Here is a 288,358-nt window from a genome sequence, read left to right on the forward strand (position 1 = left end):
AGGGCGCACAAATGGTGGAAGGATCCTCCTCTTCAAGTACAGTATTGGAAAGGTCAGGATTACACATGGCACCTGCGGATACACTTAGAATCTCCAGAGGGATTTGTGATTTTTATGAGCTCAGGGTTGGTTCCTTTGTCTTAACGAGTTTCATTTTTTTTTACAGTTCTACAGAGAGAAGCGCAGAGGAAAAACCACAAATCATAAATAAATGCCAAGGCTTTAGCCTTTCCTTGCCATTTTGTGTGGTGAATGGCCAATTGCCAATTTTATGGTTTTCTTTAGCTAACTTTATTTTTTATGGGGGTTTTTTTTGCCACTGTAAAATGATATTGCTTGTTTTATTTCACATGTACTGACTTAAGCCATCTGTGCCCTAGGGCATCGGCCTTTGTAGATGACATTGACTGACTTATATTGTCATGACTGGTGGCAGCACCTGCCCCACTAGTATGTTCTTTCTGTTCTCCTGTCAATTGCTCATCCTCCATATCTATCTACAAACACGAACAAAGTGGGGTACAGCACACACCACAATTTGTGCAAAAAAAGTACCACTAAGTCACAATACCTGTTTTTAATTAATTAACACTGGGGCAGAGTCCCTGGATGTATGGACAGATCACTCCTAGGTAGACAGAGCACCCCTGGTCAGTTACACCAGATGAAAGACAGAGCATCCCTGGACTGATACTTATTGGACACACCAGCCCCTGGATGTACATACAGTATACTGGATTTTAACACTGGCGCATCGCCCCTGGATGTATATGGACAGATCACCCCTTGTCAAATACATCAGATAACAGACAGAGCACCTCTGGACTGATACACCAGCCCTACAGCAACCACCAGCCCCAGGCCCACGCCCAACACCCCAGGCCCCTAACCCAGCACTGAGATGGACACTTCCATTCAGTGCAATCTCCATAGCCGCAGTGATAATGGTGCCAATCACTGGGACCTTTCTGGAATCCGAAAACCAGCAAGAATCCGCCAGTGGGAAGATGACATTTTGCCTTGTTTTGGGATCCAAGTATGGCGGGAAACTCCTAGATAGACTCCTATCCTGACTCAGATCGGGAAGTCCGGGTGGGTCTGGTTCTCGGAGAACTAGACCCACTCATCACAGAAACTGTTACATATTACACTAGGAGGCACTATTCTCATCCTTTTCTGCAGATACTTGAGACCAACTGCAAAGTGGTCATTTGGAGGCAAGCAGCCACCCTTCTTATAAGGTAGTTTTACAGTAAGTGACTATTTATTTTGACCCTGATTTTCATTTGGACTACTATTTGAGGGTTCTCTTAAGAACGTAAGAATCACCAACGACTCTTCTAATTGGGTGTTGCCCTAGTACCGTCATATTTAGTATATAATATATCTGACACATCCCACTACTTCTATCTCTATGTGCTAGCCCTACAGATGTTATTTTTTTCAAATAAATAAGATATTGGAATAAAAGTCATGCAAACCTTATCAAAACAATTCTAAAGGCTCATTATAGTCACTAGCAAAACATACTGTAATACATAGTACATTTAGGCAAAAAGTCAATGCCGTTTATTTAAACTGTTACGCAATCCGCAGCCATAACATAATGTAGTGAACTTTTTAAAACGGCCATTTAGATGCAAATTTTAACCTTTCTCTCTACACAAACATACAGAAGGATTCTAATTTCTAAACTTTATTTTGCTCATTATGGCAGTAAAGCATTTTATTTAATTTAATAATATTGCAATATCTCTGACATTAAGAACCAATTGATTTATATATTAAATAAGAACATCTTCTACAAATTCAGCAGCAAATTAAAACATATTTTACTTAAATGCAAAAGGTGAATAGCACTTTGTTAAATAAATGTTTGAATTTTTTTTCTAGCATGCCAATTCAGTTGGATACTTAATAATAATTTAAATCCACTGCATTTATAAAAATGTGTATTTGAGATAACTAGAGATGAGAAAATAAATTAGCATGCATGTGTTTTCACCTGAATCAATTTACAGTCATTTACAGCACGTGTCTCATTATTCAGATTGTGGCATGTACAAATCAGATTATATATAAATGTGAATTAGAATAAGAATAATGATCAACAGTTTATAAATTCATAATTTTATCCTTAGTTTCTGCCAATTGTTGCTTCCAGTTTTTTGGTAAATACATGGGGCTAGATGCATCATCACTTTGAGAGTGATAAAATGGAGAAAGAAAAAAAACAGCCAATCAGCTCCTAACTGCCATGTCACAGGCTGTGTTTGAAAAATGACAGGAGCTGACTGGCTGGTAGTTTATCACTTTCTATTTTATCACTCTTCAAGCAATGATGCATCTAGCCCATGGAATACATAGAATATGCATATATGTATAGTCTATAAAAATAGAAATTACATAGCTCAATAAATACATTGCAACCTGTGGGTCAGCAGTTTAAGCTTTCTTAGCATCTTGAAAACTATTTGTAGACCTTGAGGGATTCCAGGTATTCGATCCCCTGAATATGTCACTGTTAACCTATACTACTTTGTACAGCGTACACATCTGTTGGCCAGCATAAGCCAGGGTTGACGACTTTATGGCTGCCTCCAACAGGAATATCCCACAGTGGTTCAGTCATTCAGAAGGTGGCTCATTGGATCAGCAATGTTATCTATATAGATTATTTTAAATGTGTAATAAATTAGTTACATAGTAACATAGTTAATGAGGTTGAAAAGAGGCAAAATGGCAATCGGGTTCAACCTGTATTCTGTGTTAAGCTGCTCATATTATAATGCACCAGCTGAAGTAATGGTTTAGTACCAGTTGACAACTATGATTCTTTCCACTCCCAGATATTAATGTCACTATGTTAAATGCTATAACCCTGGATACTTTTTCCAGTTAAAAATTTGTCCAATCCATTTTTAAATGCATTTACAGAGTCTGCCGTTATTACCTTTTCTGGCAGGGCATTCCAAATCTTTATTGCCCTTACCGTGAAGAACCCTTTACTACGTTGTGTACAGAATTTTCTCTCCTCTAGGCTCACCGAGTGCCCATGTGTCCTATACAGAGTTCTTTTGATAAACAAATCCCCTGCTAACTCCTTGTAATGACCTTTACATATTTGAAGATATTAATAATGTCTCCTCTTAGACGCCTCTTTTCTAGTGTCTACATATTTAACCTAGTAAGCCTTTCCTCGTACTCCAGTGTCTCTAACCCTTTAATCAATTTAGTAGCTCGCCTTTGAACTCTTTCTAGTTCCCTGATATCTTTTTTATAATATGGTGACCAAAATTTAACACAATATTCAAGATGTGGACGTACCAATGATTTGTACAGTGGCAGGATTACATGCTCATCCCTTGTCTCAATGCCCCGTTTTATGCATGCAAGCACTTTACTTGCCTTTTTTGCTGCATTTTGACATTGTGAACTGTTATTAAGCCTATTATCTATGAACACCTCCAAATCTTTTTCCACCACAGTTACCCCTATATTTTACCCATTTAGAGTATAGGATGCATGTGTGTGTTTTTTGTCCCAAAATGCATAACTTTGCATTTTTCTATATTGAACCTCATTCCCCATTTAGACGCCCAGGTTTCAAGTTTAAATAAGTCATTCTGTAGAGACTCCACATCGCTTTCTGACTTAATTACCTTACACAGTTTAATATCATCTGCAAAGATTGACACTGTGCTTTCCAGGCCTATTTCTAGATCATTGATAAGTATATTGAACACCAGTGGGCCAAGTACAGACCCTTGTGGTATTCCGCTGACTACTGGTGCCAAGCTGGAGAACATCACGTTGACTACTACTCATTGTACTCTGTTATTCAGCCAATTACCTATCCATGTACAAAAAGTATATCCTAGGCCAAGTTCCCTTAAGTCTCCTGTGAGGCATGGTATCGAAGGCTTTTGCAAAATCTACATACACCACATCCACTGCTTTTCCCTGGTCAAGATTCTCGCTCACTTCCTCGTAGAAGCTAATTAAGAGAGTGACATGATCTGCCCCTTACAAACCCATGCTGACTTTTGCTAATAATCTTATTAACATGGAGTTAATCCTCTATGCTATCCCTCAAAATACCTTCCAATATTTTACCCACTATAGAGGTTAAATTGAATGGTAATTATTTTTAGTTCCCTTTTTATATAAAGGCACTACCTCAACTATGCGCAAATCCTTTGGTACCATGCCTGATGTAAATTGTTTTATATTTACATACAAACCATCCTTATCATAACTTTTTCAGCCAGCACTGGTAATCCTTTGTATATTTTTCAACAAAATGTCTAATCCCCAAAGAGCATTTTTATTACCTTAAGGATCAACACATTACAAACTGCATGCTATATGAACACATTATAAATAGAGATGTGCGGTTTGGTTCTTTTGAAATCCAAACCCACCTAAATTTTGCAGTTAGAAACTGAATTGTGTCTCATTTCGGTTCCCCTGAGTAAATCCAATCTGAACCAATTCAATCTTTTGAATCTTTTTTGGATTTGGATTTCAGGTTTTGGATTGCAAAAATAACATTATTTTTGCTGTTTTTTTACCCATTTTCAAAAACCCCATGCAAACACAATTTTGAATATACAATTTACATGCCCAGTGAAAATAAACAATAGTTCTACCATATTCAGTGTTTAAAAATGTAATTAGAAATAATATCATAGAACACAGAACCATATCTTCCAGTGATTAAGAACAATAAATTACAGTATATCATCAGTATGCATGTCCCACAAACTGATTTTTGGAAGCTCAATGATGGAATCGAATCCTAGTGAACAAAACAAAAAAAGAATGAAGAATACAATCACCACAAAGTGTTGGAAACCTTTGTATATTTTTTGTATTATACTATAAGTGGTGTGAAAATTAATTCATACAAAAAAAGTTTTTGTGTTTGCGCATGCACCCGCATCATTTTTCCATTGATTTATGCTGAAACAGGACTTCTAATAGGTACTGTAAGTATTAAACAAGTGTGTGGACCCCCCTGGATCTGCACACATTGCACTAATTATAGCTACGCCAAAGCTTTAGAGCCATATTTTGTCTAGAAAACATTATTCATTATTCTGTTTTCTTGTTTCATGTTTAATTGTTGTTCTTTCTTCAACATGGATATTGCAACCAGAAAAAAACACATCTTGACAGTTTGTGATTTTGTTTACAATGTTGTAGTCAGTACATTCAGTTTTTTTAAGGCTGTCTAAAAACAATATCCATATCACTAAAGAAAGGGAAATGTGTACAGAAACACCCAGAACTTACACACTCATAATAAGAAAAATTGTTATTTGTTCAGATAAGATTAAATTCCAAAGAGACTTATTTGCTGGTGGTGACTGATTCTTCAACACTGTGGCACTTTCAGTGGACCATAAGAGTTGTGTAGCCAGTTGGGAAGAGTGGGGATATGGTACTGGAATAATACTGATACGGAAAGAAATGAGATGCTGTAAGTATACAAGTGTTACTGTAGGTAGCTAGGAAGGGTATGATTTTGAGGACACAATATCTAGGTGACTATAAAGCTCGTTGTGCACTGATGGAATAAGGGAAGAATACTAAAAATGACTATACTAAAACTATTAATACTAGAGATGAGCGGGTTCAGTCCCCCCGAACATCACACTCCGAGCCCGTATCAGAGTCCGGCTCGGGACTTCCTGCCACACTCGGAAACCAGAACAAGGCAAAACGCCATCATTCCGCTGTCAGAATCTCGCAGGTTTTGGATTCCATATAAGTCGCGCGTCTATGCAATTTTTACTCTGGACTTGGAGAGTGAGGGAGGCAGACCTCTGTCTCTCTATGTGGGTGGTGGTGTCAGGAGGGGCCAGTGTGTGACCTGTAGGGGTGCTGCTGCAGTCACTGTGTTGTACCCATGCTGTGTTAGAGATGCTGTCCTGACTGTCACTGGTGTTTCATGTGCTGCAGCTGTACATAGTTGTTGCTGTCCTGGCTGTCACTGTGTTGTACAGGGTGCAGGGGCACTCTCCTCCTGTATGCTGGAAAATATATGGGTGCTGCTAGCCCTGTACATTGTAAAAATTCAGGGGTGCAATTGTTAAAAATTAAAAGCACACTGTTCCTGTATGCTATAAAATATAGGGGTGCTGCTGGTGCTGTATGTTGTAAAAATTCAGAGGTGCAATTGTTAAAAATTAAAAGCACACTGTTGTATGCTGTAAAATATGGGGGTGTTGCTATTCAAATAACATTACACTGGCCCTGTATGCTATAAATATTCAGGGGTGCAGTTGTTAAAAATTAAAAGCACACTGCTGTATCCTGTAAAATATTGGGGTGTTGCTGTTTAAATAACATTACACTGGCCCTGTATGCTATAAAAATTCATGGGTGCAGTTGTTAAAAATTAAAAGCACACTGCTGTATCCTGTAAAATATTGGGGTGTTGCTGTTTAAATAACATTACACTGGCCCTGTATGCTATAAAAATTCATGGGTGCAGTTGTTAAAAATTAAAAGCACACTGCTGTATCCTGTAAAATATATGGGTGTTGCTGTTGAAATAACATTACACTGGCCATGTATGTTGTAAAAATTCATGGGTGCGGTTGTTAAAAATTAAAAGCACACTGCTGTATGCCATAAAATATAGGGGTGTTGCTGTTCAAATTACATTACACTGGCCCTGTATGCTATAAAAATTCAGGGGCGCAGTTAAAAATTAAAAGCACACTGCTCCTATATGCTTTAAAATATAGAAAAATTCAGGGGTGCAGTGAAAATCAATGTACACTGGCCCTGTCTTTTATGCTGTAATAATTCTAGGGTGCAGTGAAAATCAATGTACACTATCCCAGTCTTGTATGCAGTAATTATTCTAGGGTGCAGTGAAAATCAAAGTACACTGACCCTGTCTTGTATGCTGTAATTATTCTAGGGGGCAGTGAAAATCAATGTACACTGGCCCTGTCTTGTATGCTGTAATTATTCTAGGGTGCAGTAAAGATCAATGTACACTGGCCCTGTCTTGTATGCTGTAATTATTCTAGGGTGCAGTGAAAATCAATGTACACTGGCCCTGTCTTGTATGCTATAAAATTACAGGGGTGTTGTGAAAATACAGGGGTGTTGGCACTGTCTGCAGTTGCAATGTCTAGGCCTGACCTTTCCAACACTGTATGGGTAGAGGAGGCTGCTACCACCATTTTCAAGCCCCCAACAAGTGCAGGGAGGACCACCACCAGTCCAGTTGCTGATATTGAGATTGAGGTTGTCACTGTAGAAGTACCCTAGGATGAGGAGGATTTGGGTGTAGCTGGTGCTGCGGAGGAAGTTGACGAAGAGGATTCTGATGGTGATGTGGTTTGTTTGAATAAGGCACCAGTGGAAACAGTTGTTGGCCATGGGATTAAAAAACCCATTGTCATGCCTGGGCAAAATACTAAAAAAGACACCTCTTCGGTGTGGAATTATTTCTTCACAAATCCGGACAACAGGTGTCAAGCCATCTGTTGCCTTTGTCAATCCATAATAAGTAGGGGTAAGGACGTAACCACCTTGGAACATTCTCCCTTATAAGTTACCATCAGCGCATTCATCATGTCATTGTCAAGTTCAGAAACTTTGGGTAATAGCGTAAGCAGTCCACTGGCACCTAAATGATGTGGTTTTGTTTGTTTGAATATAATTTGCCTGTGAAGATGAGGATGTAAGCACTGAAGGGGGGGGGGGGGGGGAATCTGAGGATAACATCTTGCTACTGTAGAGCCAGTTTGTGCAAGGAGAGATTAATTGCTTCTTGTTTGGTGGGGGCCCAAACAAACCAATCATTTCAGCCACAGTTGTGTGGCAGACCCTGTCACTGAAATAATTGGTTTGTTAAAGTGTGCATGTCCTGTTTATACAACATAAGGGTGGGTGGGAGGGCCCAAGGACAATTCTATCTTGCACCTCTTTTGCTTCTCTGCATTATGTGCTCTTTGGGGCCTAGTTTTTAAAACTGCCATCCTGTCTGACACTGCAGTGCCACTCCTAAATGGCCAGGTGTTTGTGACACCCACTTGGGTCGCTTAGCTTAGTCATCCAGCTACCTCATTGCACCTCTTTTTTTAATTTGCAATATGTACTCTTTGGGGCCTAATTTTTTAAAACTGCCATCCTGTCTGACAAGGCAGTTCCACTCCTAGATGGGCCTGATGTTTGTGCCGCCCACTTGGGTCGCTTAGCTTAGTCATCCAGCTAGCTCATTGCTCCTCTTTTTCTTCTCTGCATTATGTGCTCTTTGGGGCCTAGATTTTAAAAGTGCCATCCTGTCTGACACTGCAGTGCCACTTCTAGATGGGCCAGGTATTTGTGCTGCCCACTTGGGTGGCTTAGCTTAGTCATCCAGCTACGTCATTGCACCTCTTTTTCTTCTTTGCATTGTGTGCTTTTTGGGGCCTAGTTTTTAAAAGTCCCATCCTGTCTGACACTGCAGTACCATGCCTAGATGGGCCAGGTGTTTGTGCCCAGGGACGGATTAAGATCCACATGGGCCTGGGGCTGAAAATTATCAAGGGCCTATTGTGAGAAGCTGAGGAGGTGTGGCTAATGCTCTGTGGGTGTGGATGGTGACATATGGGCATGTAATGCCCCAATGTCTCCCAAAATACGTAAAAGTAGATAAATAGCATCACTTTGTAAGGAAATTAGAAATATAATTTTAATTATTTTGCTTTATGACCAGCCGGGCATCATGCAGTCATGGTGATGGGCCTATTTTTATCTGGGGCCTGGAGCTGCAGCTTCATCCGCCCCATTGTTAATCTGGCCCTGTTTGTGCTGCCCAATTGGGTCACTTAGCTTAGTCATCCAGCTACATCATTGCACCTCTTTTTCTTCTCTGCATTATGTGCTCTTTGGGGCCTAGTTTTTAAAAGTGCCATCCTGTCTGACACTGCAGTGCCACTCCTAGATGGGCCAGGTGTTTGTGCTGCCCACTTGTGTCACTTAGCTTAGTCATCCAGCAACCTCAGTGCAACCTTTTGGCCTAAAAACAATATTGTGAGGCGTGAGGTGTTCAGAATAGACTGGAAATGAGTCGAAATGAATGTTATTGAGGTTAATAATACCGCAGGTTCAAAATTACCCCCAAATTCTGTGATTTTAGCTGTTTTAATGTTGTATTCAAAAATCATCCAGATCCAAAACCAAAACCAAAACCCAAACGGGTGGTTTTGGCAAAACCAATCCAGATCCAAAACACAAGTGGGTATCCAAAACCCAAAAAGTGCCTGCCGCACACCTCTAATTAATACACATTAATATTAACACGAGTTCTCACTTTTGAGTTATTTTATATAGCACAAAACACATTAGGGGTTCGTTACTTTCAGAAAATTTATTAACAGCTTCACAGAAAATAGGTTCCAGGCATATTGTGAAACAATCCAAAAATATATTTTATGTAAAGGAGGGTTTAATATACACAAGAGAAAACAAACAAAATACCCCTAGCATACTGCCAGGGCCGGTTCTACACCTTGTGGCGCCCAGTGCAAAAGTTTCCACTGGCGCGCCCCCCGTGGCAAAACAGGGGCGTGGCTTCATAGGGGAGGGTCCTGGCCACAGTTATGCCCCCCAGTAGCTGTGCCCACAGATTTGCCCCAAGTAGTTGTGCCCCCCAGTTGATTTGCCCCCAGTAGTTGTGCCTCCTGTACTTGTGCCCCCTGTAGATTTGCCCCCAGTACCTGTGCCCCCAGTTAATTTGCCCCCAGTAGCTGTTCCCCCTGTAGTTGTGCCCCCTGTAGCTGTGCCCCTTGTAGCAGTGCCCCCAGTAGTAGTGCCCCCCGTTGCTGTGCCCACAGTAGTAGTGCCCCTTGTAGCTGTGCTCCCTGTATGTGCCCCCAGTAGTAGTGCCCCAGTATGTGCCCTCTTTAGTAGTGCCGCTTTGAAACCCTAAAAGAAAAATCACAATACTTACCTGCCTCGCTCCAGCTTCCGGACTGCTGCTGCCGCTGCTGCTGCTGCTGTCTCCGGGCGCTGGCTTCTCTCTATGGGAGAGACGTCATGACGTCTCTCCCATAGCATCGCTGCAGCCACTGACACTAGTGGTCAATTTTGACCTCTTGCGTGAATCAGCGACGCCAGCTGCAGCGGGCGCACACGACGCTCGCTGCAGCCGGGGAGCACGGAAGGAGGGAGGATCATTAGTAGTGGCTCTTGCCACGGCGGTGCCCACAGGGTAGCGGCGCCCCGGGCAAAAAGCCCACTTGCCCGTGGCAAGAGCCGCTACTGCATACTGCAAATAGACCAGCAAAAAAGATGTTCATACAGGTTGAGTATCCCATATCCAAATATTCCGAAATACGGAATATTCCGAAATACGGACTTTTTTGAGTGAGAGTGAGATAGTGAAAACTTTGTTTTTTGATGGCTCAATGTACACAAACTATGTTTAATACACAAAGTTATTAAAAATATTGTATTAAATAACTTTCAGGCTGTGTGTATAAGGTGTATATGAAACATAAATGAATTGTGTGACTGTAGACACACTTTGTTTGATGCACAAAATTATAAAAAATATTGGCTAAAATTACCTCCAGGCTGTGTGTATAAGGTGTATATGAAACATAACTGCATTCTGTGCTTAGATTTAGGTCCCATCACCATGATATCTCATTATGGTATGCAATTATTCCAAACTACGGAAAAATCCCATATCCAAAATAGCTCCGGTCCCAAGCATTTTGGATAAGGGATACTCAACCTGTACTACAGTACATAATAATAGAAAATGCAGAAATCATAGTTGCATACATTTGCAAACATATGATCAGCCACCTGTACAGGAAGGTACTGTATTTCTGCTTTGGTGGTCCTATGCCACATAATAATAGCAACTAATCTTGTCTAGATTAAACCATCTCTTATATGCACCTGTGATGGACCTATACATTTATTTAAAAAAACCTATCATTTTGAGTACAGTGTTTAACTTTAACTTTTATGTTTCAAAGTGATATTTAGAAAGATCAGGGGTAATATGAATACCAATATTTGCATATTATAATTCTGTAACTAGCAGATGTCATTAACAGACTAAGGCCCTCATTCCGAGTTGTTCGCTCTGTAATTTTCTTCGCATCGCAGCGATTTTCCGCTAATTGCGCATGCGCAATGTTCGCACTGCGACTGCGCCAAGTAAATTTGCTAAGAAGTTTGGTATTTTACTCATGGCATTACGAGGTTTTTTCTTCGTTCTGGTGATCGTAGTGTGATTGACAGGAAGTGGGTGTTTCTGGGCGGAAACTGGCCGTTTTATGGGTGTGTGTGAAAAAACGCTGCCGTTTCTGGGAAAAACACGGGAGTGGCTGGAGAAACGGGGGAGTGTCTGGGCGAACGCTGGGTGTGTTTGTGACGTCAAACCAGGACAAAACTGACTGAACTGATCGCAGTGGCAGAGTAAGTGTCGAGCTACTCAGAAACTGCTTAGAAATTTCTATTCGCAATTTTGAGAATCTTTCATTCGCAATGTTGCTAAGCTAAGATTCACTCCCAGTAGGCGGCGGCTTAGCGTGTGCATTGCTGCTAAAAGCAGCTTGCGAGAGAACAACTCGGAATGAGGGCCTAAATGTCTCTCAGCTTTGATATAGTAATTACTGCTAGATTTCTATAAAATTAAATTTAGATAAAGGAAGGAAGATAGATAGATAGATAGATAGATAGATAGATAGATACAGAGCCGTAACTAGGGAGGGGCTAAGGGGTCACGTGCCCCGGGCGCCGGAATGAGGGGGCGCCAGAAATCTCCACCCGGCTCTCTCAGCCAGCCGCTCCTCCACTCCCGACCACGGCAATCGCCTCCCACAGCCAGCACCAGCACTGAGTGGGCGGCATTGAAAGCACATGCGGCCGCGGATCTAATAACCCGCAGCAGCCGCCCCCGCACACACCAGCTGCAGTCTGGCTGCGCCTGCAGACATGTCACAGCCTGACATGTCTGATGTAGCCAGCCAGCAGCAGTGCCCGACGCCTGCCCCCTTCCCCCTGCATGGTGGCTGCTCCCACCCCCCGGGACCAGCCACCATTGTGCTACTTTCTTTTTGTCCCTGATAAGGAATCTTCTGTCCCCCTGACTCTGAGGCTCCGCCCCCTCTCTATGGGCTGTGCAGCTGCAGGTGGGCGGACACGGGGGGGAGGAGGAGCACTGTCGGGAGAAGGTTAGCACAGTGCTGCCTTCCAGCGGGTGTAGCCGCCAGCGCCGTTGCAGAGCTGGGGGCGATTGCCGGCTCTGTGCTGTAATGTGCCCATCACTTGTAGCCGAGGACAGCTGGACCTCATAACCAATGAAGGTGCTCATCTGTTCAGCAGTCGGACCCCACAACTGGCCACACTGGTTAGAGGAAGTCTCCACCAAACCTGTGCTCTTCCTCTCATCTCTGCTCAGTTCCTGTCTGAAGCTCTGAGCACCTCTGCCCCTGTCCTGCTCCCTTCACACTGTACATTTCTGTTTCTCCCAGGACCCAGGCTACAGTGTATAGGTCTCCATGTTCCACCCTTTAGCCGCAGCGTGTATTTCTCCATGTTCCTCCTAGTCCATTCACCAATGTGTAGTATGTTTCAATGTGCTCCCCTCCCCCTCATCTCCATGGCCCCCTCCTCCCACCCCAGTCACCTGTGTGTAGGTCTCCATGTCCCTCTTCTCCCCCCATAGTCACCAGTGTGCTTGCCTCCATGACCCCCTTCCCCCGCCGCACTCAACTATGTGTACGTCTCCATGTCCCCCTATCCTCACTCCAGTCACCACTATATACGTCACCCTCCCCCCCCCACCTGTCACTATGTCTCTATATTCCCCCTCAAGCCACAGTGCATCTGTCCCCCTCACCCAGTAACCAGTATGTATGTCTCTATGTCCCCCTCCGCCTTCCTCTTGCCCTGCTCCTCCTCCAGCAAGCCAGCCCCATTTTTAATCCACTTGTCACCACCTTACCTTTCCTCCTTTTCTGCTGAAGGCGATGGAGTCCCACTGCCCAATGAACAGAAGCAACGAGGTGTTGCCGGCTGCTGAGAAGATCCGCACCTCGGCAAGAGCAGTGTATGTCGGGGCCTGATGTTACATCACAGCCAAGCATAGAGAGAGGAGCAGCTGCACACAGCAGCACCGCCGTCCATGACTGAGGAGGAGGATGCCACTGCCATGAGGACTCCGACGTGGGAGGTAGACAGTGACAGCGACTGATGGTGAGTGCGGAGGGTAATGCCAACTTTTGCTGGTGTTACTCTATAGAAGCCTATGTACTTCTTTTCATATTGTGCTGTCAGAAGGATTCCTCACAGCACCCCCGCAGTCACTGCATCCTTCTGTGCATGCAAAGATGGACTTTCGGGGCATAAACCCGGAAGTCCAGTGGCTGTCACTGATCACAAAGGATAACTCTTATCGGGAGAACTGTCCTTTACGGTACTAATCGCATATGTTAGTGTATATGTGATTAGTATCAATGCAATGTCACTGTGATGTGTAGCAGGATGTACTAGCGAGGGTTAGGGCATCCTGCCCTCTAGCTATTAATTGCAGGAAGTAGTTACAGAAAGGACAGTGACTATGTCGATCCCAGAATGTAGGTGCCGGCATGTTGATAACACGCTATTTACTGAACGTTAGCGAGATTAAGAGCAAAACTTTAAACATACTGGCTACCCAACATGCTTACAGTTGTAATGCCGATCACATGCCAACACCTACATTCTGGGATTGACATCAGAGTCAATCCCACGTACTCATCCCATTCAGTGCTTCCCCCTCTTTTTGGCATTCTTATACCCTCCCATGTGCACTAATTTTAAAACAGTGCTAGACAAACCCAACCGGAGGTTCTAAACACAGTGCACACCCTAATAAAATGTCCTGCACATGCCTCTGGCAGAGTGATGAGAATAAGTTTGCTCATTATTATTTTTTGTTTTATGGATTTTTATAGTAATTTTTTTAGTTATATATTAATACTATTACTTTAATTTTTATTTATTATATATATATATATATATATATATATATATATATAATTTTTATTTACTTATTTTTATATATATTTTTATTTTTATTTTTTTTTTTTGGGGGGGAGGGGGCGCCATATTACTGCCTTGCCCCGGGTGCTGAAAAACCTAGTTTCGGCCCTGGATAGATAGATAGATAGATAGATAGATAGATAGATAGATAGATAGATAGATAGATAGATAGATAGTATAAACTATTGCAAGCAGGTTTAGATTTCTCACTTCAGTAGATTGTATTTGATTGGCTAGAATCATAAATAGCCTGTGTGAAGCCATTCAGCTTTGATGTACTGTAAAATTAACTTTAGCATGTAACATGTTAGTTATCAGTGATATAGGTTTTCATAAAGTTACACAGTCTAAAGGCCCATACACACTGGTTGATATATCGGCCGTTCTCTTGAACGGCCGATATATCGCGGGAGCGTCGGCCAGTGTGTACGGGCGATAAGTCTGTGAACTCCGTCGTTCACAGACGTATCGCGTCGGCCGCGCAGCACAGCCGACGGCCAATATATCTAACGATATATTGGCGCGTCGCTGTGTGTGTACGGGGCGGTCGTCCGACCGTCCGTACACATGCTGCAGCGGCTGGCGGTGATTGACAGGTGAACTGGGTGAGCGGGCGCCCGCCCGCCCAGTTCATGACGTCAGTCCCCCGACGGATCGGGCAGTGTGTATGCACAGCACACTGCCCGATCCGTACATAGATATATCTGCAGATCAATTGATCTGCAGATATATCTACTGGTGTGTACCCACCTTAAGACAATTTTATTTTGCTCTAAATGTTATTCAAAACATATCCTATCTATGACCTCATTCTCCTTATTGTTATTATTGAATACTGTAAACAAATGACAGTTAGCAAATCATTGTTGTTTTATGGTGCAGGAATCTTGAAGTTACATCTAATGTCTGAGTGTGGCACACTGGTGTTGTGTAACTGTAAGCATCACCCTAGTGCTGAGCATTAACCCTTGGTGCAACTATACACTGGTGTTTTTTGTCACTGTATGCAGTGCAACCCAGAGCTAATATAATTCAGGGGCAGTATTAACCCTTGGTGCAAATTGGTGTTTTTGTCACGGCAAAAACTTTTTTTTTACACTGCAGTCCAGAGCTCCTAATAATGGGCAGCAGCATTAACCCTTTTTTAGGGGCGCTGTGCATGCTGGTGCTTACAAAAGTTTTTGTTGAAAAGTTAAAACAAAATTTAAAAAAGTTTAAAAAAGTTTTTTCATACAGTTTGTATGTGCTGTAGGTTCTGTACCCCACTGTGTTCACATAAATATAAGGACTGTGACTCTGCAATGTGAGTTGTCATTTGTAAAATAAAGTCAACAAAAATTATTTGTTTTGTACAACTTTGGTGTGTTCATTGATGTGGATCACAATCAATCGAGAGAAGATCAGGAGCAGCAACCAAATACAAGTGCTGCAGCTGCTACTACCATCAGTCATGATGATACTAGTCCGTCAACATCATCTATTATACGCAAGGACATAGAGGGTCCAAGACAGGGCGCCTGAAATAAAATCAATATTTTACATTGGTAAAGAAAAAAAAACTACCTCTAATAAAGGGAAAGTTTAATGCAGAAAAACGCAAAATAGCCAACATACAGTACCATTCACCACACACAGTGGCAAGGAAAGGCTAAGGCCTAGGACTTTATTGCTGGGTGTTGGGTCTGCAGCTGCCAGTTAGACATATGTTCTGCCTCTTATGATGATGCAAGACCTTCTCACTAAAGAAGGCATTTAAAAAAAATTAAAAAAGGAAAATCAGTGCTGTAAAAAACCCCACTAAGGCAGTGGAACAAACTATCTGCAAAATTTCTCACACTTTACTTGTAGAAAAACATCCTTCCCCCATTTTTGCACCACCTGCAAATATGGGGATGAGTAGTACAAGTAAAGAAGGTGAGGACATAATAGAAATTGAGAGTGCTATTGAGTAAGTGGAACAGACATGAGGGGGATATTTGTGAACTATCTGACACTAATGAGGGTGACGAAGATGTAATGATGTTGTTTGTGTAATTCAGCCACCAGTGGCAGCAGTTCTTGGCCATGATAAAAAAGAAAGCCATTGTGATGCCTGGGCATAAGAGAAAAGTCACTTCTTGGGCGTGAGATTATTTTTACCCAAATCCAGACAATGTTTGTGAAGGCATATGTTACATTTGTGAGGCCAAAGTTAGTAGCGGTAGGGTCGTTAACCATCTAGGCACCTCCTCCATGTTACTTAATTTGCTGTGAGTTCATGAAATTTATTTTACACAATTATAATAATTTGTTAAATAATAAAACAGTCCAATATCAGCACTAAAGCAGTTTGGACCAGCCTATGCAATCTCCACTGCTCATTAGTGGACGGAGGTAGTTCTTCCAAAAAATTGGATTGTGGGTGCTCAAACAAACTAAACACTTCAGCCACTTGTCCCTGTTTCTGAAGTTGCATGGTTTGTTAAACTGTGCATGCCCTTTTTAATATGCAACATACAGTAAGGGAAGGTGGTAGAGCCACCTATGCATGTCCTGTTTAATTTGCACAATTTAAGGGTGGGTGAGATGGTTTATATTTATAATCTCAGTGGGCTTATAATTTGACAATTTTACATAATGGTATAAACTATTACTGATCAGCTGTATATTTGCTGGCTAAAACCAACGGCTGGGAATATACTGGGGCTGGGACTTATGTAAATGACCAAATATGTGTGCACTATATAAATAAATGGTAATAGTAATAATAGTCACATCCTATTGAAAACTATAAAAATAACTACAATAAATGCATATTAAACAGACAATCAATAGTGCAATCTATACATAATTAACTTCCATGAGGAGTACACTGTGCCAGCAGAACATACACTATGCTTAAAAAGACATCCAAATCAGCAGTACTTAACCTCCAGCACCGGAAGTGTAGCAATTTCCAGATCAGCCAGTGGAACGCATAAGCCAGGAAAACCTACTTCCTGCTCTGGTTGTGCAATGCACAGGTCTAGCAACAGAGTTGTGGAATGCACTACTCTCAGCCAGGATAATCAGAAGGGTGTGGTTCATAGGGTCGACCACATTTAGGTGTCTAGTTTGACCACTATTGGTTGACAGTAACTAAGTCGACACCCAAAAAAAAGGTCGACATGAGCATTAGGTCGACATGAACAAAGTCAACATGACAAAAGGTCAACATGAGGTATTTAAAAAAAAATGTGCTGTTTTCTTCGTAGAGTGACCTTGAACACCAATTAGTGCACTGTGTCCCCTTGCATGGCTCGCTTTGCTCACCATAATTTGGGCAAGGTGCCTTGCTCCGCTACCCCGCTGCACTCGGCACAGGTTACTATTCCCAATTGTAGTCCACATGAATCGTAAAATATGAAAATGTTAAGAATGATCATAATGAATTTTTTTTAAAAACTCATGTCGACATTTCATCATGTCGACCAAGAACATGACGACCTAATGGCCATGTTGACCTAGAAACCCTGTCGATCTAATGCATGTCGACCAATAGTGGTCAACCTAGTAGTGACTGTCAACCTAAGTGTGGTCGACCTAGAGACCGGATACCAATCAGAACACGCAGCTCACGGTAATGACTACATCAACTTTACCACTGGAGCTTGAACCTAATGTAAACACCATATTAGTATAGTCTCAAGTGCAGTATTAGATCATATTGTGCCTGTCCATATCAAACTGGGAAAGCACTGGGCATACAATAGATTCTACCAACACTGTGCACAGAATTTACACTAATAAAGCACAACACATTTTATCAGTATTTCAAAATTACAAAAGTACAAAAAAGATCATTTTTAAAGTGCAGCATCATTACACTATGTAAAAATGGAAAGTGAATTTAGTTCATTAAGCCCTTTGGGGGCCTAGTGTATCAAGCAGGTGGATCCACTTAGCCTCATATTTATGAATAAAAATTTCACAGTCCCCACCTCTAGCCAAGAGTGGAACCCAGTCAATCATCATATATGCAATATATGCAATGATGACATTTGATGTCTTTGTTCCAAAATGTGAGCAGCCACCGGCTTGTTCTAAGAAAACACTGAGCATGCAAGGCGTATAGAAAAATGGGTCATGCATTCATGACAAGTCCATATGGTCTTCCCCACTTACATTAGTCCACACGGGCATGTGAGAAAATACACAACATGGTCCAATTGACATGACAAGCGTCCATACTAGGTGAGACTGGGTGCGTTTGCACAAACAACAATATCATTACTGGACCTGGACTGGACTGGACCTTTTAACACTCTGGTTTAATAATGTATACCTTTTCGGGTTGATAGTGACACTGGTTTGTCTAGCAGTTGCTCTCTGCAGTAGCATCTGTTGAGATATTTAGTCCTTATCAATTTTTATTGGTTATTATATTATTATTGTGTGCTCATTAACACTTAGGTTAATGTTTTTTAATTAAATAATAAATCTTAGACTTATTAAATACAGCTTTTGGTTTTATGCATATTGGCATCCCCATTGACAATGGATTGTTACCTCACCTTTTCTTATTAGCTTGTCAAGGATAGAGATGGCGTGGGTCTGTCTGGGATGCAAGGAGGTGCATCCATGCCTTCAAGATGGCATAACTGCACCCCCTTCAGTAAGGTGGTGCTGCATGTACAGAGAGAGAACCAGTATTCCAAATGGGTTGTGACCATGCTCCCAAATGCTTTGCCAAACTCCCTAGTACCAGAGCCAGATAGATCTCAGTTACTCAGGAAACCATAATATTCCATATCAAGAAATTTACTATGTAAACCCATGTTTAATTGAAAGATTAAAGAATATATATATATATATATATATATTAGAGATGAGCGGGTTCGGTTTCTTTGAATCCGAACCCGCACGAACTTCACTTTTTTTTTCACGGGTCCGAGCGACTCGGATCTTCCCACCTTGCTCGGTTAACCCGAGCGCGCCCGAACGTCATCATGACGCTGTCGGATTCTCGCGAGGCTCGGATTCTATCGCGAGACTCGGATTCTATATAAGGAGCCGCGCGTCGCCGCCATTTTCACACGTGCATTGAGATTGATAGGGAGAGGACGTGGCTGGCGTCCTCTCCATTTAGATTAGATTTAGAAGAGAGAGAGAGAGATTGCTGTGATACTGTAGATTAGAAGAGAGTGCAGAGTGCAGACAGAGTTTAGTGACTGACGACCACAGTGACCAGTGACCACCAGAGACAGTGCAGTTGTTTGTTTTATTTAATATATCCGTTCTCTGCCTGAAAAAAACGATACACAGTCACACAGTGACTCAGTCTGTGTGCACTGCTCAGCCCAGTGTGCTGCACATCAATGTATTGTATATAAAGCTTATAATTGTGGGGGAGACTGGGGAGCACTGCAGGTTGTTATAGCAGGAGCCAGGAGTACATGATAAATAATATTATATTAAAATTAAACAGTGCACACTTTTGCTGCAGGAGTGCCACTGCCAGTGTGACTAGTGGTGACCAGTGCCTGACCACCAGTATATTAGTAGTATTGTATACTATCTCTTTATCAACCAGTCTATATTAGCAGCAGACACAGTACAGTGCGGTAGTTCACGGCTGTGGCTACCTCTGTGTCGGCACTCGGCAGGCAGTCCGTCCATCCATAATTGTATTATAATATATACCACCTAACCGTGGTTTTTTTTTCGTTCTTTATACCGTCGTCATACTAGTTGTTACGAGTATACTACTATCTCTTTATCAACCAGTGTACAGTGCGGTAGTTCACGGCTGTGGCTACCTCTGTGTCGGAACTCGGCAGGCAGTCCGTCCATCCATAATTGTATTATAATATATACCACCTAACCGTGGTTTTTTTTTCGTTCTTTATACCGTCGTCATACTAGTTGTTACGAGTATACTACTATCTCTTTATCAACCAGTGTACAGTGCGGTAGTTCACGGCTGTGGCTACCTCTGTGTCGGCACTCGGCAGGCAGTCCGTCCAACCATAATTGTATTATATACCACCTAACCGTGGTTTTTTTTTCATTCTTTATACCGTCGTCATACTAGTTGTTACGAGTATACTACTATCTCTTTATCAACCAGTGTACAGTGCGGTAGTTCACGGCTGTGGCTACCTCTGTGTCGGCACTCGGCAGGCAGTCCGTCCAACCATAATTGTATTATATACCACCTAACCGTGGTTTTTTTTTTCATTCTTTATACCGTCGTCATACTAGTTGTTACGAGTATACTACTATCTCTTTATCAACCAGTGTACAGTGCGGTAGTTCACGGCTGTGGCTACCTCTGTGTCGGCACTCGGCAGCCCGTCCATAATTGTATATACCAGTGACCTAACCGTGGTTTTTTTTTCTTTCTTTATACATACATACTAGTTACGAGTATACTATCTCTTTATCAACCAGTCTATATATTAGCAGCAGACACAGTACAGTGCGGTAGTTCACGGCTGTGGCTACCTCTGTGTCGGCACTCGGCAGCCCGTCCATAATTGTATATACCACCTAACCGTGTTTTTTTTTTCTTTCTTTATACATACATACTAGTTACGAGTATACTATCTCTTTATCAACCAGTCTATATATTAGCAGCAGACACAGTACAGTGCGGTAGTTCACGGCTGTGGCTACCTCTGTGTCGGCACTCCGCAGCCCGTCCATAATTGTATATACCAGTGACCTAACCGTGGTTTTTTTTTCTTTCTTTATACATACATACTAGTTACGAGTATACTATCTCTTTATCAACCAGTCTATATATTAGCAGCAGACACAGTACAGTGCGGTAGTTCACGGCTGTGGCTACCTCTGTGTCGGCACTCAGCAGCCCGTCCATAATTGTATATACCAGTGACCTAACCGTGGTTTTTTTTTCTTTCTTTATACATACATACTAGTTACGAGTATACTATCTCTTTATCAACCAGTCTATATATTAGCAGCAGACACAGTACAGTGCGGTAGTTCACGGCTGTGGCTACCTCTGTGTCGGCACTCGGCAGCCCGTCCATAATTGTATATACCAGTGACCTAACCGTGGTTTTTTTTTCTTTCTTTATACATACATACTAGTTACGAGTATACTATCTCTTTATCAACCAGTCTATATATTAGCAGCAGACACAGTACAGTGCGGTAGTTCACGGCTGTGGCTACCTCTGTGTCGGCACTCGGCAGCCCGTCCATAATTGTATATACCACCTAACCGTGGTTTTTTTTTCTTTCTTTATACATACATACTAGTTACGAGTATACTATCTCTTTATCAACCAGTCTATATATTAGCAGCAGACACAGTACAGTGCGGTAGTTCACGGCTGTGGCTACCTCTGTGTCGGCACTCGGCAGCCCGTCCATAATTGTATATACCAGTGACCTAACCGTGGTTTTTTTTTCTTTCTTTATACATACATACTAGTTACGAGTATACTATCTCTTTATCAACCAGTCTATATATTAGCAGCAGACACAGTACAGTGCGGTAGTTCACGGCTGTGGCTACCTCTGTGTCGGCACTCGGCAGCCCGTCCATAATTGTATATACCACCTAACCGTGGTTTTTTTTTCTTTCTTTATACATACATACTAGTTACGAGTATACTATCTCTTTATCAACCAGTCTATATATTAGCAGCAGACACAGTACAGTGCGGTAGTTCACGGCTGTGGCTACCTCTGTGTCGGCACTCGGCAGCCCGTCCATAATTGTATATACCAGTGACCTAACCGTGGTTTTTTTTTCTTTCTTTATACATACATACTAGTTACGAGTATACTATCTCTTTATCAACCAGTCTATATATTAGCAGCAGACACAGTACAGTGCGGTAGTTCACGGCTGTGGCTACCTCTGTGTCGGCACTCGGCAGTCCATCCATAATTGTATATACCACCTAACCGTGGTTTTTTTTTCTTTCTTTACACATACATACTAGTTACGAGTATACTATCTCTTTATCAACCAGTCTATATATTAGCAGCAGACACAGTACAGTGCGGTAGTTCACGGCTGTGGCTACCTCTGTGTCGGCACTCGGCAGCCCGTCCATAATTGTATATACCAGTGACCTAACCGTGGTTTTTTTTTCTTTCTTTATACATACATACTAGTTACGAGTATACTATCTCTTTATCAACCAGTCTATATATTAGCAGCAGACACAGTACAGTGCGGTAGTTCACGGCTGTGGCTACCTCTGTGTCGGCACTCGGCAGCCCGTCCATAATTGTATACTAGTATCCAATCCATCCATCTGCATTGTTTACCTGAGGTGCCTTTTAGTTGTGCCTATTAAAATATGGAGAACAAAAATGTTGAGGTTCCAAAATTAGGGAAAGATCAAGATCCACTTCCACCTCGTGCTGAAGCTGCTGCCACTAGTCATGGCCGAGACGATGAAATGCCAGCAACGTCGTCTGCCAAGGCCGATGCCCAATGGCATAGTACAGAGCATGTCAAAACCAAAACACCAAATATCAGTAAAAAAAGGACTCCAAAACCTAAAATAAAATTGTCGGAGGAGAAGCGTAAACTTGCCAATATGCCATTTACCACACGGAGTGGCAAGGAACGGCTGAGGCCCTGGCCTATGTTCATGGCTAGTGGTTCAGCTTCACATGAGGATGGAAGCACTCAGCCTCTCGCTAGAAAACTGAAAAGACTCAAGCTGGCAAAAGCACCGCAAAGAACTGTGCGTTCTTTGAAATCCCAAATCCACAAGGAGAGTCCAATTGTGTCGGTTGCGATGCCTGACCTTCCCAACACTGGACGTGAAGAGCATGCGCCTTCCACCATTTGCACGCCCCCTGCAAGTGCTGGAAGGAGCACCCGCAGTCCAGTTCCTGATAGTCAGATTGAAGATGTCAGTGTTGAAGTACACCAGGATGAGGAGGATATGGGTGTTGCTGGCGCTGGGGAGGAAATTGACCAGGAGGATTCTGATGGTGAGGTGGTTTGTTTAAGTCAGGCACCCGGGGAGACACCTGTTGTCCGTGGGAGGAATATGGCCGTTGACATGCCAGGTGAAAATACCAAAAAAATCAGCTCTTCGGTGTGGAGGTATTTCACCAGAAATGCGGACAACAGGTGTCAAGCCGTGTGTTCCCTTTGTCAAGCTGTAATAAGTAGGGGTAAGGACGTTAACCACCTCGGAACATCCTCCCTTATACGTCACCTGCAGCGCATTCATAATAAGTCAGTGACAAGTTCAAAAACTTTGGGTGACAGCGGAAGCAGTCCACTGACCAGTAAATCCCTTCCTCTTGTAACCAAGCTCACGCAAACCACCCCACCAACTCCCTCAGTGTCAATTTCCTCCTTCCCCAGGAATGCCAATAGTCCTGCAGGCCATGTCACTGGCAAGTCTGACGAGTCCTCTCCTGCCTGGGATTCCTCCGATGCATCCTTGCGTGTAACGCCTACTGCTGCTGGCGCTGCTGTTGTTGCCGCTGGGAGTCGATGGTCATCCCAGAGGGGAAGTCGTAAGCCCACTTGTACTACTTCCAGTAAGCAATTGACTGTTCAACAGTCCTTTGCGAGGAAGATGAAATATCACAGCAGTCATCCTACTGCAAAGCGGATAACTGAGTCCTTGACAACTATGTTGGTGTTAGACGTGCGTCCGGTATCCGCCGTTAGTTCACAGGGAACTAGACAATTTATTGAGGCAGTGTGCCCCCGTTACCAAATACCATCTAGGTTCCACTTCTCTAGGCAGGCGATACCAAGAATGTACACGGACGTCAGAAAAAGACTCACCAGTCTCCTAAAAAATGCAGTTGTACCCAATGTCCACTTAACCACGGACATGTGGACAAGTGGAGCAGGGCAGGGTCAGGACTATATGACTGTGACAGCCCACTGGGTAGATGTATGGACTCCCTCCGCAAGAACAGCAGCGGCGGCACCAGTAGCAGCATCTCGCAAACGCCAACTCTTTCCTAGGCAGGCTACGCTTTGTATCACCGCTTTCCAGAATACGCACACAGCTGAAAACCTCTTACGGCAACTGAGGAAGATCATCGCGGAATGGCTTACCCCAATTGGACTCTCCTGTGGATTTGTGGCATCGGACAACGCCAGCAATATTGTGTGTGCATTAAATATGGGCAAATTCCAGCACGTCCCATGTTTTGCACATACCTTGAATTTGGTGGTGCAGAATTTTTTTAAAAACGACAGGGGCGTGCAAGAGATGCTGTCGGTGGCCAGAAAAATTGCGGGACACTTTCGGCGTACAGGCACCACGTACAGAAGACTGGAGCACCACCAAAAACTACTGAACCTGCCCTGCCATCATCTGAAGCAAGAAGTGGTAACGAGGTGGAATTCAACCCTCTATATGCTTCAGAGGTTGGAGGAGCAGCAAAAGGCCATTCAAGCCTATACAATTGAGCACGATATTGGAGATGGAATGCACCTGTCTCAAGTGCAGTGGAGAATGATTTCAACGTTGTGCAAGGTTCTGATGCCCTTTGAACTTGCCACACGTGAAGTCAGTTCAGACACTGCCAGCCTGAGTCTGGTCATTCCCCTCATCAGGCTTTTGCAGAAGAAGCTGGAGGCATTGAAGAAGGAGCTAAAAGGGAGCGATTCCGCTAGGCATGTGGGACTTGTGGATGCAGCCCTTAATTCGCTTAACAAGGATTCACGGGTGGTCAATCTGTTGAAATCAGAGCACTACATTTTGGCCACCGTGCTCGATCCTAGATTTAAAGCCTACCTTGGATCTCTCTTTCCGGCAGACACAGGTCTGCTGGGGTTGAAAGACCTACTGGTGACAAAATTGTCAAGTCAAGCGGAACGCGACCTGTCAACATCTCCTCCTTCACATTCTCCCGCAACTGGGGGTGCGAGGAAAAGGCTCAGAATTCCGAGCCCACCCGCTGGCGGTGATGCAGGGCAGTCTGGAGCGACTGCTGATGCTGACATCTGGTCCGGACTGAAGGACCTGACAACGATTACGGACATGTCGTCTACTGTCACTGCATATGATTCTCTCAACATTGATAGAATGGTGGAGGATTATATGAGTGACCGCATCCAAGTAGGCACGTCACACAGTCCGTACTTATACTGGCAGGAAAAAGAGGCAATTTGGAGGCCCTTGCACAAACTGGCTTTATTCTACCTAAGTTGCCCTCCCACAAGTGTGTACTCCGAAAGAGTGTTTAGTGCCGCCGCTCACCTTGTCAGCAATCGGCGTACGAGGTTACATCCAGAAAATGTGGAGAAGATGATGTTCATTAAAATGAATTATAATCAATTCCTCCGCGGAGACATTGACCAGCAGCAATTGCCTCCACAAAGTACACAGGGAGCTGAGATGGTGGATTCCAGTGGGGACGAATTGATAATCTGTGAGGAGGGGGATGTACACGGTGATATATCGGAGGGTGAAGATGAGGTGGACATCTTGCCTCTGTAGAGCCAGTTTGTGCAAGGAGAGATTAATTGCTTCTTTTTTGGGGGGGGTCCAAACCAACCCGTCATATCAGTCACAGTCGTGTGGCAGACCCTGTCACTGAAATGATGGGTTGGTTAAAGTGTGCATGTCCTGTTTTGTTTATACAACATAAGGGTGGGTGGGAGGGCCCAAGGATAATTCCATCTTGCACCTCTTTTTTCTTTTCTTTTTCTTTGCATCATGTGCTGATTGGGGAGGGTTTTTTGGAAGGGACATCCTGCGTGACACTGCAGTGCCACTCCTAAATGGGCCCGGTGTTTGTGTCGGCCACTAGGGTCGCTAATCTTACTCACACAGTCAGCTACCTCATTGTGCCTCTTTTTTTCTTTGCGTCATGTGCTGTTTGGGGAGGGTTTTTTGGAAGGGACATCCTGCGTGACACTGCAGTGCCACTCCTAGATGGGCCCGGTGTTTGTGTCGGCCACTAGGGTCGCTAATCTTACTCACACAGCTACCTCATTGCGCCTCTTTTTTTCTTTGCGTCATGTGCTGTTTGGGGAGGGTTTTTTGGAAGGGACATCCTGCGTGACACTGCAGTGCCACTCCTAGATGGGCCCGGTGTTTGTGTCGGCCACTAGGGTCGCTAATCTTACTCACACAGCTACCTCATTGCGCCTCTTTTTTTCTTTGCGTCATGTGCTGTTTGGGGAGGGTTTTTTGGAAGGGACATCCTGCGTGACACTGCAGTGCCACTCCTAGATGGGCCCGGTGTTTGTGTCGGCCACTAGGGTCGCTAATCTTACTCACACAGTCAGCTACCTCATTGCGCCTCTTTTTTTCTTTGCGTCATGTGCTGTTTGGGGAGGGTTTTTTGGAAGGGCCATCCTGCGTGACACTGCAGTGCCACTCCTAGATGGGCCCGGTGTTTGTGTCGGCCACTAGGGTCGCTAATCTTACTCACACAGCTACCTCATTGCGCCTCTTTTTTTCTTTGCGTCATGTGCTGTTTGGGGAGGGTTTTTTGGAAGGGACATCCTGCGTGACACTGCAGTGCCACTCCTAGATGGGCCCGGTGTTTGTGTCGGCCACTAGGGTCGCTTATCTTACTCACACAGCGACCTCGGTGCAAATTTTAGGACTAAAAATAATATTGTGAGGTGTGAGGTATTCAGAATAGACTGAAAATGAGTGTAAATTATGGTTTTTGAGGTTAATAATACTTTGGGATCAAAATGACCCCCAAATTCTATGATTTAAGCTGTTTTTTAGTGTTTTTGGAAAAAAACACCCGAATCCAAAACACACCCGAATCCGACAAAAATAATTCGGTGAGGTTTTGCCAAAACGCGTTCGAACCCAAAACACGGCCGCGGAACCGAACCCAAAACCAAAACACAAAACCCGAAAAATTTCAGGCGCTCATCTCTAATATATATATATATATATATATATATATATATAGTCTTTTATATATATATATATATATATATATATATATATACATACATACAGGTTGAGTATCCCATATCCATATATTCCGAAATACGGAATATTCCGAAATACGGACTTTTTTGAGTGAGAGTGAGATAGTGAAACCTTTGTTTTTTGATGTCTCAATGTACACAAACTTTGTTTAATACACAAAGTTATTAAAAATATTGTATTAAATGACCTTCAGGCTGTGTTTATAAGGTGTATATGAAACATAATTGAATTGTGTGAATGTAGACACACTTTGCTTAATGCACAAAGTTATAATAAATATTGGCTAAAATGACCTTCAGGCTGTGTGTATAAGGTGTATATGTAACATAAATGCATTCTGTGCTTAGATTTAGGTCCCATCACCATGATATCTCACTATGGTATGCAATTATTCCAAAATACGGAAAAATCCCATATCCAAAGTACCTCTGGTCCCAAGCATTTTGGATAAGGGAGACTCAACCTGTATATATATACACATACACATACAGTTTGTGCATATTGGCTACTGTTCTATGGCCCTCATTCCGAGTTGTTCGCTCGTTGCCGAGTTTTGCTATATTGCGATTAGTCGCTTACTGCGCATGCGCAAGGTTCGCAGAGCGCATGCGCTTAGTTATTTTACTCAAAAGTTAAGTATTTTACTCACGGCATAACGAGGTTTTTTCATCGTTCTGGTGATCGGAGTGTGATTGACAGGAAGTGGGTGTTTCTGGGTGGAAACTGGCCGTTTTATGGGAGTGTGCAAAAAAACGCTGGCGTTTTTGGGGAAAACGCGGGAGTGTCTGGAGAAACAGGGGAGTGTCTGGGCGAACGCTGGGTGTGTTTGTGACGTCAGACCAGGAACGAAACTAACTGAACTGATCGCAATGGCTGAGTAAGTCTGGAGCTACTCAGAAACTGCTAAGAATTTTCTATTCGCAAATCTGCTAATCTTTCGTTCGCAATTCTGCTATGCTAACATACACTCCCAGAGGGCAGCGGCTTAGCATGTGCCATGCTGCTAAAATCAGCTAGCGAGCGAACAACTCGGAATGAGAGCCTATGGGGGTAATTCCAAGTTGATCGCAGCAGGAAATTTTTTAGCAGTTGGGCAAAACCATGTGCACTGCAAGGGGGCAGATATAACATTTGCAGAGAGAGTTAGATTTGGGTGGGTTATTTTGTTTCTGTGCAGGGTAAATACTGGCTGCTTTATTTTTACACTGCAATTTAGATTGCAGATTGAACTCACCACACCCAAATCTATCTCTCTCTGCACATGTTATATCTGCCTTCCCTGCAGTGCACATGGTTTTGCCCAACTGCTAAAAAATTTCCTGCTGCGATCAACTTGGAATTACCCCCTATGTCCTATGTATATATGTTAGAACAGTGTTATAGCAAGTCAGTGATTTATAAAATCAAACAGATTTGCTTGTCTGCTCTATTTTCCTCCCCAATGCCTATGTTCAATTGTTTTAACTCTGCACTTAGCAAAAATTATAATAACAAATATCACAATTAAAAGAGAAGAAAAATGACTGCAGTCTCAAAAGGATTAACTAAGTAATTGAGCATTTAAGGCTTTGTGAAACAAAGCAACCTCAAGCGAATAGAAAAGATGCTAATACAATTAACACATTCTCTGCTAATACATTCTATCAATATCTGTTAAAGGAAAGTATACTTAATTTATAAATATAGTTTCTTTTTTATGAAAAGGGCAGTATTCCGTACCTATTTAGCTGTAGCTGATGCTTGCAGAAACTTCCATGTCTTTTTATTGTGCACATTCTGTATTGTACATACATATACATGTTGCAAATAGATCTAGTTTGGTACATTTACAATAGGGCAGAACGATGGCTATTTCTGAAGTGCTGTTGACATGGATTTGAACACCTAGATTTCTGCTGTGGCACAAATGGCTAGATGATGCCCGTGATTGTGGAAGAGTAATAGTCTGCACAGGCAGAAGGGAAGGAGTGAAGGTTTTCGTACCAATTCCACTGTGTATGTGGTGTTTTGTGGAGCAGTGCATAATAAATTAGATTACATTGTGGGTGGCAAAATTATTGTAATGAGAAAAAGTGATATTCTGTGTTTGGTTGAGGGGCATTACCTGATTGTGGTAAACCTGCAGAAGATACTGTCTTGTTTTGTATTACACTTTTAATAAGTTTAAACAGTTCCCAGTGCAGTCAGATTTGTAAGTAGGCATTTTGGGCAGGGCCGACTTTTCATATGGGCTCAATGGGCACTTGCCCAAGGGCCCCAGGAGTATAAGGTCCCTAACCTGATAGCTGAGGGTCCTCTCTTTCCAGGGGTACCAGATTTTTTAAAATTGGCACTGGGGAACCGGAGAAATTAAACTTTACAGCAGTGGTCCCCATCCAATCCTGTTAATTGTTCTTCCTAGCCAGATATCTCTGGTTTTGTCTGACTTAGAGATTTCTGAGGGTATACTCCAAAAGATGGGACTCTCCCCTATTGGTGGACACTTGCACCTTGTCTCTACTATTCCCAGAACCAGAGTTATCAGCCTTCAAGCAGCTGGTCCCTGCTCCAGCTCCACACGCTTAATATGCAGTTTTATATATTCATTGGTGGATTGCTCTGGCTCCTGAACTCTGATCCTCATGTCCCCAGTACCTCCTGAAAGGTGTGTCTCTCTTTTAATCCCATTGAAAGTAGAGATGAGCGGGTTCGGTTCCTCGGAATCCGAACCCGCCCGAACTTCAGTTTTTTTTACACGGGTCTGAGCGACTCGGATCTTCCCGCCTTGCTCGGTTAACCCGAGCGCGCCCGAACGTCATCATCACGCTGTCGGATTCTCGCGAGGCTCGGATTCTATCGCGAGACTCGGATTCTATATAAGGAGCCGTGCGTCGCCGCCATTTTCACACGTGCATTGAGATTCATAGGGAGAGGACGTGGCTGGCGTCCTCTCCGTTTATAGAGATTCGAGAAGAGAGTGAGACAGAGAGAGACACAGTAGTAATTTTGGGGAGCATTAGGAGGAGTACTACTACTACTAGTACTTGCTGAAGTGATAGAGATAGTGTGACTGTATTATCTGACTTGTGGGGGAGACACTGACAGTGGGGAGCAGTTAGAGTCTGAGAGCAGGACTCAGGAGTACATATAACGTACAGTGCACACTTTTGCTGCCAGAGTGCCACACTGCCATTGTTTGTGACCACACTGACCACCAGTATAATATATATTGTGATTGTCTGCTTAGGACTCAGGAGTACTACTTGCAAGTTGCTGATAGTGTGACCAGTGACCTGACCACCAGTTTAATAATCACCACCAGTTTATGAGTTTAATATATATATATATATATATATATATATATATATAATTGTATATAATATATATATAATATATATATATATAATATATAATATTGTATACCACCTAGCACCTACCCGTGTTTTTTTTTTCTTTCTTCTTTATACATACTACTATAGTAGCTTACTGTAGCAGTCTGCGGTGCTGCTGAGCTGACAGTGTCCAGCAGGTCCGTCATCAGTCATTACATAATAAATATATATACCTGTCCGGCTGCAGTACTAGTGATATTATATATACATATATATTGATTTCATCTCATTATCATCCAGTCTATATTATCAGCAGACACAGTACGTTAGTCCACGGCTGTAGCTACCTCTGTGTCGGCACTCGGCAGTCCATCCATAATTGTATACCACCTACCCGTGTTTTTTTTTTTTTCTTTCTTCTTTATACATACTACTATAGTAGCTTACTGTAGCAGTCTGCGGTGCTGCTGAGCTGACAGTGTCCAGCAGGTCCGTCATCAGTCATTACATAATAAATATATATACCTGTCCGGCTGCAGTACTAGTGATATTATATATACATATATATTGATTTCATCTCATTATCATCCAGTCTATATTATCAGCAGACACAGTACGGTAGTCCACGGCTGTAGCTACCTCTGTGTCGGCACTCGGCAGTCCATCCATAATTGTATACCACCTACCCGTGGTTTTTTTTTTCTTTCTTCTTTATACATACTACTATAGTAGCTTACTGTAGCAGTCTGCGGTGCTGCTGAGCTGACAGTGTCCAGCAGGTCCGTCATCAGTCATTACATAATAAATATATATACCTGTCCGGCTGCAGTACTAGTGATATTATATATACATATATATTGATTTCATCTCATTATCATCCAGTCTATATTATCAGCAGACACAGTACGGTAGTCCACGGCTGTAGCTACCTCTGTGTCGGCACTCGGCAGTCCATCCATAATTGTATACCACCTACCCGTGGTTTTTTTTTTCTTTCTTCTTTATACATACTACTATAGTAGCTTACTGTAGCAGTCTGCGGTGCTGCTGAGCTGACAGTGTCCAGCAGGTCCGTCATCAGTCATTACATAATAAATATATATACCTGTCCGGCTGCAGTGCTAGTGATATTATATATACATATATATTGATTTCATCTCATTATCATCCAGTCTATATTATCAGCAGACACAGTACGGTAGTCCACGGCTGTAGCTACCTCTGTGTCGGCACTCGGCAGTCCATCCATAATTGTATACCACCTACCCGTGGTTTTTTTTTTTCTTTCTTCTTTATACATACTACTATAGTAGCTTACTGTAGCAGTCTGCGGTGCTGCTGAGCTGACAGTGTCCAGCAGGTCCGTCATCAGTCATTACATAATAAATATATATACCTGTCCGGCTGCAGTACTAGTGATATTATATATACATATATATTGATTTCATCTCATTATCATCCAGTCTATATTATCAGCAGACACAGTACGGTAGTCCACGGCTGTAGCTACCTCTGTGTCGGCACTCGGCAGTCCATCCATAATTGTATACCACCTACCCGTGTTTTTTTTTCTTCTTTCTTCTTTATACATACTACTATAGTAGCTTACTGTAGCAGTCTGCGGTGCTGCTGAGCTGACAGTGTCCAGCAGGTCCGTCATCAGTCATTACATAATAAATATATATACCTGTCCGGCTGCAGTACTAGTGATATTATATATACATATATATTGATTTCATCTCATTATCATCCAGTCTATATTAGCAGCAGACACAGTACGGTAGTCCACGGCTGTAGCTACCTCTGTGTCAGCACCCGGCAGTCCATCCATAAGTATACTAGTATCCATCCATCTCCATTGTTTACCTGAGGTGCCTTTTAGTTGTGCCTATTAACATATGGAGAACAAAAATGTTGAGGTTCCAAAATTAGGGAAAGATCAAGATCCACTTCCACCTCGTGCTGAAGCTGCTGCCACTAGTCATGGCCGAGACGATGAAATGCCAGCAACGTCGTCTGCCAAGGCCGATGCCTAATGTCATAGTACAGAGCATGTAAAATCCAAAACACCAAATATCAGTAAAAAAAGGACTCCAAAACCTAAAATAAAATTGTCGGAGGAGAAGCGTAAACTTGCCAATATGCCATTTACCACACGGAGTGGCAAGGAACGGCTGAGGCCCTGGCCTATGTTCATGGCTAGTGGTTCAGCTTCACATGAGGATGGAAGCACTCAGCCTCTCGCTAGAAAAATGAAAAGACTCAAGATGGCAAAAGCAGTAGCACCGCAAAGAACTGTGCGTTCTTCGAAATCCCAAATCCACAAGGAGAGTCCGACTCCAATTGTGTCGGTTGCGATGCCTGACCTTCCCAACACTGGACGTGAAGAGCATGCGCCTTCCACCATTTGCACGCCCCCTGCAAGTGCTGGAAGGAGCACCCGCAGTCCAGTTCCTGATAGTCAGATTGAAGATGTCAGTGTTGAAGTACACCAGGATGAGGAGGATATGGGTGTTGCTGGCGCTGGGGAGGAAATTTACCAGGAGGATTCTGATGGTGAGGTGGTTTGTTTAAGTCAGGCACCCGGGGAGACACCTGTTGTCCGTGGGAGGAATATGGCCATTGACATGCCTGGTGAAAATACCAAAAAAATCAGCTCTTCGGTGTGGAAGTATTTCAACAGAAATGCGGACAACAGGTGTCAAGCCGTGTGTTGCCTTTGTCAAGCTGTAATAAGTAGGGGTAAGGACGTTAACCACCTCGGAACATCCTCCCTTATACGTCACCTGCAGCGCATTCATAATAAGTCAGTGACAAGTTCAAAAACTTTGGGTGACAGCGGAAGCAGTCCACTGACCAGTAAATCCCTTCCTCTTGTAACCAAGCTCACGCAAACCACCCCACCAACTCCCTCAGTGTCAATTTCCTCCTTACCCAGGAATGCCAATAGTCCTGCAGGCCATGTCACTGGCAATTCTGACGAGTCCTCTCCTGCCTGGGATTCCTCCGATGCATCCTTGAGTGTAATGCCTACTGCTGCTGGCGCTGCTGTTGTTGCTGCTGGGAGTCGATCGTCATCCCAGAGGGGAAGTCGTAAGCCCACTTGTACTACTTCCAGTAAGCAATTGACTGTCCAACAGTCCTTTGTGAGGAAGATGAAATATCACAGCAGTCATCCTGCTGCAAAGCGGATAACTGAGGCCTTGACAACTATGTTGGTGTTAGACGTGCGTCCGGTATCCGCCATTAGTTCACAGGGAACTAGACAATTTCTTAAAGTAGTGTGCCCCCGTTACCAAATACCATCTAGGTTCCACTTCTCTAGGCAGGCGATACCGAGAATGTACACGGACGTCAGAAAAAGACTCACCAGTGTCCTAAAAAATGCAGTTGTACCCAATGTCCACTTAACCACGGACATGTGGACAAGTGGAGCAGGGCAGGGTCAGGACTATATGACTGTGACAGCCCACTGGGTAGATGTATGGACTCCCGCCGCAAGAACAGCAGCGGCGGCACCAGTAGCAGCATCTCGCAAACGCCAACTCTTTCCTAGGCAGGCTACGCTTTGTATCACCGCTTTCCAGAATACGCACACAGCTGAAAACCTCTTACGGCAACTGAGGAAGTCATCGCGGAATGGCTTACCCCAATTGGACTCTCCTGTGGATTTGTGGCATCGGACAACGCCAGCAATATTGTGTGTGCATTAAATCTGGGCAAATTCCAGCACGTCCCATGTTTTGCACATACCTTGAATTTGGTGGTGCAGAATTTTTTAAAAAACGACAGGGGTGTGCAAGAGATGCTGTCGGTGGCCAGAAGAATTGCGGGACACTTTCGGCGTACAGGCACCACGTACAGAAGACTGGAGCACCACCAAAAACAACTGAACCTGCCCTGCCATCATCTGAAGCAAGAAGTGGTAACGAGGTGGAATTCAACCCTCTATATGCTTCAGAGGTTGGAGGAGCAGCAAAAGGCCATTTAAGCCTATACAATTCAGCACGATATAGGAGGTGGAATGCACCTGTCTCAATGATTTCAACATTGTGCAAGGTTCTGATGCCCTTTGAACTTGCCACACGTGAAGTCAGTTCAGACACTGCCAGCCTGAGTCAGGTCATTCCCCTCATCAGGCTTTTGCAGAAGAAGCTGGAGACATTGAAGGAGGAGCTAACACGGAGCGATTCCGCTAGGCATGTGGGACTTGTGGATGGAGCCCTTAATTCGCTTAACAAGGATTCACGGGTGGTCAATCTGTTGAAATCAGAGCACTACATTTTGGCCACCATGCTCGATCCTAGATTTAAAGCCTACCTTGGATCTCTCTTTCCGGCAGACACAAGTCTGCTGGGGTTCAAAGACCTGCTGGTGAGAAAATTGTCAAGTCAAGCGGAACGCGACCTGTCAACATCTCCTCCTTCACATTCTCCCGCAACTGGGGGTGTTAGGAAAAGGCTCAGAATTCCGAGCCCACCCGCTGGTGGTGATGCAGGGCAGTCTGGAGCGACTGCTGATGCTGACATCTGGTCCGGACTGAAGGACCTGACAACGATAACGGACATGTCGTCTACTGTCACTGCATATGATTCTCTCACCATTGAAAGAATGGTGGAGGATTATATGAGTGACCGCATCCAAGTAGGCACGTCACACAGTCCGTACTTATACTGGCAGGAAAAAGAGGCAATTTGGAGGCCCTTGCACAAACTGGCTTTATTCTACCTAAGTTGCCCTCCCACAAGTGTGTACTCCGAAAGAGTGTTTAGTGCCGCCGCTCACCTTGTCAGCAATCGGCGTACGAGGTTACATCCAGAAAATGTGGAGAAGATGATGTTCATTAAAATGAATTATAATCAATTCCTCCGTGGAGACATTGACCAGCAGCAATTGCCTCCACAAAGTACACAGGGAGCTGAGATGGTGGATTCCAGTGGGGACAAATTGATAATCTGTGAGGAGGGGGATGTACACGGTGATATATTGGAGGATGATGATGAGGTGGACATCTTGCCTCTGTAGAGCCAGTTTGTGCAAGGAGAGATTAATTGCTTCTTTTTTGGTGGGGGTCCAAACCAACCCGTCATTTCAGTCACAGTCGTGTGGCAGACCCTGTCACTGAAATGATGGGTTGGTTAAAGTGTGCATGTCCTGTTTATACAACATAAGGGTGGGTGGGAGGGCCCAAGGACAATTCCATCTTGCACCTCTTTTTTCTTTAATTTTTCTTTGCGTCATGTGCTGTTTGGGGAGTATTTTTTGGAAGGGCCATCCTGCGTGACACTGCAGTGCCACTCCTAGATGGGCCCGGTGTTTGTGTCGGCCACTAGGGTCGCTTATCTTACTCACACAGCTACCTCATTGCGCCTCTTTTTTTCTTTGCGTCATGTGCTGTTTGGGGAGGGTTTTTTGGAAGGGCCATCCTGCGTGACACTGCAGTGCCACTCCTAGATGGGCCCGGTGTTTGTGTCGGCCACTAGGGTCGCTTATCTTACTCACACAGCTACCTCATTGCGCCTCTTTTTTTCTTTGCGTCATGTGCTGTTTGGGGAGGGTTTTTTGGAAGGGACATCCTGCGTGACACTGCAGTGCCACTCCTAGATGGGCCCGGTGTTTGTGTCGGCCACTAGGGTCGCTTATCTTACTCACACAGCTACCTCATTGCGCCTCTTTTTTTCTTTGCGTCATGTGCTGTTTGGGGAGGGTTTTTTGGAAGGGACATCCTGCGTGACACTGCAGTGCCACTCCTAGATGGGCCTGGTGTTTGTGTCGGCCACTAGGGTCGCTTATCTTACTCACACAGCTACCTCATTGCGCCTCTTTTTTTCTTTGCGTCATGTGCTGTTTGGGGAGGGTTTTTTGGAAGGGACATCCTGCGTGACACTGCAGTGACACTCCTAGATGGGCCCGGTGTTTGTGTCGGCCACTAGGGTCGCTTATCTTACTCACACAGCTACCTCATTGCGCCTCTTTTTTTCTTTGCGTCATGTGCTGTTTGGGGAGGGTTTTTTGGAAGGGACATCCTGCGTGACACTGCAGTGCCACTCCTAGATGGGCCCGGTGTTTGTGTCGGCCACTAGGGTCGCTTATCTTACTCACACAGCTACCTCATTGCGCCTCTTTTTTTCTTTGCGTCATGTGCTGTTTGGGGAGGGTTTTTTGGAAGGGACATCCTGCGTGACACTGCAGTGCCACTCCTAGATGGGCCAGGTGTTTGTGTCGGCCACTAGGGTCGCTTATCTTACTCACACAGCTACCTCATTGCGCCTCTTTTTTTCTTTGCGTCATGTGCTGTTTGGGGAGGGTTTTTTGGAAGGGCCATCCTGCGTGACACTGCAGTGCCACTCCTAGATGGGCCAGGTGTTTATGTCGGCCACTAGGGTCGCTTATCTTACTCACACAGCTACCTCATTGCGCCTCTTTTTTTCTTTGCGTCATGTGCTGTTTGGGGAGGGTTTTTTGGAAGGGCCATCCTGCGTGACACTGCAGTGCCACTCCTAGATGGGCCAGGTGTTTGTGTCGGCCACTAGGGTCGCTTAGCTTAGCCATCCAGCGACCTCGGTGCAAATTTTAGGACTAAAAATAATATTGTGAGGTGTGAGGTATTCAGAATAGACTGAAAATGAGTGGAAATTATGGTTTTTGAGGTTAATAATACTTTGGGATCAAAATGACCCCCAAATTCTATGAGTTAAGCTGTTTTTTTAGTGTTTTTTGAAAAAAACACCCGAATCCAAAACACACCCGAATCCGACAAAAAAAATTCGGTGAGGTTTTGCCAAAACGCGGTCGAACCCAAAACATGGCCGTGGAACCGAACCCATAACCAAAACACATAACCCGAAAAATTTCAAGTGCACATCTCTAATTCAAAGCTAAGAAAAATATTTCCAGGAACTGGAGATATCTGCAGTCAAACAAGCTGCCCTCCTACCAGAAAATTATGAATATTAAGTACACTCCACTATCCACCCCTCCCCTAAGTATTAAACACTCCTACCATCCTGGAAGTCATGTACCAGGGTCCCTTCATTTAGCACAATGCCCCCTTCTACAGTTTAGTGTTCTCCCTCCCTCCCCATCTGTGCAGTAAAGGAGTAATTAGCAGAAATTACTGCTCCAGGTCCTACATGCTGAGCGGAAGATAGAACACCCCCTACCACCCGCGGGACATCAAAGCTGCCAATGATAGTACTCCCCATCCCTAACGCTGGAGTATGGATAGGGGGCCCGGTGCATTGCTGTGCCCTGGGGCCTACACTGCTGTTAAGATGGCCCTGATTTTGGGGTGCTGAATGAGAAGAATACTGACAGCCAATATCTTGATTGTAAGTAAATTCTGGCTCTTTGACGTGCATGGAATAAAACTATTCTGATGTAGACCTTTTAATATATTACAGAAGCTAACTAAACAGAACAAAATATACAGTATTAGACTACACAATCTCCATTACAGAAGCGGCTTGGAGGGAAAGCTCAGTGGTGTACACGTGTTGATGTCCAAGTACCTGGAAATCCCCCTGCATAGACCAATTTTGTAAAACAAAAAAAAGGCAATGAGAGCTAAGTCCCTGATATCCATTTCTCCTACACTGACCAGTCGGGAATCATAGCAGCTACATATGTGTGGCAGCTCACTGGTATTGAGCTAGAAGTACGAGAACACATCTGTACTAGGTACCTATTTATCAAACCAGTTTTTCTTAATATTATGCAAAATCTGCAGTTACTGCATAATTATATGTATACTAGCTATGTAACAACAGAAATCTCCAGAAAAAGGCAAGAGCTGCATTTCGCAGTCCCCATTAATGTCAATAGGACTGCAGTCTGAGCACTACGTACCTAACTCTGGAAAAAGTGTCACGATCCGGGTACTGAGACACTGCTTTCTACCTTTTAGGTGCCTCCTGAGGCTGGCTCAGCGAGCCAGGGCCGGGCCTTAGTTATATCTATTGCCTGCAGCGCTGGTTTCAGCGGCCGCCTCAGTATATGTACTCACGGAGGTGCGGCGCTTTCAGCCCCGTCGCGGCCGTCCCTGCCACATCTGTGGTCCCCTGCTGGATGTACGTCCTTGTGTGCCTCGGCCGCTGCTTCCATCCCTGCGGCCGTGGTGCGCGTTGGGCGCGTGGAGTCTCTGGTGCTGTGGCCTCCGCTGCCATTGTTGTTTGCACATGTTTCCCAGTGCTTAGTTCCCATTCAGATTCTGTCAACGGGCGCAGCCATCTTGGACTCTAATCACATGTTATCAGTTCACCTATCCGTAGTGCGGCTGGAGCCAGGGAGTAATTGCCAGCCAATCCCTGTTGTCCAGCAGGTACAAATATCCTGTTCCAGCACCCAGAAGGTTGTCAGTGCTTCAATTGTCCCTCCAGTGTTTCCAGTGTGCAGTTCTCTGTGGATTCTCCTGTGGACTTCTACTGCATTACAGCCTGACTCCCCGGTGATTCCCTTCTGCGGTGCAGTTCCAGTTTCCCTGTGTCCAAGCCCTGTGGTGCAACCTGTTTCCTTTGCTCTCGCACCCAGTGCTAATAGTGTGTGATACTCTGGCTTTCCAGCAGCCATTCTTCAGCTTCACTTACAGTGTTCCTGTTAACCCCAGCTTCACTTACAGTGTTCCTGCGAACCCCAGCTTCACTTACAGTGTTCCTACGAACCCCAGCTTTATCTACAGTGTTCCTGCAAACCCCAGCTTCATCTACAGTGTTCCTGCGAACCCCAGCCTCCGTTCCTACGAACCCCAGCTCATCTTTTGTTTCCCTGCCCACCCCAGCTTCATTTATCACGAACTCTGTTATTATTTACAGCTTCACTTGCCATCCCCAGCATCAAGTTTTACCTCACCTGGGTTCCCAAGTATTATACAGAACTTTTAGTTACTTCCTGGATTACTGGTCATAACCAGTTGTGCTCCCAATACTTACCTGTGACATTTATTTTCTCATTGCACCTTATATGACTTTTTATTTAATAAAAACCCTCAAATACATTCTCAGTTGTCATGGTCAAGCCTTCGGGCATTTACTGCTACTGTCCTAACGCATGTTTAGGAGTCTACTTTCTCCTCCTAAGTTCCGGTATTCGTCAGCCCCTACAACTGAGGCTTCCAGCTACCGGCACCAGCCCTCAGTTGTGACATAAAGCTTTTCAGAGTTTGTTTCCATTGTGTAAAGTCATCCTCAGATGGTGTAAACCACTTTATGCCTATGGAGGCATTCTGGCAGGAGCGGGATCTTAACCTGCCATCCGGCTCTGAGAACTGACAAAATGCAATGTGATGTCAGTACTTTGTAGGTCCACCACATGCAGTGATTACGGCAAACACCCTTCTTGGCAAACTGTTTACAAGTTCTTGGACAACAGTAGGTGATATGTTTTGCCATTCCTGCTTAAGTACCGTGACCAACTGTGACACTGAAGAAGGTCAAGTCAGTCTAGAATGCACCTGTTGCTCCAATTTGTCCCAGAGTTTCTTAGTGGGGTTAAGATCTGGACTCTAAGCTGACCATCCATCTATGTTTCCCAACTTTCTGTATTCCAGTCTGGCATCGCCCTGGAAACATGACAATGCTCAGCCTATGAGATCCCCTTTTCAGGTGCGGCTAGCTTCTTTGTGCAAACAATTTTATTAGCAAATTATCTAATCAGTGCCCCGCTACCCATTTTATACCTTCAAGAACACCTGTATGCTGCAGGAGCACATCAATGCGCGTGCATGCACGGGGGGACAGAGGAGGGAGGAGAGCTTGTCCGATCACTTTTGTCTACAGGGCGTATATATGCGCAAATTTCAGTAACTATAATATATGCAATTTATTTGCAAATAGGATAACTTTTTTTTTTACCTGTTCACAGCAGTGTGCTAGGTTTTCTTAGTGGCAGCAATTGGCGGTCCTGAAGCATCAAAATACACCGGATGCAATAGAATTAGTTCCTCTAACTGTTTAACTTCATTTGTAACCTAAAAGAAGAGACGGGTAGTTTGTATAGATTCAACAAACATCTGGTCACATACTGTAGGTGTACTGTACATTTTTTCATTTCAAAATTCTGAGAGACTTACTTATGATAGGTGTATTTCACATTGACACAGTGCTTCTTCATTACATTATTATCTTGGAACATTTTGCAGAAATTGTATGGCCAGTGGCAGATAATGGTTACATTAGGCTCTAGTGGTACTTACATGCATAGTTGCCGATTTATGCTTTTGCTGGTGGGTACTTGTGGGATGCGGCAGTGGGAATGAACAGGTGGCCACGGCAGTGACTAATGCCCATTACACATTATGTACACACCGTAATGCCCATTACACACTATGCAACACACCATAATGCCTATTACACATTATGCAACACACAGTTATTCCTATTACACATTATGCCACACACCATAATGCCCATTACACACTATGCCACACACCGTAATACTAAAACTCATTATGCCACACACTGTAATGTCTATTACACATTATGCTACACACCGTAATGTCTATCACACATTATGCTACACACCGCAATGTCTATTACACGTTATGCTACACACCGAAACACCCATTATGCCACACACTATAACATCAATTACATATTATGCCACACATAGTTATGGCCTTGACACCATTTTATGCCCCACACACAATAATGCCCCTTACAAATGATGCCACACAGTAAGGCTTCAAAAATACTGTGATTTGATAAATATTATGTAATTGAGGGGATTCAAACCCGGGTCCTGGTTGTGCTTGATAGAGGCTTTAGCCCACTACACCAAATTTGTAGTGATGGAATTTATCACAGAAACACTAATAGAATTCTATACATAAAATGTAAAATGATGTACTTGACACATTGCCATTATCTTTGTACTATATTTTGTATTATATTTTGTTTTTTAATATATAAAGATTACTAATATCCTATAGGAGGTTTATTGCTTGCTTTTATATGTATTAAGTGCATCTGAGATAGTGTGATTTCTGTGCAGCAATGGACTTTGTTACCTATTCAGGTAAAAATAATTATCTAGTGTGCTTATTGGCCAGTGGGGGTTTAAATAGTGACCTCCTTGGACAGCTCCAATGAGCCTTTGACGAAACCGTCATTTTACCTAGACTTAGAAACGCATAGGGAGTGGACCAATACTATTGCTGTCATAGCTGAGAATCTGAATGCCCAACTGCACTGGGGCTACCTGGAGACTGACTTATAACAGCGGTACTGTATGTGCAAGGATTTATTCATTCTGGCTGACTGAGACTGGAAATCTACGCAAGTTTGGTTGGGGTAAGACATCATAATCAAGGAAAACCCTGCAATATAGCCACCTCTGAAGCAAGACGATTGTGGGAGGTTGAGCACAGCACTGCTGTTACCTACTGAAAGTACTCTCCCTCCCCTCTGACTTCACCATCTATTCCCTGTCAATTGCCGCTGTGACTATTAGAGTCAAGCATAGTGCCTTAAGGGGTCTATTTACTAAGTTATGGATGGAGATAAAGTGGACAGAGATAAAGTACCAGCCAATCAGCTCCTAACTGTCATTTTTTAAACCCAATCTGTGACATGGCAGTTAGAAGCTGATTGGCTGGTACTTTATCTCAGGCCAGTTTATCTCCATCCAAGGCTTAGTAAATAGACCTATAAGTCTCGAACAGCGCTCTCCCCGATACTAAAATTGCTGATGTGAACACCATGATGGATGAGCCCTGCCAACTGGTTCATTAATGTCCAAAGGGTGCACTATATTAAATGGATCCAGGATTATAAATCTAAACTCGAAAAAAAGGGCAGACCCAACTATACACTCCCCACAGTACGTGTTATAGGCAGCACTATAGTGAATATTTGTTTTCTTGATAGGAACTGTTTCCAATTGCTGCTATGAAATGTTCTTATGTCAATATGTATTGTCTTCATTTATTTTTATATAAAAATTGTTTGTATTGATAACAGCGACTAATTGTAATCTTGCACACCCAACTGGTGGTGAATCCATCAGAAAAATGTCATGTTCCTTTGATGGTTCATGCAAAGCAGTTTTTAGGGAGGTGCAGCAGGTTTAATCTCTCTTAAATTGCATTTATTAATATCAAATTCATTATATATTTAATACTGCACCTTGTTTTAATATTTTTGTTTCCTTATAATCATGTCTGTATGTGTGATAAATTTTACCAACTAATTACTCCTTTTTTCCAGATTTTAGAAATACAGGTTCAGTATCCCTTATCCAAAATGCTTGGCACCAGAAGTGTTTTGGATATCGGATTTTTCTGTACTTTGAATAATTGCATACCATAATGAGATATCATTGCGATGGGACCTAAGTCTAAGCACAGAATGCATTTATGTTTCATATACACCTTATACACACAGCTTGAAGGTAATTCTAGCCAATAGTTTTAATAACTTTGTGCAGTAAACAAAGTGTGTCTACATTCATACAATTCATTTATGTTTCATATACACCTTATACACACAGCCTGAAGGTCATATAATACAATATTTTTAATTACTATCACTATCTCACTCTCACTCAAAAAAATCTGTTTTTCGGAATATTCCGTATTTCGGAATATTTGGATATGGGATACTCAACCTGTATCTGAACATAGGCTTTGAGGATAAGAAATGCTATACCTGTAATTCATGTATAATGCCAGCAGAAATGTCTTGAAGGAAATCTAAGAGTTGCCCTTGCAAATGCTGAAGTTTGTCTAAGTTATTAAACCTCCATAGTCTATAGCTGAAACACTGCTTAACTTAAATGATCACTAACGCTATTATTTTCTTTTGTATTTGCATTACTAATAGATTTATGCCTTGTACCAGACCATTGCACGACAAAATTATATAGATGGTTCCTCATCACTGATCCCAGGTGATTGAATTTGTGATGCACTAAATTCGTATATAAAATTACAAATTCAAAATCTGAAGAGGCAATCAGAGAACCTGACAAATAAGAAATATGTTCATTACACACACAGGACTCTGCAATCCCAGCTCATGGAAGAATGTCTTGTTATTTCCAGGCCTCATTTCGATATATTATACTGTACAACAATCTTGGAATTAAAAAGGTGCTTGGAGGAAACATGGTCTGCAATCTATGAATTCTATTTTGACTTTTGGGAAAAGAACAATATTTGTTTTTTCTCCTACCTCATTTATGTTGCAATAAACACTCTTTTATAATTGTTTTGCATTTGCTTTGAATAAGTAATTGGAAGCATCTCCATATGGTGAATTACTTTTGTGTTACATGCAATACACCCTAGAGTTCTTTAAAGGGTCTCTAAGTAGAGACTCAGAAACACAAGATTAGCTTCATTAACATCATGCTCATTATAAATTAAAGTCAACAAGACATGAAAATTGTAAAAAAACAATCTTAATTACAACACTATTTGGGTGTTGGCACATGGACGATCAGCCCTCATTACCTCTACAGTATGTTTGATATGTGTCACCTTTCATTCAACAGAAAAAAATGCAGCTCAAACAGTAATACTTTAAACATGGATCATAGGTTTTTTTGCAAAAAAAGGGGATTCATATAGCCACGTAATATGCTTTTCTGTTCTCAAGCTTTACACTTTTTGGAGATGAGTTTTGACTTAGTTTTGTTATACATTGAAAATATCCAAAATTCTGAGCAATATATTCATAAGTGATTGTTTCACATTACATGAGAATGGTATATTTCAGATCCAGCACCAATATTGAAATAGCTGTGGGATTCTCAGGGGAATGATCAAACCTTTCTGCTACCTGGGGGTAAATTTACCATAGATTCTAAATTAGAGAATTGGTGATGTTGCCTATTGCAACCAATCAGATGCTGTCTATCATTTTCTAAAATGCAATAGAGAAATGATAGACAGCATATGATTGGCCACCAATTGTCTGTTTTAGAAGCTTTAGTAAATTTACCCCTTGGAGAGCAAGGTAGCTACAGTATAAGGTGACTACTCAGGCAAGATACAACCATAAGTAGACAAATCAATTAAGGGAGTAAGGCTGCAATCTTTTCCAAACTTGAAAAACTAAACCTACAGTAGTGGGGATAGGAAAATAACATAATGACTTGCATGACAGGTACATTTTTAGTTTTGACAGTCTCTCTTATCAGGTATATTTTGATGCTCGAGGACTAATTTAACTTTTTTAATACATCAGTGTTATGTCAACTCTTTTAACAAAGTAAAAATGATTAACTGGAGAACAGTCACCTTAGTAAATTTAGAGAAACAATATAAGAGCACAGTTACATATGGATTACATACATAATCCTGTCGGTGAGATGCCGGCTGTCAGTATCCCGACAGCGGCATCCCGCCCGTCAGAATGTTGGCAGCAGGTCGAGCGGTACTAGTCTCCTTGCTGGCTCGCTGCACTTGCAATATTGCGGGTTCAGTGGCAAGGCGCGGTCGCCACAGTTTATATTCCCAATCTATGGGTGCCTGTGCGCCAGTATTCCAGCTGCAGCATTGCCGGCTGTCGGACTCCGCCTTGCCATCCTGACCGCCGGGACCCTAGCGCTGTTCCAGAGTCTAGTGTGCATGGGCAGGACTCCGTAAAAATGTTGCAGAGGCCATTTTTTCAGTGAATTTCCTACTGCGCATGCACAAACCAGGAAAATGGCAACCGCGCCATTTTCCCTCTGATTTCTGCAACACTGCTGCTGCAACACAGGTCTCTAGAGAGTATGTATTGAAAAAAATTGGGTACAGGGTGTGCGGTGTGTACTTGGGGCCCAGCGAGTATTACACAGTGCACCCATTATAAATATGCCAGTATATGCAATGCTTATTACACTAACTAACGTGATAAGCCAGGCCAGTACAGTCCAGTCCAGTCCATTTCCTGCATATACCTACCTTATATTTATGTTTGTCTTCTGGCAGTAAAGGAAGCAAAAAAATAGCCACATGTTATGTTGGTTGCAGAGATGTAACTGGGTCTTTGGCGCCCAGGGCAAGATGAAGAATGGAACCTCCCACACATACACACACACTAAAGTATGCACGTGCACTACAGGAATGCATCAAAAAAATGGATGTGGCCATTGAAAATGACACATCACTCTGGTAACAATTCCTTTCCATTCAATATGCACCTTACCTATATGATGGTTTCTCACAATGAGAAACCTCTGAAGAGATGTATCTTCCCTGGGAAGATGGTGTCTTCAGGCGGTATTCACTATTCATGTAGGATACCACATCGTCCAAAAAATGCCTGTTTGTGTAGGAATAATAACAAAGCCATCATCACACAACAGTGGTTCAACCATACTCGTGCCCCCTGTGTCACTTCCTGCTCCTGCGTCTCTCAGCTACACCATCATCTCCTCCCTGCATCATGTCTCAGCACACCATTACCTCTTTTTGCATCATCAGCACAACATCACCTCCCTCTGCATCATCTCTTAGCACACCATCACCTCCAGCCTGCGTCTTCTCTCAGCACACCATTACCTCCCCCTGCGTCTTCTCTCAGCACACCATCACCTCTCTTTGCATGGTCTCTCCACCACACCATCACCTTCCCAACCTGCGTTGCCTCTCAGCACACCATCACCTCCCCCTGCATCATCTCTCAGCACACCATTAAACCCCTCTGCATTCTCTCTCAGCACACAATCACCTCCCCCTGCGTCTTCTATCAGCACACCATCACCTCCCCTTGCATCATCTCTCAGCACACCATTAACTCCCCCTGCATTCTCTCTCAGCACACAATCACCTCCCCCTGCGTCTTCTCTCAGCACACCATCACCTCTCTTCACATAGTCTCTCAGCTACAACATCACTTCGTACCCTGTGTCATCTCTCAGCACACCATCACCTCCCCCTGCATCGTCTCTCAGCACACCATCACCTTCCCATGCATCATTTCTCAGCACACCATCACCTCCCCCTGCGTCTTCTCTCAGCACACCATCACCTCTCTTTGCATAGTCTCTCAGCCACACCATCACTTCCCACCCTGCGTTGCCTCTCAGCACACCATCACCTCCCCCTGCATCGTCTCTCAGCACACCATTAACTCCCCCTGCATTCTTTCTCAGCACACCATCACCTCCCCCTGTGTCTTCTCTCAGCACACCATCACCTCTCTTCACATAGTCTCTCAGCCACACCATCACTTCCCACCCTGCATCGTCTCTCAGCACACCATCACCTCCCCATGCATCATCTCTCAGCACACCATCACCTCCCCCTGCGTCTTCTGTCAGCACACCATCACCTCCCTCTGCATCCTCTCTCAGCACACCATCACCTTCTCCTGCATCGTGTCTCAGCACACCATCACCTCCCCCTGTATTGTCTCTCAGCACACCATCACCTCCCCCTCTATTGTTTCTCAGTACACCATCATGTTCCACATATTCCATCATACTAATTTCACTGTTCTCAGTAATATAAAGCACTGTTAACTACCATCCCCCTTAATAACTTTAATAATAAATGTATTATAATGTGGATAGATCAGAATAAACAATGAAGATTTCCCTGTGATTTATGAACAAGTTATTGTGCAAGGTATGGTTGCAGCTACAGTGAGAACTGGCTAGGCATCTGCTGCAAAACCTCTTGGCAAGGCAGTAAGTGTGGAAAAACAGCTGTGTGAGTCAGAGGGTGAGTATGGTATTTTCATTTTTAAAAATGCGCCAAAAATTTTCCAGTGTTCCTGGCTGGATGTATTAACCACTTGCCGGCATGGTCGCATCAGATGCAACCATGCCTGCAAGTGCTCTATCTGACCTGGTCGCACAGGATGTGACCAGTCAGATAGAGAGTGTTAGCAGCGGCAGGGAAGGGAAACTTCACTCCGCTGCTGCTGTCAGAGGGATCGGAAGGTCCCTCTGCCTCCCTGCACTCTCCCCTACTGATTGCCGTGCTGCCGATCACTGCTGAGTGGTCAGCATGGCAGGATCCCTCCCTCCAGTGGCTGCAGACAATGGCAGCCGCTGGGGAGTGTAAATTAACCCTCCCAAGCCACCCCCAGACCCCCCCCCGTGTACTGTACCTGGAGGCTGTCCCGGCTTTCAAAATGAAAGCCACGATGGTCGCGATGTTCCCGATGTTCCGATGGACGCAATGTTCCCGATCAATGTTTTGATGTTTGAAAAAATATTTTACAAAAACTAAATATATATATTTTTTTAATTAAAATCATTTGGGATACGGTTAAATTCATGTTCTTAACCTAATTCACTCATAAAAAGACTGACAATTTTGGAACGGTTTTTGGCAAAATAAATCGTCAGTTAAGTGATTAAAAGGAGTGACAGTGCTGCCCAAATACTTGCACCCAGGACTGGGGGAGACTCAGCAACTTCCAGCACCAAATATGGTTACTGAGTGCTCCCTCATGCACAACATTGTCTCAGTGTAGGGGTACCCCCCCCCCCCCCGGGGCTTTCAGCCGGCTTACCTGCCGTGTGCAGGGCATCCAGGTGCTGGTCTGCTTAGTTCTCGGGGAAGCTGCAGTATGAATCAGTGCAAGCAGAGAAGGAAGCAGCAGCTAGGTTGCCCAGCCCTGGCTGCTCCTGGAGCAAACACTGAGCCGGACTACAGTCATCACTGCTGCCCTACTATGCTGGGGGAAGAGGTGGCAACTTTAACATGGGCCTTGCTTGGTGGCGGGCAGGAGGTAGAGAGGCGTAAAGGTGGCAGGTGGCCAGGTGGTGCACGTACAATGCCCTGGCCAGTGGCGACCCCTCTACTGGGCCTGCCACAGCACCCAGGAGACGTGCCCTGCTGGCCCTGCCCTAGTTACTCCACTGGTTGGCTGTATACATTTTGCCAGGGGATAAAGTTTTTTGTTTCCTGTCCTCTATTTAGGGATGCCCTATTGGTACATAGGACAGGTTGTCCATATTGCTACCAACTGTCCCTAATTTCCAAAGATGGTTGCAGGTTTTAAAGAGAGATTTATCTTTGAAAATACCTGCGCTGCCTCTATGTAAGTATCCTCACAATAAATATATATATATATATATATATATATATATATTTGTTTTGTTTGCTGTTTAGATTAAAATGCAATTTTATTGGGTAATGAATTCAATATTTATTTAAGAGAAGAATTTAAAATGAATATATACCATATTTAAATTGAGGTAACAGTATACAAGAGGTGTGGAAGTTTCCAGATGCACAAAAAGTATTATATTTACAAGGTGAACATACCGTATATACTCGAGTATAAGCCGACTTTTTCAGCACTTTTTTTTGTGCTGAAAAAGCCACCTCGGCTTATACTCGAGTCAGTGCACACTGACAGGGAGTGCAGTGTAAAGGAGGGACACGGAGCGCGCGGCTCTCCTGTGTCCCTCCTGCATCTCCGGCGGGTCTATTAAAGGAAGTACCCATTCGTGACCTCTGATCACAAACCGGCACTTCCTTTAATAGACCCGCCGCGGCCGCCGGAGATGCAGGAGGGACACAGGAGAGCCGCGCGCTGTGCGCTCCGTGTCCCTCCTTCAGAAGACAGTGCGGGATCAACGGAGGGGTAAGTAACAGCACTGGGGGAGCATATTTGGCACTTGGGGAGGGGGCATATCTGGCACTATGAGGGGCATATCTGGCAGCAGCATGAGGGGCATATCTGGCAGCAGCATGAGGGGCATATCTGGCAGCAGCATGAGGGGCACATCTGGCAGCAGCATGAGGGGCACATCTGGCAGCAGCATGAGGGCATATCTGGCAGCATGCAGGCATATCTTGCACATCTGGCACTGGGGCATATTTGGCAGCATGAGGGCATATCTGGCACTGTGGGGCATATCTGGCACTGTGGGGGCATATCTGGCAGTATGAGGGCATATCTGGCACTGTGGGGGCATATATGGCAGTATGAGGGCATACCTGGCACTGTGGGGGCATATCTGGCAGTATGAGGGCATACCTGGCACTGTGGGGGCATATCTGGCACTGAGGGCTGTGTACGGCTAGAGCTGCATTTCCCACCCTAGGCTTATACTCGAGTCAATAAGATTTCCCAGGTTTTTGTGGTAAAATTAGGTGCCTCGGAGTGTATGCAAAGTTGCATGCACTCAAACCACTTGCTGAAGCAGCTGGACCAATCCAAAGCAGGTATGTCTTCTGCATACTGGATGAAGGTCTCCACTGCAGCATCCGGTGACTCAAAAGAATCCCACACAGCTTGTGTTTGATTTGTGGGAACACAAAGAAGTTGCAGGGGGCCAGGTCTGGACTGAATGGTGGATGACCAAAAGCCTGGATGCGTTCATTTTCAGAAAATCCACCATTTTCCTGGACTTGTGGGCAGGTGCATTGTCATGATGTTCTTGCACGGCACCTGGAAATGACTTCCAGCACTGGCGGCAGTCACTGGTTGGCGCATCAGTCCCCTGTGATGGTGCACTGCTGCATGAGTGGTACGATAGCTGCATGATCAGTCTTGGCCACAAAAACAGCCACCATCTACTTTTCCATGCTGTGCTCACATCGGAACTTCTGTTGTGGCACTCCTCCAACTGGGGTCTACTGGTCCAATTGTTGTTTGGTCTCAGGACAAAACTGTTGATCCAGGATTCATCGCTACTGATGATCTCCCAAACAGAGTTTAAGCGACTGCCATCAAACCTGGCCAGCATGTTCCTGCAACAAGTCACCTGAGCCTCCTTCATGAGTCAGCTCATACAAAAACCTTGCTCAGGCCAAGCTATCTACTCTAACTGGGCCATGTTCACCCTGGCTTCCACTTCAACTACGGCCAGAGCCGGATTAAGGGGGGGGGGCCCGGGGGATACGTACCCTGGGCCCCCCTTTCCAAAAGGGCCCCCTGCCACACCGCAGATCGGATCTCTCTTCCGATCCGATCTGCGGTGCTGTGCTCCCTGGCTCCCGTCCTCACTGCAGCAGCTGCCGCACAGACAGGACAGCTGAGCTGAGCGACGGCTCAGCTGTCCAATAATGTATGAATAAAACAGCCTGCGTGCCCAGCCAATGACTGAGCGGCACGCTGCTTCATTCATACTTTATTGGACAGCTGAGCCGTCGCTCAGCTCAGCTGTCCTGTCTGTGCGCCCGCTGCTGCAGAGGGGACGGGAGTGCAGGGCAGGAGGTACTTGTTCCCTTCAAGATTACATAACATTAACACGAAGACCGCTGACAGGTGATGGTGGGGGTGCGCGGAAGAGAACTTCTCTACTGGCCACTTCTCCACTCTTCTTCACTCTCCAGCTGGTAAAGGATTGGTTCAGTCTCTGAAACTGTGACTGAATACTGTGTGGAATGTTAATAGAATATATGTAATGGATATACAGTAGCTGTATAAAGAAAGGGAATTTATTGCTATTAAAAATATTGTATATTTAGTCAATGGAACAATTATGTGTCCAATGATATAGGAGTATTGTGCGTATTATATATCCCAATCACCTTCTCACAGTGGGGGATAAGACCAGTGGCGCTGAGAGGTGTGTGTGGGGTGGGGGGAGGGTGTACTAATTATTTGCCCAGCCAATGACTGAGCGGCAGGCTGGCCGCTGCTGCAGTGGGTACGGGAGTGCAGGGCAGGAGGTCCGCCGTGTGCTGCTTGGGGAGGCAAGTATATATATATATATATATATATATATATTTATTCTGCCTTCTCTATTAGGGGCCCCGCTCTCTTAAGTGCCCCGGGCCCCCCATGGTCTTAATCCGGCTCTGACTACGGCCCACATGTCAGCAACATTGTCCTTGGTGATGGTGAGCACAGGTCATCCGCAGTGCTCCTTGTCTTCCAGGGAAGAATTATTGACATCCCCCATAACTGACAATCATAATTTAACACCCTCAATAAAAAATAACTTTGTATTGGTCCAGGATAATTCAATGGAAAAATACACAACTCATATAGTAGAGAAATTAAAAAGCAAGCTGAACAGAAGGCCTGTTAGCCACTTAAAAGCTTAACTACAGTAGCTATTTAGACTTTCAGCATACATGTATGTTAGTTTGCTTTATTCTGTACTTTACCTGCCATACACATTAGTATAATATAGAATCCACATTTGTTAGATAAATGTAACTTTTATAAATTGTAATCTCTATTGTCTCTTTCTAATAGATTTTTATACTGGTCAGATTTTGGATTAGTGTAGATTACAAAAAGGCTTGGATGATCTATGAACAAAATATGAATTATAGGGCCAATATTATTCTGCTATCAAAGTATCCCCTATTCTAGTAGTGTTGGGTTTGGTGAGAAGGAAAGTTGCATGCAAAATTATTAAAGTTGAATGTCTCACTTTGAGGAGAGGCAAGGGCCAAAGTCTTTCCTCCTAGTATTCATTGGTGGCAGTGGGTTGTCCAGCAAAATGGAACCCACATGTCTCTTGTATTGGCTGAGCACCATCTGGCCAGGCACTTTATTGAATTATTGGTGGCAATTGGTTGCTGGGTGAGACGAGAAATTGCCAAGATGTAATTATTTGCATATTTGTGTGAGCTTCAACAACTGTTCCTGAATCTTCCCAACATCCCCATCATATTGAGCTGATTCAGTTGAGAACAATTCACTGGACTCACAACAGCTACATTTACTGTGAATTGATTAACCTTATATACATTTACTAGTTACCAGCCCGTCAAAATGACAGAACAACATAATAGTAATGTCACAGTTGGCGGCTGAGCGCGCCCGAATGGAGCAACACTTGAATTGCTCCATCGGATGCTATTTAGTGGTCACCGGCATGCAAAACACTTGAATTCCCCCCACAGAGGTGAGGAGCAGCGTTAGCCTTTTATTATATAGAATATATTTCATAGGAAACAAAAATATAGGTTAAAAATTGATGTTGCTCGTGGATTTCAGTATTACAATTTCATAGAATGGTAGGAATACAATATAGAGCCAGCCAATGTGCAGGGTCCATGTTCACCAGATTCTTTAATATGCTAAAAATATGTCCTACAGGGGGCGTGGCTTGACAACCATCATGACTGGAAGTGCCTAGCTGGAGCTCTGTCAGGGGCCAAAATTTACTAAAAAATCGAGTTTGTCCGATTTGTGTTTTTTTTTCTAAGTCCCAACACGGGAATTCACTAAGCACAAATCTCGGCAGTGTTTGGACTATTCGTAATGGTTTGAATGACAAAGTTCAGAAATACGAATGAATAGACCATCGGTCAAACACGGCTGTTATTTCCTACAACACGGGTATTCACTATTCATTCGTATTTGGGTGTTAGTCTCTGAGTGCTCAAGTGCGGGTGTATTTTTTTGCGATTCGTTAAAAAAAGCAGTAAAAAAATAGACCTGCTTTTTCCAGGCGAGTTTGGATAATCATGCACGGATCAGTGAGATCTGTGCATGGTTATCTATGGGAAAGGGTCTGTTTACTGTAAAAACTTGAAAAAAAATTGCGTGGGGTACCCCCTCCTAAGCCAAACCAGCCTCGGGCTCTTTGAGCCGGTCCTGGTTGCAAAAATATGGGGGAAAAATTGACAGGGGTTCCCCCATATTTGAACAACCAGCACCGGGCCTGCGCCTGGTCCTGGTGCCAAAAATATGGGTGACAAAAAGCGTAGGGGTCCCCCGTATTTTTAACACCAGCACCGGGCTCCACTAGTCAGAGAGATAATGCCACAGCCGGGGGACGCTTTTATATAGGTCCCTGCGGCCCTGGCATTAAATCACTAACTAGTCACCCCTGGCCGGGGGACCCTGGAGGAGTGGGGACCCCTTAAATCAAGGGGTCCCCCCCTCCAGCCACCCAAGGGCCAGGGGTGAAGCCCGAGGCTGTCCCCCCCCATCCAAGGGCTGCGGATGGGGGGCTGATAGCCATGTTTAAAAAAAAAAGAATATTGTTTTTTGTAGCAGCACCACAAATCCCAGCAAGCCTCCCTGCAAGCTGGTACTTGGAGAACCACAAGTACCAGCATGCGGGGGGGAAACGGGCCCGCTGGTACCTGTAGTACTACTACAAAAAAATACCCAAATAAAAACAGAACTCACACACCTTGAAAGTAAAACTTTATTACATACATGCACACCTACATTCACACATACTTACCTATGTTCACACGAGGGTCGGTCCACTTCTCCAAGTAGAATCCATGGGGTACCTGTAAATAAAATTATACTCACAAAAATCCAGTGTAGATCGGTCCTCTTCTGAGCATAGGCGCTACATTGTATCCAATGGTGGGAACTTTGCGGTCAGCAGTGAGGTTACTCGCGGTCAACCGCTGACCGCAAAGTTCCCACCATTGGATACAATGGTTCTCCAAGTACCAGCTTGCGGGGGGACTTGTAGTACTGCTACAAAACACAATATTCTTTTTTTTACACATGCTATCTGCCCCCCATCCGCAGCCCTTGGATGGGGGTGACAGCCTCGGGCTTCACCCCTGGCCCTTGGGTGGCTGGAGGGGGGGACCCCTTGATTTAAGGGGTCCCCACTCCTCCAGGGTTCCCCGGCCAGGGGTGACTAGTTAGTGATTTAATGCCAGTTCCGCAGGGCCCTATATAAAAGTGTCCCCCGGCTGTGGCATTATCTCTCTGACTAGTGGAGCCCGGTGCTGGTGTTAAAAATACGGGGGACCCCTACGCTTTTTGTCCCCCGTATTTTTGGCACCAGGACCAGGCGCAGAGCCCGGTGCTGGTTGTTCAAATATGGGGGAACCCCTGTCAATTTTCCCCCCATATTTTTGCAACCAGGACCGGCTCAAAGAGCCCGAGGCTGGTTTGGCTTAGGAGGGGGGACCCCACGCAATTTTTTTTTTTAATTTTAACACTTTAATTTTTTTTAAGGTGCACAATGAAGCCCTGCATGGATTTCACAGATCCGGCCGGGATTCTTTGTGTTTTGTCAGGCAGTGTATTACTCATCACTCCCGTAAAACACTGCCTGACATTACGAATCACATCGGCATCGGAAAAGACGAATGTTGCAAACTCGGCAGATTAGTAAATGACCGTATCAGGATTTAAAAAGTTGCAGTAAAATGCACCCGATACCATTCGAGTTCAAAAACCCTTAAAAACGGCAAAAACACGAATATTAGTAAATATACCCCAGGGACTCATTAATTAAGGCACTGAAAGCCCCGTTCTTGCTGCCACACCTGCCCCAAACAGTGCCCCTACTCTTGAACTACCTGCTGCCTTGCCGGGGACTGAGCACGCAGAGCCGGGAGAGGTCTCCTACCTCTCTGCAGGTTGCAGCCTTCCCCCTCATCCCAAGCCGAGGACTGGATTTGCTGGCCGCTCTCGGAGCTCCGATCCTGCTGACGGGTTGGTGGGGATCGGGCTGTGCGGGCCGCCCTCTATTTACCTAGTGGCGCCCCTGTTCTCGCGGGCTGACCGCTGCCTCCCGCTGCACCACCCGTGGATCCCGCTGCCTATCTGTGTGACGGGACTGCCACCCGCCATCTCATACTCCTGGTGCCCGCATCCGCTGTGGCACCGCCGGACCTGATCTCCGTTCCCACATACGGAATTCTGCATTTGACACCCATAGAGGGGACCCTCCATTCGATTCCCTGCAGCATCAACCAGCTGGAAGTTTGTGCACCCATGTAAAATGCTGGTGGGCCCACCGGCTGGGAGGTAAGCAGACGGGGCCTAGTTATACCCCCTGGGGACGCTGCACAACACGGGACCCATTACCACTGCCCAGAGACCCGTCTCTTCAGGCTCCTGGACACTATTACAGCAGCCTGAAGGGAGAGACCACATGATTTCTCTGTTGCACTCCATTCAGCCTTCTCATTTACTCCCCATATCCTCCTATGCCCTGAATATCGGATGCAATCCCACTGCATACTAGACCGTTTAAGCTGTGCCTGAACATTTTGCTTCAGCAGTGAGTACTTGGAGGGGCAAGCATTTGTCATTCCTCATGCAACTGTATTCTATGTTATAATCTAATTTAATAGACTATCATTTAAGTAATTTCACTAAGCAACATACATACTGGCAACTGGCTCACCCGACAGCACAGCCTGATATTTGTCATCACCTCCTACTCTAGATACATTTTTCATAAACGCTATTGCATCTGAGACTAAGCTATTTTTGGGAGAGGTACTGTGCAACAAATCTTTGATCTATTGATCGCCTTTTTCTCTTGCTCATATACCTTATCGCCTTAAGATGTAACGTATAATGTTCAGAGGAAATACTCCGGCACACCAGTGTTACACAGAACATTATATTATTCACCTGTTCTTCTATAATGTAGCTCTTTACATTGTCATTTTCACCGATGTGACCCCCACAACTCTACTCTCTGCAATCAATACAACTATACACAATATAATTTTGTCTCCTATAATCTCGTATGGAAAAGTTCCTAGTGTCCACACCAATATCCTCCTCTGGTCCTCTCCCAGACACTCGTGAAGACACCCTCTGAGAAATTATTCTAACTCCGACTACACCATTCGCTCTAGATCTCAACAAAAACGCACAACCAATTAGAGATGAGCGCCGGAAATTTTTCGGGTTTTGTGTTTTGGTTTTGGGTTCGGTTCCGCGGCCGTGTTTTGGGTTCGACCGCGTTTTGGCAAAACCTCACCGAATTTTTTTTGTCGGATTCGGGTGTGTTTTGGATTCGGGTGTTTTTTAAAAAAAAAACACTAAAAAACAGCTTAAATCATAGAATTTGGGGGTCATTTTGATCCCAAAGTATTATTAACCTCAAAAACCATAATTTACACTCATTTTCAGTCTATTCTGAATACCTCACACCTCACAATATTATTTTTAGTCCTAAAATTTGCAACTAGGTCGCTGGATGACTAAGCTAAGCGACCCTAGTGGCCGACACAAACACCGGGCCCATCTAGGAGTGGCACTGCAGTGTCACGCAGGATGTCCCTTCCAAAAAACCCTCCCCAAACAGCACATGACGCAAAGAAAAAAAGAGGCGCAATGAGGTAGCTGTGTGAGTAAGATAAGCGACCCTAGTGGCCAACACAAACACCGGGCCCATCTAGGAGTGGCACTGCAGTGTCACGCAGGATGTCCCTTCCAAAAAACCCTCCCCAAACAGCACATGATGCAAAGAAAAAAAGAGGCGCAATGAGGTAGCTGTGTGAGTAAGATAAGCGACCCTAGTGGCCGACACAAACACCGGGCCCATCTAGGAGTGGCACTGCAGTGTCACGCAGGATGGCCCTTCCAAAAAACCCTCCCCAAACAGCACATGACGCAAAGAAAAAAAGAGCCGCAATGAGGTAGCTGTGTGAGTAAGATAAGCGACCCTAGTGGCCGACACAAACACCGGGCCCATCTAGGAGTGGCACTGCAGTGTCACGCAGGATGGCCCTTCCAAAAAACCCTCCCCAAACAGCACATGACGCAAAGAAAAAAAGAGGCGCAATGAGGTAGCTGTGTGAGTAAGATAAGCGACCCTAGTGGCCGACACAAACACCGGGCCCATCTAGGAGTGGCACTGCAGTGTCACGCAGGATGGCCCTTCCAAAAAACCCTCCCCAAACAGCACATGACGCAAAGAAAAAAAGAGGCGCAATGAGGTAGCTGTGTGAGTAAGATAAGCGACCCTAGTGGCCAACACAAACACCGGGCCCATCTAGGAGTGGCACTGCAGTGTCACGCAGGATGTCCCTTCCAAAAAACCCTCCCCAAACAGCACATGACGCAAAGAAAAAAAGAGGCGCAATGAGGTAGCTGTGTGAGTAAGATAAGCGACCCTAGTGGCCGACACAAACACCGGGCCCATCTAGGAGTGGCACTGCAGTGTCACGCAGAATGGCCCTTCCAAAAAACCCTCCCCAAACAGCACATGACGCAAAGAAAAAAAGAGCCGCAATGAGGTAGCTGTGTGAGTAAGATAAGCGACCCTAGTGGCCGACACAAACACCGGGCCCATCTAGGAGTGGCACTGCAGTGTCACGCAGGATGGCCCTTCCAAAAAACCCTCCCCAAACAGCACATGACGCAAAGAAAAAAAGAGGCGCAATGAGGTAGCTGTGTGAGTAAGATAAGCGACCCTAGTGGCCGACACAAACACCGGGCCCATCTAGGAGTGGCACTGCAGTGTCACGCAGGATGGCCCTTCCAAAAAACCCTCCCCAAACAGCACATGACGCAAAGAAAAAAAGAGGCGCAATGAGGTAGCTGTGTGAGTAAGATAAGCGACCCTAGTGGCCGACACAAACACCGGGCCCATCTAGGAGTGGCACTGCAGTGTCACGCAGGATGGCCCTTCCAAAAAACCCTCCCCAAACAGCACATGACGCAAAGAAAAAAAGAGGCGCAATGAGGTAGCTGTGTGAGTAAGATAAGCGACCCTAGTGGCCGACACAAACACCGGGCCCATATAGGAGTGGCACTGCAGTGTCACGCAGGATGGCCCTTCCAAAAAACCCTCCCCAAACAGCACATGACGCAAAGAAAAAAAGAGGCGCAATGAGGTAGCTGTGTGAGTAAGATAAGCGACCCTAGTGTCCGACACAAACACCAGGCCCATCTAGGAGTGGCACTGCAGTGTCACGCAGGATGTCCCTTCCAAAAAACCCTCCCCAAACAGCACATGACGCAAAGAAAAAAAGAGGCGCAATGAGGTAGCTGTGTGAGTAAGATAAGCGACCCTAGTGGCCGACACAAACACCGGGCCCATCTAGGAGTGGCACTGCAGTGTCACGCAGGATGTCCCTTCCAAAAAACCCTCCCCAAACAGCACATGACGCAAAGAAAAAAAGAGGCGCAATGAGGTAGCTGTGTGAGTAAGATAAGCGACCCTAGTGGCCAACACAAACACCGGGCCCATCTAGGAGTGGCACTGCAGTGTCACGCAGGATGGCCCTTCCAAAAAACATTCCACAAACAGCACATGACGCAAAGAAAAATTAAAGAAAAAAGAGGTGCAAGATGGAATTGTCCTTGGGCCCTCCCACCCACCCTTATGTTGTATAAACAGGACATGCACACTTTAACCAACCCATCATTTCAGTGACAGGGTCTGCCACACGACTGTGACTGAAATGACGGGTTGGTTTGGACCCCCACCAAAAAAGAAGCAATTAATCTCTCCTTGCACAAACTGGCTCTACAGAGGCAAGATGTCCACCTCATCATCATCCTCCGATATATCACCGTGTTCATCCCCCTCCTCACAGATTATCAATTCGTCCCCACTGGAATCCACCATCTCAGCTCCCTGTGTACTTTGTGGAGGCAATTGCTGCTGGTCAATGTCTCCACGGAGGAATTGATTATAATTCACTTTAATGAACATCATCTTCTCCACATTTTCTAGATGTAACCTCGTACGCCGATTGCTGACAAGGTGAGCGGCGGCACTAAACACTCTTTCGGAGTACACACTTGTGGGAGGACAACTTAGGTAGAATAAAGCCAGTTTGTGCAAGGGCCTCCAAATTGCCTCTTTTTCCTGCCAGTATAAGTACGGACTGTGTGACGTGCCTACTTGGATGCGGTCACTCATATAATCCTCCACCATTCTTTCAATGTTGAGAGAATCATATGCAGTGACAGTAGACGACATGTCCGTAATCGTTGTCAGGTCCTTCAGTCCGGACCAGATGTCAGCATCAGCAGTCGCTCCAGACTGCCCTGCATCACCGCCAGCGGGTGGGCTCGGAATTCTGAGCCTTTTCCTCGCACCCCCAGTTGCGGGAGAATGTGAAGGAGGAGATGTTGACAGGTCGCGTTCCGCTTGACTTGACAATTTTCTCACCAGCAGTTCTTTGAACCCCAGCAGACTTGTGTCTGCCGGAAAGAGAGATCCAAGGTAGGCTTTAAATCTAGGATCGAGCACGGTGGCCAAAATGTAGTGCTCTGATTTCAACAGATTGACCACCCGTGAATCCTTGTTAAGCGAATTAAGGGCTCCATCCACAAGTCCCACATGCCTAGCGGAATCGCTCCGTGTTAGCTCCTCCTTCAATGTCTCCAGCTTCTTCTGCAAAAGCCTGATGAGGGGAATGACCTGACTCAGGCTGGCAGTGTCTGAACTGACTACACGTGTGGCAAGTTCAAAGGGCATCAGAACCTTGCACAACGTTGAAATCATTCTTCACTGCGCTTGAGACAGGTGCATTCCACCTCCTATATCGTGCTCAATTGTATAGGCTTGAATGGCCTTTTGCTGCTCCTCCAACCTCTGAAGCATATAGAGGGTTGAATTCCACCTCGTTACCACTTCTTGCTTCAGATGATGGCAGGGCAGGTTCAGTAGTTTTTGGTGGTGCTCCAGTCTTCTGTACGTGGTGCCTGTACGCCGAAAGTGTCCCGCAATTCTTCTGGCCACCGACAGCATCTCTTGCACGCCCCTGTCGTTTTTTAAATAATTCTGCACCACCAAATTCAAGGTATGTGCAAAACATGGGACGTGCTGGAATTTGCCCATATTTAATGCACACACAATATTGCTGGCGTTGTCCGATGCCACAAATCCACAGGAGAGTCCAATTGGGGTAAGCCATTCCGCGATGATCTTCCTCAGTTGCCGTAAGAGGTTTTCAGCTGTGTGCGTATTCTGGAAAGCGGTGATACAAAGCGTAGCCTGCCTAGGAAAGAGTTGGCGTTTGCGAGATGCTGCTACTGGTGCCGCCGCTGCTGTTCTTGCGGCGGGAGTCCATACATCTACCCAGTGGGCTGTCACAGTCATATAGTCCTGACCCTGCCCTGCTCCACTTGTCCACATGTCCGTGGTTAAGTGGACATTGGGTACAGCTGCATTTTTTAGGACACTGGTGACTCTTTTTCTGAGGTCTGTGTACATTTTCGGTATCGCCTGCCTAGAGAAATGGAACCTAGATGGTATTTGGTACCGGGGACACAGTACCTCCAACAAGTCTCTAGTTGGCTCTGCAGTAATGATGGATACCGGAACCACGTTTCTCACCACCCAGGATGCCAAGGCCTCAGTTATCCGCTTTGCAGTAGGATGACTGCTGTGATATTTCATCTTCCTCGCAAAGGACTGTTGGACAGTCAATTGCTTGGTGGAAGTAGTAAAAGTGGTCTTACGACTTCCCCTCTGGGATGACCATCGACTCCCAGCAGCAACAACAGCAGCGCCAGCAGCAGTAGGCGTTACACGCAAGGATGCATCGGAGGAATCCCAGGCAGGAGAGGAATCGTCAGAATTGCCAGTGACATGGCCTGCAGGATTATTGGCATTCCTGGGGAAGGAGGAAATTGACACTGAGGGAGTTGGTGGGGTGGTTTGCGTGAGCTTGGTTACAAGAGGAAGGGATTTACTGGTCAGTGGACTGCTTCCGCTGTCACCCAAAGTTTTTGAACTTGTCACTGACTTATTATGAATGCGCTGCAGGTGACGTATAAGGGAGGATGTTCCGAGGTGGTTAACGTCCTTACCCCTACTTATTACAGCTTGACAAAGGCAACACACGGCTTGACACCTGTTGTCCGCATTTCTGTTGAAATACTTCCACACCGAAGAGCTGATTTTTTTGGTATTTTCACCAGGCATGTCAGTGGCCATATTCCTCCCACGGACAACAGGTGTCTCCCCGGGTGCCTGACTTAAACAAACCACCTCACCATCAGAATCCTCCTGGTCAATTTCCTCCCCAGCGCCAGCAACACCCATATCCTCCTCATCCTGGTGTACTTCAACACTGACATCTTCAATCTGACTATCAGGAACTGGACTGCGGGTGCTCCTTCCAGCACTTGCAGGGGGCGTGCAAATGGTGGAAGGCGCATGCTCTTCACGTCCAGTGTTGGGAAGGTCAGGCATCGCAACCGACACAATTGGAGTCGGACTCTCCTTGTGGATTTGGGATTTCGAAGAACGCACAGTTCTTTGCGGTGCTACTGCTTTTGCCAGCTTGAGTCTTTTCATTTTTCTAGCGAGAGGCTGAGTGCTTCCATCCTCATGTGAAGCTGAACCACTAGCCATGAACATAGGCCAGGGCCTCAGCCGTTCCTTGCCACTCCGTGTGGTAAATGGCATATTGGCAAGTTTACGCTTCTCCTCCGACAATTTTATTTTAGGTTTTGGAGTCCTTTTTTTACTGATATTTGGTGTTTTGGATTTGACATGCTCTGTACTATGACATTGGGCATCGGCCTTGGCAGACGACGTTGCTGGCATTTCATCGTCCCGGCCATGACTAGTGGCAGCAGCTTCAGCACGAGGTGGAAGTGGATCTTGATCTTTCCCTAATTTTGGAACCTCAACATTTTTGTTCTCCATATTTTAATAGGCACAACTAAAAGGCACCTCAGGTAAACAATGGAGATGGATGGATACTAGTATACTTATGGATGGACTGCCGAGTGCCGACACAGAGGTAGCTACAGCCGTGGACTAACGTACTGTGTCTGCTGCTAATATAGACTGGATGATAATGATATGAAATCAATATATATATGTATGTATATATAATATCACTAGTACTGCAGCCGGACAGGTAGATAATATATTTATTAGGTAATGATGACTGATGACGGACCTGCTGGACACTGTCAGCTCAGCAGCACCGCAGACTGCTACAGTAAGCTACTATACTATAGTAGTATGTACAAAGAAGAAAGAAAAAAAAAAACCACTGGTAGGTGGTATACAATTATGGATGGACTGCCGAGTGCCGACACAGAGGTAGCTACAGCCGTGGACTACCGTACTGTGTCTGCTGCTAATATAGACTGGATGATAATGATATGAAATCAATATATATATGTATGTATATATAATATCACTAGTACTGCAGCCGGACAGGTAGATAATATATTTATTAGGTAATGATGACTGATGACGGACCTTCTGGACACTGTCAGCTCAGCAGCACCGCAGACTGCTACAGTAAGCTACTATACTATAGTAGTATGTACAAAGAAGAAAGAAAAAAAAAACCACGGGTAGGTGGTATACAATTATGGATGGACTGCCGAGTGCCGACACAGAGGTAGCTACAGCCGTGGACTAACGTACTGTGTCTGCTGCTAATATAGACTGGATGATAATGATATGAAATCAATATATATATGTATGTATATATAATATCACTAGTACTGCAGCCGGACAGGTAGATAATATATTTATTAGGTCATGATGACTGATGACGGACCTGCTGGACACTGTCAGCTCAGCAGCACCGCAGACTGCTACAGTAAGCTACTATACTCTATAGTAGTATGTACAAAGAAGAAAGAAAAAAAAAAACCACGGGTAGGTGGTATACAATTATGGATGGACTGCCGAGTGCCGACACAGAGGTAGCTACAGCCGTGGACTACCGTACTGTGTCTGCTGCTAATATAGACTGGATGATAATGAGATGAAATCAATATATATATATGTATGTATATATAATATCACTAGTACTGCAGCCGGACAGGTAGATAATATATTTATTAGGTAATGATGACTGATGACGGACCTGCTGGACACTGTCAGCTCAGCAGCACCGCAGACTGCTACAGTAAGCTACTATACTATTGTAGTATGTACAAAGAAGAAAGAAAAAAAAAAAACCACGGGTAGGTGGTATACAATTATGGATGGACTGCCGAGTGCCGACACAGAGGTAGCTACAGCCGTGGACTAACGTACTGTGTCTGCTGCTAATATAGACTGGATGATTGATAATGAGATGAAATCAATATATATATGTATGTATATATAAAATCACTAGTACTGCAGCCGGACAGGTAGATAATATATTTATTAGGTAATGATGACTGATGACGGACCTGCTGGACACTGTCAGCTCAGCAGCACCGCAGACTGCTACAGTAAGCTACTATACTCTATAGTAGTATGTACAAAGAAGAAAGAAAAAAAAAAAACCACGGGTAGGTGGTATGCAATTATGGATGGACTGCCGAGTGCCGACACAGAGGTAGCTACAGCCGTGGACTACCGTACTGTGTCTGCTGCTAATATAGACTGGATGATAATGAGATGAAATCAATATATATATATATGTATGTATATATAATATCACTAGTACTGCAGCCGGACAGGTAGATAATATATTTATTAGGTAATGATGACTGATGACGGACCGGCTGGACACTGTCAGCTCAGCAGCACCGCAGACTGCTACAGTAAGCTACTATACTATAGTAGTATGTACAAAGAAGAAAGAAAAAAAAAAACCACGGGTAGGTGGTATACAATTATGGATGGACTGCCGAGTGCCGACACAGAGGTAGCCACAGCCGTGGACTAACGTACTGTGTCTGCTGCTAATATAGACTGGATGATTGATAATGAGATGAAATCAATATATATATGTATGTATATATAATATCACTAGTACTGCAGCCGGACAGGTAGATAATATATTTATTAGGTAATGATGACTGATGACGGACCTGCTGGACACTGTCAGCTCAGCAGCACCGCAGACTGCTACAGTAAGCTACTATACTCTATAGTAGTATGTACAAAGAAGAAAGAAAAAAAAAACACGGGTAGGTGGTATACAATTATGGATGGACTGCCGAGTGCCGACACAGAGGTAGCTACAGCCGTGGACTAACGTACTGTGTCTGCTGCTAATATAGAGTCTAGACTGGATGATAAATTATTGATAATGAGATGAAATCAATATAATATCACTAGTACTGCAGCCGGACAGGTACTATATATATTTATTATGTAATGCAGTGGTGGCCAACGCGTGGCTCTAGAGCCACATGCGGCTCTTTCTTTATTCAAATGTGGCTCCCAACACTCCAAGTCACGTGACCACAAGAGATCTGTAAACCGCTGCACTCCAGCCAGACAGGCAGCAGCACTACGTAGACTGAGAACTGTGGGAGCCAAATACACATGGGGGAGCTGACTGGAGTGACACAGGAGGCTGCTGGCTGGAGTGACACAGGAGGCTGCTGGCTGGAGTGACACAGGAGGCTGCTGGCTGGAGTGACACAGGAGGGTGCTGGCTGGAGTGACACAGGAGGGTGCTGGCTGGAGTGACACAGGAGGGTGCTGGCTGGAGTGACACAGGAGGCTGCTGGCTGGAGTGACACAGGAGGCTGCTGGCTGGAGTGACACAGGAGGCTGCTGGCTGGAGTGACACAGGAGGCTGCTGGCTGGAGTGACACAGGCGGGTGCTGGCTGGAGTGACACATGGGGGAACTGAAGTGTATTATGTGAATCTGGCTTTTCAATATATTTTATGCAAATCTGTTTTTTTCAATTATTTGATTTTGATGTAGAAGTGGCTCTTTCATTGTATTTTATGTTGGATCTGGCTATTTCAGTGTATTTTATACCAGGGGCGTGGCCTAGCAGGCACAAGGTCACACCCCATTTTTGCAAGTGCGCCTTCGGCTCGAAGTCGGCTCTTTGATGTACCTAACAAGATTTCTTGGCTCTTTGTCTCTGACTGGTTGGCCACCCCTGATGTAATGACTGATGACGGACCTGCTGGACACTGTCAGGTCAGCACAGCACCGCAGACTGCTACAGTAAGCTACTATAGTAGTATGTATAAAGAAGAATGAAAAAAAAAAAAACCACGGGTAGGTGGTATACAATATTATATATTTTTTTACACTCTTGCACTAAATAAATAAAATAAAACATAAGTAATAAAAGAGAATCAGCACAGGCACTTTAATAATTTATTACCTAATATTCAATATTTATTTCCTTTTTTACATAACACTAAAATGAATATACAATTGGTTCGAATGAAGTCCATCATAAAACTCTGGTAATTCATATATTTTTTATTTCCTCCATATGTTTTCTGGACAAGCTCCATACTCATATACAGTCTAAATGAAGAAGCCACAGACTGTATATCCAAAGAAGTAATAATCCGCCATTGGGACCCATTATCAATGATATCAGAAACAATGTTTGCGTTCCACGTGCGTTTCAAGACAAGCCTCCGGAGATCATTCGCTGAATTAAGTTCCCACAGGAAGTGACGCACAGAGAGTTCCGATTCCTGAGTGCGGCTCACGATGCATCGCGGTTCCGGGTTCCTGTATGCAACGTGACATCCGGTGAAGTGTACGACAATTTCCGGGACAAGACACTGCGCGGGAGTCAACGCAAGCGCAGAAGGACCATTAAAGAGACATCCGTCACCCGAACGTGTACTCGGGAGTTGACGCATGCGCAAAAGAACCCGTCACACTACAGGAAGTGGGGCGGAAGTCCGGGATGCCAGTACTCATATGAACAATTAATAGATTACACTCACTACACTGCTCGTTTTTTAAGTTGATGTTTGTAACTAGCTCTGTTCTTAAGACACCCATTACCTACATATAATTTGTCTAATTTTGAAAACATACAAAATATGTGGTTTTCCCTGAACATCACTCTGGGAGGAAGTGATGTCATACATAGTTTAATTGATAGTGGTATAAATAGGAGCTTTGTCTCAGTACCACACCACCCTTGATGAAGTCCTGAAGGACGAAACGCGTTGGGCACTCCATGATCTTTCTCAGACCTACCTCCTGTACCTAAGATAAGCATTTTTTTATATATATACTACCAATTGATATGCACCTTGTACCTCTTTTTATTCCTTCTACTTTTTACTCCATTTTTATATTAATTGTTGTGTTTTATGATTTTTTTATAAACCACAGTGTATTACCCTCCCCCTCTTTTTTATTGTGCAAAAATAAATACGTCTTTTTTATATACAATCCTTTTACGTTCCTTTAATATAGACACCATTGGTCGCTCGCACCCAATTTCTTGGCTTTTTACAACATTTTTTACAGCAATTTACCACTGCTGTTTTTATTTTTGGGGCCAGCTGACACCCTTTGTACCAAGGGAGTGTAAAATTTGGACATACATTTTACATTTGTAGTGAGGGCCAACCTACCACAAGTGGCGCTATTTTTTCTTGTTGTTTACAAATCTTTCTCGGTATTACTAAAAATCAGCTGCCTGGTGGGAGTTTCTCCTCACAAACATGTTTAGGAACAACGAACGCACTACAAAAAGAAATGACCTATGTCAGAGAATATTTAATGAAAATAAAACCGTGGACACACCCACCCCCCCATGTGACCTAGATGACCTTTTTTGGGGGATTGAGAGACTTCTCATAAAAGAGGTGAAAGCTTGGTGGGACGTCAAAGGTTTAGAACATTACATTTCAGTAGCCAGAATCCCTAGAGGATTGAGGGTGACTAAACAACCTACTTTTGGAAATAATAACACTGAATTCATGGAAAAATGGGATGCTATCCTACACACCTGCTCCATTGATCTCATGAAATTATTAATTATGGAGAAAAAGAATATACTGATGGAGTTAGAATCATCCATTAAAGAGAAGGAAGCAGAAATTGATAAATTTAAAGATAAGGAGGACTGCATCATCAATGGAAAAGTATTAAGTAAGAAAATGGAACGAATAGAGGAGGAAGTAATTAAAGGGAAAGAAAAGAAATTCTTACGGGATAAAGAAGACTATGAGCAAGGGAAGATCAAGAATTGGAGCAGATTTAGAGCTCCAGGATCATATCAGAACAAAGCTACCAAACAGTACTGGAAAACGATACCCAATGACCGATCTAGGAATAAAAATCAAGACACCCCTAATGACCCAAAATTTGGAACCACAACCAAAAACAGGTTTTCAATATTACAAAGAAGGGGATCCCAGAGTGACAATGATTTTTTATCCCCAAGCACAGGCACAAGACCAAAGGACAATATGAAGAACCAGATAAAGGAAGATATCAGACATGCCTCCCCCCTAAAAAGACGGTTTATAGAAGACGAGGAAGGCGGGGCGGCAGGAGGAAGAGAACTCAAAAAGCGGACATTTCTACATCAAAACCATTAATTAAGGACATCTTCAACCTTTCACAACATACTCTCTCACAACCGGAAATTTCCTTGCTAAATAAAGGCCTATCCTTTGCCCCAACCAGCGGCATGAATAAATTTGAAACTTTTATAGACCTCAACAAGTTCGTACGAAAATTAACATTGAAACGACACTTCCTAAAGAAAGAAGACGCCATTCTCAGAAATTATGACAACACAACTACCCAATCAAAATCAGGACTAAAACCACCATCGAAGTACTACCCGTTGGAATCCAAGGGGAGCCATTTAAGTATCTTCTACGACCTAGTGAAAAAGGATCTATGTGATTCAGAAGTAGAACCTATCCGGGAAAAAAACCTCTCCAATAAAGAACAAGAAGCCTTAAAGAAACTACAAAAGAATACTGAGATCATTATCAAACAAGCTGATAAAGGGGGGGGTTTAGTGATCATGGATCGAGAAAAATATGTAACAGAAGCCAAGAGACTATTGGGCGACACTAAATCGTACAAAATATTACAAAAAGATCCAAAAGAAGATTATCTGGAAGATCTTCGATCACTACTTTTAAATGGACTACGTACCAGCATTTTAACAAAGGAGGAATACCAGTTTTTAATGCAGTCCTACCCCGTTACCCCGATATTTTACTTCTTACCAAAAATTCACAAATCAATCATAAACCCACCAGGCAGACCAATAGTGGCCGGTATAGATTCTCTTACTTCAAATCTTTCCGAATATGCAGATGTTTTCCTCAGGAAATATGTAACCCAATTACCATCATACCTCAAGGATACAACCGCAGTACTCAATTCAGTCAAAGACATCGAATGGAAATCAACATATTTATGGGTCACAATCGATGTGCAAGCACTTTATACATGTATCGAACATACAAAGGGTGTAGCAGCATGCAAAGAATATCTGGACAATGATCCTTCAATGACTGATTCCCACAGACAATTTATCTGTGACATCATGTTCTTCATTTTAACCCATAATTATTTTAAATTTTTAGACAATTTTTATTTACAAAGCTGCGGAACCGCTATGGGAACTATTTTCGCACCAAGTTTTGCTAATTTATTTATGGGAAAATGGGAGGAAACATACATCTACAATGACCACCCTTTTAAGAATTTTATTGTGTTTTACAAGCGATATATAGATGATATCCTGATGATCTGGGACGGCACAATAGAAGATTTTAACAATTTTTTTATTGAATACCTGGCACACAATGAATTGAATCTCACATTTACTTCAAAAACTGACAAGGAACAAATTGAATTTTTGGATCTCATCCTGGTGGGGAAAGAAAATAGCATCATCACGAGGAACTACATCAAACCGGTGGATACCAATAGCTACTTGGATTACAGGAGTAATCACTTAAAACAGTGGAAAAATAATATCCCCTATTCACAGTTCCATAGAATCAGAAGGAATTGTAGCGAAATAGAGGAATGCAACAACCAATTGGAGAAATACAGAAACAGATTCCTGGATAAGAAATATCCCACGAACATTCTTGACAAGGCGGTCAATAAAACAAGAACTTTGGTGAGAAATGACCTCCTAACATACAAGAAAAGGGAAAAGAAAAAAGACTCTACTGCCTTTATCACGACTTACAGCAGACATGAGAAAATCATCCGACAATCAATGAAAACTCACTGGAACATTCTTTTAATGGACCCTGTTTTAAAAGACATATTACCACCACAACCTGAAATCATTTTTAAGAAGTCGAAAAATCTTAAGGACTTAGTGGCACCGAGCATGCTGAGACCCATAAACAACAAGAAAGAACCTCTTATCAGGTGTGTAGGTAGCTATAAGTGTGGACACTGCAATACCTGCAAATATGTACACCCAAATCGAAAGACTTTCTCTGCAACAGGTGATATGAAAGAATTCAAGATAAAAGAATACATGAACTGCAACTCAACATCTGTGATTTACCTTTTGGAATGTGACTGTGGTAAAAAATATATTGGGAAGACAAAAAGACAGTTAAAACTAAGGATTCAAGAGCACGTTCGAAACATCAAAAATAAGGTGGAAGCACATGCAGTTTCTAAACATTTCCTGCTACACCACAATTCCAATCCTGAGGCCTTAACATACAAAGCCATAGAACATGTCACACTTGGCGAAAGAAGTGGCGATCTGGCAAACCTGCTATCCAGAAGGGAGATGTTTTGGATATTTCAATTGAGGACGATGCATCCGGCTGGATTTAACGAAAGCTACAAAATTTCTCCTTTCCTTTAAGTACCTTTTTGATACTACCCCCCTTTCCCCCCCCCCCCCCTTCCCCCCCCCCCCCTTCTTTCTTTCTCCCTTATAATAAACACTGTGGTGTTTGGGAATGGCGCTCTCTTCTTATTTCTAGACCATCTTACAGTTGTAAAAAACATCTGGTGAACTGGTGCTAAGTAGACTACAGCCATACCAAAATGGAACGCCCACTCTCGTCCGATCGTGGAAGCTAAGCATTTTTATGGGCCTGGCCAGTATCGGGGAGGGCGACCTCCGGAGAAGACTAGGTGCTGTAGAGACAATGTATGCACGTAAAAAGTTCCTAAACCAGTAAAACAGCTGTCATTCTAAATATTCACTCATATAAACCCTAAACACTTTTGGTTTTCACCTTCCTTTATTATGTATGGATATTATCCTATGCACTACTCATAAGACACATTAATGTTATTTTTACACTCTTGCACTAAATAAATAAAATAAAACATAAGTAATAAAAGAGAATCAGCACAGGCACTTTAATAATTTATTACCTAATATTCAATATTTATTTCCTTTTTTACATAACACTAAAATGAATATACAATTGGTTCGAATGAAGTCCATCATAAAACTCTGGTAATTCATATATTTTTTATTTCCTCCATATGTTTTCTGGACAAGCTCCATACTCATATACAGTCTAAATGAAGAAGCCACAGACTGTATATCCAAAGAAGTAATAATCCGCCATTGGGACCCATTATCAATGATATCAGAAACAATGTTTGCGTTCCACGTGCGTTTCAAGACAAGCCTCCGGAGATCATTCGCTGAATTAAGTTCCCACAGGAAGTGACGCACAGAGAGTTCCGATTCCTGAGTGCGGCTCACGATGCATCGCGGTTCCGGGTTCCTGTATGCAACGTGACATCCGGTGAAGTGTACGACAATTTCCGGGACAAGACACTGCGCGGGAGTCAACGCAAGCGCAGAAGGACCATTAAAGAGACATCCGTCACCCGAACGTGTACTCGGGAGTTGACGCATGCGCAAAAGAACCCGTCACACTACAGGAAGTGGGGCGGAAGTCCGGGATGCCAGAACTCATATGAACAATTAATAGATTACACTCACTACACTGCTCGTTTTTTAAGTTGATGTTTGTAACTAGCTCTGTTCTTAAGACACCCATTACCTACATATAATTTGTCTAATTTTGAAAACATACAAAATATGTGGTTTTCCCTGAACATCACTCTGGGAGGAAGTGATGTCATACATAGTTTAATTGATAGTGGTATAAATAGGAGCTTTGTCTCAGTACCACACCACCCTTGATGAAGTCCTGAAGGACGAAACGCGTTGGGCACTCCATGATCTTTCTCAGACCTACCTCCTGTACCTAAGATAAGCATTTTTTTATATATATACTACCAATTGATATGCACCTTGTACCTCTTTTTATTCCTTCTACTTTTTACTCCATTTTTATATTAATTGTTGTGTTTTATGAATTTTTTATAAACCACAGTGTATTACCCTCCCCCTCTTTTTTATCGTGCAAAAATAAATACGTCTTTTTTATATACAATCCTTTTACGTTCCTTTAATATAGACACCATTGGTCGCTCGCACCCAATTTCTTGGCTTTATATATATATATATATATATATATATTATATACAATTATATATATATATATATATATTAAACTGGTGGTGATTGATTATTAAACTGGTGGTCACTTCAGGTCACGTTGCAACTTGCAACTAGTACTCCGAGGCCTAAGCAGACAATCACAAAATATATTATTATACTGGTGGTCAGTGTGGTCACAACAATGGCAGTGTGGCACTGACTCTGGCAGCAAAAGTGTGCACTGTACGTTATATGTACTCCTGAGTCCTGCTCTCAGACTCTAACTGCTCCCCACTGTCAGTGTCTCCCCCACAAGTCAGATAATACACTTACAGTCACACTATCTATTATCTAATCTAGTATAAATATCACTTCAGCAAGTAGTATAGTAGTATACAGTATAGTAGTACTCCTCCTAATAATGCTCCCCAAAATACTGTGTCTCCCTCTTCTCTAAACGGAGAGGACGCCAGCCACGTCCTCTCCCTATGACTCTCAATGCACGTGTGAAAATGGCGGCGACGCGCGGCTCCTTATATAGAATCCGAGTCTCGCGATAGAATCCGAGCCTCACGAGAATCCGACAGCGTGATGATGACGTTCGGGCGCACTCGGGTTAGCCGAGCAAGGCGGGAAGATCCGAGCCTGCTCGGACCCGTGTAAAAAACCTGAAGTTCGGGCGGGTTCGGATTCAGAGGAACCGAACCCGCTCATCTCTACAACCAATACGGTAATTAGACAGCCTTAAATGAAACCTACAGACATCGCAGCTGTGCTGGGGCCTCTTTTAGATGAAAATCTGGCGGGCCATAAAGAGGTCATAGACTCTACTTTGACCCAACTCACTCAACATAATGGTCGCTTGGATGATGTCGAGCAGAGGGTTTCAACATTAGAAGATGACCTAAATTCAGCGCAAACCACTATAGAGGCCCAAAGTAAAGAAATTAAAGGCCTCACTGACAAGCTCAACGACTTAGAGAATCACAGCCATCAAAATAATTTGAGGGTGGTGGGCATTCCGGAATCAATTAAAGGATATGAGCTATTACACCTCCTCTCTAACTGGATACCAGAACAATTAGCCATGGATCTCAAAGGATCACCCTTGGCTATTGAAAGAGCTCACAGAATAGGACCTGATCGGAGAGACGCCACTGGATGCCCCCGTCCTGTTATTATGAGGATCCTCAACTACGCAGACAAAACCAAGCTCTTAGACCATAACCAGAAAACGTCTAGCCTATCCTACAAGGGAGAGAGACTACTCATCTTCCAGGATTTTTCCAACTACGGGGTATATTTACTAAGGTCCCGATTTTGACCGAGATGATGTTTTTTCTTCAAAGTGTCATCTCGGGAATTTACTAAACTCAAATCACGGCAGTGATGAGGGTATTCGTATTTTTTTGGAAGTCCTAGGAAAAAATTACGAATCAATACACCATCGGTCAAATACTCCTGCAATTTGGTAGAAATCGGTCATTTACTAAAAAGTGCAAATCACAAACACTGCAGACAATAGCCAAACACTGCCATGCTAAAATACAAATCGTGAAAAAGTGCTAAAAAAAAACCAGACCTGCTTTTTTTTTACCGTGTTCGGACAGGCATGCATGGATCCATGAGATCCGTGCATGTTTTTCAGTGGGAAGGGGTGGGAAAGTGTTATTTTTGAAAAAAAAATGCGTGGGGTCCCCCCTCCTAAGCAAAACCAGCCTCGGGCTCTTTGAGCCGGCCCTGGTTGAAAAAATATGGGGGAAAAATGATAGGGGTTCCGCCATATTTAAACAACCAGCACCAGGCTCTGCGCCTGGTCCTGGTTCCAAAAATACGGGGGACAAAAAGCGTAGGGGTCCCCCGTATTTCTGAAACCAGTACCGGGCTCCACTACCCAGATACATAATGCCACAGCCGGGGGACACTTTTATCTAGGTCCCTGCGGCCCTGGCATTATATAACCAACTAGTCACCCCTGGCCGGGGTACCCTGGAGGAGTGGGGACCCCTTCAATCAAGGGGTCCCCCCCCTCCAGCCACCCAAGGGCCAGGGGTGAAGCCCGAGGCTGTCCCCCCCATCCAAGGGCTGCGGATGGGAGGCTGATAGCCTTTTTGACAAAAAATGAATATTGTTTTTAGTAGCAGTACTACAAGTCCCAGCAAGCCTCCCCCGCAAGCTGGTACTTGGAGAACCACAAGTACCAGCATGCGGTGGAAAACCGGGCCCGCTGGTACCTGTAGTACTACTACTAAAAAAATACCCCAATAAAAACAGAAGACACACACCTTGAAAGTAAAAGTTTAATACATACATCCACACCTCCATATACACATACTTACCTATGTTCACACGAGGGTCGGTCCTCTTCTCCATGTAGAATCCATGGTGTACCTGTTGAAAAAATTATACTCACAAAATCCAGTGTAGATGGCTCCTCTTTTTCTCAATTTGTAATCCTGGTACTTTGCAATGGTGGGAACTTTGTGGTTAGCGGTGAGGTTACTTTCGGTCAACCGCTGACCACAAAGTTCCCACCATTGGTTACAATGGAGCGCATAGGCGCTACATTGTAACACTGCCGGGTGCTGCCTGTCATACACTACAGGAGCACACAGCCAATCAGGAGGGTGCCACAACGTGGCGCTCCCTGATTGGCTGATGGAACCCTCTTAGACAAAAGTCAGGGGGGGTTCCTGGCATCCAGGGAAAGGGGTCCCATGTGAAAACATGGGTCCCCTTTCAGTGCGAGGTCGGGTGTCCGTTTTGTTATTTTGCAAAGTACCAGGATTACAAATTGAGAAAAAGAGGAGCCATCTACACTGGATTTTGTGAGTATAATTTTTCCAACAGGAACACCATGGATTCTACATGGAGAAGAGGACCGACCCTCGTGTGAACATAGGTAAGTATGTGTATATGGAGGTGTGGATGTATGTATTAAACTTTTTCTTTCAAGGTGTGTGTCTATTGTTTTTATTGAGGTATTTTTTTAGTAGTAGTACTACAGGTACCAGCGGGCCCGGTTTTCCACCGCATGCTGGTACTTGTGGTTCTCCAAGTACCAGCTTGCGGGAGAGGCTTGCTGGGACTTGTAGTACTGCTACTAAAAACGATATTCATTTTTTGTCAAAAAGGCTATCAGCCTCCCATCCGCAGCCCTTGGATGGGGGGGACAGCCTCGGGCTTCACCCCTGGCCCTTGGGTGGCTGGAGGGAGGGACCCCTTGATTGAAGGGGTCCCCACTCCTCCAGGGTACCCCGGCCAGGGGTGACTAGTTGGTTATGTAATGCCAGGGCCGCAGGGACCTAGATAAAAGTGTCCCCCGGCTGTGGCATTATGTATCTGGCTATTGGAGCCCGGTGCTGGTTTCAGAAATACGGGGGACCCCTACGCTTTTTGTCCCCCATATTTTTGGAACCAGGACCAGGCTCAGAGCCCGGTGCTGGTTGTTTAAATATGGGGGAACCCCTGACATTTTTTTTCCCATATTTTTTCAACCAGGACCGGCTCAAAGAGCCCGAGGCTGGTTTTGCTTAGGAGGGGGGACCGCACGCAATTTTTTTTTTTATTTTAACACTGATTTCTATTTTAATAAAGGTGCACAATGAAGCCCAGCACGGATCTCTTAGATCCGGCCGAGATTCATTGTATTAAAGTCGGCAGTGTTTTACAAGTCACTCACGTAAAACACTGCAAAAAAAAACGAATGACATCGACATTGGTAAATACGAAAATGCAGAATACGACAGCTTAGTAAATTAGTCGTAATAAATTCAAAAAGTTGCAACTTTACACTTTCAATGTCATTCGTGATTGAACTTTAACCTCAGTCGGGAAAATACGAATTTTAGTAAATATACCCCTACGTCGCTAAAAAACGCAGGGAGTTCGCTCCAATATGCAAACAGCTATTCGATGACAAAGTCAGATTCTCATTGCTATACCCGGCCCGCCTCCGAGTTTTTAAGAACGGAAAACCACTCTTTTTTGATGACCCATTGGCGTCGAAGGCCCACTTTGCTCGTCCTGACACTTGACTGCTAAACCATTTATAAAATTTGCTCTCCCTTTAATTGCTTTCACTTGTGGGTCATGCGGTGAAGAGGGGGAAAAATGCTGGCATACTATATATGTGTGCCAGAGGTTCCACCTCCACTTATTACATGTTTGTTTGGATGTTGTTATTGTTTGTTTATGTTTTCTTTGCCTGCTTGGATGGTGTGTCTCGATCCTCCATGGGTTGCCTCCTCTCTGCTCGCTGGGACACAGAGGGGCACCGTTTTACCTATATAGTCTTTCTACTATACTTCCCAGCTATGGGGATAAGGTAGTAAGGCAGACCATTCTCCTTCCCAACCTCCCTGCCCAGTAGTTACCCCACTTCTTGATTTCAATATAATATCCTCGAATGCGGAGGGCCCTAATAGCCCTGTTAAACATAAAAAAGTGCTCTCACATCTTTTGCGTATGACCCATGATATTGTTTTTTTACAGGAGATGCACTGGATACATGACTCCTCTATATCTTTAAAAGCCCCCTGGATCGGAGATTGTATCTCTGCTCCCTATACTAACAAAACTAGGGGAGTTGCTATTTTATTTCACAGGAATCTTCAATACTCAATTCTCAAGAAATATGTGGACCCTGAGGGTAGATTTGTCATAGTGGATGTCTCTATTGATAATACGGTATATACTTCTTTAAACCTTTAAGCACCCACTGGATCTAACAACTTTTTCTTTGCAGATATTCTACAGAGAGTTTTATCTTGGGGTGGAATGAATTTAGTTCTAGGGGGAGATTTTAACGCAGTCGTCGATCCATCCATGGACAGGTCTGGGGTGAGTACTAAACGGCCCGGGCCCTCTTCCAATATTCTTCTCTCTTTCTGCTCTCAACTTGCTTTACTAGACCCTTGGCGTATACATCATCCCCTTCACCGCGACTACTCTTTTTACTCATATCCACATTCCACTCAATCTCCCATTGATTATATGTTCTTATCTAAGCATCTTTTTTTTAAAGTCTCCCACACCTCTATTAATGATATAATTATATCCAACCATGCCCCCATAATTTTGTCCCTGCGTTTAGCTTTACCTCAATGTATATCCAAATCTTGGAGAATCCCAGCGTATCTTCTCCATTCTGAAGATTTATTGTTACATCTTAGACATACCTGGCTTAACTGCGTCATGGATAACTGAGATCAAGAATCTAATATTCCAATTTATTGGGGGGCCTCTAAAGCTGTCCTCAGAGGACATATCATTTTGTATGTTAACTCTAAGCATAAGAAATTTAGCTCTAAATTACAGGAACTAAGTGCGGCACTCATGCTTGCATATCGTACCTATAAACAATACGATAGTCCTGTCCATAAAGAAACATACCTCATGGCAAAACAAATTTATGACACGTTTCTTACTGAACAAGCCCAAACCAGCTATGACTATGGTAGGAATAAGTTTCATACAATAGATGGGGTAATAAGTCAGGTAAACTCCTGGCTAATCTCGTCAGGGGGCCTCGAAATAAAACATGGGTCGATGCATTGCACAGTTTTGGAACTATTCTTTCTAATCCCAATGATATTTGTTCTGCTTTCTTGCACTTTTACAAATCTTTATACATTGTAGGTACAGATGATGAAATAGATGGAATTTTTTTTTAAATGAAACGCAACTACCTGAACTCACGTCGGAGGAAAGGTATCTATTAGACAACCCTATCACCGATGAGGAAGTCCGAGCAACTATTAAGTCTCTCCCTAATGGAAAGAGCCCTGGCCCTGACGGCTTTAGTGCCAAGTTCTATAAGATGCTTGACAATGATATACTCCCCACTCTAACGAAACTCTACAATCATATCCTTACTACAGGGGAAGCTCCCCTTCGTTTTAATTAGTGATGAGCGGGTTCGGTTCCTCGAGATCCGAACCCCCCCAAACTTCACCCATTTTACACGGTTCCGAGGCAGACTCGGATCCTCCCGTCTTGTTCGGTTAACCCGAGCGCGCCCGAACGTCATCATCCCGCTATTGGATTCCCGCGAGATTCGTATTCTATATAAGGAGCCACGCGTCGCCGACATTTTCACTCATGCATTGGAGATGATAGGGAGAGGACGTGCAGCGTTCTCTCAGTTTCTGTGTTCAGTGTGCTGCAAATATCTGTGCTCAGTGTGCTGCAAATATCTGTGCTCAGTGTGCTGAAAATATCTACGTTCTCTGCCTGAAAAACGCTCCATATCTGTGCTGCATTTTAGTATATAGTAGGAGGACAGTGCAGAATTTTGCTGACCACCAGTATTATATAGCTGTACGGTACAGTAGTCCACTGCTCTACCTACCTCTGTGTCGTCAAGTATACAATCTATCCATACCTGTGGTGCATTTTAGTTGTGTGCAGTATAAATAGTAAGAGGACAGTGCAGAATTTTGCTGACCACCAGTATATAAAATATAGCAGTACGGTACTGTAGGCCACTGCTCTACTTTCCTCTGTGTCATCAAGATTACTATCCATCCATACCTGTGGTGCATTTTAGTTGTGCGCAGTATATAAAGTAGCAGGACAGTGCAGAATTTTGCTGACCACCAGTATATAATATATAGCATTACGGTACTGTAGGCCACTGCTCTACCTACCTCTGTGTCGTCAAGTATACTATCCATCCATACCTGTGGTGCAATTTAGTTGTGCGCAGTATATATAGTAGGAGGACAGTGCAGAATTTTGCTGACCACCAGTATATAATATATAGCAGTACGGTACTGTAGGTCACTGCTCTACCTACCTCTGTGTCGTCAAGTATACTATCCATCCATACCTGTGGTGCATTTTAGTTGTGCAGTGTATATAAAGTAGGAGGACAGTGCAGAATTTTGCTGACCACCAGTATATAATATATAGCAGTGCGGTACAGTAGGCCACTGCTCTACCTACCTCTGTGTCGTCAAGTATACTATCCATCCATACCTGTGGTGCATTTTAGTTGTGCGCAGTATATATAGTAGGAGGACAGTGCAGAATTTTGCTGACCACCAGTATATAATATATAGCAGTGTGGTACAGTAGGCCACTGCTCTACCTACCTCTGTGTCGTCAAGTATACTATCCATCCATACCTGTGGTGCATTTTAGTTGTGCGCAGTATATAAAGTATAAGGACAGTGCAGAATTTTGCTGACCACCAGTATATAATATATAGCATTACGGTACTGAAGGCCACTGCTCTACCTACCTCTGTGTCATCAAGTGTACTATCCATCCATACCTGTGGTGCATTTTAGTTGTGTGCAGTATATATAGTAGGAGGACAGTGCAGAATTTTGCTGACCACCAGTATATAATATATAGCAGTACGGTACAGTAGGCCACTGCTCTACCTACCTCTGTGTCGTCAAGTATACTATCCATCCATACCTGTGGTGCATTTTAGTTGTGTGCAGTATATATAGTAGGAGGACAGTGCAGAATTTTGCTGACCACCAGTATATAATATACAGCAGTACGGTACAGTAGGCCACTGCTCTACCTACCTCTGTGTCGTCAAGTATACTATCCATCCATACCTGTGGTGCATTTTAGTTGTGCGGTGTATATAAAGTAGGAGGACAGTGCAGAATTTTGCTGACCACCAGTATATAATATATAGCAGTACGGTTTAGTAGGCCACTGCTCTACCTACCTCTGTGTCGTCAAGCATATTATCCATCCATACCTGTGGTGCATTTTAGTTGTGCGCAGTGTATATAGTAGGAGGACAGTGCAGAATTTTGCTTACCACCAGTATATAATATATAGCAGTATGGTACAGTAGTCCACTGCTCTACCTACCTCTGTGTCGTCAAGTATACTATCCATCCATACCTGTGGTGCATTTTAGTTGTGCGCAGTTTATATAGTAGGAGGACAGTGCAGAATTTTGCTGACCACCAGTATATAATATATAGCAGTACGGTACAGTAGGCCACTGCACCACCTACCTCTGTGTCGTCAAGTATACTATCCATCCATACCTGTGGTGCATTTTAGTTGTGCGCAGTATATATAGTAGGAGGACAGTGCAGAATTTTGCTGACTACCAGTATATAATATATAGCAGTACGGTACAGTAGGCCACTGCACTACCTACCTCTGTGTCGTCAAGTATACTATCCATCCATACCTGTGGTACATTTTAGTTGTGCGCAGTATATATAGTAGGAGGACAGTGAAGAATTTTGCTGACCACCAGTATATAATATATAGCAGTGCGGTACAGTAGGCCACTGCTCTACCTACCTCTGTGTCGTCAAGTATACTATCCATCCATACCTGTGGTGCATTTTAGTTGTGCGCAGTATATATAGTAGGAGGACAGTGCAGAATTTTGCTGACCACCAGTATATAATATATAGCAGTGTGGTACAGTAGGCCACTGCTCTACCTACCTCTGTGTCGTCAAGTATACTATCCATCCATACCTGTGGTGCATTTTAGTTGTGCGCAGTATATAAAGTATAAGGACAGTGCAGAATTTTGCTGACCACCAGTATATAATGTATAGCATTACTGTACTGAAGGCCACTGCTCTACCTACCTCTGTGTCGTCAAGTATACTATCCATCCATACCTGTGGTGCATTTTAGTTGTGTGCAGTATATATAGTAGGAGGACAGTGCAGAATTTTGCTGACCACCAGTATATAATATACAGCAGTACGGTACAGTAGGCCACTGCTCTACCTACCTCTGTGTCGTCAAGTATACTATCCATCCATACCTGTGGTGCATTTTAGTTGTGTGCAGTATATATAGTAGGAGGACAGTGCAGAATTTTGCTGACCACCAGTATATAATATACAGCAGTACGGTACAGTAGGCCACTGCTCTACCTACCTCTGTGTCGTCAAGATTACTATCCATCCATACCTGTGGTGCATTTTAGTTGTGCGGTGTATATAAAGTAGGAGGACAGTGCAGAATTTTGCTGACCACCAGTATATAATATATAGCAGTACGGTTTAGTAGGCCACTGCTCTACCTACCTCTGTGTCGTCAAGCATATTATCCATCCATACCTGTGGTGCATTTTAGTTGTGCGCAGTATATATAGTAGGAGGACAGTGCAGAATTTTGCTTACCACCAGTATATAATATATAGCAGTATGGTACAGTAGTCCACTGCTCTACCTACCTCTGTGTCGTCAAGTATACTATCCATCCATACCTGTGGTGCATTTTAGTTGTGTGCAGTATATATAGTAGGAGGACAGTGCAGAATTTTGCTGACCACCAGTATATAATATATAGCAGTACGGTACAGTAGGCCACTGCACTACCTACCTCTGTGTCGTCAAGTATACTATCCATCCATACCTGTGGTGCATTTTAGTTGTGCGCAGTATATATAGTAGGAGGACAGTGAAGAATTTTGCTGACCACCAGTATATAATATATAGCAGTACGGTACAGTAGATCCCTGCTCTACCTACCTCTGTGTCGACAAGTATACTATCCATCCATACCTGTGCTGCATTTTAGTTGTGCGCAGTATATAAAGTAGGAGGACAGTGCAGAAATTTGCTGACCACCAGTATATAATATATAGCAGTACGGTTTAGTAGGCCACTGCTCTACCTACCTCTGTGTCGTCAAGCATATTATCCATCCATACCTGTGGTGCATTTTAGTTGTGCGCAGTGTATATAGTAGGAGGACAGTGCAGAATTTTGCTTACCACCAGTATATAATATATAGCAGTATGGTACAGTAGTCCACTGCTCTACCTACCTCTGTGTTGTCAAGTATACTATCCATCCATACCTGTGTTGCATTTTAGTTGTGTGCAGTATGTATAGTAGGAGGACAGTGTAGAATTCTGCTGACCACCAGTATATAATATATAGCAGTGTGGTACAGTAGGCCACTGCTCTACCTACCTCTGTGTTGTCAAGTATACTATCCATCCATACCTGTGGTGCATTTTAGTTGTGCGCAGTATATATAGTAGGAGGACAGTGCAGAATTTTGCTGACCACCAGTATATAATATATAGCAGTACGGAACTGTAGGCCACTGCTCTACCTACCTCTGTGTCGTCAATTATACTATCCATCCATACCTGTGGTGCATTTTAGTTGTGCACAGTATATATAGTAGGAGGACAGTGCAGAATTTTGCTGACCACCAGTATATAATATATAGCAGTACGGTACAGTAGATCACTGCTCTACCTACCTCTGTGTCGTCAAGTATACTATCCATCCATACCTGTGCTGCATTTTAGTTGTGCGCAGTATATATAGTAGGAGGACAGTGCAGAAATTTGCTGACCACCAGTATATAATATATAGCAGTACGGTACAGTAGGCCACTGCTCTACCTACCTCTGTGTCGTCAAGCATATTATCCATCCATACCTGTGGTGCATTTTAATTGTGCGCAGTGTATATAGTAGGAGGACAGTGCAGAATTTTGCTTTCTACCAGTATGTAATATATAGCAGTATGTTACAGTAGTCCACTGCTCTACCTACCTCTGTGTCGTCAAGTACACTATCCATCCATACCTGTGTTGCATTTTAGTTGTGTGCAGTATATATAGTAGGAGAACAGTGCAGAATTCTGCTGACCACCAGTATATAATATATAGCAGTATGGTTCAGTAGGCCACTGCTCTACCTACCTCTGTGTCGTCAAGTATACTATCCATCCATACCTGTGTTGCATTTTAGTTGTGTGCAGTATATATAGTAGGAGGACAGTGCAGAATTCTGCTGACCACCAGTATATAATATATAGCAGTACGGTACAGTAGGCCACTGCTCTACCTACCTCTGTGTCGTCAAATATACTATCCATCCATACCTGTGGTGCATTTTAGTTGTGCACAGTATATATATAGTAGGAGGACAGTGCAGAATTTTGCTGACCACCAGTATATAATATATAGCAGTGCGGTACTGTAGGCCACTGCTCTACCTACCTCTGTGTCGTCAAGTATACAATCCATCCATACCTGTGGTGCATTTTAGTTGTGCGCAGTATATATAGTAGGAGGACAGTGCAGAATTTTGCTGACCACCAGTATATAATATATAGCAGTACGGTACAGTAGGCCATTGCTATTGATATATTACTGGCATATAATTCCACACATTAAAAAATGGAAAACAAAAATGTGGAGGGTAAAATAGGGAAAGATCAAGATCCACTTCCACCTCGTGCTGAAGCTGCTGCCACTAGTCATGGCCGAGACGATGAAATGCCATCAACGTCGTCGTCTGCCAAGGCCGATGCCCAATGTCATAGTACAGAGCATGTAAAATCCAAAAAACAAAAGTTCAGTAAAATGACCCAAAAATCTAAATTAAAAGCGTCTGATAAGAAGGGTAAACTTGCCAATATGCCATTTACGACACGGAGTGGCAAGGAACGGCTGAGGCCCTGGCCTATGTTCATGGCTAGTGCTTCAGATTCACATGAGGATGGAAGCACTCATCCTCTCGCTAGAAAAATGAAAAGACTTAAGCTGGCAAAAGCACAGCAAAGAACTGTGCATTCTTCTAAATCACAAATCCCCAAGGACAGTCCAATTGTGTCGGTTGCAGGGCCGTCTTTTCGTATGGGCTCAATGGGCTCTTGCCCAAGGGCCCCAAGAGTATAAGGGCTCTAGGCTGATAGCTGAGGGTCCCCTCTTTCCAGGGGTACCAGATTTTTTAAAATCGGCCCTGGGGAACCAGAGATATCCGACTTGAAAGCAGTGGTCCCCATCCAAGCCTGTTAATTGCTCTTCCCAGCCAGATATCTCGGGTTCTGTTTGACTTAGAGTTTTTCTGATGGTATACTCCAAAAGCTGGGACGCTCCACTTGTGGTGGACACTGGTAGCTTGTCTCTACTATGCCCATAGCCAGAGATATCAGCCTTCCAGCAGCTGGTCCCTGCTCCAGCTCCAAACGGCTGGTATGCAGTTTTATATTTTCGTTGGTGAATTGCTCTGGCTCCTGAACTCTGATCCCCAAGTCCCTAGCACATCCTGAAAGGTGGGACGCTCTCGTTTTGTATCCCATTCAAAGCTAAGAAATATATTTTCAGGACCTTGAGATATCTGCAGTCAAGTAAGCTGCCCACCCCCCCACCGGAAAATTATGAATATTAAGCCCACTCCACTATCCTCCCCTCCCCTCCCCTACGTATTAAACACCCCCTACCACCCTGGAAGTCATGTACCAGGGCTTCTTCATTCAACCCAATGCTCCTTCTACAGTTTAGCCCCATCTGTGCAGTAAAGGAGTAATTAGCATAAATTACTGCTCCAGGTCCTACAAGCTGAGCGGAAAATAGAACACCCACTACCGCTCGCAGGACATCAAAGCTGCCGCTGATAGCACCCCCCACACCTACCGCTGGAGGATGGGTAGGGGGCCCACTGCATTGCTGTGCCCAGGGGCCTACACTGCTGTTAAGATGGGCCTGGTCGGTTGCGATGCCTGAACTTCCCAACACTGGACGGGAAGAGGTGGCGCCTTCCACCATTTGCACGCCCCCTGCAAGTGCTGGAAAGAGCACCCGCAGTCCAGTTCCTGATAGTCAAATTGAAGATGTCACTGTTGAAGTACACCAGGATGAGGATATGGGTGTTGCTAGCGCTGAGGAGGAAATTGACAAGGAGGATTCTGATGGTGATGTGGTTTGTTTAAATCAGGCACCCGGGGAGACACCTGTTGAAAAATCACCTCGTCATGTGGAATTATTTTAACAGAAATGCGGACAACATTTGTCAAGCCGTGTGTTGCCTTTGTCAAGCTGTAATAAGTAGGGGTAAGGACGTTAACCACCTAGGAACATCCTCCCTTATACGTCACCTGAAGAGCATTCATCAGAAGTCATTGACAAGTTCAAAAACTTTGGGTGACAGCGGAAGCAGTCCACTGACAATTAAATCCCTTCCTCTTGTAACCAAGCTCCTGCAAACCACACCACCAACTCCCTCAGTGTCAATTTCCTCCTTAGACAAGAAAGCCAATAGTCCTGCAGGCCATGTCACTGTCAAGTCTGACGAGTCCTCTCCTGCCTGGGATTACTCCGATGCATCCTTGAGTGTAATGCCTACTGCTGCTGGTGCTGGTGTTGTTGCTGCTGGGAGTCGATTGTCATCCCAGAGGGGAAGTCGGAAGACCACTTGTATTACTTCCAGTAAGCAATTGACTGTCCATTTGCGAGGAAGATGAAATATCACAGCAGTCATCCTGCTGCAAAGCAGATTACTCAGGCCTTGGCAGCCTGGGTGGTGTTAAACGTGTGTCCGGTATCCACCGTTAATTCACAGGAAATTAGAGAATTTATTGAGTTAGTGTGTCCCGGTACCAAATACCATCTAGGTTCCACTTCTCTAGGCAGGCGATACCGAGAATGTACACAGACCTCAGAAAAAGAGTCACCAGTGTCCTAAAAAATGCAGTTGTACCCAATGTCCACTTAACCATGGACATGTGGACAAGTGGAGCAGGGCAGACTCAGGACTATATGACTGTGACAGCCCACTGGGTAGATGTATTGCCTCCCGCAGCAAGAACAGCAGCGGCGGCACCAGTAGCAGCATCTCGCAAACGCCAACTCGTTCCTAGGCAGGCTACGCTTTGTATCACCACTTTCCAGAAGAGGCACACAGCTGACAACCTCTTACGGAAACCGAGGAACATCATCGCAGAATGGCTTACCCCAATTGGACTCTCCTGGGGATTTGTGACATCGGACATCGCCACCAATATTGTGCGTGCATTACATGTGGGCAAATTCCAGCACATCCCATGTGCTGCACATACATTGAATTTGGTGGTGCAGAATTATTTAAAAAACGACAGGGGCGTGCAAGAGATGCAGTCGGTGGCCCGAAGAATTGCGGGCCACTTTCAGCATTCAGCCACCGCGTGCCGAAGACTGGAGCACCAGCAAACAGTCCTGAACCTGCCTCGCCATCATCTGAAGCAAGAGGTGGTAACGAGGTGGAATTCAACCCTCTATATGCTTCAGAGGATGGAGGAGCAGCAAAAGGCCATTCAAGCTTATACAGCTACCTATGATATAGGCAAAGGAGGGGGAATGCACCTGACTCAAGCGCAGTGGAGAATGATTTCAACGTTGTGCAAGGTTCTGCAACCCTTTGAACTTGCTACACGTGAAGTTAGTTCAGAAACTGCCAGCCTGAGTCAGGTCATTCCCCTCATCAGGCTTTTGCAGAAGAAGCTGGAGAGATTGAAGGAGGAGCTAAAACAGAGCAATTCCGCTAGGCATGTGGGACTTGTGGATGGAGCACTTAATTTGCTTAACCAGGATTCACGGGTGGTCAATCTGTTGAAATCAGAGCACTACATTTTGGCCACGGTGCTCGATCCTAGATTTAAAACCTACGTTGTATCTCTCTTTCCGGCAGACACAAGTCTGCAGAGGTTCAAAGACCTGCTGGTGAGACACTTGTCAAGTCAAGCGGAACGTGACCCGTCAACAGCTCCTCCTTCACATTCTCCCACAACTGGGGCTGCGAGGAAAAGGCTAAGAATTCCGAGCCCACCCGCTGGCGGTGATGCAGGGCAGTCTGGAGCGAGTGCTGACATCTGGTCCGGACTGAAGGAACTGCCAACGATTACTGACATGTCGTCTACTGTCACTGCATATGATTCTGCCACCATTGAAAGACTGGTGGAGGATTATATGAGTGACCGCATCCAAGTAGGCACGTCAGCCAGTCCGTACGTATACTGGCAGGAAAAAGAGGCAATTTGGAGGCCCTTGCAGAAATTGGCTTTATTTTACCTAAGTTGCTCCTCCTCCAGTGTGTACTCCGAAAGAGTGTTTAGTGCAGCCACTCACCTTGTCAGCAATCGGCGTACGAGGTTACTTCCAGAAAATGTGGAGAAGATGATGTTCCTCAAAATTAATTATAATCAATTCCTCCGTCGAGACATTCACCAGCAATTGCCTCCAGAAAGTACACAGGGACCTGAGATGGTGGATTCCAGTGGGGATGAATTAATAATCTGTGAGGAGGGGGATGTACACAGTGAAAGGGGTGAGTTATCGGAGGATGAGGAGGAGGTGGACATCTTGCCTCTGTAGAGCCAGTTTGTGCAAGGAGAGATTGATTGCTTCTTTTTTGGTGTGGGCCCAAGCCAACCAGTCATTTCAGTCACAGTCGTGTTGCATACCCTGTCGCTGAAATGATGGGTTTGTTAAAGTGTGCATGTCCTGTTTATACAACATAAGGGTGGGTGGGAGGGCCCGAGGACAATTCCATCTTGCACCTCTTTTTTCTTTCATTTATCTTTGCATCATGTGCTGTTTGGGGACTATTTTATGAAGTGCCATCCTGTCTGACACTGCAGTGCCACTCCTAGATGGGCCAGGTGTTTGTGTCGGCCACTTGGGTCACTTAGCTTAGCCATCCAGCGACCTTGGTGCACCTCTTTTTTTCTTTGCATCATGTGCTGTTTGGAGACTATTTTTTAAATCTGCCTTCCTGTCTGACACTGCAGTGCCACTCCTAGATGGGCCAGGTGTTTGTTTCGGCCACTTGGGTCGCCTAGCTTCGTCATCCAGCGACCTCGGTGCAAATTTTAAGACTAAAAATAATATTGTGAGGTGTGAGGTGTTCAGAATAGACTGGAAATGAGTGAAAATTATGGTTATTGAGGTTAATAATACTATGGGATCAAAATGACCCCCAAATTCCATGATTTAAGCTGTTTTTGAGGGGTTTTTGTAAAAAAAAAACCGAATCCAAAACACACCCAAATCCGACAAAAAATTTTCAGGGAGGTTTTGCCAAAACGCGTCAAAATCCAAAACACGGCCGCGGAACCGAATCCAAAACCAAAACCCGAAAAATTTCCGGTGCACATCACTAGTTTTAATGAGGCAAAAATTATTGTACTTGCGAATCCGGGGAAGGACCCCACCCTCATAGGATCATACCGCCCTACATCGCTCCTCAACCAGGATTTTAAAATCTTGACCATATTGATGGTCAATAGATTACAGACTTGTTTACCCTGCTTGATCTAGCCCACGCAGATGGGATTTGTCAAAGGAAGACAGTCAACACGGGGGATAAGGACAGCCTTAGCTGCAATATCTCACACTCATTCATGTCGGGCTAAAAATAATATTCTTATAAATTTGTATGCAGAAAAGGCATTTGATAAAATAGCCTGGCCTCACCTGTCTGGAGTGCTTGCCCACCAACATTTTGGCTCAATATTTTGTAATTTTGTACAAACCATATAAACCAACTCTGTGGTGCAAGTACTAGTCAATAATGTGGCATCTCCTTCTTTAATTTTGGAAATAGGTACTAGACAGGGTTGCCCTTTATCTCCCCTTCTTTTTAACTTAGCATTATATTATGTTATATTATGCTTAGTGGATACAGGGGCATTACGGTTGTCACTCGGGAATTACGGGTTGTGGCGTTTTCAGATGATCTTCTTTTATTCATGTCTGACCCTCACCATTCGATTCCACAATTGATTGCCGCAATTGATCAATTTTCTTCTTTTGCAGGGTTTTCTATCAACTATGGAAAGTCGGAGGCATTGGCCATATATGGGCAGGCGAAGTCGGGTTGGGGGGGAGCTTTTCCCTTTAAATGGGCAACTACTTATATCACTTATTTGGGTATCGCAATTCCTCCCCATCCTAACCATTTATATAGGCATAATATTACCCCAATTTTAGGCAAGATACAAATTGAGCTTAATCTCTGGCAGAACCTACCTCTCAATCTGTTGGAACAATGTAACTTATTTAAAATGGCCAGTTTTCCAAAACTTCTCTATATTTTACAGATGACCCCTCTATTATTATCTAAGTCAGATTTATCATCATTTAGTGCCTCTATTTCCAAGTTTATATGGTCCTGCAAACGACCCCAGATTAGTATGAAAAAATTATCTCAAACATTCCATAGAGGTGGAGTCAACTTGCCCAATATCAAACAATATAATCTTGCCTGTCTCCTACGAATTGCTATGGATTGGCATGAAGACAACAATTGTTATACAGATGTCATTCTGGACTCTCAACTCTGCGTCCCTTTGTCTCTAAGCTATCTCCTCCATGCTAGACCTTCTATATTGACCCCGAATGTATCTAATAATTTATTATTATTTTCTACTATACAGGCGTGGAAACTGATGAATAAATATGGCTTGCAACCCCAACATGAGTTTTCTTACTTTCAAGCTATCCATTATCTTAAATCAACTCTGTCCAAATCAACTGATTATGATATTCATAACCCTCTGGACTCACTCCTACATTCTAATTTTTACTCTATTTCAACCATCTATGCTCGTATACGTATAGAAATAGAATAGATCTTCCAGAATTGTTCATCAAATGGTCCTCCCATATCTCTACAATCACCCCAGACACCCTCCTAGACCACTTTCAGACAACTTTGAAACTTATTCCAGCTAGTTCATATTAGTGATGAGCGGATTCGGTGTTTCATAGAGCTTATATTTCACCTAAATGATGACATTTGATGGGGATTTCTGAAGAGGCGAACTGCACTAAATGTTTAACAGATGGGGCAGATTTTATGCACTGTTTTTGGGACTGTAGTTGCGCTCAAAATTTTTGGCATGAGGTACACCAATATGGTACGGAGACTCTAGGTATGTCTTTTCAATGCACTATTTCCTGGGCACTATTTGGCGGATCAGACAGGTATTCCTAGGACTGATAAAAAAAACTTCTTGTAATCCTATCAGCGGTGAGTAGGAAAGCTATTTTACAACAATGGATTCATAACTCGGCTCCCACCATCTCGATGGTGACTTCTAGATTATTATTTTTGTTCACCATATACTGGCTCGAGGCAACTATTCACAAGAAAAAATTAACCCCCGCTTTATTCCAGTGCTGGGATAAATATATTCAGACACTTCCCATAAATACCAAACAGGCAATACAAAAATGTTTCCAGTCCACCTCGTGGTACTTGCTTCAACTCACAGACCACCAAAACCCTCTAGGCCTTTAATTATTATACTCTTTCATTCCCTCTTTTGACTCTTCCTCCACTCTTCTATATGCTTCATTATCTGCTGGGCTGATTGTTTTTTTTTTTCTCTTTTGAATTTGACGGATACCTCTATGGATGGATCGATGACCCGTAGTCTCTGGCAGGCCTTATATATACAGGCTTATTGAATTCCTTTTTCTTTTTTTTTTTACTTCTTATTTACAGGTTATTTTTATTTTTTGTTATTGTGTTCATATCTGGGGAAATGGATAAGCTGTTTTTATGTAGGTAGAAGATGACTGTTTCATATATTTTTATTTTCTCAAATTTTAATTTGATCTTTCAATACTCCACCATTCAATGTTACACTTATGTTTTTTCTGTTGGAACGATTAGATATATTATCTGTTGGAAAATTTTTAAAACATGTTTTGATTTCTCATTAGTGTAATATGGTATTGAATATTTCATTTTCTGCAATTTTATGATTGGATGAACCTAGACACAGGTTACCATACAGTACTGTTCAAATATTCTGTATCTCAGATTGCTCCACTTATATATTTTGTATTGTGAGAAATCTTAATAAAAACAATTTGAAAAAAAATATATATATGTCCTACAGTATTTTAATGGAAAAGTCGAATGCAATCAGTAGCCATGAGAACATCGTATGTGGTTTTAAGTGACAACCCCTTACCCAAAAGCTTTGTTTGTTCAGCTGATTTGGGGTATTTAGGTACAACTGTATATTCATTTACTTCTCTTACAATCATGCTTAAGGCAAGTAGAGAAGGAAAGGTTTGGAAGACTACCTCCTTAAAGGATCCTCATGAACTGTACATACATTATTTGCTCATATAACACTAAACCAGGCCTGGCCAACCATTGGCTCTCCAGCGGTTTTGAAACTACAAGTCCCAGCATGCCCTTAAACAGTTTTGCTATTATGGAATGCTAAAACTGGGGCAGGGCAAGCTGGGATGTGTAGATTCACAACAGCCGTTGAGCCACAGGTTGGCCAGGTCTGCACTAAACTGACCAACACCCTTTATTTCCAGTTTTTCACTGTATAAAACCGCTGTTAACAATGATGAATGATGTACTCTCCATAGTGAAGACTTTGTTTGCAGCCCCCTAAACATTGCTGTCTCAGTCGAGTATCTCCAAGTCTATATGTTAGACATCGCCATTGGTCTCTTCATACTCAGAAAGGGTCCTTTGCTTTTTCCTTAGTAAAGCAATAGTAAGTAGGTATTATTTTCATAATTTCTTTCAAATAATGTTCTCATTATTAAACATCTGGTTTCTATCTAGCAGACAAAGCCTCCGATGTTTGTAATACTAATTTGAAGCACTGCAAATTAATATGCTGATTTTTGTAATGTTTGTCTTAACCTGTTCAGAGAAATTATGACTACAAATATCTCTTACAAAACATGGTCTAAACAACCTGCTTGTTCAAACATCATAAGAGGCGATACAGTCTCCTACAGATGATTAGAACCACTTCAGAGGCAATCATGATTAGCACATTGGCTTGAAGCCATATGTTACACATAAAACATATTCTTGCAGGTTTCGATGCTGTCCCTGGTTAATAAACCCTCCTCTGTTAGCTCTAATATGCATATTCTAGAGCACCAGATGGTTTGCATGAAACACTATTTTTCCTCAAGCAAGAAAGAAGTGGGACATTTCTGCTACCATGTTTCAAGAAACAGTTTTACTTCCTAACACACAAATCTTGGCTCATCAAAATCTTAGTGCAGGACAAGGCAAGAGATGTAGAATGGAGGAATATATACTAAAGTTACATAAACTGAAAAATGTCATTTCATTTAAAAAAAATATAATTATTTTTAGTATGTTTATTTGTGTGACAGAATACTTACTTTATAAAAACAACAAGTGGATTGTTAGAAAGGCACATTCTGATTCCTAAAATAACACTAAAGAAAAGAAAATAGCACTCTTTATCATGATCATATTATGAAGCATATATAACAAGTGATAGTCTTGATATCACTCATTATGAATGATAAATGGTGCCCCAGGCAATCAGCTCCTAACTGTCATGTGTTTTTTAAATTGACAATTTGGAGCTGATTGGTTGGAGCACCATTTAACATTCATAACGAGTGATAACAAGAATATCACTCATTGGTAAATACAGAATATATTAGACAAAAGTGCCTGATTTAGAGACTCAAGCAAACCACACGAAATGGCGATGTTCATTTAGTTGAGCGATTATTTGCTACTGTGCATGTGCGACAAAACCTGAAACCTAGCCTGCATTACCCTGAGTACCCTGCTGTTGCATTTAACTGAGGGGAGATGAACTAAGCCTTCAAGAGTGATAAAGTGGAGAGAGATAAACTGCCAACTAATCAGTTCCTGTCATTTTTCAAACACAGCCTATAACATGGCAGTTGGGAGCTGATTGCAGCTGGCCCAGCACTAGCCTTGGCATTTCAGGACACATAAGGTGATTGGGAGATTAAGGAGTAAATATTCCCAGCTGTAACTTCTTTCCTACACTGCACACCCTCTGTCACCTGGACAACCATACACCCTGTGGATGGCACTCTTTTAGTAAACATTGCTCCTTGGTGAACTGAGTTTATGGATGTAAGGAGGTGGCAATGATAGTGAAGTGGGTATAGGATGGTATCCGTGGAAAGCCAAAAAGGGACCAGATTTCGTTTGGCTGGTCCGGACGTCCCCTCCATGGCTGCCGTCATCCCCCATGCTGGCCGGCTGCCGCGATCGGAGCATAGCTCAGCTCGCGGCGGCCAGGCCCGGCGCTGTCCGCACACTAAGGGCCGTGGATGGGTGGCTGACTGTCTGTGCGGCGCAGGAGAGAGGGTGGCAGGTGGGAGTGCGCACTTGCCCTGAGGAGTGGCTGTGCAGTCACCGGCCTGCGTAGTGTGTAGTTCACTTAGTTTCAGCTGCTGCGGCGCTATGGTCTTGCGAGATGATGACAATCATCTCGCGATTCTCTCGCTCTCTATCTCTGCTGCCGGCTGCAGCCTACAGGTGATCTCCTTCTTCAGCAGGCAGCGCCCAGGGATTGGAAGGACAAGCAAGGCATGCTGGCTTGGATTTGTAGCGCAGCTAGTCACAGACTCCTTCAGAAGATTCAGGGGCAGCATGGCTGGGACTCCGGAACTGTGAGTGATAAGAGACACTGACTGTCTGTCTTCACTGAGTATGTGAGTGACAGTGTGGTGCAATCAGTGTTAGCAATATATCTATCTATATCTATATATATATTTATTTATTTTTTATTTAAAGAGAGAAGCGCATATACTGTATATATAGAGAGAGACAGAGAAAAAAACCATGGATGGTGCCATCCGTGGTTGCATATAGATGAACAGTTTTCCTGAACCTTTGCAGGGTTCTATCCGTCACTCACCAGATTTGTACTCACTGGCCTTTTACTCAGGTTGAGTAACTTGTGTGAACAAACAAACTGTGAACAGTTTGTTAATTCACACAGGTTACTCAACCTGAGGAAAAGGCCCAAGAGCCTTGAAACGTTGTTATGTAACCTGCCATTGTTTCTGCGCCATTTGCTGCACCTGTTTGATCAAAATATGTGATTTTCAATCTACCACTATTACTACAAATACGGTGAGTGCCGCCTCCATTTTTTCCGTATAGAACCCTGCAAAAGTTCAGGAAAACTGTATATTTTATATATATATATATATATATATATATATATATATATATTATAGGCAATTTGTTAGTGGCGGCACTCACCGCACTTATACATACAAATAAAGACACTGCACTACCACCAGCACAGTACTAACGTTTCGAAGTCCGAGTACTCTGATGAAGGATTAAACTCCAAAATGTTAGTACTGTGCTGATGGTGGTGCAGTAGTGTTTTTATTTGTATGTATACTGTATGTCTAGCGAGTGCTGCCTCTAAGTGGCATGTTAAATCTGGACAGCGCCAAAGTGGAGTGTATTATTTGTGTATATCTAACAAATTGCCAGTCTAACTTCTTTAGGATGTCACCGGGGCCGATGTAACGTCTTTCAGGAGCGCCCGGTCCTGCTGCAGTTATATATATATATGTATAAGTGCATAACGTGCTCTCCTGGCTCATAGTGTATAACCTGCTCTGCCTGGTGCAATATGCATAATGTGCTTTACGTGGTGCAATGTGTATAATGTGCTCTACCTGGTGCAATGTGTATAACGTGCTCTACCTGGTGCAATGTGTATAACGTGATCTACCTGGTGCAATGTGTATAACGTGCTCTACCTGGTGCAATGTGTATAACGTGCTCTACCTAGTGCAATGTGTATAATGTGCTTTACCTGGTGCAATGTGTATAATGTGCTCTGCCTGGTGCAAAGTGTATAATGTGCTCTGCCTGGCGCAAAGTGTATAATGTGCTCTGCCTGGTGCAATGTATATAATGTGCTCTGCCTGGTGCAACATGTATACCATGCTCTAGCTGGCACAAAGTGTAGACGTGCTCTATCTGGTGCAATATGTATAACATGCTCTATATGGCACAGTGTGTATAGGAGGTTCTACCTGGTGCAATGTGTATAAGTGGCACTACTGTGTGGTGTAATGTGAATTGGCACATTCCCCACAAAGCCACACCCTTAAAATTTTGCTGCAAGCCTGCAGTGCGCGCTTTCTGTGCCTACGCTTTGTCAGGCCTTCTGAGCAGTAATTACGCCCGCTTGACACACTCCATCCCCTCAACAGGCACCACCCCTATTAGGGCTGCTTCCATAAATTTCCTGGGCTGGTTTTCGATCCCTATCCACCCCTGGTATCAGTCACCTCTGTACTAGGGTTACATGCCTAAGTTTAACCTCTGGTCCTGTTAGTGTTGTGTGTACCTTGAAACATGTGGCATAGCACATAGTTTAATACTTTATTGTTTTTAATAGCTGTTTGTCTATTGTTTTTAATAGATGTTTGCAATTAATAAATTTATCTCTTTTACTACTGCAGTTTCATCCCTCAATAATCCCAATTCTATCTCGACCACTATTTACGAGTTACCTACATCATCGGCTTATCCTGATTCCCAGTTTGGCCACCATCCCTACCAGACAAATATTGGTAGCGGGGGCTTCAAATTGCTGTTTTTCCTTGGGTGCCAAAATCCTAGTTTTGGCCCTGTCTGCAGCATTCATTATTGTCTGTTTTCATTAATGTAGCAATATCATTTCAAGAATCTTTTCATTTCACACTAACTTCATCCATGATTAGCAAACTCTTCAGCATGTACATAGAAAGGTCAGAAACAAACATAATAAACTGTGCGCTTATGCTACTACCTGAAAGAAATAGAAAATGCTATGATACAGTGTAAAGGAAAGCATGAATTAAAATGCTTCGAGTTAACTTTTAAGAGTAACCAAAAATAAAAAAAAACACATGAAAGAAACTAGCTATATATATATATATATAATTATATATATATATATATATATATATATATATATACATACACACATATACAGTATATATTTATATCACTGCTTGACCCATTCCAGTCCGGTTTCCATTCTCTCCACTCCACTGAAACTGCCCTCACAAAAGTGTGCAATGACCTCCATGCAGCCAAATCTAAGGGCCACTACTCTCTACTTATTCTTCTTGACATCTCCGCTGCTTTTGACACTGTGGAAAACCCTCTCCTACTGCAAATCCTTCACTCTCTTGGTCTGTGTGATACTGCCCTCTCCTGGCTGTCCTCCTACCTCTCTGATGATTCCTTCTCTGTCTCCTCTCATGACACTACCTCCCCCCCACTTCCACTAACTGTTGGTGTCCTCCAAGGTTCTGTTCTTGGTTCTCTCCTTTTCTCTCTCTATACGTCATCTTTAGGTGAACTCATGAGTTCTTTTAACTCCCAATATCACCTCTATACTAATGACACTCAAATCTACCTTTCCTCTCCTGATCTTTCCCCGGCTCTCCTCACTCGTACCTCCAACTGTCTCTCTGCTATCTCTTCCTGGATGTCCCAGCGCTTTCTTAAACTCAACATGTTGATGACTGAGCTGATCATCTTCCCACCCTCCCGCACATCTTCACCTCCCACAATCTCATTATCCATTGATGGCACGACTATCTCCTCTAGCCCCCAAGTACACTGACTTGGCGTAATCCTTGACTCCTCCCTCGGCTTCAAACCACACATTCAGCACTTCTCACAAACTTGTCATTTTCATCTCAAAAACATTTCCAGGAGCAGACCCTTTCTCACCCAGGATGCCACCAAGACCATTATCCACTCACTGATTATTTCCAGACTGGATTACGGTAATCTCCTCCTAACTGGTCTCCCTGACAATTACCTCTCTCCACTCCAATCTGTCCTCAATGCTGCAGCCCGGCTCGTCTTCCTCACCAAATGCACTACGTCCACCTCCCCTCTCCTAAAAGCCCTTCACTGGCTCCCTTTACCTTTCAGAATCCAAATCAAACTTCTCACACTCACTTACAAAGCACTCACCCACTCCTCTCCCATTTACATCTCTGACCTTATCTCCCTTTACTCTCCCACCCGTCCTCTTCACTCTGCTAATGCACACCGACTCTCCTGTCTTCTGATTACCTCCTCCCACTCTTACCTCCAAGATTTTTCACGTTCTGCTCCCTTACTCTGGAATTCTCTACCTATCTCCCTCAGACTTTCCACCTCTCTATAGAACTTCAAACGGGCTCTCAAGACCCACTTCTTTACCAAACCCAGCCAAATCTCATCCTAACCCTCTGTCCCACACTTGGTCTACCCCATCTGTGTCACACCTGTCTGTCTGCCCCTCCCATTTAGAATGTAAACTCTCACGAGTAGGGCCCTCTACCCTCATGTGATTATCCTTTTCTTACTTTATTAATCCTGAACTGCCCAAATCCTGCAGTTCTTGGCCACCTTGATACTTATCTCAGTGTTGTCTACTGATTTAGTTATGCTTAGTTACCCTGTACTTGTCTGATATTGTCTTTAACTGTAAATCACTGTTTTCCTGTTTAGATTATGTGCATATGTACTCTGTACATTACATTTCCTGTACATTCTCTTTTTAAATTATTTCCAGTAGATAGATAGATAGATAGATAGATAGATAGATAGAGATATACAGTATATATAAGAGAGTACTTTTTAAAAGTATATATTTAACCACTTTCCTGGCATGGTCGCATCAGATGCGACCAAACCAGCAAGTGCTTTATCTGATCTCAAAGAGACATGAAGGTCCCTCTGCCTTCCCGCACCCTCCCCCAGTGTTTGCCATGCTGCCGATCACTACTGATCTGTCAGAATGGCAAGATCCCCCACCTGGTGGCTGCAGGTAATAGCAGCTGCTGGGGAAATGTAAATTAAGCCCCCGAGCGTGTACCTGGTGGCTGCCCAGCTGTAAAAATTAAAGTCATGATGGTTGCAATGTTTCCGATGTTCCAATGGTGACAACTGACATTCCGATGTTTGGGAATTATTATTTTATTTTACAAATTTAAAAAAATAATGTCTTCTTTTTTTTATCAAATCATTTTTGGATAAGTTTATATACATGTTCTTCACTTAATTCACTAAAACAAATTGATAATTTCTGAGCGGTTTCTGGATAGACAATTTGTCACTATAGTTGTTAATAGCAAATCATACATACATTATGGGTATGTAGCTATAATTTTCTTTCACCCTATTTAAATATGTACAAGTTTGAAAATGCCTATCTTGACATTGGAGCAGGAAGCACATTAAGAACTTTCTGTATTTTTATGTCAAATTCCCAGATGAGTTTAATGAGGAAGGAGATTTAAGAGATCTCCTTCACTTCTGAATTAATATGTTGAAATTGCTGCGCAGTGGCTGACATATTTATTGCTGCTTTATTAATTTTGAAAATTATACCAGATCTAATATTTTGAAAAGCTGTTTAATGTTTGTACTGACTGAGTAATAAATACATTTGCATTTAGCTGTGAAGAGTAAACTTAGTAATATTTGTTACACTTGTGTTTAAGTTACTTTGAAGTTATAGGCTTTTAAAATGTGCTGTCATTTTAATTGCTATGGATTTTACTGAGGTGTAAACCGCACTGGGAATTCTGATGAAGCATATGGAGTGGTGAACAACTCATCATTCATTAATGTTGTGTCTGCTAGATATGGGAGTTAGAAGCAGAAGAATGATAAGTTGAGAAGCATAATTAAAAATATGCTGTGCTAAAAAAAGGAGAAAATTTAGGGGCTGTAGTAGAGTCACACTGCGCATGCTCAGAAAATGACCACACACAAATGAGAGAATGCAGAGTCAGATGCAATTTGCATGCCTAGGCCCAAATGTATTAAGCCTTAAAAAGTGATAAAGTGGAGACGGACAAAGAGTGATAAAGTACCAGGCCAACAAGCTCCTAATTGTCATTTTTCAAACACATCCTGTTACGTGGCAGTTAGGAAGCTGATTGGGTGGTCAGTTATCACTCTGGGGTCTATTACTAAGCCTTGGATGGATATAAAGTGGATGGAGATAAAGTACCAGCCAATCAGCTCCTAACTGCCATGTCACAGGCTGGGTTTGGAAAATGACAGTTAGTATCTGTTTGTCTGGTACTTTACCTCCATCCACTTTATCTCCATCTAAGGTTTAGTAAATATAGTAAATAGACCCCTTTGTTCATCTAATTTTTTAAGGCTTAATACGTTTGGACCATAAACCCTGAAGACTGAAGTGGTGGAACTGGAGTAGGAAGAGGCGTTCTTACATAATCAAAGTGCAGCGAGGGCAAATGCACTTGTTAGGAGGTATATATTTTACCCTTCCTGTAGGGAGTTACAAGTAAGCACTGATGATGTGGAAAAGGACTTGTCAGAAAATGGCCACATACTGTATGCAGTCTATGAAAAGGCATGTGCATCTCTTCTGTATCTGGTGCTAAAATACACTTTCTTTTAAGTGAACTTTCTTTTCAGCAATTTACTCCCAGTGGACATCCTCCTCTGATATCTACTACCTGACAGGAATTTGTGCATAAATAATATATATATATATATATATATATATATATATATATAAAGGAAGAGAGAGCAGCACTCGGCGTCTTGAAGTCAATATCTTGTATTTAAACAACACATAGAAAGTCCGACGTTTCGGGGCTCACATGCCCCTTTGTCGGACTTTCTATGTGTTGTTTAAATACAAGATATTGACTTCAAGATGCCGAGTGACGCTCTCTCTTCCTTTTTATGTGAAAATTCCTCTTTGGGATGGCACCGGTGCCCATTTAGCTTATTTATGGGAGTGCCTATTCACCTGCTTTTTGTATATATATATATATGCAGAATTATGAACATTATGCAACCAGAGGTGGATCCAGAAGAGAAAAGACATGGGGGAGATCTAGTGGCACCAAGAGGAGTGGGAGCAGGTACTCCTTAACTGGGCCGGGGGCCCATTGGAGGGTCCTGGGTCCCGCTGCACTCCCTTTCCCATTGCTGACAGCCACACGTCAGGTGGGGAGAGAGGACTATAACAGCCTCTCTCTCAGCCCAACACGCTTGCGTGTCGGGGGAGAGTGGCAGCTGCAGTGGCGGCTAGTCCTCTCTCTCTGCATGATGAAAGGAAGGGGAGCAATTGTGTCCGCCGCCTGCCTGCGCATGTACACTGTTAATACAGTGTCCACCTAAAGTTGTGCAAAATGTTATAGCAAATGAACATCCTACTTATAGTTTGAGCAGCTCAGTGATTGACGTTATTAAGAAGTGCTTGTACAATATGTAAATTTAAATTTCTATGGATTTTGCTAGTGATATTAAGTTTAAATGCATTTTCTGCCACCATGTGAGATGCAAATGTTAGGCTACTTTAAATATAGCTACTTACTTTTATTGGTCTGTCACACTCTTCAATGCACAAAGTGTACTGATTTTACTCAGGTACTCTTTATGGCATTATATTGCAAACATTTTAACCCCAACTGTGCTGGTGATTCTGCATGTTTGTGGCTGATACTGTACATAAGGACAAGAGGCGCAACTAGGCATTTTGGCGCCCAGGGCAAAATGAAAAACAGCGTACTGCCCATCCAGGACTTCCACAGTATCTTCTCTCTTTACCTGGGGGGGGCGACGTCCTTTAAGCTTTTTTGCATGGCCACCATCCATCCAGGACTTCCATGGCATCTTCGGTCTTCACCTGGGGGGAGGCGTCTTTAAGCTCTTTTGCATGGCCACCACCCATCCAGAACTTTCACTGGCATTTTCTCCCTTCACGGGGGTGGGGGGGGAATGGGGGTGGCGACCTTTAAGCTCTGTTGCATGGCCACTGCCCATCCTGGACTTCCACAACATCTTCTGACTTCACTTTGGTGCATCGGCCTTTAAGCTCTTGGCATGACCGCCGCCCAACCAAGGATGTCCACTACTTCTTCTGCCTCTTCACATGGGGAGCAGCAGCCTTTAAGCTCTTTGCATGGCCACCACTCATGCAGGACTTCCACGGCATTTTCTAACTTCAGGAGTTTTTCATCACTCCTCCTTCTCAACAGTCCTTCGGACTGCTTCCAAGGCCTTTCATTGGCTAAATTTAACTGGTAAAAGGTGGGGAAATGACCTGGTAAGCCGCGATTGGCCCAGCGCCGCTATCTTGGATGGGGCCAGTTTTTGCAACAAAAATAGGATTTTCTTGGGTTTGCGTGCACCCGCTATTCCCTTATTCAATTGCAAATTCACAAAAACTGCATTAGCATGAAAATTGTTGCCAGCACTGACAAGTGAAATAATTATTAAGTCTGTCTGTATTCCAAAAAAAGATAAACTACTGTAACATCGGATGACTGATAAAAGTTTATTACTGGTTATAATAAAAGTATCTCTGGTACTTAAATTGTGGCAAATGGCTGTTATTTGCATTTTTTTAAATGTCAAAAAATTATAGAAAGCATTTATTTTGAGCAAAATAAGTGCTAAAATTAAATTCAGGGTTCATAAAAATGGTTATAAGTATATATTTGGATCACTTTAGGGAAATGTAAAAAAAAGTGACACAGAACGATTTCTCCCACCTGCAAGTCTAAAAACACTTGTTCCACTCATAAATCACTCCAATATACCTGTTCCATAGCTTGTACTCCAATTTCCATCATTTTGCACTTTTTCACACAAAAAATTACATGTCAGAATTGGGCAATTAAAAATAATTAAAAACTTCTAAATGCCTAATTGGTCACTCAGGGAGGTATCCCAGAGGTTCAGAACTAAATGCCAACATTTTTAACTTAAAATAGTGAATTTCCCCAAGTTCATCACCTGTTCAGAGTCGGTCAAGTGAAATTCGCAGTAAAATCCATTTTCACAGACAATTGAATAGACGTTTTTAATTTATAATTCGGCCGATAGACTTAAAAGGAGTGAGCAGTGATATTCATATAGCTTACTGCCAAGTTTATTTGCAATACTAAAATAATAATTTAGACAAAAACATATGAAGGGCCTGATTCTGAGTCGCATACAAGTCAGAATGCTGCTGCATATGAATGGATTGCAATTGGAATGCTAATGCAACTATTCACATATCCTAATGTGTACACATCTGCAAGAGTAGCTATCAGCATTGGCATTTACACCTGGCCCATGGATCTCTTCTCCATCTGAACTTGCCATCCAACTTATACATAGCTCAGAACACTGAGTAGTTCTGGCTACATGCCCAGGACAAGTCCAGACAAACCCACCAGATGGTTCTCTTGTGTGCTTTAACATTGTTGCCACCCAGTTGTCCCCCAGTAATGTCCACTTAGTGTCCACAGAGAAACAGATGAGATTCATGTTCTTATGAGTTATATGTACAGTCGCACACTCAGTGAAAAATCGCTAGTTGAATTTGACAGGGTCCATATAACTGCTGAAAAAATATGTATAATATGTAAGCAAGATAAAAAGAGAATAATGAGTCTATTTATAAATAATTCATTTCCAATGTAGAAAATGTCATCTTTTGTCCCCATTGGGCATATTTAATAAATATATTAGGTTTCTGTGGGGACTGCTATATTGTGCAATTTACCAAGTGGCATTAGCTGTTGTAGCCTATGGGCTACATATTGCATCATTTACCAGGAGAGAGATGCTTTAGATCCCTCCCTGGTAATAGCCAATCATGCATGCGCTATCTGATGACTGCGCATGCACAGTAGGCTGCCTGAGGTTACATAGCATAAAGTGATCTCTTATGTGATCTCGTTAGACATTGATGGGCTGGGTTCCTATCAGAACCCTTGGATGTGATTTTTAATACATTTGGACAGTACAAAATTTCTTGTTGCCATGAGTAGTGGCAAAAAGAAATTCTAATTATCAGGTCTAATACCCATTAAATAATAAATGGGCCCCCGTGACTCATTATTGGGTAGATTATCAAACTTTATAGGGGTAAATGCAGTGCTGTAACTAGACATTTTAGTGCTGTGTGCAAGAAACAGCATTGGCACCCCCCCATTTACAAAACAGGGCCAGTCCGCGTCGTAGACACGCACCAAAAATTTAGGGGCATGGCTTCATGGGGAAGGGGAGTGGCCACAAAATAATACCAATTCATATTACACTGTACAGAAGTCTCCATTATTCAAATTACACTACACAGTAGCACCACTACAAACATTACACCTAGGTAGAGCCCGTTTTACACATTACGCCTGGTAGAGCCCCTATCACACATTATGCCAGGTAGAGCCCTATTTTGCACATTACTCCAGGTAGAGCCTCTATCACACATTATGCCAGGTAGAGTCCCTTTTTACACAGTACAGCAGTCAGAGTCCCCTTTTACACAGTATGGCAGGTAGAGTCCCCTTTTACACAGTACAGAAGGCAGAGTCCCTTTTTACACATTACGGCAGGTATAGTCCCCTTTTACACAATACGGCAGGCAGAGTCCCCTTTTACACATTACGGCAGGCAGAGTCTCCTTTTACACATAACGGCAGGTAGAGTAATCTTTTACACAGTAAATCAGGTAGAGTCACCTTTTACACATTATGGCAGGTAGAGCTCCCTTTTACACATTACAGCAGGTAGAGTTCCCCTTTTTACACATTACGGCAACAGAGTCCCGTTTTTACATATTAGGCAGGCAGATTCTCCCTTTTTACACATTAGGCAGGCAGAGTCCCCCTTTTACATTTTACTGTGGCAGACAGCAGAGTCCTCCTTTTCACACATTACAGCAGCCAGAGTCCCCCTTTTACACATTAGGCAGGGAGAATCTGAGAGAGAGAGAGAGAGAGAGAGAGTGTAAGTATTATACTTAACTGTGACCAGCCGGCAGGCCTATCCTCCTCAACCTGCCCTACGCTGTGCTCTTTGCAGCGCAGGGCACTGGGGGTGGACTGGGGGTGGGCTGGGAGAGACTTCCTAGCTCCAAGCACACGGGAGGAAAGGGGGAGAGTGGTGGGGAAGCTGCAGCACTGCCTGGCTACCTATGTGAGAAGAGGCAGCTGGGCAATGTGACAGCACTGCCAGGCAAGTGTTGCCGGGGTCCTGCGCCCACAGTGCATCTGCGCTGTGTGCCAGGCACCACTGGCACACACCTATTTACAGCCCTGGGTAAATGCATTCTGTGTCGATATGGGGGAGAAGCGGGAGTGCCTATACCACTTCTCCCCCATGTGTGATGGCAGCAACAGGGGCACTATGCAGACCTATAAGCTTGGGCAATGTATGAACGGTCATTGTTGACCGTTCCGACATCTGCAGCTGTCGATTTCAACAGCTGCAGGTGGCAATGCCCATTTACCACAGCAGGGACAGAGTTGTCCCTGCCTGTGGCAGGTGCCGGCTCCGGACTGCGCTGGGGATCTCACGTGAGTAGCAAGATCCCACGCATGCGTAGAGGAGCCACTGGAAAGGAGACATAGCATGTCAGCACTGAGCTGATTGCGCTGTGAGCTCAGGGGGACATCGCATGAGGTGGAGCGATGCTTTGGCAGTCAATATGTTAATAAATCTTGTCAGAGGCGTCACTAGGGTTGGTGTCACACGGTATGGTAACTCATGGTGTCACCCCCCATGGACCTCCTTCCATATCAAACTAGTTTTAGAGCACTGCCGGGGAGCTTCTGGGGAGTTCAAGGGAAATCACATGCGTTTCATCTTTCTGATGCATTGCCACCTTCAGGTATGCACATTCACAAATCTGTTTCATTACAAAAAAATGCATTTGCAGACTCGCACTTACAGATGTGTCCTCTTACACTTGCTGCTGGAGGCAGATTATCCTGGTGCTGCTGCATCTCAGCATGCCATAGCCTCCCGCAGCTAACAAAGGGCCTAATTCAGACCTGATCGCAACATCAAATTTTTTCTCTTCTGTGCAAAACCATGGGGGTCATTCCGAGTTGTTCGCTCGCAAGCCGTTTTTAGCAGCTTTGCACACGCTAAGCCTACGCCTACTGGGAGTGAATCTTAGCATAGTAAAATTGCGAACGAAAGATTCTCAATATTGCGAAAAGACAGCTCTGTGCAGTTTCTGAGTAGCTCCAGACTTACTCGGCATCTGCGATCAGTTCAGTGCTTGTCGTTCCTGGTTTGACGTCACAAACACACCCAGCGTTCGCCCAGCCACTCCTCCGTTTCTCCAGCCACTCCCGCGTTTTTCCCAGAAACGGTAGCGTTTTTTCCCAGAAACGGTAGCGTTTTTTCCCACACGCCCATAAAACGGCCTGTTTCCGCCCAGAAACACCCACTTCCTGTCAATCACATTACGATCGCCTGAACGAAGAAAAAGCCGTGAGTAAAATTCCTAACTTCATAGCAAATTTACTTGGCGCAGTCGCAGTGCGAACATTGCGCATGCGCACTAAGCGGAAAATCGCTGCGATGCGATGAAATTTACCGAGCGAACAACTCGGAATGACCCCCCATGTGCACTGCAGGTGGGGCAGATGTAACATGTGCAGAGAGAGTTAGATTTGGGTGGGTGTGATCAAACTGAAATCTAAATTGCAGTGTAAAAATAAAGCAGTCAGTATTTACCCTGCACAGAAACAATAAAACCCACCCAAATCTAACTCTCTCTGCACATGTTACATCTGCCCCACCTGCAGTGCAGCATGGTTTTGCCCATTAGAGAAAGATTTTGCAATCAGATCTGAATTAGGCCCAAACTTCATTGATATGCTAATAATCACAGGTGTGTGTATATACGCACGCACACGCCAGCGGCCTGAACATTACTGCAATAAGTACAGGTATCATGAGCATTACTTCCTCCCAGTGGTGCAAGTATAACAAAAATGTCTTAGCGGTGCTTTGCGTGTGCGCCGTAGGCGCGCATCTAAAAAATGGGCATGGCCAGTGAAAATGGGGCTTGTTGACATGACATGCCCCCATTTCTCGTCACTGTAGGAACATTAATTTACATTCCATATGCACCTTACCTTTAAGGTGGTTTCTCTGAAGAATGGGAAACCTCTGAAGAAATGTACAGTATTCTCCCTGGTCAAACAGCATCTTTAGTCAGTATTCACTATTTATGTAGGAAATCACATGATCCGTAAGATGCCTGTTTGTGTAGGAATATAACCAAAGTAATCGTCATACAACAGAGGTTCAACCAGATTCATGCCAGCTGTTTCCCCCTCTGTTTCTTAGCTACACCATTATCTTCCCCCCTGCATCTCCTAGCCACACCATCATATCCCCCGTGCATGTCTCAGCCACACCGTCTTCTCCCCTCAGATACTCTAAGCCACACCATCATCTCCCCCAGCGTCTCTCAGCTTTCGTTCCCCCACTCCTTCATTCTGTGTCTCTCAGCCTGTGTTCCCCCCTTCCTTCATTCTGTGTCTCTCAGCCTGCGTTCCCCCATTCCTTCATTCTGTGTCTCTCAGCCTGCGTTCTTCCCCTCCTTCATTCTGTGTCTCTCAGTCTGTGTTCCCCCCTTCCTTCATTCTGTGTCTCTCAGCCTGCGTTCCCCCACTCCTTCATTCTGTGTCTCTCAGCCTGCGTTCCCCCACTCCTTCATTCTGTGTCTCTCAGCCTGTGTTCCCCCCTTCTTTCATTCTGTGTCTCTCAGCGTGCGTTCCCCATTCCTTCATTCTGTGTCTCTCAGCCTGTGTTCCCCCACTCCTTCATTCTGTGTCTCTCAGCCTGCGTTCCCCCACTCCTTCATTCTGTGTCTCTCAGCCTGCGTTCCCCCCTTCCTTCATTCTGTGTCTCTCAGACTGCGTTCCCCCCTTCCTTCATTCTGTGTCTCTCAGCCTGTGTTCCCCCTTCCTTCATTCTATGTCTCTCAGCCTGCATTCCCCCTTCCTTCATTCTGTGTCTCTCAGCCTGCGTTCCCCCACTCCTTCATTCTGTGTCTCTCAGCCTGCGTTCCCCCCTTCCTTCATTCTGTGTCTCTCAGCCTGTGTTCCCCCTTCCTTCATTCTGTGTCTCTCAGCCTGCATTCCCCCTTCCTTCATTCTGTGTCTCTCAGCCTGTGTTCCCCCACTCCTTCATTCTGTGTCTCTCAACCTGCGTTCCCCCATCCTTCATTCTGTGTCTCTCAGCCTGCGTTCCCCCCTTCCTTCATTCTGTGTCTCCCAGCCTGCGTTGCCCCCTTACTTCATTCTGTGTCTCTCAGCCTACGTTCTTCCCTCCTTCATTCTGTGTCTCTCAGCCTGCATTCCCCCTCATTCATTCTGTGTCTATCAGCCTGCATTCCCCCTCCTTCAGTCTGTGTCTCTCAGCCTGCGTTCCTCCCTCCTTCATTCTGTGTCACACAACCTGCGTCCCCCATCCTTCATTCTGTGTCTCTCAGCCTGCATTCTCTCTCTCCTTCATTATGTCTCTCAGCCTGCATTCTCCCCCCCTTCATTGTGTCTCTCAGCCTACATCCCCCCTTCATTATGTCTCTCAGCCTGCATTCTCCCTCTCCTCCATTATATCTCAGTCTGCATTCTCCCCCCCCCCTTTCATTATGTGTCTCAGTATGCATTCCCCCCCCCCTTCGGTTTCTCAGCCTGCACTCCCCCCCCCTTCATTATGTCTCTCAGCCTGCACCCCCCCCCACCATTATGTCTCTCAGCCTGCACTCCCCCCCCTTCCATTATGTCTCTCAGCCAGCACTCTGCCCCCCCCCCTTTTCATTATGTCTCTCAGCCTGCATTCTTCACCCCCACCCTTCATTATGTCTCTCAGCCTGCACTCCCCCCCTTCATTACATCTCTCAGCCAGCATCCCCCCCCTTCATTTTTTCTCTCAGCCTGCACTCCTCCCCCTTCATTACGTCTCTCAGCCTGTACCTGCACCCCCCCCCCTTCATTAGGTCTCTCAGCCAGCATTCCCCCCCCCCTTTCATTGTGTCTCTCAGCCTGCACTCTCCCCTCATCTTCATTACCTCTCTCAGCCAGCATTCTCCACCCCACCCCCACCCCTTTACACGGTGTCTTTCAGCCTGCAATGCATTCTTCCCCCCATTCTATCTCTCAGCCGGCATTGCCCCCCACTTCTTACCTCTGTGTCTCCCCACTTTCGCGAGGGAAAGCAAGGCAGCGTGCAGCAGGAGGAAGCAGCGGCTCTTCCTTCCTGCTGTCAGACTGCGCTCCCAGCATGCAGCGCTGAAGCAGGAAGAGCCGCTGCTTTTGGCTGTGCCCGGCCGCGGTGTAGTGCGGGCGGGTGTATAGCCAGTTTTGTAACTGGCTATACAGTCGGCTGGGGTGCGACGTGATTGTGACGCCTGGTGCCCGGGAGGAGGGGGCATGGACGCCGCGGACGTGGCTCCGGTCAGTGGATGGGAGTGCGTGGCTTTATTTGGTGTCACCCCATGGAGGGGTGATACCAGAGTGTGGGCCGTACCCCTCGCACCCCCCTCATGACGCCACTGCATCTTGTCAATGTTCCTTCCTGCTTCGCCTCGGTACAATAAAATAGAGCTGTTGCCCATAGTAGCCAATCAGCTTCTAGCTCTAATTTATCTAGCACAATTGTGAAATGACAGAAGTTGATTAGTTGAGAGTTAGGGGTAGGGGTATATTTCCTAAGTGTCGGATTTTAAGAAGTGGAGATGTTGGCGATAGCAACCAATCAGATTCCCCTTATTATTTTTCCTTATCATTTATCTAGCACCTTCTAGAAGATTATAGCTAAAATCTGATTGGTTGCTATAGGCAAAATCTCCACTTCTAAAACACTGCACTTTAGTGAATACAGTATACCCCCTAGTAGCAGTGACCTGACAGGCTTCTCTGCATGTAACCATTTTCTCAGAAGGTATAGTATCCCAAACAGCATGCTTAAGTGTCAATATAGACATTTTTAGAACTTTCTGGGATATCTTCTTTATGTACATTAGTTGGGATTTTATGATCTATTTATTAATAATTATTTATTAATACTAATATATCTTTGCTTTTTTCTCATTCCTGTTTCTTGCAATGTAATTATATAAGTTACAGAGTCTCTTCATAGCAGCAACTGGGTATTCTTTTTAATCATTTTGTTTTTAGCGGCTATGATGTATATTATTTTATTGTTGCATTGTTATTCATGCCAATGTGTGCTATAATTGTGTGACATATTATATCAGAAATAAACCAGGCAGAAAGCTCTCTGTTGTTTAAGTGGATTTTTGCTATTGACATTAAGCTTGTAAATGAAGGATTGCCAAGCAAATACCATTACTATCCACTAGAATTTCCACAGGAATCTTAGAAACTGTCTGTGATTTTGGTGGCTAGACACAAAATAAAAGAATTTTTGAAATCTTAACACAATAGTTACTTTTTCCTAGGTAGCTGTCCTGTAATAGTAATTAGAGATGTGTGCAGACCCCATGTTTTTGTTTTGTTTCTAATTAATCATTGTGTTTTGACTAAATCACCCTCAAGTGTTTTGGTTCTGTTTCTGATTTTGGTTAGTTTAAAATCAATATACCGGTAAATTCGGACAATCATTGATAATAATTTATAAAAATGATTAGAAACAGCTAAAATTATGTAATTTTTGCAATGTAATAACCAAAATTCAGATTTAAAATCCGTATTCCAAACTGCAGGCAAATTTGAACCGGGACTTGGCTCGGATTGGATCTCCTCGGGTGATCCGCATTGGGTTTTGGTTCATTTCGGATTCACAAAATTTGGGTGGATTTGGATTTCTGGAGAGCCGAACCGCACATCTCTAGGTGTAATAGTTTCCTTCTACAGGAATAATATATGTGGTAAAACAATACAGAAGTAAATGATTGTAAGCTGTTTGTTCAGTACTTTTATACTTAGGGCTGATCACCATGGACCATCTGCTCTTGTTTTGCTGTTCCATGGAAAACCATTCTACACTGTATTTATAAATTCACATATTGTGGAATGATTAGCACAAGAAGCGTGGGGTTAATTCAGAGTTGATCGGAGCAGCAAATTTGTTAGCAGTTGGGCAAAACCATGTGCACTGCAGGGGGGGGGGCAGATATAACATGTGCAGAAAGAGTTAGATTTGGGTGGGTTATTTTATTTCTGTGCAGGGTAAATACTGGCTGCTTTATTTTTACACTGCAATTTAGATTTCAGTTTGAACACACCCCACCCAAATCTATCTCTCTCTGCACATGTTATATCTGCACCCCCCCCCCCCCCCTGCACTGCAGTGCACATGGTTTTGTCCAACTGTTAACAAATTTGCTGCTGCGATCAACTCTGAATTACCCCCCATGTTCAATTTATTCATGTGTTGTTAGGGCAGCACCAGGAACACTTACGGGCAAATTCCACTGATGAAACGTGTGATATTTTACAAGAGAATGTGGAATAAGGTGATTATTTCATAGCAGTTTTGAAAGTTTTGTTCATCTGTTCTATACTCCAAGCATGATCAGGTCAATATCATACCTCCCAACATTGAAATAGAGTAAGGAGGGACATCTTGGCGCGAGTAGCGTGCCTGCGACTGGAAGGAGGCATGGCCTGTGTAGAGGGGCGTGGCTTCGTGGGAGGGCCCGCAATCGCGAGCCACGCCCCGTTTTTGTCACTAAGGGGGCATGGCAAGCACTCTGTGAGCTGCTGGCATGCCCCCTCTCCCTCTAACTCACGGAATAGACGCTGTGCGCGTGCGCACAGTGTCTATTCACCGCTGCTCTGCTCTTAACTGAGCAGAGCAGTGAGTGATCAGGAGCCTCCCAACTGCCCCCGCCCCCCCACCGCGGGACACTGCGGCCCGCGGGAGAGACAGCGGGACAGACCCAAAAAAACGGGACTGTCCCGCGAAAATCGGGACAGTTGGGAGGTATGCAATATTAATATATATTTTAATTGTTTGCATTCCTCTTTACTGAGTGAAGCTGAAAATATAATTCAGATTTGATAAAGAGCAAAAACTATTGTCAGTTTTTACAGTTGTTCATTGATGTAGTAGTTAACTGTGAATAATGATATTCCTATTTTAATGTGAATTCATTTTCAGAGGAAACACTTTCACTTTAATGAGATGTATTGGATTTCACTGTCAAGACAAGCTGAAGTGCTCTGTATCTTTAGCTGTGTCTGACACCTGGTGGCAGCAGATTGTTTAGGTTTGGCAAAGGAATACTACAGTTATGCTATATGATAAACAACCCCATTTAAACAGTTCTGAGATGAGATGCGATGAGATGAGAGAATTTCACTGATACTGAGAATAAAGCTAGAAACACAAACCAATGTCTTTAGCTTATATCTTGTATACAGATCAAAGTATAGAATATTCTTTACTTGCCTTTGCTGCAACATTGCTTGAATTGTTAGCATTTACTCTTACTTTCTGACTCCAGGAGAGGGCAGCCAGGACAGCACAACAAGGGGCATGGCATCATCGCGCAACATCGCGCCCCCCGCTCAACAATGACAAGATTACTGGCATTGTAGAACAGGGGATGGGGCTATGATGACGCAATTCAACACGAATTGTGCCCTACCCCGCCCACTTGCACTGGTTAAACGGCGGCTGCTGAGTTATACAGATGGCTGGGAGGGCTGGCTGGTGTTTGCAGGCTCCGGGAGACTTGCCTTCTTTACCGGGGAGCTGGGAGTTCCACCTGATTTTTGGGAGGATAGGCAAGTATACATTTATTTAATAATAATAATAATAATAATAATAATAAATAATACTAATGATAATTTTAATTATATAGCGCTCTTTCTCCAACAAGACTCATGGCACTTTACAGACATCAAAAAGAATGCACATAATACAGAAGATTTAAGTAATACAGCAATTGACAAGTTGCACAGATATAAAAAGAAAACCTTTCGCACACAGTAAGCATAATGCAGGATTGGTGTAGGCATTTTGGGTAACAACTTCCAAGGGTTATGTATTTCACCCTCACAGGTACCAGGTGAGGCAGCCATCTTAGGCACACTGCATAGGATTACCCTGAGTGGAATAGTCTACCTCTAGAAGAGATGACACAAAATGGCGTGATTTCAGTGTCTTAATGCTAAGAGTAGGGTCCCAACAAAACAGTCAAGTCCATGTATTTTTCATTCTATCCACAAGCGTACCAGATGAGGCAGCCATGTTGGGCGCACTACAAAGGTTACACTGTGTGAGGCGAGCCATACAAGGGCCTAATGCATACATGGAAAAACTGATACTTGTGTAGTAGTAGTAGTAGTAGTAGTAGTAGCAGTAGTAGTATGATCTACCCTGTTTGGAAAGTTTCACATGAAGAACATCCTGCCTGGGTAGGATAAACCTGAGGCCACCATCTTGGGTGCACTGCTTAGGTCACACTGTCAGGGTGTGCAAACAGTGGAGGTACACGTTACAGGAATAGCACATAGTGGGGTGGAGGAGAGAAAAAAAAACACATGGTAAAAAATTTTTTTGCAGGTAACCAACGGAAGGGGTAAAATTAGGTTAACATTATTTTGATGAAACTATAAATGTCCTGGTCTCATGGGAGCAGAATGGGTGGGTATGAGAATGTCGGGAGCACACTCAAGTTCGATGGAAATGTCACTGCTGAGCCTGCTCCTGGTGCTCTCCCCCATAGCTCCCTGCTTATGTTGAGGGTTAGACCTGGGGACAGACCTGATGTTTTCAGATGGAGGGGTGGTAAGCGAGGGTGGAATGAGTGGAGCTTTAGTTCCAGGTGTCGCTGGGGACAGAAGGTGCCGGCTCCCTGTAACAGAGCTGGGATCCAGGAATCAGGGTAGGAGACGATGACTGGAAGAGAGGGAAAGGGTGACCACCACACTGCCTGCATGTTCCATGTCACTGATTGCAGTGTAGAGAGTCCAGAGCAGTGAGTGTGTTGTAAGGGAAGAGGGGAGGTTTGGAGTCTTGTCAGAAAAAGCTTCCTGGCTGTCAGGTATTTGCATTCAGTGATATGAAATATGCAGGCAGTGTGGTGGCCACCCATTCCATTTCCTCAGTCCTTTCCTTCTACCCAGCAAGGTCAATCACATAGAAGCTCTGATCCTCCAGGCTAGAACGAGGAGATGCTCTGCTGCTGCCCCCTTGGTGAGAATTAATGTGTGTATGTGTTTATGTCTGTGTATACTGTGTGTTTATGTGTATATGTCTGTGTGTGTGTGTGTGTGTGTGTGTGTGTGTGTGTATAAATATGTATGCGTGTTTGTGTGTAAATGTCTGTATATGTATGTGTGCATATGTGTGTGTTTATGCTTTTACATGTATATGTCTGTGTGTGTATATATATGTGTGTGTATATGTGTGCTTATGTATGTCTGTGTGTTTATGTGTATACATGTATATACCTGTGTGTATATATGTGTGCTTATGTATGTCTGTGTGTATATGTGTGTGTTTATGTGTATATGTATATGGCTGTGTGTATATGTGTGTGCTTATGTATGTATGTCTGTGTGTATATGTGTGTGTTTATGTGTATATATCTTTGTATACAGTATGTGTGAGTATATGTGTGTGTCTATGTGTGTGTGTGTGTGTGTGTGTGTGTGTGTGTGTGTATCTGTGTATGTGTATATGTATGTATGTGTGTGTTTGTGTGTAAATGTGAGTATTTGAGTGTAAATGTATTCATATATGTGTGTTTATGCGTATACATGTATATGTCTGTGTGTGTGCTTATGTATGTCTGTGTGTATATGTGTGTTTGTGTTTATATATCTTTGTATACAGTATGTATACAAAGATATACAGTATGTGTGTGTGTTTATGTATGTCTGTGTGTATCTGTGTTTATGTGTGTGTATATGTGTACATATATGTGTATATGTGTGTGTTTATGTATTCTGTGCCTAAATGTGTGTGAATGTATGTATGTATTTATGTATGTATGGGTGGTGGTGGGTGTGGGCGCCTTCATGTGACCCTGCTCCGGGTGTCATGTCTTCACGCTATGCCTCTGGTGGTAAGCCTGGTCCTGGAGTTCTTATTGCAGAGGTGTGGAGAGGCCACATAATGACTCTGAGCTTTGTGGTTGTAACACAGTCTTTCTGTAGGTTTATTTGTTTGCCTTGTGCTTTCCTTTGGTTTAATGCAGGTATAACGCTATTATTGACTTTAACCTGCCACCTAAAGAACTGGCCTCCTAACCTATACTGAATAAATAGGACTACTGCAACATGTGTTCATCCTGATTACAACTCCCACCCCACACAACCACCCTCCACCAAAAGGTGTTAATCAAATCTATCAAATGTAAGGTCAGTAGACCACACTCAATCACTATAAGTTCTTAACATAGTACAGATATAAATCTACTTTCTCTAACGTCCTAGTGGATGCTGGGTACTCCGTAAGGACCATGGGGTATAGACGGGCTCCGCAGGAGACTGGGCACTCTTAAAAGAAAGATTAGGTACTATATCTGGTGTGCACTGGCTCCTCCCTCTATGCCCCTCCTCCAGACCTCAGTTAGTATCTGTGCCCGGCCAGAGCTGGATGCACCCTAGGGGCTCTCCTGAGCTTCCTAGAAAAGAAAGTATTTGTTAGGTTTTTTATTTTCAGTGAGATCTGCTGGCAACAGACTCACTGCTACGTGGGACTGAGGGGAGAGAAGCGAACCTACCTGCTTGCAGCTAGCTTGGGCTTCTAAGGCTACTGGACACCATTAGCACCAGAGGGATCGAACACAGGCCCAGTCCTCGGTCGTCCGGTCCCGGAGCCGTGCCGCCGTCCCCCTTGCAGAGCCAGAAGAACGGAGAGAAGTTGAAAATCGGCGGCTGAAGACTCCGGTCTTCATTAAGGTAGTGCACAGCACTGCAGCTGTGCGCCATTGCTCCCTTAGCACACCACACACTCCGGTCACTGATGGGTGCAGGGCGCTGGGGGGGGGTGCCCTGGGCAGCAATTAGATTACCTTACTTGGCGAAAAGCACATAATACAGTCTGATAAACTGTATATGTGCATTAACCCCCGCCATTAAAGTACATAAAAAGGACAGAAGCCCGCCGCTGAGGGGGCCGGGCCTTCTTCCTCAGCACACCGGCGCCATTTTCTCTTCACAGCTCAGCTGGAAGTAAGCTCCCCAGGCTCTCCCCTGCAGTATCCTGGTACACAAAGGGTAAAAAAGAGGGGGGGGGGCACATAAATGTAGGCGCAAAACTGTGTATACAAGCTGCTATAGGGGAAAAATCACTCAGTATAGTGTACATCCCTGTATTATATAGCGCTGTGGTGTGTGCTGGCATACTCTCTCTCTGTCTCTCCAAAGGGCCTGATGGGGGAACTGTCTTCAAATAGAGCATCTCTTGTGTGTGTGGTGTGTCGGTACGCGAGTGTCGACATGTCTGAGGTAAAAGGCTCCTCTAAGGAGGTGATAGAGCGGATAAGTGTGTGGGAGGGTGTCTCCGTCAACAACGCCGACACCTGTTTGGATATGTGTAAGTGCTGAGGTAAAATTATTGCACAAAAGGTTAGGGAATAGAAAGGAAATCTACCCTGGTCTGTCCCTATGTCACAGAGTCCTTCAGAGTCTCTCTATGTTCACTATCCAAAATAACAAAGTATCAACACAGAGTTTAACTCCACTGTCGACTACGATAATGCAAAGTTACAGCCAAGAGGGCTAAAAGATATTCAATATATGATTATTGGAATAAAAGATGATTTGCATATCACTGATGACTCATCTGTCCCTGACACGAGAGTACACATGTTAAGGGGAAGAATGCTGAGGTAAATTTCCCTCCTCTCATGAGGAAAAAGAGCGTGAATCTCCAGACAAGAGAGGGCAGCTTCCCACAAGAGAATTCTCAGGCTGTATCCTTTCCCCACTAGGGCCAGGATGTGTTGAGAATCTTCCCCTTGGGTGTCCTGTTTGCACTAGCTATTCTCAGGGATTCTGCAGATAGCGTGCACATTCTAGTATACTACCCAGACCGGCGATTGTGTCGGCATGGGTTTATAGCGCTATGGCAGCGTGGACAGGTACCTTATCAGCAGAGATTGAGACCCTAGTATGCATATAAATATTTTAAGATGCTGTCTTAAGTGATAGATATATAATTATAAAGCATGCCCAAAGGGACATGAGTATACTAGAGATGTGCACCGGAAATTTTTCGGGTTTTGTGTTTTGGTTTTGGGTTCGGTTCCGTGGCCGTGTTTTGGGTTCGAACGCGTTTTGGCAAAACCTCACCGAATTTTTTTTGTCGGATTCGGGTGTGTTTTGGATTCGGGTGTTTTTTTCAAAAAACCCTAAAAAACAGCTTAAATCATAGAATTTGGGGGTCATTTTGATCCCAAAGTATTATTAACCTCAATAACCATAATTTCCACTCATTTTCAGTCTATTCTGAACACCTCACACCTCACAATATTATTTTTAGTCCTAAAATTTGCACCGAGGTCGCTGGATGACTAAGCTCAGCGACCCAAGTGGCCGACACAAACACCTAGCCCATCTTGGAGTGGCATTGCAGTGTCACGCAGGATGGCCCTTCCAAAAAACACCCCCCAAACAGCACATGACGCAAAGAAAAAAAGAGGCGCAATGAGGTAGCTGTGTGAGTAAGCTAAGCGACCCTAGTGGCCGACACAAACATCTGGCCCATCTAAGAGTGGCACTGCAGTGTCAGGCCGGATGGCCCTTCCAAAAAATACTCCCCAAACAGCACATGACGCAAAGAAGAAAAAAAAGAGGCGCAATGAGGTAGCTGTGTGACTAAGATAAGTGACCCTAGTGGCCGACACAAACACCTGGCCCATCTAGGAGTGGCACTGCAGTGTCACGTAGGATGGCCCTTCCAAAAAATACTCCCCAAACAGCACATGACGCAAAGAAGAAAAAAAAGAGGCGCAATGAGGTAGCTGTGTGACTAAGATAAGCGACCCTAGTGGCCGACACAAACACCTGGCCCATCTAGGAGTGGCACTGCAGTGTCACGCAGGATGGCCCTTCCAAAAAACACTCCCCAAACAGCACATGACGCAAAGAAAAATGAAAGAAAAAAGAGGTGCAAGATGGAATTGTCCTTGGGCCCTCCCACCCACCCTTATGTTGTATAAACAGGACATGCACACTTTAACCAACCCATCATTTCAGTGACAGGGTCTGCCACACGACTGTGACTGAAATGACGGGTTGGTTTGGACCCCCACCAAAAAAGAAGCAATTAATCTCTCCTTGCACAAACTGGCTCTACAGAGGCAAGATGTCCACCTCATCATCATCCTCCGATTCATCACCGTGTACATCCCCCTCCTCACAGATTATCAATTCGTCCCCACTGGAATCCACCATCACAGCTCCCTGTGTACTTTGTGGAGGCAATTGCTGATGGTGAATGTCTCCACGGAGGAATTGATTATAATTCATTTTAATGAACATCATCTTCTCCACATTTTCTGGAAGTAACCTCGTACGCCGATTGCTGACAAGGTGAGCGGCGGCACTAAACACTCTTTCGGAGTACACACTTGTGGGAGGGCAACTTAGGTAGAATAAAGCCAGTTTGTGCAAGGGCCTCCAAATTGCCTCTTTTTCCTGCCAGTATAAGTACGGACTGTCTGACGTGCCTACTTGGATGCGGTCACTCATATAATCCTCCACCATTCTTTCAATGGTGAGAGAATCATATGCCGTGACAGTAGACGACATGTCCGTAATCGTTGGCAGGTCCTTCAGTCCGGACCAGATGTCAGCATCAGCAGTCGCTCCAGACTGCCCTGCATCACCGCCAGCGGGTGAGCTCGGAATTCTGAGCCTTTTCCTCGCACCCCCAGTTGCGGGAGAATGTGAAGGAGGAGATGTTGACAGGTCGCGTTCCGCTTGACTTGACAATTTTCTCACCAGCAGTTCTTTGAACCCCTGCAGACTTGTGTCTGCCGGAAAGAGAGATACAACGTAGGTTTTAAATCTAGGATCGAGCACGGTGGCCAAAATGTAGTGCTCTGATTTCAACAGATTGACCACCCGTGAATCCTTGTTAAGCGAATTAAGGGCTCCATCCACAAGTCCCACATGCCTAGCGGAATCGCTCTGTGTTAGCTCCTCCTTCAATGTCTCCAGCTTCTTCTGCAAAAGCCTGATGAGGGGAATGACCTGACTCAGGCTGGCAGTGTCTGAACTGACTTCACGTGTGGCAAGTTCAAAAGGTTGCAGAACCTTGCACAACGTTGAAATCATTCTCCACTGCGCTTGAGACAGGTGCATTCCACCTCCTATATCGTGGTCAGTTGTATAGGCTTGAATGGCCTTTTGCTGCTCCTCCAACCTCTGAAGCATATAGAGGGTTGAATTCCACCTCGTTACCACTTCTTGCTATAGATGATGGCAGGGCAGGTTCAGGCGTTTTTGGTGTTGCTCCAGTCTTCTGTACGTGGTGCCTGTACGCCGAAAGTGTCCCGCAATTCTTCTGGCCACCGACAGCATCTCTTGCACGCCCCTGTCATTTTTTAAATAATTCTGCACCACCAAATTCAAGGTATGTGCAAAACATGGGACGTGCTGGAATTTGCCCAGATTTAATGCACACACAATATTGCTGGCGTTGTCCGATGCCACAAATCCACAGGAGAGTCCAATTGGGGTAAGCCATTCTGCGATGATCTTCCTCAGTTGCCGTAAGAGGTTTTCAGCTGTGTGCGTATTCTGGAAAGCGGTGATACAAAGCGTAGCCTGCCTAGGAAAGAGTTGGCGTTTGCGAGATGCTGCTACTGGTGCCGCCGCTGCTGTTCTTGCGGCGGGAGTGAATACATCTACCCAGTGGGCTGTCACAGTCATATAGTCCTGAGTCTGCCCTGCTCCACTTGTCCACATGTCCGTGGTTAAGTGGACATTGGGTACAATTGCATTTTTTAGGACACTGGTGAGTCTTTTTCTGAGGTCTGTGTACATTTTCGGTATCGCCTGCCTAGAGAAATGGAACCTAGATGGTATTTGGTACCGGGGACACAGTACCTCAAACAAGTCTATAGTTGGCTCTGCAGTAATGATGGATACCGGAACCACGTTTCTCACCGCCCAGGATGCCAAGGCCTCAGTTATCCGCTTTGCAGCAGGATGACTGCTGTGATATTTCATCTCCCTCGCAAAGGACTGTTGGACAGTCAATTGCTTGGTGGAAGTAGTAAAAGTGGTCTTACGACTTCCCCTCTGGGATGACCATCGACTCCCAGCAGCAACAACAGCAGCGCCAGCAGCAGTAGGCGTTACACTCAAGGATGCATCGGAGGAATCCCAGGCAGGAGAGGACTCATCAGAATTGCCAGTGACATGGCCTTCAGGACTATTGGCATTCCTGGGGAAGGAGGAAATTGACACTGAGGGAGTTGGTGGGGTGGTTTGCGTGAGCTTGGTTACAAGAGGAAGGGATTTACTGGTCAGTGGACTGCTTCCGCTGTCGCCCAAAGTTTTTGAACTTGTCACTGACTTATGATGAATGCGCTGCAGGTGACGTATAAGGGAGGATGTTCCAAGGTGGTTAACGTCCTTACCCCTACTTATTACAGCTTGACAAAGGCAACACACGGCTTGACACCTGTTGTCCGCATTTCTGTTGAAATACTTCCACACAGAAGAGCTGATTTTTTTGGTATTTTCACCAGGCATGTCAATGGCCATATTCCTCCCATGGACAACAGGTGTCTCCCCGGGTGCCTGAATTAAACAAACCACCTCACCATCAGAATCCTCCTTGTCAATTTCCTCCCCAGCGCCAGCAACACCCATATCCTCCTCATCCTGGTGTACTTCAACACTGACATCTTTAATCTGACTATCAGGAACTGGACTGCGGGTGCTCCTTCCAGCACTTGCAGGGGGCGTGCAAATGGTGGAAGGCGCATGCTCTTCACGTCCAGTGTTGGGAAGGTCAGGCATCGCAACCGACACAATTGGACTCTCCTTGTGGATTTGTGATTTCGAAGAATGCACAGTTCTTTGCTGTGCTTTTGCCAGCTTAAGTCTTTTCATTTTTCTAGCGAGAGGCTGAGTGCTTCCATCCTCATGTGAAGCTGAACCACTAGCCATGAACATAGGCCAGGGCCTCAGCCGTTCCTTGCCACTCCGTGTGGTAAATGGCATATTGGCAAGTTTACGCTTCTCCGACGACGATTTTATTTTAGATTTTTGAGTCCTTTTTTTACTGATATTTTGTGTTTTGGATTTTACATGCTCTGTACTATGAAAGAAGAAGATAGATATACACCATCTAGCGCTAAGGAGAATACCACATTCACAATATATTTTTCTATAAAACACCACACACAAACGTCTGCCACCAATAGGAAAAAAAACACAATTGGTAGTACTTAACGTTTAGAAAAGTGGTCAACATATGGGCAGGTGTTTCTTAATCCATGGATATCGACAATTTTGTCATGTGAAAAGAAAAAAACGTATGATTGTGCAGATTATTTCAAGTAGATTGCGAGTTTTATTAAATGGATCCACTTACAAGTGTAGACTTTAAATTGAGCCTGATTGAGTTCCAAAAGTGGCAGAATACAGCAACGGACAGGTGCATCGATTTTCAAAGTCGTAGGGGGACTTTCATGCAGACTAAAAACTTGATAGAAATACAGCATAACGGGTGCCCCACTGGCAAGACAGCAAAGGTGAGTTCCTGATGTTCGAGGAATAATCCAGCTCTCACTTCCGGAATGTGAGTACTGTACCAAACCCAAGGTCTTTAAGCCGAGCGGGGTGTCCCTTCCAAAGCCACACTAGACGCGTTTCAGACCGAAGTCCTTCCTCAGTAGCATGGCTCATAACCTCCCAGAACCTCCTTATATTGAGAGAGAAACAGGTGCTCCAAATCGCTGCTAATCGCTGTCTTCCTCGTTTCCGGCATGTGCGGCGCAACCGGAACCGGAAGTGACGTCAGGATTTGCGTTCCACACAGACAGGAAGTTCTCCATATGCGTTCCACATATCGTGGAACCGGAAGTGGGGAAACATTTATCATTCCGCTTGATTAGAGATGGTTTAAATACATTCCATAATTCATTATTATGATAAGTAGTACAAACGGAAGTCCATGGGTAAATTCTGTACACAGCCGGAGCTAGATAATCATACAAAACATATAAAGAAAACATATATATATTTATAAAAGAACATATATATATATATAAAAAGACATATATTTAAAAAGGCATATATTTAGAGATTGATATCATCACGAATCCAAAAAGAATAAATCAATAGAGTAATAAATATTTATATATAAATATACTAATAAATATACGAGGTCTATTCATATTAGGTTAAAAAGCATTTAAGCTCGAAGTCGACATTCAAGCCCTTGGGTACAAGGGTGCTTAGAGAATGTACCCACCGCATCTCAGCTTGGGATAATCGTTTATCTATATCGCGGCTTCTGGGTTTAGGTAATATTAATTGAATACCCCAAAAATTCTTTATGAAACATTCCTTTGATTCGTGATGAGTGTGAAAATGTGCAGAGACATTGTGAGTTAAAAGGGATTTCCGGATATTATAAATATGTTCGGCTGCTCTCACTTTTAATTTTCTAGTGGTCTTACCCACGTAGAACAACCCGCAAGTACATTGTAAAAGATACACAACGTTTTTAGAATGGCATGTAATAAATTCGTTAATTGGATATATTTTATTATCAATATTTAAACTACTACATTTTTTCTCTTTGATTTTCACAGTCTTACACATAAGGCAATCCCCACATCGATGGAAGCCCTTTGTTCTGACACTCTGTCGGACCTCTGTTGTTAAATTACTTTTTACTAAATGATCTTTTAAAGAGGGTGCCTTCCTATAAACAAAGGTTGGTTTATTAGGGATTGCACTACCTAAGATTGGGTCTTGTTGTAGTAGTTTCCAATTATTACTAATAACCCTTTCTATCTCGCGGTGACAATTACTATATTGGCTAAAAAAAGCCCATTCATGTTTGTTATATTTTGTGTTATCCTGTTTTGTTTTAGTTTTCAAAAGATCCTTTCTTTCAACTCGATTTATTTTATCTCTAGCATTTTGCAAAAGATCATCAGAGTAACCCTTTGCACTTAATCTCAATGATACCTCATCTAACTGCACCTCGCATATGTGATCGTCTGTGCAATTACGTTTAATCCGAGAAAATTGCCCAAATGGGATAGCGGTCAGCCAGTTTTTATGATGCTGGCTAGAAGTGTTTATAAAACTATTTGAATCCGTCTTTTTCCTAAAAGTTTTGGTTTTTAAAAGGCCATCCTCAATATATATGTTAAGATCTAAAAAAGACACTTCTAGAGGACTACAGGAGAAAGTGAATACAATCGAAAATGAATTAGAGTTAAGATTTGTACACCACTGGTTAAAAAGATCCGTGCCACCTCTCCATATAAAAAGCACGTCATCGATAAAACGATGCCAGGACACCAGGCCCGCCGCCAGCACGCCACCCTGCCAAATAACTTGATCTTCCCAATAGGCCATATATAGGTTGGCGTAGCTGGGGGCGAACCTGGTGCCCATAGCAGTGCCCACGGACTGTAAATAAAAAGACCCCTCGAATAGAAAATAGTTATTTATAAGGATAAAATTAATACTATCCAAGATAAATTTCTTTAAGTTAGAATCTAAAGTGCTTTTATCTAAAAAGTAAGATACTGCCACCAAACCTTTTTCTCTATCTATTATGGTATAGAGTGTGCTTACGTCAGCAGTGCAAAGCAAATCATCCTTCTGCCAATTATAAGGTGCCAATTTCCTTAAGATGTCACCAGTGTCCTTTAAGTAAGCTTTTGTTTCTAATACTAAAGGTTGAAGGTAATGGTCAACCATGGCAGAAAGATTACTGGTAATGCTATTGCAGCCGGAAATGATGGGTCTTCCCGGGGGGTGGAGGGGGTCCTTGTGCACTTTAGGAAGAACATATATACAAGGAATAGTTGGTTCCTTGATATTCAAAAAATCAAATTCACTCTTATTAATGACTTTATTATTCAAAGCATCAGAAGTTAACACTCGAAGAGCTTCACTAATTTTAGGGGTGGGGTCATTCTTAAGTTTTTTATATGTATCGCCATTTCCCAATTGTTTGTTTATTTCTCCTATATAAGCATCCCGTGTTAATAGAACCACCCCTCCACCCTTATCTGCAGGCTTTATAATTAATGAACTATCATCTTTAAGTGTTTTTAATGCAATAGCCTCTTTTTTAGTCAAGTTACACTTCTTATTTCTCCGGAATTTATTACCTTTATTTTTCTGTTCCCTTTGTATTATTTTATTAATTTCCTCACATACCACATTATTAAAACAGTCTAAAAAACTTCCTTTAAAATGGGATGGATAAAAGGTGGATGGGGGTTTAAATTTAGAGGGATTAGTGGACTCATTACTTTGTGGGCCATCTTCTCTTTCTTTATTAAGAAAAAAACGTTTAATAGTAAGCTTTCTTATATATTTCTGCACATCTATAAATAAATTAAAAGAATTAGGATGAAACGAGGGTGCAAATTTGAGTCCTTTTTGTAGGACACTTAGTTCTTCCTCAGTTAGCTCTCTGCCTGTAAGGTTAAACACTTTACCTTTAGCGGAGTCAGTGCCAGTAGTTTCATCAGTATTTGTTATTAACAAAGTACTAGATGCTTTACTTCTTTGAGACTTTGATTTAATTTTAGGTTTATGTTTCTGACCTGCTCTTTTTCCCCTCTTAGTTTTCTTAATAGCTAATAGTTCTTCCTTGGGTTCCTGCGATCCCACAAAAAAGATTGCCGTTCTACTTCATGGGATTGCTGCTGTTCCTGATTTTCCAAAACTGAAAATCTATTTAGGTGGTTAAATCGGGCATAATCAGAGTCAGTTCTTTCTCGCCTATTAAATCCCCCAGTTTTAGTATCTCGTCTATTAAACCCTATTTGTGCCCGCGAATTATGGTTATTTCCATACTGATTATCCCTAAATTCCCATTTGGGATGATATCCGTTATTCCTATCATCCCGATCATTCCTGTATTCATTAGGGTATCTCAGTTTGTTAACATAATTGAACCTTCTGTTATCCCGATTATTTCTATATTCATCGGGATATCTATAGTTATTAGTGGTCTTTCGTCTATGTTCATTAGTTCTATATTTTTTATTATTATCAGTGGGGGGAATGGCATGGTCATTAACTTGTGTGCTGGATTGTGCCATGGTAGAGCATGGTGTATCATCTAGAGCTACTGGATGATCAATATCCCTAAAAAACTTTTTCTGTTTCTTCTCCCTTAAGTCTTTAGTATTTTTATTTATTTTATATAGCAGATCTTTCTCAAATGATGCAAAATCATCTAAATCCTTATAAGGGTGTACCAAGGATTGTAGTAAACTAATTTCATCATTAAGTTTCTTCAAGAGAGTGGTTCTTTCCCTTATGATTAAACCCACAAGGGACTGAGAGCAACTCTCCAATATTGCATTCCATTCATTTTTAAAAATATCATCGCTAGTGCCAAATGAAGGTTGTTTATTAATCTTTAATCCTTTCGGAACAATATGGGAAGCCTGATATTGTTCTAGAGTGGCCACCTCCCACCACAGTTTATTTTCTTTAATCATAACTATCTCTAGTTTCTTAAATACAGACCCTAGGTCATCATCACATAATTGAGAATCATTCACAGATTTAGTGAATGTATTTTTTACCATTTGGTTCCTAGATTCTCTATAAGTGAACATGTTCGCGGCACTGAAACTGGAAGAAGGGGTGCTAAGGAATCTATAGTATACAAAATGTTACCAGTTTCTTGTGCGCAAAAAAACCTCCTATAATGCAGCTAGTTAAGTATATCAGAGTAACGCATCCGTATTACTCAGGGGGAGTGATTTGAAAGAAGAAGATAGATATACACCATCTAGCGCTAAGGAGAATACCACATTCACAATATATTTTTCTATAAAACACCACACACAAACGTCTGCCACCAATAGGAAAAAAAACACAATTGGTAGTACTTAACGTTTAGAAAAGTGGTCAACATATGGGCAGGTGTTTCTTAATCCATGGATATCGACAATTTTGTCATGTGAAAAGAAAAAAACGTATGATTGTGCAGATTATTTCAAGTAGATTGCGAGTTTTATTAAATGGATCCACTTACAAGTGTAGACTTTAAATTGAGCCTGATTGAGTTCCAAAAGTGGCAGAATACAGCAACGGACAGGTGCATCGATTTTCAAAGTCGTAGGGGGACTTTCATGCAGACTAAAAACTTGATAGAAATACAGCATAACGGGTGCCCCACTGGCAAGACAGCAAAGGTTAGTTCCTGATGTTCGAGGAATAATCCAGCTCTCACTTCCGGAATGTGAGTACTGTACCAAACCCAAGGTCTTTAAGCCGAGCGGGGTGTCCCTTCCAAAGCCACGCTAGACGCGTTTCAGACCGAAGTCCTTCCTCAGTAGCATGGCTCATAACCTCCCAGAACCTCCTTATATTGAGAGAGAAACAGGTGCTCCAAATCGCTGCTAATCGCTGTCTTCCTCGTTTCCGGCATGTGCGGCACAACCGGAACCGGAAGTGACGTCAGGATTTGCGTTCCACACAGACAGGAAGTTCTCCATATGCGTTCCACATATCGTGGAACCGGAAGTGGGGAAACATTTATCATTCCGCTTGATTAGAGATGGTTTAAATACATTCCATAATTCATTATTATGATAAGTAGTACAAACGGAAGTCCATGGGTAAATTCTGTACACAGCCGGAGCTAGATAATCATACAAAACATATAAAGAAAACATATATATATTTATAAAAGAACATATATATATATATATAAAAAGACATATATTTAAAAAGGCATATATTTAGAGATTGATATCATCACGAATCCAAAAAGAATAAATCAATAGAGTAATAAATATTTATATATAAATATACTAATAAATATACGAGGTCTATTCATATTAGGTTAAAAAGCATTTAAGCTCGACGTCGACATTCAAGCCCTTGGGTACAAGGGTGCTTAGAGAATGTACCCACTGCATCTCAGCTTGGGATAATCGTTTATCTATATCGCGGCTTCTGGGTTTAGGTAATATTAATTGAATACCCCAAAAATTCTTTATGAAACATTCCTTTGATTCGTGATGAGTGTGAAAATGTGCAGAGACATTGTGAGTTAAAAGGGATTTCCGGATATTATAAATATGTTCGGCTGCTCTCACTTTTAATTTTCTAGTGGTCTTACCCACGTAGAACAACCCGCAAGTACATTGTAAAAGATACACAACGTTTTTAGAATGGCATGTAATAAATTCGTTAATTGGATATATTTTATTATCAATATTTAAACTACTACATTTTTTCTCTTTGATTTTCACAGTCTTACACATAAGGCAATCCCCACATCGATGGAAGCCCTTTGTTCTGACACTCTGTCGGACCTCTGTTGTTAAATTACTTTTTACTAAATGATCTTTTAAAGAGGGTGCCTTCCTATAAACAAAGGTTGGTTTATTAGGGATTGCACTACCTAAGATTGGGTCTTGTTGTAGTAGTTTCCAATTATTACTAATAACCCTTTCTATCTCGCGGTGACAATTACTATATTGGCTAAAAAAAGCCCATTCATGTTTGTTATATTTTGTGTTATCCTGTTTTGTTTTAGTTTTCAAAAGATCCTTTCTTTCAACTCGATTTATTTTATCTCTAGCATTTTGCAAAAGATCATCAGAGTAACCCTTTGCACTTAATCTCAATGATACCTCATCTAACTGCACCTCGCATATGTGATCGTCTGTGCAATTACGTTTAATCCGAGAAAATTGCCCAAATGGGATAGCGGTCAGCCAGTTTTTATGATGCTGGCTAGAAGTGTTTATAAAACTATTTGAATCCGTCTTTTTCCTAAAAGTTTTGGTTTTTAAAAGGCCATCCTCAATATATATGTTAAGATCTAAAAAAGACACTTCTAGAGGACTACAGGAGAAAGTGAATACAATCGAAAATGAATTAGAGTTAAGATTTGTACACCACTGGTTAAAAAGATCCGTGCCACCTCTCCATATAAAAAGCACGTCATCGATAAAACGATGCCAGGACACCAGGCCCGCCGCCAGCACGCCACCCTGCCAAATAACTTGATCTTCCCAATAGGCCATATATAGGTTGGCGTAGCTGGGGGCGAACCTGGTGCCCATAGCAGTGCCCACGGACTGTAAATAAAAAGACCCCTCGAATAGAAAATAGTTATTTATAAGGATAAAATTAATACTATCCAAGATAAATTTCTTTAAGTTAGAATCTAAAGTGCTTTTATCTAAAAAGTAAGATACTGCCACCAAACCTTTTTCTCTATCTATTATGGTATAGAGTGTGCTTACGTCAGCAGTGCAAAGCAAATCATCCTTCTGCCAATTATAAGGTGCCAATTTCCTTAAGATGTCACCAGTGTCCTTTAAGTAAGCTTTTGTTTCTAATACTAAAGGTTGAAGGTAATGGTCAACCATGGCAGAAAGATTACTGGTAATGCTATTGCAGCCGGAAATGATGGGTCTTCCCGGGGGGTGGAGGGGGTCCTTGTGCACTTTAGGAAGAACATATATACAAGGAATAGTTGGTTCCTTGATATTCAAAAAATCAAATTCACTCTTATTAATGACTTTATTATTCAAAGCATCAGAAGTTAACACTCGAAGAGCTTCACTAATTTTAGGGGTGGGGTCATTCTTAAGTTTTTTATATGTATCGCCATTTCCCAATTGTTTGTTTATTTCTCCTATATAAGCATCCCGTGTTAATAGAACCACCCCTCCACCCTTATCTGCAGGCTTTATAATTAATGAACTATCATCTTTAAGTGTTTTTAATGCAATAGCCTCTTTTTTAGTCAAGTTACACTTCTTATTTCTCCGGAATTTATTACCTTTATTTTTCTGTTCCCTTTGTATTATTTTATTAATTTCCTCACATACCACATTATTAAAACAGTCTAAAAAACTTCCTTTAAAATGGGATGGATAAAAGGTGGATGGGGGTTTAAATTTAGAGGGATTAGTGGACTCATTACTTTGTGGGCCATCTTCTCTTTCTTTATTAAGAAAAAAAAACGTTTAATAGTAAGCTTTCTTATATATTTCTGCACATCTATAAATAAATTAAAAGAATTAGGATGAAACGAGGGTGCAAATTTGAGTCCTTTTTGTAGGACACTTAGTTCTTCCTCAGTTAGCTCTCTGCCTGTAAGGTTAAACACTTTACCTTTAGCGGAGTCAGTGCCAGTAGTTTCATCAGTATTTGTTATTAACAAAGTACTAGATGCTTTACTTCTTTGAGACTTTGATTTAATTTTAGGTTTATGTTTCTGACCTGCTCTTTTTCCCCTCTTAGTTTTCTTAATAGCTAATAGTTCTTCCTTGGGTTCCTGCGATCCCACAAAAAAGATTGCCGTTCTACTTCATGGGATTGCTGCTGTTCCTGATTTTCCAAAACTGAAAATCTATTTAGGTGGTTAAATCGGGCATAATCAGAGTCAGTTCTTTCTCGCCTATTAAATCCCCCAGTTTTAGTATCTCGTCTATTAAACCCTATTTGTGCCCGCGAATTATGGTTATTTCCATACTGATTATCCCTAAATTCCCATTTGGGATGATATCCGTTATTCCTATCATCCCGATCATTCCTGTATTCATTAGGGTATCTCAGTTTGTTAACATAATTGAACCTTCTGTTATCCCGATTATTTCTATATTCATCGGGATATCTATAGTTATTAGTGGTCTTTCGTCTATGTTCATTAGTTCTATATTTTTTATTATTATCAGTGGGGGGAATGGCATGGTCATTAACTTGTGTGCTGGATTGTGCCATGGTAGAGCATGGTGTATCATCTAGAGCTACTGGATGATCAATATCCCTAAAAAACTTTTTCTGTTTCTTCTCCCTTAAGTCTTTAGTATTTTTATTTATTTTATATAGCAGATCTTTCTCAAATGATGCAAAATCATCTAAATCCTTATAAGGGTGTACCAAGGATTGTAGTAAACTAATTTCATCATTAAGTTTCTTCAAGAGAGTGGTTCTTTCCCTTATGATTAAACCCACAAGGGACTGAGAGCAACTCTCCAATATTGCATTCCATTCATTTTTAAAAATATCATCGCTAGTGCCAAATGAAGGTTGTTTATTAATCTTTAATCCTTTCGGAACAATATGGGAAGCCTGATATTGTTCTAGAGTGGCCACCTCCCACCACAGTTTATTTTCTTTAATCATAACTATCTCTAGTTTCTTAAATACAGACCCTAGGTCATCATCACATAATTGAGAATCATTCACAGATTTAGTGAATGTATTTTTTACCATTTGGTTCCTAGATTCTCTATAAGTGAACATGTTCGCGGCACTGAAACTGGAAGAAGGGGTGCTAAGGAATCTATAGTATACAAAATGTTACCAGTTTCTTGTGCGCAAAAAAACCTCCTATAATGCAGCTAGTTAAGTATATCAGAGTAACGCATCCGTATTACTCAGGGGGAGTGATTTGAAAGAAGAAGATAGATATACACCATCTAGCGCTAAGGAGAATACCACATTCACAATATATTTTTCTATAAAACACCACACACAAACGTCTGCCACCAATAGGAAAAAAAACACAATTGGTAGTACTTAACGTTTAGAAAAGTGGTCAACATATGGGCAGGTGTTTCTTAATCCATGGATATCGACAATTTTGTCATGTGAAAAGAAAAAAACGTATGATTGTGCAGATTATTTCAAGTAGATTGCGAGTTTTATTAAATGGATCCACTTACAAGTGTAGACTTTAAATTGAGCCTGATTGAGTTCCAAAAGTGGCAGAATACAGCAACGGACAGGTGCATCGATTTTCAAAGTCGTAGGGGGACTTTCATGCAGACTAAAAACTTGATAGAAATACAGCATAACGGGTGCCCCACTGGCAAGACAGCAAAGGTGAGTTCCTGATGTTCGAGGAATAATCCAGCTCTCACTTCCGGAATGTGAGTACTGTACCAAACCCAAGGTCTTTAAGCCGAGCGGGGTGTCCCTTCCAAAGCCACGCTAGACGCGTTTCAGACCGAAGTCCTTCCTCAGTAGCATGGCTCATAACCTCCCAGAACCTCCTTATATTGAGAGAGAAACAGGTGCTCCAAATCGCTGCTAATCGCTGTCTTCCTCGTTTCCGGCATGTGCGGCACAACCGGAACCGGAAGTGACGTCAGGATTTGCGTTCCACACAGACAGGAAGTTCTCCATATGCGTTCCACATATCGTGGAACCGGAAGTGGGGAAACATTTATCATTCCGCTTGATTAGAGATGGTTTAAATACATTCCATAATTCATTATTATGATAAGTAGTACAAACGGAAGTCCATGGGTAAATTCTGTACACAGCCGGAGCTAGATAATCATACAAAACATATAAAGAAAACATATATATATTTATAAAAGAACATATATATATATATAAAAAGACATATATTTAAAAAGGCATATATTTAGAGATTGATATCATCACGAATCCAAAAAGAATAAATCAATAGAGTAATAAATATTTATATATAAATATACTAATAAATATACGAGGTCTATTCATATTAGGTTAAAAAGCATTTAAGCTCGACGTCGACATTCAAGCCCTTGGGTACAAGGGTGCTTAGAGAATGTACCCACCGCATCTCAGCTTGGGATAATCGTTTATCTATATCGCGGCTTCTGGGTTTAGGTAATATTAATTGAATACCCCAAAAATTCTTTATGAAACATTCCTTTGATTCGTGATGAGTGTGAAAATGTGCAGAGACATTGTGAGTTAAAAGGGATTTCCGGATATTATAAATATGTTCGGCTGCTCTCACTTTTAATTTTCTAGTGGTCTTACCCACGTAGAACAACCCGCAAGTACATTGTAAAAGATACACAACGTTTTTAGAATGGCATGTAATAAATTCGTTAATTGGATATATTTTATTATCAATATTTAAACTACTACATTTTTTCTCTTTGATTTTCACAGTCTTACACATAAGGCAATCCCCACATCGATGGAAGCCCTTTGTTCTGACACTCTGTCGGACCTCTGTTGTTAAATTACTTTTTACTAAATGATCTTTTAAAGAGGGTGCCTTCCTATAAACAAAGGTTGGTTTATTAGGGATTGCACTACCTAAGATTGGGTCTTGTTGTAGTAGTTTCCAATTATTACTAATAACCCTTTCTATCTCGCGGTGACAATTACTATATTGGCTAAAAAAAGCCCATTCATGTTTGTTATATTTTGTGTTATCCTGTTTTGTTTTAGTTTTCAAAAGATCCTTTCTTTCAACTCGATTTATTTTATCTCTAGCATTTTGCAAAAGATCATCAGAGTAACCCTTTGCACTTAATCTCAATGATACCTCATCTAATTGCACCTCGCATATGTGATCGTCTGTGCAATTACTTGCGGGTTGTTCTACGTGGGTAAGACCACTAGAAAATTAAAAGTGAGAGCAGCCGAACATATTTATAATATCCGGAAATCCCTTTTAACTCACAATGTCTCTGCACATTTTCACACTCATCACGAATCAAAGGAATGTTTCATAAAGAATTTTTGGGGTATTCAATTAATATTACCTAAACCCAGAAGCCGCGATATAGATAAACGATTATCCCAAGCTGAGATGCGGTGGGTACATTCTCTAAGCACCCTTGTACCCAAGGGCTTGAATGTCGACTTCGAGCTTAAATGCTTTTTAACCTAATATGAATAGACCTCGTATATTTATTAGTATATTTATATATAAATATTTATTACTCTATTGATTTATTCTTTTTGGATTCGTGATGATATCAATCTCTAAATATATGCCTTTTTAAATATATGTCTTTTTATATATATATATATGTTCTTTTATAAATATATATATGTTTTCTTTATATGTTTTGTATGATTATCTAGCTCCGGCTGTGTACAGAATTTACCCATGGACTTCCGTTTGTACTACTTATCATAATAATGAATTATGGAATGTATTTAAACCATCTCTAATCAATCGGAATGATAAATGTTTCCCCACTTCCGGTTCCACGATATGTGGAACGCATATGGAGAACTTCCTGTCTGTGTGGAACGCAAATCCTGACGTCACTTCCGGTTCCGGTTGTGCCGCACATGCCGGAAACGAGGAAGACAGCGATTAGCAGCGATTTGGAGCACCTGTTTCTCTCTCAATATAAGGAGGTTCTGGGAGGTTATGAGCCATGCTACTGAGGAAGGACTTCGGTCTGAAACGCGTCTAGCGTGGCTTTGGAAGGGACACCCCGCTCGGCTTAAAGACCTTGGGTTTGGTACAGTACTCACATTCCGGAAGTGAGAGCTGGATTATTCCTCGAACATCAGGAACTCACCTTTGCTGTCTTGCCAGTGGGGCACCCGTTATGCTGTATTTCTATCAAGTTTTTAGTCTGCATGAAAGTCCCCCTACGACTTTGAAAATCGATGCACCTGTCCGTTGCTGTATTCTGCCACTTTTGGAACTCAATCAGGCTCAATTTAAAGTCTACACTTGTAAGTGGATCCATTTAATAAAACTCGCAATCTACTTGAAATAATCTGCACAATCATACGTTTTTTTCTTTTCACATGACAAAATTGTCGATATCCATGGATTAAGAAACACCTGCCCATATGTTGACCACTTTTCTAAACGTTAAGTACTACCAATTGTGTTTTTTTTCCTATTGGTGGCAGACGTTTGTGTGTGGTGTTTTATAGAAAAATATATTGTGAATGTGGTATTCTCCTTAGCGCTAGATGGTGTATATCTATCTTCTTCTTTCAAATCACTCCCCCTGAGTAATACGGATGCGTTACTCTGATATACTTAACTAGCTGCATTATAGGAGGTTTTTTTGCGCACAAGAAACTGGTAACATTTTGTATACTATAGATTCCTTAGCACCCCTTCTTCCAGTTTCAGTGCCGCGAACATGTTCACTTATAGAGAATCTAGGAACCAAATGGTAAAAAATACATTCACTAAATCTGTGAATGATTCTCAATTATGTGATGATGACCTAGGGTCTGTATTTAAGAAACTAGAGATAGTTATGATTAAAGAAAATAAACTGTGGTGGGAGGTGGCCACTCTAGAACAATATCAGGCTTCCCATATTGTTCCGAAAGGATTAAAGATTAATAAACAACCTTCATTTGGCACTAGCGATGATATTTTTAAAAATGAATGGAATGCAATATTGGAGAGTTGCTCTCAGTCCCTTGTGGGTTTAATCATAAGGGAAAGAACCACTCTCTTGAAGAAACTTAATGATGAAATTAGTTTACTACAATCCTTGGTACACCCTTATAAGGATTTAGATGATTTTGCATCATATGAGAAAGATCTGCTATATAAAATAAATAAAAATACTAAAGACTTAAGGGAGAAGAAACAGAAAAAGTTTTTTAGGGATATTGATCATCCAGTAGCTCTAGATGATACACCATGCTCTACCATGGCACAATCCAGCACACAAGCTAATGACCATGCCATTCCCCCCACTGATAATAATAAAAAATATAGAACTAATGAACATAGACGAAAGACCACTAATAACTATAGATATCCCGATGAATATAGAAATTATCGGGATAACAGAAGGTTCAATTATGTTAACAAACTGAGATACCCTAATGAATACAGGAATGATCGGGATGATAGGAATAACGGATATCATCCCAAATGGGAATTTAGGGATAATCAGTATGGAAATAACCATAATTCGCGGGCACAAATAGGGTTTAATAGACGAGATACTAAAACTGGGGGATTTAATAGGCGAGAAAGAACTGACTCTGATTATGCCCGATTTAACCACCTAAATAGATTTTCAGTTTTGGAAAATCAGGAACAGCAGCAATCCCATGAAGTAGAACGGCAATCTTTTTTGTGGGATCGCAGGAACCCAAGGAAGAACTATTAGCTATTAAGAAAACTAAGAGGGGAAAAAGAGCAGGTCAGAAACATAAACCTAAAATTAAATCAAAGTCTCAAAGAAGTAAAGCATCTAGTACTTTGTTAATAACAAATACTGATGAAACTACTGGCACTGACTCCGCTAAAGGTAAAGTGTTTAACCTTACAGGCAGAGAGCTAACTGAGGAAGAACTAAGTGTCCTACAAAAAGGACTCAAATTTGCACCCTTGTTTCATCCTAATTCTTTTAATTTATTTATAGATGTGCAGAAATATATAAGAAAGCTTACTATTAAACGTTTTTTTCTTAATAAAGAAAGAGAAGATGGCCCACAAAGTAATGAGTCCACTAATCCCTCTAAATTTAAACCCCCATCCACCTTTTATCCATCCCATTTTAAAGGAAGTTTTTTAGACTGTTTTAATAATGTGGTATGTGAGGAAATTAATAAAATAATACAAAGGGAACAGAAAAATAAAGGTAATAAATTCCGGAGAAATAAGAAGTGTAACTTGACTAAAAAAGAGGCTATTACATTAAAAACACTTAAAGATGATAGTTCATTAATTATAAAGCCTGCAGATAAGGGTGGAGGGGTGGTTCTATTAACACGGGATGCTTATATAGGAGAAATAAACAAACAATTGGGAAATGGCGATACATATAAAAAACTTAAGAATGACCCCACCCCTAAAATTAGTGAAGCTCTTCGAGTGTTAACTTCTGATGCTTTGAATAATAAAGTCATTAATAAGAGTGAATTTGATTTTTTGAATATCAAGGAACCAACTATTCCTTGTATATATGTTCTTCCTAAAGTGCACAAGGACCCCCTCCACCCCCCGGGAAGACCCATCATTTCCGGCTGCAATAGCATTACCAGTAATCTTTCTGCCATGGTTGACCATTACCTTCAACCTTTAGTATTAGAAACAAAAGCTTACTTAAAGGACACTGGTGACATCTTAAGGAAATTGGCACCTTATAATTGGCAGAAGGATGATTTGCTTTGCACTGCTGACGTAAGCACACTCTATACCATAATAGATAGAGAAAAAGGTTTGGTGGCAGTATCTTACTTTTTAGATAAAAGCACTTTAGATTCTAACTTAAAGAAATTTATCTTGGATAGTATTAATTTTATCCTTATAAATAACTATTTTCTATTCGAGGGGTCTTTTTATTTACAGTCCGTGGGCACTGCTATGGGCACCAGGTTCGCCCCCAGCTATGCCAACCTATATATGGCCTATTGGGAAGATCAAGTTATTTGGCAGGGTGGCGTGCTGGCGGCGGGCCTGGTGTCCTGGCATCGTTTTATCGATGACGTGCTTTTTATATGGAGAGGTGGCACGGATCTTTTTAACCAGTGGTGTACAGATCTTAACTCTAATTCATTTTCGATTGTATTCACTTTCTCCTGTAGTCCTCTAGAAGTGTCTTTTTTAGATCTTAACATATATATTGAGGATGGCCTTTTAAAAACCAAAACTTTTAGGAAAAAGACGGATTCAAATAGTTTTATAAACACTTCTAGCCAGCATCATAAAAACTGGCTGACCGCTATCCCATTTGGGCAATTTTCTCGGATTAAACGTAATTGCACAGACGATCACATATGCGAGGTGCAATTAGATGAGGTATCATTGAGATTAAGTGCAAAGGGTTACTCTGATGATCTTTTGCAAAATGCTAGAGATAAAATAAATCGAGTTGAAAGAAAGGATCTTTTGAAAACTAAAACAAAACAGGATAACACAAAATATAACAAACATGAATGGGCTTTTTTTAGCCAATATAGTAATTGTCACCGCGAGTTAGAAAGGGTTATTAGTAATAATTGGAAACTACTACAACAAGACCCAATCTTAGGTAGTGCAATCCCTAATAAACCAACCTTTGTTTATAGGAAGGCACCCTCTTTAAAAGATCATTTAGTAAAAAGTAATTTAACAACAGAGGTCCGACAGAGTGTCAGAACAAAGGGCTTCCATCGATGTGGGGATTGCCTTATGTGTAAGACTGTGAAAATCAAAGAGAAAAAATGTAGTAGTTTAAATATTGATAATAAAATATATCCAATTAACGAATTTATTACATGCCATTCTAAAAACGTTGTGTATCTTTTACAATGTACTTGCGGGTTGTTCTACGTGGGTAAGACCACTAGAAAATTAAAAGTGAGAGCAGCCGAACATATTTATAATATCCGGAAATCCCTTTTAACTCACAATGTCTCTGCACATTTTCACACTCATCACGAATCAAAGGAATGTTTCATAAAGAATTTTTGGGGTATTCAATTAATATTACCTAAACCCAGAAGCCGCGATATAGATAAACGATTATCCCAAGCTGAGATGCGGTGGGTACATTCTCTAAGCACCCTTGTACCCAAGGGCTTGAATGTCGACTTCGAGCTTAAATGCTTTTTAACCTAATATGAATAGACCTTGTATATTTATTAGTATATTTATATATAAATATTTATTACTCTATTGATTTATTCTTTTTGGATTCGTGATGATATCAATCTCTAAATATATGCCTTTTTAAATATATGTCTTTTTATATATATATATATGTTCTTTTATAAATATATATATGTTTTCTTTATATGTTTTGTATGATTATCTAGCTCCGGCTGTGTACAGAATTTACCCATGGACTTCCGTTTGTACTACTTATCATAATAATGAATTATGGAATGTATTTAAACCATCTCTAATCAAGCGGAATGATAAATGTTTCCCCACTTCCGGTTCCACGATATGTGGAACGCATATGGAGAACTTCCTGTCTGTGTGGAACGCAAATCCTGACGTCACTTCCGGTTCCGGTTGTGCAGCACATGCCGGAAACGAGGAAGACAGCGATTAGCAGCGATTTGGAGCACCTGTTTCTCAATATAAGGAGGTTCTGGGAGGTTATGAGCCATGCTACTGAGGAAGGACTTCGGTCTGAAACGCGTCTAGCGTGGCTTTGGAAGGGACACCCCGCTCGGCTTAAAGACCTTGGGTTTGGTACAGTACTCACATTCCGGAAGTGAGAGCTGGATTATTCCTCGAACATCAGGAACTCACCTTTGCTGTCTTGCCAGTGGGGCACCCGTTATGCTGTATTTCTATCAAGTTTTTAGTCTGCATGAAAGTCCCCCTACGACTTTGAAAATCGATGCACCTGTCCGTTGCTGTATTCTGCCACTTTTGGAACTCAATCAGGCTCAATTTAAAGTCTACACTTGTAAGTGGATCCATTTAATAAAACTCGCAATCTACTTGAAATAATCTGCACAATCATACGTTTTTTTCTTTTCACATGACAAAATTGTCGATATCCATGGATTAAGAAACACCTGCCCATATGTTGACCACTTTTCTAAACGTTAAGTACTACCAATTGTGTTTTTTTTCCTATTGGTGGCAGACGTTTGTGTGTGGTGTTTTATAGAAAAATATATTGTGAATGTGGTATTCTCCTTAGCGCTAGATGGTGTATATCTATCTTCTTCTTTCAAATCACTCCCCCTGAGTAATACGGATGCGTTACTCTGATATACTTAACTAGCTGCATTATAGGAGGTTTTTTTGCGCACAAGAAACTGGTAACATTTTGTATACTATAGATGCTCTGTACTATGACATTGGGCATCGGCCTTGGCAGACGACGTTGATGGAATTTCATCGTCTCGGCCATGACTAGTGGCAGCAGCTTCAGCACGAGGTGGAAGTGGATCTTGATCTTTCCCTATTTTTGGAACCTCAACATTTTTGTTCTCCATATTTTATTAGGCACAACTAAAAGGCACCTCAGGTAAACAATGGAGATGGATGGATACTAGTATACTTATGGATGACGAGTGACTGACGACACAGAGGTAGCTACAGACGTGGACTACCATACTGTGTCTGCTAGTATAGAGATGATAATGATATAAAAAATATATATATATCACTACTGCAGGTATATATAATATAATGACGGACCTGCTGGACACTCAGCAGACTCCTAAACTACTAGTATGAAGAAGATAGAAAAAAAAAACCCACCACAGGTAGGTATACAATTATGGACGAGCACTGACGACACAGAGGTAGCTACAGCCGTGGACTACCGTACTGCGTCTGCTAGTATAGAGATGATAATGATATAAAAAATATATATATATCACTACTGCAGGTATATATAATATAATGACGGACCTGCTGGACACTGTCAGCAGACTCCTAAACTACTAGTATGAAGAAGATAGAAAAAAAAAACCCACCACAGGTAGGTATACAATTATGGACGAGCACTGACGACACAGAGGTAGCTACAGCCGTGGACTACCGTACTGCGTCTGCTAGTATAGAGATGATAATGATATAAAAAAATATATATCACTACTGCAGGTATATATAATATAATGACGGACCTGCTGGACACTGTCAGCAGACTCCTAAACTACTAGTATGAAGAAGATAGAAAAAAAAACCCCACCACAGGTAGGTATACAATTATGGACGAGCACTGACGACACAGAGGTAGCCACAGCCGCGGACTACCGTACTGCGTCTGCTAATATAGAGATGATAAAGATGATAGAGATGAACAAAAAAAATATAACACTACTGCAGGTAAATATTTATATAATATAATGAATGACGGACCTGCTGGACACTGTAAGCAGAATGCGTTTATAGAATAAAAAAAAAACAACACCACAGGAGTGTTTAACTTTTTCAGGCAGACAATATACTGGTGGTCACTGGTCAGTCACACTGGCAGCAAAAGTGTGCACTGTACTCCTGCTATAACTGCACCCCAGTCTCCCCCACAATTCAGCTGTGTGAGCAGTGAGCACTCAGCACAGTCAGATATACATAGATGATATTATCATGCAGCACACTGAGGCTGAGCACAGATATGGTATGTGACTGTGTATCGTTTTTTTTCAGGCAGAGAACGGATTATATTAAATAATAAATAAAACTGGTGGTGGTCACTAGTAACTATCAGCAAAACTCTGCACTCTGAGTACTCCTAATGCTCCCTAAAATTACTACGTTAGTAGTAAATCAACTCAAGTGTCTCTATCTATTCTAACGGAGAGGACGCCAGCCACGTCCTCTCCCTATCAATCTCAATGCACGTGTGAAAATGGCGGCGACGCGCGGCTCCTTATATAGAATCCGAGTCTCGCGATAGAATCCGAGCCTCGCGAGAATCCGACAGCGGGATGATGACGTTCGGGCGCGCTCGGGTTAACCGAGCAAGGCGGGAAGATCCGAGTCTGCCTCGGACCCGTGTAAAAAGGCTGAAGTTCGGGGGGGTTCGGATTCCGAGGAACCGAACCCACTCATCTCTAGAGTATACTGGGTCCTAGAGACAAAAGCTATGTCGATTTCTGCTTGACGTGTCCTGTAGAATATACATTGGACAGATGATGCCGACTTAAGAGGCATATGGAAGGCTGAGGATTGTGTGGAGAAAGGTTCTCGGGCCTGGTCTCCACAGTTATAGCTGGTAATTCTGATATTTTGCCTTATATTCCTGCACAGCCTAGGAAAGCACGACATTATTAAATGCAGCTTTTCGAATAAAGAAACAAGAAAGTCTGAGGTGCGTCCTTTCTTGTCAGAGCCGGGGGTAGAGGAAAGAAGCTGTACAACACAGCTAGTCCCCAGGAACAGAAGTCCTCCCCGGCCTCTACAAAAATCCACCGCATGTCGCTGGGGCTCCACAGGCGGAGCTAGGCCCGGTGGGGACACGCCTTCCTAAGTTCAGCCACAAGTGGGTTCACTCCCTGTTAGATCCGTGGGCAATAGAAATTGTATAGCAGGGATACAGGCTGGACTGTGAGAAGATGCCCCCTCACCGAGGACCCGGCGGGCTTCTCCCCAAGAGAGGGAGCCAGTGTTAACTGCAATTCGTAAATTGTATCTTCAACAGGTGGTGGTCAAGGGTCCCCTCCTTCAACAAGAGGGTGTTATTATTCGACCATGTTATAATCCCGAAACCAGACGGTTCGGTTAGACCCATATTGAATTAAAATCCCTGAACATATACCTGAAAATGTTCAGGTTCAAGATGGAATCGCTAAGAGCGGTCATTGCATGCCTGAAATGAATCGGGACATAAGGGATGCATACCTTCGTGTCCCCATTTATCCACCTCATCAGGCGTATCTCAGAATTGCGGTACGGGATTGTCATTACCAGTTTCACCAAGGTAATGGCGGATATGATGGTGCTCCTGCGGAAGCAAGGTGTCACTATTATCACATACTTGGATGATCTCCTCATAAAAGCGAGATCAAGAGAGCAGTTGCTGGACAGCGTATCACCTTCTCTGGAAGTGAAACGGCAACACGACTGGATTCTATATATTCCAAAGTTGCAGTTGGTTCCTACAGCTCATCTGTCTCGCCTAGGCATGATCCTAGACACAGACCAGAAGAGGGTTTATCTCCCGATAGAGAGAGCTCAGGAGCTCATGACACTGGTCAGGAATCCATTGAAAACCAAAACAGGTGTCAGTGCATCACTGCACTCGAGTCCTGGGAAGGATGATGGCATCATATGAGGCCATCCCCTTCGGCTGGTTCCATGCAAGGACAATGGAACTTACTGGACAAGTGGTCCGGATCACATCTTCAGATGCATCGGTTAATCACCCTATCCCCCAGGGCCAGGGTGTCTCTCCTGTGGTTGCTGCGGAGTGCTCACCTTCTCGAGGGCCGCAGATTCGGCATTCAGGACTGGGTCCTGGTGACCACGGATGCAAGCCTCCGAGGGTGGGGGGCAGTTACACAGGGAAGAAAATTCCAAGGTTTGTGGTCAAGCCAACAGACTTGCCTTCACATCAATATCCTGGAACTAAGGGCCATATACAACGCCCTAAGTCAAGCGGAGTTCCTGCTTCGCGACCAACCGGTTCTGATCCAGTCAGACCGCAGGGGCTCATGTTAACCGCCAGGGCGGCACAAGGAGCAGGGTGGCGAGGGTAGAAGCCACCAGAATTCTTCGCTGGGCGGAGAATCAAGTAAGCGCACTGTCAGCAGTGTTCATTCCGGGAGTGGACACGACCTCCACCCGGGAAAGTGGTGACTTCATCAGGAAGTCTTCACGCAGTTTTGCAAATTGATGGAAACTGCCTCAGGTGGACTACATGGCGTCCCACCTCAATAAAAAGATAAAAAAGGTTTTACGCTGGGTCAAGGGACTCTCAGGCGATAGCTGTGGTCGCACTAGTAACACCGTGGGTGTTCCAGTCGGTCTATATATTCCCTCCTCTTCCTCTCAGACCCAAGGGCTGAGAATTGTAATAAACGGAGGAGTGTGAACAATATTCTTTGCTCCGGATTTGCCAAGAAGGACTCGGTACCCGGAACTGCAAGAAATGCTCTCAGAGGACCCATGGCCTCTGCCTCTCAGTCAGGACATGTTGCAACAGGGACCCTGTCTGATCCAAGACTTACCGCGACTGCGTTGGACGGCATGGCGGTTGAACGCCAGATCCTTGCGGGAAAGGGCATTCCGGATGCAGTTATTCCTACGCTGATAAAGGCTAGGAAAGACGTGACAGCAAGACTTTTTCACTGTATATGGCGAAAATAGGTTGCTTGGTGTGTGGCCGGGAAGGCCCTACAGAGGAATTCCAGGGGGGTCGATTCCTGCACTTCCTACAGTCAGGAGTGACTATGGGCCTAAAATTAGGATCCATAAAGGCCAAGATTTCGGCCCTATCCCTTTTTCTCTCAAAAAGAACTGGCTTCACTGCCTGAAGTTCGGACGTTGTTACAGGGGTGCTGCATATTCAGCCCCTTTTGTGCCTCCAGTGGCACCTTGGGATCTTAACGTGTGTTGGATTCCTAAAATCCCACTGGTTTGAGCCACTTAAGACCATGGAGCTAAAATATCTCACGTGGAAAGTGGTCATGCTTTTGGCCTTAGCTTGGACTAGGCGTGTGTCAGAATTGGCGGCTTTGTCATGTAAAAGCCCATATCTGATCTTCCATATGGAAAGGGCAGAATGGAGGACTCGTCCCCAATTTCTCCCTAAGGTGGTATCATCGTTTCATTTGAACCAACCTATTGTGGTGCCTGCGGCTACTAGGGACTTGGAGGATTCCAAGTTGCTGGACGTAGTCCGGGCCCCGAAACTTTGTTTCCAGGACGGCTAGAGTCAGAAAAACTGACTCGCTATTTATCCTGCATGCACCCAACAAGCTGGGTGCTCCTGCTTCAAAGCAGACTATTGCTCGCTGGATCTGTAGCACCATTCAGCTTGCACATTCTGCGGCTGGACTGCCGCATCCTAAATCAGTAAAAGCCCATTCCACGAGGAAGGAGGGCTCTTCTTGGGCGGCTGCCCGAGGGGTCTCGGCTTTACAACTTTGCCGAGCTGCTACTTGGTCGGGTTCAAACACTTTTGCAAAATTCTACAAGTTTGATACCCAGGCTGAGGAGGACCTTGAGTTGCTCATTCGGTGCTGCAGAGTCATCCGCACTCTCCCGCCCATTTGGGAGCTTTGGTATAATCCCCATGGTCCTTACAAAGTACCCACATCCACTAGGACGTCAGAGAAAATAAGAATTTACTCACCGGTAATTCTATTTCTCGTAGTCCGTAGTGGATGCTGGGAGCCCGTCCCAAGTGCGGACTCTCTGCAATACATGTATATAGTTATTGCTTAACTAAAGGGTTATTGAATGAGCCATCTGTTGAGAGAGGCTCAGTTATTGTTCATACTGTTAACTGGGTATAGTTATCACGAGTTGTACAGTGTGATTGGTGTGGCTGGTATGAGTCTTACCCTGGATTCCAAATCCTTTCCTAGTAATGTCAGCTCTTCCGGGCACAGTTTCCCTAACTGAGGTCTGGAGGAGGGGCATAGAGGGAGGAGCCAGTGCACACCAGATATAGTACCTAATCTTTCTTTTAAGAGTGCCCAGTCTCCTGCGGAGCCCGTCTATACCCCATGGTCCTTACGGAGTACCCAGCATCCACTACGGACTACGAGAAATAGAATTACCGGTGAGTAAATTCTTATTTACTGTATAACAGCTTTCTAAAGTTTTATGCAATGTAATCACTGCTATGATATTAAACCTCCTAATGCTAATGTGTGGACCTCCATTCTAACAGTAAAACATTCTATACCCTTAATACTAAGAAATAATGACACAGAGACTTGAATTTGGCAGAAAATTGTTTGCTATTTATTGTACCCTAACCACTAGAAAAACCTGTAAAGGAAATATTAAATTAGCATGTAATATCAACCGAAATATGGTGGCAGAAAAAAGAACGGCTACAACCCACTGAAGATAACCTCAGAAACATTAAAACTCAAGCAATCCTAATCTACTACAAAAACCATACATAGGTAATAGGTGCCCAACTCAGACCTCCATGCTGACTACCCACCCTGATGGGTGATGACGCTGCCCCCTGTTGGGTGATCTAGCGGCCTTAAAAGTCAATGAAGGTGAGTGCACTTAAACCACACCAATACTGTAAAAACTGTGACTAACAAGTCAAACAAGAACCTGACGTTCTTTTCCGCCAACAAATAGCCAACGAGAAACCACAACTAACAACCTAAAGCCAAAAGACTCCGTGCCAAACAATCTACAAATTGGGGTGGGAGGGCGGGAAGGCAAACTAAAAGAGACCCCTAGATGACCTATACATCCCTATATATACTGATCCCTCCCCTATCTACCATTGGCTGTAACCTTTCATAACAATTTGGTTCACACCCATCACAGGATGTTTAACTCTCTCCATTCCCATGTCTGTCATTTCGTTCTCCTAAACCTCCTAATGCTAATGTGTGGACCTCCATTCTAACAGTAAAACATTCTATACCCTTAATATTAAGAAATAATGACACGGAGACTTGAATTTGGCAGAAAATTGTTAGCTATTTATTGTACCCTAACCACTAGAAAAACCTGTAAAGGAAATAATAAATTAGCATGTAATATCAACCGAAATATGGTGGCAGAAAAAAGAACAGCTACAACCCACTGAAGATAACCTCAGAAACATTAAAACTCAAACAATCCTAATCTACCACTAAAACCATACATAGGTAATAGGTGCCCAACTCAGACCTCCATGCTGACTACCCACCCTGATGGGTGATGACGCTGCCCCCTGTTGGGTAATCTAGCGGCCTTAAAAGTCAATGGTGGTGAGTGCACCTAAACCACACCAATACTGTAAAATCTGTGACTAACAAGTCAAACTAGAACCTGCCGTTCTTTTCTGCCAACAGTGAAAGACTCTTCCACAGAGTCTTTGCACCACCACCATACCCTCAACCTAACTCCTGCAACACCTGAAACAGATCCTCCAGGAAAAACATCATCCCTTCCTTGGACAAATGCACACCATCAGGCCGAAAAAGGTGTCTTTCATGGAACTGAATCCAAGGGTGGCGAACCACTTTCCCTCCGTGGGCCAATACCCCCTTCGCCACCGCTGCGTTCAACTTTTGCCTGGCCTCATCAATAGGGCGACCGTCCACCACTTCTCGCCAACGCAACTTTTGCACCATCATGGAGAACACCAAAACACAGATATGCCAAGCTGCGACAACACTGCACAGATCTTCCATCATGGACCATCTCAGCTCTAAAGACGTCCTCTTCCCCAGATCGTTGCCACCCAAGTGGACAACCAGAACCCTAGGGACTCCATGCTCCCTGACTTGACTGACCAATCTACTCTTCAAATCTCACCACATCATTCCACGCCAACCAAGCCAACGAACACCATGAGCCCGGGGAAAAAACTGCACCCCTTTCCGAGGCCAAACACCTGGCTGCCCAGTAAACATAAGAGTGGCCAACTACCCATACTGACAATTCGTCTTCCACCCAACCTAAAGTGAAAAAAAGGAATAAAAATTAGGTTAGTAAATATTCTAACATGAGCTTATTTCATGAATTAACCATGAAGGATCTGCCAAAAGAAAAAGGTTTTCATTTCTTATTGAGTCACGGCCTAGCCGTTCTAAACAAGCTTCAAGCCAATCGAAGCATAACATAAAGGCACAAAGGGAAAGATCAAAATAAAATAAATAAAAATAAAAAGGGGTGAGGTGGGGGGGTTAAATGGGAAAACATATAAGAACTCAGCTGGAGGTGAAAGCATAAAACCTGCTGAGGGACTTTGTATTGGAACTAATCAGCTGAATTGTGTAAATTGAGATTCAGTCCGTCAGGTCAGGCAAAAAATAGCAAAAGAACTCCAGACCCCCGCTGCCAGCTGCGGCGAGTAGCTAATCCCTGAGTAGGTTGAACACGGGAGACAAACAGACACAAACTGCACAATGACGTACTTAACCATCCAACAGTAACTTATTAACGTTTGTTAAAACAGAAACACTCATGAAACCGGGTGAATATAATGTTTGTAACTGGAAGACTTCCAGTGCCCCACCGTCTGCATCTCCGCAACGGAAAAAACCCGCCGCCGATGTCGCAGCCCGATTCGGAAAGAATGCATACCGAAAGCAGGGGTGAAAGGCCCAAGCCGGCCAGACAGCGACTTAGCATTCAATGAAATTGATATTTCGTCAATGGTAAACCGTCATAGTGCAGCAGCCATGACCCCCTCACATCGGGCCGAACTGCTGCATATTTCAATGCCAATCTCACCGGGCAAATGCTCTCTTCCAGAGATGGTACCAAAGGGACCCATCGTCCTCTACCTACTTGGTCCGTCTTAGAGCGACGCAGTCTGCACAGCAAAGACCTCTCACCCACCACCACGTCATCTTGAAGCATGCGCGAATCTGCCCATTTAGATGGTGCTACCAGCTCCGAAACTCGAAAGGCTCTGTGATAAGCCATGGAGAACGCCAACTGGAACAACAGCGACTCAAAAAGTGACAATGCGACACTGACTACAACACCGATGACAGCTGGTAGCAAGGCCGCATTGATAGGGCACCACACGCGCCCACCATTTCATCGCCTTCACAAGAAGCCCCCTCTTTGTCACATCAGGAAAACCCTTCATTTTATTAAAAAATGAAATCCCTGCTAGGTACCGGGACACCACTGCTCTGGACCTACCCATGACAAAAAGCTGCCAAATAAAAGAAAGCATCAGCCGATGCCCACTCTTACCTTCCTGACCCGTCCTCGGACAAACTCTTCCCACTCGCTCCAAGCTTGACCGTAAGCCTTGAGCGTGTTTGGAGCTACTGATCGCATCGCATCCAGTCCGTTCCGATCACCTGCCAGACATAAACGGGACATTGAAACCCCCGCTCATCGGCCTCAGGTGCCGACAGCCGAAATCTTTCCCACTGCCCGCGGGACAATGCGTCGGCAATTCCGTTCTCAATTCCCGGAACATGCTGCGCGTGGAACCATACATTCCGAAGCAAGCATGTCAGCAACAATTGCACAAGCACCCTCAAAACCACCAGCGACTTTGCCTGTCAACCTTGGCCTGAGGAAGGCAACATGAGCCAGCCACCGTGTCAATTTCAATACCCAGAAACGACAAACAGGAGACCGGCACCTCCGTCTTATCCTCGGCAACAAGAATGCCAAAGTGATAAAACAGGGCTCGAATGCTGAACAACAAATCGCTGCAGCGCGGTGAATTCGCCAGTCCCATGCACAGGAAATCATCAATGTAATGCGCTACCCCGTGACCTCCCGTTGAAGACTCCACACACCAATGCAACAAAAGTGCTAAACCTTTCGAAGATGAACAGGAAACGGAACACCCCTTCGGCAAATATTTGTGAATGAAATATTCCGTTCCGATCCGAAAACCCATATAACGGAATGAGTCCGGATGTAAAGGGAGCAACCTAAATGCGGATTCAACATCAATCCTAGCCATCAGAGCTCCTGGGCCATAAGTCCGAACAATCCCCAGTGCCTCGTCAAATGACTGGTACACCACCGAACATTGTTCCGGCGGTATTGCGTCGTTGACCGACGACTGACGGGTAAGAGAGATGCTGAATGAGACTAAAGGCGCCTGGAGTCTTCTTGGGGACCACCCCCACTGGAGAAATAACCAAATCATCCAATGGTGGAAGGGGAAATGGGCCATCCATTCTACCCAATCGCACGTCTTTCCCCACCATGTCATGCAAAACTGATGGGAAAGTGCGAGCGGATTGCAGATTCTTGAAATCCGCAACCCTAACCTCGCCTGCAACCGGCAGGCGGAAACCAAACTTGAAACCTTGAAACCAAAATTTAGCGACCTGCCTATTTGGATACCAGCCAAGCCACTTGGACATGGCATCCAACTTAATTGGCGTTGGAGCCCTGCGGAGCGTTCCCACTCCCGGATGGTTTACCATAGCCTTGTTTTCCTCCTCTTGTGCCCTGCCTATTCCCCTTAAAACAGTTGGAGGCTGGGTGACAGCCACCGCATTGCAAGCATGAGTGTCGAAAACGACGCCTGCCGAAGGAACAAGTCGCATTATTAAATGCGAAACATTTACCCTTAGCTGGCGCCTGGCCGCCCCCGCGATTATCAGCTCTACCTTTCCTGCCTGACCCTGCCTCTGAGCTATTCCCCTGGGCAGATGGCCCAGCACTCTGGCCTCCCGGCCCCGAGTTCCAGGGCTCCTTCGCAGCTTGCGAAGTTCGCGTGACCTGAAGCCACATCTCCACGTCTTTGCACCCGAAATCGATTATCTGCAAGCAATCTTTCTTCTCTCGAAATTTTTCATCATGCGTGTGCCATTCTACCCCTGCTGACGCTCGCTGCATGTCATGAATCAGGTGCAAATACCGAATGACGTTCATGTGCTCATCTGGCCTTTCCTCCAAATAACATGCAGCAAAGACGCAGAATCCAGCCAGCCAGTTGTCAAATGACTGGAACGCCTCAGCTCCTATACCCTTTCTGGCCTTAGCTGCTTTATACTCTTTCTTCATGTCCTTGGTTAGCATGAACAAGTCCACGAACTCGCCTCTATTGATTTTTCTCCTGCAGCTTTCCCGCAGCCCCCGCAAAACTGCCGTATAGTCGCAGTGAACTACACCAGGCAAATTATGGCACTTCTTGGCCCTGCGAGCGCTCACACTAAGCTGCTTGTGCCTCTTCCACTTCTCCCACTGCCCTGCCGCCTTTTTGCGTACTTGGCAGCCCTCTTCTTCGCTCTGGTCGTGCTGCTAACCTCGGATGCATGCGACAATAAAGATGAAGAAGAGGAGGAACTAACTGAACTGGAGCGCACGGAGGAACCTGATGACGACTCCTCCATCTCACCTGACATTGACGACCACTCGGACTCAGACGCCACTGCTGTGTGAATCACGAAATCCTCGTCACCATCATCCTCCATCTCGCCAAGCCCTCCTGGAAGAGAAAACAAAGCATGGGACCCAGAAACACCCGCCTGGACAGGCAGTCTAATCCGAGGTGCTCCCTATTGTTCATCACGCGAGTGCCTCGCCCCCGTTGGTGAGTTGCCCAACTGTGCCACGGCCTCCTCCAACTCGCGGCAAGCACGTGCTATCCACCGCACTGCCACTTCCGACGGCACTGCAGAAGCCCCAGAACCCCGCCGCATGCCCCCGCATGTCTGACCGAACCCGGGAAGGCAGCTGCCACCAGTGGGGCCAATGCCGATGCCACTGATATCAGCGCTGACGCCAGGTCCTCAGTGGCCTCCCGCTTGCTCCTATCCTCCCAGCCCCTGCTAGGCGAGAATTCCGGGACATCCAGTTCCCCACTCCGTCTCCTGCCCTGGCCTCTATAGGGGGCCGAGGAGGGCCCTGCTTCTGGGTGGACAGGTTGCCTGGGTGACTAGCCAACCCCCCTCTGACCTCCTGTCCTGCCCTGTGCCCTGCACCTCTTTCGCCCCTTCTGTACCCCAATGCCTGGCCACCTATGCCAGCTCTGCCCTGTGCTATTCTGCCTGTTCCAAGCCGGGAGGCCCCAGGTTCGTGAAACCTGGAGCTCCCACCAGCCCTAGGGAAGGCAGCCGCATATGCCAAATCATTTTCACGCTGCAGCACATTATTGGTAGGGACAGCCACCAAATAATTTTCGTCACTAAAATCATGGGCCGCGCCCGCCCCCCTTCCCCCCCGCCATCCCTGGCCGAGCTCCGGCAACGAGGGAGGCAGGAGGGGAGAAAACTCAACAGCCGCCACAGCGCGCACACGTGCGTGAGCGGCAGCAGCAGCAGGGACGGACGCGCGCGCCCTTGCGCCATGAAGGAATCCGGCCTGCAGGGGAGAGAGCCACCTGCCGGGATCTGGCCACGGCCTCCCCCTGCCTGTTCGCCGCTCGCTGCCCACCCCGCCGCCCATGGCCGACAGGTAGCTGCGGCCTTGTTATGGGCAACAGTGGCGCAGCTCCCCCTCCAGCAGGGCGTGCACGCCTGCGAAAGTTGCCCCTCAACAGAGGGAGCCGCAGGCCGGGTCCCGGCCATGACTCCCTCCCTCGCCACTTACTGTCGTCTCCCCTGCCGCCCGCGGCCGGACCTTATGGCCGGCTCTGCCAGCTGTGGCAGGGGAGACTGGGCTCTTTATACCGCGGCCGCGCGTGCACGAGTGCCGACGGAACCGGAGGCCTCACATGCGGACGGGGCTACCCTCTCCACCGCTCTCTGAGCGGTAGTGAGCTGGGGCCCGGGGGGAACGCTGGGGTCGGGCTGTGGCAGACATTTAGCAGAGAGGACAGAAGAAGCAAAATATTTGTTTCCCTCTGAATCCTAACTAAATGGTTATGAACACTGAGGGAGGGAAATGAACCAGAGAGAATAGAATCTAAACTATTCTAATCACAAAAGTACTACCAGACAAGCAAAAAACTGTACTAATCAGGACACAATGCACTTACCTCAAGGCAAACTAAAAGAGACCCCTAGATGACCTATACATCCCTATATATATACTGATCCCTCCGCTATCTACCATTGGCTGTAACCTTTCATAGCAATTTGGTCCACACACATCACAGGAGGTTTAACTCTCTCCATTCCGATATCTGTCATTTTGTTCTCCAAAAACACAGATCACTTAAATCTAATGAAAGTACTATTTGATCAAATTACCTAGTAATACTTCATTAACCATAGTGAGGAAATGGGTGCAGGGTATGTATTTGAGGCATGTATGCACTGTACACATTGCATGCATTATAAATACGTCACTGGGTGATAGCCCTGTGTTTTTGAGGTGCTAGGAACACCTCCAAGGGGACATGACATGCCTCCATTTGACATAATTATGACCCAATTGTGGCAAGACAAAACCCTTTTTCTTGTGCATGTCCTGTTATGTGGTATTCTAATGTTGAAAGAAATGTCATTATAATTATTCTGACTTTAACGTTAAAAAAATTGTAAAAAAGATAAAAATGAACGTCATTAAACTGTGATACTTGCAGCTTAGGGGTCTATTTAATAAGCTTTAGATGCCGATAAAGTGGATGGAGATAAAGTTCCAGCCAAGCAGCTCCTAACATTCATTTTTCAAACACAGCCTGTGACATGGCAGTTAGGAGCTGATTGGCTGGTGCTTTATCTCCGTCCTCTTTATCTCCATCCAAGGCTTAGTAAATAGATCCCTTAATTACTAACAGAAGACCCACTTCAAAGTTCAATGTGTCATTGTCAGTCAGATCTGTAAGCGCCTTGTCTATAGCCGATTTCCACTTCGCCCATTCGCTGCTTTATTTTGATCTTGTATAGTTTGAGCATAACTGCAGACAAAGTTAGCAAATGCTTTATTTTGCTGTATCTTAGGTGGCTTAGCTGCGTTGCTCCTAATAGAGCTCCTGTTCTCTGATTGACCACTTGTATCTGTAGTCTCAATTTCTGGCACACTTCCAGTTGTCTGCATATCTAGCATTACCTGTTTTTGTGGTGTTGTAATAGTCAGCTTGTCTTAAGTTTAAGTTGTCTCATGAAGCACCACTCTCAGACTTCAGCACTTTTATTTTTAGGCCTGTTTGAGTTTTAACTTAAATCTTGTATTCTGCAATTTTATTGGTTACAGTACTTCACTTTTGGAAATATCTTAATAGGAAATATACATGCATCCTTCTTGTAACGTCACCTAAAGGTATCATGAAGTAGCTATTACCTTTTGTTGACTCCACCTCCATTGGTCTACATATATCTGTGTTTCTGATTCACTATTCTCATTGCTGCTGCGTTTTTGGACACAGCAATAAGAAAATATTTTAATGCTGCAGTAAGCAGCTGGGGACAAAAGACGCCCCCTCACAGCACTGTAGATCTGAGTGCTACATCCGAAGATGCATCATCAGATCATCATCGTGGCTATCAGTCACGATGGTTGCAGCCTTTAGCCATCTGAGTAAGCCTCAGCTTTCTCAGAATATCCAGCAGAACTGCTCAGTCATGGCCAGGAAGTCTACATCGAAAGAGGCTGACCCTGGCCTGGCTATGCCTGCAAAATTGGGGTGACATGCCCCATTTTTTAAAAATGCTGCCCTGCACTGCCCCCAAATATCTTCAGCATGTCAATCATGCTGTTGCATGGGGCACTCGGTGTGAGCTCACAATGACCCGCCATCATACTTGTACACAAACCGCTGGCTTTGCATATAAGTCTGAATGAGGTCCTGTGTGTACTAGTTCCAATTGCGCTTTTGCTTTGGACGCTGTTTTTAGAAAGTGGCAACTAGAGATGAGCGGGTTCGGTTCTCCGAGATACGAACCCCCCCGAACTTCACCTATTTTACACGGTTCCGAGGCAGCCTCGGATCTTCCCGCCTTGCTCGGTTAACCCGAACATCATCATCCCGCTGTCGGATTCTCGCGAGATTCGTATTCTATATAAAAAGCTGCGCGTCGCCGCGATTTTCACTCGTGCATTGGAGATTGAACGGAGAGGACGTGGCTCTCCCTGAAAAGCTCCGTAATCTGGGCTCAGTGTGCTGCAAATATCTGTGCTCAGTGTGCTGAAAATATCTACGTTCTCTGCCTGAAAACGCTCCATATCTGTGCTCAGTGTGCTGCAAATATCTGTGCTCAGTGTGCTTTATTGTGGGGACTGGGGACCACCAGTATAATAGTAGGACAGTACAGTAGGCCATTGCTGTATCTTGCAGCTCTGTGTCACTGCAAGTATCCATTCCATATCTGTGCTGCATTTTTGTGAGCTGTATTTATAGTATTACAGTGCAGCATTTTGGTGACCAACAGTATATAGTTGTACAGTACTTTAGGCCATTGCTGTAGTATCTTGCAGCTCTGTGTCACTGCAAGTATCCATTCCATATCTGTGCTGCATTTTTGTGAGCAGTATATATAGCATTACAGTGCAGCATTTTGGTGACCAACAGTATATAGTTGTACAGTACAGTAGGCCATTGCTGTATCTTGCAGCTCTGTGTCACTTCTAGTATCCTGATCAGTGCTCAATATCTGCTGCATTGTTGTGACCAGAATGTATACTGTACTGTGCGACGTGTGTTATACACCTGGTGATTATACATCCTGTAATCTGTACTGAGCGATGTGTGAGATACACCTGGGAATTATACACCCTATTTACTGTACTGTGTGATGTGTGAGATACACCTGGGGATTATACACCCTATACTATTTTTATTAACATCCTTTATTTATATGGTGCCACAAGGGTTCTCCAGCACCCAATTACAGAGTACATAAATAATAAAACAGGAAAACAGCAAATTACAGTTGATGACAGTATAGGACAAGTACAGGGTAAATACACATAGTTACATCAGCAGATGACACTGGAATAAGTATCAGGTGGCAGAAGACTACTGGATGTGGTACAGTTGAAGATTATTAAAGTAAGACAAAGGATAAGCACATGACGGAAGAGGGCCCTGCTCGTGAGAATTTACAATCTGAATGGGAGGGGTAAACAGACATGAGTGACACAGATAGGGTACATAGAGAATGTGAAACAGAGGGTTAGGATGAGATTTCGATGGGTTTGGTGAAGAATTGGACCCCCAGAAGGCACAAGTCAATACTTAACATTGCAACATTTTACTGGGCTATGCAGGAGAAAATTAAAAATAGGGGAAAATAAAAATAAAAAAAAGAATTGATAACTTCTACCGCTTTCAAAAAGGTCAATGGAAGCTGAATAATGGACAACTACCTCATGGAAGCCAGATACAGTATACCAAACAGTACTTAGCAGAGTTAGGAATGAATGCTTATGAAATACAGTAACATTTTGTCATAATATTTCAGAAACTGCATGGCTGGTCTCTTGCACTCTTTTGCTCTAATACACCACCTGCTTTAGGATTTATATTCAAAAACATTATGTCTCCATAATCCCAAAAATGTCAGTCTTCTAGGAAAGTGGTTTGTTCCTTTGTAAGGGAAAGAGAACAAATGTTCTCAAACAACGGTTTATCAATTACTTTTTCCTCTGGGAAGGGATTGTGGATTCGCAGGAATATCTGAGCATTTCTGTAATCAGAAAGCAGCGACTTTCTACAAATGTTTACTAATAATTCCAGTGATTTTGTCATTTTCTTCCAGTGATTTGGACCAATAATACCATTGATTAGAATGAATAATTCCAGTGATTTTGTCATTTTCTTCCAGTGATTTGGACCAATAATACCATTGATTAGAACAAATAGTTCCTGTGATATTGAGGTGGTTGTGTCGCTTAGCTTAGCCGCCCAGCGACCACAGTGTACCTATTTTACTCTTTTCTTTGCATCATGTGCTGTTTGGGGCCAATTTTTTTAAGTGCCATCCTGTCTGACACTTCCGTATATGTCCAGTGGTACTGCCATTTGATATAATTCCCGACATTACTGCCATTTAATTCCAGTGATTTTGTCATTTTCTTCCAGTGATTTGGACCAATAATACCATTGATTAGAACGAATAATTCCAGTGATTTTGTCATTTTCTTCCAGTGATTTGGACCAATAATACCATTGATTAGAACGAGTAATTCCTGTGATATTGAGGTGTTTGTGTCGCTTAGCTTAGCCATCCAGCGACCTTGGTGCACCTCTTTTTCTCTTTTCTTTGCATCATGTGCTGTTTGGGGCCAATTTTTTTAAGTGTCATCCTGTCTAACACTGCAGTGCCACTTCTAGATGGGCCAGGTGTTTGTGCCGCCCTCTTCGGATGCTTTGCTTAGTCATCCAGCACCAAGCGACCTTGGTGCAAATTTTAGGACTAAATATAGTATTGTGATGTGTTCAGAATAGACTGGAAACGAGTGGAAATTGTGGTTATTGAGGTTAATAATACTATAGGATCAAAATGACCCCCAAATTCTATGATTTAAGCTGTTTTTGAGGGGTTTTTGAAAAAAAAACACCCGAATCCAAAACACACCCGAATCCGACAAAAAATTTTCAGGGAGGTTTTGCCAAAACGCATCCGAATCCAAAACACGGCCGCAAAACCGAATCCAAAACCAAAACCCGAAAAATTTCCGGTGAACATCTCTAGCGGCAACATGTTTTCTTACACTTCATGCAACTATCACTAGTCTTTCTGAGTTGTTTATGGACATCTACGTCCATATGCCATGTAGACGTTTCTGTACATTATAATACGCTAGGTGACCCGGTCTCCTATACAACAACTACATAAACTGGTTGGAATCTGAATATGCAATTGCATAACACTCTTCATTCTCTAGAATGTTCAGTTGTTGGTACCAGTTGCTGTAGCAATTACAGTCCCTCTTTTATTGTACACAACACACTGTCCCTCTGCACATTGCACCTTGTATCCCTTCTTCTGTACGCTGATGGCAATCCGTTTGGTTCCTAGATCTTGCACAAATAATAGATCTTCTATGTTTGCGACAATTGTTTCACCCTTGGTCACCAAGCACACTGTAATTGCTTCAAATTTCAAGGCAGTAAGAATTTTTATCTCCTGTTCCCCTGTCATTTTCAGGATTGCATGACTTTAGCTATTTGAACCAACTTTTATTACAGCTAAAGTGCCTAGTCAATGTACAGGCAGTCTGTGTTGTGATTGTTAACTACATGTATAGCTATTTTTGTTATGCTCCCATGATGTCACACCATTTGGTTCACTTGCTGAACACTCTGAGACCTTGGCGTATATATTTACTAAAGGTTGATTATTTTTTATTGATCTAAAATAGATCTTAAGTCAACAGATATTTGTTGAATGCACCGTTGGCGCTCCCACCCTTTGAACAAAAGTCACGTGATAGTCTTGATAAATAGTCCCCAAGTGGATCCTATGTTTCACTTGTAAGATTCTTCTTTCTGGATGTTAATTCTTCTCCAAAAATAATTCAAGATTTTCCTGTACCCAAAATACACAACAGATGGGTGTTAAAAAGTACATCTGGAATCTCTGGAAATCTCCAAGATGAGATGGACTGCTCCCAGTGAATCTGCTACCAGCTGGTCTCTCCTTAGCAATGCATGGGGAAAGCTCCTTATGGCAGAAGCACTGTTCAATTATCGTTGTCTCTAGCAGTGTTTAACAGAAGAAGCATAAAGCAGATGCAGGGATGGTGGGAGTAGAAATCCAGATCTTAAGTCAGTTTACCCACTTATGACCCACCTTATGACACTTGGGTTTTACATCCATTGATAACAAAGCAATTCTTAACATTGGTCTCAACAGGAATGCACTCTTGAAATTGCATTAACTTGGTCCATTCAATCTTTGTTCATAGTTTGGCAGTGCATGACTCAAAGCTACTACTAGAAAATCCTACTTGGCCATAAGGTTTTGCAGTATCTATATTTAGAGATGAGCGGGTTCGGTTTCTTTGAAACCGAACCCGCACGAACTTCACTTTTTTTTTCACGGGTCCGAGCGACTCGGATCTTCCCGCCTTGCTCGGTTAACCCGAGCGCGCCCGAACGTCATCATGACGCTGTCGGATTCTCGCGAGACTCGGATTCTATATAAGGAGCCGCGCGTCGCCGCCATTTTCACACGTGCATTGAGATTGATAGGGAGAGGACGTGGCTGGCGTCCTCTCCATTTAGATTAGATTTAGAAGAGAGAGAGAGAGAGAGATTGCTGTGATACTGTAGATTAGAAGAGAGTGCAGACAGAGTTTAGTGACTGACGACCACAGTGACCAGTGACCACCAGAGACAGTGCAGTTGTTTGTTTTATTTAATATATCCGATCTCTGCCTGAAAAAAACGATACACAGTCACACAGTGACTCAGTCTGTGTGCACTGCTCAGCCCAGTGTGCTGCACATCAATGTATTGTATATAAAGCTTATAATTGTGGGGGAGACTGGGGAGCACTGCAGGTTGTTATAGCAGGAGCCAGGAGTACATGATAAATAATATTATATTAAAATTAAACAGTGCACACTTTTGCTGCAGGAGTGCCACTGCCAGTGTGACTAGTGGTGACCAGTGCCTGACCACCAGTATATTAGTAGTATTGTATACTATCTCTTTATCAACCAGTCTATATTAGCAGCAGACACAGTACAGTGCGGTAGTTCACGGCTGTGGCTACCTCTGTGTCGGCACTCGGCAGGCAGTCCGTCCATCCATAATTGTATTATAATATATACCACCTAACCGTGGTTTTTTTTTCATTCTTTATACCGTCATCATACTAGTTGTTACGAGTATACTACTATCTCTTTATCAACCAGTGTACAGTGCGGTAGTTCACGGCTGTGGCTACCTCTGTGTCGGCACTCGGCAGGCAGTCCGTCCAACCATAATTGTATTATAATATATACCACCTAACCGTGGTTTTTTTTTCATTCTTTATACCGTCGTCATACTAGTTGTTACGAGTATACTACTATCTCTTTATCAACCAGTGTACAGTGCGGTAGTTCACGGCTGTGGCTACCTCTGTGTCGGCACTCGGCAGGCAGTCCGTCCATCCATAATTGTATTATAATATATACCACCTAACCGTGGTTTTTTTTTCATTCTTTATACCGTCGTCATACTAGTTGTTACGAGTATACTACTATCTCTTTATCAACCAGTGTACAGTGCGGTAGTTCACGGCTGTGGCTACCTCTGTGTCGGCACTCGGCAGGCAGTCCGTCCAACCATAATTGTATTATAATATATACCACCTAACCGTGGTTTTTTTTTCATTCTTTATACCGTCGTCATACTAGTTGTTACGAGTATACTACTATCTCTTTATCAACCAGTGTACAGTGCGGTAGTTCACGGCTGTGGCTACCTCTGTGTCGGCACTCGGCAGGCAGTCCGTCCAACCATAATTGTATTATATACCACCTAACCGTGGTTTTTTTTTCATTCTTTATACCGTCGTCATACTAGTTGTTACGAGTATACTACTATCTCTTTATCAACCAGTGTACAGTGCGGTAGTTCACGGCTGTGGCTACCTCTGTGTCGGCACTCGGCAGGCAGTCCGTCCAACCATAATTGTATTATAATATATACCACCTAACCGTGGTTTTTTTTTCATTCTTTATACCGTCGTCATACTAGTTGTTACGAGTATACTACTATCTCTTTATCAACCAGTGTACAGTGCGGTAGTTCACGGCTGTGGCTACCTCTGTGTCGGCACTCGGCAGGCAGTCCGTCCATCCATAATTGTATTATAATATATACCACCTAACCGTGGTTTTTTTTCATTCTTTATACCGTCGTCATACTAGTTGTTACGAGTATACTACTATCTCTTTATCAACCAGTGTACAGTGCGGTAGTTCACGGCTGTGGCTACCTCTGTGTCGGCACTCGGCAGGCAGTCCGTCCAACCATAATTGTATTATAATATATACCACCTAACCGTGGTTTTTTTTTCATTCTTTATACCGTCGTCATACTAGTTGTTACGAGTATACTACTATCTCTTTATCAACCAGTGTACAGTGCGGTAGTTCACGGCTGTGGCTACCTCTGTGTCGGCACTCGGCAGGCAGTCCGTCCAACCATAATTGTATTATAATATATACCACCTAACCGTGGTTTTTTTTTCATTCTTTATACCGTCGTCATACTAGTTGTTACGAGTATACTACTATCTCTTTATCAACCAGTGTACAGTGCGGTAGTTCACGGCTGTGGCTACCTCTGTGTCGGCACTCGGCAGGCAGTCCGTCCATCCATAATTGTATTATATACCACCTAACCGTGGTTTTTTTATACCACCTAACCGTGGCAGTCCGTCCATAATTGTATACTAGTATCCAATCCATCCATCTCCATTGTTTACCTGAGGTGCCTTTTAGTTCTGCCTATAAAATATGGAGAACAAAAAAGTTGAGGTTCCAAAATTAGGGAAAGATCAAGATCCACTTCCACCTCGTGCTGAAGCTGCTGCCACTAGTCATGGCCGAGACGATGAAATGCCAGCAACGTCGTCTGCCAAGGCCGATGCCCAATGTCATAGTACAGAGCATGTCAAATCCAAAACACCAAATATCAGAAAAAAAAGGACTCCAAAACCTAAAATAAAATTGTCAGAGGAGAAGCGTAAACTTGCCAATATGCCATTTACCACACGGAGTGGCAAGGAACGGCTGAGGCCCTGGCCTATGTTCATGGCTAGTGGTTCAGCTTCACATGAGGATGGAAGCACTCAGCCTCTCGCTAGAAAACTGAAAAGACTCAAGCTGGCAAAAGCACCGCAAAGAACTGTGCGTTCTTTGAAATCCCAAATCCACAAGGAGAGTCCAATTGTGTCGGTTGCGATGCCTGACCTTCCCAACACTGGACGTGAAGAGCATGCGCCTTCCACCATTTGCACGCCCCCTGCAAGTGCTGGAAGGAGCACCCGCAGTCCAGTTCCTGATAGTCAGATTGAAGATGTCAGTGTTGAAGTACACCAGGATGAGGAGGATATGGGTGTTGCTGGCGCTGGGGAGGAAATTGACCAGGAGGATTCTGATGGTGAGGTGGTTTGTTTAAGTCAGGCACCCGGGGAGACACCTGTTGTCCGTGGGAGGAATATGGCCGTTGACATGCCAGGTGAAAATACCAAAAAAATCAGCTCTTCGGTGTGGAGGTATTTCACCAGAAATGCGGACAACAGGTGTCAAGCCGTGTGTTCCCTTTGTCAAGCTGTAATAAGTAGGGGTAAGGACGTTAACCACCTCGGAACATCCTCCCTTATACGTCACCTGCAGCGCATTCATAATAAGTCAGTGACAAGTTCAAAAACTTTGGGTGACAGCGGAAGCAGTCCACTGACCAGTAAATCCCTTCCTCTTGTAACCAAGCTCACGCAAACCACCCCACCAACTCCCTCAGTGTCAATTTCCTCCTTCCCCAGGAATGCCAATAGTCCTGCAGGCCATGTCACTGGCAAGTCTGACGAGTCCTCTCCTGCCTGGGATTCCTCCGATGCATCCTTGCGTGTAACGCCTACTGCTGCTGGCGCTGCTGTTGTTGCCGCTGGGAGTCGATGGTCATCCCAGAGGGGAAGTCGTAAGCCCACTTGTACTTCTTCCAGTAAGCAATTGACTGTTCAACAGTCCTTTGCGAGGAAGATGAAATATCACAGCAGTCATCCTACTGCAAAGCGGATAACTGAGTCCTTGACAACTATGTTGGTGTTAGACGTGCGTCCGGTATCCGCCGTTAGTTCACAGGGAACTAGACAATTTATTGAGGCAGTGTGCCCCCGTTACCAAATACCATCTAGGTTCCACTTCTCTAGGCAGGCGATACCGAGAATGTACACGGACGTCAGAAAAAGACTCACCAGTGTCCTAAAAAATGCAGTTGTACCCAATGTCCACTTAACCACGGACATGTGGACAAGTGGAGCAGGGCAGGGTCAGGACTATATGACTGTGACAGCCCACTGGGTAGATGTATGGACTCCCGCCGCAAGAACAGCAGCGGCGGCACCAGTAGCAGCATCTCGCAAACGCCAACTCTTTCCTAGGCAGGCTACGCTTTGTATCACCGCTTTCCAGAATACGCACACAGCTGAAAACCTCTTACGGCAACTGAGGAAGATCATCGCGGAATGGCTTACCCCAATTGGACTCTCCTGTGGATTTGTGGCATCGGACAACGCCAGCAATATTGTGTGTGCATTAAATATGGGCAAATTCCAGCACATCCCATGTTTTGCACATACCTTGAATTTGGTGGTGCAGAATTTTTTAAAAAACGACAGGGGCGTGCAAGAGATGCTGTCGGTGGCCAGAAAAATTGCGGGACACTTTCGGCGTACAGGCACCACGTACAGAAGACTGGAGCACCACCAAAAACTACTGAACCTGCCCTGCCATCATCTGAAGCAAGAAGTGGTAACGAGGTGGAATTCAACCCTCTATATGCTTCAGAGGTTGGAGGAGCAGCAAAAGGCCATTCAAGCCTATACAATTGAGCACGATATAGGAGATGGAATGCACCTGTCTCAAGTGCAGTGGAGAATGATTTCAACGTTGTGCAAGGTTCTGATGCCCTTTGAACTTGCCACACGTGAAGTCAGTTCAGACACTGCCAGCCTGAGTCAGGTCATTCCCCTCATCAGGCTTTTGCAGAAGAAGCTGGAGGCATTGAAGAAGGAGCTAACACGGAGCGATTCCGCTAGGCATGTGGGACTTGTGGATGCAGCCCTTAATTCGCTTAACAAGGATTCACGGGTGGTCAATCTGTTGAAATCAGAGCACTACATTTTGGCCACCGTGCTCGATCCTAGATTTAAAGCCTACCTTGGATCTCTCTTTCCGGCAGACACAGGTCTGCTGGGGTTGAAAGACCTGCTGGTGACAAAATTGTCAAGTCAAGCGGAACGCGACCTGTCAACATCTCCTCCTTCACATTCTCCCGCAACTGGGGGTGCGAGGAAAAGGCTCAGAATTCCGAGCCCACCCGCTGGCGGTGATGCAGGGCAGTCTGGAGCGACTGCTGATGCTGACATCTGGTCCGGACTGAAGGACCTGACAACGATTACGGACATGTCGTCTACTGTCACTGCATATGATTCTCTCAACATTGATAGAATGGTGGAGGATTATATGAGTGACCGCATCCAAGTAGGCACGTCACACAGTCCGTACTTATACTGGCAGGAAAAAGAGGCAATTTGGAGGCCCTTGCACAAACTGGCTTTATTCTACCTAAGTTGCCCTCCCACAAGTGTGTACTCCGAAAGAGTGTTTAGTGCCGCCGCTCACCTTGTCAGCAATCGGCGTACGAGGTTACATCCAGAAAATGTGGAGAAGATGATGTTCATTAAAATGAATTATAATCAATTCCTCCGCGGAGACATTGACCAGCAGCAATTGCCTCCACAAAGTACACAGGGAGCTGAGATGGTGGATTCCAGTGGGGACGAATTGATAATCTGTGAGGAGGGGGATGTACACGGTGATATATCGGAGGGTGAAGATGAGGTGGACATCTTGCCTCTGTAGAGCCAGTTTGTGCAAGGAGAGATTAATTGCTTCTTTTTTGGGGGGGGTCCAAACCAACCCGTCATATCAGTCACAGTCGTGTGGCAGACCCTGTCACTGAAATGATGGGTTGGTTAAAGTGTGCATGTCCTGTTTTGTTTATACAACATAAGGGTGGGTGGGAGGGCCCAAGGATAATTCCATCTTGCACCTCTTTTTTCTTTTCTTTTTCTTTGCATCATGTGCTAATTGGGGAGGGTTTTTTGGAAGGGCCATCCTGCGTGACACTGCAGTGCCACTCCTAGATGGGCCCGGTGTTTGTGTCGGCCACTAGGGTCGCTAATCTTACTCACACAGCTACCTCATTGCGCCTCTTTTTTTCTTTGCGTCATGTGCTGTTTGGGGAGGGTTTTTTGGAAGGGACATCCTGCGTGACACTGCAGTGCCACTCCTAGATGTGCCCGGTGTTTGTGTCGGCCACTAGGGTCGCTAATCTTACTCACACAGCTACCTCATTGCGCCTCTTTTTTTCTTTGCGTCATGTGCTGTTTGGGGAGGGTTTTTTGGAAGGGACATCCTGCGTGACACTGCAGTGCCACTCCTAGATGTGCCCGGTGTTTGTGTCGGCCACTAGGGTCGCTAATCTTACTCACACAGTCAGCTACCTCATTGCGCCTCTTTTTTTCTTTGCGTCATGTGCTGTTTGGGGAGGGTTTTTTGGAAGGGCCATCCTGCGTGACACTGCAGTGCCACTCCTAGATGGGCCCGGTGTTTGTGTCGGCCACTAGGGTCGCTAATCTTACTCACACAGCTACCTCATTGCGCCTCTTTTTTTCTTTGCATCATGTGCTGTTTGGGGAGGGTTTTTTGGAAGGGACATCCTGCGTGACACTGCAGTGCCACTCCTAGATGGGCCCGGTGTTTGTGTCGGCCACTAGGGTCGCTTATCTTACTCACACAGCGACCTCGGTGCAAATTTTAGGACTAAAAATAATATTGTGAGGTGTGAGGTATTCAGAATAGACTGAAAATGAGTGTAAATTATGGTTTTTGAGGTTAATAATACTTTGGGATCAAAATGACCCCCAAATTCTATGATTTAAGCTGTTTTTTAGTGTTTTTGGAAAAAAACACCCGAATCCAAAACACACCCGAATCTGACAAAAATAATTCGGTGAGGTTTTGCCAAAACGCGTTCGAACCCAAAACACGGCCGCGGAACCGAACCCAAAACCAAAACACAAAACCCGAAAAATTTCAGGCGCTCATCTCTATCTATATTACAATCTGCTCAAAAGCTACTTGGATGCCTACTGATGTCAATTGCTTAGAGATAGACAGCATTATCTATATATTCATTCATGTTCTTGCATACACCTAGCTTAGTGCCATACAGAATACGCCTCAGGTTGATCTTTCTCATTAAGGGCCGATTTATTACAATCTGCATCTGAGGATGCAGATGTGATTAAATAAAATCGGCCCAATCCACAATGTGAATATTGATTAGTGTACATCGCATGGATGTATTAATAATCGTAAGCAGGGACTAAGTTTGCTAGAAATTCTGTTCCTGTGATGCCACTCTGCACCCCTTTTTGTGGTATTTTTTGTGAAAAATATCACAAGTATGTGCTATGCATGCACTGCTGCTGCCACCATTGCTGCTATCACCACTGTAAGGCATGAGGGTACCTACCCGCCGTGACACACCCTCCCCCCCCTCCCCCATTGCTTCTCATACTCACCAGACCCAGTAACTGGAGGGCTTCCAATCTTCGGATCCTCTTCCTGCTATGACCACCGGTGCTGTAAAGTGAGCTGACACTTTGTAGCATCACTTTACTGCACCGGGGGTCAAAGTAACAGCACAGGAGGATCCGATGACTAGCAGTCCTCACTGGAGCAATGATCACCAGTCCCTGGGTCTATAAGAGATAGCTGTGCAGGAGACAGGATTTGCAGTGAGCCCTGTGCTTATTCTATCTGAATATAGTGTAATTATCACAGGACTCACTGCAGTGTTTTTAATTTTTCTTTTTTTTTTTTAGTTTGTCCAGATTGCATTTCCTACTGTATATTAAGTATGGGAAATGCGATCTGGTTACTAAGAAAAAGTGAATTAAAGGTTCTGGAGCAGTTTTTCACAAACACTGCTCAATAAGCCCTTTAATATATTTCAGGGAAACTAAAATAATGTGAAAAGGGCGTGAAAACACCTTTTGTTCACATTATTTTTGTAAATCTGCCCCGAGGTTTTTGTTTTCATAAGGCATCTGCAAAGCTACCCACATTTTATGTGCTATCACCTTCATGTGAATGATGGTATATACAATACATGCTGCTCTACAGCTAAGACTATGGTCTCCATGGCTCTATTCACATCATGTCGGTTGGGATTATTCCGGGATCGCTAATGGCCTTACACAATTTTCCCACTATAACTGCACTTGCATGGCAAATTTCCATGTAGCGTAGTTCCCAAAGGTCCTGATTCACCCTCATTTATTTATGTGAGAACACACGCACTGTTGATTATTGGCAGACTGTGCATGCGCTGCAAATGCAGTGCACGTGAGCGAAGGTCAAAATTCAATAGCTCTGCATTTGCAACTTAGTGTAAGTGCAAATCGATCGCAATTTCATTGACAGGAAGTGACCGTTCATGAGTAGTAACATGGTGGTTGTGGGGAGTGGTTGGGAAAATGCAGGTGCTTCATGGCCATTCTTGGGGCGTGTATCTGACCTCATCTGCGAATGCTGCAATGAAAAACATGGCGCCAGGTGTGACTACATTCTCATTATTTTGAGAAGGCATGGGTCTTCCACAACTGTTATGTTTGTTTTTTGAGATTCTGCTAATGCATACACAGATGATTTTGCCAATGCATAGCAGAGTTGTGATCACGCTGTTGGGCATCTTTTATCCTTTCTGGGCGGCTCTTCACATGTGATTTCAAGCATTAGCGGTTTTGTGACAGTCGCTATTTCAGCCGCAAAAGCGATCCATAGTGATTTAGGGCCCGAGCCCGCAAACTTAGTTTATACTGACTCCTGTATATATCCAACTTAAGCATGAATAGAGGACTCTTCTGTGCTCACTCAGATCTTTTGTTCTGCATCGCTGCAAATGCTTTCTCTGTGTCATTATTCTTCACAAGATGGTGGCCTGGATCCATAACCTATTGGCAGATGCTTTAGGTGTTGACATAGGTGCCAATGGTGTGTAATAAAGGTCACTCCACATGAGGAATAAATTAATTAAGATTGGTTTGAATGAGTTGCACGGTAACAGGTTAAATACAGTAGGTATACAATACAGCAGATTTAGTAGGTACAATACAGCAAATTCTTTATGTACAATATAGCAATGTGTGGATTTAATATAGGCAAAGTACTGTATGGAGTAGCAAACACCTGCACAAATATACGTACACACTGGTAGCTATGGAGCTCACAGTGTAACTAATGCTGGTGACACAGTAGTGTTTCGCAGTCTCCCCCAGCCTCCGTTCTGTGACTCTCAGGGGCCTGTCCTTCCACTACGGAAGAAGCTGGAAGATGCACAAACTAGAGATGTGCACCTGAAATTTTTTGGGTTTTGTGTTTTGGTTTTGGTTCCGCGGCCGTGTTTTGGATTTGGATGCGTTTTGGCAAAACCTCCCTTAAAATATTTTGTCGGATTCGGGTGTGTTTTGGATTCGGGTATTTTTTTTCAAAACCCCCTCAAAAACAGCTTAAATAATAGAATTTGGGGGTAATTTTGATCCCATAGTATTATTAACCTCAATAACCATAATGTCCACTCATTTCCAGTATATTCTGGACACCTCACACGTCACAATTTTATGTTTAGTCCTAAAATTTACACCAAGGTCACTGGATGACTAAGCTAAGCGACCCAAGTGGGCGACATAAACACCTGGCCCATCTAGGAGTGGCACTGCATTGTCAGACAGGATGGCCCTTCAAAAAAATTGGCACCAAACATCACATGATGCAGAGATAAAAAAAAAGAGGTGCAAGATGGAATTGTCCTTGGGCCCTCCCACCCATGCTTATGTTGTATAAACAGGACATGCAAACTTTAACAAACCCATCATTTCAGCGACAGGGTCTGCCACATGACTGTGGCTGAAATGACTGGTTGGTTTGGGCCCCCACCAAAAAAAGAAGCAATCAATCTCTCCTTGCTCAAACTGGCTTTACAAAGGCAAGATGTCGACCTCATCATCATCCTCCGATTCCTCACCCCTTTCACTGTGTACATGCCCCTCCTCACAGAGTATTAATTTGCGCCAATGGAATCCACCATCACAAGTCCCTGTGTACTTTCTGGAGGCAATTGCTGGTAAATGTCTCCACGGAGGAATTGATTATAATTCATTTTGATGAACATCATCTTCTCCACATTTTGTGGAAGTAACCTCGTACGCCGATCGCTGACAAGGTGACCGGCTGCACTAAACAATCTTTCGGAGTACACACTGGAGGGGTGGTAACTTAGGTAAAATAAAGCCAGTTTGTGCAAGGGCCTCCAAATTGCCTCTTTTTCCTGCCAGTATACGTACGGACTATCTGACGTGCCTACTTGGATGCTGTCACTCATATAATCCTCCACCATTCTTTCAATGGTGACAGAATCATATGCAGTGACAGTAGACGACATGTCAGTAGTCATTGGCAGGTCCTTCAGTCCGGACCAGATGTCAGTTTTCACTCCTGACTGCCCTGCATCACCGCCAGCGGATGGTTTTGGAAATCTGATCCTTTTCCAGGCAGCTCCAGTGGCGGTACAAAATGAAGGAGGAGCTGTTGGCGGGTCACGTTCCGCTTGACTTGACAAGTGTCTCACCAGCAGGTCTTTTAACATGTGCAGACTTGTGTCTGCCGGAAAGAGAGATACAACGTAGGCTTTAAACCTAGGATCGAGCACGGTGGCCAAAATGTTGTGCTCTGATTTCAACAGATTGACCACCCGTGAATCCTGGTTAAGCGAATGAAGGGCTCCATCCACAAGTCCCACATGCCTAGTGAAATCGCTCCATTTTAGCTCCTCCAATCTCTCCAGCTGCTTCTGCAAAAGCCTGATGAGGGGAATGACCTGACTCAGGCTGGCAATGTCTGAACTGACTTCACGTGTGGCAAGTTGAAAGGGTTGCAGAACCTTGCACAACATTGAAATCATTCTCCACTGCGCTTGAGTCAGGTGCATTCCCCCTCCTTTGCCTATATCGTAGGCAGATGTATAGGCTTGAATGGCCTTTTGCTGCTCCTCCATCCTCTGAAGCATATAGAGGGTAGAATTCCACCTCGTTACCACCTCTTGCTTCAGATGATGGCGGGGCAGGTTCAGGAGTGTTTGCTGGTGCTTCAGTCTTTGTCACGCGGTGGCTGAATGCCGAAAGTGTCCCGCAATTCTTCGGGCCACCGACAGCATCTCTTGCATGCCCCTGTCGTTTAAAAAATTCTGCACCACCGAATTCATTGTATGTGCAAAACATGGGACGTTCTGGAATTTGCCCACATGTAATGCACGCACAATATTGGTGGCATTGTCCAGTGTCACAAATCCCCAGGAGAGTCCAATTGGGGTAAGCCAATCTGCGATGATGTTCCTCAGTTTCCGTAAGAGGTTGTAAGCTGTGTGCCTCTTATGGAAAGCAGTGATACAAAGCGTAGCCTGCCTAGGAACGAGTTGGCGTTTGCGAGATGCTGCTACTGGTGCTGCCGCTGCTGTTCTTGCTGCGGGAGGCAATACATCTACCCAGTGGGCTGTCACAGTCATATAGTCCTGAGTCTGCCCTGCTCCACTTGTCCACATGTCCGTGGTCAAGTGGACATTGGGTACAACTGCATTTTTTAGGACACTGGTGACTCTTTTTCTGACGTCTGTGTACAATCTCGGTATCGCCTGCCTAGAGAAGTGGAACCTAGATGGCATTTGGTACCGGGGACACACTACCTCAAGAAATTATCGAAGTCCCTGTGAACTAACGGTGGATACCGGACGCACGTCTAACACCAACACAGCGACCAAGGCCTGAGTTATCCACTTTGCAAAAGGATGACTGCTGTGATATTTCATCTTCCTCGCAAAGGACTGTTGGACAGTCAGTTACTTACTGGAAGTAGTACAAGTGGTCTTCCGACTTCCCCTCTGGGATGATGATCGACTCCCAGCAGCAACAACAGCAGCGCCGGCAGCAGTAGGCGTTACACTCAAGGATCCATCGGAGGAATCCCAGTCAGGAGAGGACTTGCCAGTGACATGGCCTGCAGGACTATTGGCGCTCCTGTCTAAGGAGGAAATTGACACTGAGGGAGTTGGTGGTGTGGTTTGCACTGGGAGCTTGGGTACAAGAGGAAGCAGGGATTTAGTTGTCAGTGGACTGCTTCCACTGTCACCCAAAGTTTTTGAACTTGTCAATGACTTCTGATGAATGCGCTCCAGGTGACGTATAAGGGAGGATGTTCCTAGGTGATTAACGTTCTGACCCCTACTTATTACAGCTTGACAAAGGCAACACACGGCTTGACACCTGTTGTTCCGCATTTCTGTTGAAATAATTCCACACCGAAGAGATGATTTTTTTTTAAATTTGACCAGGCATGTCAATGGCCATATTCATCCCACAGACAACAGGTGTCTCCCCGGGTGCCTTACTCAAACAAACCACCTCACCATCAGAATCCTCCTTGTCAATTTCCTCCTCAGCGCCAGCAACACCCATATCCTCATCCTGGTGTACTTCAACAGTGACATCTTCAATTTGACTATCAGGAACTGGACTGTGGGTGCTCCTTACAGCACTTAGAGGGGGCGTGCACATGGTGGAAGGCGCCACCTCTTCCTGTCCAGTGTTGGGAAGGTCAGGCATCGCAACCGACACAATTGGACTCTCATTGGGGATTTGTGATTTAGAAGAATGCACAGTTCTTTGCTGTGCTTTTGCCATCTTAACTCTTTTCAGTTTTCTAGCGGGTGGATGAGTGCTTCCATCCTCATGTGAAGCTGAACCACTAGCCATTAACATAGGCCAGGGCCTCAGCCGTTCCTTGCCACTCCGTGTTGTAACTGTAATATTGGCAAGTTTATGCTTCTCCTCAGATGCTTTTAATTTAGATTTTTAGGTCAATTTACTGAACTTTAGTTTTTTGGATTTTACATGCTCTCTACTATGACATTGGGCATCGGCCTTGGCAGACGACGTTGATGGCATTTTATCATCTCTGCCATGACCAGTGGCAGCAGCTTCAGCACTAGGTGGAAGTGGATCTTGATCTTTCCCTATTTCACCCTCCACATTTTAACACAATGTGTTAAATTATATGCCAGTAATATATCAAAAGTAATGGCCTACTGTACTGTACTATATGTATACTGCTGGTCACCAAAATGCTGCACTGTCCTACTATATACTGCTCACAATAATGCAGCACAGAGATAGTATACTTGACACAGAGCTGCAAGATACAGCAATAGCCTACTGTACTGAACTATATGTATACTGCTTGTCACGAAAATGCTGCACTGTCCTACTGTATACTGCTCACAATAATGCAGCACAGATATGGATAGTACACTTGACACAGAGCAGCAAGATACAGCAATGGCCTACTGTACTGTACTATCTGTATACTGCTGGTCACCAAAATGCTGCACTGTCCTACTATATACTGCTCACAATAATGCAGCAAAGAGATAGTATACTTGACACAGAGCAGCAAGATACAGCAATGGCCTACTGTACTGTACTATATGTATACTGCTGGTCACCAAAATGCTGCACTGTCCTACTATATTCTGCTCACAATAATGCAGCACAGAGATAGTATATTTGACACAGAGCTGCAAAATACAGCACTGGCCTACTGTACTGTACTATATGAATACTGCTGGTCACCAAAATGCTGCACTGTCCTAATATATACTGCTCACAATAATGCAGCACAGAGACAGTATACTTGACACAGAGCTGCAAAATACAGCAATGGCCTACTCTACTGTACTATATGTATACTGCTGGTCACCAAAATGCTGCACTGTCCTACTATATACTGCTCACAATAATGCAGCACAGAGATAGTATACTTGACACAGAGCTGCAAGATACAGCAATGGCCTACTGTACTGTACTACTATAATTATATACTGGTGGTCCCTAGTCCCCACAATGCAGCACACTGAGCACAGATATTTGCAGCACACTGAGCACAGATATGGAGCGTTTTCAGACAGAGAACCTAGATATTTTCAGCACACTGAGCACAGATATTTGCAGCACACTGAGCACAGATACGGAGCTTTTCAGGGAGATAATGCAGCCACGTCCTCTCCATTCAATCTCCAATGCACGAGTGAAAATGGCAGCGACGCGCGGCTCTCTATATAGAATACGAATCTCACGAGTATCCGACAGCGGGATGATGACGTTCGGGTTAACCGAGCAAGGCGGGAAGATCCGAGGCTGCCTCGGAACCGTGTAAAATAGGTGAAGTTCGGGGGGGTTCGGATCTTGGAGAACCGAACCCGCTCATCTCTAATGATAACTTTGATGAGACACAATTTAATTTTAGCTATATGAAAATGCCATTCAGTATCCTTTGTCACAATGCACTTCTAAAAACCAAATGTGTAATTTTTTACATTTATTAGAAGTCTCTCACTTACTGTATGTCCTGAAATGTCCCAAGTAGCTGTTCTACCTTCTCATCATCTTTAACACCATTGACTCCGTCATCCCAGCAGTGGACATTTCCTCTTTCCAAGCCAGCAGTGTCCTGTTTCCCTTCCCATACTAACACTGACACTTTCCCCTCTTCTTCAGAGTAAGGTTTTTTGCCATACTCGGTACACTGATGGCAGTTTCCTCTCCCCATGATACAGTTGCCCTTACTCTCCTACATCACACTAATGGCCCTTTCTCCTGCACATTACCAGCCACAGTGCCAGCTACTCTTCAGCAATGTTTTGCCCTCTTCTGCCATTTATCTGCCCTCACACTCCCTATAAGGACATGCCTCTTAGTACCTCTTCCATGGACATTGGCCACCACTTTTCAAAACACACTGCACCTCATGGGGAATTACTGAACAAAGGCCAGCTGGAAAAAATGCCTTAAGTTTTAATATTGAGCTTGGAGCAGATAAGGAGCAGACACAAGTTGTACCATGCATTATCTTCTTGCATGTTAGACTACCAAGCGGTTTATACTGACTCTGTTATAAACAACAGAGGAGCCAGGGCATAAAGATCACTAATCCTGGTGCCAACACTATGTCAAAGTGGTTTTCTTATGTCTTGTTCAGTGTGGAATGCAAAGTGAGCAAATTCTGACAAATTGTTTTCTGAATGAGTTCTGTTTGTTTTGACTCCTGTGATACAGTATCATATCTCCCAACTGTCCTGATTTTTGTGGGAAAGTTGGGAGGTATGATACTGTATCATAGTGTACCGCGGTGGGGAAGGGGGGCAGTTGGGAGGCTCCTGTCACCTGCTCCTCTGCCTAGTTGTGCTGATGCCTGGGCTGAGTAATCTGTAAAATCCAACATGTTCCACAATCTTGATTCAATGATTCCAACCCAAAATGATCAGAATTGGCAAGTCGGGAATTTTTAACATGTTGGTTCTTTCTGATCCCCTGAGAAATCGCTGATCATAGGAGTTCGTCTATAGACAGATCGGATTGCCAATCGATCACACTATCACACTCCTGAGGAAGTCCAGGCCGTGGGTAACGGATGAAACGCGTTGAGTGTTTTATTCGTATGGACGACCAACGACAGATAAGCTGTTTTTAATCTTTTACATTGTACAGGCAATTTTTTTATCATTGGACTAGTTCTGAATAAATGTGTGTTTTTATTTTTAAAAATGTATTGCACCATTGGTCCTTTTCTGCTCTTATCTCCCTTACATGAGGTAAAAACTAGAGATGTGCACTTGAAATTTTTCGGGTTTGGTGTTTTGGTTTTGGGTTCGGTTCCGCGGCCGTGTTTTGGGTTCGACCGCGTTTTGGCAAAACCTCACCGAATTTTTTTTGTCGGATTCGGGTGTGTTTTGGATTCGGGTGTTTTTTTCAAAAAACACTAAAAAACAGCTTAAATTATAGAATTTGGGGGTCATTTTGATCCCAAAGTATTATTAACCTCAAAAACCATAATTTCCACTCATTTTCAGTCTATTCTGAATACCTCACACCTCACAATATTATTTTTAGTCCTAAAATTTGCACCGAGGTCGCTGGATGACTAAGCTAAGCGACCCTAGTGGCCGACACAAACACCTGGCCCATCTAGGAGTGGCACTGCAGTGTCACGCAGGATGGCCCTTCCAAAAAACCCTCCCCAAACAGCACATGACGCAAAGAAAAAAAGAGGCGCAATGAGGTAGCTGTGTGAGTAAGATAAGCGACCCTAGTGGCCGACACAAACACCTGGCCCATCTAGGAGTGGCACTGCAGTGTCACGCAGGATGGCCCTTCCAAAAAACACTCCCCAAACAGCACATGACGCAAAGAAAAAAAGAGGCGCAATGAGGTAGCTCTGTGAGTAAGATAAGCGACCCTAGTGGCCGACACAAACACCGGGCCCATCTAGGAGTGGCACTGCAGTGTCACGCAGGATGGCCCTTCCAAAAAACACTCCCCAAACAGCACATGACGCAAAGAAAAAAAGAGGCGCAATGAGGTAGCTGTGTGAGTAAGATAAGCGACCCTAGTGGCCGACACAAACACCTGGCCCATCTAGGAGTGGCACTGCAGTGTCACGCAGGATGGCCCTTCCAAAAAACACTCACCAAACAGCACATGACGCAAAGAAAAAAAGAGGCGCAATGAGGTAGCTGTGTGAGTAAGATAAGCGACCCTAGTGGCCGACACAAACACCGGGCCCATCTAGGAGTGGCACTGCAGTGTCACGCAGATGGCCCTTCCAAAAAACACTCCCCAAACAGCACATGACGCAAAGAAAAAAAGAGGCGCAATGAGGTAGCTGTGTGAGTAAGATAAGCGACCCTAGTGGCCGACACAAACACCTGGCCCATCTAGGAGTGGCACTGCAGTGTCACGCAGGATGGCCCTTCCAAAAAACACTCCCCAAACAGCACATGACGCAAAGAAAAAAAGAGGCGCAATGAGGTAGCTGTGTGAGTAAGATAAGCGACCCTAGTGGCCGACACAAACACCTGGCCCATCTAGGAGTGGCACTGCAGTGTCACGCAGGATGGCCCTTCCAAAAAACACTCACCAAACAGCACATGACGCAAAGAAAAAAAGAGGCGCAATGAGGTAGCTGTGTGAGTAAGATAAGCGACCCTAGTGGCCGACACAAACACCGGGCCCATCTAGGAGTGGCACTGCAGTGTCACGCAGGATGGCCCTTCCAAAAAACATTCCCCAAACAGCACATGACACAAAGAAAAAAAGAGGCGCAATGAGGTAGCTGTGTGAGTAAGATAAGCGACCCTAGTGGCCGACACAAACACCGGGCCCATCTAGGAGTGGCACTGCAGTGTCACGCAGGATGGCCCTTCCAAAAAACACTCCCCAAACAGCACATGATGCAAAGAAAAAAAGAGGCGCAATGAGGTAGCTGTGTGAGTAAGATAAGCGACCCTAGTGGCCGACACAAACACCGGGCCCATCTAGGAGTGGCACTGCAGTGTCACGCAGGATGGCCCTTCCAAAAAACACTCCCCAAACAGCACATGACGCAAAGAAAAAAAGAGGCGCAATGAGGTAGCTGTGTGAGTAAGATAAGCGACCCTAGTGGCCGACATAAACACCGGGCCCATCTAGGAGTGGCACTGCAGTGTCACGCAGGATGGCCCTTCCAAAAAACACTCCCCAAACAGCACATGATGCAAAGAAAAAAAGAGGCGCAATGAGGTAGCTGTGTGAGTAAGATAAGCGACCCTAGTGGCCGACACAAACACCGGGCCCATCTAGGAGTGGCACTGCAGTGTCACGCAGGAATGCCCTTCCAAAAAACACTCCCCAAACAGCACATGACGCAAAGAAAAAAAGAGGCGCAATGAGGTAGCTGTGTGAGTAAGATAAGCGACCCTAGTGGCCGACACAAACACCGGGCCCATCTAGGAGTGGCACTGCAGTGTCACGCAGGATGGCCCTTCCAAAAAACACTCCCCAAACAGCACATGACGCAAAGAAAAAAAGAGGCGCAATGAGGTAGCTGTGTGAGTAAGATAAGCGTCCCTAGTGGCCGACACAAACACCTGGCCCATCTAGGAGTGGCACTGCAGTGTCACGCAGGATGGCCCTTCCAAAAAACACTCCCCAAACAGCACATGACGCAAAGGAAAAAAGAGGCGCAATGAGGTAGCTGTGTGAGTAAGATAAGCGACCCTAGTGGCCGACACAAACACCTGGCCCATCTAGGAGTGGCACTGCAGTGTCACGCAGGATGGCCCTTCCAAAAAACACTCCCCAAACAGCACATGACGCAAAGAAAAAAAGAGGCGCAATGAGGTAGCTGTGTGAGTAAGATAAGCGACCCTAGTGGCCGACACAAACACCTGGCCCATCTAGGAGTGGCACTGCAGTGTCACGCAGGATGGCCCTTCCAAAAAACACTCCCAAAACAGCACATGACGCAAAGAAAAAAAGAGGCGCAATGAGGTAGCTGTGTGAGTAAGATAAGCGACCCTAGTGGCCGACACAAACACCGGGCCCATCTAGGAGTGGCACTGCAGTGTCACGCAGGATGGCCCTTCCAAAAAACACTCCCCAAACAGCACATGACGCAAAGAAAAAAAGAGGCACAATGAGGTAGCTGTGTGAGTAAGATAAGCGACCCTAGTGGCCGACACAAACACCGGGCCCATCTAGGAGTGGCACTGCAGTGTCACGCAGGATGGCCCTTCCAAAAAACACTCCCCAAACAGCACATGATGCAAAGAAAAAAAGAGGCGCAATGAGGTAGCTGTGTGAGTAAGATAAGCGACCCTAGTGGCCGACACAAACACCGGGCCCATCTAGGAGTGGCACTGCAGTGTCACGCAGGATGGCCCTTCCAAAAAACACTCCCCAATCAGCACATGACGCAAAGAAAAAAAGAGGCGCAATGAGGTAGTTGTGTGAGTAAGATAAGCGACCCTAGTGGCCGACACAAACACCGGGCCCATCTAGGAGTGGCACTGCAGTGTCACGCAGGATGGCCCTTCCAAAAAACACTCCCCAAACAGCACATGATGCAAAGAAAAAAAGAGGCGCAATGAGGTAGCTGTGTGAGTAAGATAAGCGACCCTAGTGGCCGACACAAACACCTGGCCCATCTAGGAGTGGCACTGCAGTGTCACGCAGGATGGCCCTTCCAAAAAACACTCCCCAAACAGCACATGACGCAAAGAAAAATTAAAGAAAAAAGAGGTGCAAGATGGAATTGTCCTTGGGCACTCCCACCCACCCTTATGTTGTATAAACAGGACATGCACACTTTAACCAACCCATCATTTCAGTGACAGGGTCTGCCACACGACTGTGACTGAAATGACGGGTTGGTTTGGACCTCCACCAAAAAAGAAGCAATTAATCTCTCCTTGCACAAACTGGCTCTACAGAGGCAAGATGTCCACCTCATCATCATCCTCCGATATATCACCGTGTACATCCCCCTCCTCACAGATTATCAATTCGTCCCCACTGGAATCCACCATCTCAGCTCCCTGTGTACTTTGTGGAGGCAATTGCTGCTGGTCAATGTCTCCACGGAGGAATTGATTATAATTCATTTTAATGAACATCATCTTCTCCACATTTTCTGGAAGTAACCTCGTACGCCGATTGCTGACAAGGTGAGCGGCGGCACTAAACACTCTTTCGGAGTACACACTTGTGGGAGGGCAACTTAGGTAGAATAAAGCCAGTTTGTGCAAGGGCCTCCAAATTGCCTCTTTTTCCTGCCAGTATAAGTACGGACTGTGTGACGTGCCTACTTGGATGCGGTCACTCATATAATCCTCCACCATTCTTTCAATGGGGAGAGAATCATATGCAGTGACAGTAGACGACATGTCCGTAATCGTTGACAGGTCCTTCAGTCCGGACCAGATGTCAGCATCAGCAGTCGCTCCAGACTGCCCTGCATCACCACCAGCGGGTGGGCTCGGAATTCTGAGCCTTTTCCTCGCACCCCCAGTTGCGGGAGAATGTGAAGGAGGAGATGTTGACAGGTCGCGTTCCGCTTGACTTGACAATTTTCTCACCAGCAGGTCTTTGAACCCCTGCAGACTTGTGTCTGCCGGAAAGAGAGATCCAAGGTAGGTTTTAAATCTAGGATCGAGCACGGTGGCCAAAATGTAGTGCTCTGATTTCAACAGATTGACCACCCGTGAATCCTTGTTAAGCGAATTAAGGGCTCCATCCACAAGTCCCACATGCCTAGCGGAATCGCTCCGTGTTAGCTCCTCCTTCAATGTCTCCAGCTTCTTCTGCAAAAGCCTGATGAGGGGAATGACCTGACTCAGGCTGGCAGTGTCTGAACTGACTTCACGTGTGGCAAGTTCAAAGGGCAGCAGAACCTTGCACAACGTTGAAATCATTCTCCACTGCGCTTGAGACAGGTGCATTCCACCTCCTATATCGTGCTGAATTGTATAGGCTTGAATGGCCTTTTGCTGCTCCTCCAACCTCTGAAGCATATATAGGGTTGAATTCCACCTCGTTACCACTTCTTGCTTCAGATGATGGCAGGGCAGGTTCAGGCGTTTTTGGTGTTGCTCCAGTCTTCTGTACGTGGTGCCTGTATGCCGAAAGTGTCCCGCAATTCTTCTGGCCACCGACAGCATCTCTTGCACGCCCCTGTCGTTTTTTAAAAAATTCTGCACCACCAAATTTAAGGTATGTGCAAAACATGGGACGTGCTGGAATTTGCCCAGATTTAATGCACACACAATATTGCTGGCGTTGTCCGATGCCACAAATCCACAGAAGAGTCCAATTGGGGTAAGCCATTCCGCGATGATCTTCCTCAGTTGCCGTAAGAGGTTTTCAGCTGTGTGCGTATTCTGGAAACCGGTGATACAAAGCGTAGCCTGCCTAGGAAAGAGTTGGCGTTTGCGAGATGCTGCTACTGGTGCCGCCGCTGCTGTTCTTGCGGCGGGAGTCCATACATCTACACAGTGGGCTGTCACAGTCATATAGTCCTGACCCTGCCCTGCTCCACTTGTCCACATGTCCGTGGTTAAGTGGACATTGGGTACAGCTGCATTTTTTAGGACACTGGTGACTCTTTTTATGAGGTCTGTGTACATTTTCGGTATCGCCTGCCTAGAGAAATGGAACCTAGATGGTATTTGGTAACGGGGACACAGTACCTCCAACAAGTCTCTAGTTGGCTCTGCAGTAATGATGGATACCGGAACCACGTTTCTCACCACCCAGGATGCCAAGGCCTCAGTTATCCGCTTTGCAGCAGGATGACTGCTGTGATATTTCATCTTCCTCGCAAAGGACTGTTGGACAGTCAATTGCTTGGTGGAAGTAGTAAAAGTGGTCTTACGATTTCCCCTCTGGGATGACCATCGACTCCCAGCAGCAACAACAGCAGCGCCAGCAGCAGTAGGCGTTACACGCAAGGATGCATTGGAGGAATCCCAGGCAGGAGAGGAATCGTCAGAATTGCCAGTGACATGGCCTGCAGGACTATTGGCATTCCTGGGGAAGGAGGAAATTGACACTGAGGGAGTTGTTGGGGTGGTTTGCGTGAGCTTGGTTACAAGAGGAAGGGATTTACTGGTCAGTGGACTGCTTCCGCTGTCGCCCAAAGTTTTTGAACTTGTCACTGACTTATTATGAATGCGCTGCAGGTGACGTATAAGGGAGGATGTTCCGAGGTGGTTAACGTCCTTACCCCTACTTATTACAGCTTGACAAAGGCAACACACGGCTTGACAAATGTTGTCCGCATTTCTGTTGAAATACTTCCACACCGAAGAGCTGATTTTTTTGGTATTTTCACCAGGCATGTCAATGGCCATATTCCTCCCACGGACAACAGGTGTCTCCCCGGGTGCCTGACTTAAACAAACCACCTCACCATCAGAATCCTCCATGTCAATTTCCTCCCCAGCGCCAGCAACACCCATATCCTCCTCATCCTGGTGTACTTCAACACTGACATCTTCAATCTGACTATCAGGAACTGGACTGCGGGTGCTCCTTCCAGCACTTGCAGGGGGCGTGCAAATGGTGGAAGGCGCATGCTCTTCACGTCCAGTGTTGGGAAGGTCAGGCATCGCAACCGACACAATTGGACTCTCCTTGTGGATTTGGGATTTCGAAGAACGCACAGTCCTTTGCGGTGCTTTTGCCAGCTTGAGTCTTTTCATTTTTCTAGCGAGAGGCTGAGTGCTTCCATCCTCATGTGAAGCTGAACCACTAGCCATGAACATAGGCCAGGGCCTCAGCCGTTCCTTGCCACTCCGTGTGGTAAATGGCATATTGGCAAGTTTACGCTTCTCCTCCGACAATTTTATTTTAGATTTTGGAGTCCTTTTTTTACTGATATTTGGTGTTTTGGATTTTACATGCTCTGTACTATGACATTGGGCATCGGCCTTGCCAGACGACGTTGCTGGCATTTCATCGTCTCGGCCATGACTAGTGGCAGCAGCTTCAGCACGAGGTGGAAGTGGATCTTGATCTTTCCCTAATTTTGGAACCTCAACATTTTTGTTCTCCATATTTTAATAGGCACAACTAAAAGGCACCTCAGGTAAACAATGGAGATGGATGGATACTAGTATACTTATGGATGGACGAGCGACTGCCGACACAGAGGTAGCTACAGCCGTGGACTACCGTACTGTGTCTGCTGCTAATATAGACTGGATGATAATGAGATGAAATCAATATATATTATATCACACTAGTACTGCAGCCGGACAGGTGACAGGTAGATATATTTATTATGTAATGACTGATGACGGACCTGCTGGACACTGTCAGCTCAGCAGCACCGCAGACTGCTACAGTAAGCTACTATAGTAGTATGTATAAAGAAGAAAGAAAAAAAAAACCACGGGTAGGTGGTATACAATTATGGATGGACGAGCGACTGCCAACACAGAGGTAGCTACAGCCGTGGACTACCGTACTTTTTCTGCTGCTAATATAGACTGGATGATAATGAGATGAAATCAATATATATTATATCACACTAGTACTGCAGCTGGACAGGTAGATATATTTATTATGTAATGACTGATGACGGACCTGCTGGACACTGTCAGCTCAGCAGCACCGCAGACTGCTACAGTAAGCTACTATACTAGTATGTATAAAGAAGAAAGAAAAGAAAAAAACCACGGGTAGGTGGTATACAATTATGGATGGACGAGCGACTGCCGACACAGAGGTAGCTACAGCCGTGGACTACCGTACTGTGTCTGCTGCTAATATAGACTGGATGATAATGAGATGAAATCAATATATATTATATCACACTAGTACTGCAGCCGGACAGGTAGATATATTTATTATGTAATGACTGATGACGGACCTGCTGGACACTGTCAGCTCAGCAGCACCGCAGACTGCTACAGTAAGCTACTATAGTAGTATGTATAAAGAAGAAAGAAAAAAAAACAACCACGGGTAGGTGGTATACAATTATGGATGGACGAGCGACTGCCGACACAGAGGTAGCTACAGCCGTGGACTACCGTACTGTGTCTGCTGCTAATATAGACTGGATGATAATGAGATGAAATCAATATATATTATATCACACTAGTACTGCAGCCAGACAGGTAGATATATTTATTATGTAATGACTGATGACGGACCTGCTGGACACTGTCAGCTCAGCAGCACCGCAGACTGCTACAGTAAGCTACTATAGTAGTATGTATAAAGAAGAAAGAAAAAAAAAACCACGGGTAGGTGGTATACAATTATGGATGGACGAGCGACTGCCGACACAGAGGTAGCTACAGCCGTGGACTACCGTACTGTGTCTGCTGCTAATATAGACTGGATGATAATGAGATGAAATCAATATATATTATATCACACTAGTACTGCAGCCGGACAGGTAGATATATTTATTATGTAATGACTGATGACGGACCTGCTGGACACTGTCAGCTCAGCAGCACCGCAGACTGCTACAGTAAGCTACTATAGTAGTATGTATAAAGAAGAAAGAAAAAAAAAAACCACGGGTAGGTGGTATACAATTATGGATGGACGAGCGACTGCCGACACAGAGGTAGCTACAGCCGTGGACTACCGTACTGTGTCTGCTGCTAATATAGACTGGATGATAATGAGATGAAATCAATATATATTATATCACACTAGTACTGCAGCCGGACAGGTAGATATATTTATTATGTAATGACTGATGACGGACCTGCTGGACACTGTCAGCTCAGCAGCACCGCATACTGCTACAGTAAGCTACTATAGTAGTATGTATAAAGAAGAAAGAAAAAAAAAACCCACGGGTAGGTGGTATACAATATTATATATATATATATTATATACAATTATATATATATATATATATATATTAAACTGGTGGTGATTATTAAACTGGTGGTCAGGTCACTGGTCACACTATCAGCAACTTGCAAGTAGTACTCCTAAGCAGACAATCACAATATATATTATACTGGTGGTCAGTGTGGTCACAATGGCAGTGTGGCACTCTGGCAGCAAAAGTGTGCACTGTACGTTATATGTACTCCTGAGTCCTGCTCTCAGACTCTAACTGCTCCCCACTGTCAGTGTCTCCCCCACAAGTCAGATAATACAGTCACACTATCTATCACTTCAGCAAGTAACTAGTCTAGTACTCCTCCTAATGCTCCCCAAAATTACTACTGTGTCTCTCTCTACTGTCTCACTCTCTTCTCTATAAACGGAGAGGACGCCAGCCACGTCCTCTCCCTATGAATCTCAATGCACGTGTGAAAATGGCGGCGACGCGCGGCTCCTTATATAGAATCCGAGTCTCGCGATAGAATCCGAGCCTCGCGAGAATCCGACAGCGGGATGATGACGTTCGGGCGCGCTCGGGTTAACCGAGCAAGGCGGGAAGATCCGAGTCGCTCGGACCCGTGTAAAAAAACATGAAGTTCGGGCGGGTTCGGATTCCGAGGAACCGAACCCGCTCATCTCTAGTAAAAACAAGGGAAAATTACCACCAGGATACCACAGATGACATCTAATTTCACTGCATATTGAAAGTGTGACATTTTTGCCATAAAGAAAGGTGGTTGGAATTCCACCATGTACAGTACACCTTAAATTTGTTGGGGTGATACTGAAGGTGTTGGGCACACTGTTTTACATAATACTACACTAGGAGGCACCTATTCTCACCCTGTGTTTTTCATATATATGTGTGTGTGTGTGTGTGTGTGTGTGTGTGTGTGTATATGTGTGTGTGTGTGTGTATATATATATATACACATATATATATATAATACATATATGCATGTGTCCTGCACAGCCACCAGCCACCCTGTTTTACATAATACTACACTAGGAGGCGCCTATTCTCACCCTTTGTTTTTCATATATATACATATATATGTGTATATAAATATGTGTGTGTGTGTATGTGTGTGTGTGTGTGTGTGTGTGTGTGTGTATATATATATGTGTGTGTTTATATATATATATATATGTGTGTGTGTGTGTGTGTGTGTGTGTGTGTGTGTGTGTGTGTGTATACACACACACACACACACACACACATATATACGCGTCTAGTTTCCCTTCCTGGAGAGGACCTTAACTGTAATGATGTGCGGTGCGCGTGACGTCATCGCGCACCACACAGCAAAGGTCCTCTCCACGAAGGGAACTAGACACTTAGCGTCTAGTTTTCCTTCGTGGTGAGGACCTTTGCTGTGCGGTGCGCGATGATGTCATCGCGCACTGCACATCCTACTACAGTACAGGAGGCGTAACTGACCACGCCCCCTGTATGAAGCCACACACCCTAATGCCGCCCGGGGCGCAAGAAGCCCCGGACCCGGCCCTGCTGAGGGTGTGATAGTGTCCATATGCTCGTTGATGTGATGGTGCTCGGAATGACCGTAAGTGACACAAAGAGACTAACATGCAAAAGCTGTATAATGGGTAAGCAGTTATTATTAGAAGGAAGAGCGACCGGGCACCGGTATGTATTAAATTATGACAAATTGTAAAGGACCAAAAGCGGACAATTTATAATTGTTGGAAAGAAAAATAAAACCTTTCAATTATAGTCCCTATTGGTGGTGCGCCCAGAGCTAGCAAGTACATGTACTGACAACTGGAGAGAAAGAAAGCTCTTGTGTGGGCGCACTCTTGTGAAAAAAAGAAGAATTCTACAAATATGAATCAAAAGATAGTTAAAACATATGTTTATTAATCAAAAAATTTAAAAAGTTACCCCTCTGAGATCCTAAGAAAAATGTAAAAAGTAAGAAAAATGTGAAAAAATGTTGAAATGTTCTGGTCTGTTAATCACACGAGAAGGATTAGAAAGGCTGCAGACACCTGATAGTCTGACACCCGTGTCTCCTGACCAATACAGATGTTCTGTATTAATGGGACCAACCAGGGAGGTCAGTTATTATGTCTTTGAAGGACCACTTAAATGGGGTCAATACTGGACAGATTGCTAGTCACCCATTATTCATATGGCACAAATTGGCAATATATATTGGCATACCTGAACGCTGTTAAGAATACAGAAACAAATAGAGAAAAAGAAGAAGAAAAAGAAAGATAAAGAAAAGGGGAAATAAATAGTGGTGATACTGCTGTTGGTGTCCACCCTTCAAACGAAGAGGAATAGTGTCCTACTCTACAACACCGGGTATTCCCAGGGAGTCTCCTCTCAGGTACTGACCCGGCCCACCGCTGTTTGGCTTCCAAGATCAGACTAGATCGGGCATTAGCAGCGTGGTATGATAGTAGAGAGGCTATCTACCAATGAGAGTGCACCTATATAGGAATGATAGAGTAGGGAGATTTGTAAGGATAAAGTCTTGTAGTATGTGGATCTGCTTTCCACGTTAGGCAAGGTGAAACAGTTGCCACTCAGTGACTTAGTGCACCCTGGATCGTGGATGAGAGTCCACTGAAAATAAGTAAGCAATGAGAAGGAGAGAAAAAGAATATTCCAGTCTAATTAGACTAATTAGGATGGACTAATTATCTCAAGGAGAAAATAACGAAAATAGGTAACACATGCGAAGCGTCAGGTGACTTTGTGAGTCCAAATACAAATCACAAATACATTCTTTTTGTGCGTAGGCACCTATGAGTACAGTAGCAAAGAATCACTATTTATGAAAAGAGATGAACCAAACCTATGAAGTGTGATATACTGCGTGGATAATTATAGTGAACAATGTGCAAAACGCAGGTTAACCTGCAATCATTAGGATTAATAAATTGTAGTATACATAAGGAATCCCAAATGCTATGATCACTGGTATATCCAATGCAATAGGCACATATCACAGTGAAGGTTCAAAATTTGAATAAAGAAATGATACTTATGGTGTCAAAATCATGGAACCGATGGTAACCAGCAGTCCTTCATGGAAAGGTCCCATTGTAGGATCCGTGGAAAACGCGTTTTGCCCGTTTGGCTTGTTCACTTCCGGGATCATAGCATTTGGGATTCCTTATGTATACTACAATTTATTAATCCTAATGATTGCAGGTTAACCTGCGTTTTGCACATTGTTCACTATAATTATCCACGCAGTATATCACACTTCATAGGTTTGGTTCATCTCTTTTCATAAATAGTGATTCTTTGCTACTGTACTCATAGGTGCCTACGCACAAAAAGAATGTATTTGTGATTTGTATTTGGACTCACAAAGTCACCTGATGCTTCGCATGTGTTACCTATTTTCGTTATTTTCTCCTTGAGATAATTAGTCCATCCTAATTAGTCTAATTAGACTGGAATATTCTTTTTCTCTCCTTCTCATTCCTTACTTATTTTCAGTGGACTCTCATCCACGATCCAGGGTGCACTACGTCACTGAGTGGCAACTGTTTCACCTTGCCTAACGTGGAAAGCAGATTCACATACTACAAGACTTTATCCTTACTAATCTCCCTACTCTATCATTCCTATATAGGTGCACTCTCATTGGTAGATTGCCTCTCTACTATCATACCACGCTGCTAATGCCCGATCTCGTCCGATCTTGGAAGCCAAACAGCGGTGGGCCGGGTCAGTACCTGAGAGGAGACTCCCTGGGAATACCCGGTGTTGTAGAGTAGGACACTATTCCTCTTCGTTTGAAGGGTGGACACCAACAGCAGTATCACCACTATTTATTCCCCCTTTTCTTTATCTTTCTTTTTCTTCTTCTTTTTCTCTATTTGTTTCTGTATTCTTAACAGCTTTCAAGTTTGCCAATATATATTGCCAATTTGTGCCATATGAATAATGGGTGACTAGCAATCTGTCCAGTATTGACCCCATTTAAGTGGACCTTCAAAGACATAATAACTGACCTCCCTGGTTGGTCCCATTAATACAGAACATCTGTATTGGTCAGGAGAAACGGGTGTCAGACTATCAGGTGTCTGCAGCCTTTCTAATCCTTCTCGTGTGATTAACAGACCAGAACATTCCAACATTTTTTCACATTTTTCTTACTTTTTACGTTTTTCTTCGGATCTCAGAGGGGTAACTTTTTTAAATTTTTTGATTAATAAACATATGTTTTAACTATCTTTTGATTCATATTTGTAGAATTCTTCTTTTTTTCACAAGAGTGCTCCCACACAAGAGCTTTCTTTCTCTCCAGTTGTCAGTAATGGGTAAGCAGACCTGTTGCCCCTTTACTAAATCAGCTGAAGCACTCTAGCTCTCGAACATACAGATGTTTATGGTCCGATGGAAAAAAGTGGGTACAGATACTTTATGATGTTCACTGATGGCTTCACGGGAATAATACGTTTACTTCACTAAAGCAAACGCAAAGTAATAATAAAAGATAGCAGGTTACAAAAGATTAGGTCCTATTGTATTGAGTCAATATGGGTTAAAATGTTTACATTTGAATTATTTTAATATAATCCCTGGTAAAGTAGAAACTATCCCACACTATGTACATTATTTATCGGTTGATTTTTTATTTATTTTAAGCTTAGCATAGTACTGTTTTGTTACAACTATGGACTGTTCATACAGCTAGTGAGTGTTCATGTTCTTTTCCACTATGTTATACCCATTAAAACATTAAAAGTATAGGTTTTTGTAAAAAAAAAAAAAAAGCCTTTTCTAGGTGCACTCTGTACAGTGAACTGTAATAAAAGATCTGCAAAACAGAAATTACATACTGTATGTAGTATAATCATTCCTGATATCTCCATGATGTATATCCACCACTGTAAAGGTAAACCAAGCAATATTTTTGGAGAAAAACAGAGAGGTTTATAATATTAAAAGAGTTTGGCACTAAAGGGGTCAGGGGTTGGTACTAAAGGGTGTCGAAGTCAAAAATATTACATAGAAAGAACATACAAACTCTACACAAATATAAGTCGCTATACTTGCAAATACGCGCAGCAAGCACAGCAATATATGGTAACACACGCATTTACACGGACATGCCACAGAGATGGATTCAACACTTATTTCATACAGTACATAATTATAATAATATCAAGCGCCCGATATCATGATGATTTAAAATTATATAATGAAGTAATGTCATGTATGTGTATTATTTGAACGAAGCCAGATACACCTGTCATATTTGGTATTTAAGCAACCAGATTAATGTGTAGATTCATTTGATACTTGTTATTAAGTTGTAGGACATTGCAACAAATAGTTATGATTAAATGTATGAAAGGTAAAATCACTTTTATTACACCAATAGATATTCCAAACAGGTAGTGGACAGGTAGCTAAGGCCAGCCCCTTTGGATGTCTTCAAGGCTGAACCCGTGGAGCATATACAAATAGACTAGTGACTCATTATGAATGAGAAAGTCCCCTCCCCCAAAACTAGATAACACATTGCTGATCACACAGGAGGCAGTTGCTGTTTTGTCCCAGAGGATGATGGAGTTGCTGACAGACCAGTTCCTACATGATTTTACAGAGAGAGAGAGAGAGAGTGATATGGAAAGACGAATTTATATAACTTAAGGAGAATGGTATTGTATGCTGGCCTGTAACTGAAACTGTATGTATTTTGTATTAACTGATTACTGTGCTATTGTATCCATGTAACTATAGGTATACTGTACATTGTAATATATTTTGAATCCATATCCTTTTAATAACAAATATATACATCAATGAGCTTTGGAACTCAGATAATGTGTGGGTGTATTGTCTTCTCTTATGGGATGCAGTGTTTTGCTATGTATAGCGCACATTCATGGCACATGGTAATAAGAGGTGCAGGCATTTACAATATATATTAGAGCGGGCATTTTAAATATTTGTGAGAAAGCAATTTGGCATTTACAGATGAGGGCTCTTACGGGATATCATGGTCTTAATGATGCACTGTACATTATAAACGCGACACTGTGGTCGATCAGCTTGTGGTGGACGCAATGTAAAGCTGAGAAAATCATATCCGTGTGTATTGTTGTGACATCAGTAAGCCAATGATATGAAATTTCAAGGGACAATGCGTTTCTCATAATATTTAAAATGCTAAAATGTATTTTTATTGTTGCAAAACAAAGTTCAAATAAGTCATATTGTGTTTGATTCAGATTGGATTGTTTATCTGTTAAGTAGGTTTAAAAGTACATTTAAAAGTTGCTGCATAGCCCTGATATAGTTTTTTTTATAACTCAGGCCTACAATTACTTCTGGTGCTTGTATAATGTGTGATTTCTTTGTGACAAAGGAAGCCGCATGCTCTGTCCTCCATTTTGGACTAACCACATGGCCTGTCCACCATTTTGTGTAAACCTCATGGATGTGGAAGGGGGAGGAGCAGTGGCCATTTTAGGAAGGTCATTTTCTAAATAGCTGATTTTTAGTCTGCTCAGAACAATCAGTTTCCTTGGTCACATCAAGCACCATTTATGAGTTACCAATGCATTTATTTAACCCATGCCATAGTCAATTACAAATAGTTTAAATTGGGCCTAGTGAGAGTAAATGGTGAGATAAATGCTTGGCTTGGTGTAAGAAATTGCACACAAAAAAAGAAAAAAAACTTTTTCTTTCTTCTTCTTTCCCAGGATTTAGTTAACTCTCTGTTTGCTATAAGATAGGCATTGAAATGCTAATTAACTGGTTTAACCACTTTTACAGGCAGGCAAAAGCACATAGCTTTGATATGCAAATAAGAGGTAAGGTGTCTCAAAGGAGACCAGTGAATGGTACATATATATTATATTATTATAATTATGTGTATATTTATATCAGTGTATGTTCTGCAAGATAGCTATCCAATCTGAATCATATCATTTAAAATTTTTGATTATTGCTAGATTCATTTAGAGCTGTGTGAAATTGGATACATTTGTCACTATATAGGTAAATTTTAAATAAATGTATTTAAGGGAGTAGTTATAGACATGAAACGAAGTTCTGGCCCAGTTGTTAAGAAAAAAACTGGGTGTTGTGCTAAGTGAGCGATTATAGTTAGTATTACTCACATTTATAGAGACTGTGTGGTTTGTTTTATTGCATACGCACATTGGTACACGTGGTACGGAACGTTAGGACAGCGTACAAAAACGTGCACATGGCGCAAGGCTGCACACGTGGCATAGGGGTACGCACGGTTGCGTAATTACGCAAGCTTGCATAGGGTTATGTGTGCATAATAAAACCAAATGATATTTGTTCAATTAAGGCGGTATAGTAGCCATGCTACAATAGCACAAAATTACCCGGTTTCTAAAGCAGATTAGTATAAAACTTTTGTTTAAACTGTATTGCCTCTGGGGGTAAAGCTTCCAATCAGAACGAGTGAAAATTTTCTGTACAGAAAAACAAAATGTATTTGAGTGAGCGAACGTAGAAGTGAGTGGATTTGAACCCCGGAATTCAGGATCCCGTCGTGTGGTACACCAAGTAAGTGTAGGCTTGGCGGCGTGAGGTGGCTGACCACATTAGTATAGATTGAAATACGTAAATCATGAAGAGATTTGCAGAGGAGCGTAATAGGGAATTGTGCGTTGTGTAGTATTGAGGTAAAAAGGTTTTTTGTAACGCTCCGAGCTGAGGGTCGCAGTTTGTACATCGAGCTGTGGTTGTACGGTGTATAGGTAACAAGTACCTATACGCTGTGCGATTGGACCGCGCGTTTGTGGGTGCGATAAATATAGCGCAACTTGATACCCCTTTTACGAGCTTTTGCGTAGAATCGCGGTATCATTAGCGCTGTATAGAGCATACGCAAGCGTGATTTGTGTATAAGTGTATAGGGAGTTTTCGTTGGTCTCTCTCAGGAAGATCTCCAGCGGCGGATATTTACTGGAAAAGGTAAGTCACTCCTAAAACTTCCAGTAAATAGAAACCAGTAGGGCCTCACTGGGTACGCGGTGGTCACTATTGGAGTGAGTCGTGGTACTCAGCAGAGAAGGAGTGGGTGAAAGCGCTCTAAGAACTTTCACCGTCTATCCGTGTCGTGCATTGGGGATTGCGTAAAAGGAAAAAGTCCGCGATGGGATCCAATTGCACAAGCGGTGGACGTATGGTAGCCAGGGTTCAGGTTGAAGAGCCGCGACCCAAGGGGTCTGCGAGGTTTGTTATGTGTGGAAAATATGGTCCACACACTGAAGACTTTTTGTCTGAATGGGTACGTATGACTGACAAAGATAGGGTACCATTCCCTAGGTGGGCAGCTTTGAACCAGAGGTATTGCAGAACTTAAGGATAAGAATATGTCTGATAAAATCCCGAAAACAAAGGGTCAGACATACAAATTGTTTAAACCTGTGGCAGCAAGAGGGGTTGGTGAGTTTGATCCTAAGGTATTGCAGGTGGTATGTCTAACCAAAGTCATATAAGACAAGAATGGAAATATAAGAACTGTTTGAACTTGTAGCAACAATAAACAAGTAGGAAGAAAAAAAAAAGAATGCAAGTACACCGCCATATGTAGATGTGGAAGCAGTTACGGCCAGCATACAAACTATAGAAAATAATAAAAATATGAAAAATATGACTGTAACCTATATATGTACTAATGAATGTTGAAGTTTTATTTAGGAGGAGAAGGTGACCTGATTGTTTTCAGCCATTTCTCATACACCCAGAGGAGTATCCAACTGGTAAAAGAAGAGCAGTAGCCTGCGGGGGAAGTGGCTGAGACCAGTGGAACAGGTAAGTATGGTATCATTTGTGTACATATATAGTAAAACCCAAAATAAAACAAAAAAAAAATCAAGAAAGTAACATCAGAAATTAAGAAAAAACCTGTCCGCACATTAGTGTTTGCCAGTAGGAAAGCGGACAGAGACAAGGTAACCCCCGGGTATTTCTTTCAGTTACCATATAAGAAGTATTCATTCCTAGTAATGCCCCTAGTCAAGATGAGCTCGGAAATGTTTGTTGGAACATGTACAGACCCTTAATACGGGATGAGAAGGATTGAATGAATACTTCGCATGACCTAGAAGCTTGTTAAACTTTTTTTTTGTTTTTGTCTCTTGCAGTAATAGAAAACTCTCCATCTGGATAAGATCACTGGTAAACACTAATTCGGCAAATGGGAGGTGGCTGTCTCTGTGCAAACGGACGGGCTCAATAAGGCATTGCGTGTCAGGGTGCAGACTTCTTTGCAAAATTGGAAAGGGGTCACAGTAGCTAATCTTAGATAGTGTGCTATTGAACATCACAAGAATAGTGCTAGGCGCAGAGAACAACAGGTGTAGAGGTTGAGGATGGTAAGTATACTGGCACACACAGGAAAGACCCATCAGTCCAAACCCCAGATCCCTAATGGTCAATAATATATTACACTTGTAGGAAGGAAGGGCATTTTGCCAGAGATTGTAGGAGTAGTAGGACACATAGTCAATATAGACCCCCTAGACAGAAAACACAAGCCACATTATTAAACACATAGACGGGACCAAGGGACATATAGTAAGGAATCATAAGCCATATAGAAAACACAGATTCGGCTAATGGGAAGAACAAAATAAATGCAACATTACCCTTTGACAAAACTTGCTGGGGTTAAGATGGGGCCTCTAAACTTTTGCTTCTTTTTCCTAGCAGAAATGGCCCCTGATTAACTTAATTTTGTTAGATATGATATACATACCTAAAAGTACAGGAAGTACAAAGTATGTTAGACACCCCTCAAAGACTAATGTGTCATTTCATGGTTCTAGATTCATGTCCATCACAGGTAGAGGAAATTATCTCACAGATACCGGGTTCCCTATGAATTTAGGATGGACAGGACACCGGATTGATGGCTGGGATAGTCCCAATAGTGATACGACAAACACAGAAAATTTTTTAAGGAGAGTAGACCAAGTAGAGAATCACTTCCCCATAGTGCCCAATCCAGTTGTCAAATTTTTATAAAATCTTCTCCACCTTTACAAACTCATCTGTCACCAACCTCTACTCTGTTTCTCTACAGTTTCCTCTTCATCTTTTGCGTTCACAAAGGGTGGTACAATACATGGACCCAAGTACAGTTCAAACTCCACATGCCAAGGTCCTTCAGAGTTCTGCCCAAACCCAGTATATCTCAACAGCACGATAACACCAGTATCACTGCAGTGTGCCTTGTCATGCACAAAGGGTAGAGAATGGGAATACTGGTGAAGGGAAATTTTGTATAGACACTGATATGCCTGTTGGTGAATGGCAAACCTGGCACTTTCTTTTTCATTTTCTTCTTCTTTCTCTCCACTAGAGATGTTTTTTCTTTTTTTTTTTGAGTTATGCTCATGGTACTCTACATTGCAAACACACGATAGTAATTTAAAATAAAAAATGTGTGTTCCCTACAGGAAAAGGCAGTCTGGAGGACAAAGGGGTATGGCCAGTAGTCCTCAGGACTGTGGATAGGTGGACACGGTAAGCCAGTAGCCCCCAGAGCATACCTTCCAAGTCTAGCTGAGGTGGCACACGGTCTGAGTCATCTAGGCAAAGAGGGTATGTGCAGTCTGATGAGAGCCTACTGGTGTGCACCAGGATTCTATTCTGATGCAGGTAAGAGAGCAATGACCTGTCTTGCTTGCTTGAGGAAGAATATTGGTAAAGCAATACCAACAGAGCCATCCCATTTCCCTCCTGCAAATGGATCTTTCAGTAAATACAAATTTACTTCGTACAGTTAACACCCTTTAGAAATTATTGTTATGTATTGGTGTGCACTGATGTTTTCTCAAACTGGGTAGAGGCATTTCCTGCCGCCATGGATGCTGCTGTGTTTACCGCAAAGAAAAATTGCGCAGAAATTTGTGTGTAGATAATGGTACCCCTAGAAGTAGGAGCAAAGCTTGAAATTGTACTATTGTGATCATAGATACTGCCACTAGTATTATGTAGCATCGGAACCACTCCCAGATCTTCACTCAATGAATCACCCTCTTCAAAAAAAATTTTGTTTTTGTTTTGGTATTTGTGTCTTTTTGGTTGTTTTTGGAAGACAACCTCATGTCATGATTGATCCGCACAATGATCAGAAATACACCAGTGAGGTGACAGTACAGTACCTTATTGAGATGAGCCAGCATTTGAGAACTTTGACAAAAGAACTTGAAACTGTTGATTGATGGTATGCCAAATACTAACTGTCTTGATTGTGAACCAAGAGACTGTGTGATTGTTCTTATGTTCAGGTTGCCTAATAGAAGGGAAGGACCATACCAAGTTTTGTTGACAGCACTATCCCAGTGAAAGTAGCCGAGTGAGAGACTTGGGTCCACGATTCCCATTGCAGGAAAGTCGGTAGTCCGGAAGGAACTCGTAAATGGAGTGAGATCGCAAAAGTATCACCAGAGACTCTGTTCCGTGAAGACTGAGAGGCGGCACTGTTGAACACTACCTGAGCGTACTAAAGGATTGCAGAAAGACCAGTCATTGTCATTGATTTGTTATGAACAAGAGTTGTTTTGTTCTATTTCTCTTTTCTCTCTTTCCCGCTGACAAACATTTTTTTTCAGGATATTCTATTTTTGCAAGGTTTTTTTTATGAGTAGTCGAGTGTGGGACTGGAACTGATTCTGGATGAAGGAGTGATTTCCTTATAGGATCCCAGGTTTAGCTGATCAGTTTGTTAAAGTCAGAGAAAAATCAAAGGTCTAGTAGTTATGGAGTTCAGAGGTAATCAGGAACAATCAGACAATGGCTATTCACACATTGCAGATAAAGAGCTCATTAATATATGTGGAAGAAAGGTTTATGAGTGGCTCTCCCCAAACTCCGAAAGTTTATGTTATTTAAGAAGGACACTACTTATAACCCTTGTTCAATTATTAAACAGACCTAGCATACGTTCCAGAAATGGAAACAATGTTCAGAATATGATAGGAATATGTAGATCATGAAAATTTTATATGTCACTTTCACGATTTGTTTGTGTCTTCTTCATCTACCCAGTAGAACCTCAATCGAATCCAAACATCAGTGTACAAAGACGTAGGTACATGTATGTGTGAAATGTTTGTCGCAAATCAGACATTATAGGCCAAAGCACTGTCCCAGTATACTCTATAGGTTGAATGTTGTCCCACACCCAACCAGTGGTCCCGTGACCACCGAGTGCATATAGAGGATGTCTCGTCCTCCTCCCTGTCTTCCCCAATTATAGTCAAGTGTCTGATTTGCGAAATGAATACATACTTGTGTCTAGGTCACCGATTATTGTATGAAATATTTTTTTTTCTTATGTTAATAATTGATGGCAGTTATTGTTTACTGCCAAAGGGTGGACTGTCGAAGTCAAAAATATTATATAGAAAGCACATACAAACTCTACACACATATAAGTCGCTATACTTGCAAATACGCGCAGTGAGCTCAGCAATATATGGTAACACACGCATGTACACGGACATGCCACAGAGATGGATTCGACACATTTCATACAGTACATAATTATAATAATATCAAGCGCCAGACATCATCATGATTTAAAATGATGTAATGAAGTAATGTCATGTATGTGTATTATTTGAACGAAGCCAGATACACCTGTCATATTTGGTATTTAAGCAACCAGATTAATGTGTAGATTCATTTGATACTTGTTATTAAGTTGTAGGACATTGCAACAAATAGTTATGATTAAATGTATGACAGGAAAAATCACTTTTATTAGAACAATAGATATTCCAAACAGGTAGTGGACAGGAAACTAAGGCCAACCCCTTTGGATGTCTTCAAGGCTGAACCCGTGGAGCATATACAAATAGACTAGTGACTCATCATGAATGAAAAAGTCCCCTCCCCAAAAAACTAGATAACACATTGCTGATCACACAGGAGGCAGTTGCTGTTTTGTCCCAGAGGATGATGGAGTTGCTGCCAGACCAGTTCCTGCATGATTTTACAGAGAGAGAGAGAGAGTGATATGGAGAGACAAATTTATATAACTTAAGTAGAATGGTATTGTATGCTGACCTGTAACTGTATGTATTTTGTATTAACTGATTACTGTGCTATTGTATCCATGTAACTATAGGTATACTGTACATTGTAATATATTTTGAATCCATATCCTTTTAATAACAAATATATACATCTATGAGCTTTGGAACTCAGATAATGTGTGGGTGTATTGTTTTCTCTTATGGGATGCAGTGTTTTGCTATGTATAGCGCACATTCATGGCACATGGTAATAAGAGGTGCAGGCGTTTACAATATATATTAGAGCGGGCATTTTAAATATTTGTGAAAAGCAATTTGGCATTTACAAGGGGTACAGAGGAAAACAATGCATCTCTATATACCTATGTGCAATCCCAGTCTCATATATTTCTTTCACCATGCTGTCCAGCTCTGTGACCATGCTTCCACCCTCTTCCCTTCACCTCTTTCATCCTTCCCTTTTCCATCTATGGGGCTGATTCAGCATGGTATGCTGCTACTTCAGCATGTGTAGAAGTTGTACTGTGCGTGCGCACACAGTAACATGTGACGGCATCAGACATGTACGAATGCCTCTGCCTGATTGACAGTAAGAGTCATTGGGGAGGTGCAGTCTGCACAATGTAGGCATATCCAGACCGTTTGCGGGGTGGGCTGCAGTGGCTATGCAACACCACATGGAACCGATGCGACCCAAAAGATGGCGGGTTGCCATTTGCCTTTGCACTAGGCTGTGTAGACAGAGGGCAACCCTAAACATGCAAGAACATCACCGTTGCTCAATGAGCTTGCAAGTTGGGGGGGGGGGGGCAAGACCCAGCATGCGGGGCGGACTTGCCCTGTGCTTGGCATCCCCCCACATGTCAGTGTAATGGGTTGCAGATGTGCGGTTTTTGCACATCTACGACCCATGCTGAATCAAGCCCTATGTCTCTTGTCTCCATTCACAACTCTACACCCTCATTTTACATTGCCCCTTATTCTGAAGCCCCTAATTCTTTATTGAATCCTCCACTTTATCTCATCACCCCTCTGCTTCCCCTCCTGGTGCCATTGCCACATACATACATACACACACACACACACACACACACACACACACACACACTTCCTGCTCCTCTCCAGGCTTTCCGCTTCTCTTTATTCTTTCTTACTGTACATCCCAAATCCTTTAACCCGTCCTGACACTTTTCATGTACTTGCCCCATCCTCTGCTTGTCCTATCCCTGCTCTCCTCCCCTCCCCCTCACCATGTTCCTTCTCTGATTGAACACCGAATGCTACCTTCTTCATCACTATTGCCCTCTTACACTCTTTTCCTCTTTCCTCTGACTTGAGGATTTGTGTGTAACGAACTAGCTTCTGTCTATGCCATTCAATCTTTAACTCCTTCCACCTCCTCAGTATCATTGAGACTTGGAACACTCAATATGACATTATTTATCTCAATGCTGTCACTCTTGGCAAGGTCTCCTTTTTCCACACCTTATCCTATTCAAAATTGCCAGTCATAATCTCATTGATACAACTCTCAACTCACTGCTGTCCATAATCTTTACCTTCCCTATCCTGACAAGGTTACCACCCACTAGTTCTCCACCCCTACTTCTGCAGTTGCCCAAGTGGTTACCATCAATCTCAGACAATTCACACTTCATTCCTGGCACACTAAACTGACCTTTTACCTCAAAATAAAACCCTTGATCGTAACTCAATCATGGTCACAAATAACATTCCCATTGTTAAATCACAGGGTGATTTTTTCCTGACCTGTCAGCTGCTTTTGACACAGTTGACCACCATCTCCTTCTTCACACCTTGTATTCTCCTAGATGTCATTACATTGCCCTCTCTTGGTTTTCTTCTATGTTTCTAATTTATCCTTCTCTATCTCTCAGTATTTCCAACTTTGCTCCATTCTCTCTTTATTTTCTTGATGGTGCTCCCCTTCTTTCTCTACACTGCCTCCTCTCCATTATCACTTGTACGCTGTCAATACACAAATCTACTTCTTCTTACCTGACCTCCCCTCCACCCTCTGTTGCATCTCTGTCTTTCTTCAATCTTTTTATGGAGGCTTCAGTAATTTTTCATAAACTTAACTTGTTTAAGAGTCAGCTTATTGACTTCCCCTGTACAAGGTCCCTTCTTCTTGCTATCTCTCTAACATCGCCCTTACTCCACTCCCTCAAGTCTGCTGCCTAGCTGTGGAACTATCCCCCTGGCAGAACACACAGTCCTTATTCACTTTATGTCACACTACAATTCACATTATGCCACAGAGAAGTACTGTTTATTCACAGTATGCCACACAGGAGTGCCCGTAATTCACATTATGCCACACAGTGCTGTCCACAATTCATGTTATACCACACACTAATGCCCACAAATGCAGTAGAGTACACAAATCATGTTATACCAGAGAGAAGCGCCCCTTGTTCATGTAATGCTGTACAGTAGTGCCCCTTTTTCACAGTAGGCCACAGAATAGCACCCACAATTCACAATAGGCCACACAGAAATGCCCACAATTCACATTATGCCATGCAGTAGTGTCCACAATTTACATTATGCCACACAGAAGTTCCCCCTATTCATAATATGCCATATACAGTAGTAGTGTCCCTTATTAACATTATGCCATGAAGTAGTACCTACTGTATAGAAGAATGCAACAACTGATTCAAGGCAGAGCCAAGCCTTTCCATGGCACAATTGACCTTGAGTGTTTGATGGCAGTCAGTTCAAACCTGATGGCAAATAGAAGGGACAATATGTCCAAAGAGAAGCACTGCACAGGTCACTATGATCTGTGTGGTGCTTCATTAGTATAAAAAGTGAATAAATGGTTAAAATTAAAAATATAAAATAGCCGGGGTCTGGGACTGGTTACCCCCAAAATAGTAACCAGTCCCAGACCTCTGAGCCCATTATTGTAGTGAAAAATTTGGGGAAAACTGGCATTGAAGTCCCCCATTTTTCCAGCAATCAGCACCGCACTCAAGTAGCCGGGGGACAATGACATGGCAGGGAGGCACACATCACAGGGACCCATGACCATCATATTATCCTGCACCAAGCTGGTCACCCCAGGCCTGGAATTCCTTGGGAAATGATATCCCCCTCCAATAAAGAGGACCCCACTCCCAGGGATCGCCCAGCCCTGGGGTGAAGCCCAGGGTTATCCCCCACACCCCCGGTAGTGGTGAGAGTGATGTTGATCATGTAAAACAAGAAATAATATTGGTCTTTACAGTGGGATTACAGGTTCAGCAATTCTGCCCTGGCATGTGGGCATTTGGCGAACCAAGCGTGCCAGCATGCCTAAACAGTAAGGCCCTTTTGGCACCTGTACCTCCACTGTAAAGAAAATATAAACAAACACAATACTCAAACACAGACTACAATACATACTCTCCTATTCCATGGAGCTGGCTGGTCCACTTGTCCAGTAGTAGTCTTGTCTTCAAAAAAAAGTGCATGTCCCAAGCTATCACAGACATGCTATACTGTATATACAGTTCAGCATCACAAATGACATTTCTCACATGGTTTCGTGCACTTCAGGCCTGATTGGCAAAGATGCAGACCACTCTCAGTCAGTCACTTGGTGTCACCATACAAACCTCTGGGCCAGGCTTGGTGGGACATGTAGCCCCACTGTAAATAACAATATTACTCATATTTCTTATTTTACACCATCAACCCAGCACACACCGCCACCAGGTGTGCAGAGGATATTTCTGGGCTTCACCCCCTTTGTTGGGGGTCCCCACTTCCTGAGGAATTCCAGGCCTGGGATGACCAATTTGCGGATGGATAATGTGATGGCAGGGTGACTCTATGATGTGTGTGTCTCTCTGCAATAGCATTACCCCCTGGCAAATTGAGGCAGGGGCTTGTTACTGGAAAAATGGAGGCCCCATTTACTGTTTTTCCCCCAAGTTTCCAAAACTAGAATGGGCTCAGAGATCTGTGGCTGGTTACTCTTATGCAGAGGGATCCCACATCATTTATAAAAAATGTTTTTGAATATTTCCAACACTTTTGACCCTAAGAAACCTGCACAGATCATAGTGACCTGTGCAGTGCCTCTCTCAAACTCAACTGACCCAGGCAGGTCCATTGTTTGGACAGGTTATTCATCGAAGTTAAAGTCGATTTTTTTAAATGATGTTTAAGACCGACTGTTAGTAAATCTCCGATTTGCATTGATTCATGTGAAAACATTGATTTTTGCCTTAAGTAAATCTCTCATTTAAAAAATAAAACCAAAAATCATAAAAACAATACAAAATCAGTTAAAATCGACCTTTATTTAATATACTCTTGAGACTCTCTACAGGCCTACAATGCTTCCAATGTGCCCAGTTTTCAAGACCACCTCACAATGGCCCTCATTCCGAGTTGATCGCTGGCTAGCTGCTTTTAGCAGCAGTGCAAGCGCTAAGCTGCCGCCCTCTTGGAGTGTATCTTAGATTAGCAGAAGTGCGAACGAAAGGATCACAGCGCTGCTACAAAAAAATTGTGCAGTTTCAGTGTAGCTGCAGACCTACTCCTACCTTGCAATCACTTCAGACTATTTAGTTCCTGTTTTGATGTCACAAACACGCCCTGCGTTCGGCCAGCCACTCCCCCGTTTCTCCAGCCACTCCTGCATTTTTATCTGGCACGCCTACGTTTTTTAGCACACTCCCCGAAAACGGTCAGTTACCACCCAGAAACACCCACTTCCTGTCAATCACTCAACGATCAGCAGTGCGACTGAAAAGCGTCGCTAGACCTTGTGTAAAACTGCATCGGCTTTTGTGAAAGTACGTCGCGCGTGCGCAGTGCGCACCATACGCATGCACAGAAATGCAGATGTTTAGCCTGATCGCTGCGCTGCAAACGACGGCAGCTAGCGATCATCTCGGAATGACCCCCAATGTTAATTCATACCATTTGGATTTTATAAAACTCACACTAATTTTAATTAGAAAGAGGCAATCAGGCGCACTTATTACCAACTTTAAATAACCTGGATAACGAAGATCTACAATGCTGCTCCCAATGAATAATCTGCAATTATTCAAACCGAACAAGAAATTACAATAATGTATACATACATGTGTACACAGGGAGCGCTAAATATTCATAATTATCTAATTTATTTAGACAATAAAAAATAGAATGACAATGCACAATTTAATAATAATAAGATATATCAATTAAAAAATTAAAAGCCATATCAAATGGACTTCTCTCATGGAAATAAACAACTCAGTTGCTGGTGTTAAAGGGTCCAGATTAGGCTATTTAGCCAATAATTACTGAGCAAGTCCAGAATCCTAGTGTATCGTTAATGTCACCAGCAAGTAGCTTTTAACTGTTAAAAGATGTACTGTAGCAGTCCAATGCCACTTAAATTTAAGCTCACAGCTGTTGGAAGTGTTTCCAAACTCCCATCTATTGCTGTTCAGCGGTGTCCCCGTCTCCCCTACAGGCTTACCAGTGTGCGCTGATGAACCATGGCCGCACAGCCGGACATCTCCGGCAGTGATGTGGAGCCTGATTTGCAGACTGGGGGAGAGAGCTGGATGCAGGCAGCATGGAGCAAAGTGGTGACGGATAGATATAAGTAGATTTCCACAGAGAAATTGTAGGTTCCTTGATGCGTTTCTCCGCTATAGGTGGAGTAGCAGTTTCATCTGATGCGGTGAGATCGGGTCAGAACTGCGAATGCGCATTGCGCACGTGCGTAGTTGCCTGGCGATGGCTATCACCGGGCAACGACCCTGGGAACGAGGAAAGCGGTCACAGCGGCGACTGCAAGAAGATTAACAGGAGGAAGGCGTGTCGGGCATCAACTGAACGTTTTCCGGGAGTGGTCCAGCAAATGCAGGCATGTCCAGCCGTTTTGTCTGATGTCAAATCCGGGACCTGCATCACTAGATCCGTCGCAAATGGTAAGTAGGGCTGGTCTTGTTTTGCTAAAAACTTTTTCAGCATAGCAGGGCTGCACAAGCGTTCACAGCCCTGCTATGCTAAAATACACTCCCCCCATAGGCGGCGTCAAATTGATTGCACGAGCAGCAAGAATCTCTGCAGGTTCCCCTTCCCTCCCCCAGAAGCAGTGGGTGCAATCGAGCAGCATCGCCAGTCCCCCATGCTGTAGTTGCAGTGAGCCATGGGGGCAGGGGACAGGGCTGCCGTCTACCTGCTCTCTGCATTTGCACCCTGGCCGCCACCCTGTACACCTGCCCGGATAGACTCCTCAGCTGCTGGTGGCCGCAGATCACATGAAGAGGCTGTCCACAGAGGACAGCCTCCCTTTGCAGGTACACAGGGGTCCTGGACGGGGGGGAGGGGGTCTGAGTGCACTCCCTATGCAAGTCCTCTGGGAGGAGAGGGTTCGCTCCCTATGCATTTATGTGGGGGGTTGTATTTGAAATGATTGGAGCATATCTATAATTATAAAATAGATATATGCACTCCCTGATGCCCCTCCCTCTCTCCCTACATCCCTGCTGCCCCTCTCTCTGTCCCTACATCCTGCTGCCTCTCTCTGTCCCTATGTCCTTGCTGCCTCTATCTGTTCCTATGGGCTCCGGTCAGGATTCTGGTCGTCAGGATCGTGGAAGTTGAAATACTGATGCCGGAATCCCGACACTGGTCAAAATGCTGATGCTGATAACCTGACATGCATCACCATCTTGGTGCTGGAATCTTGACTACCGGGATCCCAAATGAGCATGGACCGGGATGCCAGGCAGTTAAGCCGTGAAGGAGAGAGGATTAAGCTAGGGCACCACATTGAATTTTAGGTAGGAAGGAGCCTGCACATGGGCTCCTATGCGGCCAACCACACATATGTGGCAGTGCCGCATCCACCAGACCCTACCAGAGCATGCTGTGGTTTAGTAGGATGACAGGATGACCGGATTTCAAGTAGAACACATTCATTTGAATTTATGTGTTCACACAGTATGACTTTGCTGCACTGTGTTCTATTTGAAATCCGGTAGTGGCATTGGCCAGCAGCCTTTCGGCACCCGGCAAAATCGCTATGTGTGAATCCACATAGCATTTTTGCCAGACCTGGGTCTTAAGAAATGGGTCCGGCAAAAACACTCTGACCCAAACTCTTTACATGCATTTCAGCTCGCTATCTCCAGGGGTAGTGAGCTGAAATTATCTTGTCGCATCTGTCTGCATTAACATTAGAATACCGCCGGCGGGTGCGATCACAGCCATGAGGGGAAGAGCACATTTGAATCCGGCCCTATGTGTGGCCCTAGCCTCAGGCTGCGGGAAAGGAAGGGTTAGGCTGTGGGGGAGAGAGAGGTTAGGTTTAGGCTGTGGGAAGGAAGGCTTTAAGGTTAGGCTGTGGTGGGGGGTGGGTTAGGTTTTGGCTGTGGGAAGGGAGGGATAGGGTGAGGGGGCCATTGGGGTAAGGTAATACTTTAAAAGGGTTGCTTGAAACCCTTTTCAAGGGTTGCTTGAAGTTGCTTTTCAAGGGTTGCTTTAAAAGGGTTGCTTGAAAGCAATATTCACAAATTTATTCCAATGAGCAGTAAACGCAGGAGTATTAAGCACAAACCAATGTGGCTTAATAAGGAGGTCAAAGAAGCAATGGCTAATAAGAGGCGTGCTTTTAACTCATTTAAATCTAATGGAGGGGAGGAGTCATTCCGGTTTTACAAGAAATGCAATAAAAGATGCAAAAAAGTAATGAGCAGTTAAAATTGCTAACAAAAAGCAAATCGCTATTGAGAATAAAACCAATCCTAAAAAGTTTTATAAATATATAAACAGTAAAAGGTTGAAGAAGGAGAACGTGGGCCCATTAGAGGATGAATTGGAATCCTTGACAAACGATGACAAATTACTGTAAAAGCGGAAATATTGAACATTTTTTTTTCGTCAGTATTCACCAGGGAGGATGCACAGGTGACAGTATTGCTTAACGACAGTGAATGTAATGACTCTTGGCTAGATACCTGTTTAAGTGAGGAAGTAGTCCTGGAGAGAATAAGCAAAATAAAGATTAATAAATCACCAGGCCCTGACGGTTTTCATCCGGGGGTTATTATGGAGCTTAGGACACAGCTAGCTAAACCCCTATACCTGATTTTCAATAGTTCGATTAGATCAGGCATGGTACCAAAGGATTTGCGCATAGCTGAGGTAGGGCCTTTATTTAAAAAGGAACTAAAAATAATCCTGGAAACTATAGACCAGTTAGTTTTACCTCTATAGTGGGTAAAATATTAGAAGGCATTTTGAGGGATAGCATAGAGGATCACCTACATGCAACTAAGTTTATTACTAAAAGTCAACATGGGTTTGTAAGGAACAGATCATGTCAAACCAACTTAATTAGCTTCTACGAGGAAGTGAGCAAGAATCTTGACCATGGAAAAGCAGTGGACATGATTTACTTAGGCTTTGCAAAAGCCTTCGATACAGTGCCACATAGGAGACTGGTCCACAAATTAAGGGAACTTGGCCTAGGAAATACTATTTGTTCTTGGATAGGTAATTGGTTGGATAACAGGGAACAACGAGTAGTGGTAAATGGGATGTTCTCCAGCTGGGCACCAGTAGTCAGTGGAATACCACAAGGGTCTGTTCTTGGCCCACTGCTGTTCATTATATTTATCAATGATCTAGGAATAGGCCTGGAAAGCACAGTGTCAATCTTTGCAGACGACACAAAACTGTGTAAGGTAATTAACTCAGAAACCAATGTGGAGTCTCTACAGAATGACTTAGTTAAACTGGAATTCTGGGCGTCTAAATGGAAAATGAGGTTCAACATAGAATAATGAAGTGCTTGCGTGCATTAAACGGGGCATTGAGACCAAGGATGAGGATGTAATCCTGCCGTTGTACAAATCATTGGTACGCCCACACCTGGAATATTGCGTTCAGTTCTGGGCCCCATATAGCAAAAAGGATATTGCGGAACTAGAAAGAGTTCAAAGACGAGCTACTAAATTGATTATAGGTTTAGAGACAATGGAATATGAGGAGAGGCTTACTAAATTAAATATGTATTCACTAGAAAAGAGGAGACTAAGAGGAGACATTATTAATATCTTCAAATATGTAAAGGAACATTACACGGAGCTAGCAGCGCATTTGTTTATTAAAAGAACTCTGTATTGGACGCGTGGGCACTCACTGAGGCTAGAAGAGAGAAAATTCCGTACGCAACGTAGGAAAAGGTTCTTCTCTGTAAGGGGAATAAAGATTTGGAACTCACTGCCAGAGGAAGTAGTAATGGTAGACTCTGTAAATGCATTTAAAAACGGATTGGACAAATTTCTAACAGGAAAACGTATCAAGGGCTTTAGCATTTAGCATATTGACATTAAAATTATCTGGGAGTGGTAGGAATCATTGCTGTAAATCTGTACTAAACCATTACTTCAGCATGCACATTATAAAATAAACAGATTAATGCAGAATACAGGTTGAACCCGATGGGCATTTTGCCTCTTTTCAACCTCACTGACTATGTAACTATGTAACCTTGCCCATGTCAGGATTCTAAGTATCGGGATGTCGCTATTGGTCTTCTGAACGCTGGAATCCTGACCACTGGCATTTCCTACCCAACGCATTCCTACGTCCCTGCTGCCTTTATATGTTCCTACGTCATTGCTGCCTATCTCTTTGTCCCTATGTCCCTGCTGTGTTTCCCTAAGTCCCTGCTGTCTCTCTGTCTGTCTCTACGTCCCTGCTGCCTATCTGTCTCTACGTTCCTGCTGCCTCTATCTGCCCTTATGTCCCTGCTGCCTCTCTCTGTTTCTAGTCCCCTGTTGTCTATCTCTGTCACTATGGCTTTGCCGGCACTCTCTCTGTGTTCTGCTGTCACTCTCAGTGTCCCTTCCTCAATTCTCTGACTATATGTCCCTCGCGCCACTCTCTCTGTCTCTATGTCCCTGCTCCCATCTCTTTCTAAGAACCTGAGTTGGGGAGGCCCTTAAAAATGTTGCAATGGGGCCCACAAAGTTCTAGTTATACCCCTGAGTGAAGGTTAATGTATCTGCAAACAGATGAAGACTGGCACTATGACACACATAAGCTGATGTATTGGAGAGGTTTTCTAAGTTTTCTTGAAACCTAAAAGTGAATGAGTATTTCTCATGCCAAGCATAAAAAATTGATTTAGTTTCAGCTTTATAGATGGCCAGAATTATGGCTTTTTTAGTGACCATATTTCATGCCTGCTTTTGGAGGCACAATTGTAGACATTATCTCAAAAGTGGCACATTGTCGTTACACAATTGTTGCTTTATATTTGAAATGCTAGGAAGCAGGCCTTCTCTTCTGTACCTTATTACTCATGTATGTATACTATATGTATGTATGTATGTATATGTGTGTGTACACTAAATGTGTGTGTGGGGGGGAGGGGTATCCTTTGCTGTTGTAGAGAATATGTAATAGAATATATTGCAACTTCACATGCAAGAGACAATAGTAATGATTCTACAAGTAATTTTTTCTACAAAAGACAGTCCAATAGTACCCTCTAGTGATTGTTTTCAAAAACTACATTTTAGTATGTACAGTACACTAATAATCCCTCAGATACTCTAAATTCCATTAAGAAAGTTCCATTTCTTTAAGGGTATCATGCTTAATTAAGCAAGGAAGTTTTTAAAAAGATCTTCATATTTTATCTATACAATACATCTTAATTGTCATGTCTTCTCATCTGATGTAAGGGGCCAGGGACGGCTGCCCTTGATTCTCTGTGATCAAAAAATAATATATTTACACTATAAGTTACAACAAGGCAGGGCTGTAATATGATTGGTGGTCTATAAATAAATGATTATAATTTACTATTACCTTTTATATTTCTATAATGTTTTCATAAATATAACTTGTATTTAATCATTCTGCCTGCCCACATGAGTTTTGTGGTGCCTTATAAATGCACAATAATGATCACAAAGTTATGGTTCTAACTGTATCTGCTGGATGTTTATTCCACATTTCATTTTTTTCTGTAAAGTAATATTTCCTAACAGTGTTCCTGATATTTACTCCTGCCCAGTGGCGGTTCTGGAAAAAAAAAATCATACATACTGTAATTGATTGGGAAGTGGGAGAGGGGTGAGTGGCAGAGGAACTGTTATCAAGTGTGAATACAGAGCATGCTCACAGTTGCTGTGTTTCTGTAAGGGGAACTGGTCTTTGGTGACCTGTCGTGTTGATGGGTGAAAGTATTTCTTGAAGTTTGCATAACAGCACAGCTTCAGTCTATTGTCCCCCTCCCTAAATCACTTTTGGAAAATAAAAATAAAACCTCATACTTTCTGGCTGGCTGGAAAAATGCACTGATGTTTGTTGTAACACATTGTCCTAGCTCAACCATTGCCAAAGTGCAAACACAGGCTTTGTAGAGGTTACAAATGCTAGATTTGAAAGAAAAAAAAACACAAAAAAAACAAAGCAACAACATTTTTTTTTACAATCAGGCAGCACCAGAAATGTTTTCTGTTTATCTGTTTGATTCAAACATATAAATCGCTGATATCCAGAGAAATCACTGATACAGTATCCAGGGATCTGTGCATATGTAATAAACTCTGTCACAGTGCCAGAATCTACTCTGTAACTCTGTCGAGAGATGGGGGGAGGGAGTCTGCACAGACAATGCATACAGACTCTCTACTCTCATAAACTGTTCCTAACTGCAGCTTCTGTTCAGGCACTGTTGCAGCCAGCAGTGCAAATCTTCCATTTTTGTGGCTACTCAGGTATCAGTATCTTACACACAGATGAGCCACTGAAATATAGGTGTACTGTGCAGGAGCATATATGCTATTGGGTGGGGTGGGGACGGGTTATGTTCGTGAGACCGCCGGTCACCATACCAACGGTGGGATCTTGGCTTTTAGATGGCTGGTGGGGGAGGGGGCGGGGTTGGCGTGCGCAATGAAGCCCCTTGCGGGCTCGGTGGCTGGCTGTGCTCGACACAGGTTCTATTCCTACTCTATGGGTGTTGTGGACACCCATGAGTGGGAACAGTCCCTGTTGTTCGGCATGCTGACCGTTTGGCTGTTCACCGGTCGGTATTCCAGCATCAGTATAGTGACCAGTGGTCTCCCGACCACCAGTCACATAACCACATCCCGTGGGGACTGCTGGCTACTACAAGTAGGAGAGTGCAGACAGCCAAGCCACAGCCCCAAGTACAAGCATAAATGCAAAATAAAATTGACCTGCTGAATCTGCAACTGCCCTGACCAATGTTATTTATCTAAGCTAGGTCAGTTTCGCAGCCAAAAGTTGTTATAGAAAATTCATTTTTGATAGAAATGATCCAACTATAAGGCGACTGTAACACAGCTGTAGCAGTTGTGTAAAATGATCTGTTATCCCCCTCTGAGGGGTGACACCAAAATACTGGCTCCTCCTCTGACAGGAGTCAGGTACTACACTGTGATATTACGTGTAGCACTCGGCTCCTGTGACAGTGCAGAAGCCCTCGGTGCAGCCAGATGAGTATCTGGGGGAAGCCCAGCATCTTCAGGAATGCTGGGCACGCCCCCAAAATGATGATAATGGGGGTAGGACCACAAGGCTATGCCCCTTCCCATGAGGCCATGCACCTTTTCAGCTGAACATGACAAAGGTGCTTTTTGCTGCAATGGATGCAGTGATGCCACTGGAAGCAGTGCACCCATTTGTAGTCCTATTTCCCTCCAGATGACATATTGTTAAGATGCAGTAGATATACTAGTAAAGTTTTATAACTAAATGATTTAGCTCAAACAAGTAGTCAGTATTTGAATAGCAACGGGATCTTACAAGAACCAAAAACACCTCTTCATCAAAAGTCATATGCAGTATAATGCAGTGCCGGAAAATCCCTGTGAGCCACTTGCCCATGGTACTATAGGGAGGTTAAGGGCAAACACTTCTCTGACACAAAATGTAGTAACTGTTGAAAGAGGAGTGCATTACTGCTCTCTAGTTTTCCTGTTCTCTAGGGTGGCATCATACTTTATTCCAATATGACCACAGAGATCACTACTGAGAGTGCTGTAGTGATCTTGAAACTGTATGAGGCTGTTTAGAGTGACATGGTGGGAGACAGAAATCTTGTACTTAGCTCCTGTGAAAGATCTGGTTAATGCCTGCATATAAGCTGTTCCAGCATTTCTGTTCCACTATTCTTTTGCATTATACACTCACCCACTGGTGAGCTGTATGAAATCCTGTACTTTCTATCCACAGTGTACGTGTAACAATGAGTACAACTGCACCTGCTTGCTATCAATAAACCAACACTGGTTAAATTGCTGGGCTGTTCATAGTATGTCATCCACTGGTGTGGTATACAGTATATGGGGAGATCCTGTTGTTTAACCATACAACCAAGCAAAGGGGTTGTACAATTTTGCCATGCTCTGGATCATTTCTGGACCATTTATAAACTGGTTAGTGCTGTTTGAAAGAACACTGCTCAAGGCATGCTGGAAAATATATGAAATGATTAAGCTCGATGAAATTTGAGCAAAGTCAGAATTAATTTCCTGTAATTTTCCTATTGGTAGAAAGTAACACATGCGCTGTGTAATCACAGCTCCCTTATAAAAACACCCTAATCCATTCAAATATGTGCATTGTGGTAGATTTACTTGGAAGGAGTTAGCACTGGAGTTGGAAATGGGAATTATTGTTTAAATTTACTGATTTGCAAGTGATTTTCTGAGTTGTCTTATGTTTATCTGTAGTATTGTCTCACTGTCAGGACAATTTATGCTTGCTGTTTATTGCATAATCTGGAGGAGTGGTTTATTTAATGCATGATTATGCAATAGACAGCAGAAGAGCACAATATCGGACACTTTTGCTAGATGATATAATAATATGCCTCCCGATTTATCAACAGAAAAAAGAATAGAGGTAATGGTGTCGCTGGCAGGCCTGTGTGTGTGTGCACCCTGGGATTAGCTGCCACCTGGTAAGGAGGTAGCCGGCCTCCTCAAGAACAAAACAATTAAGGAAAATTACCAGGTGGGCGCTCAATACCAATTGATGGACACAATGATAAAAATAAACCAGTTTATTACATAAATTAACAACATATAACACATAAAAATAAACAAGACCACAATGCAGTATTCATGTAAAACTGAGGTTCCGGAAACCTCTAATTAGAACAATATTAAAAACTAATTAAATGTACTCAGAAGGCAGTCGCAATACCTAAGTATTTAAGAGATAATTCTCTGATAGCTTTTAGTTGTGTTTAATTACTTGCCCAGATGTAGGAAACACAAGAATACTTTGGCACAATCGTGCATATAGGTGTCCTCAAAATATATATTAAATTCCGATTAGGAAAGAGTTCATCACTTGCCAATTTGAATAGATGTGTGAGCGGTGCAAAAATTGAGAGTTGAAAAATAGCTGTTACTCACAGACTGGACAGTTTTTCCTTTACTGTACCGCAATAGTGTCGATGTATGTGGCCGCTTTCTATCACCCTGTGCACGGGTGAGACATCTGTCAGCGGCAGGACTCGTCAGCGGCGTAGTCCGTCTGTAGCGTCGGCAGAAAGCCGCTCTCTCCTCCGGCAAACTGTAAGTGCACCGGTGCAGCGTTCTCCACCCCCAGTGCTGGTGGAATAGTGCTCACCAGAGTGGGACACAGGGCGTTCCCAGTACGGTCCAGGGGATTGAGTAAAGCAGTCACGCTGGAGAAATAACAAATGCCGGCAATTGTTAGGATGAACTAGTAGGAGGACACACTTCAATTCTTGTGGGCAATGAGGTATTGGGGCTCCTTCTCTCTGTACCCTGAACGCGTTTCTCCGCACCCCAGGCGGCTTCTTCAAGAGGCAGAGTGTTCTACTTAGAGCATTGGTTCTCACTCCTTTTTACCTTGTCAATTCTTAATTAGTGAGAACAGATGTGTATGAAATTTCAACAGGTGCATTCTCATTTGCACTTTCATATGGTAATGTTCAGCTTTGAGTACTAAACGTGGTCCATAATAGGTAATAGCAACAACAATAATTAACATTTAAAAGAGCTGAATAATAACATGCTCGTATATGTTTTATTTAATCATAAACACTGACAAATCTATTTGCGATGCGGACAGAATTAAATACTTTATAATTTCTAATCATGAAACTGTATAATTAATTAATTTTAATAAAAAGCAAGATCATATCACTACATTCTTTGTCACATATTAATTTCTAAATTGGACGAATCGCTCATGATTAGATTAGTTTTATATTTATTTTTATTTCTATTTCTATTTTTATTTCTATTTGTATTTGTATTTTTATTTTTACATATAAATAACTAAATAAATGTGGTGCAAAAATCTGAAACTCTATATCTCTACATATACGTTCGCAATTTGTTTTTGATCTAAGCAAAGTGGAGAGCTCTGTCACTACATAGTTCTTACTGAAACACATGTGTTTTATAGGGCTTTCACATAGATTAATCTAAATAATTTCCCACTAGGGCAGCCCAATTAGAGGATGCATAGATAATCGTATAGACTATCATATAGACTGGTACCTAAGAGCGCGAGCAGACCTGGGAAACTGACATATCGCTAGCAATATAGAGAAAATGTCAGGTCCACTCGCGAACGTAGGCACAGTCAACCATACATTCTCTTCCACCAGAGACTCCCCCTCTAAAAAAAGGTGTCAATTAAAAAAGAGAACTATAGAGATATAGAGAGACCAGAAAATATACCTTTAAACAACAAGAGAAATTGATGGTAGGGAAAAGGAGGGAGGGCAGATACGAACCATCCAGAGAAATTTTTTTCTTTTTCTTTTTTTTTTTTCCTTTTTACATATATCTAGCAGAGGCTATATGAATTCAAGATCTATTGTTTCATTTAACCCCTGTGGCTTTAAAGATTGCAATCTCCAGATCCAAGCAGCTTCTTGATGACATAATGTCCTAAAACGATCCCCTCCTCTTGGAGTGACTTTAATCTGTTCAAGACCAATTAATTGCAAACATGCATGGTTACTGGCATGAACCTCTGTATAATGACGTGAAACACTGTGATTCATGTAGCCTTTGAGAGTATTTCTCCTATGCTCCATGAATCGCAGTTTTAGTGCTCTGGTGGTGCGTCCCACATAGTATAAATTACAGGAACAGCGTAACAAATAAATTACAAAGTGTAAGTTGCAGTTAATGAATGATTGAATCTTAAACTCAGTTTTTAGATCCGGTGCAGATATATGTTTAATCTTGTTAACTACATAATTACATGTTGTGCATTTGTTATGATTACATCTAAAAAAAACCATAACTTTTGGGCCCACCAGAGTTTGTTGTTCACTCAGGGCTGTATTTGCCCCTGACCTACTAAAGAAGCTGGGAGCCAGTATATTCCTCAAATTTCTGGCCTTTTTAAAAATGATTGTAGGGTTTGCAGGGAGGGTAGCATTCAGAATTGGATCAGTCATCAGTAGTTTATAATTTCGTTTAATTATACAGGAAACTTTATTGGCTTTTACATTAAATTTAGATTTAAATGCCAAATTATAGTCATTTGTTTTCCATGTTTTCTTCTTATTATTTTGATTATTATTGTTAGTGTTAGTATTATGTCCAGTTTGTTTGCTTGATTTTTTAGTGGGAGTGTCAGATACTAATATATGATCTACATGTTTATTCGTATCTCCTCCCTCAATCACTGGCTCTATCCCCTTGTTGTTAAAAATTAAATCTCTATCTAATGTTTGTGAATAGGCAATAGCCTCTTCCAGAATATTCTCAGGGTATTCACGCTCCCTCAAAGAAGTAATAAGTCCCTCAGCTTGTTCAGCGAATGTACAATCCAATGTACAATTCCGTCTGATTCTGTAAAGTTGACTTTTCGGTACATTATTTAGCCAACTTTTTTTGTGATTACTCGTATAGGGAATAAAGCTGCAAGTGTCGACCGGTTTTTTATAAGTCGACACCATCAGCTTTTCCTCTACCACCTCCACCGTAACGTCTAAGAAATTAATTTGTGAAGGATGGTGTACACAAGTGAAGGACAAACCATAATCATTAGTGTTTAAAAAATCAACAAAATTAGTGATAGTGGCAGTGTCTCCCCTCCAAATAAAGAAAAAATCATCAATATAGCTACAATAGAGGACCAGGTTCGCCGAGTATGGACCCTCCCATATGTAGGTCTGCTCAAGGTCACCAATATAATATTAGCAAAACTCGGTGCGAACCTGGTCCCCATCGCCATACCGAGTGTCTGTAAATAGTGAACGTGATCAAACAAAAAGTGATTGTGTGTTAAAATAAAATTAATAGCAGAAGTGATAAAATTGCGTTTCATCTCTGAGTCCATTCCGATTTTAATGAGTGCATCATCCACAGACTGCACCCGTTTAGCGTGTGGGATATTAGTGTACAAGGCTTGTACATCACAAGTAATTAAAGTATAATCAGGGGCCCAATTATGGCCTTCCACAAGTTTAATAAATTCGGTGGTATATCTAATATGAGATTTCAGAGATGTCGCGCACGGTTGCAAAAAGTGATCAACATAATGGGATAAATTAGACGTCAAACTCCCAATACCAGAAATAATAGGGCGCCCCGGGGGTGTGTGCAAGGATTTGTGAATTTTAGGGAGGTGATAATAAACCGGGACAATAGGGTGAGGGGGGCAGAGGAAATTATACTCATCACGAGTAATCACACCTGTAATCTGAGCAGTCTCCAGAAAAGATTTTAATTCTAACTGGTATTTAAGAGAACGGTCTGAGGCCAATATTTGATAAAATTATTTATCTGACAGTTGACGTTTGGCCTCTCTTATATAATCACATGTGTCCTGAATCACTATCCCCCCTCCCTTGTCTGCTGGCTTAATTGTTATAGAGGTGTCATTTGCTAACTGCATGAGGGACTTTTGTTCTTCATTGGTTAAATTAAACAAACAGGGGTGTACTTTGCTATTGCAGAGTATCCGATAATCATTTAGGGATTTGGTGTAAAAGGTTTCTATTGCACTAGTTCTATGTTGTAGAGGATAAAATTGGGATTTATTCTTAAACAAAGCTTGTGAAGTATTATTGATGTCAAAAATCGGGGCTTCCACTGGATTTTGAATGTCCTCCCTTGCACTTTCCAAAAGTAACTCATTGAGTATATTCAGGCCTGATTGATCATCTTGGTCCAATATAACATGTGTATCGGATCCTGAATCCTTAGTAGTGCAAGCAAAAAATCTTTTCCTGCATAGGCTCCTAACGTACCTGTTAAGTTCTATAAAAAGTTCAAAAAAGTTGGGTTTAGAGGTAGGGGTAAAGTTCATACCTTTAGCCAATACCCTACTTTCTAAATTAGTAAGGGGTTTGGAGGAGAGGTTAAAGACAGCATCAGCGCCTAATAAAAGCGCTGGTTCTTTCTTTCTCTTCCTCTGTCCCCCTCGTCGCCCTCTTCTAGTTCTCTTGCTCTTTTTGGAGTCCCTGATAGTGGTTCGTACCTGTTTTGATGTTGAAAGTGGGGAGAGGGGGCGTGATCCCTTGGTCTCTTGTTGTAATCTAAAAAAGACTCTTTTGCTTCTTGACTATGATTGGTATTATTATAATTGGCATAACGTTTGTTATCCCACCTTTTATGGCTGACTTCCCTCCATCCAGGTGACGGTGATTGGTGTGAATAGAATTTTCTCATGGAGTTTCTCCCACGATTGGGATAATGTTCGATTGATCTTGGGGAGTGGTATTCTTCCCTATCTCTATTCTCTGTCCTCACCCTATATTGAGGCTTCCCCTGTTTAGGTTTAGCAGAGATCTTAGAGATATCATTTCTACGGGTTTTGGAGAAACTTCTCACACAGTCAGATTGATAGTCAAGTAGATCTCTGGAAAACTTTTTTTCTTTTCGATCAATAGTTTCTCTCTCAAATTCTTCTACTCTCCTATTAACCACCGATTCCCTTTCTTTATAATAGGGCTCCTCCTTATGTTTCCCTATTTGTTCCTGCACACTCTTAATCTCCTTCTCAATTTCTAAAAGTTTAGATTCCCTATAGTCAATCAAAAGCTGCATTAATGCAAAAGAACATTTATCTAAAACATTTTCCCATTTTGTCCTTAGATCAGGGTTATCCTGAAAAGAGAGATTTTTAAAGATTCGTAGACCACGAGGAATTTTATTGTTCTCTATATATTTGGTGAGTGAGGTCTTATCCCACCAATGCCTACATTCTGCTTTAAGCAGTTCCTCGAGTAAATTAGAATCCTGAAGAAACTCATCATAAAGAGAATTCTCTTTTTTCTTATAAACATTTTCAGATGTATATTTTTTCAATATTTCATATCTACGTTGAATTCTGTCCGCATAGCAATTAACATTCATATTAAAATTAAAAAGCACACAGTACTGCCCTGCTGCCCAAAAACCTCAGGCAATTGGGTTACAAACAGAAAAAAGAATAGAGGTAATGGTGGCGCTGGCAGGCCTGTGTGTGTGTGCACCCTGGGATTAGCTGCCACCTGGTAAGGAGGTAGCCGGCCTCCTCAAGAACAAAACAATTAAGGAAAATTACCAGGTGGGCGCTCAATACCAATTGATGGACACAATAATAAAAATAAACCAGTTTATTACATAAATTAACAACATATAACACATAAAAATAAACAAGACCACAATGCAGTATTCATGTAAAACTGAGGTTCCGGAAACCTCTAATTAGAACAATATTAAAAACTAATTAAATGTACTCAGAAGGCAGTCGCAATACCTAAGTATTTAAGAGATAATTCTCTGATAGCTTTTAGTTGTGTTTAATTACTTGCCCAGATGTAGGAAACACAAGAATACTTTGGCACAATCGTGCATATAGGTGTCCTAAAAATATATATTAAATTCCGATTAGGAAAGAGTTCATCACTTGCCAATTTGAATAGATGTGTGAGTGGTGCAAAAATTGAGAGTTGAAAAATAGCTGTTACTCACAGACTGGACAGTTTTTCCTTTACTGTACCGCAATAGTGTCGATGTATGTGGCCGCTTTCTATCACCCTGTGCACGGGTGAGACATCCGTCAGCGGCAGGACTCGTCAGCGGCGTAGTCCATCTGTAGCGTCGGCAGAAAGCCGCTCTCTCCTCCGGCAAAGTGTAAGTGCACCGGTGCAGCGTTCTCCACCCCCAGTGCTGGTGGAATAGTGCTCACCAGAGTGGGACACAGGGCGTTCCCAGTACGGTCCAGGGGATTGAGTAAAGCAGTCACGCTGGAGAAATAACAAATGCCGGCAATTGTTAGGATGAACTAGTAGGAGGACACACTTCAATTCTTGTGGGCAATGAGGAATTGGGGCTCCTTCTCTCTGTACCCTGAACGCGTTTCTCCGCACCCCAGGCGGCTTCTTCAAGAGGCAGAGTGTTCTACTCAGAGCATTGGTTCTCACTCCTTTATACCTTGTCAATTCTTAATTAGTGAGAACAGATGTGTATGAAATTTCAACAGGTGCATTCTCATTTGCACTTTCATATGGTAATGTTCAGCTTTGAGTACTAAACGTGGTCCATAATAGGTAATAGCAACAACAATAATTAACATTTAAAAGAGCTGAATAATAACATGCTCGTATATGTTTTATTTAATCATAAACACTGACAAATCTATTTGCGATGCGGACAGAATTAAATACTTTATAATTTCTAATCATGAAACTGTATAATTAATTAATTTTAATAAAAAGCAAGATCATATCACTACATTCTTTGTCACATATTAATTTCTAAATTGGACGAATCGCTCATGATTAGATTAGTTTTATATTTATTTGTATTTATATTTCTATTTTTATTTCTATTTGTATTTGTATTTTTATTTTTACATATAAATAACTAAATAAATGTGATGCAAAAATCTGAAACTCTATATCTCTGCATATACGTTCGCAATTTGTTTTTGATCTAAGCAAAGTGGAGAGCTCTGTCACTACATAGTTCTTACTGAAACACATGTGTTTTATAGGGCTTTCACATAGATTAATCTAAATAATTTCCCACTAGGGCAGCCCAATTAGAGGATGCATAGATAATCGTATAGACTATCATATAGACTGGTACCTAAGAGCGCGAGCAGACCTGGGAAACTGACATATCGCTACCAATATAGAGAAAATGTCAGGTCCACTCGCGAACGTAGGCACAGTCAACCATACATTCTCTTCCACCAGAGACTCCCCCTCTAAAAAAAGTGTTAATTAAAAAAGAGAACTATAGAGATATAGAGAGACCAGAAAATATACCTTTAAACAACAAGAGAAATTGATGGTAGGGAGAAGGAGGGAGGGCAGATACGAACCATCCAGAGAATTTTTTTTTTTTACATATATCTAGCAGAGGCTATATGAATTCAAGATCTATTGTTTCATTTAACCCCTGTGGCTTTAAAGATTGCAATCTCCAGATCCAAGCAGCTTCTTGACGACATAATGTCCTAAAACGATCCCCTCCTCTTGGAGTGACTTTAATCTGTTCAAGACCAATTAATTGCAAACTTGCAGGTTTACTGGCATGAACTTCTGTATAATGACGTGAAACACTGTGATTCATGTAGCCTTTGAGAATATTTCTCCTATGCTCCATGAATTGTTTTGTCCCCGATTTATCAACTTTGTTTTTAATAGCACAAAGCTGCATTATCTCATGGATTTGGTAGCTAGATGTACCTCATTATACTTATGCTTAGCAGGAGTTTGCTGATCTGATAATGGAATCAGAAACCAGGAGCAACAGCCAAAGAATAAATCACCTGTTGGGGGATGGATTTTAACAACTGCTCAAGACATGCTGGAAAATATAAAAAAAATATTAAAATCGATGAAATATGAGCAAAGTCAGAAATAATTTCCTGTAATTTTCCTATTGGTAGAAAGTAACACATGCAATGTGTAATCACAGCTCCCTTATAAAAACACCCTAATCCATCCAAATGTGTGCATTGTGGTAGATTTACTTGGAAGGAGTTAGCACTTGAGTTCGAAATGAGAATTATTGCTTAAATTTACTGATTTGCAAGTGATTTTAGGAGTTGTCTTATGTATATCTGTAGTATTGTCTCAATGTCAGAACAATTTATTGTGTCTGGCCTGCAGTTCCTCTGTTCTGCCAAGGGTGTTGCTGTGCATTCTCTCCTCTCATGTAGGAGACCATGGGGTATATTTACTATAGTTCAACTTGGGATTCATTTATATGAATCCAGAAAATCAACTGAAATCGATTCTAATTGAATTACAAAATCCCTTAAAAAAGCCCTCATTTTCTAAAAATCGATTTTGCATTCAATTTTCAATTGATTGTTAGAAGGGATTTGGTGTTCAGTTTATGAAATCCCTTCCAAAACCCCATTGGAATCAAAAGTAAAATCTGATTCAAAATCGAACAGAACTTCCTCTTTCCTTCCTAATGGGCCATATGTATCATATGCACACTAATTAAAGGGGAAACTCTCTCTTTACTCTGTTTTATATATGAACAGCTGAAGGTTACAATTTTGTTGTATTTATAAAAAAAACCTTACAAATGAAATATTTGGCAATAAGCATATCCCTAATGTGCCTTACTGCCTTCCTTCCACTTTCTGTGCTCACATAGTCAGTTGTTGGTAACAAAACCTCTACCTGTTCGCTGTTTATTGCATAATTGGGGGGGAAGTGGTTTATTTAATGCATGATTATGCAATAGACAGCAGCAGAGCACAATATCAGACACTTCAGATGATATAATAATATCCCACCCAATTTATCAACCTTGTTTTTAATAGCCCAAAGGTGCACTTTGTCATGGATTAAGTAGCTATATGTGCCTCATTATACTTATGCTTAGCAGGAGTTTGCAAATCTGATAATGGAGTCAGAAACCAGGAGCAACAGCCATAGAATAAATCGCCTGTTGGGGGGATGGATTAAAACAATATAGTAATAAATAATATTAGCTGCTTCATTAACACATACAGGTAACTTACCTAACAACCATCCCTCTGATTTTGACCCACCTCAAATTTTGCAGTCAGAGATGAATTGCTGAGGATTTAGGCATCATGGCACAAACCATGATATTTAGTTTTGCATCACAGTTCACCTGCACATTCATGGAAAAGGTATGATGTCTATTTGTATACACATGTGCAGTATGTTGCACTGATTGATGCTCCTGGGTTCTCTCAGTCAGGTGGTGATTTGCAGGTAGGTGCACAGCATAGCATAACCTTGAGAAACCATTATTCCTACAATCACACCGCCCTACATGCTTTTGGTAACTTCTAAATTCATCACTATCAATTTCCAAGCAATAGAATGGTATTTAGAAGCTCAAATCGAATGTCTCTCTTTATTAATTTGTGGATTTGAAGTTCAATTTAAAGTTCAATTTGAAATATATTTACTAATTTGAATTTTAGTAAATGAAGGGATCCTTTATTTGACTATAGGAAAACATTGATGTTTTTCAGAAAATCAGAAATTTGAGTGGTATCTGAGTTTAGTTCGGTTTTAGAATTGATTTGACATTCAGTTTTGCCTTTAGTAAATCTCCAAAGTCAATATCGAATGGAAATCAAATGAAAAAAACCTCAAATACCAGGGGGTAAAATTACTAAGGTTTGATTTGGGATTTAATTTCATAAATTGATATAATCTACTGAAATTGATTCTATTCAAACTGTAAAATCCCTTTAAAAATCCCTTTTACTAATATTCGATTTTGCATTCGATTTTCAAATCAAATTAGATTTTGGTTGATTTTAACAAGGATTTTGTGTTCAGTTTTGTAATTCCTTTTTAAAAATTAACATGAAATCCCCTGCCAATTCAAACTTAACTTCTTCATTCCTTTCTATTGGGCCAAATGTATCACATGTACACTAATTAACAGAAGAACAGGCCTTCACTGTAGCATCAGTGATAGTTTCAAGCCTTGCTATTGTTTTGTTACCCTGTCCAGCCATGTCCTGAAGACTCCGGCTGAGTCCTGAATATATTGCCATTACTTTGTCTGTATCCAGCCAGAATTCTTGCCCTGCATTTAACCCTGCTATATCCTTGTCTGCATCCAGCCTGAATCAGGGCCAAATTTAGGGGACAGGTCGCCCCTAGGCACATTATTGGCTGCCCTCCCCTTCATCACGTCATTGCTCCCTCCATTTCAGGTGCCAGTCGAGATGCCTCGAGACCACCAAAGCAGCCCCAGAAACACCCTACTACCAACTCCTGGACCACAATTTGTTGCCCATTGTCTTACACCAATCAATTGATAAACTGAAAAATATTATATAATGTGTGTGTGTGTATATATATATATATATATATATATATATATTTATATATAGTTGTCATGATAAAAAAAAAAGAACCATCAGGCCCTTATCAGCCAGGTGTGCCGCCTCCCTGCAAGTGCCGCCCCTAGGCACTTGCCTCTTGTGCCTAGTGTAAAATCCACTACTAGCCTGAATCTCTGCCTTGCATTTAACCCTGCCATTACCTTGTCTGTATCCATCCTGAATTTATACTCTTCAAATACTGTGGCGTATGCTGCAGTATTGTATTCCAGGTGAAGTTAACCTGCTTCAGCATTATATTCTGCAAGGACTGTGACCCGTGATGCAATATTGTGTTTCCTATTGATGTTAACCTGCTTCAGTATTATACTCTGCAAATACTGTGACCTATGCTATATAATATTGTGCTTGCATCTGATGTTAACCTGTTTCAGCATTTACCTAGTGGTTGCATCATCAAGTTACCTATTATATGTTGCTTTTGACATTTTTGTATAATACAGCTTAATTTGGACTAAAATATTCCTGTGATGTTGTTCCTGCTATTCCAGCGTGTACTGTATTCCTGTGATCCACCTGTAAGTCATTGTTAGCAGGTCTATTCATTACACTGATTTTACAGTTTGTCAAAACTTTTGTCTCTTGTTTATTTAATTTTTGTCTTGTCAGTATTTGTGTCTGTGGTGTGTGCTTAGTGGTAGTTAAGGTTTACATTAGTTTGATATTTTGGGCCAGATGCATCATCGCTTGGAAAGTGATAAAATGGAGAGTGAAAAAGTACCAGCCAATCAGCTCCTAACTGCCATTTTTCAAACACAGCCTGTTACATGGCAGGTGGGACCTGATTGGCTGGTACTTTTTCACTCTCCATTTTATCACTTTCCAAGCGATGACGCATCTAGCCCACTGTCTGTGATTTTGTGTTATCAGGATTGGTGGTGGTAGGAGCAGGTCTGAGGTGAATGAGGAGGTAGTGCATCAGGCAGGTCTCCACCTTGACACACTAAACCAAAAGTGGGCATAATGTGTGCTACACATTTGAGACAAATGTAGCCCTTGTGAGAGCAGTGATACGCCATTATGAAATCCTGTATGTGAGTATGGCTGCCTAGAGAAAAGTCCAGATTTGGATGGTGGTTGTGGCTGAGGTAAATTGTGTTGGCAGCATCATTCATAATATGGAAACGTGCAAATCAAGATTCAGAGACGTGAAATGCAGGCTCAAGGTGAAGTTGCCCAATGAGGCTAAAGCACAGAGACAGACTGGTTAAGGCTTGCCTTTGGCAATTGAGAGGCTCAAATATGAAGAGCCTTTTCAGAGTATGATACCTGCAACAGTGGTGCAGGGACTCCATGTGCACAACACAGATGCCCCACCAAGGCATGATGAGTCTCATTTTATATGTTCAAATAATCACTGTCCTGTATACTGGCGCCCAAGATGGCTGCCTCTCCTTTTGTATGCTCCTGATCATCTCCATAAAACAGCTTAAATTCACCACAACTGACCTATGAATCATCATAAATATCCAAGGACTTACCTTTAACTTGTACTACTCTACGCGGACATCTCATCAAAACCAACGGATTGCATTCCTGCGCTGAGATACACACTGGATTGAATCCTGGACTGAATCCTCTGCATACCTCCACTGAGAAATCCTTCAGTTTAGCAGCTGCTGTACTCTGCATTGGACATTACCCAGATAAGGTACTGTGGATTACAACCTATCTTTGGCTACATCCTGCCCCTCACTTAGACATCATCCACCTCTGTTCTCTGAGCAACAAATAACTGACTTATTGCATTAATCTACTAATATCAGTATATTCAGGCTCTGATTTGCTGAAGGCTCACTGTTTCAACTCAGGATCCATTTCCCAGGACATGTTATCATCACTACCCCCCACACAAGAAATCTACATCAAAGGCCTCTCACACTGAGACTTTTCACACCTACACAGTAGGAACTGGCTTCTAACACCTTTCCAAAGTCTGCCTATCCTAGGATAATTGACTAAATTAGCAGTTATTTTATTTATCACTTGCTTCAAATATACCCAATAGGTTATAGCAATAACTTTGTTCATAAACCCATTATAATTTTGGATCACATACCGAATTGGGGGAAAACTAAACACAAAAAGGAAAAGAAAAAAAAACCCACTGCTTTCTCTCCCTCTCTCATCATCATCATCATCATATGCAGCTCAGACTTATAGTAATCTGTCATTGATGTCCAAATGTATACTTATTGCTCCAGCTTCATTCTTTCACTCCGCCCACCACGTTCTGCAGTTCCTATCACACCATCACAGGCTTCTATTCTCCAATCCCTTGGCATTTTAAAAAGAAAACACAGGCGCATTCGTGGGAAGCGAGCAGGACGGAAATGTATTTCCCCCGGTAACCATCTATGTCCTTTGCCCACCTGCTCACCCCCATACTCAAAGAACAATCAAATAGAAGTGATACCCAAAAGACGCCCTATGTTTGGAAGGACAAAACGGTCAACTCTTGCTTTGTGACCCCCATACCCAGAGCTCCTGCAATTAACATAAAGAAAACGGAAGGCCCTCTGGTATGCCCAATCAGGTCAGTTCTTTGTAATGCCAGATCTATAAGAAACAAGACTGCAACAATTGCTGACCTTATTGAATCTGCAGATCTAGCCTGTATTACAGAGACCTGGCTAGATGAAAATGCAGCACCTATATTGGAGGCTGCAGTACCAACAAACTACTCGGTCATCCACAACCCAAGACTGGACCGCAGGGGTGGCGGGGTGGCTATCTGCTTCAAAAAAGAACTTAAACTTAGGGTCCACCCTATTGAAATTACTCGCTCATTCGAGTGCATTGCTGCCCGGAGTTCGACAGGATTAGGTTTCAGAGTACTTCTCATTTACCGTCCACCTGGAGATGGAAAGATATTTCTACAAGAAATTGCAGACACTGTTGCTGGCCTGGTTCTGGAACATCAATGATGGCTCATCCTCGGGGATTTCAATGCATGGGTGGATGATGAGCTCTCACGCCTTGGCCAAGACCTCCTGTGCACAATGAATGGTCTGGGCTTCACACAGGTCATTCCCTCTGCCACACATAAAAGTGGTCATACTCTTGATCTTATCTTTCAGATTGGATTAGAAGTCACTGACCTAAAAATAAACCCAGTCATCTGGTCAGACCACTACTCCCTCTGGTTCTCAGTTGCAACCCCTCAAATAAGATCTCTGCCCGTGGAGTTGACCAGGTATCGTCCAAGGAGGGGTATGACTCCCCAGGCTCTTGCAGCAAATCTGGATCTCTCTGCTATACTGGGTGCCTGTGAAGATCCCTGTTCCCTAGTCCGTTATTATAATAGGGATGTTATGGCTGCAATTGATATTATCGGCCCTGTGCGTATAAGACCTCGCAAACCACAACGTCAAGCTCCATGGTTCGACAACAGTGTTAGTGAGCTCAAGAAAATGGGGCGTAGACTGGAAAGACGATGGAGGAAGACTAACCTAGTGGATGACAAAATAAAACTAATAAAGCATAACGAAGAATATCAATCGACAATCACTCGTAAGAAATCACAGTTCCTGTCAAATGAGATCACAGCAGCAAACAATAGGCCAGCTCAACTTTTCCGCACAGTGGAGATGCTTTGCAAGCCAGCATGCCTGCAGACTGATGAGACCCTTTCCCAAGCAAGATGCAACGAGTTTGCAAACTTCTTTGCAGATAAAATATCCACCATCCGGGCTGGAATCTCCACAGTGCCATCAAAGGAGTGCCAAACTACAAAGCCTGCCAATATAAGCTACCTGCCTTCATGGACCAGCTTTGACCCAGTGGATGTAAAGGACACTGCTGAAATTGCTCGGATTTTGCGTCCCACCACCTGTGGTCTGGACCCAGCCTCAACAAAGCTTCTAATAGGTTGTATGGATATAATTGGTCCTGTCTTTGCAAAAATTGTTCAATGCTCTTTGCAGACAGGCATTTTTCCTGGACCCCTAAAGGAAGCAATTGTTAGACCGCTTCTTAAAAAACCTAATTTAGATCCCGACTGCATGACCAACTACAGACCGGTATCAAACCTTCCTTTCCTAGGAAAGGTTATTGAGAAAGTGGTGGCAAATCAACTGGAAACCCGCCTGACAACCCATGATATTTATGATCCATTTCAATCAGGATTCAGGAGAAGACATAGCACTGAAACAGCCCTGGTGTGTGTGTTAAATGATCTTCTGATGGCAAAAGACAGAGGTGACTGTTCAATATTAATCCTTCTGGATCTCTCGGCAGCATTTGATACCGTGGACCATGGGCTTCTGATTGAGCGACTGATACATTTCTGTGGTTTGGATGGCACAGTCCTAAGCTGGTTCAAATCATTTCTCACAGGCAGGTCACAGAGAGTATCATCTGGATTATACTCATCACCACCAGTGCCATTGCCATGTGGTGTCCCACAAGGTTCTATACTATCCCCCATGCTTTTTGCAGTATACATGCTCCCACTGGGCGAAATAATCAGGCGCCATGGCCTGGTCTACCACTGCTATGCAGATGATACACAATTGTACTTGTCCTTTGCTCTGGGCACTGATAACCCAATAGCAACCCTAAATGGCTGTCTAGCTGAACTACAGGAGTGGATGAGCGCCAGCTGGCTACGACTGAACCCGTATAAAACAGAGGTCCTTATAATACGACCGCAACATCAAAGGACAGGACTGCAGCATAGCCAACCAACTGGACTTACACTCGGGGATTCAGAATTACAGACCAGTGATCGTGTGCGGAATCTTGGCGTTGTCCTGGATGGTGGCTTGACACTTAAACATCAGATATCAGCCACAATCAAATCCTCATTCTTTCACCTGAGGAACATAGCCAGAATCAAGCACTTAATTCCCTCAGATGATCTGCCAAAAGTCATTCATGCATTTGTATCATCTCGATTAGACTACTGTAATGCCCTCTACCTTGGTCTACCAGCAAAAGAATTGCAACGCTTACAGCTGGTGCAAAACACAGCTGCCAGGCTGTTAACCAACCAGCCCCGTTCTAGCCACATAACACCCATCCTCTACTCCCTTCACTGGCTGCCTGTAAGATGGCGAATCATCTTCAAGATTGGCTTACTGAGTTTCAAAGCATTACATGACCAAGGCCCAAGGTACCTGAAACAGCTTCTGACCCCATACTGCCCCACTCGATTACTGCGATCTGTAGATGAAGGACTTTTAGCTGTACCTAGAATCTACCATAATTCATCTGGGGGTCGAGCTTTTAGTCATGCGGCTCCGACTCTATGGAACTCACTTCCCCGCACAGTGCGAGAGGCCCCAACTATAGAATCCTTCAAAAGTAGACTCAAGACTTTCCTGTTTACTCAAGCATTTCCATAATGTCCCTTTTAGCATCTTCATGCTTCTGTATTTTATGAAAATGTACTTCATTATTTTCTGTATTATATTATGCTATATATCTGTTAAGCGCCTTGAGTCCTATTGGAGAAAGAGCGCTATATAAATAAAATTATTATTATTATTATTATTTGTTTATTGTATCTCCAAAAACATGTCCTATGTTCTTCCGCAACTATCTGTCACACTCTGGACTTTTAAAAGTACTTTCTTACCGATGCGATGCTAGTCCTGACTGGCGCAGAGGTCCGTGCGCACTGTAACCACACATCGTTCCCAGAGGTTTGTCGGCGCTGATCCAGCATGAAGTCTCCTGCAGCGGCTGCTACTTCTGTGCATGGCGCTTCACAGCGCTGTTTTTCATTGTTTCAGTGTTTCTTTCTCATAGTGTTAATTTCTTGATGTTTAGGCCTAATCAGAGGCCTAATCGCTACCATCTTGGATTCCATCAGCTGATGCTCCATTGTCCAATCCTAGATCTTCTTTCATCAGCTGACTGCAACATCCAATGAATCCTCATTGCAAGGTATAAAGGTAAAATCCTGGGATTACCAATTCGTCAGTACAACAGTCTCTATCCAGGAAGTAACAGCTCTGTGCTGAGCTCCTTCATTCCAGTGACTTTGTATGATCCAGTCCATTCCGATTCCATTCCGGTTACCATTGCTATATGGACTTCATCCTTCTTCAATGTTTCCAGTGTTAAGATTCCGGATCAAGCCTGGTGAGCACTCCAGTCTGTTCTGGTTCCATTCCGGATGCTATTATTATTAGAGATGAGCGGGTTCGGTTTCTCTGAATCCGAACCCGCCCGAACTTCATGGTTTTTTTCACGGGTCCGAGCAGACTCGGATCCTCCCGCCTTGCTCGGTTAACCCGAGCGCGCCCGAACGTCATCATGACGCTGTCGGATTCTCGCGAGACTCGGATTCTATATAAGGAGCCGCGCGTCGCCGCCATTTTCACACGTGCATTGAGATTGATAGGGAGAGGACGTGGCAGGCGTCCTCTCCATTTAGATTATAAGAGAGAGAGATTTACTGGAGCTTAGGACTAGGAGGAGTACTGTAGAAGTGTAGAGAGTGCAGAGAGTTTACTAGTGAGTGACCACCAGACAGTGCAGTTTATTTAATATATCCGTTCTCTGCCTGAAAAAAGCGATACACACAGTGACTCAGTCACATACCATATCTGTGTGCACTGCTCAGGCTCAGCCCAGTGTGCTGCATCATCTATATATATTATATATCTGTCTGACTGCTCAGCTCACACAGCTTATAATTGTGGGGGAGACTGGGGAGCACTGCAGTGCCAGTTATAGGTTATAGCAGGAGCCAGGAGTACATAATATTATATAGTGAGTGACCACCAGACAGTGCAGTTTATTTAATATATCCGTTCTCTGCCTGAAAAAAGCGATACACACAGTGACTCAGTCACATACCATATCTGTGTGCACTGCTCAGGCTCAGCCCAGTGTGCTGCATCATCTATATATATTATATATCTGTCTGACTGCTCAGCTCACACAGCTTATAATTGTGGGGGAGACTGGGGAGCACTGCAGTGCCAGTTATAGGTTATAGCAGGAGCCAGGAGTACATAATATTATATTAAAATTAAACAGTGCACACTTTTGCTGCAGGAGTGCCACTGCCAGTGTGACTGACCAGTGACCTGACCACACTGACCACCAGTATAGTTAGTAGTATACTTATATTGTGATTGCCTGAAAAAGTTAAACACTCGTCGTGTGACTTCACTTGTGTGTTGTTGTTTTTTTTATTCTATAAAAATAAAACTCATTCTGCTGACAGACAGTGTCCAGCAGGTCCGTCATTATATAATATATAATATATACCTGTCCGGCTGCAGTAGTGATATATATATATTTTTTATATCATTTATCATCCAGTCGCAGCAGACACAGTACGGTAGTTCACGGCTGTGGCTACCTCTGTGTCTGCACTCGGCAGGCAGTCCGTCCATAATTGTATACCACCTAACCGTGTTTTTTTTTTCTTCTTTATACATACATACTACTACGACATCTCTTTATCAACCAGTCTATATTAGCAGCAGACACAGTACAGTACGGTAGTTCACAGCTGTGGCTACCTCTGTGTCTGCACTCGGCAGGCAGTCCGTCCATAATTGTATACCACCTAACCGTGGTTTTTTTTTTTCTTCTTTATACATACATAGTTACATAGACATCTCTTTATCAACCAGTCTATATTAGCAGCAGACACAGTACAGTACGGTAGTTCACGGCTGTGGCTACCTCTGTGTCTGCACTCGGCAGGCAGTCCGTCCATAATTGTATACCACCTAACCGTGGTTTTTTTTTCTTTCTTCTTTATACATACATAGTTACATAGACATCTCTTTATCAACCAGTCTATATTAGCAGCAGACACAGTACAGTACGGTAGTTCACGGCTGTGGCTACCTCTGTGTCTGCACTCGGCAGGCAGTCCGTCCATAATTGTATACCACCTAACCGTGGTTTTTTTTTCTTTCTTCTTTATACATACATAGTTACATAGACATCTCTTTATCAACCAGTCTATATTAGCAGCAGACACAGTACAGTACGGTAGTTCACGGCTGTGGCTACCTCTGTGTCTGCACTCGGCAGGCAGTCCGTCCATAATTGTATACCACCTAACCGTGGTTTTTTTTTCTTTCTTCTTTATACATACATACTACTACGACATCTCTTTATCAACCAGTCTATATTATTAGCAGCAGACACAGTACAGTACGGTAGTTCACGGCTGTGGCTACCTCTGTGTCTGCACTCGGCAGGCAGTCCGTCCATAATTGTATACCACCTAACCGTGGTTTTTTTTTCTTTCTTCTTTATACATACATAGTTACATAGACATCTCTTTATCAACCAGTCTATATTAGCAGCAGACACAGTACAGTACGGTAGTTCACGGCTGTGGCTACCTCTGTGTCTGCACTCGGCAGGCAGTCCATAATTGTATACTAGTATCCATCTCCATTGTTTACCTGAGGTGCCTTTTAGTTGTGCCTATTAAAATATGGAGAACAAAAATGTTGAGGTTCCAAAATTAGGGAAAGATCAAGATCCACTTCCACCTCGTGCTGAAGCTGCTGCCACTAGTCATGGCCGAGACGATGAAATGCCAGCAACGTCGTCTGCCAAGGCCGATGCCCAATGTCATAGTACAGAGCATGTCAAATCCAAAACACCAAATATCAGTAAAAAAAGGACTCCAAAACCTAAAATAAAATTGTCGGAGGAGAAGCGTAAACTTGCCAATATGCCATTTACCACACGGAGTGGCAAGGAACGGCTGAGGCCCTGGCCTATGTTCATGGCTAGTGGTTCAGCTTCACATGAGGATGGAAGCACTCAGCCTCTCGCTAGAAAACTGAAAAGACTCAAGCTGGCAAAAGCACCGCAAAGAACTGTGCGTTCTTCGAAATCCCAAATCCACAAGGAGAGTCCAATTGTGTCGGTTGCGATGCCTGACCTTCCCAACACTGGACGTGAAGAGCATGCACCTTCCACCATTTGCACGCCCCCTGCAAGTGCTGGAAGGAGCACCCGCAGTCCAGTTCCTGATAGTCAGATTGAAGATGAAGATGTTGAAGTACACCAGGATGAGGAGGATATGGGTGTTGCTGGCGCTGGGGAGGAAATTGACCAGGAGGATTCTGATGGTGAGGTGGTTTGTTTAAGTCAGGCACCCGGGGAGACACCTGTTGTCCGTGGGAGGAATATGGCCGTTGAAATGCCTGGTGAAAATACCAAAAAAATCAGCTCTTCAGTGTGGAGGTATTTCAACAGAAAAGCGGACAACAGGTGTCAAGCCGTGTGTTGCCTTTGTCAAGCTGTAATAAGTAGGGGTAAGGACGTTAACCACCTCGGAACATCCTCCCTTATACGTCACCTGCAGCGCATTCATAATAAGTCAGTGACAAGTTCAAAAACTTTGGGCGACAGCGGAAGCAGTCCACTGACCAGTAAATCCCTTCCTCTTGTAACCAAGCTCACGCAAACCACCCCACCAACTCCCTCAGTGTCAATTTCCTCCTTCCCCAGGAATGCCAATAGTCCTGCAGGCCATGTCACTGGCAATTCTGACGAGTCCTCTCCTGCCTGGGATTCCTCCGATGCATCCTTGCGTGTAACGCCTACTGCTGCTGGCGCTGCTGTTGTTGCTGCTGGGAGTCGATGGTCATCCCAGAGGGGAAGTCGTAAGCCCACTTGTACTACTTCCAGTAAGCAATTGACTGTCCAACAGTCCTTTGCGAGGAAGATGAAATATCACAGCAGTCATCCTGCTGCAAAGCGGATAACTGAGGCCTTGACAACTATGTTGGTGTTAGACGTGCGTCCGGTATCCGCCGTTAGTTCACAGGGAACTAGACAATTTATTGAGGCAGTGTGCCCCCGTTACCAAATACCATCTAGGTTCCACTTCTCTAGGCAGGCGATACCGAGAATGTACACGGACGTCAGAAAAAGACTCACCAGTGTCCTAAAAAATGCAGTTGTACCCAATGTCCACTTAACCACGGACATGTGGACAAGTGGAGCAGGGCAGGGTCAGGACTATATGACTGTGACAGCCCACTGGGTAGATGTATGGACTCCCGCCGCAAGAACAGCAGCGGCGGCACCAGTAGCAGCATCTCGCAAACGCCAACTCTTTCCTAGGCAGGCTACGCTTTGTATCACCGCTTTCCAGAATACGCACACAGCTGAAAACCTCTTACGGCAACTGAGGAAGATCATCGCGGAATGGCTTACCCCAATTGGACTCTCCTGTGGATTTGTGGCATCGGACAACGCCAGCAATATTGTGTGTGCATTAAATATGGGCAAATTCCAGCACGTCCCATGTTTTGCACATACCTTGAATTTGGTGGTGCAGAATTTTTTAAAAAACGTCAGGGGCGTGCAAGAGATGCTGTCGGTGGCCAGAAGAATTGCGGGACACTTTCGGCGTACAGGCACCACGTACAGAAGACTGGAGCACCACCAAAAACTACTGAACCTGCCCTGCCATCATCTGAAGCAAGAAGTGGTAACGAGGTGGAATTCAACCCTCTATATGCTTCAGAGTTTGGAGGAGCAGCAAAAGGCCATTCAAGCCTATACAATTGAGCACGATATAGTAGGTGGAATGCACCTGTCTCAAGCGCAGTGGAGAATGATTTCAACGTTGTGCAAGGTTCTGATGCCCTTTGAACTTGCCACACGTGAAGTCAGTTCAGACACTGCCAGCCTGAGTCAGGTCATTCCCCTCATCAGGCTTTTGCAGAAGAAGCTGGAGACATTGAAGGAGGAGCTAACACGGGAGCGATTCCGCTAGGCATGTGGGACTTGTGGATGGAGCCCTTAATTCGCTTAACAAGGATTCACGGGTGGTCAATCTGTTGAAATCAGAGCACTACATTTTGGCCACCGTGCTCGATCCTAGATTTAAAGCCTACCTTGGATCTCTCTTTCCGGCAGACACAAGTCTGCTGGGGTTGAAAGACCTGCTGGTGACAAAATTGTCAAGTCAAGCGGAACGCGACCTGTCAACATCTCCTCCTTCACATTCTCCCGCAACTGGGGGTGCGAGGAAAAGGCTCAGAATTCCGAGCCCACCCGCTGGTGGTGATGCAGGGCAGTCTGGAGCGACTGCTGATGCTGACATCTGGTCCGGACTGAAGGACCTGACAACGATTACGGACATGTCGTCTACTGTCACTGCATATGATTCTCTCAACATTGATAGAATGGTGGAGGATTATATGAGTGACCGCATCCAAGTAGGCACGTCACACAGTCCGTACTTATACTGGCAGGAAAAAGAGGCAATTTGGAGGCCCTTGCACAAACTGGCTTTATTCTACCTAAGTTGCCCTCCCACAAGTGTGTACTCCGAAAGAGTGTTTAGTGCCGCCGCTCACCTTGTCAGCAATCGGCGTACGAGGTTACATCCAGAAAATGTGGAGAAGATGATGTTCATTAAAATGAATTATAATCAATTCCTCCGCGGAGACATTGACCAGCAGCAATTGCCTCCACAAAGTACACAGGGAGCTGAGATGGTGGATTCCAGTGGGGACGAATTGATAATCTGTGAGGAGGGGGATGTACACGGTGATATATCGGAGGGTGATGATGAGGTGGACATCTTGCCTCTGTAGAGCCAGTTTGTGCAAGGAGAGATTAATTGCTTCTTTTTTGGGGGGGGTCCAAACCAACCCGTCATATCAGTCACAGTCGTGTGGCAGACCCTGTCACTGAAATGATGGGTTGGTTAAAGTGTGCATGTCCTGTTTTGTTTATACAACATAAGGGTGGGTGGGAGGGCCCAAGGACAATTCCATCTTGCACCTCTTTTTTCTTTTCTTTTTCTTTGCATCATGTGCTGATTGGGGAGGGTTTTTTGGAAGGGACATCCTGCGTGACACTGCAGTGCCACTCCTAAATGGGCCCGGTGTTTGTGTCGGCCACTAGGGTCGCTAATCATACTCACACAGTCAGCTACCTCATTGCGCCTCTTTTTTTCTTTGCGTCATGTGCTGTTTGGGGAGGGTTTTTTGGAAGGGACATCCTGCGTGACACTGCAGTGCCACTCCTAGATGGGCCCGGTGTTTGTGTCGGCCACTAGGGTCGCTAATCTTACTCACACAGCTACCTCATTGCGCCTCTTTTTTTCTTTGCGTCATGTGCTGTTTGGGGAGGGTTTTTTGGAAGGGCCATCCTGCGTGACACTGCAGTGCCACTCCTAGATGGGCCAGGTATTTGTGTCGGCCACTAGGGTCGCTAATCTTACTCACACAGCTACCTCATTGCGCCTCTTTTTTTCTTTGCGTCATGTGCTGTTTGGGGAGGGTTTTTTGGAAGGGACATCCTGCGTGACACTGCAGTGCCACTCCTAGATGGGCCCGGTGTTTGTGTCGGCCACTAGGGTCGCTTATCTTACTCACACAGCGACCTCGGTGCAAATTTTAGGACTAAAAATAATATTGTGAGGTGTGAGGTATTCAGAATAGACTGAAAATGAGTGTAAATTATGGTTTTTGAGGTTAATAATACTTTGGGATCAAAATGACCCCCAAATTCTATGATTTAAGCTGTTTTTTAGTGTTTTTTGAAAAAAACACCCGAATCCAAAACACACCCGAATCCGACAAAAAAAATTCGGTGAGGTTTTGCCAAAACGCGTTCGAACCCAAAACACGGCCGCGGAACCGAACCCAAAACCAAAACACAAAACCCGAAAAATTTCAGGCGCTCATCTCTAATTATTATATGAACTGTGTCCTTCTACAATGCTACCAGTATTAAGATTCCGGATCAAGCCCGGTCAGCACTGAAGTCCGTTCTGGTTCCATTCAGGATGCTATTGTTATTTGAACTGTGGGGGTAATTCAGACTGCATTGCTGCAGTGGTAGCAATCACAGTCTGAATTACTTTGTGGAGTGCGCACACGCAGCGGCCAGTAAGATGCTATCAGGCAGAGGCGGTTGCAAGGTGAGAGGGGGTGGCAGGGGGCATGCCAACGTTGTTAGAACGCCATTGGCGGGCGCGGTCCAGGCAACGGAGGCATGTCTGGCCCAAAGGGGGGAACAAACCGCTGCGGCTGCGTGATGTCACACACAGCTGCTGCGACCTGGAGTGCGGCGGGTAGATCCCTGCCAGCGCGCGTGAGCTGCGCAGGAAGGGAGCTACTCACCAGGTACAAAAGCATCGCTGCCATGCAATGCTTTTGTACCTGTGCGAGGGGGTGTGAGGGCCTGACATGCAGTCAGCCCTTGCTCCACGGCACAGGCGGAAATCCCTGCAGAACAATTGTCACCCTCTTATGCACAGACAGTGGATGAGTATCTGTAATGTACAAATAATAACCTAAACATTATGGGGGGTACTTTCAAATTGTTTGAAAAGTCAGTTGGTGTCTGTTTTTTTCCTATCTAATAGGAAAAAACAGACACCCAACCTACTTTTCAAACAATTGAATTCCCCCCTATTTATACCTACTGATTATGTACACTTTTATTCTTGCTAAAACTGTAAAGGTGTAGGGTTTTTTTTTTAATTATTTACATTATTAACCTACTGTACTAGTTAAAAACCAGTCAAAATGTCGGACACCTAGGAAACATTATAGGGGGGCGGTTGCTACTAACACAGGAGCTGCAGAGCTTCTGGATGTCCTGCTGCTGGGAGGCAGGGCTCTGTCATGCTAAGGGTCGGTGGCGTATCTATAATGGATGCAGTGTGTGTGGTGCACACAGGTCCCTGGGTCCAAGGGGGCCCACACCGCACACACTGCACCCATTTCTTCTATACTCACCTTTCTGGCATCCATCAGTGACCCTGTGTGGGCACCCTCCTCTCCTGTAGCTGTCACCACCGCTGCTAGCACACTGAACACTAGAGACTCTTGTACAGTGCCTGAGTCTACAGCACATGCGCATGACTCCAAAAAAATGGTGCGGTGGCCATTTTTCATAGTCCTGTGCATGCGCTGTAGACTCTGGCACTGTGCGAAAGTCTCAGTGATGGGAGCGCTTACAGCAGCACTGCTGGCTATGGGAGAGGAGGGAGCCCACACATGGACACTGCACACAGGTCCCCTTCTCTCTAAATATGCCTCTGCTGAGGGTGTAGCATTATCCTTTTATATATATATATATATATATATATATATATATATATATTAACTGTAATGGGCAGGCCATAATGATGCTGCACTATATACACCAGTACTAACACGTGTAAACTCACCAGTACACGCAGAGCTCCCAGACAGTCTGGGGACACCAGTAGCCACCAGCAGCTGGCCGGTGGGGTCTGGTCATGGCCTGTGTGGGGTGTGGGAGGGGAAAGCACAGGACCCTGTCCCTTTCGCCGGTGCACAATATATATAACTTCCCACCAGACTCGGAAAGCAGAACGAGGCAAAATGTCATCATCGAGTTGTCGGATTCTCGCGGGTTTTGGATTCCATATAAGGAGCCGCACGTTGCCGCCATTTTCACATTCGGCATTGGAGAGTATAGCGAGAGGACATGTCTCTGTCATCATTCATTGTCTGTGCGGAAAAGTGGGGTGGTGATTCCAGTGCTGCCTTGTGCTGCTCATTCCAGTGTAGTGTCTTATGCTGCATCAGTCCAGTCACAGTGGTGGTGTCCTCTGCTGCCATATGTTCAGTGCTGCTTTATAAGTCCAGTCCAGTGGTGCTGTGTTTTGCTGCATCAGTCAAGTGGTGGTGTCTTGTGCTGCATCAGTCCAGTCACAGTGGGGGTGTCCTCTGCTGCCACATGTCCAGTGCTGCTGTATAAGTACAGTCCAGTGGCGCTGTGTTGTGCTGCATCAGTCCACTAGTGGTGTCTTGTGCTGCATCAGTCCAGTCACAGTTGTTGTGTCCTCTGCTGCCATATGCCCAGTGCTGCTGTATAAGTCCAGTCCATTGCAGTGGTGCTGTGTTGTCCTGCATCAGTCCAGTGGTGGTGTCCCCGTGCTGCTCTATATGTCCAGTGGTACTACTGTATATGTCCAGTGATACTGCCGTATATGTCCATTGATACTGCCGTATATGTCCAGTGGTACTGCCGTATAAATCCAGTGATCCTGCTGTATTATTCCAGTGATCCTGACATATAATTCCAGTGATCCTGACATATAATTCCAGTGATCCTGCCATATAAATCCAGTCCAGTCCAGTGGTACTGCCCTATAAATCCAGTGATACTGCCATATATGTCCAGTGGTATACCATAAAATTCCAGTGATACTGCCGTATATGTCCAGTGGTACTGCCGTATAAATCCAATGATACTGCCATATATGTCCAGTGGTACTGCCGTATAAATCCAGTCCAGTGATACTGCCATATATGTCCAGTGGTACTGCCCTATAATTCCAGTGATACTTCCGTATATGTCCAGTGGTGCTGCCGTAAAAATCCAGTGATATTGCCGTATATGTCCAGTGGTACTGCAGTATAAATACAGTCCAATGATACTGCTGTATATGTCCAGTGGTACTGCAGTAAAAATCCAGTCCAGTGATACTGCCATATATGTCCAGTGGTACTGCCATATAATTCCAGTGAAACATCCGTATATGTCCAGTGGTACTGCCTTATAATTCCAGTGATACTGCCATATATGTCCAGTGGTACTGCCGTATAAATCCAGTCCAGTGATACTGCCGTATATATGTACAGTGGTACTGCCATATAAATCCAGTGGTACTGCCATATAAATCCAGTCCAGTGGTACTGCGGTATAAGTCCAGTGGTAAAGCCATATTCCAGTGATACTGCTGTATATGTCCAGTGGTACTGCCGTATAAATCCAGTGATACTGCTATATATGTCCAGTGGTACTGCCGTATAAATCCAGTGATACTGCCGTATATGTCCAGTGGTACTGCCATATAATTCCAGTGATACTGCTGAATATGTCCAGTGGTACTGCCATATAAGTGCAGTCCAGTGATACTGCTTTATAAGTCCAGTGATACTGCTGTATATGTCCAGTGGTACTGCCATATAAATCCAGTGATACTGCTGTATATGTCCAGTGGTACTGCCATATAATTCCAGTGATACTGCTGTATATGTCCAGTGGTATTGCTGTATAAATCCAGTGGTAATGCCATATAAATCCAATGGTACTGCCATATATGTCCAGTGGTACTGCCATATAAGTCCACTGATACTTCCGTATATGCTTAGTGGTACTGCCATATAAATCCAGTGATACTTCCATATATGTCTAGTGGTACTACTATATAAATCCAATGATACTGCCATATATGTCCAGTGGTACTGTCGTATATGTCCAGTGATACTGCCGTATATGTCCAGTGGTACTGCAGTATAATTCCAGTAATACTGCCGTATATGTCCAGTGGTATTGCTGTATAAATACAGTGGTACTGTTGTATAAATCAAGTCCAGTGATACTTCTGTATATGTCCAGTGGTACTGCCGTATAAACCAGTGATATTGCTGTATATGTCCAGTGGTACTGCCGTATATGTTCAGTCCAGTGATACTGCCATATATTTTCAGTGGTACTGCCGTATAAGTCCAGTGGTACTGCCGTATAAGTCCAGTCCAGTGGTGCTGCCATATAAGTTCAGTGGTGCTGCCCTGTGCTGTATATTATTTACTACTAATAAAAGGGTTATTAATATTGAATCCAAATCATTTTTACAGGGTTTGCCCTGTGTGGTGTAGAGGTACACTCACCTGTGCTGCATTTTGTTATATAACTCCAGAAAAATATTGGAGAACAAAAATTTGGAGGATAAAATGGAGAAAAACCAAGAACCAATTTATCCTACTGCTGCTGCTGGCACTGCTGTTGTTGCTGCTGGGAGTCAATCGTCATCCCAGAGGGAAAGTTGGAAAACCACTTGTACTACTTCAACAAAGCAAATAACTGTCCAACAGTCCTTTGCGAGGAAGATTAAATATGACAGCAGTCACCCTGTTGCAAAGCGGATAACTGAGGCCTTGACAGCTATGTTGGTGTTAGACGTGCGTCTGGTATCAGCCATTAGTGCAGTGGGACTGCAGTGCCAACCCTATATGGGCCAGGTGTTTGTGTCGCTTAGCTTAGTCATACAGCTACCTGATTTCACCTCTTTTACATCTTTGCATGATGTGCTGTTTGGGGACTAGTTTTTTGTTAAGTGCCATCCTGTCTGCCACTGCAGTGCGACTCCTAGATGGGCCAGGTGTTTGTGCCGCACACTTATGTCGCTTAGCTTAGTCATACAGCAACCTCATTGCACCTCTTTTACTTCTTTACATGATGTGCTGTTTGGGGCCTAGTTTTTTTTAAGTGTCATCCTGTCTGCCACTGCAGTGCCACTCCTAGATGGGCCAAGTGTTTGGCCGCACACTTGTGTCGCTTAGCTTAGTCATACAGCTACCTCATTGCATCTTTTTTCTTCTTTGCATCATGTGCTGTTTGGGGCCTATTTTTTAAATCTGCCATCCTGTCTGCCACTGCAGTGCCACTCCTAGATGGGCCAGGTGTTTGTGCCGCACACTTGTGTTGCTTAGCATAGTCATACAGCTACCTCAATGCAACTTTTAGGCCTAAAAACAATATTGTGAGGTGTGAGGTGTTCATAATACACTGGAAATTAGTGGAAATGAATGTTATTGAGGTTAATAATACCGTAGGATCAAAATTACCCCCAAATTCTGTGATTTTAGCTGTTTTTATGTTGTTTTTAAAAAATCATTCAGATCCAAAACCAAAACCCGAAAAGTGTGGTTTTGGCAAAACCAATCCAGATCCAAAACAGGAGGATGGAACCAGAGCCAAAACCAAAACACAAAACACGAAAAGTGCCCTCCGCACATCTCTATTTAAATCATGTGGAAACAACAATGTGATGGAGAAAAAAAAAAAAACATTTTACACAAGCATGTCGGGCACTCTGGCTACATAAATTATGTTATATAAAGTCACTTCAACAATTAAAAAAAAGTGGATATGCAAATTAGCACTGGAGTGAAGATATTTGTAGGTAATACAGTGACTGTGACATGTTTTGCCCAATAGGAATGCTTTTGTATAATTTTGCTGATTAATTGTTAAATTTTGGTTCTATTAAGGGTGAATAGAATATATTTAGAACTTCAAATAGAAACCAATGCACAATCAAAATCACAGAGGAACAAAACAAAAATAGACTGTTAGTAAATGTTCTATTTTGAATAGAAACTATGTGCTTGATTTTCTATTTTGGAAATTTTAACTAGTCCCAAACTAGACCTTTAGTAAATTTACCCCTAGAGATTGTCATATTCATTTCCAGTGAACTTTTCAATGCAAAACTTCTTGTTTAAAAAGTTTGAAAGTATATCTTACCCACAGACTAATTATATAGTTCTTAACGTTCATCTTAAAACATTTGTCTACTCATCATAAAAGATTTCATTCTCAGTTGAGGAATCTATAACCAGTAAACTAAGTAAAGGTAAAAATGTTGCACTGCCTTGTGCTCTTCCAAATTTATACAGTGCTTCCAGCTGTATTTGCACAAAAGACTTCTTTATCTGTGTGCCCTTTGGACCCATTATTTTAACAAGAGCAATATTGTACGTGGCAGATTTCTCACCAAAGTTTTCCACTCTTACCTGGGCTGTCTAAGTTATCTCTTTTAATTGGTTCCTCTGCTCTTTGAATTGATGTTGCTCTTGGCAGGGATTCCTAAAATGTATGCATCATCCTTCACTCTTGACATCCTACAAGGTTTTTTGTCTCTTATGGCTAATTTGGAGTAATATATCTATGCACTGATTTCCCAATCATTACCAGCTTCTTCCACTATGAGCATTGCATCATTTGTAGACTATAAACACTGATTTATGCATCTATGTACTCTCTTCTTTATTTTAATCAATATTTCCCAGCACTTTTTATTGCGTGTTCAAATTATGGATAGCTATCTCAAATTACTCAGTGACTTGTAGTGTTAACATTCAACTATTAATGTCCAACAAACTAGGCCAGATTATATTAAATTGCTGTTATCTGAATCTAACAAATTTGGAAAGGTCAAAGGAATAATGACTACTACTACTATTATTATTATTATTATTATTATGTAAGGCATTTGAAGTGCCAGACAGTAAAATAAAAAAATGGTGCATACATATGCCCCCTTTTCATTTAACTCACTTCCTTAACCATGTTATATATAGAAAGTTACCAGATTTTCTACATGAAATATTCTGTTCAATGAGTTGTAATAATATTTGCAATGTTTGCATGCAGTCTGTATCTTGGGCCTGATTCTAGTTTGTAAGCTAACCAAAAAAGCACACAACTAGGCAAAACCAAGCTACACTGTAGGTGGGGCAGGTGTAACATATGCAGTGATATTTAGAGTTGGGTTACATGTGTTCATACTGAAATCTAAATTGCAGTGTAAAAATAAAGCTGCCAGTATTTACCCTGCACAGAAACAATATAACCCACCCAAACCTAACTCTCTCTGCACATGTTACATCGGCTCCACCTGATGTGCAACATGGTGTTGCACAGTTGTGTGCTATTTTGCTCCAATCGTAGTTTTGTCTGCAAAGCTAAAAGTAGAACTAGACTCTGTACACAACAATTATACAGGTGCCACTCAGTGACTCAGGCATGTGTAAGCCAATAATTCAAAAGAACACAGCTTTTTTAATAGCTAAACAGGAATTTTGAAAGCAGAGGAGAAACGTAGGACTGAGTTACAATACCTGACGTGAACACTAGATGGTAGCAAAGTACCAGTGTGTGTTCAGTGCATTTTTTGTCATGAAATTATAGGCTTTCCAAAAATTATATCACCTTGGAAACATTGTGAAGTAGTTTGAACTAAAATTTTACATTTTTGCATGGCATATTATACTGTACAATATTTTGGCTTTTTTTTCTTAAATCTATCTCTCTTCCTCTCTCATACGCTCTCTATCTATCTATCCCTCTCTGATTCCTTCAGTGTTCCTCATAGAAATAGTGATACAATACAGTAGGTATGGTTTTAGCATGTAGTTTCTGAATCAAATGGACAAGAAATAGAATTATGTCCATCAAGGATCTGTCTGAGCTTCCATTGTTTGATCCACAGCAAAAGCAGTCAGTTGTCTTTGCTCACATTGACTCCCATGCCTCTCCAAAGTGCAGACAAAGCCTTAAACAAAGAAATCTCTACCCAAACAGTATCCCAATCAAAAAATTCTCTTAGAAATGGATGAAGTGCAGAATACTAAGAGTGGTTTACAAAAATTTTAAAGCTGCTTCCATCATGGGAATATATGTTATTTCTAAAATGCAAATGTAAGCCATTTGCAAAAATTCTAGTGAACATATTATCTATGATTATTCCACTCTAAGGAGGAAATTTATTAAGAATCATTTAAATCGCCCTCTATCGCACCTAATCGCTGGAACAAAAAGCGCACATATACTGCCAAGCGAATTTTACTTGCGTCTTTGTCTTCTGACAGTGTATTTAGTTGCTTTGTGGCGTGTTCGCTTTTTGTAGAGTTCTGTGCTTTTGTATGGGAAGTCGCTGCAGAATTCATAGTAAAATGTGTCAAAAGTCGCACTCCAACACAAATGTAATCATGCCACCATATGCACTATTAGTCGTACCTCAAATCTCACCACAAGTCACACCATAATTTGCATCACAAGCCGCTGAATTGCGACTAATTACCTCAGCCCATTCCTGTTGGTCAGAAAACGCTCATGCTACAGCTACAGTGATATCATCATGTTATAAATATGCCTACAAACCACCGGGAACATGTGCATTGGTGGCGTTTGTGCTTTGTGGTGGAGTTTGTTTGTGGTAGCTGCACAGTTGTTGGAGAGGAGACTTAATTTTGCGATTGTTGCCTGGGATTGAAAGTTGTCTTGTTTTATTGTATTGTCTTGGTCATTTTCAAAGTTTATCTTATTTTGCCCTATGTCATTTTAAGTTTTGTCTTGTCATTTTTTGTGAGTGTTTTGTGTGTGTGAGATAGGTGGTGATGGAGAGGTTTTTTATTTTCTCTGAATTATCAGTGTTTACTATTTTCTGTTGTGATTGAAATGGAGAGTGGTAGCAGGAGGGCTGAGGAGATGGGGTCAGATGTGGAGGAGGTGTCTGTGCAACAGTCTGTGGCTGACACAGAGTGGGAGGAGGAAGATGATGATGAGGCGGCTGTGGGCAAGACAAAGAATGGGCGCAATGTCATCTTAAAATATGTGTCCACAGCCATTTTTGTATTGGTACACCGTCTTCTGTTTGTTTGGTTTTGAAAAGAAAACATTACCTTTATTGGCGTCAAAGAAAGAGGCAGGTTTATTTATTTTTTCCATCAGTAAATGCAACTCAGTTGCCATCTGCAAAAGTTTGACATCAGTCCAATGCAAAGTAACGCTGCTTGTCTGCTCTGGTAGTAGGCCAATGTCCATAGATAACTCTCAATTATTTTGCCAAAAGTTTTTTAAAAACAAATATGTATAGAAAATATCACATGTTCTCAAAGAAAATCATTTCTTATTTGATAACAATAACCTCACACCAAATATATCATCACAGGGTAAAGTCTTAAAGGGAAGAGCAAAGTATCCCGGCAACCCGAAAGGCAGCTTCAGCATCAGCATCAGCTAGGTAAGAACATTTGCAGAATTCTGTTGTTCTTACAATCAAAAAGATATTTTCTTTTATATTAAACTGGCTATAATTTTATTAAAGATCCATTTGGCAGACATCCCCTACCACCGCCACTGCTGCCTTCTTCAATGAGAAGTGGGAAGTGGGAAGGAGCACCAAGTGGAAGGGCCACAAACATCTCCATATCTGCAGCCACTTGGTGAGTATCTACAAAGAAGAATGAAAAGGCTTAGCGAGTCTCTTTCAGACAAATGTGTTTTCATTGCCCTCTGATTTTACAAACATACACATTGATTTTCACATTTGTACAGTGGACTTGTTTATCTTAGGAGTAAATCATGAAATAATGTTTTTAAAACAGTCTTCAAGAAAAATGCCTGTAGTAAGCTACATGTTTGAGTTGCTTGACTCCACAAGTGTCTGTCTTTTGGATGATAAATTAACAATCATACGTCATCTTGTTTCTACTAGGGATGTGCACTTGAAATTTTTCGGGTTTTGTGTTTTGGTTTTGGCTTCGGTTCCGCGGCCGTGTTTTGGGTTCGACCGTGTTTTGGCAAAACCTCACCGAATTTTTTTTGTCGGATTCTGGTGTGTTTTGGATTCGGGTGTTTTTTTCAAAAAACACTAAAAAACAGCTTAAATCATAGAATTTGGGGGTCATTTTGATCCCAAAGTATTATTAACCTCAAAAACCATAATTTCCACTCATTTTCAGTCTATTCTGAATACCTCACACCTCACAATATTAATTTTAGTCCTAAAATTTGCACCGAGGTCGCTGGATGACTAAGCTAAGCGACCCTAGTGGCCGACACAAACACCTGGCCCATCTAGGAGTGGCATTGCAGTGTCACGCAGGATGGCCCTTCCAAAAAACACTCCCCAAACAGCACATGACGCAAAGAAGAAAAAAAGAGGCGCAATGAGGTAGCTGTGTGAGTAAGATAAGCGACCCTAGTGGCCGACACAAACACCTGGCCCATCTAGGAGTGGCACTGCAGTGTCACGCAGGATGGCCCTTCCAAAAAACACTCCCCAAACAGCACATGACGCAAATAAAAATGATAGAAAAAAGAGGTGCAAGATGGAATTGTCCTTGGGCCCTCCCACCCACCCTTATGTTGTATAAACAGGACATGCACACTTTAACCAACCCATCATTTCAGTGACAGGGTCTGCCACACGACTGTGACTGAAATGACGGGTTGGTTTGGACCCCCACCGAAAAAGAAGCAATTAATCTCTCCTTGCACAAACTGGCTCTACAGAGGCAAGATGTCCACCTCATCATCATCCTCCGATATATCACCGTGTACATCCCACTCCTCACAGATTATCAATTCGTCCCCACTGGAATCCACCATCTCAGCTCCCTGTGTACTTTGTGGAGGCAATTGCTGCTGGTCAATGTCTCCACGGAGGAATTGATTATAATTAATTTTAATGAACATCATCTTCTCCACATTTTCTGGAAGTAACCTCGTACGCAGATTGCTGACAAGGTGAGCGGCGGCACTAAACACTCTTTCGGAGTACACACTTGTGGGAGGGCAACTTAGGTAGAATAAAGCCAGTTTGTGCAAGGGCCTCCAAATTGCCTCTTTTTCCTGCCAGTATAAGTACGGACTGTCTGACGTGCCTACTTGGATGCGGTCACTCATATAATCCTCCACCATTCTTTCAATGGTGAGAGAATCATATGCAGTGACAGTAGACGACATGTCCGTAATCGTTGTCAGGTCCTTCAGTCCGGACCAGATGTCAGCATCAGCAGTCGCTCCAGACTGCCCTGCATCACCGCCAGCGGGTGGGCTCGGAATTCTGAGCCTTTTCCTCGCACCCCCAGTTGCGGGAGAATGTGAAGGAGGAGATGTTGACAGGTCGCGTTCCGCTTGACTTGACAATTTTGTCACCAGCAGGTCTTTGAACCCCAGCAGACTTGTGTCTGCCGGAAAGAGAGATCCAAGGAAGTTTTTAAATCTAGGATCGAGCACGGTGGCCAAAATGTAGTGCTCTGATTTCAACAGATTGACCACCCGTGAATCCTTGTTAAGCGAATTAAGGGCTCCATCCACAAGTCCCACATGCCTAGCGGAATCGCTCCCTTTTAGCTCCTCCTTCAATGCCTCCAGCTTCTTCTGCAAAAGCCTGATGAGGGGAATGACCTGACTCAGGCTGGCAGTGTCTGAACTGACTTCACGTGTGGCAAGTTCAAAAGGTTGCAGAACCTTGCACAACGTTGAAATCATTCTCCACTGCGCTTGAGACAGGTACATTCCACCTCCTATATCGTGCTCAATTGTATAGGCTTGAATGGCCTTTTGCTGCTCCTCCAACCTCTGAAGCATATAGAGGGTTGAATTCCACCTCGTTACCACTTCTTGCTTCAGATGATGGCAGGGCAGGTTCAGGCGTTTTTGGTGGTGCTCCAGTCTTCTGTACGTGGTGCCTGTACGCCGAAAGTGTCCCGCAATTCTTCTGGCCACCGACAGCATCTCTTGCACGCCCCTGTCGTTTTTTAAAAAATTCTGCACCACCAAATTCAAGGTATGTGCAAAACATGGGACGTGCTGGAATTTGCCCATATTTAATGCACACACAATATTGCTGGCGTTGTCCGATGCCACAAATCCACAGGAGAGTCCAATTGGGGTAAGCCATTCTGCGATGATCTTCCTCAGTTGCCGTAAGAGGTTTTCAGCTGTGTGCGTATTCTGGAAAGCGGTGATACAAAGCGTAGCCTGCCTAGGAAAGAGTTGGCGTTTGCGAGATGCTGCTACTGGTGCCGCTGCTGCTGTTCTTGCGGCGGGAGTCCATACATCTACCCAGTGGGCTGTCACAGTCATATAGTCCTGACCCTGCCCTGCTCCACTTGTCCACATGTCCGTGGTTAAGTGGACATTGGGTACAACTGCATTTTTTAGGACACTGGTGAGTCTTTTTCTGACGTCCGTGTACATTCTCGGTATCGTCTGCCTAGAGAAGTGGAACCTAGATGGTATTTGGTAACGGGGGCACACTGCCTCAAGAAATTGTCTAGTTCCCTGTGAACTAACGGCGGATACCGGACGCACGTCTAACACCAACATAGTTGTCAAGGCCTCAGTTATCCGCTTTGCAACAGGATGACTGCTGTGATATTTCATCTTCCTCGCAAAGGACTGTTGGACAGTCAATTGCTTGGTGGAAGTAGTAAAAGTGGGCTTACGACTTCCCCTCTGGGATGACCATCGACTCCCAGCAGCAACAACAGCAGCGCCAGCAGCAGTAGGCGTTACACGCAAGGATGCATCGGAGGAATCCCAGGCAGGAGAGGACTCGTCAGAATTGCCAGTGACATGGCATGCAGGACTATTGGCATTCCTGGGGAAGGAGGAAATTGACACTGAGGGAGTTGGTGGGGTGGTTTGCGTGAGCTTGGTTACAAGAGGAAGGGATTTACTGGTCAGTGGACTGCTTCCGCTGTCGCCCAAAGTTTTTGAACTTGTCACTGACTTATTATGAATGCGCTGCAGGTGACGTATAAGGGAGGATGTTCCGAGGTGGTTAACGTCCTTACCCCTACTTATTACAGCTTGACAAAGGCAACACACGGCTTGACAAATGTTGTCCGCATTTCTGGTGAATACTTCCACACCGAAGAGCTAATTTTTTTGGTATTTTCACCAGGTATGTCAACGGCCCTATTCCTCCCACGGACAACAGGTGTCTCCCCGGGTGCCTGACTTAAACAAACCACCTCACCATCAGAATCCTCCTTGTCAATTTCCTCCCCAGCGCCAGCAACACCCATATCCTCCTCATCCTGGTGTACTTCAACACTGACATCTTCAATCTGACTATAAGGAACTGGACTGCGGGTGCTCCTTCCAGCACTTGCAGGGGGCGTGCAAATGGTGGAAGGCGCATGCTCTTCACGTCCAGTGTTGGGAAGGTCAGGCATCGCAACCGACACAATTGGACTCTCCTTGTGGATTTGGGATTTCGAAGAACGCACAGTTCTTTGCGGTGCTTTTGCCAGCTTGAGTCTTTTCAGTTTTCTAGCGAGAGGCTGAGTGCTTCCATCCTCATGTGAAGCTGAACCACTAGCCATGAACATAGGCCAGGGCCTCAGCCGTTCCTTGCCACTCCGTGTGGTAAATGGCATATTGGCAAGTTTACGCTTCTCCTCCGACAATTTTATTTTAGATTTTGGAGTCCTTTTTTTACTGATATTTGGTGTTTTGGATTTTACATGCTCTGTACTATGACATTGGGCATCGGCCTTGGCAGACGACGTTGCTGGCATTTCATCGTCTCGGCCATGACTAGTGGCAGCAGCTTCAGCACGAGGTGGAAGTGGATCTTGATCTTTCCCTAATTTTGGAACCTCAACATTTTTGTTCTCCATATTTTAATAGGCACAACTAAAAGGCACCTCAGGTAAACAATGGAGATGGATGGATACTAGTATACTTATGGATGGACGAGCGACTGCCGACACAGAGGTAGCTACAGCCGTGGACTACCGTACTGTGTCTGCTGCTAATATAGACTGGATGATAAGGAGATGAAATTAATATATATATATATATATAATATCACTAGTACTGCAGCCGGACAGGTAGATATATTTATTATGTAATGACTGATGACGGACCTGCTGGACACTGTCAGCTCAGCAGCACCGCAGACTGCTACAGTAAGCTACTATAGTAGTATGTATAAAGAAGAAAGAAAAAAAAAAACCACGGGTAGGTGGTATACAATTATGGATGGACGAGCGACTGCCGACACAGAGGTAGCTACAGCCGTGGACTACCGTACTGTGTCTGCTGCTAATATAGACTGGATGATAATGAGATGAAATCAATATATATTATATCACACTAGTACTGCAGCCGGACAGGTAGATATATTTATTATGTAATGACTGATGACGGACCTGCTGGACACTGTCAGCTCAGCAGCACCGCAGACTGCTACAGTAAGCTACTATAGTAGTATGTATAAAGAAGAAAGAAAAAAAAAACCATGGGTAGGTGGTATACAATTATGGATGGACGAGCGACTGCCGACACAGAGGTAGCTACAGCCGTGGACTACCGTACTGTGTCTGCTGCTAATATAGACTGGATGATAATGAGATGAAATCAATATATATATATATATAATATCACTAGTACTGCAGCCGGACAGGTATATATATTTATTATGTAATGACTGATGACGGACCTGCTGGACACAGTCAGCTCAGCAGCAGCGCAGACTGCTACAGTAAGCTACTATAGTAGTATGTATAAAGAAGAAAGAAAAAAAAAAACCACGGGTAGGTGGTATACAATATTATATATATATTATATACAATTATATATATATATATATATATATAATTTCCCAATGAAGAAGACAGCGGCACTCAGGGTTTTGTAAAGATGCAAAAAATTTATTCAAAACATGAATAAATAAGCCGACGTTTCGGGGCTTACCCGCCCCTTTGTCAAGGTGTGTAACAATACAAACAGAGAGTGACATACCTTTATTGAAGAAGAAGCCCGCCAGTGCTCGTGTGTGGATCGGAGTCGCGGATTCCCGCTGTGTTTCCGGTCCTAGACTGATGACGTCACTCCGGCTGCGTCTAGCGGTTGTTATGGCAACATAGACGTTTGCTCTAAATGCCGGTGCAGACAGTCATCTAGGATTAAACAAATAGTGACGAAAAGTGTAACCACTGATGTTACAGAACCCACCACCTCAGTATATATATACACATATAGGCATATGAGCATGTTAAGTAGCACTCTCAGTGTATACGTGAAACAGTATAATGGGTATCTATGTGTAAGATATTGGAATATATATATATATTAAACTGGTGGTGACTGGTGGTCAGGTCACTGGTCACACTATCAGCAACTTGCAAGTAGTACTCCTAAGCAGACAATCACAATATATATTATACTGGTGGTCAGTGTGGTCACAATGGCAGTGTGGCACTCTGGCAGCAAAAGTGTGCACTGTACGTTATATGTACTCCTGAGTCCTGCTCTCAGACTCTAACTGCTCCCCACTGTCAGTGTCTCCCCCACAAGTCAGATAATATACAGTCACACTATCTATCACTTCAGCAAGTAACTAGTACTCCTCCTAATGCTCCCCAAAATTACTACTGTGTCTCTCTCTACTGTCTCACTCTCTTCTCTATAAACGGAGAGGACGCCAGCCACGTCCTCTCCCTATGAATCTCAATGCACGTGTGAAAATGGCGGCGACGCGCGGCTCCTTATATAGAATCCGAGTCTCGCGATAGAATCCGAGCCTCGCGAGAATCCGACAGCGGGATGATGACGTTCGGGCGCGCTCGGGTTAGCCGAGCAAGGCGGGAAGATCCGAGTCGCTCGGCCCCGTGTAAAAAAACATGAAGTTCGGGCGGGTTCGGATTCCGAGGAACCGAACCCGCTCATCCCTAGTTTCTACTAGTGACAAAAAACAAAAACTGGTGTATATTACAATTATTACTTTTGATTTGGGGGGAGGGTCCAGAGGTGCCCTTGCTATTTAAAAATAAATAAATAATCCAGGCAGCACAATTGGTAATTATGCTATGTGTCCCCTTGTATTTGGACCATTCACTCATACTGAACACATGTTTTTCTTTAGCCTCACACAGTAATGAGCCCCAATTTCAAAGAATTGACCCTCTCTAAACAGAAAAGGATGGGACATTAACTTTACTTGCAGTAGCGGATCTTGCTACGGGCACACAGGATTTTTGCCCATGGCACCGCCTTCCGGAGATCCGCTACTGGTGTTACACCCCCCCCCCCCCCGGTGCTGTGCTGTCATTGCTTTGCGGTGCGTGATGATGTCATTGTGCACCGCATGGCATTGTGGGACCTGCACATAAACGCTAGGGGTCATAATTGACCTCTAGTGTCTATGCTGTGCTATGGGAGAGACGTCATGACGCGTCTCTTCCATAGATCAGAGGAGCGGCACCGGAGACAGAGACAGAGACGGAGGTCAGCAGCGGTCGGGAATCAGGAGCGCACAACTCTACAGGGGGCACAAACGGGGGCAAAATTCTACAGGGGGGCACAAATGGGGGCACAACTCTACAAGGGGCATTCCTGACCATTTCCCTTTATAAAGCCACGCCCCTATTTTCTGCCCGGGGTGCCACAAGGGCTAGAACTGGCCCTGTTTACTTGCTGCCTCTGACTTCCTGTCCTCCATGGTTGCATTCGTTGAGCAGTATGTTAAACGGAGAAATGAAGCACTTGTCACAAATTTGTCATCCGTTGTGAAAACGTCACAGTAGTCTTTCAGAAATTAATGTAAATTTCATGCTTTTAAATGTTTGTACTCTAAAGCAAAATGTTAGCCAGCTTAACACCTATTTGACTGAGCGTTTTGCTGTAATAACCAACTTCTTAGAGGCACAAACAAATAACAAAATGGCCATTCAACAAAATTTAATTTGTCTCTTTGAATTCCAAAACAATCAACTTAGGTAGATGAATGAAAATTTTTCAACATTAGCACAACAAAATGTTGGTCACCTCACTGAGGCATCAAGTTGCACCAGTAGTTGTGCCCACCCCTCACCTGCACCAATGTCTCCCAGGCATGGGGCCCGTACTACAGGTTGATACTGGTCCTTGCCGCTCCTCATCCTCCCTTAACTGTCCACCTAAAAGGAGACATTGATAAAAAAAAGTGTGTAAATATCCTGCACAATTAAATTATTATGCTTGCTTAAAAAAAAATTTATCATTAATTTATTTGCTTAAACAAAAGTAATTCATATTTTTTTGTTTTGTTAGCCTTTAAAAAATAATTATAACAAAATTGTTCTGGTGTCCAAAATCAATATTAAAATGATGCTGCATACAAAGCATAGGACCTTATTTAGTAAGGATTACACATTTTGCGATTCGCAATCCGGCCGATATAGAATGACTGCGCATTCGCAGCGTTCGCATTGCGCATGCGTGAGTAAAAATAGTGACAGAAATTGCAGACACATTGTGATCACAATGCAGCTGCTGTTTGACTCACAGGAAGCCGGCGTTTCTGGGTGGAAACCTGACATTTTTTGGGTGTGAAAAAATGCAGGAGTGCCCAGATGTTTTTAAGGAGGGCCTCTGATGTCAGCGATGACCACTTCAAGCCTCTTGTGTCGCAAGAATTGTGGATGGCCTTGCCTGGTGCAGCTAGAAAAAATCTTTGATGTTCTGGGAATTGCGTATGGTTTTGCAATCAGCCCGCATATTGCGATGCATTTGCTATTTCTGCAATGGGTGTTTTTTCTCTATATCTTGGCGGCAATTACAGTATTTGATCACAGCAACTGCTTTTTAGCAGGAATTGGAATCCTTACTGAATATGGTTCATTCTTTGGAATAATAAGATTTTACTCACCGGTAAATCTATTTCTCGTAGTCCGTAGTGGATGCTGGGGACTCCGTAAGGACCATGGGGAATAGCGGCTCTGCAGGAGACTGGGCACAGCTAAGAAAGATTTAGGACTACCTGGTGTGCACTGGCTCCTCCCACTATGACCCTCCTCCAGACTTCAGTAAGGATACTGTGCCCGGAAGAGCTGACACAATAAGGAAGGATTTTGAATCCCGGGTAAGACTCATACCAGCCACACCAATCACACCGTATAACTCGTGATAATATACCCAGTTAACAGTATGAACACAACAGAGCCTCTCAAAAGATGGCTCAACAATAACCCTTGTAGTTAACAATTACTATATACAAGTATTGCAGACAGTCCGCACTTGGGACGGGCGCCCAGCATCCACTACGGACTACGAGAAATAGATTTACCGGTGAGTAAAATCTTATTTTCTCTGACGTACTAGTGGATGCTGGGGACTCAGTAAGGACCACGGGGATTATACCAAAGCTCCCAAACGGGCGGGAGAGTGCGGATGACTCTGCAGCACCGAATGAGAGAACTCAAGGTCCTCCTCAGCCAGGGTATCAAATTTGTAGAATTTTGCAAACGTGTTTGCCCCTGACCAAGTAGCAGCTCGGCAAAGTTGTAAAGCCGAGACCCCTCGGGCAGCCGCCCAAGAAGAGCCCACTTTCCTCGTGGAATGGGCTTTTACAGATTTAGGCTGCGGCAGGCCAGCCACAGAATGCGCAAGCTGAATTGTGCTACAAATCCAGCGAGCAATAGTCTGCTTTGAAGCAGGAGCACCCATCTTGTTTGGTGCATACAGGATAAATAGCGAGTCAGTCTTCCTGACTCCAGCCGTCCTGGAAACATAAATTTTCAAGGCCCTGACTACGTCCAGTAACTTGGAGTCCTCCAAGTCCCTAGTAGCCGCAGGCACCATGATAGGTTGGTTCAAGTGAAAAGCTGATACCACCTTAGGAAGAAACTGGGGACGAGTCCTCAATTCTGCCCTATCCATATAGAAAATCAAATAGGGGCTTTTGCATGACAAAGCCGCCAATTCTGACACCCGCCTTGCCGAAGCCAAGGCCAAAAGCATGACCACTTTCCACGTGAGATATTTTAAATCCACGGTTTTGAGTGGCTCAAACCAATGTGACTTTTGGAAACCCAACACCACGTTGAGGTCCCACGGTGCCACTGGAGGCACAAAAGGAGGCTGAATATGCAGCACTCCCTTGACAAATGTCTGAACTTCAGGCAGTGAAGCCAGTTCCATTTTGGAAGAAAATCGATAGAGCCGAAATCTGGACCTTAATGGAACCCAATTGTAGGCCCATAGTCACCTCTGACTGTAGGAAGTGCAGAAATCGACCTAGCTGAAATTTCTCCTTAGGGGCCTTCCTGGCCTCACAGTACGCAACATATTTCCGCCATATGCGGTGATAATGGTTAGCGTTCACTTCTTTCCTAGCTTTAAATAGCGTAGGGATAACTTCGTCCGGAATTCTCTTTTCCTTCAGGATCCGGCGTTCAACCGCCATGCCGTCAACGCAGCCGCGGTACGTCTTGAAACAGACAGGCCCCCTGCTGCAGCAGGTCCTGTCTGAGCGGCAGAGGCCATAGGTCCTCTGAGATCATTTCTTGGAGTTCTGGTTACCAAGCTCTTCTTGGCCAACCCGGAACAATGAGTATAGTTCTTACTCCTCTCCTTCTTATTATTCTCATTACCCTGGGTAAGAGAGGCAGAGAAGGGAACACATATACCGACTGGTACACCCACGGTGTTACCAGAGCGTCCACAGCTATCGCCTGAGGGTCCTTGACCTGGCGCAATATCTTTGTAACTTTTAGTTGAGGCGGGACGCCATCATGTCCACCTGTGGCCTTTCCCAACGGTGTACAATCATTTGGAAGACTTCTGGATGAAGTCCCCACTCTCCCGGGTGGAGGTCGTGTCTTCTGAGAAAGTCTGCTTCTCAGTTGTCCACTCCGGGAATGAACACTGCTGACAGTGCTAACACATGATTTTCCGCCCATCGGAGAATCCTTGTGGCTTCTGCCATCGCCATCCTGCTTCTTGTGCCGCCCTGTCCTTTACATGAGCGACCGCCGTGATGTTGTCTGACTGGATCAGCACCGGCCGGTGTTGAAGCAGGGGTCTAGCCTGACTTAGGGCATTGTAAATGGCCCTTAGTTCCAGAATATTTATGTGTAGGGAAGTCTCCTGACTTTTCCATAGCCTTGGAAGTTTCTTCCCTGTGTGACTGCCCCCCAGCCCCGAAGGCTGGCATCCGTGGTCCCCAGGACCCAGTCCTGTATGCCGAATCTGCGGCCCCCTAGAAGATGAGCACTCTGCAGCCACCACAACAACGACACCCTGGCCCTTGGAGACAGGGTTATCCGCCGATGCATCTGAAGATGCGACCCGGACCACATGTCCAACAGATCCCACTGGAAAATCCTTGAATGGGACCTGGCGAATGGAATTTCTTCGTAAGAAGCTACCATCCTTCCCAGGGCTCGCGTGCATTGATGCACCGACACCTGTATACGTATTAGGAGGTCTCTGTCTAGAGACGACAACTCCTTGGACTTCTCCTCCGGGAGAAACCCTTTTTATCCTGTTCTGTGTCCAGAACCATACTCAGGAACAGTAGACGCGTCGTAGGAACCAGCTGCGACTTTGGAATATTCAGAATTCAGCCGTGCTGTTGTAGCACTTCCCGAGATAGTGCTACTCCGCCGAACAACTGCTCCCTGGACCTCTCCTTTATAAGGAGATCGTCCAAGTACGGGATAATTATTTCGGCCATTACCTTGGTAAATACCTCGGTGCCGGGGACAGAGCAACGGCAACGTCTGGAATTGGTAATGACAATCCTGTACCACAATTTTGAGGTACTCCTGGTGAAGAGGGTAAATAGGGACATGCAGGTAAGCATCCTTGATGTCCAGTGATACCATCCAGGCTTGCAATAATCGCCCTGAGCGATTCCATTTCGAACTTGAACCTTCGTATATAAGTGTTCAAGGCTTTCAATTTTAGAATGGGTCTCACCGAACCGTCTGGTTTCGGTACCACAACATTTTGGAATAGTAACCCCGGCCTTGTTGAAGGAGGGGTACCTAGATTTCACCTGCTGGAAGTGCAGCTTGTGAATTGCCGCCAATACTACCTTTCTCAGGCAAGGCTGAGGTGAGGTAACGGCGAGGGGGAGTCGCCTCGAACTCCAGCCTGTATCCCTGTGATACTATTTGCAGAACCTAGGGATCCACCTGTGGGCAAACCCACTGGTCCCTGAAGTTCCCGAGACGTGCCCCTACCGCACCTGTCTCCACCTGTGGAGCCCCAACGTCAAGCGGTGGACTCAGAGGAAGCGGGGGAAGATTTTTGATCCTGGGAACTGGCTGTCTGGTGCAGCTTTTTCCTTCTTTCCTTGTCTCTGTGCAGAAAGGAAGCGCCTTTGACCCGCTTGCTTTTCTGAAGCCGAAAGGACTGTACCTGAAAATACGGTGCTTTCTTAGGCTGTGAGGAAACCTGAGGTAAAAAAAAATTTCTTCCCAGCTGTTGCTGTGGATACGAGGTCCCAGAGACCATCCCCAACAATTCCTCACCCTTATAAGGCAGAATCTCCATGTGCCTTTTATAGGCAGCATCACCTGTCCACTGCCGGGTTTCTAATACCCTCCTGGCAGAATGGACATTGCATTAATTCTGGATGCCAGCCGGCAAATATCCCTCTGTGCATCCTTTATATATAAGACGACGTCTTTAATATGCTCTATGTTAGCAAACTATTTTTCCTGTCTTAGAGTATTATATTATCTGACAGGGTATCAGACCACGCTGCAGCAGCACTATTTATGCTGAGGCGATTGCAGGTCTCAGTATATAACCTGAGTGTGCATATACAGACTTCAGGATAGTCTCCTGCTTTTTATCAGCAGGCTCCTTCAAGGTGGCCGTATCCTAAGACGGCAGTGCCACCTTTTTTGACAAACGTGTGAGCGCCTTATCCACCCTAAGGGATCTCTCCCAACGTGACCTATCCTCTGGCGGGAAAGGGTACGCCATCAGTAACTTTTTAGAAATTACCAGTTTCTTATTGGGGGAACCCACGCTACTTTACACACTTCATTCATTCATCTGATGGGGGAACAAAACACTGGCTGCTTTTTCTCCCCAAAAATAAAACCCCTTTTATGTGGTACTTGGGTTCATGTCAGAAATGCGTAACACATTTTTTATTGCCGAGATCATGAAACGGATGTTCCTAGTGGATTGTGTATATGTCTCAACCTCGTCGACACTGGAGTCAGACTCCGTGTCGACATCTGTGTCTGCCATCTGAGGTAACGGGCGCTTTTTTGAGCCCCTGATGGCCTTTGAGACGCCTGGGCAGGCGCGGGCTGAGAAGCCAGCTGTCACACAGCTGTTTTACGTCATCCAGCCTTGAAAGGAGTTGACATTGTCGTTTAATACCTTCCACCTATCCATCCACTCTGGTGTCGGCCCCACAGGGGACGACATCCCATTTATCGGCCTCTGCTCCACCTCCACGTAACCTTCCTCATCCCACATGTCGACACAGCCGTACCGACACACAGCACACACACAGGGAATGCTCTGACTGAGGACAGGACCCCACAAAGTCCTTTGGGGAGACAGAGAGAGAGTATGCCAGCACACACCAGAGCGCTATATAATGCAGGGATTAACACTATAACTGAGTGATTTTTCCCCCAATAGCTGCTTGTATAAACAATATTGCACCTAAATTTAGTGCCCCCCCTCTCTTTTTAACCCTTTGAGCCTGAAAACTACAGGGGAGAGCCTGGGGAGCTGTCTTCCAGCTGCACTGTGAAGAGAAAATGGCGCCAGTGTGCTGAGGGAGATAGCGCCGCCCCTTTTTCGCGGACTTTTCTCCCGCTTTTTTATGGATTCTGGCAGGGGTATTTATCACATATATAGCCTCTGGGGCTATATATTGTGATATATTTGCCAACCAAGGTGTATTTATTGCTTCTCAGGGCGCCCCCCCCCCCCCAGCGCCCTGCACCCTCAGTGACCGGAGTGTGAAGTGTGTATGAGGAGCAATGGCGCACAGCTGCAGTGCTGTGCGCTACCTTGGTGAAGACTGATGTCTTCTGCCGCCGATTTTCCGGATTCTTCTTGCTTCTGGCTCTGTAAGGGGGCCGGGGGCGCGGCTCCGGGACCGAACACCAATGGCCGGTTCCATGCGGTCGATCCCTCTGGAGCTAATGGTGTCCAGTAGCCTAAGAAGCCCAAGCTACCACCAGTTAGGTAGGTTCGCTTCTTCTCCCCTTAGTCCCTCGCTGCAGTGAGTCTGTTGCCAGCAGATCTCACTGTAAAATAAAAAACCTAAAATATACTTTCTCTCTAGGAGCTCAGGAGAGCCCCTAGTGTGCATCCAGCTCAGCCGGGCACAGGATTCTAACTGAGGTCTGGAGGAGGGTCATAGTGGGAGGAGCCAGTGCACACCAGGTAGTCCTAAATCTTTCTTAGCTGAGCCCAGTCTCCTGCGGAACCGCTATTCCCCATGGTCCTTTGGAGTCCCCAGCATCCACTAGGACGTCAGAGAAATTATGTTTTCATTGTTTGGAATATTATGCTAAGTTTGAATCATCTAAGCCTATGTTGGTCTGACTATTGCAGACTTCATGATTCATTTTGATAATATTTGTATGTTTACTATAAACATGTTTATAATTCTGATAAAAGTATTCTTGGATAATTTGTTCAGCTGGGTTTCTTGACATTAGAACACATAATATTCTATGTTCCAGAAACCTAGGGAAATGAAGATGCTGGACGTTCTCAGACAGAAGCCCCCAGGTTAGTCCTACCACATACAAAATCTGTCCCAATATCAGTAAGCAGTTCCCGAACTTCCTTCCAGTGAGACGCACTGACGTCCTGCTGTTGGGAGAAGGAGGTTAGGTTTAGGCAGGAGAAGGGAGGTTAGAGTTAAGGTGCAGGGAAGGGAAGGTTAGGGTTAGGTACCAGGGAGGAAGGGTTAGGTTTAGGCAAATAGAAGGGGAGGTTAGGGTTAGGCACCAAGTGGGAAGGGTTAGGTTTAGGCAGCAGAGAAGGGATAGTTAGGGTTAGGCACCACCCGGGACGGTTAGGGTTAGGCACCCACAAGGGAGGTCTAGGGTAGGGGGCAGGGGAGGGCTAGGGTACTTTACAGGAGGCTGTAAGGATTCTGATGGACGGGATGCCGTTGTCGGTATTCTGACCGCCGGCATCCCGTCCATCGGAAAATCATAATGATCCCCTTTTAAATTATGTTTGTTGCAGCAGACAAATTCAGGAAACACTTGAAAGTTAGTCAATCTGACACCAAGACTAAACTGAACTCTATTTGCTCTGGACCACCATCATTAAAGAAAACCTCTTCCATGACCAGTTCTCATACCAATAAATCATACTTGCTGACATATTTAACTTCCCTTTCAGCAGTCCTGATCATGTGGACGGAATGTGGTGTTGATATTCAAATAATGGTACCCCATACCCGCATCATTTAAAAGGCAAAACCCTGGGTTTTCGGTGTACCGACAGTACGGATGGTATAATGGTTAGCATTACTGCCTCACAGCACTTTGAGGTCATAGGTTCGTTTCTCACCATGTCCCTGTGTGGAGTTTGTATATTCTCTCTGTACTTGCATGGGTTTCTTCCGGGTACTCTGGTTCCTTCCCACATTATAAAAATATACTGGTAGATTAATTTGCTCCAGACAAAAATTAACCTTCGTATATAAGTTTGTGTGCATACATGGGCAGACCAGATGGGCCAAGTGGTTCTTATCTGCCGTCAAAATTCTAATACAGGTTGACGCCAGAGTTCCCACACAGCCTGCAGCTCACAGGCTATTAGATAAGCCCCCTTGTGCATAAGGATTCTTGTGCTGCTCTGAGAATTCATAAATGATTATACAAACTTTTCTAATAAAATTACAGAGGTAAAATATAAATACAGGTTGAGTATCCCTTACCCAAAATGCTTGGGACCAGACGTATTTTGGATATCGGATTTTTCCGTATTTCGGAATAATTGCATACCATAATGAGATATCATGGTGATGGGACCTAAATCTAAGCACAAAATGCATTTATAATTCATTTACACCTTATACACACAGCCTGAAGGTAATTTTAGCCAATATTTTTTATAACTTTGTGCATTAAACAAAGTTTGTGTACATTCACACAATTCATTTATGTTTCATATACACCTTATACACACAGCCTGAAGGTCATTTAATACAATATTTTTAATAACTTTGTGAATTAAACAAAGTTTGTGTACATTGAGTCATTAAAAAACAAAGGTTTCACTATCTCACTCTCATTCAAAAAAGTCCGTATTTCGGAATATTCCGTATTTCGGAATATTTGGATATGGGATACTCAACCTGTAGTGTATTTCATTTATGGGTTTTTTTTTAAATAATGATTTCTTATTCTCCAATAAAATAATGCAATACTACAGTAATAGCATACTTAGAAACGGTATCCGGAACATTGGTTGACAGTCAATAGGTCAACAGGTGTCTACCTTGTACTTGCCGACCAATTGACCCTGGTGACCATGTGTATGCCAACCATATGGGGTCGACCAATAGACTGCTGACTTAATACTGGTGAAACTAATGATCCACACCCCTTAGAAACTAAGGCCCAAATGTATTAAGCCTTAAAAAGTGATAAAGTGGAGATGGATAAAGAGTGATAAATGACCAGGCAACCAGCTCCTAATTGTCATTTTACAAACACAGCCTGTTACATGGCACTTAGGAAGCTGATTAGCTGGTACTTTATCACTTTTAGGGGTCTATTTACTAAGCCTTGGATGGAGATAAAGTGGACGGAGATAAATGATCAGCCAATCAGCTCCTAACTGCCATGTCACCAGCTAGGTTTGAAAAATGGCAGTTAGGAGCCGATTGGCTGGTACTTTATCTCCATCCACTTTATCTCCATCCAAGGCTTAGTAAATAGACCCCTAAATCTGTCTCTACCTTATCACTTTTTAAGGCTTAATACATTTGGGCCTTTGGGGGACATGTACCAAGCAGTGAGAAGAGTGAAGTGAGCCAGTGGAAAAGTTGCCCTTGGCAACCAATCAGCTGCTCTATATACTTTTATAGTATGCAAATTTTAAATGTTAAATCAATGCTGATTGGATGCCATGGGTAACTTCTCCACGGGTATGGGTCATTAGGTCGACAAGACTTAGGTCGACAGTCATTCGGTCGACCATGCATTAGGTCAACATGGTCACTAGGTCGACATGGTCATTAGGTCGACATGTACTAGGTCGACATGGAAAAAGGTTGACATAAGTTTTTTTTCCTTTTTTTGGTGTCGTTTTCTCCGTGAAGTGACGGGGAACCCCAATTAGTGCACCATGTTCCCTCGCATGGCTTGCTTCGCTCGCCATGCTTCGGGCAAGGTGCCTCGCTCCGCTACCGCTGTGCTTGGCACAGGTTACTATCCCCAATCGTAGTCCAGGTGGATCGTAAAGTATGAAAAAGTTCAAAAAAGTAAATTTTTTTTTTAAAAACTCATGTCGATCTAGTGACCATGTCGACCCAATACATGTCGACCAATAGTGGTCGACCTAATGACTGTTGACCTAAGTCTTGTCGACCTAATGACTGTATCCTCTTCTCCACTGGCTCACTTCTCCACTTTTATCACTGCTTAGTACATCTCCCTCTTTGTTCCTCACAAAAAATAATAATAATAATAATAATAATTCGGGAAACTGACTAGATATACTGCAAGTGAGTTTTTTCATCCTAATACACCAAAGACAGATGCTGCATTACTAGTTTTGTACAGAGAAATCATAACTCACATTATTAGTATAAATACAGAGCCCCATGGGATAACTACAGCAGTAAAGTAAATAATACTTTAGGTTAATATGGTATTAAATGTTACACTTTGTATTCATTCTGCAAAATGTATTAGACACCATATGGTGTTTTATTTTCTCATTTATATACAATTGCTAGATCAGTTTTTTTATATCAAAGTATAAAAAGTAATTCAAATATTTTCTCGTACCTTTGGTATATTGGAGACATTTGGACAGAATATGACAGGACTTTATCAATCGGTCTTTCCACAGTTTTTCATCACACAGCACTAACATCCCTTTCATCTTGTTTCAGCATGATTCAGGGTTAAGCAATATGTGGCCCTCCAGCTGCTGTTGAACTACACATCTCAGCATGCCCTGCCACCTCTCACATGCCTTAACACAACATGTGCTGTGTTATGATACCCCAGGAGTGCATCAGAACCACAAGTCACAGATTATAGGGAATTCCAAAAAGGTTTATTTTAGGATGATGCAGTGGCGGGAGAATTCAGGTAAGTTTGGCAAGGAATCTTAAATTCTTGAAAATACAGATACAGTGATTTTTGTACAAGGTAAATGGTATCAGACATAGACTGTATCTAACATGGCAGACAGCATCAGGCAATACAGGTTTCCACAGACATGACAAAAGATAGAAAGTCCAATACATGAATTACAACAGCATGAATGCAGATGTTGTTGCCATGATGTGTAGGCATTCACTTTTATATGTAAATTGTAATATATTTGTCATACACTGCCTGTCACCCCTTCCCTCTCACCCACTGCCTGTCACTCTCTCAGTGGTGTCAACCACTGCTTCCCTATTTTACTCTCTCCCTTTCACCTTCCTCCTTTCCCTGGTGTCACCCATTCCCTCTCTCCGACACCATTTCCCTGTCACCCAATGCCTCTCCCAGAAGTCACCCACTGCCTCTCCCCATTATACTCTCCCTGTCACCCACTGCCTCTTCATGGCATTGCTTCTCCCAGTCACCCTCTCCTTGTCAACCACACTCTGTCATCAATTGCCACTACCTGTCATACACTGCCTGTGCCTTGTCACCTTCTCCCTGTCACCCATGTCTTTTACACTCTGCCTGTCACCCACAGCTCTCTCTCTCTCTCTCTCGCTCTTTCCGTCACCCATTGTCTCTCCCTGTCAGCCACTACATGTCACCCTCTCCCTGTCACCCACTGCCTCTCTCTGTCACCATCTCCCTGTCACCCAGTGCCTTTCCTTGGATTCACCAACTGCCTCTCCCAGTCACTCTCTCTCTATATCCCACAGCCTCTACCTATCACCCTCTCCCAGCTATCCACTGCCTCTTCCTGTCACAAATGCATGTAACACACTGCCTTTCCCGTTCACCCATGCTTGTCACCCTTTCCCTGTCACCCACTGCTATCACCTTCTACCTGTCACTACCACTCCCTGTCACCCTTTGCCTTTCACCCTCTTACCCACTACCTCTCCCCGTAATGTCTCCCTGTCATCCACTGCTGCCCCCCACTGCCATTCCCTAGCATCACCAACTGCTTCTCTACATCATCCTCTCTCTGGCATCACACACTGTCTCTCCCCATCATCCTCTCACCCACTGCCTGTTACCCTCGCCATGGCATTATCCACTGCCTCTCTCAGTCCCCCTCTCCTTGTCACTCTCTCCCTGTTGCCCTGATTCTGTCACTTACTGCCTCTCCCCATCACTCTCTTCATTTCACTCACTGCCTCTTCCTGTAACCCACTGCTTTTACCTAGCATCACTCACTGCCTCTCTCCATCATCCTCTCCCTGGCATCACCCACTGCCATTCTCCACCACCCTCTCCCTCTCACCCACTGCCTGTTACCCTCTCCATGGTGTCACCCACTGCCTCTCTCAGTCAATCTCTACATGACAACCACTGCCCCTCTCTATTACCCACTCCATGTTACCCAATACCTCACTCTGGTGGTACCCAATGCTTTTCTCTGACATGCTCCCCTTGTCACCCACTGCTTTTTAGCTCTCCCTGTCACCCATAGTCTCTCCCTGTTACCCTCTCCTTGTCACCCACTGCCTCTCCCCATCACTCTCTCCTTGTCACCAACTACCTCTCCCTGGCACAAACTGCTGTCATACTCTCCCTATCTCCCACTGCCTCTCACCCTCACCCCCTCCTTGGCATCACACACTGCCTCTACTAGCATCACCCATTGTCTCTCATCATCACCATCTCTCTCTCATCCACTGCCTGTTACCCTCACTTACCCTTTCACTAGCATCACCCACTCTCTCCCCATCACCCTATCCTTGGCATCACCCAGTGCCTCTCCCTGTCACTCTCTTCCTCTCAACCACAGCTTGTACCCTCTACATGGCATCACCCACTGCCTCTCAGTCACCCTCTACATGTCACCCACTGCTACTCTCCATCACCCTCTTCATGACACCCAAAGCCTTACCCTGGTGGCACCCACTGTTTTTTTCTCTTACCCTCGCCTTGTCACCCAATGCCTGTTATGTTATCTCTCCCTGTCACCCATTGCCTCTCACTGTTACCCTTTCCCTGTCACCCTCTCCTTGTCACCCACTGTCCCTTCCTGTCAACTTCTTTATGTCACCCACTGCCTCTCCCCATCACTTTTTTCATGTCACCTACTGCCTTTCTCTGTCACCCTCTCCCTACAACCTACTGCTGTCACCCTCTCCCTGTCACCCACTGCCTTTCCCTAGCATCAGCCATTGTGTCTCCCCATCACCCTCTCCCTGGCATCACCCACTGCCTATCCCACACTGCATCTCTGAGCCACCTTCTACATGTCACCCATTTCCCCTCTCCATCAACCTCCCTATGTCACCACCTGTCTCTCCCTGATACCCACTGCCTCCCCCCCTGTTGCTCACTGTCTGCTACCTCTTCCTTTCACCTTTTTCTTGTACCACTCTGCCTCTCCACTTCACCCTCTACCTTTCAATCTCTCCCTGTCACCCCTGTCACCCACTGCCTCTTTCTGTAATCCTCTCCATGTCACCCCCTGCCTCTCACTGGTGTCACTGACTGCCTCTCCCTGTAACCCACTGTCTGTGTCCCACTATCTGTCTTATCTCTCTGTCTCACACTGCCTCTCTGTCAACATCTTCCTGTCACCCACTGCCTCTCCATTTCACCCATTGTCTCTCCCTGTCACCCTCTTTTCATCACCCACTCCCTCTCTCTGTAACCCATTTCTAGTCACCCTCTCCCTGACACCCACTGCCTCTCCCATCACCCACTGCCTGTCACACTTTGCTATACCTCATGAGTGACAGGGAGAGCCCTGTAACCCACTGCCTTTCCCCATCACTATCTACCTATCACCCATTGCTATCACTGTCTCTTTGCCACTGCTGTCACCATCTCCCTGCCACCCACTGCCTCTCCCTGCTGTCACCTACTGCCTCTCACCTTCACCCTCTCCGTTACTCACTGCTTCTTCCCTGTCACCATCTCCATGTCATTCACTACCTGTCACCCTCTCTCCAGAGTCCTCTCCCATCACCCTCTGCATGTCACCCACTGCCTGTCAACCTCTCCATGAAACCCTCTGTCTAACCCTCAGCCCACCCCCCACTGCCCCTCCAAGCATCACCATTTTCCATTCACCCTCTCTTTCATTTCACTATCTGCCTTTACCAAGCAACACCCTCTGCTTCTCCCCATTTATTATTGCCTCTCCCTGACACCCTCTGCCTCTCCCTTTCACCCATTCCTTGTCACCTGCCTATCTCTCCCTTTCACCCACTCCCCATTACCCTCTGCCTTTGCCTGTTACCTTCTCCTGTCACCCTCTGCCTCTAATCATCTACCTCACCCCATAACCCTCTGCCTCTCCCTGTCACCTTCTGCCTCTCCCACGTACCCTACCCCTTTCACCCACTGCATGTTACCTCTGTCACTCACTACCTCTCCCTGTCACCCTCTCTCTGTCACCTACTGCTTGTCAGCCTCTCCCTGTCACCCACTGCCTATCCCTGACACCACCATCACCTTGTCACCCTCTCTCTCATGTCACACTCTCTCCTGTCACCACATGCCTTTCTAAGGTGTCACCTTCTGCCTCTCCCTGTTACCCACTGCCTCTTACTGTTACACTATGTCATTCTATTTCACTCACTCCTCTGTCACCCACTGCCTTTCTTCTTCAAATAATAACTCACTGGTCCAAATTACATAATAAAAGAAAGCAATGATTCTAATAAAATTTAACATACTATATAAACTAGAGGTCTGCACTGACCCATTTGTTGCTGGTTTTGGTTTTAATTTATCATCAGGTTATGGTTTTGGTTATGCAAAACTGCCTCACTGGTTTTGGTTTTAGTTTTAGATCTGTTTTTTTTTTTTTCAAATATTGATACCTTTTTTTGTTCCTACAGTATGTTAACCTTAATAACAATCATGTCCAGTTATTTCCAGTCATTTTCGACCACCTCACAGCTCACAATATTGTTTTCATCCAGTTTAGGCCAAAAGCCCTTCCACCCACCTTTATGTTGTATATTAAAAAGGACATGCATACAGTAGTTTAACAAACCAAGCACTTCAGCAATAGGGACTGCAACTTTTGTGCTGAAGTGCTTGTTTCGTTTGGGTCCCACAAAACAAGCTATCAATGGGCTTAAGACAACTAAGCTAACAGCTCTACAGGGCACAGAAAAGCACAAACTATATATATATATATATATATATATATACAGATGGGTCCATGTTTATCTTGACCTTTAATAGGATTAACTGAGACTGGGCAGTCAGACTTAATCCTCTGCTGTATTGTATTCTGTATGGTATTTCATCTGAGAACAATAAATGAAGGGTTTATGTTAAGAAATCATGTTGTGCCTAGGCGCAGCAAACTAGCCAAGACAACTGTGGTCCCATCTGTATATATATATATATATATATATATATATATTTGGAAACTTGGTGGTACCAAGCACTCCCCCTCTTTCAACTCTATCAAAGTAGTTTTTTTTGACAATGCCAAATGCCTTTATTATGTTTGTCAGTCACTTAACACTCCCTCCTCTGAAAAAAGGGGTGGCTGCTCTTCTCCAGGTTGCCAGTTGTCCAATGATTATCTGTAAAAAGAGGGTGAAAAAAGCGGCTCCTAGTGTAATACTTTGACAAACTCTGATCCGTTACCTTCTAATGACGCCCAATACAGTACATTTGCACTTTATAGGATGTCATTAGAAGGTGACGGACCAAAACTGGTCAAAGTATTACACTAGGAGGGACTTTTTTCACCCATTATTTATATATATATATATATATATATATACATATACACACAGCTCAAAAAAATAAAGGGAACACTTAAACAACACATCCTAAATCTGAATTAATGAAATATTCTTATTTAATACTTTGTTCTTTACATAGTTGAATGTGCTGACAACAAAATCACACAAAAATGATCAATGGAAATCAAATGTATTAACCCATGGAGGTCTGGATTTGGAGTCACACTCAAACTTAAAGTGGAGAAACACACTACAGGCTGAACCAACTTTGATGTAATGTCCTTAAAACAAGTCAAAATGAGGCTCAGTAGTGTGTGTGGCCTCCACGTGCCTGTATGACCTCCCTACAACGCCTGGGCATGCTCCTGATGAGGTGGCGGATGGTCTCCTGAGGGATCTCCTCCCAGACCTGGACTTAAGCATCTGCCAACTCCTGGGCAGTCTGTGGTGCAACGTGGCGTTGGTGGATGGAGCGAGACATGATGTCCCAGATGTGCTCAATTGGATTCAGGTCTGGGGAACGGGCAGGCCAGTCCATAGCATCAATGCCTTCATCTTGCAGGAACGGCTGACACACTCCAGCCACATTAGGTCTAGCATTGTCTTGCATTAGGAGAAACCCAGGGCCAACCGCACCAGCATATGGTCTCACAAGGGGTCTGAGGATCTCATCTCGATACCTAATGGCAGTCAGGCTACCTCTGGCGAGCACATGGAGGGCTGTGCGGCCCCCCAAAGAAATGCCACCCCACACCATTACTGATCCACTGCCAAACCGGTCATGCAAAAGGATGTTGCAGGCAGCAGAACATTCTCCTTGGCGTCTCCAGACTCTGTCACATCTGTCACATGTGCTCAATGAGAACCTGCTTTCATCTGTGAAGAGCACAGGGCACCAGTGGCGAATTTGCCAATCTTGGTGTTCTCTGGCAAATGCCAAACGTCCTGCACGGTGTTGGGCTGTAAGCACAACCCCCACCTGTGGACGTCGGGCCCTCATACCACCCTCATGGAGTCTGGTTCTGATTGTTTGAGTAGACACATGCACATTTGTGGCTTGCTGGAGGTCATTTTGCAGGGCTCTAGCAGTGCTCCTCCTGTTCCTCCTTGCACAAAGGCGGAGGTAGCGGTCCTGCTGCTGGGTTGTTGCCCTCCTACGGCCTCCTCCACATCTCCTGATGTACTGGCCTGTCTCCTGGTAGCGCCTCCATGCTCTGGACACCACGCTGACAGACACAGCCAACCTTCTTGCCACAGCTCTCATTGATGTGCCATCCTGGATGAGCTGCACTACCTGAGCCACTTGTGTGGGTTGTAGACTCCGTCTCATGCTACCACTAGAGTGAAAGCACCGCCAGCTTTCAAAAGTGCCCAAAACATCAGCCAGAAAGCATAGGAGCTGAGAAGTGGTTTGTGGTCACCACCTGCAGAACAACTCCTTTATTGGGGGTGTCTTGCTAATTGCCTATAATTTCAGCATGTGAAATTGATTGTCAATCAGTGTTGCTTCCTAAGTGGACAGTTTGATTTCACAGAAGTGTGATTGACTTGGAGTTGCATTGTGTTGTTTAAGTGTTCCCTTTATTTTTTTGAGCAGTGTATATAAATATATATATATATATATATATATATATATACTCACCTTGACAAAGGGGGACGGGCCCTGAAACATTGGCACCTGCATTGTTTGTAATGCTTCAATACTATAGTTTTTTGACAACAGAAGTCCTGGAGTTCTGCTATTTTTTTCTACTATATATATATATACTAGGTGCTTCATTGCGCCCTACGGGCGCTCTTCACACCGTCGGAAGGGGCTGCGCCCCTTTAACCCCTGCAGAGATGCGGGGCGCCAGGGAGGGGACACAGAGAGGCGGGGCACGAGGGAGGGGACGCAGAGAGGCGGGGCGCCAGGGAGGGGACGCAAGGCGCCAGGGAGGGGACACAGAGAGGCGGGGCGCCAGGAAGGTGATGCAGAGACGTGGGGCGGCAGGGAGGGGACGCAGAGGCAGGGAGGGGACGCAGAGATGCGGGGTGGCAGGGAGGGGACGCAGAGACGCGGGGCGCCAGGGAGGGGATGCAGAGACGCGGGGTGGCAGGGAGGGGACACTATGGCAGGGATGGAACGCAGAGACGCGGGGCGGCAGTGAGGGGACGCAGAGACGCAGTGCTGCTTGTGTAGTTTCTCTTACCTGTGAGGTTGGTGCAGCGTCCACAGTACCAGGCACGCTGTCCCCCATCTCTGGCCTGTGGAGCCGGCAGCCCAGTCCCTGTGGTGTGCAGTCCGGGTCTCTGGGGATGGTGTCTTAGGTGTGCGGAGGAGGCGGCGGGTGTCTGTACGCGGCGCAGGGAGGGCTATGAAGCCTTCTCCTGCACCACCCGTCCCTCCTAATGTGTATGGCGGCTGCAGCAGTCAGGCGCGGGTGATGCTGAGCTGTAACCTCACTGTCTTCATCCGTTGTGCGTATGGCGGGACAGTGGGTCCCAGCCGCCGCTGCAATGAGGGAGCTGACGCTGGTGGTGTGTGGAGGGCGGGAGTGGTGGTGTGGCCTGCGTCTGTCTGGTTGGCCGTGGTGCGGGCGGCGGGGCCCGGCCACCGCGTCCGTGCCGCAGATGGCTGTGGGAGATGCTGGGCTTGTTCGGAGGGTGGGATCGCTATGCGTGGGGTGTGGGGGTGTCTAGGCCGTCAGTGGCTGCATGTGGGAGCTGGTGGAGGGTGGGTTTGGGGGTGTCTGGTGCGGGTGGCATTGGGGTGTCCATGGTTACCTGGCACTGTGGTGGGTCCGTCCCCTGGCGGCTTCTGAGTGGGGATGGTGGGTGAATTATGTGGCTGCTGCTCCGTTCTGCTAGTGGTACAGGGCAGGAGCTGCTAACTCCACCCAGCGTTAGAGTGCCAGGCACAGACTCACAAGGCAAATATATAGCAGATATATATACTTTTTTTTTCAATTCACAGCTCAGCTCACACTGTAGGAATTCAAAGGGTTTTTCTATATACGTGAACAAAGTCACACTGGGGTACAGTGCACAGAAACTTTACAAACAAATTATATATTTTTTTTTTAACTAGCTGCTTGGCTCACATTGGGTTGAGTCAAACCACTTTTATATGTATGTGAAGTCAGGGCCGGTGCTAGGGTGTTCGGCGCCCCCCTGCAAACTATAAATTTGCGCCCTCCCATACTTTACAAAGGGACAGTACACATAAAGCACCCTATAGAGTGATGCTTATACACACAATGAACCCTGTAGTAGTTACGCTTACACACGTAACGCCCCCTGCAGCACTGATGCTTATACAAGACTCCACCTGTAGTAGTGATGCTTACACGCGTAACATCCCCTGTACCAGTGACACTTACACACATAACGCTCCTGTACCAGTGATGCTTACACAAGTAAAGTCCTCTGTATCAGTGATGTTTACAAACGAAACGCCCCCTGTACCAGTGACACTCACATGTATCGCCCGCTGTACCAGTGACAATCTCACATGTAATGCCCCCTGTACCAGTGACGCTTACACACGTAACACCCCCTGTGCTAGTGCCGCTTACACACATAAATCCCCCTGTACCCGTGACCCTTACACACGTAACACCCCCTGTACCAGTGACACTCTCACTCGTAACGCCCCCCGTGCCAGTGACGCTTACACATGTAACGCCCCCTGTGCCAGTGACGCTTACACATATTATGCCACACATGCACATACTGTACACACACACATACATACTGTACATACATTACACACATACACAGTCACACATGCATATACACAGATGCTGTATACATATACACACACACTTACCCAAAGAAGTCTGGGAAGACGGAGATGTAGCAGCTCATCCTCCTGTGTAGCAGGGTGCTGCAGCCTGTTCCCGTATAGCTCCACCCCCTTTTGGTTCCCTTACAGCACTGTCACAGGGGAGGGGAGGTGAGAGGAGACTTCATGCTGCAGGCCCTACAGTACTTTACAAGTACCTCTTTGAGTCTCTGGCAGCCTGGTGACCATGTAGCTCCACCCCATGAAGCTCCACCCACTCTGTCCCATGAGTCCCCGCCCCCTTTTCTGGCAAACACAATCAAGTGGGGGAGGACGGGAGGCTTGCCTTGAAGCTGCCTGTCACACAGTGTGACAGGGGCAGCAGCAGGGGGACAGGAGCAGCGGCAGCACAGGGATGCAGAGCAGGGAGAGCACCTGTCCTGCCAGGCGCCTCCCTATACTGCATCCCTTTGCTGAGCGGATAGCGCCGGCCCTGTGTGAAGTGAACAAAGTGACCTGGGGTACAGTGTTCTAGGAAGCAGTGCACAGAACAGTACAAGCAAGTTATACAACAATATATTTTTTATTCTTTTTCTTTTTTTAACTCATAGCTCAGGTCTCTTTTTTTGAACTCACAGCTCAGTTCACTGGAGTACTGGGGTGCAGTGTACAGAACAGTACAAATTATACATTATATATTGTTTTATTCTTTTGTAACTCACAGCTTGACTCACAAATTTAAGAAAAAAAGTAAGACATTTTTATCTTTTTATGCTTTTTTTTTTAGATCATTTTTACTTTTTACACAACTGACAATACAGAGTAGCACTACCTGTTTGTGAACACAGTGGGTGGGGTATGGCCTGTGGAGTCAGTGCAGCACCACTGTGTCACAGAATTAGACTAAGGGGACTGGACACAGCTTATAGAAGGACAGCACAGCACTGTCATTGTGGATGGACACAGAACTTGTGACTGGACACGGCACATCCACTTCTGGATGGACACAAGCACAGGCATTTCTGGATGGACACGGCACAGCCACTTAAAGGAGACAGCACAGCCACTTGTGGATGGACACAGCATAGTCACTTAATGAACACAGCACAGCCATGTGTAGATGGACACAGCTCAGCACCGCACAGACATATGTGGATGAACACCGCACAGCCACTTGTAGATGGACACAGCACAGCCACTTGTGAATGGACACAGCAGAGCACACTGCAGCACACAACAGTGTGCCTGGAGTGAAACAGTGCAGAGTCACTGCCACAGGGTCCTAGGCTGTTGGGAAAATCTGATCCAGAGCTTGGATTGCGAGAAGCAATACATCTACCCAGTGGGCTGTCACAGTCATATAGTCCTGAGTCTGCCCTGCTCCACTTGTCCACATGTCCGTGGTTAAGTGGACATTGGGTACAACTGCATTTTTTAGGACACTGGTGACTCTTTTTCTGAGGTCTGTGTACATTTTCGGTATCGCCTGTCTAGAGAAATGGAACCTAGATGGTATTTGGTACCGGGGACACAGTACCTCAATCAAGTCTCTAGTTGCCTCTGAATTAACGGTGGATACCGGAACCACGTTTCTCACCGCCCAGGCTGCCAAGGCCTGAGTTATGTGCTTTGCAGCAGGATGACTGCTGTGATATTTCATCTTCCTCGCAAAGGACTGTTGGACAGTCAATTGCTTACTGGAAGTAGTACAAGTGGTCTTCCGACTTCCCCTCTGGGATGACGATTGACTCCCAGCAGCAACAACAGCAGCGCCAGCAGCAGTAGGCGTTACACTCAAGGATGCATCGGAGGAATCCCAGGCAGGAGAGGACTCGTCAGACTTGACAGTGACATGGCCTGCAGGACTATTGGCTTTCCTGGGTAAGGAGGAAATTGACACTGAGGGAGTTGGTGGTGTGGTTTGCAGGAGCTTGGTTACAAGAGGAAGGGATTTAGTTGTCAGTGGACTCCTTCCGCTGTCACCCAAAGTTTTTGAACTTGTCACTGACTTATTATGAATGCGCTGCAGGTGACGTATAAGGGAGGATGTTCCTAGGTGGTTAACGTCCTTACCCCTACTTATTACAGCTTGACAAAGGCAACACACGGCTTGACACCTGTTGTCCGCATTTGTGTTGAAATAATTCCACACCGAAGAGCTGATTTTTTTTTGTATTTTGAACAGGCATGTCAATGGCCATATTCGTCCCACGGACAACAGGTGTCTCCCTGGGTGCCTGACTTAAACAAACCCCCTCACCATCAGAATCCTCCTTGTCAATTTCCTCCCCAGCACCAGCAACACCCATATCCTCATCCTGGTGTACTTCAACAGTGACATCTTCAATTTGACTATCAGGAACTGGACTGCGGGTGCTCCTTCCAGCACTTGCAGGGGGCGTGCAAATGGTGGAAGGCACAAGCTCTTCCCGTCCAGTGTTGGGAAGGTCAGGCATCGCAACCGACACAATTGGGCTCTCCTTGGGGATTTGTGATTTAGAAGAACGCACAGTTCTTTGCTGTGCTTTTGCCAGCTTAAGTCTTTTAATTTTTCTAGCGAGAGGATGAGTGCTTCCATGTGAATCTGAACCACTAGCCATGAACGTAGGCCAGGGCCTCAGCCGTTCCTTGCCACTCCGTGTCGTAAATGGCATATTGGCAAGTTTACGCTTCTCATCAGTCGCTTTCAATTTTGATTTTTGGGTCATTTTACTGAACTTTTGTTTTTTGGATTTTACATGCTCTCTACTATGACATTGGGCATCGGCCTTGGCAGACGACGTTGATGGCATTTCATCATCTCGGCCATGACTAGTGGCAGCAGCTTCAGCACGAGGTGGAAGTGGATCTTGATCTTTCCCTATTTTGACCTCCACATTTTTGTTCTCCATTTTTTAATGTGTGGAATTATATGCCAGTATCAATAGCAATGGCCTACTACTATATATACTGCGCACAACTTAAATGCACCACAGGTATGGATGGATAGTATACTTGACGACACAGAGGTAGGTACAGCAGTGGCCTACTGTACCGTACTGCTATATATATTATATACTGGTGGTCAGCAAACTGTGCAAAACTGAAATGCACCACAGGTATGGATGGATAGTATACTTGACGACACAGAGGTAGGTACAGCAGTGGCCTACTGTACCGTACTGCAATATATATTATATACTGGTGATCAGCAAACTGTGCAAAACTGAAATGCACCACAGGTATGGATGGATAGTATACTTGACGACACAGAGGTAGGTACAGCAGTGGCCTACTGTACCGTACTGCTATATATATTATATACTGGTGGTCAGCAAACTGTGCAAAACTGAAATGCACCACAGGTATGGATGGATAGTATACTTGACGACACAGAGGTAGGTACAGCAGTGGCCTACTGTACCGTACTGCTATATATATTATATACTGGTGGTCAGCAAACTGTGCAAAACTGAAATGCACCACAGGTATGGATGGATAGTATACTTGACGACACAGAGGTAGGTACAGCAGTGGCCTACTGTACCGTACTGCAATATATATTATACACTGGTGGTCAGCAAACTGTGCAAAACTGAAATGCACCACAGGTATGGATGGATAGTATACTTGACGACACAGAGGTAGGTACAGCAGTGGCCTTCTGTACCGTACTCCTATATATTATATACTGGTGGTCAGCAAAATTATGCACTGTACTCCTACTATATACTACAATGCAGCACAGATATGGAGTGTTTTTCAGGCAGACAACGTATACTGGTGGTCACTGGTCATCAAAACTCTGCACTGTACTCCTCCTATATAATATACTGGTGGTCCCCAGTCCCCACAATAAAGCAGTGTGAGCACAGATATATGCAGCACACTGAGCACAGATATGGAGTGTTTTTCAGGCAGACAACGTATACTGGTGGTCACTGTCAGCAAAACTCTGCACTGTACTCCTGCTATATAATACAGCTGCTCCGCAGTCCCCACAATTAAGCAGTGTGAGCACAGATATATGCAGCACACTGAGCACAGATAAGGAGCGTTTTTTTCAGGCAGACAACGTATACTGGTGGTCACTGTCAGCAAAACTCTGCACTGTACTCCTCCTATATAATACAGCTGCACCCCAGTCCCCACAATTAAGCAGTGTGAGCACAGATATATGCAGCACACTGAGCACAGATAAGGAGTGTTTTTTTTCAGACAGAGAACGGATAAAACTGGTGGTCACTGATCAGCAATACTCTGCACTGTACTCCTCCTATATTATACAGCTGCTCCCCAGTCCTTCCCATAATTAAGCAATAAAGCACAATCAAGTTCAACAATAAACGGAGAGGACGCAGGCCACGTCCTCTCCCTAACATTTCCAATGCACGAGTGAAAATGGCGGCGACGCGCGACTGCTTATATAGAATCCGAATTTCGCGAGAATCCGACAGCGGGATGATGACGTTCGGGCGCGCTCGGGTTAACCAAGCCATAAGGGAGAATCCGAGTATGCCTCGGACCCGTGTAAAATGGGTTAAGTTCGGGGGAGTTCGGTTTCTGAGGAACCGAACCCGCGCATCACTACTCATAATAGGGAAATTTTTTTCTTCTAAATCCCTTAGGGATACATTTCATCCTATAACATTCCAAACTGACCATGTAGGATCAAATCTATATTCCTTTTACAGAGTTTGTTCTATTTATGGTCAAATGTAGTGTTGATGGCATGTTAATTCATCAAATTATATATTTTTGTAACCCTATTTGTTAAAGTGCCTCCACCCAAACTTTTGTTAGTAGGTGTTGTACTACGTTTGTAGGATCTGTTTGGGAAAACCATATGAGTAATGTGTTATGTTTCTTCTTCTTTTATCTATTTTTTATTTAGGTACATAGGTATAAATTCTGGAATCTGATCCAAGGATCCTCTTCGACACAAGGTAAGTTAAATTAACACCGAACACCTTCACTTTTCAAATAACATTCTTTACTGGTCATTAATATAGGTATATATATATCTATAGAATAATCTATACCATATAAATATTTCGGTTAGACACAATAACATGTACTAGTACAGATACTTCTATATGTGTATGTCTCTATGACTTTAAGTACCCCATAGAGAAATATACATTAGTCTGTATTTTAAACTACATAGATATACTAAATTATACCTACTCACATACCTTATATCCTGTCTTGAACCATTTTAATTAATATGAATACAATCCCTCTATATTCATTCTCTATTACTATCCCTAAAACCTCACGTTATCATGTACATATTTGAATAATACAATCATCCTAAAATATTTCTCTCTTTAGTACAACTAACATCGAATGACTGTCTTTATTTCGGATAGGGTCTTGTGGATGAAACTATATATATATGCATATATACTAGTATTGTTGGTTAGATCCTTCCTTGTAATATGGTGTACACCAATGAAAGATATGTATAAATCTGCTGAGCAAGGTGTTATCTGTGGACTAACTTTCTTTCTTCGGTATTGACATTGTAATCCTGGTGGTTACATTGTAATAACCTAACTGGTTTTGACAAGTACTGGTTATTTGTATCCGTTTTGTTAAATGGATAGATATGTTGCAGTTTAGTATCCACTTTAAGTACTTAAACTGTTACTGCAGTGTTGACTGTATGATGATAATTTAACAGATATATCAGATGTCCCTGTAATTCTATTTCCTTTCCTGAGAATTACATAGTCTTTACTCTGTTCCTAGGAAAATTATGATCTAACATGGACATTCACAGTCTATTATGCAGGTAATTGTATCTTCTTATATATATATATATATATATATATATATATGTGCATACTATGTGCATACTGAACTGAATAACATCTGTGTTATTGACCATCCGCCTCCAAAGTATGTTATTAATAGGGACAGTCTTTGGTAACGTCACTATGGTTTATTAGTGACAAATCGTGCAATGAATAGTTATTAATGGTATATGGGCCCTCATTCCGAGTTGTTCGCTCGCAAGGCGAATGTAGCAGAGTTACACACGCTAAGCCACCGCCTACTGGGAGTGAATCTTAGCTTCTTAAAATTGCGACCGACGTACGCGCAATATTGCGATTACAAACGAGTTAGCAGTTTCTGAGTAGCTTCAGACTTACTCTGCCTGTGCGATCAGTTCAGTGCTTTTCGTTCCTGGCTGACGTCATAAACACACCCAGCGTTCGCCCAGGCACTCCCACCGTTTCTCCGGCCACTCCTGCGTTTTTTCCGGAAACGGTAGCGTTTCCAGCCACACGCCCCTAAAACGCCGTGCATCCGCCCAGTAAAACCCATTTCCTGTCAATCACAATGCGAACGTCGGAGCGATGAAAATGCCGTGAGTAAACTTACTTTCATCATAGTAAAGTTACTTGGCGCAGTCGCAGTGCGAACATTGCGCATGCGCACTAAGAGAATTCTCACTGCGATGCGATGAAAATCTCCGAGCGAACAACTCGGAATGAGGGCCCTTATCCGGTGAGGCCAACGGGGAGGTATCTGTTTTGTTTATCAATTACTAAATGTCCCCATATAATATCAGGGTGCAATGTTTAGGTGCAATGAGTCACAGACCTTAGCTGTTTTCACTAGTGACTCCTGTCACTAGCAAGAAGACTTGTAGTCAGTACAGCGTAGTTGGTCTCTTCTGCTAATTCTGACCTTATGGCAAAGGTCTCTCTGCGCTGTCTGGCTCTGGGTAATGCTGCTGCTGAGGGAGCTGTGCCGTCAGCTATGGCTCTTCCCCAACCGCTTAATTGGAGGTCAGCCCTTCTCCTTACTTCCTCAGCGCTCCCCGGGCCATTCTCCTCTGAAACGGCTCCGCCTCCTCGGCCGGTGACGCCTCTCCGGATGTCGCCGCCTCTTGGACTCTGCGCTGGAGCTCCCTTGTCAGCGCCTCTGTGGAGCTGCTCCGCCTCTCCGGATGTCGCCGCCTCCTCGTCGATGCACTGGTTCTCCCTCTTGTCAGTGCTGCCTTGGTGTACTACCGCCAGTAGTAGCGGGTCCCTCTGCTCCAGCGCCAGCTGAATGGAATGGCTGAGCTCAGCGGCGTTGAAGAGGAGACACCACTCCCATGGCTGCACACCCGAATCCTTTCTTGAATGGTGCTGTGGCTCCTCTATTTATCCTCCTCCCGGCTGGGTCGCGAGGATCTCCTTTTCCCGCCGACGTCCCGAGAGGCACCTGTCACAACATGTGCTCAGCGTTACCTAAGGGCACCTGTCCTCCAATCAGGTGAGATGAGCTTTCAATCTAGCTCAATGCTGCATGGTCACCTCAGATTCATGAGGCAAATGTGAATACCCACGCTAAGCTCCATAGTACCTCAATCAGTTTGCACCTCTAATGTATACTTATTCAACTATATTCAATGGTTTTTAAATAAATATAAATATCTGAGTACAGATTTAGATTAATTATACATATAGATACCTTAATCATTTTACTAATATGCCAAATTCCTAGCAATGACATGTAACCATTATACATTAACAATTGTGTGATATACTTAGATAAAGTCTATGCTACACTCTCCCCCTGGTGATCTGCATATTTCTTCATATTGCTTTACTCAGATCACCACATATGCTCTCCTTTCAAGGGTTTATACTCAAAGTATGGCCAGGTGAATACTATACTTGAATGTATTACTTGAGGTAGGTATACAGGATTACCTAATTCTGGATAAGTTAAAATTAATGGAGGCCTTCTTTCTCTAGATATCCTATACCTATCCCCTATTTCTTCACCTACATCTGGAGTTACTGGCTCATCATAAAGGTCACTTATTGGAATACCTACTGAGTCATTTGACTCACATTCTGAGATCAGTTCCCTTTCTAGATCTATACCTTTCCCTTTACTATTACTGGAGGACAATACATATTCTTTTTCCAAAGGACTTTCGTCTACAACCTGGTGTGGGTCATACTTGTTATGCTGGGGGACATTGTTTGAATTATTATTATCATAATAAAAATATCCCACACCCTGATCTGTGTAAGGGGTCTCATCATTATTCTCACCAGGGCTTTCTTCTAATTGTTTTTTGTTATTTGTGGATATCATTCTTCCACTATTTTCCCAATTAGATCGTCTCAGGGGTGTTGCTTCAACAACTTCAGGAAGACGAAGATTTTGAGATATAGGCAAAAGATGCTGTCGGTGGTATGTGAGAATAGCTCCCTCCCCCGACTCTGGCCGTAGTTTATAAACAGGTATGTTGGGTAATTGATCTATTATTACATATGGATCAGGCCTCCATCGATATGCTAATTTTCGTCGTTTTGGGAGTCCCAGTTGCTGTATCAGCACCCTATCTCCTACCCTTAATACATTTTCCTTGACATGTAAGTCATGTTTGAGCTTGTTTTTGGCCCCCGCTTTTCTGGAAGCTTCCTGAGCTATCTGATAGGCATGTTTTAGCTCTTTTCGTAATTTCATTATATATTGAGAATGCGTTTGACCATTAGCATCCCGGGAGGGAAGTCCTAATGAGACATCTATGGGCAGTCGGGCTTCCCGCCCAAACATTAATTCATATGGGGAGTACCCAGTGGAGTCATTTCTAGTGCAATTATAGGCATGCACTAGGTGACATATCCTTCTACTCCACTGTGTTTGGCACATGGGGCCCAAGGTGCCCATCATATCAAGCAAAGTGCGGTTGAACCGCTCGGGCTGAGGATTACCCTGTGGGTGGTAAGGAGTAGTTCGGGATTTCTTAATCCCACAGCACAGACAGAGCTCCCGAATAACTCTACTTTCAAAATCCCTCCCCTGGTCGGAGTGCAATCGGGCTGGTAAACCATAGTGAACAAAAAACCGTTCCCATAAAGTCCTGGCTACAGTAATGGCCTTTTGATCAGAAGTAACATAAGCCTGAGCATAACGGGTGAAATGATCCGTTACTACCAGTATGTTACATTCCTTTCCAGGTGACGTTTCCAATGATAAATAGTCAATGCATACTAGATCCATGGGACCATGGCTCTGAAGATTTACAAGAGAAGCAGACTTGGTGGGGAGAGTCTTCCTCAATATGCAGCTACCACAGGTCCTACAGTAGTTTTCAATATCCTGTTCCATCAAGGGCCAATAAAACCGATCAGTTATCAGTCCCTTTGTTTTTTCTACCCCGAGATGGCCGTGCTGATCATGTAATTCTTTCAAAATAGTTTCTCTATAACACTGTGGAGTAACTAATTGTAATTTGAATTTCCCATTGGATTTAACTAATCCACGGTACAGTATTCCATTCTTTAGGGTCAATTGTTTTATTTGTCGCATCAATAACTTGGAAGCATGTGTTAGAGACCTCATATCACACTCAGCACTACCAGACTCAAGACAGAGTATAACAATGGAAATATCAGGATCATTACGTTGTTCCATACGGATCTTTCCCTGACCTATATGTGGCAAGCCCTCTAATTCTAGTTGGCTTAACCAACAATAGGCCAGAGGTAATGCCTTATCCGAGGCTCCAAGGGCACTAATGCATTCCCCATTATCTGTCGTTTCACATGAAATGCTAAAGCACAATCCCTTAATGGTGGTTGCAGGAACTTCAATCCACTCAGATCCATCCATTTCACTCTCAAGTCTAGATAATCTAGACAAAGAATCGGCATCTATGTTGTTAATGCCTGGGCGATATTTAATCTTAAAGTCATAGATAGACAAAGCAGCTAACCATCTGTGCCCTGTGGCATCTAATTTAGCGGTGGTAAGCACATATGTCAGAGGATTATTGTCAGTAAACACCTCAAAACTGGCCCCATATAGATACTCATGAAATCTATCAACAACAGCCCATTTAAGAGCAAGGAACTCCAATTTGTGGACAGGATATCTCCTCTCACTATTGGATAATCCCCGGCTGATATAGGATACAGGTTGTAACTTTCCTCTATGAGTTTGGTACAACACTGCTCCCAGACCATCAAATGATGCATCCACATGTAATGTATAAGGCAGAGTGGGGTCAACATAGGCCAATACAGGAGCATTGGTAAGACTCCATTTTAATTTCAGGAAGGCCTCCTCACACTCATGTGTCCATCTATTCCCAAATTCTTCAGAGGGTTTAAAATATCCCTCCTTTTTACATCATGATACCGGTGTGGGTTTACCGACTGGCGGATACCCCTTGGTTAAATCAGTGAGAGGACGACATATTACAGAATAATAGGGCACAAAACGGCGATAGTACCCACAAAACCCAAGGAAGGATCTTAATTCCTTTAATTTTGTGGGTCTAGGCCACTCATTCACAGCTTCAACTTTAGTTGGATCGGTGGAAATACCCTGTCGACTCACCACATGTCCCAAGTAAGTTACAGAGGGCAGGCAGAACTTACATTTATCCACAGAAAGTTTAAAGCCTTTCTTCAATAATCGATCCAGTACCTTGAGCAGACGGTGGTTATGTTCCTGCAATGAGGACCCAAAGACAATAATATCATCAAGGTATACTAATACCTCACGATAATTCATATCACCCACCGTCTGTTTCATGGTTCTCTGAAAAGTGGCCGGGGCACCCTTGATTCCCTGAGGCATCTTTAAAAATTCAAAGAAACCCAAAGGACAAATGAAAGCCGTCTTCTCTCTATCCTGATGGCTCATAGGTATTTGGTAATACCCACTCCGTAAATCTAACACTGTAAACCATCGACTCCCCTGCAAACAGTCCAATGCCTCCTCTATCCGAGGAACAGTGTATTGATCAGGCACAGTACGTTGGTTAAGTGTGCGATAATCAATACACATTCTAATTTTGCCACTTTTTTTACGGGCCACTACGATAGGTGATGCATATGGACTTTCAGAGGGTTGAATAACCTCTGTTTCTAAGAGAGTTTGAAGATGCTGTCTGACATCATCGAAATCCGCAGGAGCAAGTCTGCGTGATCTTTCCCTGAAAGGAGTCTCATCAGTCAGTTTTATACAATGTTCTACTCCCTCTGCTTTTCCCAGATCCCATTCTCCAAGAGAGAAGACAGGCTCTCGTTCCATCAATTCCTTACATAAAGTATTTCGTTCCGCCAACCCAATGTCACTCCCCTGGAAACATGGAGTTAAATCTTCCAAAGACAGACCCCTGACCAGAGAGGACTCTCTGTGTCCAGACTCCCCCTTACAGTATTTCTCATGGCAAGTTGACATAGTAATAATGGTTGCATCCCTACACATTTTTAAACACCAATCACTGAGGACCTTGAATAAATGGGCATTAGTTCCGATGATCACTGGCATTACAGTTTTATCACCTGGGGATTCTGGGCATACTAAAGCAATTAGAGGTAATGGCTCCGACACACCCATAAATCCCTCTGGAAACTCTATATTGACTACCACATAACCTAAATAAGGGTATTTTTGTTCACTTAATCCCCAGATTACCAGTCCTTCCAGGGGCTTGATAGGGACATCAGATAGATAATGTTTATACCAATGCTCGAATATAATGGACACCTGGGACCCACTGTCCAACAAAACAGGGCAGGGATGTCCATTTAATTTGACGACCACACGTGGAGCAGGTCCTATCATACCATCCGGAATGGAACTACTCCACTGGGTACTCCCCATTGATTCCATAGCTAATTTCTGGGAGACGGCGAGGGGCCCGCCAATCTCCCTCCATCGTTTCCCTGATGAAGAGAATTATCTAACTGAACATTAGTGCCTTCTTCCGTTATTTCCCATCCTGATGAACATTCCATTGCTCTATGTCCTAGTTGCCCACATCTGAAACACCCTCTATTTATAAAACTTCCACCTCTCCTAAAATTTCTTCTACCACTGGTACTTCCCCGAGGAAAATTACTGGAAGTAACGTTGGAGGTTACCACCCTTTGATTTAGTGCAAGAATAAGCTGGTCTATTTTCTTGTTTTGTTCCATTACCACAGAAACTAACTTATCCTCCCGTGATCCTTGGGCCTCAGGGGAGGGTACCACCACTTTTACAGCCTTAGCATGAGTCTTTTCCCTAGTAGCAATTAATGCTTCCTCTTGAGTAATCTCCTTAATTAAATCATTAAGGGTGGGACTTCCTAATAATAAAGATGTACAATGCAACCGTTGAGCTACAGGGTCAGTTGTTAATGCTCCCCTAATTAACTGTTTTAATTGGCTGCTATTAATTTCAGCAGGAGCTAACCCTCCTTTATCTATAATTTTATGTATTAATTTATCCAATCTATACACATACTGCGATAACTTTTCTCCTGTCTCCTGATAAGTATGGTGAAATCTGGCAACCAAATCACCTACATCCTCCAATGTCCCATATGTGTAATCTAAGGCTTGGAAATAGTCAGCTACCGCAGCTTCGGGATTACTTTTTCTAGTAGCCTGAATAATTCCCATAGCAGGTCCCCGTAGACTTTCCACTATTCTTTGTTTCTTTATATGGTCAGGACAATGCCACTCCTCAGACTGTTGTATGGCTGCCTCTCTCCACGCCTCATAATATTCCTCCCCTACAGGCACAGGAAGGATTCCCGAAAAAAGCCTCAATCGCCTATAACTACCCTCATAGTGCCACCGTTCTAATTGATGTACTACTTTATTAGCTATGACCTCTAACTAATTTCCTAGCTTTTCTTCAAGGCCCTGCGATTGACTCCCTTCTCCCACAGCTGTAGAGGGGTCTCCCCTAGTTGGATAAGACTGGTCACCCACCATTAATGGTTCAGCAGCCCTTTCACTGCTGTCCTTTTCAGGCCATAAAATTTTCCACCTGCGATCAGGGTTAGACCTCACAGCCACCACTTTTGGAAGCAACTCAGACTCTAAGTCATGACTTGTAGTTATTAATACAGCCCACATCTCTCCATTTTCTCTGAACTGTTTATCAGCAATCCGTGGTTGCTTTATCCCGAAAAGAAATAACATCTCTGTCATAATAGTACCACCCGTGGTGTCTGTGAGATCCCCTGTCAACACAAAACTCCTTTCAGGAGTTACTCCCTTCCTTATACACCAATCAAATGCGTCACTTCTCGTACATTGAGTCATTTTGCTACTGTGCTTCACCTATCCCTGAGTACTTACAAAAATGATCTCAAGCGGTGCCTCCAAAATGTAACCCTATTTGTTAAAGTGCCTCCACCCAAACTTTTGTTAGTAGGTGTTATACTACGTTTGTAGGATCTGTTTGGGAAAACCATATGAGTAATGTGTTATGTTTCTTCTTCTTTTATCTATTTTTTATTTAGGTACATAGGTATAAATTCTGGAATCTGATCCAAGGATCCTCTTCGACACAAGGTAAGTTAAATTAACACCGAACACCTTCACTTTTCAAATAACATTCTTTACTGGTCATTAATATAGGTATATATACAGGTTGATTATCCCTTATCCAAAATGCCTGGGACCAGAGGTATTTTGGATATCGGATTTTTCCGTATTTTGGAATAATTGCATACCATAATGAGATATCATGGCGATGGGACCTAAATCTAAGCACAGAATGCATTTATGTTTTATATGCACCTTATACACACAGCCTGAAGGTAATTTTAGCCAATATTTTTTTATAACTTTGTGCATTAAACAAAGTGTGTCTACATTCACACAATTCATTTATGTTTCATATACACCTTATATACACAGTCTGAAGGTCATTTAATACAATATTTTTAATAACTGTGTGTATTAAACAAGTTTGTGTACATTGAGCCATCAGAAAACAAAGGTTTCACTATCTCACTCTCACTCAAAAAAGTCCGTATTTTGGAATATTCCGTATTTCGGATATTTGGATATGGGATACTCAACCTGTATATCTATAGAATAATCTATACCATATAAATATTTCGGTTAGACACAATAACATGTACTAGTACAGATACTTCTATATGTGTATGTCTCTATGACTTTAAGTACCCCATAGAGAAATATACATTAGTCTGTATTTTAAACTACAGAGATATACTAAATTATACCTACTCACATACCTTATATCCTGTCTTGAACCATTTTAATTAATATGAATACAATCCCTCTATATTCATTCTCTATTACTATCCCTAAAACCTCACGTTATCATGTACATATTTGAATAATACAATCATCCTAAAATATTTCTCTCTTTAGTACAACTAACATCGAATGACTGTCTTTATTTCGGATAGGGTCTTGTGGATGAAACTATATATATATGCATATATACTAGTATTGTTGGTTAGATCCTTCCTTGTAATATGGTGTACACCAATGAAAGATATGTATAAATCTGCTGAGCAAGGTGTTATCTGTGGACTAACTTTCTTTCTTCGGTATTGACATTGTAATCCTGGTGGTTACATTGTAATAACCTAACTGGTTTTGACAAGTACTGGTTATTTGTATCCGTTTTGTTAAATGGATAGATATGTTGCAGTTTAGTATCCACTTTAAGTACTTAAACTGTTACTGCAGTGTTGACTGTATGATGATAATTTAACAGATATATCAGATGTCCCTGTTATTCTATTTCCTTTCCTGAGAATTACATAGTCTTTACTCTGTTCCTAGGAAAATTATGATCTAACATGGACATTCACAGTCTATTATGCAGGTAATTGTATCTTCTTATTTATATATATATATATATATATATATATATATATGTGCATACTATGTGCATACTGAACTGAATAACATCTGTGTTATTGACCATCCGCCTCCAAAGTATGTTATTAATAGGGACAGTCTTTGGTAACGTCACTATGGTTTATTAGTGACAAATCGTGCAATGAATAGTTATTAATGGTATATTATCCGGTGAGGCCAACGGGGAGGTATCTGTTTTGTTTATCAATTACTAAATGTCCCCATATAATATCAGGGTGCAATGTTTAGGTGCAATGAGTCACAGGCCTTAGCTGTTTTCACTAGTGACTCCTGTCACTAGCAAGAAGACTTGTAGTCAGTACAGCGTAGTTGGTCTCTTCTGCTAATTCTGACCTTATGGCAAAGGTCTCTCTGCGCTGCCTGGCTCTGGGTAATGCTGCTGCTGAGGGAGCTGTGCCGTCAGCTATGGCTCTCCCCCAACTGCTTAATTGGAGGTCAGCCCTTCTCCTTACTTCCTCAGCGCTCCCCGGGCCATTCTCCTCTGAAACGGCTCCGCCTCTTCGGCCGGTGACGCCTCTCCGGATGTCGCCGCCTCTTGGACTCTGCGCTGGAGCTCCCTTGTCAGCGCCTCTGTGGAGCTGCTCCGCCTCTCCGGATGTCGCCGCCTCCTCGTCGATGCACTGGTTCTCCCTCTTGTCAGTGCTGCCTTGGTGTACTACCGCCAGTAGTAGCGGGTCCCTCTGCTCCAGCGCCAGCTGAATGGAATGGCTGAGCTCAGCGGCGTTGAAGAGGAGACACCACTCCCATGGCTGCACACCCGAATCCTTTCTTGAATGGTGCTGTGGCTCCTCTATTTATCCTCCTCCCGGCTGGGTCGCGAGGATCTCCTTTTCCCGCCGACATCTCGAGAAGCACCTGTCACAACATGTGCTCAGCGTTACCTAAGGGCACCTGTCCTCCAATCAGGTGAGATGAGCTTTCAATCTAGCTCAATGCTGCATGGTCACCTCAGATTCATGAGGCAAATGTGAATACCCACGCTAAGCTCCATAGTACCTCAATCAGTTTGCACCTCTAATGTATACTTATTCAACTATATTCAATGGTTTTTAAATAAATATAAATATCTGAGTACAGATTTAGATTAATTATACATATAGATACCTTAATCATTTTACTAATATGCCAAATTCCTAGCAATGACATGTAACCATTATACATTAACAATTGTGTGATATACTTAGATAAAGTCTATGCTACATTTTCAAAAGGTACATGCTCTGATTCATCTGTTAAGCTGTAGATGTGTCCTTTCTTACTGTTCATTAACTCATTCCAGATAGCCACTCTTGGCAATGGGGCCCTTGCAACTCAGCCAGAGCAATCATCCTTAAAAAAAAAAACCAATACTTCATCAGGGGTGTGATGAAGTCTTTGCAACAAAACATCTTGGGTGGCCTCTTGCACTGTCATGTCATTTTGGTTGTTCTATCTTTCCTGATACTATAGTAACAGAATCTCCTAGAGGCACTCTTATGCAGCATTCAAATAAGTCTTATTATATTTATCTCTTGTAAATGTCCATTTAAATGTTTGTTTGTGGAAATTTTTTATAGAGTTGTCAGTTTTACACTATGATAGCCAATTGTTGCTTGCATCCTTTCTAGAAAAATGTTGCAACAAGCAACGGTGGGAGGAAGCCATGCTGAGTTTGGCAGCATGGCCCTCGCTGGCAATGTCACCCATCGGATGGAGGATGTCACTGACAACGCATGGGACTGTGCAGTGCCAGCAACATGTGGGGTCATTCAGATCTGATCGCTGGGCTGTGAATTTTGCTGTCCTGCGTTCTGATAGTCGCCGCCTACAGGGGGAGTGCAAATTCACCGTGCAAGTGTGTGATACTATGTGTACGCCGAGCTACTAAAATCCATTTTCTGCAGTCTCTGCCAGCCCAGGACTTACTCCTCCAGTGCGATCACATCAGGATGATCGGGGCCGGAGCTGACGTCAGACACCCTCCCTGAAAATGCTTGGACATGCCTGCATTTTTCCAAACATTCCCAGTAAACGGTCAGTTGCCACCCACAAACGGCTTCCTCCTGTCAATCACCTTGCGAACGCCCATGCAATTAAAATTTTTGCACCATCCTGTCACTGGCCGATGATGCCCTTTGTTGTTGTCCGGGGATGCATACGCATGTGCTGTTAGTACCCGATCATACACTGTGCGATCAACTCTTAATGATCCCCATAGTGCATACACACTGGATGATATTATGAACAATGTGTCCGAATCTGGCACATTGTGCCGATATTGACCCAGTGTGTACACACCCTAAGAGTATGCACTAAGGCAGACCCTCAAACATGACCCCTTTCATCAGGAACAAAATGCTCAGCTCCTGGACTTCCCTCTTAATTTATGATTTCAGTCACCTGTGTTGAACTAGTTCATTGATGGCAGTGGCAGCACTGGGGTCAGTGATAACCAGTGAGGCCAATATCCCCACACAGGCATTTAGGTGTGACATTAGAGGAAGGGACATGGCCTTATGGGAAGTCCCCACTGATATCACTATGGGGGTGTGGCCAAATGGGAAATCCCCCATTTACATCACCCCATGGGAGTGCCCAGCATCCCCAAAGATGCTGGGCTGCTGTTGGACTTGCATTGCCGGCTCTCTCCCAGTGACATGAGCCGTTGCTGCAGGATGTCACACTGTAGCACTTGGCTTCTGGTCACTATGGAGGAGCTAGCATTTTGGTGTCACCCCTGTAGCCCCCTTGTAACACCTCTGATTGATGGGAAAGGTGTTACAACACAGATCATAAATTAAGAGGAATGTCCGCTAAGGGAGTACAGAAGTACACAGTACAAGCAGAAATCATAGTAAAAAATCTGAAGGAATGTAAGCCCAAATGGTCTTATTCTTTATTTCCATACTCAGTATGCACCTTACTTTGAATATAGGGTGCCCGAAGAACAAGAGAGGGATAGAAATAATTTTGCATGCAGTGGCTTTTAGCATGAAATGAGGTGAAGCAATTGTATGACAGGTAACTTTAACTCCTTTCCACAATGGTTTTACACTGTAAAGATTTTTAGATATTTATAACACTGCAATACAGTCTATGGATGCAGCAGTGGTGAAACTGCACGTTGGCTAGACTGGCAAATGTCCTGGGGGCCCATCCTGAAATCAGTTACTAAATACTGCAGGCTAAATACATGATTTGGCAATTCATTTCTCTGTAAACGGTAGTATTAATTTACTAATCAGTTCAATTAGAATTGTGACTTGTAATAAAATGATACAGTGGTCCTGGCGATCTGCAGCAGTATGTGTTTCACAGCAGCCGCTGCACTGGGATGCAGCAGCACTCAGCTTCTCATTCCTGTATAAGCTCATCCCCAGACTCCTATGTAACTAGCCTATGGGTGGGTACACACCTGAACAATGTCGGGCAATATGTAGTTTCTGGACAAATTTGGAACAACATATCGACCGGATTGTTCAGTGTTCTGCATGCTCTCTTGGTCGCATGTGATATCTTCAGATCAGCCATGCTCCACGGCCAACCGGAAGATATCTCATGTGACCGGTGCATAAAAATGAAGGACTGAACAGTGATCATTCTGGCTTTCATTAAATGTTGCTAGTTTGTATAGGCAATTGTGCATGGTCTGGGCCAAAGGGAATTTGGCCTGACCATCTGCCCAATTGCCCGTCATTCAGGTGTGTATCCATAATATGGCAGTCTGGTGGTAGGCTAATACAGAAAGGAGAATTGAAGCTGATTTCTACATCCGGACTGCAGTGCAGCTGATCTCCGGGGTCAGGCAGCTGTCACACATATTACATGTAACATTAAAAGTATGTTTATATGTTTTAGCCAGCCCACCAATGCTATGTGTTGTCTGCACATCAGCCCAGGGACATCAGAAGCCACTGATAACGACTAGTTGCTGGGTAAGAAGAGCTGATACACTTACAAAGCTTTGACACTATCTTTCCGCACCGCCTTGCGTATTTCTAATATGTCTGATACAGAAATTATTACATATGATAAAACATGTAGTCCTAAGAGTTTATAGAAATTAACTAGGAGGCCCACCTTGAGAGTTTGCCAGGGGCCTCCAAGCCTCTAGTTACGCCACTGGCCTGTAGTATCTATCCCTAATTTTTTAAATTCTGTTGGTTCCTATTCCTAACATTGAGTCAAGAATCATTTCCTTGTAAGCAGGCAGGAAGATAACTGTTCACTGATTAATGGTTATGCTGGAAGGTACTTAAGCAATTTGTGTTGTTAATTTGTGCATTTCTCACAGAGAAATACTTTACATCATTGTCAGTTTATTCTATGTAACAAATTGAATTTGTTCATTAAAGAAGCTAGTTATTTGTCACTCACAATAAGTACCAGGTTGTCTGAATTACAATATGGCTCTTTCTAGGTTAAGTACATCAAAAGATCTCCAGGGGACAGGTCCATTCCTCTTTTCACTATTACTATAAAAGTTGCTGGTATGTGGCTTTGGTGAAGACCCCACTGCAATTATCCAAGTAAAGGATCACTAAGCTATAACTCTACACGTTTCTAAATTCATGTGTCTACCTAATGTTTATGTATACAGGTAGTAATGACAACCTATTGAATATACCAACGGAGATATTTCATATCAAGCTCAACTATGTTATAAAGTAATGTTGCAAAGGTAATATACTGGTGCTTGGTTACTGCAACACAATTCTCATATGCTCCAATGTCTCCCTAAATATATAAAAGTACCAAAATTGCATCATTTTGTGTAGAAAAATTAAATGCAATTTTAACTCTTATGATTTATGGCAGATCATGTGGCCAGCTGATAACTGGTCATCATCATGATGTCATGGTGATGGGCCTATTTTTGTGTGGAGGCCTGGAGCTGGAGCTCCAACCGCCCCATTGTTAATCTGGCCCTGGCCATAACAGTCCTAAATCCTCTATACAGAAAAAAAAACAAAAGAAAGGTACTGTATTTTTTGTTTATAAATTTGCACAGTATTTTACTGCTCATTAGTGTAATACTCTACAATACTCCAATGGTGATATAACATACAAATCTGAAATATCTCTAATCCAGTATATGCAGATTCAGTGATCAGAGAGAACCGCTGATGCGAGGTTTAATTCCCATTCCAATTGGGATTGGAACACAAACATACATATTCACACATTCAGGGCCGGATTAAGGGCCACATGGGCCTGGGGCTGAAAATATTCAAGGGCCTATTGTGAGAAATGGGGGAGGTATGAACAGTGCCGTGTGGGTGTGGCCAGAACCATGTTGGCATGTACACCCCGACAAATATAAAAAATTGCATCAGTTTGTGAGAAAAATAGAAATGAAATCTTAATAGTTATATTGTACTACAAACCATGTGGCCAGCTGGTGGCTAGTGATCATCATACTGCCATGATGATGGGCCTGTTTTTATGTGGAGGCCTGGAGCTGTAGCTCTATCCGCCCCATTGTTAATCTGGCCCTGCACACATTAATGTAACACTGTTAGCAGCAAATACTTGAGTACAAGTGTATCAAAGTTATTAAAATATGGTATTTTTAATTAAAACTACAGTATCGTCTATGGAAAAGATTTGACTAATGCGTCCCGGCGGCAATTATACTGTATGGAAATTCAACCAAGCACTGTAAACCGCATTGCTTACATATATATATATATATATATATATATATATATATACATATATATACACTGCTAAAAAAAATAAAGGGAACACTAAAATAACACATCCTAGATCTAGTTGAATGTGCTGACAACAAAATCACACAAAAATTATCTATGGAAATCAAATTTATTAACCCATGGAGGTCTGGATTAGGAGCCACACTCAAAATTAAAGTGGAAAAACACACTACAGGCTGATCAAACTTTGATGTAATGTCCTTAAAACAAGTCAAAATGAGGCTCAGTAGTGTGTGTGGCCTCCACGTGCCTGTATGACCTCCTTACAATGCCTGGGCATGCTCCTGATGAGGTGGCGGATGGTCTCCTGAGGGATCTCCTCCCAGACCTGGACTAAAGCATCTGCCAACTCCTGGACAGTCTGTGGTGCAATGTAGCGTTGGTGGATGGAGCGAGACATGATGTCCCAGATGTGCTCAATTGGATTCAGGTCTGGGGAATGGGCAGGCCAGTCCATAGCATCAATGCCTTCATCTTGCAGGAACTGCTGACACACTCCAGACACATGAGGTCTAGCATTGTCTTGCATTAGGAGGAACCCAGGGTCAACCGCACCAGCATATGGTCTCACAAGGGGTCTGAGGATCTCATCTCGGTACCTATGGGCAGTCAGGCTACCTCTGGCGAGCACATGGAGGGCTATGCGGCCCCCAAAGAAATGCCACCCCACACCATTACTGACCCACTGCCAAACCGGTCATGCTAAAGTATATTGCAGGCAGCAGAACTAGAGATGAGCGCCTGAAATTTTTCGGGTTTTGTGTTTTGGTTTTGGGTTCGGTTCCGCGGCCGTGTTTTGGGTTCGAACGCGTTTTGGCAAAACCTCACCGAATTATTTTTGTCGGATTCGGGTGTGTTTTGGATTCGGGTGTTTTTTTCCAAAAACACTAAAAAACAGCTTAAATCATAGAATTTGGGGGTCATTTTGATCCCAAAGTATTATTAACCTCAAAAACCATAATTTACACTCATTTTCAGTCTATTCTGAATACCTCACACCTCACAATATTATTTTTAGTCCTAAAATTTGCACCGAGGTCGCTGTGTGAGTAAGATAAGCGACCCTAGTGGCCGACACAAACACCGGGCCCATCTAGGAGTGGCACTGCAGTGTCACGCAGGATGTCCCTTCCAAAAAACCCTCCCCAAACAGCACATGACGCAAAGAAAAAAAGAGGCGCAATGAGGTAGCTGTGTGAGTAAGATTAGCGACCCTAGTGGCCGACACAAACACCGGGCCCATCTAGGAGTGGCACTGCAGTGTCACGCAGGATGGCCCTTCCAAAAAACCCTCCCCAAACAGCACATGACGCAAAGAAAAAAAGAGGCGCAATGAGGTAGCTGACTGTGTGAGTAAGATTAGCGACCCTAGTGGCCGACACAAACACCGGGCACATCTAGGAGTGGCACTGCAGTGTCACGCAGGATGTCCCTTCCAAAAAACCCTCCCCAAACAGCACATGACGCAAAGAAAAAAAGAGGCGCAATGAGGTAGCTGTGTGAGTAAGATTAGCGACCCTAGTGGCCGACACAAACACCGGGCACATCTAGGAGTGGCACTGCAGTGTCACGCAGGATGTCCCTTCCAAAAAACCCTCCCCAAACAGCACATGACGCAAAGAAAAAAAGAGGCGCAATGAGGTAGCTGTGTGAGTAAGATTAGCGACCCTAGTGGCCGACACAAACACCGGGCCCATCTAGGAGTGGCACTGCAGTGTCACGCAGGATGTCCCTTCCAAAAAACCCTCCCCAAACAGCACATGACGCAAAGAAAAAAAGAGGCTTTTTACTGATATTTGGTGTTTTGGATTTGACATGCTCTGTACTATGACATTGGGCATCGGCCTTGGCAGACGACGTTGCTGGCATTTCATCGTCTCGGCCATGACTAGTGGCAGCAGCTTCAGCACGAGGTGGAAGTGGATCTTGATCTTTCCCTAATTTTGGAACCTCAACTTTTTTGTTCTCCATATTTTATAGGCAGAACTAAAAGGCACCTCAGGTAAACAATGGAGATGGATGGATTGGATACTAGTATACAATTATGGACGGACTGCCACGGTTAGGTGGTATAAAAAAACCACGGTTAGGTGGTATATAATACAATTATGGATGGACGGACTGCCTGCCGAGTGCCGACACAGAGGTAGCCACAGCCGTGAACTACCGCACTGTACACTGGTTGATAAAGAGATAGTAGTATACTCGTAACAACTAGTATGACGACGGTATAAAGAATGAAAAAAAAAACACGGTTAGGTGGTATATAATACAATTATGGTTGGACGGACTGCCTGCCGAGTGCCGACACAGAGGTAGCCACAGCCGTGAACTACCGCACTGTACACTGGTTGATAAAGAGATAGTAGTATACTCGTAACAACTAGTATGACGACGGTATAAAGAATGAAAAAAAAACCACGGTTAGGTGGTATATATTATAATACAATTATGGATGGACGGACTGCCTGCCGAGTGCCGACACAGAGGTAGCCACAGCCGTGAACTACCACACTGTACACTGGTTGATAAAGAGATAGTAGTATACTCGTAACAACTAGTATGACGACGGTATAAAGAATGAAAAAAAAACCACGGTTAGGTGGTATATATTATAATACAATTATGGTTGGACGGACTGCCTGCCGAGTGCCGACACAGAGGTAGCCACAGCCGTGAACTACCGCACTGTACACTGGTTGATAAAGAGATAGTAGTATACTCGTAACAACTAGTATGACGACGGTATAAAGAATGAAAAAAAAACCACGGTTAGGTGGTATATATTATAATACAATTATGGATGGACGGACTGCCTGCCGAGTGCCGACACAGAGGTAGCCACAGCCGTGAACTACCGCACTGTACACTGGTTGATAAAGAGATAGTAGTATACTCGTAACAACTAGTATGACGACGGTATAAAGAATGAAAAAAAAAACACGGTTAGGTGGTATATAATACAATTATGGTTGGACGGACTGCCTGCCGAGTGCCGACACAGAGGTAGCCACAGCCGTGAACTACCGCACTGTACACTGGTTGATAAAGAGATAGTAGTATACTCGTAACAACTAGTATGACGACGGTATAAAGAATGAAAAAAAAACCACGGTTAGGTGGTATATATTATAATACAATTATGGATGGACGGACTGCCTGCCGAGTGCCGACACAGAGGTAGCCACAGCCGTGAACTACCGCACTGTACTGTGTCTGCTGCTAATATAGACTGGTTGATAAAGAGATAGTATACAATACTACTAATATACTGGTGGTCAGGCACTGGTCACCACTAGTCACACTGGCAGTGGCACTCCTGCAGCAAAAGTGTGCACTGTTTAATTTTAATATAATATTATTTATCATGTACTCCTGGCTCCTGCTATAACAACCTGCAGTGCTCCCCAGTCTCCCCCACAATTATAAGCTTTATATACAATACATTGATGTGCAGCACACTGGGCTGAGCAGTGCACACAGACTGAGTCACTGTGTGACTGTGTATCGTTTTTTTCAGGCAGAGAACGGATATATTAAATAAAACAAACAACTGCACTGTCTCTGGTGGTCACTGGTCACTGTGGTCGTCAGTCACTAAACTCTGTCTGCACTCTCTTCTAATCTACAGTATCACAGCAATCTCTCTCTCTCTCTCTCTTCTAAATCTAATCTAAATGGAGAGGACGCCAGCCACGTCCTCTCCCTATCAATCTCAATGCACGTGTGAAAATGGCGGCGACGCGCGGCTCCTTATATAGAATCCGAGTCTCGCGAGAATCCGACAGCGTCATGATGACGTTCGGGCGCGCTCGGGTTAACCGAGCAAGGCGGGAAGATCCGAGTCGCTCGGACCCGTGAAAAAAAAAGTGAAGTTCGTGCGGGTTCGGATTCAAAGAAACCGAACCCGCTCATCTCTAAGCAGAACGTTCTCCTTGGCGTCTCCAGACTCTGTCACGTCTGTCACATGTGCTCAGTGAGAACCTGCTTTCATCTGTGAAGAGCACAGGGCGCCAGTGGCGAATTTGCCAATCTTGGTGTTCTCTGGCAAATGCCAAACGTCCTGCACGGTGTTGGGCTGTAAGCACAACCCCCACCTGTGGACGTCGTGCCCTCATACCACCCTCATGGAGTCTGGTTCTGATCATTTGAGTAGACACATGCACATTTGTGGCTTGCTGGAGGTCATTTTGCAGGGCTCTGGCAGTGCTCCTCCTGTTCCTCCTTGCACAAAGGCGGAGGTAGCGGTCCTGCTGCTGGGTTGTTTCCCTCCTACGGCCTCCTCCACATCTCCTGATGTACTGGCCTGTCTCCTGGTAGCGCCTCCATGCTCTGGACACTACGCTGACAGACACAGCAAACCTTCTTGCCACAGCTCGCATTGTTGTGCCATCCTGGATGAGCTGCACTACCTGAGCCACTTGTGTGGGTTGTAGACTCCGTCTCATGCTACCACTAGAGTGAAAGCACCGCCATCTTCCAAAATTGACCAAAACATCAGCCAGAAAGCATAGGAGCTGAGAAGTGGTCTGTGGTCACCACCTGCAGAATAACTCCTTTATTGGGGTGTCTTGCTAATTGCCTATAATTCCCACCTGTTGTCTATTCCATTTGCACAACAGCATGTGAAATTGATTGTCAATCAGTGTTGCTTCCTAAGTGG

General features: G+C 43.7%; 3 pseudogenes; 2 read left to right on the forward strand and 1 right to left on the reverse strand.

Moving 5' to 3' along the window:
* Positions 1-69,474: 69,474 nt before the first annotated feature.
* Positions 69,475-69,594, forward strand: LOC134937751 (5S ribosomal RNA; annotated as a pseudogene).
* A 110,800-nt stretch (positions 69,595-180,394) lies between these two features.
* Positions 180,395-180,512, reverse strand: LOC134937194 (5S ribosomal RNA; annotated as a pseudogene).
* A 1,207-nt stretch (positions 180,513-181,719) lies between these two features.
* Positions 181,720-181,837, forward strand: LOC134939034 (5S ribosomal RNA; annotated as a pseudogene).
* The last annotated feature ends 106,521 nt before the right edge of the window (positions 181,838-288,358 follow it).

The sequence above is a fragment of the Pseudophryne corroboree genome, chromosome 6, assembly GCF_028390025.1.
Source record: "Pseudophryne corroboree isolate aPseCor3 chromosome 6, aPseCor3.hap2, whole genome shotgun sequence".
NCBI classification, from domain to species: Eukaryota; Metazoa; Chordata; class Amphibia; order Anura; family Myobatrachidae; genus Pseudophryne; species Pseudophryne corroboree.